The sequence below is a fragment of the Marmota flaviventris genome, chromosome 6 (assembly GCF_047511675.1).
Source record: "Marmota flaviventris isolate mMarFla1 chromosome 6, mMarFla1.hap1, whole genome shotgun sequence".
Lineage (NCBI taxonomy): Eukaryota > Metazoa > Chordata > Mammalia > Rodentia > Sciuridae > Marmota > Marmota flaviventris.
In genome coordinates this window covers 18,370,292-18,658,649 of record NC_092503.1, presented here as the reverse complement: position 1 = coordinate 18,658,649, position 288,358 = coordinate 18,370,292, and the positions used below count along the sequence as shown (strand labels likewise).

The following is a 288,358-nucleotide window of genomic DNA, read 5'->3' as shown; positions in this document are numbered from 1 at the left end:
TGTAGGGATCTATTCTGAAAATATGAAAAACAATGCAATATGAGCATTTGTGAATTTGGGTAACTACTTGAAAGAAATACTATTCAATGGAATTTTCAAGATCTAAAAGATGTGCTGGGGTTGTGGCTCAGTGGCAGAATGCTTGTCTTACATGCGCTGAGCACTGGATTCAATCCTCAGAACCTGATCAAAATAAAGGTATTGCACCTATCTACAACTAAAAAACAAAAAGTCTTTTAAAAAATCTAAAAGAATAAATCAATAATTTAAAATTTAGGACGATAAACTGTAAAATACAGCTAATAAGTTAATAGTAAATTCCATCAATCACCAGAACATTAAACTCAGTTTATACCTTAACTTTTGTCAAGAGTGACTGATGATAGAAGATGAAACCAAGAAGAAACGTAGTTTTATAACTGTACTTTTATTTGCTGACACTACAAAAAAAAACAAATCTCTGCTACATAAGGAATGAATTCATAGTGTACAAACACAAAAGGATCTGAATTTGAGAGTATACTGCACCGAAACAGAAACAAACTCAGAAAAGGCTAGGTGTAAAAACAAAGTTGATTTGTTAATTATTATATTGTTACCCTTGAATTTTCTGCCATTTTTCAAGTAGTTTTCTTTTTAAATTCAGTCTTTTCTCACAAAAGATTTTGTAAATCATATTTTTTACATTTGTCTTCACAGTAATTGCTGAGGCAGATAACTCAATAAACTTAACAAGAAAAACCCAAATAACCCAACCAATAAATGGGCAAATAAACTAAACAGACATTTATCAAGAAAAGAAATGCAAATAGCCAACAATTATATGAAAAAACTGTTCAGCATTCTTAGCAATCAGGGAAATGCAAATCAAAACTATACTGAGATGTCATCTCACTTGACTTAAAATGACATCTCACTTGACTTAAAATGACAATCATTAGGAATACAAATAACATAAATACTGGTGAGGATGTGGGGGGAAAGTACACTCATTTGCAACAATTTATATTGTTGGTGGAACTGCAAATTAGTACAACCACTCTGGAAAGCAGGCTGAAGAGTTCTCAAAAGACTAGCAATAAATCTACCATATGACCTAGCTATAACACTCCTTGATATTTATCCAAAATAACTAAAATCAGTGTGCTATAGTGATAAATGCATACCAATTCTTAAGTAGCACAAGTCACAATAACCAAGTTAGAGACCAGCCTAGGTGCCCCTCAATAGACAAATTGATTTTATATATATATACAAAATGGAGCTTTACTCAGCCATAAAGAAGAATGAAAGCATGTCATTTAGATGGATGAAATGGAGAACATAACGCTAAGTCAAATAAACAAGACTTGGAATCAAGGGTTGAAATTTTTCTCCAATATACAGAAGCAAGAGAAAAATAAGGAATTTTTAAAATAGGAGGATCTCAAGAAAATAGAGGGAAGAACAAGGGAGCACATCAAAGGGACTGAGGGAGCCGGAGAACAGATGGGAAAGGGGAGAAACTAAGGAGTGAAATTCACCAACTATGCGATGTGCATGTATGAATATATCACAATGAATTCCACCTTAATGTATAACTATAATGTGCCAGTAAAAACACAGATTAATAGAAGAGAGATAAATAGAGGGGCAGAAGGGGTTCAGGGGGAGGGAGGTGGGGAGAGAAGAAGGTAGTACTAGGGATTGAAATGGAGCAAATTATGTTGTATGCATTTATGAATATGTCAAAACAAACCCCACAGTTATGTATATCAATAGGCACTAATAAAATAATATTTAAAAACAAAACAACAGTGAAAGAACTATTTTCAGAGAAACAGAATTCTAAACTAAATGATAAAGTATATCTAAAATGGTGTGGACGAAGGGTTCCTTCAGTTGGACGATTCAGTATTAAGAAAGTTACTTTAATTTGCTAATTTTCGGGGCACAGGTAGAAAAAACAGTTAATGATGGTGCGTTAATATGGAGGACAATTTAAAAGTGCATATGGAGTCAAACCCTTCCTATAAGTCATCACAAACCCCTAGATCATACCTAAAGATTACTATTATCCTCTAAATTGTTCTCCATAGCTATAAATAGCATATGTACCCTCTATATTTTGATTGTCTATCAGGATAATCGATTCATCCCTAAGATTCTGACTATAATCACAATTTCTACACAAATGAACATATTATTATCTTAATTGTAAGGTACCTATTAGTTTTATATGCTTTAAACTTGTCTTTTTGATTAGATAATATGTTCCTGGAATTCTTAGATGTTGTGCCACCCTCTCCTCCCCTCTTCTGCTCTTCTCTCCTTTGCTTCATGCCTGGTCCTATGCCCCTTTCATTTCATTCCTGCTCTGCTGAGCAGCGATTGCCTCCTCTCTTCCCTCCACCCATTCAAATGCTTTTGCAACCATAGAACCTTCTCAATTAATTCAATAAAGGTTCTCAACAACTGTACACTGGCTCTGTCCTAGCTAAATATATTTTGAAACTTGCTCCTATCTCATTTTTCATTTTTAGAAACTGTTCCATTCTGTCTCATGTCAGTGGAGAGTTGTCTGTCTTGCTGTATTCATTCTTCATTATCTGGTCACTGAAACATAGATTCTATTTGAATCATTCCACTGAAAAAAATTCACAATTTTCAGTCCTTATCATAGTAGAAATTTCCATAGCATTTGAAGCAATCGACCACTCTTGCCTTATAAAAATCCTCTTACTTTGGCTTCCTTAATAATGCACCCTCTTAATGGTCTTCTGCTTCTCTGGACCTTAATTCTCAGCCTTCTCCTCATACCATTCTCATATCCCTTTCCTCAAATGCTATTTTCCACATAGATCAGTGATTCTTCTCTTTTCCTTGTATATATACTCCTAATGAACGATTTTACCCTTTGCTACAACTGTTTCCCAAGTAGTCTTCAACTAAGAATTTTCTCTATAGCTTCATCTTTCCACCTCCAATTGCCCTATGGAATATCTTCATTTTTATGTCTGACCAGATCCAAAATGCAACACATCTAAATTTAAACTCATAATTATTCCCATAATTTCTTCTTCTTCTCTACCAGTGCCATAGCAGTAGCAGATATAGTTGGATGTCTACCCTATCCTTGTTCTTTTCTCAGTTTTATTCAGTGCATTGTCAGAAGAAGAATCTCATTCTAAACTATCTCACCTATACAATCTATTGTGAAATGTTATTCATTCCACCTTGAAAATACATCTCATATTTGTCTGCTTTTTTCTATAGTAAATATCACTTATGAATTCAAGCCACCACCACCTCTCCCTTGGATTTCTGCAATAATCTAAGCAGATTTCTACCCTCAGTCTCATTCCCTTCTAGCAACTCCACAATGCCACCAAAGCAAGCTTTCAAAAATGTGATTTTGGTCATTTCTCATTTGCAAACATCGAGGGGCTCCCAAACCTGCTAAAATACAGTACAAAGTCTGTGCCTTCAACTAGTCCTTGCTTTCGCATATCGGCCTCATTCCTGTCACTCCCCAACCTCCACTTGCCCAGTGCAGCCTTCCAGAACATCTTCTAGTTCCCTGAATAAAACTATACTTCCAACTGCCATGTCTCCTCATGTGCTCTCCTGTCCTCTCCAATCATATCCTCTTCTCTGTTTCCATTACATTTACTTACCTAGAATTAAATCTTCTATTTGGATATCTCTTCTTCAATGAAGTCATCCCTGATCTCCCAAGAATGAACTTGAGAGCCCTCCTATGAGTTGTCTGAACACTATTTTCCCAACAGCATGTGTTCTGTTGTACTGTAATTATCTGTCTACTTGTCTATACATTTTGGGTGACCAGAGACCATATCTAATTCAGCTGCCATGTGAATCCCTCAAAAAGACCACAATTTTCTTATCATCATCATCTTCTCCTTCCTTTTCCTTGTATTCATCATCTCCTCCTCAATATCATCTAGAAAGCAGTGAGATAAGAGCCTTAAATGAACTATTCTATTTAATGTTCTAATTTAAATAATTTGCACCAAAGAAATTGAGGTTCAGAAAGATCAAGTAATTTTCCTAAGAGGTCACCTAGTAAGAAAGCAAGATTTGAACATAGGGAGTCCAACTCCAGAGCTTCCTCTCCACTCCTCCTTGACTGGAGAACAATATTACAGCACTTCATTTTTCTCCAGAAAACAATTTCTCTCTTTCCATTCCTTACCTTTCTTCTCCCAAGAGTCCACTTCTCAGATTACCCCAACTCCAATATCCCTGTAGCCACCCATTCTGTGGCCTGTGGGAACTAGCTTATTTGGAGTTTGCCAGAGAGGTACCAAACCAATTGTGGGTCCCAGCCCCAGCTGGGCCAGGCCACTCTTTATCACTCCCTGGAGAATGCTCAGAGATCCTGCTTTCTCACTACACAGGTACAAAGAGGCCTACATTAGAAAGAGAAGAGCTATTTTCTTAAAGTATTTAAGTCAGTTTTCCCCCACCCAAGTTGAGAAAACACTAGGTCCTAAGAGCCGTAACAGGTGTAAGGGTGGGCATGGTGGAACACACCTGTAATCCCAGTAACTTGGGAGACTAAGGCAGGAGGACCACAAGTTCAAAGCCAGATTCAGCAATTTAGCAATGCCCTAAGCAATTCAGCAAGATCCTATCTCAAAATTTAAAAAATAAATAAATAAATAAGGGTTCAGATTGTGGCTTAGTGCTTAAGCGCTCTTAGATTCAATCTTTACCACATGCACCTCAGATCTTTACCACATTCAATCTTTACCACATGTACCTCAGATATATATCTCCAGGATATATAAAGAACTTCAAAAACTTAACTCCAAAAAAAATAAATAACCCAATCAATAAATGGACCAAGGAACTAAATAAACACTTCACAGAAGAATAAGAAATATGAATGGTCAAAAAAATGTTCAACATCTCTAGCAATTAGAGAAATGCAAATCAAAACTACTCTAAGATTTCATCTCACTGTAGTCAAAATGGCAGTTATCAAAAACACAAGCAACAATAAATGTTTGTGAGGAGGTGGGGGGAAGTACACCCATATACTGCTGATGGGACTCTGGAAAGCAGTACGGGGATTCCTCAGAAAACTTGGAATGGAACCACCATTTGACCCAGCTATTCCTCTCTTCGGTTTATACCCAAAGTACTTAAAATCAGCATAGTACAGTGGCACAGCCACATCATTGTTTTTAACAGCTCAACTCACAATAGCCAAACTATGGAACCAATCTAGATGTCCTTCAACAGATGAATGGATAAAGAATTTAACCCAGCTATCCCTCTCCTCGGTTTATACCCAAAGGACTTAAAAACAGCATATACAGGGACACAGCCACATAAATGTTTATAGCAGCACAATTCACAATAGCTAAGCTGTGGAACCAACCTAGATGCCCTTCAATAGATGAATGGATTTTAAAAATGTGGCATATATAAACAATGAAATATTACTCAGCAATAAAAGAAAATAAAATCATGACACTTGCAGGTAAATGGGTGGAGTTAGAGAAGATAATTCTAAGTAAAGTTAGCCAATCCCAAAAAACCAAATGCCAAATGTTTTCTTTGATATAAGGAGACTGATTCACAGTAGGATAGGGAGAGGGAACATGGGAAGAATAGACGATAGGGCAGGGAGGTGGGAGGAGAAGGGAGGGGGCATGGGGTTATTAATGATCTGAAATGTGATGAACATTATTATCCAAAGTACAAGAATGAAGACACAAATTGGTGTGAATATACTATGTATACAACCAGAGTTACGAAATTGTGCTCTATATGTGTAATAAGAATTGTATTGAGTTCTGCTGCCATATATAAATAGAAAATAAGGTATGGTAATTAAAAAAAAGAAAATGTGGCATATATACACAATGAAATATTACTCATCCTTAAAGAAAAATGAAATTATGGCATTTGCCGGTAAATGGATAGAGCTGGAGAATATCATGCTGAGTGAAATAATCCAATCCCCGAAAAACAAAGGTGGAATGTTTTCTCTGATATGCAGATACTAATTCACAATAAGGGGTGAAAGTAGGGAAGAATCAAGGTACTTTGGATTTGGCAGAGGGGATGGAAGGGAAGAGAGAGGGTATAGAAATAGGAAAAATAATAGAATGAATATAGCACTGTCACCCTCGGTACATATATAGCTACACCACCAGTGTGAGTCTACATTATGTACAACCAGAAGAATGAGAAGTTATATGTATCTTCAAAATGTATGATGTGTCAAAATACATTCTACTGTCACGTATAACTAATTGAAACAAATTTTTAAAAAATAGGTGTAAATACATTCCTTAAGTTTGTTAATTTAATAAAGTTCATGAAGAGCAAGAAGGAAAAAAATATTATGGAATGTTAAAATGAGTAATGCTACTGTTGGTATATTAGAAACCCCATTTCTAGGCTACACAGATGCTTGCCCATCCCCTACTGCTTCATGTGCTCCTGCCCCATCTCCTTAGCATAAATTGGTTCTTTGAACTCTTGAGCACAGGGATTGTTTTCCATCCCTGGATGCCCATCATCAAGTATAGTTCCTAATGTAACTTAGGTGGTTTAAAGAAAAGCATGGGGAAGTTTGTCCATATAATCCAATGACAAGAAAAATATATTCCCATCAAAGTTTTTTTTTTTTCTCTCAGCAAGGTGGTTTCCAAAGAAATCTGGTGGAAATTTTTAAAAACTGAACTTGAATCTGTCTGGCCAGATGCTGTTGCTAGTATTTCAGAACTAGAATGGAAAGTTAAGTTGTTCTCAATTCTGTCTCCTCTGATTTTTTGAAGCAGAGAGATTGACATAAACTGTCAACCTATGCCCCATATTGTATCCACATTTCACCTTGCTGCCCATGTGTGGCCCTTGTTACCCAGTGGTAGCATTCCATTATCCTTCTATCAGCTCTGTCCACTCTGGGAGCTTGTATTCAGCTTCTCATTTTATACACAGGCAAGCGTCTTAACATTATTCAGTGTTTTCTAGTGACAGGGCCACACACGTTCCTTCATACAATATAACAGAAGGAAGGGGCAAGGTGAAGGACAGATCCCAGGACCTGCTTGCCATCACTCATTCTTATTTCTTTTCCAGGCATTGACCACCCTGGAGAATCAGTGTGCAGACACCTGACAGCCAACTGGAGTCATCTATTCCTGAGACTGATAAATTTTCTCCAGTCAGCACAGTGATACTCTGATGGGTAGATGCATAGCCTCAAAACTGAAACTTCCTGAGAAAAGAATATCCTGAAGATTATTTGAACTGTATTATTGAAATTCTTTTTAACATTTAGTGACTTGACCACGTTTATTCATTACAAATGTAAATAGGGCTAATTTTTAGAGGTGTGCCTGATTAAACATATTTTACACACCCTCTATATTAAGACTAGCAGTTAGAAACTGTAACTCATTTTGTGTTGAGTGTTTAGTTTTCACATAGAAGAGAAATCAAGAAAGAGGTAGTAAAATAAGATTGGTAGATTTCAGATCGTGTATCTCCCTGTTTGTTATTCATTTTTTTTTCTATAGGGGAATTTGTTGGGAGAATTAGCAAAACTTGAATGGGGTTAAAAGATTTTGATAGTTTTACTGTGATTATATTGGGCATTGTATTATTTGAAAAGTACTATAAGGTACAGCAAAGCAGTATAAAAATTATCTCAAGTTACTAACAGTGTACAGGAGAAATATCTGATGCACCTAAAAGATAATGAAAATCACAATGCACAACTTCCAAAATGTCCAGGCATGAGATAAGAAATCACAGCTATCAATATTTTCTCCATCAATGCCATTGACTTTAAAACTCTTAAAGACTTAGAAGGTTTAGACCCAAGTTACTGTGAGCCAGATGTAATTCCATTTCTTTCTGTATTCAATGGAAAGTAAAAGGAGCAGGATAAACAATTATTCTAGTATTATTCTGTATTATTTGTATTATATTTCGTATTATTATCATAGTAGTATTATTTGTATTTTAAGAGTATTATTTGTATTTTAGTAATATGATTTGTATTATATTCAGTTTTGAATTTATTTTAATACAGTGTTAAAAGATAAATGACTCACCACCTTGGGGCATTATCTCCATCTAATTCATCTCTAAAACAGCTCGTTGTATCTCTTAGTACAAATCAAGTTAATAAATTTTGAGTAGGGCCCTTTTTTAATGGGGCAGCAAGTACTGCCAACACTGACTCCCCACTAAGAAGTATTTTTTCCCATACTGTTTCAAAAAGTAATAACTATAGTCTTTGCCTGGTTCAGTAATTTGGGAATCTTAATGCTTGCCACTTTCACTGTGGCTCTTTCCATATACTGTAATAATAAATTCATGAACAGTTCTCAAATTCAATGTTCATTCTTCTACAGTCATAGAGTGTGGTAGATGATAAGAGGAATGTGGTTCCTCAAGAGGCTTATAGACTGGTGGAGGGAGATAATAAACTTGGATAAACCCCAAATGCATTCATACAAAACATATGCACAGAAACAATTAGGCATGATAAAAAGAAATCCCTTTTCTCTTCCTGTCCCCTCTTCTATAAGGAAGGAGGGGGATATGCAAACTTATCAGCCAGGTTGGAGACTTTCAATGTGATAATGCGTACAAAGATACCTCCACTCTAAGCATCCCTTACTCCATGGCTTTGGCTTTCCTAACACAAGGATGAAGAAAAAGCCTCTGCTTCCCAGTCGCTGTCTGCCCTGTCAGCCTCAGAAGTAGAGAGGCATAGGAACACCTCTTCAAGTCCTTTTTAGTTCCTAGGTGCCAGAGACAGCAGGCTTGTTCAACTCCAGCTGATATTGATCTTTTTCCTGAGGATCTACAAATTTCCGACCTGGAACTTCTCAGAGTCTTCTGCATTTAATTCTGTACCCCAGCTGACTGCAAGCTATATTCCACTGCAGAGGGGAAGCTGATCTGCATACCTGTCAAGCCACTAACAAAGCAAGGAGTTTCCAAGACCCAGCTCCTGCCTTCTTGCCCCAGTTCCAGCTGCTGCTCAGTTCAGGAGGGGTGAGTGAACTAGCTGCTAGGACTGGGGAGAAGGTCTATGGAAAAACCATGCACTTTTCAACCCCATCTGAAATCTCCAAGTAATTTTTAATTCTTGAATCTCCTTTTCCTCCTCCATTAATTTTTACCACATACAGACTTGCCAAATTTGCTGAATCTGCTGAGCCTTCTCACGCTGCTTCTTGATATTAGTCAGAAATGAACTCTGTCTACAACAAAAGAGAGAAAAAGAAAACTACAGGAAGAGGGCTAAAGTTGAGAACATTCATGTGATATCAAATAGTAATTAGTCACAAGAAGTAGTGCTTAAATATTCTACAGCCATTTCTAATGAATCAGGCTGAGAAGAAACTGATAAAGTACTTATTTTCATCTTCTTTAGAATTTTCTGGATGTCACTTCAGGTGCTCCTGGAGAGGTTTTTATAAAGATTTTTGAGCCAGGGGATTCCTATAGTCCAGAGGAATTTCTCCTCAGCAATTTAAAAACCTTATCTCAGATATTCTGTGTTACTTTAAGATATTTGAATTTGGTTTATTGAGGTGGGGCAAGAAAATTCTACTGTGTTTTGGTTGTACATCCCACAGAGCTTATCGGTTCTCCCTCTTATTTATCCTGTTCCTGTAAGAGAAATGTACAAAATTAAAGCAAACAAAGGACCAGCCTGTTTAACACTATTTGAGGAACCTCAGATGTGAAGCTCAACCCCTCAATCTATTAATAAAGTAATTTCCATTCAAATGTTGGGGAACATTGGCCCATCTTCACAATGGGGTTGTCATGAGGACTATATTAGATGATAAGTAGTTAGAAAAATATACAATATAAAGAAAGTGCATTGTATTTTAAAAATCTACTAAAATAAGAAAACAGAAAGTCTGGGGAAAAGGACATGAGACTATTTTTCACTTAGAATTATTATTTTTTTCTCAATACTATCAAAGATTTTTACATTGGGGAAGTTTCTGAATCTTAATGTTTCTTTTAAAAGAAAATTTCTTCTACCACCTGAAGTCTACCATTTGACATCACATAAATTTTCCAACTTTTGCCCTCTTCACACTCTCACCCAGTAGGTGCTCCATTATATTTTTTATTAATTTGCATAAGAGGCTACAAATTCAAGTGTAAATAAATTATTTGCTGGATGAGCTTATCAATCATTTTTCAAAACTGTTTAGACATAAGATGTGATATGACTAAAGGACCCCCTCCCTGGGTGACTAACAGACTAGCAGCATGTGAGTAGAGAGTATTTGGGGCTTTAGGTAGATATGAGATGAACTCTAATTTTTGGTTTTTGTACATAGAGCTTATTTGTCTTTCATGTCACTAACTCACAAGGATATAGTACTTTATTCATGCAGCACATCATAACCACTTAAGCCTTACATTTAGTGGAGTATTTTATTTCATATAATAATTCTTAAATCCATTATTAGAAAATCACTCTATATTATCCTTTGTTCTGTGTCATCATTATTTCTTATTTGGTGCTTATTTCTTCTGTACTACCGACTAAATTATTTTCACAAAATTAAAATTAAAAAACCTTAAGATTTTTGTTATTGTTTCTCTGTTTTTGTGTGTGTGTGTTTGTTTGTTCCATGAATGAAATATGATGTCAATAACACAGAGTAAGTGAGTTTTCTAAAAGGAAACATTTTGTTTCATATGTTATTTGTGGATTGGTCCAATAGATCCAATTCAATTTATAGCTAATCCACCAATTCACATTATAAGTCATTTGATTAGTGGTAACTGGCATGTAGAGCAATGAGAATGCAGTTTTGAAAAATTAAATGCTGAGCTATTGTACCAAGAGACCAAGAAAATACATATACATACAAGTCCTATGATTTTACTGTAAGGACTCATTCAACTTGTTTCTAATTTCAAGCACAGTGTCCAATCTAGTTGTGACTTAGTAGGTAATTTTTAACATATTCTGGTAAAATAAATAGAAGAATCCATAGAAAACAGCTGGACCTGAGTATGCACTAGGCACGTTTTATTTTTTTAAATGTTTTATTTTATTTTCTAGAAGCCTGACGTAATTCTGTGAAGTTAATTTCCAAGTAGCTCTAAGTGTCCTTAAGTTGGTGTATGGAGAAATCCATTGCTCACAGTCGTTAGAAAGCACTTGGATGAAACACACCACAGCTACTTGAAAGGGATGTGAAGTAACCTGAGTCCTGCACAATAGGCTTTTACCCTGACCACACTCAACTGCTTCTTGCAACATGGTTTATAGAGAAGAACAATTCAACACACAAAAAAAAAAAAATTAAACATGCAGCCATTTTGTGAAGTAAGTTATTTTTATATGGCATTCTGATGGTATTTATATAATAAATACTCCATAATACCCTTTTATTCTTCACCATAAGCACTGAAAAATGAACTCTTAAATCCTTCTTCTAGACAAAATGTAAAATCGAGCATGAAAATACACACTGTGAAACTAATTCATCTTGTCACATACTGTAAATTCTTTAATTTACTTCCCAACACCCCCAAAATGTTACAAATTAAGAACAATTTTCCAAGCTGAAGAGATAAGTTTAAAGGACATGGTAGAAACAAATGACAAATCTGAATTAAGATTGAAATATAGATCCAATTCTGAAAAGCATTGTTGCCTGAAGTGGGTGGGTTGTATGCTCTTAGTCCAGGAAGGAAACACAGTAAACAAAGTAATCCTGATCCAGTTACAACCAGAACCTGGAGAAAACAGAAGCCTTTGTCCAGGCAGGTTTGGACAGGAACCACCCACAGGAAGGTTATTCCAAACTTTGAAATGCTTGTTTAATGAAAAATAAAAAGAAACGCTCAAAAAACAGCTAAGATAGAAAGATCAAAGATGATATGCCTATGAGTTGGGAATGTGAGGAAGGCGAGAAAGACAAAGAGCTAGAAAAATGGGGGGAAATCTAAGTGAAACAATTGCACACCTTATCTGTTACTTTGCTTTCCTTGATTTCAGTTATTAGCAGTCAACCATGATCTGAGAATATTAAATGGAAAATTCTGAAAATTTCAAGATGTTTTAAATTGTATTCCATTATGAGCAACATGATGAAATCTCACCCTACCCTGCTCTATCTCACCTGGAATGTGAATTATCCTTTTGTTCAGTGTATCCACCCTGTATACACTATATATAACCCAATAGCCAGATCAACTGATTTGATGGTATCTCCATGCTTGTATTCAAGTGACCCTTATTTTACTTAATAATGGCCCCAAATTTCAGGAGTAAATATAATGGTAATTTTATTAGTGTACATTGCCATAAATGTTCTGTTTTATTTTCATTATGATTGCTAATCTATTATTGTGTCTAACTTATAAATTAAGCTTCATCATAGTTATGAATCAATAGGGAAAAAATAGTATTTAAGGTTAAGTACCATCCAATGTGAGCATCCACTAAGGATCTTGAAACTCATTCCTTGCAGATATGTCCATTCCAAAGAGAAATACACAAGATCAAAAATAAGAATCATGACTATTATGGCTGGTAGTTAGCCCAAAACCTGCTCGTGTTATTTTTAAATTCCAAGTGCTTACCTTCTCATAACCTTTTGTGTCTAGCCCAGGTATCTACTAATGCTGTGTTTATCTCACTCTGAGTCAACTTAAACAGGAACTCTCAGGGCCAAGCATTATCACCAGTTTTTATAAAAATAATACACTACCATAAACACTTCTGAGTTTGCTAGAAATCTACTGATTATCTTAATCATCAGAATTAATTGATAGAAAAATGAATGAAGAAATAGAAATCCACACCAACCTATGTTCTGCCATTTTACTGGCCTTCTCATATCTTCCAAACCTCCTTCCTTTCAGGAGGGAACAACAAAATACATTCTCCCCTCTCATTCAGATTTACTTAGCAATACCATTGAAACCTTTCTACCAACAATACTCAAAGCCTCTTAGGATTGGGAGAAGGAGGAAAAACTGTAGAAGTATACTTTTTATCAGTAATTGTCAATGTTTTCTTCCATACAAAATGGAATGCTGTGAATGACATGTTTTCAGTTCATTGTACATATTAAACTTCTTAGGGATCATATACAATCATTAAATACATAGTCTCAAAGAATATTTTTAAATGAAATTCTTATGTGATGACATATAATCATATGTATAATGTTAATTTTTATAAAATTAACATCTCTATTCTTTTTCAATTAATTAATTTATTTATTTTAATTAGGTATATATGACAGCAGAATGCATTTTGGTTCATTGTACTCAATTGCAGCACAACTTTTCATTTCTCTGGTTGTACAGGATGTAGCATTGCACCATACGTGCAGTCAGTCATACATGTACCTAGGGTAACGATGTCCATCTCACTCTACCGTCTTTCCTGCCTCCATGACCCCTCCCCGTTCCTTCCCCACCTTTGCTCTATCAAAGTTCCTCCATATTCTCAAATATTTTTCAGAAAGGCACTCTTAAAGTGTCTCTGAAAACTGAGATTATGAGCGATGGTTACTTTCTTTTTTATAGTCTTCTGTAAATGTATTATGAATTCACATCAGAAAGGAAAAAATAACTTATTTTAAAAGATGTCTCAGGGACTAGGGATGTAGCTTAGTGGTATAGTGCTTATCTATGCACAAGGTCTGGGTTCAATCCCCAGTACTCCAAAAAACAGAAAATTTTTTTAAAAAGTTGTCTTCAGGTTACTCTCAGCAAAATTATTTTTATAACACATGTCTGGTTAGTTTGAAACAAAACAGGTGAGAACACCAATTATCTTTCTTCAAATATGAAATACATACTTGAAACCCAAGAAATTTTATTCTTTGAGATATAAAGTATGGATTTGATTTCGCCTTGAGAAACTCAATCCTTCTCAGAATTTAAATATCCACCCTTATAAAAGTAATATATTAGGATAAAAGTCAGAGAAGGAAATAATAAAAATAGCATATGAACTGGAGGTATCATTGCAGTTTTTAAAAGTCACTCTTTCAATGCAAAATTTCATTATAAAGGATTTACCAAGTTATTTAGTTATGGGACTTGGCTATGAGCACCTAAAAATAGATGAAATTCTGAAGGCTTCCTGTTTGAAAAATTGCTCTCTAAATGCATGACACATAGATACTTTCCAGCCTCTATAAATGAATTTCACAAAGACTGATTAAGCAAGGTACCAACCATAAATTTTATTCCTATCCCTGAAGTAGAAATCCTCAATATTCTACCTAATCTCTTGCTAATAGGTGACTATCTGGGCTTTCTTGATGTATAAAATAAACATATTAAAGATATAATACTGCCATCAATTCACTTATTCACATATTCAACAAGTATACCTGTATGTCTAATATATGCATTGTTTTAGGCTCTGATAGTTAACCAGGTATATAAAAAATACCCCTGCCCTTTTAAGTGTTTCATATTCTTTTTAGCACAAGACACTAGTAGAAAACCGAGATATAGTTCAGATCCTTGAATTATACAATTAATGCTACTTTTCATCTTTGAAAAACTATTTTTATTTTGAAGGATCATTCCCAATTTCTTGATTTCTTCTTTCTTTCTTCCTTCCTTCCTTCTTTCCTTCCTTATTTTTTCTCCTTTTTGTACAAACTATACCCCTGCATTGCAGAACATGGTAGGCACAATTCATATATGGTTATTGAGCACATCAAATGTGGCTAACCCAAACAGATATGTATGAATACACACCTGATTTAAAGGATTCAATATTAAAAAAGAATATAAAATAACTCATGAAAAATTTTTACATTAATTATATGTTGAAATGATATTATTTTAGATGTAATGGATTAAATAAAATACATTATTAAAATTAACTTAATCTGTAAGTAAACAAAAATAAATAAGTGACTTTCATTTAAAAATATTTATTTCCTTGGTCTGGGGATGTGGCTCAAGCGGTAATGCGCTCGCCTGGCATGCGCACGGCACTGGGTTCGATCCTCAGCACCACATAAAAATAAAATAAATATTGTGTCCACCGAAAACTGAAAATAAATATTTAAAAAATTCTCTCTTAAAAAAATAAATAAATAAAAAATAAAAATATTTATTTCCTAAAAAATTCAAATTTGTGTATGTGTCTCACATTACACTCCAGAACATGTGCACTGTACTAAATACATTCAATTTGTTACTGGGGGGAAATTAGAGAAGCTTATTATTTCTCAAAGCATATTTGTATAAGGAATGATTACATACATTTTAATTTTAGAAGTTGATTACAAGGGTTAGCCCATGTGAACAAGCACACTTAGTTCAGAAAAAGAATTGTGTATGAGTCACTAATAGTTTTGTGTATATTATGATGATTATAAAATACAGTAGAACCTAATGACTCACCTCTTTTATCTTTAGAAGTAGAGTGAGAAAGACATTGTTCTTTTCTGCCTTGGTAACTTATTTCAAATTGTTGGAGAAAAGTACTTCATATAAAACCGATCAACAGATCCATTCTTGTGGGTTTTATATTTTGTAAAAGGATTATTTGATATTTCAATTACCAATTTAATGTGTGCTTATATATGACTTTATGTCAGAGATGAAGATGCCCTTACTATATACACAATGATGAGAAACACAATAAAAATGAAAGATTACTTCTATTTTCTCCTCAAAAGTAGAATAAATCAAATTCTTTTTCTATTAGCTATATTCGGTTAGTATTTGTAGTTTCTTATTTCAATGGCTTTAGCTCAATGAAATGTCCCCAAACTTTTGAAAGACTCATAGTAATTTTAAGAAAACATTTTATGAAAGACAATTATTTAATATTTTTCATTATATATATTGAATTTTTATAGAAAGAACAATGTAATTTTTTTTTCAAATCAAGTTTAGTTTTCAAAACAATTTGGTAGTGTTTCTATTGTATTTTTCTCAACAATTTAGTTTATAGCACTTACTATAATTGATATCATATTTTAAAATATTCCAAATAACTTTTATTATAATCATAGTAACATGTATATTGCATAAGAAAGGTGCCTCTGAAATAATTTTGGATGTGAAAAGAAAGGTAGAATAAAATACCTCTCAGTGTCATGTTATAGGAAACTGCACTCATTACAAGTCACATCTTGAATTTCTTTGAAATAAATCCTAAAAGCATGCAATATAATATGTAGTCTCACCTCCGATACATAAAGTGAGACTTATAGACATACTTCTTTGTCTAAATGAACAATTACTTTTAATATAGATCCCAATATTAAATCAGGTTTTTTCCTAACACATTCTCTCATTATCTTTTCCTCTAAGAAGTCCAAAACTTTTGTCTCTAGGATTTGACGTCTCTGTGATTTGACCATTGATTTAAAGGATTCAATATTAAAAAAGAATATAAAATAACTCATGAAAAATTTTTACATTAATTATATGTTGAAATGATATTATTTTAGATGTAATGGATTAAATAAAATACATTATTAAAATTAACTTAATCTGTAAGTAAACAAAAATAAATAAGTGACTTTCATTTAAAAATATTTATTTCCTTGGTCTGGGGATGTGGCTCAAGCGGTAATGCGCTTGAGTAGTATCAATCAAGATACTATTTTCATTTGCATAAATACTTGTACAGAAAATGACATTTTTCATGCTTTTATTTCTTTTAATACATTTTTACTATGCATCTACTCTGCACTAGACACTATGTTAGGCCGCAGAAATATAATAACGAGTGAAATAAGACACTGTTAGAGAGAGCAGGGTTTAACATAGGTTAGGGAAGTTAAGGAAGGCTTCCCTGACGCGGTTTGGAAGAAGAATGGGTTGTGCTGGTGAAGTCTTAGAGGAGGAGTGTTCTAGACAGAAGAAATATCATATGCAAAGGCCTCAGAGCAAATTAATTCCATGCCCCCATAGTATAGCAGTGGAAGAAGCTTATTAAGCCAGGAGGATAATTAAAGATGAGAATAGAGAGATTGATGGAAGTCAAATCATACATGGTCTCTTGTGTTTTTTAATGGGACAATTGACACAATCTAACTAGGATCTCATGATTAAAGGATAGTAATATTAATTTCCCAAATTTAAATGTTGTATTCTGACTATATAGAAAAATGTCCTTGTTTGGGTGGGATATAAACTAAAGATGTCTTATGGGCAACTTACTTTCAAATGAGTCAGAGAAGGAAGAAAAGTTCTTTGTATGGTACTTACAAATTTTCAGTAAGTATGAAAATTGTTTCCAATAAAGAAAAGTGAAACACAATTGGATGGTGAAAATCCCTTTCTCCTAATTCTCTAAAATTTTCAATTCAATTTAGAATTAAAACAAAAAAAATTGAGCAGAATGATTTTAACGTAAACAAGGAACTCTAATTTGTGGAATAATTTATCCTCCTTATTTGACACAGACTCATGTCATATTCCCCATATAGCCAGAAGTAAGGTGTTATAGCAGGTAGGGGTGGGGGAGATGGCTTTTGCTTTAACCCTCTAACAGCACTTTGACTAGATAGACTGCCCTGTTTTGACACATGGTTGGGGACAGGGAGATGAAAAATATGTTCTACTCGGGTTATAATCTGTACAGCACCTTTTTGTTCCTTATCAATTCAGTCCTCCCCTTGACACTAGGACAAGAGGCAATCTGGGGTCCATGTACCCAAAATGGAAGTACTTTAAACCTATATGTTGAGTTAATAGAATATTAAATAAAAAACTTTCATCCTACTTGACAATATTCTTTCTTTGCCATCTAAAGGGTAGTTAAGAATTCATTAATAAAAATTCATATTTCCTACTCCTTAAAATTCCTTTCTCAAGGGAGATGGACCTACTCACCCTCTTTCGCCATTTCAGGTTCCTGTTCCCTCACACACTTGTGAGCTCCACTACGAAAAGCTGCTGCTGGAATCAACTACAAGTGTTCAGTCAATATCTCCATGATCCCATTGCTTTCTTGTATGCTATCTTTTTGTATGATATTCCAGATCTTTTGGTAAACATATATACATTCACATCTAGTGTTTGCTAGATATTATGTAGTTGTTAAATATCTACAGAATCTTCAAGTAGATTTTTATTTCTTTCTAACTTCTTTTTACATAATATAATGGCATGTATCTATGTTCACTTTTGTTTTGTTCTATAGTCTTGGAATTCTATCCAGCTTTATGATTTTCCTTTAAAACTGATAAATTTCATTGTGTTTGAGAGACTAAATGTAAAAACGACAATGACCAGACCATATATAAAAACAGAATTTTGACTCACAAAACACAATCTAAAGCAACCAGCAGAGGAAAGAAACCAACTCATACTCTGTAGTAACCAACCCAGAATGCTGTACTGTAGTCTATAGGTCAGATTTGTAGGAACTAAAACCACTATCTCTAGCAACTATCTAGCTCTGATAGCTAACCTAATTAGCTAAATAGCTAACCTCTGTAACAACTAGCTCCAAATGACTAGAACTTGATTAATAACTGGCAGAATCATTAATTTTTGTCCAGGCTTTCAACTTAGCACCAACCAGAGCAAGCCAAGTGTGAATTCCTAGGTAACCACATGAAGGCCCAGCTTTAGTTAATCCTCTGACAATGTAGCTTCCCAATGCCACAGTCTCCAAAACAGGGTTTTTTTTTTTTTTTTTTTTTTTTTTGCTATAAAACATTTCTACTCTTCTACCTGCCTTTGAGTCTCTGTCAAAACATGATTGATGATAGTTGACTTAAACTCTGAATATATAGCCCTTTGTTGTTCTCATTTCTTTTTTTTTTTTAACTTTATCTTATTTTTACGTGGTGCTGAGGATCGAACCCAGTGCCTCACGCATGCCAGGCGAGTGCACTACTACTTGAGCCATATCCCCAGCACCCTCATTTCTTGATCTTCATTTATTTCCACATGTAGCAGGCTATCATAGTTTTCATGCTTAATACCATTTATAGTAATGAAGTCATTGGCAACTTTAGCGTATTTCTGGATAATATGTGTTATTTAATTTATAATTCATTCCATTAAATAAATAATTTAATAGGTATTACTACGTTATCATTAAAATTTCAGCTGTACTGTTTCCTTTATAGAACTAGATATGGCTAAAGTAAAAGTGGAATTTAGATTGCTCACAGAAAATATTGAGAAGGCTTCATTCATTTTTAAGACTCAACGCTAAAGTCAAACTTTTCAATAGTAATTTCTGCAGTAAATTATAAATTCTTTGAGTTTTGCATGTCAGGATGAGTCATCACCAAAGGGATTTTTATATAATAAAAAACAGTGTAAAGCCTTTTTATATAATTTGTAAAAAGCCATTTTACATAATTTGCTTAACAAAAGAGTTCCAAATCTGAAAATATAATTTATTTTATTAGTTCAAAAGCATTTGGTAAGTGGAAGAAAACAGAGTGCTACTTAAAGCAGTAGATTTCTAACAGACAACAGGTTGAAAAGTGACGTGAGTTCCCAGATAGCCTCTCAGTCCCGTTAGTAAGCTGTTTATGAAGTCTGTGACATGAAGACATTTTAAAATTCAAACCATGAGTCAGAAGTCATTTTGAAGACAGATAAAGTAACTGGTAAATTCTAATTTCAATGTTTTCTGATTTTTTTTTGCAGATAGTAGCAAATTCATTTACAAATTGCAGCAGTTTATCCCTTTCTCCTTCATCAAGAAGCTGCCTTCTCTCAGCCTTCCAAAATTCTCCAAACTTCACTTTTTAACCTTTTTCTTTCTCCCATTATGCCAGTCCTTTTCAAAGTAGAGGCTACTTATGTACCTAATTTTATTAGGGAGCCTGATAAAATTCAGATTCCTCAATTCTTTGGAATCAGTCTCAGTGGGGAAACCCCCCAAAATTTACATTTTCACAGGCTTTCCAAATGATGTCTATGCATTAATGAAGTTGGAAATTACTATTTAATTCAATTATCCATCTCATAAATATTACAAACTCTCTTAGATTCACAGATGTACTAATGTAATGTTAATATCTATATGTCTATATCTATATATAGATATATATTACTTTGGCTTTGCATTTGAAATTCAAGTAATTTCTCTAACTTCTGATAAGAAATATTTATGAGGTGGCTTACTGTCAATCCATAGCTAAGGGAAAACAGAATCAAACATTATATTTTCCAAAGAAGCTCCTCCTTTTTCTATCAGTAGCACCATCTGTCTCCTAGTTACCATCTACTTAAAAGTTCAGAATAAGTTTCATCTTTTGCTTTTATCCTCATATATTCAATTCAGTTAGTCACTGGTTATATGACTTCTTTTATTAAGCATCTGACTGTAGCCAGATCCATCTTTAAATCAATATCCATTACCTGAGCACCTATTATGTACTAGAAAATGATAGTAAAGATTAATCTGAAAAGATCTCTGCCTTGAGACTCACAGACTAACCCACACACAAAAAACTCACAAATAAATAATCCTGTGTGCTAAGCGCGGTGGTGCAAACATGTCAAAAGCACTGCGAGCACAGAGATAATGAATTAATTTTTCCTATGAACTCCCTAAAAGAAAAGCCCAAAAATGAAACATTTGAGCTGATGTTTTCTGATGAGTCAGCAGTTCACCAAGCAGACAGCAAGGAACGAGAGAAATGAACAGAGCAAGAATGCAGGGATGGAAAAGAGTTTAGGATAGAAGAGTCTGCCTGTGTGAGCTGCAGAGTGACTGTGTGGAAGCCAAAAAGGCAGATTATCCCCATGTTAGAGTGTTGTGTGACACGACAAATAGTTGAGTAGGAGTTGTTCTGTAGGCAGAGGGAACCATGAGAGTTTTGAGTTTTCTTTTTCTTTTTCACATAAATTTTTATATTTAAGAAAAACATATATATAGCAGTTTAGATTCAAGTTTTATTATGACTTAAAATAAAATTGACATATCTCTGTCCCTCCCCTCTCCATCCCAAACCCTGCTTCTCTCAAGCATCCAGGTTCCATACTTAATGCTAGTTCTTTTAGTATGTAGTTTCATATTTCAAAATAACACCAAACACTGCGGAAATTCCATTGTGAAGTCAACAAATGTCTTTATCATTGAGACTTTTCTTGGAATCCAGCTCTTCTGCAAAGAGGAATTCTTTGGTTTCCACCTGAAGGGTATAAGCCTCATGGCCCAGAGGAAGGAGATTCAGAAATCATTAGTGGTTGTATATGTTTTGCCTCAATTATCATCTAGACTAACTCCTTCACTTTTCCCTGGACTGCAGTCTCTGATGATTAACAGAAGTGACATCAGTTTTTACTGAAAGTATTGATTTAGGTTTTATAATTTGAAGATCCCAAGGTATCTAAATTTTATATAGCACCAGAACCCAGTTTCTAGAAGACAGATAAGGAACCTGAGTAAGACTGGAGTAATGGTAAAGGTTACTACTGAGGTCTCCTAATGTAGGAGTCAGTAGTCTTTAGACTGTGGGCCAAATCCTGACTACAACCTAGTTTTGTACAGCCCAAGAGCTAAAAGTGGGTTTATATTTTTTGAGTAGTTGGGGGAAAATCTAATAAAGAATAACATTTTATGATGTATGAAATTCTTATCTCACTGTTCATAGTGAAGTTTAAGGGGCTCCAATCACTCTCATTTTCTTTTTCCTTTTTTTTTTTTTTTTTTTTTTGTTTGTTTGTTTGCTTTTGTTTTTTGTGGTGCTTGGAATTGAACCCAGGGCTTCAATCATGCCAGGCAAATGCTCTATCACTGAGCTATAACCCCAGCCCCATTGCTCATTTTTAATGTATTGTCTATGATTTCTTTCATTATATAATTTGGTAGTTATGCCAAAAACTAGATGTCTTGCAAACCCTAAAATACCTACTAGTGGCTCTTTAGGGAAAACATTTGTAACTCTTGTTCTAAAGTAATTCATTGGCACAATGCAAAAGGCAACAGGTAATTTGGCCTAGTAGAGAAACTGAGAAGAAATCAATTAAATGTGCTTTTTTGTCCATTGGACTTTCTTAAATCCTTTTGAATAGTCATGTCCTGTTGATAACAGGCCTTGGAGCATTAAATCTCAGCAAATTCAAATTGCTAGCAACTCTCCATGAAATGTTCCATTTCAACTTCCTATCTTACCCTTTCTTGTACTGTTAATGTCAATAACAACTTACAACATTTATCTTTAATTTTCTGTATATGTATGTGATCTGTTTCCTCACATAAATTTTAACTTCCAAAGTAGTTAAGAAAACAAAGCAAAAGTAAATAATTGTCTATTTGTGTATATCTAAGGCCTAGAAAAAATATCCTTATACAAATGCATAATTGTTGAAGATGATAATAATGTTCCATTGCATTGTATGTGCTCTTCTTTCTCAGGGAAAAGAAAATAAATATCTACAAAATGTGTTCACATTCCTATTAGATGGACAGGATAGTTTGGAAGTTTGGTAAATACTTAATAAAACATGTGTTACTCTCATTGAACTAGCTGGGAAATAAAAAAGAGAGCAAACTTTGGGGCTCTCTTGATTAATTCCAGTTTGGGACTCCATTCCCTTCCAAACACACATACACACTCCTACCTTGACATTCCACTCAGCTACACTCAAAATCATAGGAGAAACTTTTTGATATTGAAATAAAAGTGGGGGAAGAAAGATTTCAACTGAATGTGCTAAGCCACAGAGTGAAACAAACAAAATCTAAAGATACTTCTAATCAATGAAGCTTATATCTCAATTTTCACCCAGGATTCTGGGGGAGAGAGAACTTCAATTTTCTTTAATGAAATAAGACACCATTTGGCAGGGTTAACCTTTTCCTCTTGTGTCTTCCTTGTGACTTAGTTGATATAAATTGTTCTCATTAGAGCATTAATGGCTTCGGGCTGAGAGTCTCAATTGGAACCTGTTGCAGTTATTCAAAGTACAAGTGGCCAAGATGCTGTTTACTGTAGTTGAACATTAGCAAGGAAAGGAAGTAATTTTATAAATAAGTGCTTAAAGGCTCTGCTGAATTGTATTTCTATAATCTCAAGAGATTTAAATATAACACGGGTTACACTTTCTAATCAAAATTGAAAGAATTGAAGGTATTCTAAAACCTTACTTACTGATATGATCTACATATTGCAGGAAGTTAACCTTGATATGTTTGTCTTTAAAACAATTCTCCTTAAAGCAAGTAAGGGTGAAGTTGGAAGAGAGGGAAAGAGAGTAGGCAGCATGTACCAAACAGTTTGCTAAACAGAATGTACAGAACTTCAAAGTCTCTAAGAAAGACTTTGAGGAATGATAGAAAGAGGGAAATGAAATGATAATTTTTCACAAGGAAAAATAATTAGTTCATTAAAATCTCATCATGCTTTCCCCTACAGGGCCAGCAGAGTGATGATGCTGAGATACTAATCTATGAAGATACTGCAAGCTAGGGTCACAAATAAAATTGAAAATAATATGTAAATAAATAAATATATATGCATATATTTGCTAGTTTGCTGTTGATTTTGAGACTTAAAAGTGGAGGAATTATTTCTTCATTAATTTCAGTATCCCATTCAAACCTAAAAATATAACAGAAAGCACTTAAAGCATCCTCCATAATTACTTTGAATGTCTTTCACTGTTGCAATCATGTCCCAGGTCAGATTATAAATTACAATATGAAGCTGAGAAGCTGGCATCTTGAAGGTACTCAGTAATTACCTTCAAAATGAACCTCTGAATGAACCAAAGACTATATAACTGGAGGTTTAAGTGTATGACTCCACAAATCCTTACGCTACAGATAAAACAAGGCAAAAATCTGTATGCACAGATTTACTATCCTTAATCCTAAAATCCTAAATCTTAGAAACTTTTTGAGTGCCAATGTGATGCCATGAGTTAAAATTCAGGTATACTAAAAATATTGTATAAAATTACCTTCTGGCTAGGTCTAAATGAAACATAAAGCAATTTTGTGTTTAGACTACAATCCCACCCCTAAAATATTTTATTCTGTATGTACAAATATTCCAAAATTCAGAAAAATACAAAATACTTCTGCCCAAGAATTTTAGATAAAAATACTAAACCTGTATAATGGTTAAAGGTAAATATTTCAAGACATCAACCAAAGCATATTTGATTATGGAATTCTATATGGGGTAGTTGGTGAACACATTTCTAATTATATAAAATTAGCAGCACACTAGAAAAACACATTTGTACATTCTTATCTAAGCAGACAATACTAAATTTGTTTCTGTTCTTATGATTACTCTGATGGATATTGTTCATTAAAGGATCATTTTTCATCCTTGGAAAGAGGTATTTGTGGTTTCCTAAGAAATATTTTTGTCTGCTTGTCCTATTATGTCCTACTATGATTTTGATCTTCTCTAGACTATGGCACAAAAATATTTCTTTGTGCCATTTTACCTAGAATTTAGAAAATATGCCATTCCTTATGAGAGTTAAGAAACTTGATTTAACTCTTCATGAATATGCAGCACGGATAAAATCTCTTCCAACCTAAACCTACCGTTCTGAAATTCCCTTTGTACAAGTTTCAATAATTATTTTTGTTCAATTTACCCCTGGAAAACAATATTTTTGCTCAAATGTCACAAAACCAAATATTTAAGGGACTAGGAAGTTAATATATATATAAAGAGTAATGAATGCAGATATAGCACTCAGGCCTAGATTGGCCCTCAAACCATTGATCAGAGACAAGATATTATGGACTGTGGGAAACTGGATACATAAGCCCACATAAAAATTTTTCTGAGAAATCAGAAATTTATATTTGCATATGAGGTTTTTAAATTTTGTTGTTTTTATTTTGGTAGTTAATTAAAATGTAAAACACTATAAAGGTCAAAACCACAGACCAAAGTAAATTTATCTTTGGGCTGTGTCTAGCTAGAGAAGCAGCTCACTTCCCTTTTATATTACAACTGAGCTGTTGGGAATATTTCAATTTGTCTATGTTGGCTTCTGATTTACCAGCAATCAATTATGTTAAAGAAAATCTAAGAACATTCTCAGTGCATCAATGAAAACATTGTACAGCCTCCTAGGATTTCCACTCAGCAGGAAAACTAATTTTATGGTGAGAGGTAGTGATATATACTAGTTAAGAATTATATTTAGAGATTGCATCCAGCTCTGTCACTTACCAGCTATGTAACCTTGAACAAGGGATTTAATTCCTTCCTGATTCAGTTTCCCACCTGTAAGTTGGAAATAATGACAGTTAGGTGGATATACATGTACATACATATATAATATTTAATGTCTAAGTTAGTGCTAATTAATTATGTGTTCCTATTATTCACAACTCATAGCATTGATGAAAAGTAACAAACTTTTACATGTGTTTCTCACATTAGGCAGCAACTGACACCATATGTGGCCTCAGATAACATTCTTATTCAGACAGAACATGTGGGAGAATCAGGTCCCTGTGGCAAATTCCCACTCTTTGTCCTTAACACCAGATGCCATCACTTCTTGGAAATGTCATAATTGCATATTTCAGTGAGAGAACATATACAAATGAATTTTTGAAATACTAAAAATACAAGCAGTTAATAGTATGTCAAACTCTCTTCATTTCTCCCTTTTTGGTGATAGTCCATTTTAAATTTAGGGACATCCCATTCCAGAGTTGGAAGACTGAAAAATCAAGACTTTTATTTTCCTCTTTCATGGGTTAGTGAAGCATGGAAACTTATTGACAGATGCTTGAGCTAGATATAAGTTGCTGTGCTATTTCATTAAGTCCATTTTCACATTAAATAACTCCAGTGATTTTAATGTTTTTAAAAAGTACCCAAAACTTTTATGAATGCCTAGAAAGAGAAAAAAAGAGGATCACATGACATCTATGTGTTTTACTGAAACAGTCTTCATTTATAAATACCAAATGATGACACAAAATTCCATTTTGGAAGCGCATGCATATTTGCTCATTGATAAAGTACAAAACACATTCTCTGCCCTTTATAGATTTTGTAACTTTTTTTTTTCTATTTCCTATATTTCTACCAAAAAAGAAAAAAGACACACTGTGTTATCATGCTGCCAAAATCTCCCTTTCCAAGGCAAGAGAAAACAATCATGAACTCTCAAAAACAGTTCTGGTTCATTTTATTAGGACTTCTGCTCTGCTTGCTCCCCATTCAGTGTTACTAGGAAAATCTCTTAGACTCATGTGAAATCCAGTCCACAAGCCTAGGAAAGCAGAAGAGTACAAGCAACAGAATCACATAGGATGGGAAAGCACAGGAGAAATAATTGAGTCTACACGCACACATACACACATGCAATTTAATAAAGGACCAAAGCTCAGAGAAATGATATGCAGAATCTACAGCTGGGTACACTGGGGCTCAAATCTAATATTGTCAACTAATTAAAATTTTTTTATCCTGAACTGTGTCTATAATCTGTTGGAAGTTATTAAAAATTAGAGATGCAGAACTTGCAACATAAACTGCTTTCCCTCTTGTAGTGATTTCAAAATTCTGTGTCGTTCTAATATGATGGATAGACCATCAGCATCAGAGTCACCTCTGGTCTTGTTAAAACTGCAGATTCTTGAGCTCATCCAAGACCTGCTAGAGAGGAAAGAGATTTAAAATTTGATAATAGCTATTTTAAAACATAACTCTGGGGATTGTTAGAAACAATAATTTTAAGAACTACTAACATCCAGGATCTGTTATATGCATTAACACAAGTGGAATTATTGGACTAGAGAAAAATATTCCTACTTAGTTTACTAAAAAACTGATATGATTTAAAATCTCAAATATATGTGTTCAACACACTTTAAAGGAAGAGTTTCTCTACATCCTAAATGTGCCATCATATATTTGCCCTCAGTGATTTTTTCATAGGACCATTTTCTTCTCTGGTTTGAATCCTGAGGAGTCACCTAAGAATAAGTCTAGGAAATCAAGGAAAGAATTTAGCTTATAGTAGCTATAAAGAGATGTATTTTGTAGCATTTAAAAGCAACAGCAACCTTTTAGTCTTATAGTGTTTCTTAAAGGAGACTTTGTCTAAATACTATAGCATTTCAAGTCAAAAGAATGGCACATACTACCATCTAAAAATAATATATTTGTGTCACACATTTTTACTTTCAATTATTCCTAACTCTCAAAGAAAAACCATAATTAAAATTAAACACTAATATAAGTTAAAGTTTAATTGTATATCAAATTTAGAAATGTGACAGTTTGACAGTTTTCAAAACACACTGAATCAGGAAATGGTATTTTATTTATTTATTTATTTTTTATTAGTTGCTCAAGACAATACAATGATCTTGACATATCATACATTTGATTCAAATAGGGTATGAATTCTCATTTTTCCACGTGTACAGATTGCAGGATCACATTAGTTATCAGCCATGTGTATACATACAGCAATCCTAGTGTCAGTTGTATTCTGCTGCCCTCCCTATCCTCCCCTCCCATCACTATTCTCTACCAATTCTACTGTGACACTTATCTCTCTCTCTCTCTCTCTCTCTCTCTCTCTCTCTCTCTCTCTCTTTTTTTTTTCTTCCCTTCCCCCTCACAGAGGATCCATAGATAGTCTTCCAGAACTCTAACTTGAATTTGGTTCTTCTTTGTCCTAGAACTATTATTTCCCATCAGCATCTTTAACTGGCACTCTCTGGGTGAATTGAGATTTTTTTTTAGATAAAATTTGTTTTTTAGACAACACACACACACACACACTATATTTTAATTTAAAACCATGACAACTGGTAAATCCCTAAGAATGTATGCCCCATGTTTTATTACAAAGAGCTGTGTCTCCTTGTTTTCTGAAATGCTATTATATTACCTGGTTTTTCCATTATTTTTATCCTTGTGTACTATCCCTGCTTATTTTATTTCTAATATGCAAAATTCATTATTTTTACTGCCACATTGGAGTTTTCTCAAGGACAAGTATTCTTTTTAGTCAGGCAGAAATCCTGTTGTCTATTATAGGTACTTGTGATACATCTGATAGGTGAGCACATATTCAGAACAATAGCCAAAATTAATTTAACAATGAGAGCTGAAGAGAGTTTAAAGTATCCTTCTGAACCACTGTCACCAGGTCCATTTAAGATTGTGTACATTTATAAAGTCGTGTCATTATGCCACAACGTTTCTATTACTTTTATCATGCATTTTTTTACATTAACATTCAAAGCTATATCCATATCTAATATACTCCTACATTTTATTTACCATTTCATTAGAACATAGATATGGTTTCATTTATATTTTTTCTGTAAATATCTGTTGTAAGGCCTTAAAAATAAACTAACTAGACTGGTTAAACATTTCTTATATTTGTACTATATTTGTTCTATATCTAAAATGGTATTAGAAAATGGTGGCCATCTGACTGAAATTCCACAGGGATTAATAACCAACAAAAGCCTACTTCTCAGGAGAAAAATGCAAGGAAGTTGACCCTTTTGTATCTATGGAATGTTTTGGGAATGCAAAGAGATAAGTTGCTTGTGAAATTCTACACCTGAAACCACATTTGCACACCTGGTCAACTTCACACTTCTTACCATTAATCACCTTCTCCAAAGTCCATTCCAGATCAAAGAACAGAACTAACATTTACTTCTACATCAATTTTTTCTTTGAGACCTTATTTATATCAGGAGTTGTGTTAAACCCTGTATAGTCTCATTTGCCTATATAATTATTAAATACTATTTTGCAAGTTGTGAGAATTAACAGCCTGTGCTTTTAATGACTATATTATATAACTAGAAGTGTCTTTTTTGTGTGTGACCAGCAGTGTATATTTGAACCAATGATTGACTTTAGTCAAGCTTAGCTAATACTATAGGTTATTAACAAGGTTTTCTCATATATAAACCTTTAGCATTTTCAACTGAACATTTGTTTGTTCCAAATCAAAGGTAAGCAATAAAAGGATTATGCTGCTTACTTTAGGAACAAAATAACTGAAGGAAGGAGAACTCCAGGCAACTGCCTTACCCCAAATTATATCATTAAATAATAGTGGAGAGAGGGCTGGGTTGGGGCTCAGCGGTAGCACACTTTCCTGGCACATGTGTGAAGCACTGGGTTTGTTTCTCATCACCACATATAAATAAAGAAAATAAAGGTCTATCAACAACTAAAAAAAAATATTAAAAAAAAATGTTGGCAAGGAGTCCTGAACCTTGACCTTCTGATAATTCATTCAGTGTTTTTGTAGCAAAATGCCTGTCAAATAACCCTTACATTTCTGATCATTCAGTTATTTTTATCATAGGACAGACATGAAAATAATTTTTCTAGAAATATGTAGCTATGTGTAATTCAAAACTGAGCTTAAAAAAAATGAGGTGGAGAATCAAAGCAAAGATAGAATAAGCTCCAAACCACATCTTAAGCACAAAAGAAAAATATTCTCTGGAATATTAGGTCTTGAGTCTTCAAAAAAAATTTGTAAGGCTTGTCTTCCAATAGTTAGTTCCTTAATTTATAATTAATCTAAGAATAGTCTTTGAAAGACCTCCTTTGCAACTTCTTGCTTTTGTTATTCTATGACAACTGCAGAAGAAATTGATTCATATATGACTACTAGTTATCAATCATTGCCATTCTGGACTGAAAAGAAAATCTTGGTCAAAAATGACATTAAGTTCAGCTATTTTTAATTTTTATACATGAATATGTTCAAAAGTAAGGCCAGCATCATAATTCTTATACAGTTACTTTATTAGTATCATTTGCATTTTTATCATTTCTTACTGTAAACCCATATAGTTAAAAAATAAGTCAAAGTAGTGTGGAAATTGGTTATTTTTCCTGTCCTTTAAAGATTTTTCTAAGTAACAGGAATGAATCTCTGCTCAAATTCACAAGACATATGCTCACATAGACAGGCCGAACAGTGTCTATTCCCTTCTCGCCAAGTATCAACTCTATTCCTCTCTCTGAGGATCCACTTTTTCTGCTTATTTAGTGTTCCTCTTTTTCCTTAACTTGGCCTGAGGCTCTGTGTTTGTATGCTTTATTTTTCTTTACTAGGACATGAAATTTGGCTCCAAAATTCCAAGCTTTTCAGGCTTAGAACCCATATTAACTAGTCATAGTTTTACCTCAATGCAAATGTTCAATAGACATATCAGTTTAGCTTAATTTCTGAGCATGTTCTAATCTGATATGATGAACAGTATAAAGACTCATATAAATAATGCTACTGAAGCCCATCAAGGAAAAAAGGATGAGGCAGAACACCAAAAATATGTCTATGGTTAGTAAATATGTATAGAACATTATCTTAGTTGCCACAATAAAATATATATATATATATATATATATATATATATATATAGAGAGAGAGAGAGAGAGAGAGAGAGAGAGAGATGTTAAGGAAGCATGTGCTTAAGTGCATATGCTAGACCACAGAGCATCATGGAAAAGTTCCCAAAGGAGATAAAATGTGAGGTGAAATTTGAAAAATAAATGGACAGTAAATTCATGGGAAGCTAATGAAGCAGGATGCTTAGTGCAAAGGAATCAACATATACAAAGAGCTATGGAAGAATGTGGTATCTAGAGGCAACTTTATGTATTCTAATATACCTGCTCACAGGATGCAAAAGAAATACGAGATAAATCTGGAGAGTTCAGTAAGGATCAGAATATAGATTATTAACCATGTTTATTAAGGAATTTGATTTTATCCTAGAAGCAATTGGAATCTGTTGAGAAATGTGAGGAGAGTTATGACATGAAACACCGACAGGACAACAAAATCACATATTTAACACAGCTAAAATGCTAAAACTGCTATTAACAATAGCTACCATCTATCCTTGGCATCATACCAAATGCTTGACATACAATATCTCAACTAATTCTGACAAAACTCCATAACCATGCGTGGTGGTACACACCCATAAGACTAGCAACTCAGGAGGCTGAAGCAGGAGGATTGTAGGTTTGAAGCCAGCCTCAGCAATTTAGAGAGACCCTCAGCAACATAGAAACACCATGTCTTATAATAAAAAATAAAAAGTGCTAGGGGTCTATCTCAATGATAGAGTGCCCCTGGATCATTCCTCTGTACCAAAAACAAGATAAAAAAAACACCCTCCATAAAAGAGATACTGTTAGTATCCCCATTTTTTTTCAGACAACATTATTATTTCAGTAAATACAGAACCATAATCAAGAAAGAATTTGAGGGAAACAAGATTAGAAACTGAAAAATAGTTGTTCTGTTGTTGCTTTAATCCCTGTCTGGGATAACTAGGCCTTAATCCAAAGCAGTAAATAAGAAAATGGAAAAGGAAAGCTGGATACAGGAGGAAAGAAAAAGTCAGAAACAAGAACTTGCTGTTCAGGGTAGACACAGGCTTAAAGGGAAAAAAAGAAATGAATAATAACTTCAAAATTTCTGTCTTGGGCATCTGGGAAGACAAAAGAAAAATTGAGGAGAATTATGCTGGATCGACTCAATTGTATACACAAAAGTAGAAATTTCTAAGGGGCAGAAGGAGAAGGTGCTCAAGAGAAAGAGAAAAAAAAAATGTTAACTGCTCAAATGAAATGGAAAGTGCTTCTCACTAATAAAATTCTAACATGGGTATTTAAAGTTGGTGAATTGCTCCTTCCCATGTAGGCATTCAGGGAATCATACTAATGATGGCTTTTCTATATTCAATCTGGGGATTCTCTAGGGTCCTTGCTTGTAGAAAAGTGGAACTTGAGGCTAGAAATTTGAGGAGAGAGCAAGTGAAGGATGAGTGTTCTCTTTCTGATCGTACTCCACACGTGAGATCCATCACATGTCCACAACTGAGGCGATGGGACCAGGAAACACAATCCCTGACTTGCTAAACACAAACAGCTTAAATTCTATTCTTATGGAAGAGTGACCATGTAGCATTCCCTCCCTAAGACAATATTTGGAGAGTTTAAAGTCATGAAAGTGGATTTTATCACTTAGGAAGAGCATGGAAAGTAAGAAGAGAAGGAGACCAAGGATGGAACTGGAATATTATTAGTCCTTTCATTCTAATGCCCTTGTCTTTTGTTTTAATTAATTTTAAATTGGTACATTTTAACGATGCATAATATTAGTATTCTCTGTGATCTAGTCATACCTGCACAGAACATAATTTGCCAATTTTATTCCCTAGTACTTTCCCCCTCTCTCATCCTCCTTCCCCTTGGTTCACTTTCTCTGCTCTACTGGTCTCCTTTCCATAGATTCTCTTGTCTTTTAAATCTTGAATTACATTTTTTTTAACTTTTATTTTCCTTTTTCATATTTGGCTAGCCTGTTTTTTGTACTTAATAATATAGTATTCTATGATTAGAAATATCCCCAATTCCACCCAAAGTTATCACTCCATCACCAAAAGCACAATGCAGCTTTGGCCCTCCCAACCTTCTGCAGGGCTTCCTGAGGAAATGGCCTAAAGCAGAGGGAAGACATATTATAAAACACTTGTGTAACAGATAATTTGTAGGTACAACCATTATGTTGGCTAAACAAGGGAGATGATAGTGATCTAACATTAACAAGATAGAATTTCATAGACATATCTGCAATATAATTTTAAAACATTACATTCATAAAGGGAGAAGTAGAAAACCTGCTCAACAACAGTTAATCAGTTAATATGAAAAGAACATGACTATATGAAAATAAATTGACTTTTATTTGACCCCAAGATCAATATGCAGGATCACTATGATACAGCTGTTAAGGAAGTAATGCAATGTTAGCATTTATTGGTGGGTTTGACACATATGAAAAAAACACTGATGTACAAAACATTTGACATTGAACTTTTGAGGATCTTATACTCCCACTTGACTCTTTCCTCTCTCTTACACTCATGTCCATTTACTATCAAGCCCATCTATTTTCCTTTCAAGGATATTTCATGACCCTTATAGAACTGGAGGAATGAATATGAATTCATTATATATCATATGTTATAAAATTACAGAAAGAAGTATAAACATACATACACACGCATATGCACATTTCTTAGCAAAACCCCACAAGAGCAATGAGTACATCAAACACAACCTTTGTTTCTAAATATTATTTTTTACTTAAAAGAACACGAAATTCTTGAAGAAATGATCAAGTCTAGGGCTGGGACAAGAAAACTCTAAAATGATCCTGGAACATTTTGTGAAAGAAATTGCTAAAATAATAAGAAAAAATACAGTATTCCCTTTAATAGATACTAAAACTAGTAGACAAAAATCACATTTGAAGAGCAAGAAGGTATTTACAAAGAAATTTCAAAATAATCTCCCACAAATTACTTTTTAATTACAACAAGAAAAACAGTAACTTTATAGTGATTAACCTGAAAACCATAAATTTATTTAAGTGATCAAATATAATATCACTAATATTAAAACAAATTGGCATTATTTGCTTCCTAATAGGATACCCTGAGAAGGGTACAATATCACTTCTATGGCATTACAAGAAAAAACATAAACCTGAAGCTAATTCTGAAAAAATATACAATAAATCCAAACTGATTGATATTCTACAAAGTTGTTGGCTTTATTCTCACAAAAATTAAGTTAATGAAGAAAAAAAAGGCTACAGAACTGTTTCACATGAGAGTAAACTGAAAAGCTATGACAATTCAAACTACCTTTGTGATCCTAATTATATTCTGGACCAGAAAAAAAAGACATTAGGAAATTATTGGAAAATATGTGAAATTTAAATAAAAATCACAAATTAGAATAATAATATTGTGTTGATATTATTTCCTAGTTTTGACATTAGAACTTGCATTATGTAAGAGACAATATTTGTCCATAAAAAGAAGAGAGGAAAAATATGTAAATAAATTGGACAAAATGTAAAGAATCATTGAATCTAGGATTTTGTTATATCTTTTGCAACTTTTCTGTAAGGAAAGTTAGAAACTTAAAAGAAAAAAAGATTTGACTCTGACTCAAGTAGTTAGAAAAAAGATAGTTTATTGAATTTGGTCTATACTTTCAATGTAAGATAATCCATGAATCTAGGAGCTTCTATCTGCTATGTAAAAAGAAAAAAATGGAAAAAATCATGAACTCTTTTGTTTACATTAAGTCTATGCTCTTGTTTGTTATCATTTACATTTTAACCCAAACCAGCAAGATCATATCATCCAGCTACCACCTGGATGGTCAGCTTTAGTAACAGAATTTCCAATAGTAAGGAAAGTATAAAACTATCTAAAATATTATGTTTAGGGATACTAAGAAGCCAAAAATATGCTACAGATTCACCACATCTTGGGCAGTTTCATATTCAGAAAGAATACTTCGGCCACAGTTAATATCAGAAAGAATTATCGTGGACTACTATAGCCTTAGGGTTAAATTCAACACCACTAGTTACTAGAAAAATTTTAAAAGATATCACATATTAGTATAATTATATTCCTAAAAGCAACACAACAAAGTAAATATCAGTATCCCAGTTTTACAAGCAAACTAAAGCAGAGAGAGATTGAATGACTTTTCCAAGGTCACATATCCTGTAAAAATTCGAGCTATGACTTGAACACTGTAGCCCCACCCAAAACAGTGTCTGTTTGCCTTTCCCCCTTTCCTACTATGTGAATGACATGAGACCCTCAAGACTATAAATATTTCAAGGCAGATTTTGCTCAGGCAAGGTAGGTAGAAGAAACACAACAGAGTCCATATGGCTCTTCTAGAAATCTGTCACTAAGAAACAATCTACATTGCACAATAAAATTCATGCCCAAAATATTATTCACACTGACAAAAGTATATTTAAAACAAATTCAAAGTCAAATAATCAGTCTGACATGATGGCACACACCTGTAATCTCAGTAGCTTAGGAGGCTGAGGCAGGAAGATCACAAGTTCAAAGCCAGCATCAGCAATTTAGCAAGGCCTTAAGCAAATTAGCAAGACCTTGTCTAAATGTCTCAAAAAAGGAAAAGGTCTGGGGATGTGGCTCAGTGGTTAAGCGCCCTGGGTTCTATCTCTAGTACCAAAAAAAAAAAAGGGGGCAAATGATCAGAATTCCTTCGATATATAGTAGAATATATATTTAGAAATTTTAATGATCACAATAAAATGCTTATCATGTTTCATTAAAAAGACAGAATACAAAATTCTTTAATAAGTTTGATTCAAATTTATATAACTGTATAGTATATTCAGTAGCAATATGTATGTGTGCATACATACAGGAAAAACAGTAGAAGCAAATAAATCAAAATACTAATATATTTATCACTGGGTATTACAGATTATTGCAAGTTAAATTTGTGTTTCTTATCTTTATGTTCCAGACTTTCTAATATTAGTCTCAAATAATTTTATAATTAAGAAAAGCGAATGAGCAACACTGAGAAGATTAAATGTAGTTTTCAAAATGATATGAAGGAAATAATATCCAGTCAAACCTAAGAAAAAATCCTGGAAGGCTTGGTGTCTCCTTTGCCTATAATCATCAAATAACCCACACAGTGGAAAGCACCCCAACCTGTCAAAAACTCTTACAGATAGATATCTGGGAGAATTGTCTATTTTACAAACATAATCCCACTGGTTCCCAAGGACACCACAGCTGCTCTTCTAAGTAAGAAAAAAATTTTTCAGGGGAAGTAGGATTTATCCATTGTTTCTAAAAACATTTAGGGAAAAAACAAAAAAAGTAATGTCTTTGAATTCAGAAATTAAAAAAAACATGAAAATAGGGCAGTGGAACTATTCTATATGATATTATAGGGGGAGATACATTACACATCTGTCAAAACCCACAGAATGTACCATACTAAGAGTGAAGCCTAAAATAAACTATACATTTTGGAAGAAATTGTATGTGTCAATATGGGTTCACTGATCGTAATAAATGTACCACTCTGTAAAATTCCAATTGTGGGAGAAGTCTGGTAGGGAGGTGTATGGGAACTCTGCACTTTCTGCTTAATTTTGCTATGAACCTAAACATTGCTATAAAAATAAAGTTCATTAATAAAAGATTTTTAAAGAAATAAAATAGTTTTCTTATAAATTCTCACACAATTGTCTAATGATTCCAACTCTAAGCCAAGAAATCATTGAAAGAAGTTTAATTGGATTAACTTGATTTGGATTAGATTTAATCTAGTTGGACTGAATTGGATTGAAATTTGAATATGTTCCTCTATATTTTATACCCATGTTCCCTAGAAAGAAGTAAAAAAAGAAAATAGATGTACTTGTGTGTGCATGTGTGTAGATAGATGGATGGATAGATAGATGTATTTGAATACATACATTCAGATTATACTTGGAGTGAATTTATATATGTCTGTGTGTGTGTGTGCGTGCGCGTGCAAGGACTCATCTCCCTATCTCTCTTCAGTATGCAAATACTAGTGATACCTTCCAGAGATAAAATTCTTATCCTTTAAGAGACTGTAATCTGTCAGCAAGGCAGACGTGGAAAGAGTCAGAGCCCAGGGCCACTCTCCATTGACATCCATGCTGGGTACTGCATTCAATCCAGGGACGGTTGAATTTGTGGACTAGTGAGTCATGATACAACTTGGAGTTGCTCAACAGTTTTATCAAACTTAAAAAACAAAAGGTAGTTTGGGTCAGGGGGACATGTGTGACTAAGAACCAAATCTGAGGAAATGGCAAAATTTTCACAGATCAGATGACACAGAACTTGAGAGTAACAGCATGAAAAGAAGAAAGTAATGTTCCAAGCACAAGCCAAAGAAGGACTGGGGAAGGGAAGACAGTTTCCCATATTTCTGAGATGTGACATGTAAGGTGGGTAGTGGCAGGAGATAAACTGGAGAAGCAGATGGTGAGGATAGCAGAGAATAAAAGTGTATCCTGGAGACATGGAAATCTTTGAATTAAAAAATGACATGATTAGATGTTTATTTTAGAAGAAAATAATTCTTGGGTAGCAAGAAGAGTTTCCATACTAGAAACAGCAATTTTACAATAATTTGGGTGACAATAACAAGGGCCCACACTAGGGCAAGTGGTGCAGTTGGGAGAGTAAAAGGAAGTAGAATAAGAGCATTGAGGAGGTAGAGTCTTGGAGCTTGGTGATCCATTGGGTATGGCAGGAAGAGATGACTTATGGTAGTCTTTTCTGAGGGAGAAAGTTAAGAAAAGCAGCATGTTCAAGGGCAGAGACAAACAGCTCAGTTTTAGACGTGCTGTACTGGGAGTGTCTGTGTGGTATCCATGTGGAAATGTTCAGATGACAGCTGGCTATTGGGATCATTTCCTTTTCACTGACATGGAAGAACCAGTGCCTTCAGGAACTATAACTCCCCTAGATCTGTTGTGTGTACACACATTGGGGAACTATGCAACCTGCATTGGCCTGGCAATTCTGGGACAACCTGTTCTCAGGAAATGGGGGAAAACTGATGCTGACTCTGAATACTATTTCCTCTCTTTGAAGGTATGCAGCTCCTTGGGGTCAGGCTGTTTTTCAGGAGAATATTGGCAGAATAGAGCATGCATCTTTTATTTGATCAGGAAGGTGTTTTGCTAGGGTGCTCCTACATGCAAAGAAGATGAATGAGCTGAATATGAATAAAATGAGCATTTAAAACACCTGATTAAGAAAAAAACAAACACACCATCAACTCTCTGGCTATAACAGCATCAGAAGCACATTTATTAAGAATATATTTGATAAATTTACATTCGCCCTTAAAAAAAAAAAGAATATATTTGAGCTGGCACATGATTATAATCCTAGCAATTTGGGAAGCTGAAGCAGGAGGATTGCAAGTTCGAGACCAGCCTCATCAAATTAGCAAGACCGTCAGCAACTCAAGTTGATGGGGCAGTGATCCTTGCCCCAAATTTTTAAAAATGAATAAATAAAAAGGACTGGGGATGCAACTTTGTGCTAAAATGCCTCTGGGTGAATGCTCAGTACCAAAGGGAGAGACATGGAGAAAGAGAGAGAGAGAGAGAGAGAGACTTTATTTGGATAGCCATATGGTAAGTATTCCACAAAAATCATTAAACACTATCTATTATCCAAAAACATTTAGAGAATAGAACTTCAAATATAAAATAACAAACTGACATAAACAACTGCCTTCAGGCTAAAGCAATTAAACATAAACAAATGCATATATATCTAAGTATGTAGTTTGAGAAATGGTAAACGCAAAGAGTTATAAATGGAGCAAAATAAAATGTATAGATAAACTTCTTCTCTTCCAAACTATCAAGAAAAACTTCACTGAGGACATAAAATTTCAGCTATTTGTAGAATGACAAGCTTGGATTTCTGGGAATAGAAGAACTTCCTGTTTTTTAAAAAATAAATAAATAAAAAGACAGCCTGAAAATGGCTTATAAGTAGGAGTGAGAAAATTCAATGAAAAGAGAAATAAGTTGTGCTTGGGGAGAGGAGATATGGTATCTTTGTGGTAGAGTGGGGATCATAGTTGCAGCTTTCAATGGGAAGGCATTTTGAACCTGCTTCTATGGAAACAATATCTGTATTTGATATTAGTAATTGCTTAAGTGGATTTGTAAGTTACGGATACACACAAAACTCCCCATATTGTAATTTATTAGATGGAAGTAAATTTTAGATTATATCACACTTTTACCATGTATTCTTCCAGGCTTTATTTGAGTTAGTTACTTCTATTGTTCTAAGATTCTAGTTTTCAATTATAATGACAATTATGCTTAAACATGCATATTGTAGGAATTAAAATACATTTCTATTTCAGATAAGAGAAATACACTGCATGAGCAGAAGAACTCCAGAGTAACAAGGAATTTTTTTGTATTTCTTTTGCCCTTGGTGATTAAAAAGTAAGACTGAAGGACTCCAAAACATTTCAGTACTACAGCATTTCTGCCCCCAAATGATGGGGCAGAAGAATATGTCTATAATTGCAACCAACTTTTACCATTATTGTAAGAGGCTTTCACAAAATATCTTATAAATAGAAACTTAAGAGGCTTTGGCAAAGTGTATCGTATAAATAGAAATTTATGAAGCTATAATACTTTTTGTTCGTCTAAAGATTAATCATCATCTTCATTTCAAAATAGCCAAGTAGTTGAATAAAGCCATTAATTTTATACAAGTCAAGCATAATACATAATATACATTTAGAATTAAATATAGATATATATTGACATCTGTACTTCCATGTATATTGCAACACTATTCATGATAGCGAAGAAATGGAAATAACCCAAATATTCATCAGCTGATGATTGAATTTTTTGGAGGGGATACCAGGGATTAAACACAGGCACTCAACCGCTGACCTATATCCCTAGCCCTATTTTCTATTTTATTTAGAGATGGTGTCTCACTGAGTTGCTTAGTGCCTTGCTGTTGCTGAGACTGGCTTTGAACTCGAGATCCTCCTGCCTTAGCCTCTCCAAGTAGCTGGGATTACAGGCAAGATGATTGTAGTTTAAAAAACGTGATCCATACTCATAATAGAAAACTATTCAACCATAACAAGGATGAAATTTGTCATTTGTGACAATCTGAACACAACTGGATATAATAATGTTAAGTGAATAAACCAAGCCAGATAGACAAGGATTACATAAACTCACTCATATGTGGAATGGTGACTACCAGAGGCCAGAGAGAGGATAAACAGAGGTTGATTGATGGTGCTAAGTTATAGTTAGAAAAGAGCAAGAAATTCTAGTGTGGTATTGAACAGTAGGGTGACCATAAATAATAATAATGAACTATACTGCTCAAGAACCTAGAAGAAAGCATATTGATAGCTTTCACCATAAATGTTTAATAAATGTTTGAGACAATAAATATGCTTAACCTGGTTTAAATATTACACCTTGTATATATGTATCAAAACTTCACATTATCCTGTTAATATGTATAATTTTATGTATCACATAAAATTAAACTCAATTGAAATTTTAAAAAATAGAATGAAATATATTTTCAAATTTTCCTCAATCTAACCTAAGAGGGATTCATTTCTCACACTCCATTTTAATGCAAAATGATAATAATGGCAACAGCAAAAGCCATAACAACTATATTGAGCAACTCCTGTATTCAAGGGTTTATTCTAAGTGTTTTACATGTACTCACTAATCTAAACCACAAATTCTTTATAAGGGAGATACCTTATATCATGGAAAAACATCAAAACTATCTACAGTTTTAGGCCTTGAAAATTTTCTGGTAACAACAATCTATTCTATCTCACAAAGTTCTAGACAGGAGGAGTTGAAAGACTCCAAACAAGAGGGAATGACAAAGTAGAAATGCTAATTACCTTGATTTAATCATATTCGGGTATTGAATTATCACATCGTACCTCATAAGTATCAACAATCATTAAAAATATTCTTATAATATTTAGCCAGGCATGGTTAATGTGTAACCTCAGCTATCCAGGAGACAAAGGCAGGAAAAATCACAATTTTGGTATTAGTCTCAGAAACTTAGGAAGACCCTGTTTCAAAATTAAAAAACAAACAAACAAACATAAAAAGGGTTGGGAATAGAATGGCCCTGGATTTAATCTCCAGAATATATAATCTCCAGAACTAATATATATATATAAATATATATATATATACATATATATATATATATATATATATATATATATATATATATATTTATATATATATTTATATATATATGTATATCTATAATATGCTTTGAATATTAATAGGGACAAGGACAAAACATGTAAAATGTAATTCCTGAGTTCAGATTATCCAAATGAAATTTAAGAATCTACTCTAGGGCAGTCATATGAATTGGGTTTTAAAGAAAAAACTTTCCATGAAATGACAATCTAGCAGGTGGAAAATAAGAAACTTTTACAGTTAAGTCATATTTAGCCTAAAAGAAAGATTCACAAGAAAATGGATATCTGAAAGAATGGGAAAAATTTTGTAGGAAGCTGGAACTATGTTTTAAGAGAAATCCAAAAGAAAACATTTTTCCTAAATTCCTTTGTTTTTGTCATTTTTTGTCACTCTTCTCTGAGCTTTATTTTCTCAATTCTAAAACAGGGGCAATGATATGTAGGTATTGTTACAAACATTAACTAGATAGTAAAATATGCTTTTAAAGTGTAAAATGCTATGCAAATGACATATGTTGGCTGTATTATTTTCAGTTTCCATTGCTGAACATTATTATTTTTCTCTATCTCTTTCTCATTGACATAACAAAGTATCTTGGCATCAGCTCTGCATTTTGTTTTGCAACGCTTTTAAAATTATTAGGTAGGTAGGCAGTTGGGTGACAGAGAAAGTGTTGCTGTGCAAAACTTGGATAGTATTAAATTCCTGAGCCTATGCTTCACCCATTATACTCAAGCCATCAAGTCCTATGACAATTGAAACTGGTAGCCAACTCAGCCCATCGTCCATCATGGAACCTATCCCTTGGGCATAGCCCTAAGTCAGGTATATGCCTGAACTTGGAATCAAAGAGGATCCAATGACAGATAACACAAATAACCTGCTTAAAAAAAATCTAGACTGGTGTAAGAGATAGTTTATCTCTCTATCCCAGCCTTGTAGAAGAATAAGTTAACTGGTTGTTATAGTTAACTAAAGGTTACTCTCCTTATATCATGATGGGTCTAATCCTTTCCTCAATACCATGACCCCATGAACTCAGCTATAACTGTGTCCCAAAGGTTTAGTATGGCATAACAGCAGGTGAGGAAGCAGAGGTGGTAAGTCTGTGGCTCTAAATTATAGTCATGGTGACCATAAATTGTATCCAAAAGAATGCAAGTCCAGATTTAGAGCAGAGGTAACAGCAGAGAATCATGTACTGTATCCACAGGGCCAAAACAAAAGCCTGAGCCAAGGTCAGTTTGTTGATCCATGAATAGAGAATCTGTGCCTTCTGTTCTAGGTGAGGTTCAGGGAAACTGCCAGTTTTCCAGAGAAAAAAATACATCACCTACTCCAATCCATTTGTGCAGCAGGTCAAGTGAAAACATGGTGTAACAGTAGGCATGAGAAGGCTGGAGAAAGGCTCATTGGCCTGCAACTGGACAAAAGGATGCCATAAGAGATAGCTATGATTATGGGCTATCCTCATGGAAATCTGTTGAGTTCATGGCTACACCTTAGCTGACCTGTCAGCTTTAGGGAGTTGGATCAGCTTCCCAGCACCAATTCTTTGTCCTTTGAAGGACTGAGACTCATTACCTACTCTGAAGACCTGGAAAGCAAAAGTAAGGTTAATAAGGCTAATTCATCCTTCTTCCTACCATATCTGTATTGTGAAAAGCACAGAAAGCAAACAACCTTAAGTGACTGGATTTAAAACTGGAAATTTTTAAAATTACAGATGTGTGATGGCACACACCTGTAATCCCAGTGTCTCAGGAGGCTGAGATAAGAGGATCACAAGTTTGAGTCTGGCCTCAGCAATTTAGCAAGGTTCTAATAACTTAGTGAGACCCTGTCTAAAAATAAAATAAAAAATAAAAATAAAAAAGGGGTAGGGATGTAACTAAGTGTAAAATGCCTCTGGATTTGGATTCAATCTCCAGACCAAAAAATAGAACTTGGTAATGACTGAAAAATCTCTTAGATTTCCTGATGTAATGAGATTAATTTTCTGCATCAAGTTGAAAACAAAATAAAGGGTGTGTTTCAACTCAGAAATTAATTTTAGTATCTGAAAATAAAGTTTCACTTGTACATTGAACCGTATGCCTGCTACTATAATAATAATGTCTCAAATGTGCTCTTTCGGGAATTTCTGTCCATCTCCCTAATGTGCTCCTGGATAATCATTTGGCTGCCACTAAAGCAGCAATCTGAGTTGTATGGCAGCCAAGAAAATCTCAGATCCTGTGTTTGCTAATTGGACATAACAATTCATGCTCAGGGGCAGCAAGCAAAATGGACTTTAGTCTGCCAGAATTGTTTTGGCTTCCATTTTTTTTGCTTAGCCCCACTCCTCATTCCAAGTTCTCTGACCCTGAAAGCTACTTTCCTAGCTAGTAGCACTCAGATTCTTCACCCAGGCATAGGAAACACTCATTCTACTATATTCTGGAGATCAAGGAGGAGAGGGTTTGATGTTGAACAGAGCTGTATGCATAACTAAAACTTGATCACTTTAGAATTAATAAGAGAAAATAATAGAATTAATTCACAAGTGTGAGAAATAGAAAGTCCAGTGACCCATTTTCAGAATATAGTATTAGCCTTAAATGTAAAATTGGGATATGAGTTCCAATAGTAGCCATTTTAACTATAGTCTTTCCCTTTGCCCTCTGATTTTAAAATTAGCCAATTGCATACTGAGCTCCTTCTATCGGAGCAAGGGGCATTGCTGAATTAGGGATAAAAATGGGCAGACTGCTTGACCAAGTGTGTTTGATTACCAGGCTTTGTTCAGTAGCACACCCTCTGCAGAAGTAAAGTTGCCTTGAGGAGTATCTTTTGAGCATGTGCCTGATTTTTTGCAGCACCTCAATATTTCTAATGCAAGGAATGGAAAGTCATAAACAGTAGACAATAATATTCTGATATATGATCTTTCCATTTGAAATATAAATTAGAGCTTAAAAATTAAATTATTGAAACAGATGTGTCAATGACACAACTCTAGGTTAGATTAATTAAAATTTAACAACCTTTAGCTCCTAAATTATTAAATGGAGTTATAAATGGTCACTTGTGAGTGATCTCTATAGTGGGTATTTGGACTTTTTTAAAATTTTTATTAGTTGTAGATGGCCATAACATCTTTATTTATTTTTATGTGGTGCTGAGGATCGAACCCAGTGCTTAACACATGCAAGGCAGGCACTCTACCATTGAGCTACAGCCCCAGCCCCGGGTATTTGGATTTTTAAAGGATGTTTGATGAAAAAAGGAAACAATTACATTGGACATTCAAATTATTCCTGATGATTTGTATTTTCCTCACTATATAAAGTTTGAGCAGAGAAAATGACCATAAACAGGAAGTTACTTTAGTTCTTTAGAACTTTGAACATATCAAAGTTCTTTGATTTGAAGAGCACTTATATTACCCAAAAGAAAATTAGGGTTCAGAAACTAACAAAAACTTATGTTTCTATTATTTTTCAATAGGATTTTTTTTAAAAAATGGTATTGACTTCTTGACTTCATTTCTACAACAGGTCTGTTTTTTTCCCACTTTACAAAGAGATGTTTGTAAACTGAGTGGTTCAATGACATGCTTAGAGGTTTTATCAGCTTATACTGGAAGCCAGAAGGAACTCCTGCATTCTAGCCCAGAGTCTATTAATTCATTCTATCTCAATCAACTGTTCTATGCCCCAGGGAAAGAGCAGAAAAGAAAACAAAGTCCCTTCACAAACATGTACAGTGTTTGAAGTGCCAGTTAGAGCTAAAGAGAAAAATAAGACAGGACAGAGGCACTGAGTGAGTACGGGAAGAACCTGTGTGTGACTTGGGGAAGAGGTAAAAATTATGCCAATCTTATGGGGAAAAAAATCAAAGAAGGCCACATTGATGAAGTAACATCTATGTCATCTTATTCTCTTATCAATTTGTAACAATTGGGCAGGGACATGAAGGAAAAGAAGAACTGGATCATGAAACTATCTCAGGGAAGAGAAGTAAAGGGCAGGGATTGGTGAAAACCAGCCTGCCACCTGTTCTTGTAAATGTTTACTGGAACACAATCATGCTCAGTTCACCCATTGCCTGGGGCTGCTTTTGCACCACATTGGCAGTGTTAAGGAGCAGACTGTCAGGATGTGTGTGACCCACAAAACTGAAAACATTTACTATCTGGCCCATTAAACAAAAAATCTGCTGACCCCTGGTTTATGCAAAGCCATAAGTCACAAGAGTGTTTGAAGTGTTCAAGGAGCAGCTGGAAGACAAGTGGGGCTGGGTTGAAGTAAATGAGGGAAGAGCAAGGGAGGTAAGACAGACAGGGGCAGGATCCTGTAGGGCCTTTATAAACCACCGTGAAGAACTTTGACCTTTACTTAGAGGAAGATAAGAAAGCCCTGGAGGATGTTGACTACAGGAGTGACATAATGTGACTTATATTTTAAATTGGTCCCTTTGTTTATAATAAACTAGAGAGGGTTAGTTTGATATGAACTACAATAATACAGATGAAAAGTGATTCTGCTTTGGACTAACCAATGAAAGTGGAAGATGTGAGAATTTGTCAAGTTCTCAATCTATTGTAAAGAAAAAGTTGATAGGATTTGCCAGCGGACTTAATAGAGGGGTATGTGTGTGCATGAGAGATGTGGGTGGGGGAACAGGAGCAAGTGGTCAAAGTTCACTGGTGTGAGCCTGAACATCTGGGAAGTTACAATTGCTGTGAACAGATGTAAGAAAGGCCATGAGAGGTATAAGGTATCCTTGGCAGTTGGAAGTGAAGAATTTAAACATGAAATTTTATATGCCTTCTGAATATCCGAATGGAGATGTTAAAAAGGTTTTAAAAATGAGTTGGTCACTCAGTGGAGAGATTTGAAAGAGAGAAATAAATGTGTAAGTCATCCATGTTTAGATAATATTTGAGTCATGAGAACAGAATAAAATCACCTAAAGAAAGGCTATAGACATTAAAGAGATTGACTTGAATAGTTATTGCTTAATTTCAATATATATGACAGGTTTTGAGCTATGAACCTTATATTCTAATCTTAAAACACTTAGTGGGTATTTGCATCCCTATTTTTTGGTATTTGGGTGCTTTACCATTGTGCTACATTCCCAAACATATATATTTATTTATTTATATTTTGAGACAGTTCTTACTAGTTTACTGAGGATCTCACTAAGTTGTTATGGCTGGCCTCAGACTTGCAATCCTTCTGCCTCAGCCTCCTGAGTTGCTGGGATCATAGGCATATACCCCGTGCCCAGCTGTACTCCTATTTTTCACATGAAGAAATGATAACTTAAGGGTTAAGTGACCTGTCTGATTGTACTTTGCTAGGGACAGGAGTCAAGATGCCTGTCTCCTTATCTGAGCCCTCTGTTATTATATGACATAAGAAATGGAAATTTTAAAAAGTGGATACCAGATGGGCAGATATGAATAAAGAAGGAGTAGAATTACCCAAGTAGGTTGTCCATTGATACTAATATTGTCACCAGGTGGATAGCTCTCCTCTAAGTTTCAACTACAGTGGGACATCTTTTTAAGGAAACCACTATATATTAAGCTATGAAAATACTCTCATGAAGCTTCCTTCTCAGTTTCCTGAATTTAACAAACTCTCTTATCATGAATAAGCAGAACATTTCTAGTTTCAGAACAGAATAAGAGGCAGTCACTTCCAAGGACAACATGCATCAATGATATGTACTGTATTTTAAGCAAAGTACATGTTACTATGTTTGGATGCTCTTATGGGGCACTGGACAATCCTACATTAAATCAGGAAACTAACTTTATGACTGAAACTACACATTAATCATTTGAAACAGCACAGGGACAGCGGATGTTACTCATCAATAGCTGTGACCCATAGTGACACTAAAATCCTTACCAATGTTGCCTTTACTTTTACAAATATATTAGCTCCAAGCAAAAAAAAAAAAAAAAAAGTTCTTTTTTTGGTTGACAGCTAGTCTCAAACTACTTTTTCACTGGCTTCTCAAAAGTGTAGTTATACCCAATCGCTATATAATAATGTGAAACAAAGAAAAGTCTAGTATCCTTCTTTTTTTTCCCTGAAGGCTAGGCTGAAAGGATCATTGCTTATTTTATCACTACAAAAATACAAGGAGGCTCAGAACTCCATGAATAGGAACTAACCCACATGAAAATGTGAAAACCTTCATGCACCTCAATTATGAAGCCATATCTTGAAGTTACACTCTCATTACAGTTATGAGGAAAGCAAAGAAGGGAAGTTGTACTTGGGGCTTGTTGAACAAGATCAAGTCTCGGGGGAAATATCTGGGTTGTTGTGCTAGTTTGAATGAAACCTAGAGGGAGTAGTTGGTGGCTTGGGATGAGCATTAGGCAACCCAATGATTCCAGTGTTTGTCCTCCACCCTCCTCCACCCACCCATCCTTAGGTGCCACACCCATGGAATCTCATCTTCTGGGATGAAATACCATAATGAATGCACACTAATGGTTGAATGTTGTTTAGAGACTGTAAAGTGTTCAAGAGTAATAATTCTCATGAAATAAAAAGGTGACTTTGACATTGATTTTTTGCCTTTCCTTTTAGGAATTTTGTTTCCTTATCCCTATATTGCTCTTATTGAGTTTCAGTCCAATTGTATCATGTATCATGTTGGTATACTCACAACATTCAGCAAAGCCCCTGTCACACAGTAGGCACACATAAATTGCTTATGGAACAGAATGCAGAAAAAACATCAACACTAAGATTCAGATGCTAGATCCTAGAAATTGCACAAGCACCAAATGTACTCTTCTGTATCTCCCTTGCTTTATGGAATTTAGTGATTTCATGATCCCAGATATCCCAGGGGTTATTTTGCACTCTGAAATATTGGTGGGTCAAACTGGAACTGAACTACTGAAGTGTAAGCAGATATTCCAATCAGAGATCTGTAGGTGCATTGTTGTTGGATGAACTGTGTAATGTTTGTGGAAACACTGTCAGGGAATCCATTCCAAGTTTAAAGCTAGGTGTCTGTTCCAGAGCTGAGGACTCCAGCCAATGTATCGAGACTATGCTTTTCCACCATCTGTATGAAACCTCTGAGAGGTAATTAGTGTTCTCAATGTTAGTACAATTCTCTGGGCTCTGTTGGGTCCTTGGAGAGGCTTGTTCCTGCTCTCCTGATGTTAAGGCTTTTGTTTTGATCTTTTTGGATTTAATGTGGTAGTCTTAAGGGCTGACCAGAAAGTAAAGCAAGTTGGCATCTGAAAGTTCTATCAGGTGACTGAATATGTGACAACACTCTTTTCCCCAGAGCCTAAAAGAAAAGGATCTGTCACAGCAGCTGGTCTCAACTGACACTATCTCACTGTCAGGCCACTCTGAGGGGGAAAAAGTGGTCAGTTTCTGTTGGTAAGCTCTCACTTCCTCACTGGCCTATTTTTTAGATAAAGGACACTACTTTGTATGCTGAATAGTGTTTAATTTAAAAAAAGGCGAGGGCTGGGCAACTCTCTCAGAACCACTTGACCTGTCCCAGGGAATTCTTTTGAGAAATACAAAAGTCTCCCCGATAGTTGTTCAAATTACCCTGATAATTACGATTTTATTTTATTTTTTAACTTTATGATGGTATGAAAGTGATAGGAACTCAGTAGAAGCCATTTTTGGAATTTTCAGTGTGGATCTGTTGCTCCAGAGCGGGGACCCCAGGTAGGTAGCTCTTCTCAGAGCCTGGGCCAGGACCTCCAGTACAGCTGCCAGTCAGCTGGGAGCAGCCCAGTCACCCAGACTGCGCACTGTTGCTAAAATGGGACGTTTGATGGGTTGGGGTGATAAACGCTTCTTCCATTTACACTATTTTCAATTCACGATAGTTTAATCCCACAGGACCCAATCATAAGTTGGGGAACTGCTATAGTATGAAAGATTTTTTTTTTCTGGTTGCTATTATTATTATTGCTTTTGGGGAGTGGGGTGGGCTATGGGATGAAGTGGAAGGAGGCAGTAAGGGTTGGGCTATGGAAGAAATGTGAACTTTTAAACTGTTATGCAAATTATTTCATTCACAATATATTAACTGAATAATTGCATCAAGTTCAATTTTAAAGACTCTTGTAACAGAAAATCTAACCACATGGTAAATAAAAGTTTAGAAAAATGCTCAAAATGTTTACAACTCTATTTAAACCCTATAATACTTCATTGAAATTTAAAATGCTGACAACAAAGTTACTTATTAAATATTATTCTCACTGTAGAAATACCATTTAATGTGCATAGGTCAGAAGAGTGAAGGATCACTAACATCTGGTTGATCTGTTGTTCTAGAAAGGCCAGAGCTTGACAAAGATCACAATGTAGTAGATCCTGCTTGTTTTCCCAGGCAAGGCTTGTTTATTTAGCTGATGTTTGTTGAGTCCACTAAAGTATAAAATGGTCAAGGGAAATTACCCAAGAGTCATAGATGTGAAAATTAAATTACAATACCACTCTCTGAAGTATTCAGGCCCAAACTGGGGGTATCATCTTTGCCGCTTTTCTTTCTCTGATAGCACTTCATGTTAATAAATCCTTTGGTTCTCCCATTAAAATGCAATCTAGAATATTACTGACTCCTTTACATCACTGCAACTTTTAACCATCCTAGTAAGACTACCTACCAACTCTTCCGTGGATTATTGCAAAAGCCTCTTGACTTTAGGTTATTAACAATAGAAGGTAACAAATGGCAGGTGAAAAATGGTGACAGTAACCCTACATTCTTTACTTCCAGGGGTAGGTTCAGTCTTAATTACTGTCAAGAATTTTTTATTGCAAAACCAGGAACCCACTTAAAGTAATTTACAAAAAAAAAAAAAAAAGAAAGAAAGAAAGAAAGAAAATATATCCAGATCACATATGGAACTGTTGAGTCAGGAATGGAGATGCTATTTTCCATTTCCCTGGAGTCATTCCCTGGTGGTCACTGCTATTTGTTCTCCGTGCATATGCTCCATCCTTCCATGTTCCATCTAAGATTGGGTACTCTTAGCTTGTGTACGTGAAGCAAAACCTACCCCTGACTCTACATGACTTCCTCCTAGTTGAGTTCAATTAGCAACCTTATAATTCAATTCCAAATACCCAGAAGAAGATGATCTCTGGGCTTTGTTTATTTCAGATGCCTGCCTCTCATGCTATAATTTGGAACCAGAATATAGCATCACCTGATTAAAACACAGTTGCCCAGGTGCATCAGTCCAGCAGGGTCTAAGGGAACAAAGCCTAGGATTTTTCCATTACACCACAATGCCTCTTGGCAAGAAGATATCATTTCTTCAAAGAGTTTTATAATCCAATGATGACAAGTTCCTCAACAGATGTATTTTAAACATAGGTGGAAAGGCAGATCATAAAATTCTGAGGAGATATGATCTCCCTGTTTTGCAGTTTTCCCATGGAGTATTTGTACTTTTTTTTTTTTAAGAGAGAGAGAGAGAGAGAAAGAGAGAGAGAGAGAGAGAGAGAGAGAGAGAGAGAGAGAGAGAGAATTTTTTAATATTTATTTTTTTTTTAGTTTTCGGTGGACACAACATCTTTATTTTTTATTTTTTTATGTAGTGCTGAGGATCAAACCCAGCGCCCCACACATGCCAGGTGAGCGCGCTACCGCTTGAGCCACATCCCCAGCCCCAGTATTTGTACTTTTTTAAAAAAAAGTTCACCAGGTCATTTTGATGCTTCCTTCCCCTGTTGCCTTCCAATAGCAATTCTCTCTCCTGTTTTCCTGATCAACTCCTGCTTTTCTACCATAGGCTGTGTGTTCCCTTTGGAAACCTTCTCTGGCCAGCTAAATGGCCCTCTTCAGTCTTCCTGTCTGTAACTCCACTGCTTCACTAATCACGTTGTTTTAAAATTACTTATTTATGTCCCCTTGAGATTGTGGTGAGCCTGTTGTTAAGAGTTAGTATTGCATTTTTTATTTGTTTGTTGTACTTTAGAACCTAGCACAATGAGTCAAACTGGACAATATAAGTTTAAGGAACAAGGAACTAAATTGATACACCAAAAGTTCAGAGCCACTTGGAAAGTTTTTGAAAGTCTTCACATTTGATTTATTGTTCTTTTCCCCCCGGGTGAATTAACTGCCTACTTCAATAAATATTAAATACAAAACAAAAAAAATTACAGGTTCCAAGCGGAAGGCGTGAGCCTTGGGATGTGGAAGCTTCCCCTGGAACTACATTTCCCGAAGTCCGTAAGCCCCAGTCCTGATTGGTTTGCTGACTGTTCTTGAGGCCGGTCACATCTGCCAATACTTGAGACGAGATTGTCCTCAACCGGCAGGAGGCGGCCAATCACAGGGAGAGGGCGGCTGCTTCTGATTTTGGTTTGGAACAAACCCTAGAATAGTTCTTCGGTAGCATTTTGCGGAGCGTAGGGGAGGTGAGGAGTATTTAGCCCGGAGATTATCTTCCGCATCTCCACCATCCGAATCAGAACTCGTCTTTAATATTTCCCTCCTTCTTAATTTGTTGTCCACACCCCTCCTAATCCAGCACCTCTGCGTCCCAGCCACCTTTTCCTTGTTGAACGCACTTTGGGGGAAAATCTCTCCCCATCCCCCGCAAGAATCTCTCTTCACCTGTGCAAACTTGCGCCGGATATGTGTTTCTAAGCACCCAAGGGAGACTGGGGTCAAAAAGTCCATCTCCCTCTTGTGACCCGACCCTTCTGAAGAGCGAAGACTCAGATCGGATTGCAGGGCGGACCGAGGGTTCTGAACCTGAGTGGCAGCGTGGCGTTCACTGCTATGGGCGCTCCCGCCCCCATCCCCACACCCCCGGGTCCCCACGACTGAATCGGGGTGGTGTGTCACAGCGTGGCTAGAGCCCTTCCTCTTCGGCAGCCTATTCTGTCTAGCAATGACCTACTACTGCCAGAATCATTTTATCCACTCTAACAGCTTCGGGGAAGAGCCTGGGTTTCCGAACCCAACGGGTGTCTCTCCTTTCCTAGGACATTTCTAAGTCTGTCATTGCTTTGCCCCTGACATAATCGTTGCCTAGACGCCCCTTTTTAAAGAAACTCCAATCCAAGTCAATCCAGAACAAAGTCCACAATAAGGCAACAACAATAAAGAGTGCAGCCAGCCGCCGGGGGCGGGCACCCCGGGAAAGGGGGAAAGCACAACCCCCGGCTTCAGGACCGAATTTGAAGCCAAGGCTTCCTGCTGGTTTTTGGTCCTCAACGTTATTACTATGCCGGCTGCAGAAGAAGCAGCTGCATACTCTGGCAACACGACCGGGGAGGGAGAAATTCAACCAGCGTCTGGGATTTTCGCAGAGGATAATTTAAGCCCCAGTTTCTTGCCGCTGGGGGCCGGGGCACCAGCCGCGGGTGGGGAGCAGGCTGCGGCGCGCATGCGCACACCCCACAGCCCTGCTCCGCGGAGGCCCAGCTGCCGCCACCGTCGCGGCGGGCGCTGTAACTGCGGCTGCCGCCGCTGCTCGGGCGGGCGTTGGTGCCTTGTGCCGAGGCGTCCAGTCAGGCCAGAGGGAGCGGCCGGGCGGGAAGAGCCGGCGGCGTTGGCGGCGGCGCCAGAGGAAGGCAGCCGGGCTCCTGAGGTGCGAGGGCGGGCCGGTCCGGCGGCGGTGGAGCGCGGCAGCCGCCCCGGGCGCCGTGCGTGCGATGCTGGGCGGGCTGCGGCGCTGAGCGGCGGGAGGCCGAGCGGCTTTTGCGGACCGCGGAAGAGCAGCAGGAGGACGCGCCGAGGGACCGGGGTCCGGGGCGGGCGAGGATCCGCGGGGTCGCGGGCCATGGACGTGGCGGCGGCGACGCGAGCGAGCCTGGGCGGCGGCGCGGCGCAGAGCCCGCCCGCGGCCAGGTGAGGCTGGGCTGAGCGGGCTCGGGCGCCCGACCTCCGCTGCTGCCGCCGGGCCGCGGAGCGAGGCGGCAGCAGCGGCGCCACATCAGCCGCGGCGGCCTCGGAGGAAGAGGGGTCGCTACCCGGTGTTGTTGTGACCGCCGCTCGCTCGTCGCCGCAGTATTTCCTGTTCGGATTATCTTTTGCTTCCCCCAGCTGCCTCCTCCTCCTCCTCCGCTCACCCACTCCTCCGGGTCCTGGGTCGCTGCTGCCCTTGGCTTTGGCCCGTCACCCCCGCCCGGGGACCCCTGGTGCCTCCGCTCCTGGGCTGCGGGGGAGCCCAGCAGAGACCATGAGGAAATTCAAGAAGGTGCTGGACGGCCTGACCGCCGGCTCCTCCTCGGCCTCGCAGCAGCAGCAACAGCAGCAGCACCCGCCAGGGAACCGGGAGCCTGAGATCCAGGAAACGCTCCAGTCCGAGCACTTTCAGCTCTGTAAGGTGAGCAGAGCGCGCAACCCTGCTACGCCGTCATCGGAAAACTGGGGTCGTTTTAGGGGGCGATTCGGGATTTACACAGTAGTGCAAGAGAAACGAGCGCCAATAATAATTGTAGTTCTCATAAAGAGCTCGTTTCTCCCCTAGCAAACATTTCCTTGGTAGGTTATTTTGAAGACTGATATCCTACTTTCCCTTGGTGTTTTTCTTTTCTAACAAGAAGCAATAATCATTTCAAGGCTCTTCAAACATATGATCTTCCCTTTAATTCATATCCTGACACTGCTAGCAATAATCTGGAAGCTTTTATATTATAACATTTTAATGAAATTCATCAATTTCTGGATTTCCTTTAAAAACAGTGTCTATCTAGTGAATATTGTTTATCAGAAAGTCAAACCTGTTCAACCAGGTCTTTGCTCATCACTTTTTTCTTACAACGTGTCTCAGTGGCCTACTGTATGAAATCGCATGGTTCTTTATCATTATGTTAGGTTTAAAAGTTAGTACTGAGATTTTTGCCTGCTAATGGCAAGATAATTGCTATAGCGTTTTGTAATTCAGAAAGAATGATGCAGCGAATTAATTCACCAGCTGTTCAGTGAGAAATACAAACGTGGTGTTTTGTTATTAATGTCAGCCTTCCTCATAAATATCCATGTGTTCATACGTCAGAGTTTCTTAAAAGTCTGTATATACATAACTTTTTGCCTTAATACTCTAAAATTATTATGGACTTGATAGTAAATTGCAAAAACATTTGTTGTATTCATATCCATTCTGTTACAATTGCAAAATGTTTGGTATGGCTTGATAATTGCTTTTACCCAATACCTTGACCAAAATAATGAATTATATGACAACTTTTCCTTGAAGTACTTGCATTTAGCATTCAAGTAATGTTAAATGATGAGACAATTATTCTTGAAACAAAGCATGAGTCGCATTTTAAAATCAATTAACAGAATTTTTGACTACTGAAAACGTTAGTAATTTGGTGTCAGACATAGTAGTATAGAACATTAATAGGAAATTTTTTTTCTGTAGAATGCCAGTAGTATGGAAAAGCAAAAACTGAAGTATTACTCTGCAATAGATTTTTGTTTATTTCAGGTTCTGTGTTAATAACTAACATAGAGTTCACTTTTTTTTTTTTTTTAAAGTAGCACCTATGTGTGTATGTTTTGCATCAGGTATACTTCTAAATTCTAATGCCTGTATTGACATTTCTATTTTTAAATATCCTTTGCTACCTTGGTTGCTGTGATGACACTTGCCCAACCCTAGACTGTTCGCCATGGATTTCCCTATCAACCTTCAGCCCTGGCCTTTGATCCTGTACAGAAGATCCTGGCAGTGGGAACTCAGACTGGTGCTTTAAGGCTGTATCCTTTGTCTAATTTTTTTTTTTAATGGTTGCTTTGTGTTCAGCAGTCCTTTTGTGTTGCTAATTAGTTCCAAAACTTAAAAAATTTTCCTGGGTAATTCCAAAGACATAGTGTAATTGGGCATATATTTTGAGGAATTATGTGGTGTCGGCTTTTCCCTTAGGGGAAAATATATAAATATATTTATGTGTGTATATACATATGTATATGTATACATATGTGTATATACTCATTCAGATTGTATGGTGATGAGGCAGTTCTCAGCTGTAAAACATGTATTGGAATAGAGGTCTAAAGATTTTTTGTAATAACTATTTTCTTTGCAAGGAGCTAGAAATTTCTAAGGGGAAATATATTTGTTAATGCCTAGTAGTCTACTGAGTGGAGTTTGTTAAGGATGAGATTTAAAGACAATAGTATGGTGCTCATTTTATTTGATATTAAAAAATATACATGGTAAAGTTTGAAATTTTTGTTACTATTTATATGTATATTATGTAAATTTATTGTTCTATTGGATTAGAGGTTGGATTTGAATTTGTTTCTCATATGTCCTCTAGAAAATCATTAACAGAAGACAAATGTAGCAAATTAGTTTTCTATAAAAAATTATGAAGGGTTAATATTTCTAGAAGTTTTACAGCATTTTCTTGTAAAATACATAGGAATTGTACTCTCTTGATGATGTTTTCCCTTTTATAGTCTTCATTTGTTTTAAAAGCTGTTGGGATAAGAGTACATTAACATGTTGAATAAAATAATTATTTTTCCTGGATATGATATAGTAATTTTGTGATAAGCAGTTTTTCAAATACTTCAAAAGATTTTTTCAAGATCACTTTTTTAGTCTGAACAATAGAAACTTTCTTACTTCCTCTTTTATACTGTTTAACTTTAAATATAATCTGTGTTTGCTTTTAATATGGCATTTAACCATACTCAACCTAAATATTCTTATTTTTAAACTAAAACATAACATTTTAAAAAGAAGAAGCTTTGTTTATTCATCTGTAGGATATCTGCTTCCTATATATTACTGAGGTAGTATGTTGTAATAGAAAAAAAAAATCACAAGACATTACTGTTGTCAAAAAAAAAAAAAAAAAAAGAAATGGGGCTATGGGAAGAATTTTACCTAATTACATTTCAGCTTTTTCAGAATTTGAGTTAAACAAATAGACTTATAATCTTTTAAAATATTTGAAAGAGGTACTGCATAGTGTCAGGATATGCCTCAAGTTTCATTTCTGATTTAGTATAGGATTTTCATAATGCTAATAAAAAATTTCAGATGGGTTTTTGAATTGTGCTACTAAGTGAAGTCCACAACACATAGTAAATACTAGTAGCACAATCATATATATATTTTAAATGGTAAAATCTGACCAGGCCCCATCTGAAATCCGTGAATATCTAGGACAGTATTATCTAAACTACTTTTGCCCAGATGTCTGAATAGTTGAGGCTAGAGTATTTGTTGACTTAAATTGTTTAGATATTTTTATTTCTGAATCCAATTATTAAGATTTTCTAATTTAGGATTTCTGTTTTAGTCTTGTGGAGATGGGAATAGTTAATTTTGTCAGCTTTCAATGAAACTCTGTAGTGTCAAGTCTAGGTAATTGTTCCAGAAGGACTTTTTGGAACTGAAAGCAGATTTTCCCTTTCCAACAAAAGAATTTCATTACTCAACTAAAATTAAAGCTAAATTAAATCTTTTATTTTGGGATTATTTTGTTTTTATTTTAAGTGAATTCAGTTTTTACTGTTTTCTGAGTGTGGTCTCAACAATTGCATAGCATATAATTTTTGTTGTTGTAATAGCCAATCTGGCTCTTTATAATTTAATTATAAGTTCAACAAACAAGGCTATTTTTACAAAACCAAGTATTTGTCTTAGCCAATATGTTTAACTCTAATACATCTGAATAATTAAAAAGTGGACACAAAGGTATAGTTAAAATGTTGGGCCTAGTGCTGATTGCCAGTTAAAAAGCAAGAATCGGGTGTCTAAAATTATCACTTGTATATGTCCTTTGGTGTCCATAATTTTTAAATATTATATGAGTAAAAGTGAGCCTGCAATTATAGTTTATAATTATACTCTAATTTGTTTCTTAGAACCCTTACTATATTTAGAATGAAGTCTAGAAAACTCTTCATCAAACCTGTCTCTGCTTTTCTTTTCTTTTCCTTTCTGTCTTTTCTTTACTTTTTTTTTTTTTAATGAGATTTGTATAAACATCCCAGAGTGATAAATTGGCTTGTCTACCAGCAATACCACATACTCATTCCTTCTGTTCAGTTTAAGTAACTAATGAGCTTATATAGAAAATGATTTTTTTCTTTTTTGTCTCATTTTCTACATATGTGTTTTAAGATATGTTATTTTGTTTTGTTTTGTTTTTATTTTTGAAACTAGATACCTAAATTTATACATTCTAATTTTGAAGCTCCATATAGGTTTAGCTTGCATATTTAAGTTCATTTATTGATATTGCCTTTGTATTTTTCCTATTGCAAATGATTTCTTTTGATATTTGTCTCCATTTTATTCTCATATTAGACTTTTGTAACAAGTCTAAAATGTACTTGCCCTAAAAAGTGTCTTAAGAAGAGAAATTCACTTATAAATAAAGTATTTTCCTAAACTTCACAGTAAAAAAGCATGAGATGTTTTTTGAAGTAGAACTGGAGATTAGAAGTCTAATTTGACTGATAGTATATTTTCCTAAATGTTGGAGGACTTACTAAGCTGATCTGCCTACTTTGATTTCAAAACAAAATAATAATAATAAAAAACCCAAACAAGTAGATGAAAAAGTTACCTCTAATTTTATAGCTAGGATTAGTGAAAATTTGAGTCCTCGGAGAATATCTTACCAGTGATGATGCAAAATGATTTGGTGTATTTACTGAGTTAATGTATAGCAGATGACTGATATTATAAAAATGCTTAATGCTCAACCTTCTTGGCTTCTGGAAAGATTATGAGATTACAGTGTATTTATTGATGAGATGGAGAAAAGCATAATTTTATAAATTTTGTATATAAAGTAATATGATAATGATGCTATTTAATTCTCTTAATTCTTTTTGCTATGAAGAAATACAGACAATTTTATTTTTTTGAGTAATCTAGGAATCAGAACTTGGGATAAAATAACTATTTTGCATATGGATAAGTAAAAGGAAAAATGGGTTATAATTGAAAAATGAAGGTATTTTAATGATATTGCCATTGTCTTCATCCAGTCTTTTGGTTTACTAGTATATTTTCATAACCCTAATAGAATCATGAGCTACCCTGATTTTATTTTTAGGATAAATTTCATCTAAAAACAATGAGGGCATTCTATATGTTAAAATTTTAGGGACCAAGCTGGGTGTGGTGGTGCATGCCTGTAATCCCTGGGAAGGCTGAGGCAGGAAGATCCCAAGTTCAAAGCCAGACTCAGTACAAAGCAAGGCACTAAGCAGCTCAATAAGACCCTGTCTCTAAATAAAATACAAAAAGTAGTGCTGGGAATGTATTCAGTGGCTGAGAGCTCCTGAGTTCAATCCCTGGTACCATTAAAAATAAAAAAAAAATAAAAAAGAAATTTAGAGACCAAGCAGAAAAATGGAATTTTAGATTGATTAAATTTGTGTAAAATTTGAGATTTAAAAAAATTATCAAAACTATTATCAAAGAACCTCCTTTATCTTTTTGATATGTGGAAAATACAGTGTAATAGGCAGTCTTTACTTTGAGGAGGCTTGATTCTCTTTTCAATTGCAGTGAAATGTTGCTGGATACATGTTTGCAAAGTGATTTTTTTTTTTAATCTTAGAGTTCTGTTTAACAAGCATTTATTTATTAATTGTCAAACAACATTAGTTTACAAATTGTGGCCTGAATTCTGGTTCTTTTCACTAGGAAATCTTGTGTCCTTGAATAATTTTTTTCTTACTATAAAAATGAACTTGCTATATTTGATGATTTATTAAAAAATTCTGATTTCAACTAACTATATATTGTTCTGGGGGAGTAATGCAAAAGAAATGAAGGTGTGAGCCTTACCCTCAAGAGATTTCCCGTCTTAACCAGGGGAGAATTATCTAGGGGCTTACTGACATTACACAAATGTAGATTACTAGAATTTGTTGCATTTGATTAACATTTTTGCATGTTATTAAGGATTCAGAATGGCAGGGAATAAGCAGTAGGAGAATTATTTTCGGCAGGCAAACCGTTGGAAAAGAGAATCATCATAGTAGTTTGAAGGATTAAAAAAAACTGTTTGAAATAATGATCCTAATTAGGTTGGAGGAGAAATAAGCCAGTTGTCAAGGACCTTGAATGTTAACTTAAGGTATCTGCATGCTATTCAGTTAGGAATTGTAGTTATGTAAGGTGATTTAATAGGAAGAAAGATTTTTTTTTCATAATTAATGGGGCAGTTGTGTCATAGATGAAAAGAATAGAACAAGTAAAATCTCATAGGTAACTAACTATTAATTTTATATGTAATAAAAAGGACCCAGAACAAATGTGGAAGAATGGGAATTGGAGGACTTAATGACTCCTTGGTATAAAATCTTAGGGAGTGACTAAGGATAAGATTTTGCACATAAAGCATCAAAGCTGTTATAAAACACAAATGGAAAACTTGGCAAAGAGGTGGCAGAGAAATGTTGTTTGAGATTATGTCATCTTTTGCTTTTGTTGCAATGCCATTTTGAAAAGGCAGCCTAGACTTCTTATTTTAGACAAGAATTTGATAATACTTTTATGATTGATTTCATTTTGGGCTTGTCCTTGGCAATTTCCTGAATTTCGTTATTAAATTTATGTTAAAGTTACTATTAGCTTTTTGGCTTTGGCAATTAATTCTCTGTCAGTGTTTCTCAGTAGTAGTAGCATTTTGGGCAGTTTAATTCTGTGGAGTTTGTCCAGTATGTTACAGGATATTTAGTATTCCTGGCTCCCACCTACTATATGTCCCCGTTGCCTTCCATGCAATGTTGCAACCCCAAGGCTCCCACACACTTACAGGTGGGATTGGATGAGTCACTGCACTTAAGCCTAAGTTCTTCATTTATTTAAAAGTTGTAAATAACCCCTACCTCTCTTGTGAGACTATTGTCAGGGTTAAACATAATAAATATATGTGTGTAGCTTTTAAGACCATTCAGGGCCTTTTTATGAATGTTCCATATATGATTGTTATTATTATGGAAATTTTTTTCTGTGGCTTTAACTTTCAGGTCCTTCATTCATAGGTGCCAGATGCTGTTTAAGAAGGCCTCCACTTCATTTATTTTTGTAGCTGATGCAGTCTTTGAAGAAAAGATCTTGAAAATTACTGTTTTCTCTTTGAGTTTGCCTTTTAAATGGTCATGTTATTCTCAAAGACGAGTTTGCAAAATTGCTATTTAGATGTTGTAAGATAAAATATTTAAAGTTTCTTATACAGGGTATGAAATAAATTAATGACTAGTAAGATAGTATTAGATTACTTGCAGCTTATTTTATTGTATTTTTACACAACATAATTATACTACTGAAAAAAAGGTTAAAAAGAGTTACAATCACATGGAGTTCTAGCTGTAGAGGAGAAACAAGGAACTTCAAATACTTTTACTTCTCAACTCTTCTCCCTGAAAGAAAACTGCATAAAAGGAAGAATGAGTGCTAAATTAGCATTTTGTCATAAGTCAGCTTATTTCTATTGAGTATTCTGTTTTCCATTTGTTTTTTACTATAATTCATTTGAAAATTATAATTTGATTTTGCTATCCTAAAGAAAAAAAGTAAAGAAATATTGGAAGCATTACCTTATTATTAGATTTATGTTCTAATTTTCAGACTAACTTCTTTGTGAAGGACTTGAGAATTCTTTGACCTATGTCTATATAATCTTTTGATTGAATGTTCTGAATACCTGTAAAAAAGGAGGTAGTATTGATTTCATCCCATTGTAACTCCTTACTTTCTATCTATTGACTGCTTGCTACTTGTTCAGTAGATGCACAAATGTAATCCTTTGTGTACAAAAGAGATCAGGAAGGAGCATATGAATGAATAAAAACAGTCATTTTTCCTTGAAAGGGCAGCTCATATTGAGTACTAAGATGGTAGATTGTACCATTTTCTTTGTGTGATAGTCTCATTATGACATAAGAAATTGGGGCATTTTTTACTACCATTAACAAAGTTTACTTTCCTTTCTTGAGTGTTAATGACTGATATGTAAATTTAAAGTGATTTTACTTAAAAATGATAAAGAATTTCAGATGGTCTTATTAACTTTTACATAAGATTTAGTATGGAAACTATCTTGAATTGCTGGTATTTGAGTGCTAATTTGGTAATTCTGTAGTACTTTAGAAGAGTAATAGCTGGGAATAAGTGGACTGTAGGGTTGAGTATCACTAAATAAAAGATAATCTCATGTTATTATGCCATTAATTTGGCTTCAAAGAGGCATGCTATTTACAAGAAGAAATTTAACACGTATTGGTTTTGATTTGTTTTATAATGTTTAAATGAGAATTTTCTGAATTGATTTGACATATCAGCATCATCAGAAGGTATACTTAGTATTTGGCAATTGCAGATTAACAAAATAGTTTTTTGATGTTTAGAAACATAATAAAATGATATAAAGAGAGCATTTCATTATATATTTACTTTTTGACTTGAGTACCTTTTATTAAGATGGATTTTAAACATAGTCTAGAACTACCAACTTCTTGGAAAGCAAAACAAAGTGATTTAAAAGTTTATAAAATCATAATCCTAAAAGACTAAGAAAAGGTACTTGATACATATCTCTTCCCTTAGTCATGTGCAACATAAATTATTCTAAGAAGAAATTGATACTTTCTGATGTACTTAGACTTTTTCCTGTAAAGACATTCAGATTTCTGTTATATAATTATTTTGTAAGTTGAATTATTTTGTAAATTGAATCTGTTTCTTATTTTTATTTGCAGCAATAAAAGAAATTAGTGATCTTCCATATATCTAAGTTTTCATTTTTAGTGGTTTTGAATAATTTATACATATGGCTGTCATCCACTTTCAGATTTTGCAATTCCAGTTGCTTTACTATCTCATTCTTGTATTTCATTTTAAAAACTTTTTGGACACTAACTCTTTTTACCATGTAACTTTTCTTTTTTCTTGTGGCTATGGGTGGAAGGTAACTTGATAGAAGGAGGTAGGGAACAGAACTGTTGATAAGAGTTTACTGCTTAGTACTCCATATTCCACAGTGAGCCTTGTGTTTAGTGATTCCTTAAGTCCAGAATACTCTTCCCCCTATTTAAATATTTTTTTTTGTTTAAAGGCTAATGTCTCTGTGAGATGTATATGTATGTATGTATGTATGTGTATGTGTGTGTGTGTGTATATATATATATATATATATATATAATTCATTCTGCCTCCAACCCATTTAACCATCTTTTTCTTAGTTCAGCATCTAAAAATCTAAATTTCTACATTACCATTTAATATGAGAGTAGTATCACCATATAGACATTAAGTGTGTAAAAATAGATGTCTTGAAAATTGCAGCTGTCGTATTGGGTGGTATTTTTCTTTAAAATAAACCATCAAGAACATTATTACATGTGAGAAGATGCAGTGCAGTCCTAAAATCGCAGATCAGCAAAGTTAGCCAGTATTCTCTGCTTTATCAGGAATCTAGAAGTTAGTATTCACTGTATGCATTATATAATCAAGAAAGAGAAACATACAAATCCTAATGGATCAACTTAATATGTGCTGTAATAAGGATTATATAGAAGATGTGTGTGTGTGTGTGTGTGTGTGTGTGTGTGTGCGCGTGCACGCATGGGCACACAAAAGTAATGAATATCTAAACGTTTAGTTTAGGAATTAGTAAACATTTTCTGTAAATTTTAAATTATTGTATGCCTTATGATCTCTGACACCTACTCTGTTCTGCTGAGATAGCACAAAAGCAACCACAGATAATATGTAAAGGAATGAGTAGGTGTGTTTCAATTAAACTTTATTTACTAAATTGGGCGATGGGCTAGATTTGGCCTATAGCCAAAGTGTGCTAAGCCTTTGCTTAAATAATAAAGGCTGCCTTTTTAAAGTGTATGCAAAGAGGACTGTTCTAGAAAGAATTACTATTGACATATTTATATATAAGTTTTATAAATTGCACTTGTTATGCCAATTAAAATTTAATGTTTTACCCAGAAAAAGCATTTTTAAAAATTATCAATAATTCTTAATGATGTGTCATAACTGTATATCCTAAATTATTTTCATAAATGTGTTTTATCCTCTGATTCTGTTGAATTATAACTAGTATAATAATAAAGGTACTTAATTAGGCGTTCTTTGTGAGTAGTTCAGTAATCAGTTCTGTTATTGAAGTCTTTATCTTGAGACCTTTACTTCATAATTTTAATTAAAATACTGCATTTGTAGCTTTTTCTTAGTGTTTTAATTAGTATCATATACATCTGTACAGATACATTTAGATTGATACCTTTAAAGAGAAAAGTGAGTAAAAGCAATTTACTTAAGTATTGTGATTTCTTAGAGGTGTAAAAACATTGAATGCATATCACTTTCATTTGTATAAGAGAACAACCTGAAAAATGAGTAATGTATTTAAAAAAAATCATAAGACTCCTGGAAGCACATTCAGGTGTTTGGTTACCTTCTTTAGATAATGGTACATACTTCTTTTGGAAAGGATATATATGGTACTTTAATTGGAAAATGAAAATACACCTTCTTTTGGAAAAGTTTTTATAATTGTCCTCTGTTTGCATCGTTCTCCAGTAGCAGTAAATATATACTTTATTCAGTAAATAAAATTATTTGCTTTATTTTCTTTAATCAGTATTAATCCTTGTGTATATACATGATGAATGTACATATATATTTGTCACATATATGACAAATAAAATGGTACCTGCTGAGCATATTTTTTTTATATTTACTACTGCTATGATTTTAGCATGAATGCTAGATTACTTTAAAATAGGGGTGAATGTAAAGATTTTTTAATAAAAATACCAGCAATTTTGATTTTATATACTAATCATTTGAAAAATAAGGTTTGCTCAGTGAACGGCGTTATTTGCAAAATGTATGGCTAGTCTTAGAAATTATATGGTTATTATTTTAAATACTAAGTTGTTAGTAATTGGAGATAATTTTATAATAGTTTTTGGTCTTGTTTCTCTTTTAGATAAGTGCAATCTAGCACTCTTGAAACTTTTCCCAGTGCGGTTGTCTGTTGAAGAGTGATTAATCCTACCCTTTCTTGAAAGTACATAATCTTTTCTTGTAATAGCAGTACCTCTGCTTTTTCATAGCAGTACTCTGCCAAAGGTGACAATAAATCTGGTAGCATCAGCTATTGCAGTACTTTCTGCTAAATTGCTTTCTTCTTGTGTATTTTTTTTTTCATTTTTGTCTTTTGAAAAGGAGGAAAAGTGTTGAAACACATTTTTCCATCTATTCATGTTTGTGCTATATTTTTCATGAGTTATGTATTTTTTTAAAATTCACTTTGCCATATTGGAGAAAAGAATTTAGCCATTAGATTCCTGAGAATGGATACTAGGATAAATTATTTCTTTTTCTTATATATGAGAATGTATATTCCTTCCTGTTCATTTAACCCAGATCCCTATTATTTATGATGCATTTTATAGTAGACTGAGTTCATGTAAAAATTTAAAAGTATACATGATAATAAATATAATTCATTTTGACCTCTTCAGAGGCAATTCTAATTCCAAAACAGTGAATAATAAGAGTGAGTATATCCAACCACTCCAATTTGTTAATATATTGTTTTTAAAAGTTCTTACCAAAATTAATAATGGGAGAGATAACTGGAGGCCTATTTCAACCCATTTAATACTATAATAACAGTATAGATACTGTAGTTACTTTGTTTTGGTATTTGTTTGATTCACATTAAGAATCAAAGAAGAAAGATAACTAAACTAATTTTTTCAAATACCATTGGACAGTTACTGTAAAATGTTATAATTGCGTTTTGAGTTAAGGAGGTTTTAAATGTTGACTTTTCCTCTTTCATGATTATTTTTTAGCATTTGTTAATTTTTTGCTTAAGAAACAGTGCATTTTATAGCTTCCCTCGTAAGACAGAGCAGAATGTTAGAATTATGACTCAGCAGTAAAAATTAAGTATCCACCCTTATTATCGTGAGGGCATGGCTATTTTTCACTAATTTTTATTCCTAATATATTAATTCGTAGACTAGATATAGTGGCACATATAATTCCAGCAGCTTGAGAGGCTGAGACAGGAGGATCACAAGTTCAAAGCCAGCCTCAGTCACTTAGCAAGGCACTAAACAACATAGTGAGACCTTAAAAAGGAATAGGGATATGGCTCAGTTGTTAAATGTCCCTGAGTTCAATCCCTGGTACCAAAAAAATTAAAAAAGGAGTTGTAAATTGGCCATTTTTAAGAGCAGTTTTAAGCTTATAGTTCCCATGTATTCCCCATTCACATTCATTTCCTCTGGCATCATTAACATCTGCTACCGAAATAGCACATTTGTGATGGTGGAGGAACCTACATTGATATATTGTTTTTATCCAAAGTCCATAGTTTACATCAGGATTAACTATTGATGTTATACATCTAAAGGGTTTTGAAAGATGTATGATATTTATTTATTAATGTTATATTCTCAAGAATAGTTTCAGTGCTCTAAAAATTCTCTGTGTACTACCCATTCATCTTATCGTTTCCACTAACTTTGGCAACCAGTGACCCTTTTACCGTCTTCATAGTTTAGCCATTTCTAGAATGTCATATAGTTGGAATCATACAGTATGTCCTTTTCAATTTGGCTTCTTTCACTTAGTAATATGTCTTTAAGTTTCTTCCATTTTCTATTCATAGCTTGATAGCTCATTGCTTTTTAACATTGAATAATATTACATTGCTTTGATGTGCCACTTTTAATTTATCCATTTATTATTGGAAGGACATCTTGTTAGCTTCCACGTTTTGCAGTTATGAATAAAACTTCTGCTGTAAACATCCATGTCTGTGGAGGTTTTTATGTGAGTGTAATTTTTTTTTTTACTTTCTTTGGATAAATACCAAGAACATGGTTAATGGTAAGAGTATGTATGAGTTTTATAAGAAAACTCCTGAACTGTTTTCTAAAGTGACTGTCTGTGGTTTTATATGTTTATTTGCTACTTCTATATCTTCTCTTTTTCTTTCCTCTTTCTTTCTATGCTGAGGATTGAAACTAGGACCTCATGCATACTAGGCAAGTGTTCTACCACTGAGCTACACCCGCAGCCCTTTATTTTGAGACAGATTCTTACTCATTTGCCTTCAAATTTATGTTCCTCTTGTCTCAGCCTCCTGAGGTTGCAGGCCTCAAGCAGCTGGGGTTATAGACATCTGCCTGGCTACCTGTACATATCTTCTTAGGTGAGGTATCTGTGAAGGTCTTTGACCTATTTTTTTAAATTAAGTTGTTTTCTTATTGTTGAGTTCTAAAAATCTTTTGTATACTTTGTACAACGATTCTGTATTAGATATGTATTTTCATTTTCAATAATACTTTTGGAGAGTGGAAGTTTTTAATTTTAATGAAGTTCATCTTATCACTTCTTTATTTTATGTATTGAGTCTTTGGTATCACATCTGAGAATTCATCACCAAACCCAAGGTCATCCAGATTTTCTGCTTTGTTATCTTCTAGGAGATTTTAGGTTTGCCTTTTACATCTAGGTCCATGATCCATTTTGAGTTAATTTTTGTGAGTGGTGAAAGATTTGTGTTTAGATTTATTTAGCATGTGTGTGTGTGTGTGTGTGTGTGTGTGTGTAGTTAGTTGTTCCAGCACAGTTAGTTTAAAAGAACATCTTTTCACCATTGTATTGCTTTACTACTTTCTCAAAGATTATTAGACTCTATTTATGTGGGCCTGTTTTCATACCCTTTGTTCCAATTCATTTATCTATCTGCTCTTTCACCAATTCTACACTGCCATGATTACTGTAGTGTTGTGCTAAGTCTTAAAGTTGAATAGTGTCAGTCCACTTTTGATCTTCTCATTTTTGGGTCTTTGGGCTCCCCATATAAGCTTTAGAATAAAGTTTCTCATCATTGAATGTTATTGGTTGATTTTTTGTAAATGTTCTTTTAAAGTTGAGTTTTTCATCTTCCCCTGTATTCCTAGATTTCTAGAAGTTTGTTTGTTTGTTTGTTTGTTTTTTTTAAATGAGGGTTGGACTTTGTCAAATGGTTTTTCTTCATCTATTGATATAAGCATGTGAGTTTTGGTTTTGCAGTGCTGGGGATGGTACTAGGGCCCTCACACATGCTAAGCAAAAGCTCTACCACTGAGTTTCATTCCCAGCCCTTAAAAAAATTAATATATATATATATATATTTTATTTCTGAGATATGGTCTTGCTAAGTTGCTCGGGTAGTCCTTTAACTTGAAATCTCCCTGTCTTAGTCTCCTGACGTGCATACCACTATACCTGGCTTGTGTTGAAACACAGTAGTTGACTTTTAAGTGTTAAACCAGTATAGCATACCTGGTATGGATCCCATTTGGTCGTGCTATGTGATTTCTTTTCATATATTGTGAGATACAGTTTGCTAAAATTTTGTTGATAATTTTTGCATTTGTGTTTATGAATGATATTGGTTTATAGTCTTTTTGTAATGTCTCTGTCTGGTTTTGGTATTAGATAGTCCGGCTGGCCTCATAAAATAAGTTCTGAAAGAAATTATAGACTTAAAATTCACCATTGAGCCCATCCCAAAGGCAATGTCATATTGTATGGGATAAAACTAAGAGCATTTACTGTAAAATCATAAAAAGAAAAGGATATCCACTGTTACTACTTCTATACTGCTTCAGAGGTATTGTGAGTACCAATTCTTCTCCCATTCCTTCTTTCATTGCTATCATTTATTTTACTTCTACATAAACATACATAGTGCATATATATATATATAAGCATATATTTAATTGTATTGCTATTATTATTTTGAACAAATTTCTTATCTGTTATATTGGTTAATAGTAAGAAATACCAGTTTTTATTTTGCCTCTACTCTTTCTCTGATTCTCTTCCTTTCTTTATTTGGATATGAACTTATGACCTATATGATTTTCTTTCTCTCTAAAGAACTTTAAAAAATATTTCTTGTAAGACAGTTCAGCAGATAACAAATTTCATTAATTTTTATTTGAGCAAGTCTTTATTACTACTTTACTTTTGAAGATTATTTTGTAGAGTACAGAGTGCCAGTTTGAAGAGTTTCTTTTTCCCCCCTCTCTACACTTTAAATATTCACTTCTCTGTCTTCTTGCTGACATGGTTTCTGAGAAGAAGTGAAAAGTCATTTTTATCTTTGCTCAATTATAGGTGAGATATTTTCCCCCTTGGGTTCTTTGAAGATTTCTTCTTTAGTTTTGAGTTTCTGTAGTTTGAAAATGAAATGTCTAGGTCTGCTCTCCCCTCTCCCCCACATTAATTCTGTTTGGTGTTTTCTGAGGTTCTTGGATCTGTAATTTAGTGTCTGATGTTGAGAAAACTCTTATTTTTGCATCAAATATTTCTTCTTTTTTCTTTCTAGTAGTCCTATTGTATTTAAGTTATATTGTTTGTAGTTGTCTCACAGTTCTTGGATATTCTGTTAGGTTTTTTCTCTTTGTCTTTCAGTTTGGGTAAGTTCTGTTGATGTATCTTCAAGCTCAAGGATTGTTTCCTCAGCTGTATCCAGTCTACTGCTAAGAACAACAAAGACTACATGTAGTGTGTTTGATTGCTAGCATTTTCTATAATTTCCTTTTCTTTATTTCTTAGTATAGTAGTTATGCTTCTTTTTTTTAATAGTTTTTTTTTAGTTGTAGTTGGTCACAATACCTTTATTTTATTTATTTATTTTTATGTGGTGCTGAGGATGGAACCCGTGAGCACCTCACACATGTTAGGTGAGTGCTATACCACTGACTAAGCCACAACTTCAGCCCCTTATGTTTTTTTTTTTTTTGTACTTATTTTTTTTTAGCAGTTTTCCTTGAATTTGCAATATAAATTTATAACTTTTATTGGTGCATATGACTATATATAATAGTGACATTCTTTGTGACATATTTGTATATGCACATGACTTGATCAGTTGCATTCTCTAGTATCTCCTCTTTTCTTCTCATCCATCCTCACCTGATTCTCTTTCTCATCTCTGCTGGTCTTCTCTTTTCATGAAGTCCCTTTTAAAATATTTTTGTCTCTAGCCTCCACAAATGAGAGAGAACATAAGACCCTTGACTCTCTGATTCTAGTTTTTTTCACTCCTCATGATGCTTTCTAGTTCCATCCATTTTCCTGCAGACGATATAATTTTGTTCTTTATGATTGATTAAAACTCCATTGTGTATATATACCACATTTTCTTTATCCATTCTACTGATGAAGAATATCTTCTTGTTCCATAACTTGGTTCTTATGAATGTGCTGCTATAAACATGGGTATGTATGTTTCACTATACTGTGCTGACTTTAATTCTTTTAGAAAAATACTGGGGAATATTATAGTTGGGTCACATGGCAGTAACATTCCTCATCCTTTGAGGGACCGTAATTTACGATCCCACCAGTATAAAGTGTTCCTTTTCCCCCACATTCTCTCAAACATTTATTATTTCTTATATTCTTGATGATTGCCATTCTAACTAGAATGGGATGAAATTTCAGTGCAGTTATGATTTGCATTTCCCTGTTTGCTAAAGATATTGAAAATTTTCTAATGTATTGGATATTTGAATTTCTTCTTTTGAGAAATGTTTGTTCATTTGCCCATTTATAGATTGGGTTATTAGGTTGTTTTTTTTTTAGTTCTTAGTATATTCTGAATCTTAATCCTGTGTAGGGAGAGTGGCTGATAAAGAAATTTTCCCATTCTGTAGGCTCTCTCTTCACACTCTTATTCCCTTTGCTATACAGAAGGTTTTTAACTTGATGTTATCCCATTTATTAATTCTTGAAATTATTTCCTGAGCTTTAGGACCCCTATTGAGGAAGCTGTTTCTTATGCCTATATGTTGAACTGTTTTCTTTGTGTTTCTTTATACTAGTAGCAGTTTTTTTTGTCTAGTTCCTAGGTCTTTAGTCCACTTCAAGTTGACTTTTGTAGAATGTGAGAGATAGGGATCTACTTGCATTTTTCTATATATAGATATCCAGTTTCCCAACACCATTCATTAAAAAGGCCATATTTACCCAACACATGTTTTTGGTGTCTTTGTCAAAGATTAGATGATTGTATATGTGTGGGTTTGTTTCTAACTTCTGTTCTATTCCATTGATATACATGTCTGTTCTTATGCCCATACCATACTGTTTTAGTATAATTTGAAATTGGGTATTGTGATACCTCAAGCATTCCTCTTTATTTAATTATTTGTTTATTCTAATGTGTTATGTATGACAGCAGAATGCATTTCAAGTCATAGTACACATATAGAACACAATTTTTCATGTCTCTAGTTGTACACAAAGTAGAGTCACACCATTTGTGTCTTCATACATGTACTTTGGGTAATGATGTCCATCTCATTCCACCACCTTTCCTACCCCCATGCCTCCTCCCTTCCCCTCCTTCCCATTGCCCTATCTAAAGTTCCTCCATTCCTCCCATGCTCCCCCCGTCATTCCCAATATGAGTCAGCATCCTCATATCAGAGAACATTCGGCATTTGGTTTTTTGGGATTGGCTTACTTCACTTAGCATAATATTCTTCAACTTAATCCATTTACCTGCAAATACCATGATTTGTTCTCTTTTAGTGCTGAGTAATATTTCATTGTGTGTATATACCACATTTTCCCTATCCATTCATCTACTGAAGGGCATCTGGGTTGGTTCCACAATTTAGCTATTGTGAATTGTGCTGCTATAAATATTGATATGGCTGAGTCCTGTAGTATGCTTTTTTAAAGTTCTTTGGGTATAAACTGAGGAGTGGGATAGCTGGGTCAAATGGTGGTTCCATTCTAAGTTTTCCAAGTAATCTCCATATAAGCATTACTCTTATTCAGAATTGATTTTACTATTCTGGTCTTTTATTACATATGGATTTTAGGATGATCTTTTTTTAGTTCTGTGAAGAATAACATTGGTATTTTGATGGGGATTGAATTGAATTGAGTCTGACTTTGGTAATAGGGCAGTTTTAACAACATTAATTCTATATGTTCATGAACATGGGAGTCTTTCTTTTTCTTTTATCACTTTTTCTTAATTTTCATTGTAGACATCTTTTAGTTAGATATATTCCTAGGTATTTTATTTTATTTGAGACTATTGTGCTTTGAATTATTTTACTGATTTCTTTTTCAGCAGATTTGTTATCAGTATACAGAAAAGCTATTGATTTTGTATACTGCTACTTTAATAAGTTTATCAGCTAGAGTAGTCTTCTGATGGAATCTTTTGGGTCTTCTAACTTTAGGGTTATGTCATCTGCAAACAGTGATAATTTGACTTCTTTTCCTGTTTGTATACATTTTATGTCCTACTCTTATTTGATTGCTCTGTTCAGAATTTGAAGTACTGTTTTAAATGTAGGTGGTAAGAGTGGATATCCTTATCTTGTGATTTTACAGAAAATGCTTTCAGTTTTTATTCACATTCAATATGGTGTTGGCTTTGAGTTTGTCATATATAGACTTTATGGTGGTAAGTTTCTTCTATCCCTAGTTCCTCTAGTATTTTTAACAGAAATGAGTGCTGAATTTTACCAGAGACTTTTCCTGCATCTATTGAGATGATCATGCCATTTTTATTCTTAATTCTGTGTATGTGATGAAATGTATTTATTAACTTATGAATGTTGAAACATTCTTGCCTCCCTTGAATAAAACCAACTTGATTGTTATATACAATTTTCTTAATGTGTTCTGAATATAGTTTGCTAATCTTTTATTAATGATTTTTGCATCTGTGGTCATCAAGTCCATTGGTCTTGTAGTTTTCTTTTCTTGATGCATCCTTATCTGGTTTTGGTATCAGAGTGAACTTGGCTTCATAGAATGCATTGGAAGTGTCTCCCTTTCCCCTTCTATTTCATGAAATAATTTGAGGAGAATTGTTAGTATTTCTTTAAAGTTCTGGTAGAATTTATCTGAGAATCCATCTGGTCCTGTGCTTTTCTTTATTGAGAGACTTTTTATTACTCCTCTGATCTCATTGCTTCTTCTTGTTCTGTTTAGATTTTGTGTATCCTCTTGATTCAATTTTGACAGGTCTTATGTGTCTATAAATTTGTCTGTATCTTCTAGATTTTCCAATTTATTGGAATAAAATTTTCAGAACAACTCCTAGTTGATTCTTTGGATATTAGTCATGTCTGTTGTGATTTCTCCCTTTTTACCTATAATTATTATTAACTTGGATCTTTTCTCTGTTTCTTTTGGTTAGTCTTATGAGTTTTATTTATCTCTGTCTCTCTTTAAAAGGACCAACTCTTTGTCACTTCAATCCTTTGTAGTTTTTAATTCTCTACTAATTACCTTCATTTCATATCTTAATTATTTTCTTCCTCCTACTGGCTTTAAGTTTGTTTGTTCTTGTTTTTCTAGGAACTTGAGATGCACCATTAGGTTCATTTGAGATCTTTCTTTTGTTGTTGTTATTGGGGGATGTTTTATAATTTTTAATGTGAGAACTCAATAGCTACAAATTTTCCTGTTAGAATTGTCTTCAGAGTATCCAAGAGATTCTCATTTGATAGTGATAATTATAAAATTTCTCCCCTCATGTCTTCTGTAGTCTAGTCATTGTTCAAGAGTGTGTTGGTCTAACTCCATGTGCCAGTATAATTTCTGTAGTTATTTTGCTGGGATTTCTAATTTCATTCCATTATGAACTGATAAGATAAAATTATATTGATTTTTTTTTTAATTTGGTATGTGTGTATGAGTGTGTGTATATATTTGCTACAACTTGCATTGTGACCTACAGTATGCTCTGTTTTGGAGAAAATTTCATGAGCATCTGAGATGAAAATACATTCAGCTATGGTTGGATGAAGTATTCTGTCCATGTCTGTTGGATCCAATTGACTTATGGCATTTTTTAGATTGGAACTAAGTATCTGTTGTTTTTGAATCTATATGACCTGTGTATTGGTGATAGAGAAGTATTGAAATCACCTAGTATTATTGTGTTGAAATCCTTCTGAACCTTTATGTTGAGTAGTGTTTGTTTTGTGGAATTAGGTGCACTTTTGTTTGAGGCATGTGTATTTAATATTCTTACATCTCCTTGTTTTATTCCCTTTACTAATATGGAGTTACTTTCTCAGTCTTATTAGTTTTTTTGGCTATGCACTTTTCCTGTTTATTATTGGGCTCAGTTTGCACGGAATATCATTTTTAATTCTTTCACTTTCAGTCAGTAAATGTTTTTGCTTTTGAGGTTTGTCTTTTGCAAGCAATGTATACTTGGGCCATAGTTTTTAATCCAATGAGGTAGTCTGTTTTTTGACTGAAGAGTTGAGAACATTTACTTTCAGTGTTATTATAGAGCTTTATTTTTCCCTACAATTTTAATTCATTTGTAATGTTTATTTCTTTTTTTTATTGGTTGTTCAAAACATTACAAAGCTCTTGATATATCATATTTCATACATTAGATTCAAGTTGGTTATGAACTCCCAATTTTACCCCAAATACAGATTGCAGAATCACATCGGTTACACATCCACATTTTTACATAATGCCCTATTAGTAACTGTTGTATTCTGCTGCCTTTCCTATCCTCTACTATCCCCCCTCCCCTCCCCTCCCATCTTCTCTCTCTACCCCATCTACTGTAATTCATTTGTCTCCTTGTTTATTTTCCCATTCCCCTCACAACCTCTTATATGTAATTTTGTATAACAATGAGGGTCTCCCTTCATTACCATGCAATTTCCCTTTTCTCTCCCTTTCCCTCCCACCTCATGTCTCTGTTTAATGTTAATCTTTTCTTCCTGCTCTTCCTCCCTGCTCTGTTCTTAGTTGCTCTCATTATATCAAAGAAGACATTTGGTATTTGTTTTTTAGGGATTGGCTAGCTTCACTAAGCATAATCTGCTCTAGTGCCATCCATTTCCCTGCAAATTCCATGATTTTGTCATTTTTTAGTGCTGCGTAATACTCCATGGTGTATAAATGCCACATTTTTTTATCCATTCATCTATTGAAGGGCATCTAGGTTGGTTCCACAGTCTAGCAATTGTGAATTGTGCTGCTATGAACATCGATGTGGCAGTATCCCTGTAGTACGCTCTTTTAAGGTCTTCAGGGAATAGTCCGAGAAGGGCAATAGCTGGGTCAAATGGTGGTTTCATTCCCAGCTTTCCCAGGAATCTCCATACTGCTTTCCAAATTGGCCGCACCAGTTTGCAGTCCCACCAGCAATGTACAAGAGTACCCTTTTCCCCACATCCTCGCCAGCACTTGTTGCTGTTTGACTTCATAATGGCTGCCAATCTTACTGGAGTGAGATGGTATCTTAGGGTGGTTTTGATTTGCATTTCTCTGACTGCTAGAGATGGTGAGCATTTTTTCATGTACTTTTTGATTGATTGTATGTCCTCCTCTGAGAAGTGTCTGTTCAGGTCCTTGGCCCATTTGTTTATTGGGTTATTTGTTCTCTTATTGTCTAATTTTTTGAGTTCTTTGTATACTCTGGATATTAGGGATCTATCTGAAGTGTGAGGAGTAAAAATTTATTCCCATGATATAGGCTCCCTATTTACCTCTCTTGTTGTTTCTCTTGCTGAGAAAAAACTTTTCAGTTTAAGTAAGTCCCATTTGTTGATTCTTGTTATTACCTCTTGTGCTATGGGTGTCCTATTAAGGAATTTGGAGCCCGACCCCACAATATGTAGATCGGAGCCAACTTTTTCTTCTATCAGACGCAGAGTCTCTGATCTGATATCTAGCTCCTTGACCCACTTTGAGTTAACTTTTGTGCATGGCGAGAGGAGGGGATTCGGTTTCATTTTGTTGCATATGGATTTCCAGTTTTCCCAACACCATTTGTTGAAGATGCTATCCTTTCTCCATTGCATGCTTTTAGCTCCTTTATCAAATATAAGATAGTTGTAGCTTTGTGAATTAGTCTCTGTGTCCTCTATTCTGTACCATTGGTTCACCCGCCTGTTTTGGTACCAGTACCATGCTGTTTTTGTTACTATTGCTCTGTAATATAGTTTGAAATCTGGTATCGCTATACCGCCTGATTCACACTTCCTGCTTAGAATTGCTTTTGCTATTCTGGGTCTTTTTTTTTTTTTTTCATATGAATTTCATGATTGCTTTCTCTATTTCTACAAGAAATGCCGTTGGGATTTTGATTGGCATTGCATTAAACCTATAGAGAACTTTTGGTAATATCGTCATTTTGATGATGTTAGTTCTGCCTATCCATGAACAGGGTATATTTTTCCATCTTCTAAGATCTTCTACTTCTCTTTTTAGGGTTCTGTAGTTTTCATTGTATAAATCTTTCACCTCTTTTGTTAGGTTGATTCCCAAATATTTTATTTTTTTTGAGGATATTGTGAATGGAGTGTTTTTCCTCATTTCCGTTTCAGAAGTTTTGTCGCTGATATACAGAAATGCCTTTGATTTATGCGTGTTGATTTTATATCCTGCCACTTTGCTGAATTCATTTATTAGTTCTAGTAGTTTCTTTGTAGACCCTTTTGTGTCTGTTAGATATAGTATCATATCGTCTGCAAATAGTGATAATTTAAGTTCTTCTTTTCCTATTTTTATGCCTTTAATTTCTTTCGTCTGTCTAATTGCTCTGGCCAGTGTTTCAAGAACTATATTGAATAGAAGTGGTGATAGAGGGCATCCCTGTCTTGTTCCAGATTTTAGAGGGAATGCCTTCAATTTTTCTCCATTCAGAATGATGCTAGCCTGAGGCTTAGCATAGATAGCTTTTACAATGTCGAGGTAAGTTCCTGTTATCCCTAGTATTTCTAATGTTTTGAACATAAAGGGATGCTGTACTTTGTCGAATGCTTTTTCTGCGTCTATCGAGATGATCATATGGTTCTTATCTTTAAGTCTATTGATGTGGTAAATAACATTTATTGATTTCTGTATATTGAACCAGCCTTGCATCCCAGGGATGAATCCTACTTGATCGTGGTGCACAATTTTTTTGATGTGCCTTTGTATCCCATTTGCCAGAATTTTATTGAGGATTTTTGCATCTAGGTTCATTAGCGATATTGGTCTGTAGTTTTCTTTCTTTGAGGTGTCTTTGTCTGGTTTTGGAATCAGGGTGATGTTGGCCTCATAGAATGAATTTGGCAGAGCTCCCTCTTTTTCTGTTTCCTGAAATAACTTGAAAAGTATTGGTATTAATTCTTCTTTAAAGGTTTTGTAAAACTCTGCTGTATACCCATCCGGTCCTGGGCTTTTCTTGGTTGGTAGTCTTTTGATTGCTTCTTCTATTTCATCCATTGATATTGGTCTGTTTAAGTTGTGAGTATCCTCCTGACTCAGTCTGGGCAAATCATATGACTTAAGGAATTTATCGATGTCTTCACTATCTTCTATTTTATTGGAATATAGGTTTTCAAAATAATTTCTAATTGTCTTCTGTATTTCTGTAGCATCTGTTGTGATATTGCCTTTTTCATCCCATATGTTAGTAATTTGAGTTCTCTCTCTTCTTCTCTTCGTTAGCATGGCTAAGGGCCTGTCGATCTTATTTATTTTTTCGAAGAACCAACTTTTAGTTTTGTTAATTTTTTCAATAGTTTCTTTTGTTTCAATTTCGTTGATTTCCGCTCTGATTTTAATTATTTCTTGCCTTCTGCTACATTTGCTGTTGTTTTGCTCTTCCTTTTCTAGGGCTTTGAGATGAAGTGTGAGCTCATTTATTTGTTGGTTTTTCCTTTTTTTGAGGAATGACCTCCAGGCGATGAATTTCCTTCTTAAAACTGCTTTCATTGGGTCCCATAGATTCCGGTATGTTGTGTCTGTATTTTCATTTATCTCTAAGAATTTTTTGATTTCCTCCTTTATGTCTTCTGTAACCCATTGATCATTCAGTAACATATTGTTCATTTTCCATGTGATGTAGGATTTTTCTTTCCTTCTTTTAGCATTGATTTCCAGTTCCATTCCATTATGATCAGATAAAATGCATGGTATTATCTCCACCCCTTTATATTTACTAAGGGTTGCCCTATGGCATAATATATGGTCTATTTTTGAGAAGGATCCATGTGCTGCTGAGAAAAAAGTATATCCACTTGATGATGGTTGATATATTCTATATATGTCAGTTAAGTCTAGGTTATTGATTGTGATATTGAGTTCTATAGTTTCTTTATTCAACTTTTGTTTGGAGGATCTGTCCAATGGTGAGAGAGGTGTGTTGAAGTCACCCATAATTATTGTGTTGTGGTCTATTTGATTCTTGAACTTGAGGAGAATTTGTTTTATGAACGTCGCAGCACCATTATTTGGTGCATAAATATTGATAATTGTTATGTCTTGTTGGTGAATGGTTCCTTTTAACAGTATATAATGTCCTTCCTTATCCCTTTTGATTAACTTAGTCTTGAAGTCGATTTTATTCGATATGAGGATGGCCACCTCTGCTTGCTTACGAGGACCTTGTGCGTGGTATGTTTTTTCCCAACCTTTCACCTTCAGCCTGTGTATGTCTTTTCCAATCAGATGTGTCTCCTGGAGGCAGCATATTGTTGGATTTGTTTTTTTAATCCATGTTACCAGCCTATGTCGCTTTATTGGAGAGTTTAAGCCATTAACGTTTAGAGTTACTATTGATATATGGTTTGTACTTCCAGCCATGTTTGATTATTTATCTTCTTTTTTTTTTTTTTAATTTAGTTTGTTTCTCCATGATTAGCTTTCCCCCCGCCCTCTGTCTTTACAGAGGCACTTCCCACTGATGGTTTTGGTTATTGTTTTTCATTTCTTCCTCCTGTAGTGTTTTGCTCAAGATGCTTTGCAATGCTGGTTTTCTGGCTGCAAATTCTTTTAGCTTTTGTTTATCATGAAAGATTTTTATTTTGTTGTTGTACCTGAAGCTTAATTTTGCTGGATACAGAATTCTTGGTTGGCATCCATTGTCTTTCAGTATTTTCAATATGTTGTTCCAAGATCTTCTCGCTTTCAGCGTCTGTGATGAAAAATCCGTTGTTAACATTATTGGTTTACCCCTGAATGTAATCTGCCTCCTTTCTCTTGTAGCTTTTAATATTTTCTCTGTGTTCTGTATATTGGATATCTTCATAACAGTGTGTCTTGGCGTTGGTCTACTGTGATTTTGTATGCTCGGTGTCCTGTATGCATCTACAATTTGTATATCTGTTTCCTTTATTATTTCTGGAAAGTTTTCTGTAATTATTTCATTCAGCAGGTTATTCATTCCCTTGGTTTGAATCTCTGTACCTTCCTCTATCCCGATGACTCGTAAGTTTGGTTTTTTTATGTTATCGCATATCTCTTGGATGTTTTTCTTGTGATTTTTTACCAGCCTTTCTGAGTTGGCTAGACTCTTTTCAAGATGATATATTTTGTCTTCATTATCTGACGTTCTGGCTTCTAATTGCTCCACTCTGTTAGTGATACTCTCAATTGAGTTTTTAATTTGGTTTATCGTTTCCTTCATTTCTAGAATTATTGTTTGATTTTTTTTTATAATCTCTATCTCCTGATAAAGATGCTTAACTTCTTCTTTTATCTGTTTATGTAATTCATTTTCAATATGTTCTTTCACTGTTTGGATTTGCTGTTTCATATCCTCTTTAAGGTTCCATTCCATCTGTCTAAGGTATTCCTTGAGATCTGATGACTCTAGGTCCTCCTGAATATTTAGGCTGTCCTTCATTGTTTGTACTCCTTTTCTTCCTTGCTTTTTTATGCTGCTCATGTTACTTCTTGTTCTGCTTGACTGCTGAGTTACTGTTTACTCTTATAAATTTATTTGATGCTTGGGAGGAAAGATATTAGAAGGGAAGAGAAGAAGTCACTAAAGAGAATGAGAGTAGGCAGGTAGAATTCAAGGAAGGGGGAATAAGAAAATTGAAAAGAAATGAAAAGACAAAAGAAAAAAAATAGAAAAGAAAGAAAGAAAGAAAAAAAATTTTTTAAAAAAATAATGATAATAAAAAAGAAGATTAAAATTTAAAAAAATAATAATAATAAAGTAAAAAATTAAAAACATTAAAAAAGTTAAAGAACAACAACAATGAAAGAAAAAGAAAAAAAATAAAATAAATGCAGTCATAGAGTTCGATTAACTTCTCTTCCAGTAGGTGGAGCTGTGCCCACTGGGCCAAGCTTCTCCTCTCAATAGGTGGGAACCAATCACTGTGCAGCAGCTCTTCCTCCCAGACTGGGTGGGTCTCCAATCCTGAGTGCCCAGGGCCTTCTCTTGTGTTTCCTCAAGCCAGGCCCCCCTCACCTGTTACGCTCACCACAATACTGGCTACACGCCAGGTCTGCTGCTCCTGGGAGCCCTGTTTTCATGAACGCCTGGGCACACTCTCCCTGTTTGCCTCCCTCAGACCCTAAGTTTGTAGAGCTTGGGGCTGAGAACCCCCAGCGAATTTGCTTGCCCTCCGGTAGCCACGCCCCTGGTAGCTGGTGCAAGAGACCTCAGTTGTCAGCACTGGTGGGAGCGGTAGCCGGGAGTTCTGTGCCGCGATTCCCTCGGTCTGGCTATTGCGCTCACAGGAGAGCTAGGAGGGGCCCTTATGGGAGAGCTGGGAGGGGCCCTTAAGGTTTCCCTGCTGTGTGGAGAGAAATGGCTAGGGGATTACACACCTGTCGCGCAGGTTTCAATGAAGTTATCTCCTCCGCCCATGACGTCAATTCTCTGCCATGGTGGTATCCCATGCAAATGGTGGCCTTTCGTTCCCTTTGCCGGGTGACCAGTGCAACAGGTGGGTCCTGACTGTCTCTCCCAATCCCCGTTTCAATCCTGTGGCCACTGCCTATGAAGGCTCGGTTGGCTTTTACCTCTGTAAGTTCAGAAGGGCCGACCAGTTATTTCAGCGGGATCGTTAGTGCTGAGTCATGAGAAGCAGGCGAATCGGAGCTTGAATGCAGCCGATCCGGGCTCGGTGTGTGTTCTGAGGGGCCCAGACTGTTCGCCCCAGATCCACGTCAGCTCAGCATTGCCTAGTGATCCTGAGCAAACAGCATTTAGACAGTTTACGACTCCCTATGCCCGCGCAGCTGAAGAGGTCAGAGACTTGATCTCTCCGCGCCCGTCACCATGTTGGATCCTCACCCATTTGTAATGTTTAATCCAATCCTAATTCTCATTTTCTTAGCTACTTGTCTAATGAAATTCATTCATTCAGAAGCTTGAAAGTTTGTTTTTAAATTTTTGTGTGTGTAGTATTCCTTTGTGTATTTTTTGTAATGCTGGCTTAGTAGTCATGGATTCTTCTAGTTTATGCTTTTCTTAGAAGATTGTTATTTCTCCTTTGATTGTGAAGAATAGCTTTGCTAGCTGTAGCAATCTTGGTTGGCAATTATTTTCTTTCAGGGTTTGGAATACATTGTGCCAAGCCCTCCTGACTTTTAGAGTCTTCACTCAGAAATCATAAGTTATTCTGATTGTCATGCCTGTAAATGTGACCTGAAGCTTTCTCCTGAAGCTTTTCAAATTCCATTCATGTTCTGTATATTAGGCATTTTAATTATAATGTGTCATGGAAAAATTCTTGTTTGATCTTTCATATTTGGGGTTCTGAATGCCTCCTATATCTAGATGTCTGTGTCATTCACAAGGGTTTGAAAATGTTTTTGAAATTATTTCACTGAAATGATTATCCATGTCCTTAGCTTGTGTCTTGGATCTCTCTTCAGTGCCAATGATTCTTGTGCTTGATCGCTTAATATTGTCCCAGATTTCTTGTATATTCTTATCATGGTAATTTACTTCCTTTTCTTATTGTTAACTGAGTTTTCAAATTCATATACCTTGTCTTCAGTGCCTAAAATTCTGTCTTCCATGTGATCAAATCTTTTGGTGAGATTTTCAACTGAATTTTTCTTTATTTATTGAGTCTTTATTTTCAGGATTTCTGTTTGGTTCTTTTTTAGAATCTCTCTCTTTATTGAAATACTCTATCATATTCTTCATTTTCTCCCTTCGTTCATTCCTTAGATCTTCTTTTAGTTCATTAGTGATTTTTACCCATCAACTTTCTGAATTCTTTATCAGGTATTTCTGTTACATTCATGTCTACGGGGTCAGCTGTTGGAACTTTGGGGATATCTTATTCCCTTTTTTCTCATGATGAACTTCTCTGATTTTGTCACAATGGCTGATATGATTGATTATCTCTTCTACTATTATACAAGGGACTTTTCAGTGAGCTGCTTTCTTTTTACCAAGTGTTCCAGGCTGAACATATATCAAAGTGCCAGTACTCTCATTCAACATAATCCTGCTGCTGTGTCCAGTTTAGAGCACCATTTTGAAAAAAGAGTCATAATCACCAGTAACTCGGACCATTTCAGAACAAAGCCATAAGCTAATAAAACCTTAGTGAAAATGTTCTCCACAGTTCACTAATCCAAGTAGAAGAGGAGAATAGTGTTCTAGAATAGATTGAGAAATTAAGTATTAAGACATTATTCATCTGGCATTTTAAGCAGGAATTTTAAAATGACTTTTAAAATCTTTGATCAACTGTTCTCTTACTTCTTAGATTCTGGACTGTGGAAAAGTAAATATTTGCTGCTTAGTTCCACTCCACCATCTAGAGACATGTCTCTTAGTTAATAATGAAATTCCACTTCTCTTTTTGATTCTTTCTTAGAATTTTTGTCTGTGCTTATATTGCTCATCTATTCTTTCTGTCTCTTGACTGTGTTTTTCTATAAAGAAGTCTTCACAAGTGTTTCTCAGTCCCTCCTCTTTATCCCACTTTAAATGGATTAGATAGAATGACATTTGAGGGGGCTGGAGTTGCATTCCTTCCTTCCACCTCAAAGACTTGGGCCAACTGGAATTGGGTATTTTTCTTCCTGCAGGTTTGTTAGGCTTAGGTAAAACCCCAGAGGGAGACTTGATAAAATTATGTCTTCTAATGCAGACCTATTCTATGCTATTCTATTCACTTTTCTCTTCTCCTATGCTAAAAGCAGGAGAGGATTTTTCTCCCAATATTCACTGTGATAACTTGCTTTATCTCCTAGAGGTAAAACTCATAAAATTGTCTGGACTGGGAGAGCTGAGGCTGTAGCTCAGTGGTAAAGTGCTTGCCTTGCATGTGTGAGGCACTGGGTTCAATCCTCAGCACCACATAAAAATAAATAAAGATACTATGTGTTCATCTACAACTGAATAAATATTTTTAAAAAAACAGTGTATGGACTGGGTCCTTCTGGAGTTGTGATTTTTCAGCCATGTCTGCTCTGAGCCTCTAGCAATTTATCAATTACAGTGCTACTTTCCTTACCCTGGCACTGCTTTCCACAAAAATTTCTGCTTCTGGGTTTCTGCTTCCCGTAAATTGCGATTCTCTGTTAACCTGTTGGTTCTTCCAACTGTGATGAAGTGGTTTGTTTTGTGACCTCATTTTGCATGTAGCCCTAAGAAGAGTTGTTGATTGTACAGTTTGTTCAGCTTTTTACTTCTTCTTAGGACAGTAATGGCTTCTAAGCTCCTTACCTGCTAGAAGTCTATGTTAATTTTTATTGGTGAAAAAATACATAATATGCAAATAATGTTTTTTTCTTTTTCTTCTTCTCTTTTGTGGTACTAGAGATTGAACCCAGTGGCACTCCACAGTGAGAAACATCCTTGGCCATTAAAAAAATTTTTTTTCTTTTTTAAATTTTGAGACAGTCTTATTAATTGCCTAGGTTGGCCTCAAACTGGTGATTCTCCTGCCTTGTCCTCTCTGGTAGCTAGAATAACAGGCCTGTGCCACCACTCTTGATATTATGGTTTAGAACTAAAAATGTCCCCCAAAGAGCTCATGCGTTAGGCAATGTAGCAGTGTTCAGAGGTGAAAAGTTTTGAGTTAGTAGAACTGTAACCTCATCAGTGGATTAATCCATTTGATGGATTAGTAATTTGAATGGACTACTCAGTGGTAACTGTAGGTAGGTGCAGCATGACAGGAGAAAGTAGGCCACTGGATGTGTGGCCTTCAACTATATCTGTCCGTAGGTACTTCCTCTGTTTGTTTCCTGACTGACATGAACTAAGCAGCTTTCTTCCATCATGCCCTTCCACCATTATATTTTACCTCATCTCAGTCCCATAGCAATGGAGTTGGCTGACTGTGGAATAAAACTCTGATGGAAACCATGAGCCCCAAATAAGCTTTTCTGACTTTTAAGTTGCCGTGGTTAGGTTTTATGGTTACAGGATGAAAAGTTGACTGACATACCCACCTCAAGAAGAGGTTTTAAAACTAATGTTTTTCAAGTAGATGAAAGTATACAATAGGGGTATGATATCTAAATGTTATTTCACAAAGGCTTTGTGTGGCAAGTATTTCAATATAGAAAATGAAATGATCTTCACTTTATTAATCTTTGGCAAACACTAAACCATTGTTTTGAGCATGTTTCTGTTTTGGCAGTTAGTGGGAATCTATTAGAAATTTGAGAATTAAGAGTTTTAAGGAGATGTTAAGGAAATTCATGATTATTTTCTTTGAAGAAAGAAAATCAGAAATTTTATGCATCTCACAGGTGTGTGTGTGTATGTATATGTGTATTAAAGAATGGAGTGCCTCATACATTATAATCATTTGTGGAGCTGAAAGGAAAAACAATACAAAACTGCCAAACATGTAGTTGGATTTCTTCTGTAGAGATTCTGATTCATTGGGTCTGCATAGGGTATGACATCTGCAATTTTTTGTTTTTAAATCTCTATAAATACTTGTAATATAGAACCAGAGCTGAGTAATGCTGGTTTAAGTGTTTTAGTTTGGGTAGTATTATTCCTAGTGAGGCAATTGGTAGATATACATACATTCATTATTGTGTGTATAGAAAGGATGTTATTTGAAAGCAGTTACATCATCTTGAAACCTGTGGTGAGTGAGGAAATATGCTGATGATTTGCTTTGATTCTGTACTGCCTTTGGAGATAGAATTGTGAAACTGTGGTGTGTGGAATATTTGTAAAGAAACAGAGATCCAGGATTGTGTTTTGGTGTTTTCCCTTCCTAGCAATTTATCACTGGCCTGAGAACCAGGAGCAAATGACCATGTAGTCTTATTATGAGGTTGAAAAGTCTAGTCTTTATTTTTTTTTATTTTTTATTAATTTTCAAAAATTGATATATGGCAGCAGAATGCTTTACAATTCATATAGCACATATAGAGCACAGTTTTTCATATCTCTGGTTGTATACAAAGTATATTCACACCAATTTGTGTCTTCATACATTTACTTGGATAATGATGACCATCACATTCCCCCATCATTTCTAACCTCCTGCCCCCTCTCTTCCCCTCACACCCCTCTGGCCTATCTAGAGTTCTTCTATTCCTCCATGCTCACCCTCCCTACCCCACTATGAATCAGCTCCCTTATGGGGGGATTGGCTAACTTCACTTAGCATTATCTTCCCAACTCCATCCATTTACCTGCAGATGCCATGATTTTATTCTCTTTTATTGCTGAGTAATATTCCATTGTGTATTTATGACACATTTTTTTTTATCTATTCATCTATTGAAGGGCATCTAGGTTGGTTCCACAGTTTAGCTATTGTGAGTTGAGCTGCTATAAACATTGATGTGCCTGTGTCCCTGTAGTATACTGTTTTTAAGTCCTTTGGGTATAGGATGAGGAGAGGGACAGCTGGGTCAAATGGTGGTTTCATTCCCAATTTTCCAAGAAATCTCCATACTGCTTTCCATATTGGCTGCACCACTGTGCATTCCACCAGCAGTGTATGAGTGTACCTTTTCCTCCAAATCCTCGCCAATGCTTATTGTTGTTTGTATTCATAATAGCTGCCATTCTGACTGGAGTGAGATGAAATGTTAGTGTGGTTTTGATTTGCATTTCTCTAATTGCTAGTGATGTTGAACATTTTTTCATGTATTTCTTGATTGGTTGTACATCATCTTCTGAGAAGTGTCTCTTTATTGATCGGGTTATTTGGTTTTTTTGGTGTTTAGCTTTTTGGTTCTTTATATACCCTAGAGATTAGTGCTCTATCTGATGTGGGAGGGGTAAAAATTTGCTCCCAAGATGTAGGCTCTCTATTCACCTCACAGATTATTTCTTTGCTGAGAAGAAGCTTTTTAGTTTGAATCTATCTCATTTATTGATTCTTGATTTTAATTCATGTACCACAGGAGTCTTATTAAAGAACTTGGGGTCTAATCCCACATGATGGAGATTAGGGCCTACTTTTTCTTCTCTTAGACACAGTGTCTCTGGTTTTATTCCTAGGTTCTTGATCCATTTTGAGTTGAGTTTTGTACATGGTGAGAGAGAGGGGTTTAATTCCATTTTGTTGCATATGGATTTCCAGTTTTCCCAACACCATTTGTTGAAGAGGCTATCTTTTCTCCAGTGCATGTTCTTGGCCCCTTTGTCTAATATAAGATAATTGTAATTCTGTGGGTTAGTCTCTGTGTCTTCTATACTGTTACATTGGTCTACCAGTCTGTTTTGGTACCAATACCATGCTGTTTTTGTTACTGTTGCTCTGTAGTATAGTTTAAGTTCTGGTATAGTGATGACACCTGCTTTACTCTTCCTGCTAAGGATTGCTTTAGCTATTCTGTTATTTTTCCAGATGAATTTCATGACTGCTTTTTCTATTTCTAGAGCAATTAGATACATGAAAGAAATCAATTAGCACTATTTGCTGATGATATGATTCTATACCTAGAAGACCCAAAAAATTCCACCAGCAAACTTCTAGAACTAGTAAATGAATTCAGCAAAGTATCAGGATATAAAATCAACACCCATAAATCAAAGGCATTTTTATATATCAGTGACAAATCCTCAGAAAGGGAATGGAGGAAAACTAGCCCATTTACAATACCTCAAAAAAAAAAAAAAAGAAAGAAAGAAAAAGAAAAGAAAAACCTTGGGAATCAACTTAACAAAAGAGGTGAAAATCTATACAATGAAAACTACAGATCCCTAAAGAAAGAAACAAAGACGACCTTAGAAGATGGAAAGATCTACCTTGCTCTTGGATAGGCAGAATTAATATTGTCAAAATGACAATACTACCGAAAGCACTGTACAGATTTAATGCAATTCCGATCAAAATCCCAATGGCATTCCTCATAGAAATAGAAAAGTCTAGTCTTAAATTTGTAGGTGATCATAATATTGATTAGATGAAGAAGGCAGATGTTACCAGTTGAGAAAACTATACCACATACAGATTGTTTTGTTTTTACATATCACTTTATGTCTTTTCATTTTTTTCTAGCTACCTGCTGTTTATTGTTTTATTTTTTTAACTGGTTATATTATTTTAATAAGATAATATATGATATATTACCCTTTTGTCAATTTTATTTATTTCTCATAACTGTGGAATTATAGATGAAATCAAACTTTCAGATGCTAAGTGATTTATGTCCACACAAAATAAATGAGAACATTAGTCCTGTTCTAAAGGACATCATCCTCTTTTCACTTAACAAATGATTTTATAGTATTCTTTGATTATATTACAGTGATATTTCTATTTTTACTTTCTAATTTAAAAATAATCCCGTGGCTAAATTTCTTTAAGACTTATGCCATTAAAAGTAATCTCTCTCTCTCTCTCTCTCTCTCTCTCTCTCCCCCTGTCTATATATATGTGTACACACACACACACACATATTTTTTTTTTCACTGACCTTTTATTTGCAGAGTAGTAAGGGTGTTCAGAGTAGCAACACCTTGAAGGCTTACTAGAATATTTAAACAGGCATAAAGCATCCTATTTGCTAAAAGTGTAAGAATGTACTAAAAGGAACAGTAACACAGGTAACTGTTGTTTCTGATGGATTAAAATTGTGCTCTTGGGTTTGTCCTCTGTTGTAACAGGAGGGAACAATTTGCCCTTAAAAATCCTTGGTTTCGAAACAGAATATCTTTTCTAAGTTACCCTCACAGAATAATACTGTAGAATAATTTATTACTCACTTGAGAGTTCATGGAAAGTATAGTCATCCTTATGCTTCAGACTTTACAGGGTAAAAATGTGTATTTTCAGAAACTGCATAGAAGTTCTCTGGTTGATTTTTATTTTAATATACTAGAATCTTCTCTTCCTATGTTGAAAAAAATTGAATATGTCACTTCAGTAGAGATTAGGATAATGCCATTGCTTTCATTTCCTCTTTTTTAGTTGACAGGAACTGATGAAAAGATATTCTTGAATATCTTTAAATCTTTATAAATCTTAATAATTTACTAAGTATATACTATACCACTCTTGATATTATTACATTCTGCAGAAAAGTAGAGGTTGTCAAAATATGTATGTCATCCATTTTCATAACACATAGTGGTAGTGACAGCAGTGAAAATTTGCCCAGGAGCTGTACTTTCAGAACCTATTACTGCCTGGTCCCTTTGCCTGCTTCCTTTTAGTACTCTTTGATTCTACCTTGCTGACAGTATAGTATAAATCCCAGAAGCTAGGATGAGCAATAAGAGGAACTAGTACTATGACTGTAATAGCAATCCAACAAATGATTGGAAGGTAAAATGAATGGGCTAGAAAAATAGACTAGATAGAAGCATGTGTTTAGAAAAGATCATTCATTCATAAATATTTATTGAGTCTTTTCTAGGCTTTTGGGGTATAAAGAGAGCTCATTACTATGTTCCTATTACTTGAGATTGTCCTAGAAGCTCACTAGCCTATAGGCTGGATCTTAGTGGATAAGCTATTCAGTCTTTCACCATTAAGTATGATGTTATCTTAGCTGTGACTTTTTCATAGATGTCCTTTGTTACATTGAAGAAGTTTTCTTCTATTCCTGGTTCTATTGAGTGGTTTATCATGAAAAATGATTGATTTTTGTCTATAAATTTTTATGCCCATTGAAATGACAATGTGATTTTTGTCCTTTATTCTACTAACATAGTATATTTCATTAATTCTGCAAGCTTTTTTCTCTCCCCCACCATCTCTCTCTCTAACATATTGTATTATCTTTAGTAAGATGGTGTTTGATATACTAAACTTTTTTTTTATGCAGGGAATTGAATCCAGGACTTCATAAATACTAAGTATGTATTCCACCACTGAACTAAACCCAAGACTCCATTTGTTTGTTTGCTGCTTTATTGCTCTCACATGGCTCTAGTCTCTAAATATTTAGACATGAAGCATATGCAAGAAGGTAGTTTGGGGCTGGTGCTGTGGCTCATCGGTAGAGCACTCGTCTCCCATGCTTGAGGCCCTAGGTTTGATCCTCAGCACCACATAAATAAAATAAAGGTATTGTGTCCACCTACAAGTAAAAAAAAAAAAAAAAAAAAAAAAAAAGATGGTAGTTTCAAAATTAGAACTAAAATTGAAATATAGAATTTCATTTTACTTACCCTAATGGGACACATTGATTTGTTATTAAAATTAATATTTAATATTAGACCCTGAGCTAATATGAAAAATGAGTGTATTGTATTTTTTGATTGGAATATTGTGTACCATTCATATGAGCTTCACAGTATAATAATGAAATACATAAGCCGTTTACCTTAGAAAAAGTTTATTTAGCTCATGATTCTAAATTTTCCAGTCCAAGTTCAGATGGCCACATTTCCATGGGCCTCTCTGCTGGATGGCAATAGCAGGGAGTATGTGACTGATCAGACCTCTCATAAGCCAGAAAGCAAAAGAAAGACTGAGAGACAAAGGTCCCACTGTCCCTTTAACGGCATGACCCCAGCTACCTAAGGATAACCATTTACTTGGTTTACTTGTTACTAAAAGTTACATTTGGTCCAACTTTATAGTATTAGAACAATCTGAGTTTTTTAGCTACTCATATGTAAAATATGGATAATAAATCTCTTCTATGTTCATTCTCCCAGTTTTAAGACGACTTACAGTAAGGTAGGAAGTGACAAATTTACATGTGAAATTCAGCTCTTAACATATATTTTTGTATGATAAAGCTTGGTGATTTACACAGTAGGTTCTGAAATTAGATTATCTGGGGTCAGTTATCTTAACTAACATACAAATTACCTTGGGCAGTTTACTTATTGTACCTGACTCTTCTTAATTATTAAAAACAACTTGTCACAGAAGTACCGTTGTGAAGTAATACATCCATAGTTATTGACACCTAGCGAATGTTTCATAAATCTCAATGATGATAATGGATGATGGATATAAGAATATCCTAGTTGCTCCTTTATCACTCCCTTCCTAACCAGTCACCCAGCCAACATCATAACAGCAACAACAATAGTCAATTTAGGCAATTGGATACATGTTTATTTTTAAATTGATGTATAGTTCTATAAGTAAACAAGCTTTTTGTTTCTGCTCATCAATGTTGTATACTTCTTCCTGATAGTTCCTACTTAATTTCTAGTTTCATTGTGCGTTTTACTTCTATAATTATTTCCCCCTATTGTTTATGTGTCTCAATTAACTAACCTTAACATTCAAAGTCTCTGCTCCCAGTATATTTTAACTTTGGCTTCTGCATCTCCTCTTCATAAGTGTGACTGTTATCAATGGTGCTTTTTTGGACAAGGACCATGAATGTAACTGTGCAAGAAGTATCTGCCATATGACATGGGTCAGATAAATTAACTGGTTCTTCCCAGAAACAAAGATGACTAACAAGATTAGGTAGATATCATAGCTCTGGATAGGCAAGCAGTAGAAAAATTGAGGACACAAAGTTATCTTACGATGATGGTACCATTTTGAAAAAATTATATTGGAATTCAGAGTTATAAGGTGAGACAGTGTACTAAGATAAGATTTATTGTTAGCTTTGCCTTATAGTTGATTCATACATGTATAAAAAGTATATATCAGAATAATATTTCTCCATTTAACAAATATATTTATACCATTACTCAATATGTACTCGTCTTTTGATTCATCTTCATTTTAATGTAAAAAATTTTGCTTTTTCATTTAATTGTAAAGAATATAGCCATGATATATGGGAATAATATACCAAGCAGATCTTTTTTATAGTTTTTGGCCATTTTCCAATAAGAATTTTAACTCTCAGAGATGTTAGTATTAGGAAGATCCACATGTATCAGAAGCAGTAATCACCATAGGTGTGAAAGGATGTGAATGTTTGTTTCTGTGGCATGCTGTTTGGTGATCTGATATTCAAAATTGACATTTTCTTATAATGGCACCTTCACTGTAAAATAACATTTAGTTTTAGGTTATATAAAGAACTTGTTATTTAATATTTGTTATTTCAATAAATAACAAATTAGTTTGCTATTAGATTAATGAGTCTCATCTTTACTTCACAGATTACAACGTTGAAAGTTACAATAATTCTCATTATATTACAGCAGATAATGGCAGAACTGGCATATGAACTGACTTGAAATTAGAGATCTTCCATTCTCACTGTGTCTCAGATGTTACTGCGGCACCTAAAATAAATAAATAAGCAAATTAACTAAATAACTGACCTACCCACCCAGGCATCTTCTCTGGCAATACGTTTGCAGTGGTTCTAGAATTCTAACATGATAACAAGATTGAGAACTCTGTACTCTATAGTTTGTGTTTTTCCATGCTAAAATTTCCCATCATAACTGTAGATGATTGAGAAGGAATAACATTTTTTATGAATGCTGAACTTGAATTTCACAGCCAATATCTTTTAAGATATGTTTAAACAATTAAGCTAGAAATAATTTTTTTCCACTTATACAGGATGATTTTTTTCTATATTTTTATGGATGCACTATAGTTCTACATAATGGTGGGATTTATTGTTACATATTCATACATGCATTCAACATAACCATATAATACGGCCAATATCATCCCTGAGTATTTTCCCTTTCCTTACACTTCTCCTGCTCCATGATTCCTTTCCTCTACTCTACTGATCTCCCTTCAGTTTTTGTTAGATCCCTGCTCCACTTTTTTTTTTTCCTTTTCCTCTCTAGCTTTCACATATGCAAGAAACATATGGCACTTGAACACCTTACTTTGGCTTATTTCCCTTTCTGTAAAGCTCTCAATTTCCGTCCATTTTCCTGCAAGTGACACTTTCATTTTTCTTTATGACTAAAAAGAACATTGTGTATATATTCCACATTTTCTTTTATCTATTCATCCACTAATGGACACCAAGTCTGGATCCAAATAAACTGGAAATCTTAAATCTGGGTAGTTAGAGCTGTTTTATTCAAGAGAAACAACTCTGAATCCATACTCAAAGGAAAGGTCATGGGCTAACATCAGAAGATTAGTAAAGTGATATATATTTTGTGATAATATTAAGATGAATATATTTTTTATGATTCTCCATAGTAGCTCACAATTTTTACATTAGTTTTCCTGGTCTGCTCAGAAAAAATTTAACTAGATTCATGTAAAAAGAATTTTAAAATATAGTCATTGATGCAAAAATAATTTAGCTGAAAAGATTAGAATTAGTCTCACTGTAATGATCTGTCTTGTCACTTGAGAAAAGAAATGTGTGAACAGGCATGTAGACATTTCTCTTGACTTTTGATGTGATTTGCATAGTGCCAATACTAGCAATTTGAAATCTGGTTTCTGTAGTTGCATTTGTACTGGTGTGTCAAACACTATTACAATTATCAATACTGCTAATAACAGTAATTCTAGGTTTTGAGTATAAGCTAAGCATACTCAAATCAGTCTGTAAAGTTATGAAATAGAAGTTAATTGTATAAAATAGAAAAAAACCCTACTGAAAATAAATATTACCTAGGAAAATGTCTAGAAATCAAATGGGAGAAGCACAAATTGAACCTATGCTACAATTTAATTTTTTATTAAGCCCTAGCTTAATAAAATGTCTGTATTCCTGGATTTGAGTTTATAGAGAGAGTTATAATTTTATTAAATCCCACCAAAGTTTTTTATTTTGGTTACTATTAGTATTTATTAAGTAGTGAAAATTGGATTAGTGTATTAACATGTTAAAATGATCAAGATTATGAAGGTGAAATGTATTTAACTGAACACAGGGGATTCTATTGAGTGTACAGCCTTTTTTGTTCCATTTTAGTGATTAGCATACCTATTATGAATGTAGGGCTAGGGGTACATCTCAGTGGTAGAGTTTGTCCTTAACATGACAGTGACCCTAGGTTTGAGCTCCAGCACTGGGGGGAAAAAAGTGAACACCTTGGAACCATGTTGCATATTCACATTCCTTTTCTTTTACTTTGTAGTTGTGTGACTTGGGTCAAGTTATGTAATTTCTCTGTACTTCAGTTTACTTATCATAGGGAATATTAATATATTCTTCCATGGGTTATGAGGATTAAAATATTTAATATTATGAAACATGTTTATAATAATGGGTGGCACATAAAAAAATGTTATATAAATGTTTTCTGTTATATGAAAATTTTAAAAGGAAAAAAAAAGATTTTGGGCCAGAGTAAAATATTTTAACTATTTATTGTTTTTCCATATTGCTGAATTTAATACTTCATTTTTTTCCTAGAAGGATCTATTTTCTTATTTCTTTCAGAACTGTAATCTCTGAGACTTCTGATTATCGACAGAAACTAATTAATGTGTAGTAAACCTAACTCTAAATCTCCACCTCAGTAAGTGCCCTATATTATTAAATATCAGGTTATCAAAATACTTATTAGTTTGTTATAACTTATCAATTTCTCTAAAGAAAAAAGGCCACATATATCAAAAACTCCTTAATGGAATTTATGATAGCTTTGGTCGTCCGGGAGTAGAATGTTATTGCCAACATGACAGTGGAGCTGCTGTAATTCAGCTCCAGTTCCTGATTAATGAGGTCAGTGAATTATCTTAATCATTCCTTTTTATATTTGAAATTGAGCTACATCTGGTCTTTCAGTTTTTTTGTATGCATTCACATTTAAATATTTGAACAAAAATTAATTTATTGTGGGTTGGAGGTAACTGTAATTTAGTTTTAGTCATCATTGTGGAGAGTTGCATGATATATTTCTCAAAATAGAGTTGCAAACAGAATGGAATAAGGTTAAAATTTTTTTTGGTACTAGATGCTGCATTTAATTTTATTTCAGGGATATTTAAAGTTGTATAACAAAGTCTATATTAAAAATTAATAAAATAAGAATCCTGTTATAAGTAACAGAATTCCTTTAATGGATTACTTTGACCTTTTGTTTCTTTCTTTTCTTTTTTTTTTTTTTTTTTTTTTGTGGTGTTGGGGATTGAACCCAGAGCCTCGCACATGCTAGGCAGTGTTCTCCTGATCTGCATCCCCAGCCCTAATGAATTGCTTAGAAATACTACCAGGAAGAAGCCAATTTTCATTTTAAAGTGGATATTGCTTCAAGTTGTGCTGCTTATTTGTTGAAGTAATTGATAATCCCCTTCTTTTTGAATTTACTATATAGAAAGAGATAGAGTAAACAACATTTTATTAGCTCAGGAAACGCTGTGCTTGCAGATTTTAGAACAACATGAGCAGCTCTGAGAATAGATCTTCACTGTAAGTGGCAACAGGCAAGGAAAGATGGTCGTAGAAGGAAAGAAGAGAAATTTCTCCGGAAAGGGCTCTGATGAACTCCTTAGATTTGAGGATAGTTTGTGAACATTGTTTTTCCCCCAAATCCTTAAGATACATTGAATAAATTTGTAATGTATAGGAAAATACATATCTAAACACCTCTGGATTTTGATGAATATTCATGTCAGAATTTAAGAAAGGTTTTCATGGAAGTAAAATTCTAAAGATGACAAAAAATTAAGTAAAACTATCATACTAATAATTTGTAATTGTGTAATTTTTTTAGGGTCTGAGTGTTATAGATAAGACAATGCTTTCTAGTAAAAGGAGAGTGTGTACTTTATGTATGTCAGATAGCTTTCCAATTGTCATATTATAGCAGTAGGACCTACATAAAAGAGTTACCCCTCAGAATTTAGAAGGTGGAAAGGCCTGGGAGATATGGTTTGAAGTATATCTTATTTTGACAGCTATTTTAATCATTCCGAATTGGATGAAAAACTCTTATTTTAAATGGGGAGACTTTAAGATTTCTCATAATAACATAAAGGATTGGGATTGCAAATCTTTTGAAATTAATATAAAAGGATCTAACTCTTCCTTGACTTACATAGCCCAATCTTAGAAACAGGTCAGGGGCAATGTGGGGTTTAAAGACATACACACTTACAAGGAGAAACCTGGGACTGGTTGGTACACCAAACTCTGATAGAAGAACAAAGACCCAGAGCTAGTATAGCAGATTTTTTTTTATAGGTTTTATCATCAAAAGGTTATTTGTGGGAATGTTTCTGCAAAGCAGACAGACTTGAATGTCGCGGCTCTTGTGGTTATCTTGTTATGCTCAGAATTTTCTTTCACTGATGACAGGTGTCTGAGCTCAAAGTTAAGACTGATGTAGTTCTGTGCCTTTGCACAGAGCTTCCTCAGGCAGGGCATCACTATAGCAACTAGGCAATCTTATCCTGCAACTTTGTGCAAAAATTCCCAGCACAAGCACAGCCATAGCCACAGCCACAAGGCAGTCAGAGACCATGATATAAGTCACCACTTTCTGCATCTCCCCCTTTTTTATTTTTTAAACGTAAACTATGCATGTCTACTCTGAAGTACTGGAACTAGAACTTGTCCGACAAGCTTATAGCTGACCACGAGAAAACAACACAGAATAAAGAGCAAGGAAACAAGTCCTAAGAGATACCATGCAGTATGTTTTAGCATGTTTTAATAATTGAAACCATTCAAATCATCTAACAGCTTTTTGTGTAAAACTGGTGGAGGATAACACAGGAATCTTACTTTTTTGCATGACTTGGATGTAACGGTGTAGTTGTAAAAGATATAAATTCACATTGTTATGATTCCAAATTCACAATAGATGCATCTTTATCTTTTCCCAATCCCATTAGGAGATATAGTATGGAACAGGTGTTAGTTACACAAATAAACTAATAAACGACACGGCATCATAATTGTTGTATGACCTTAAGACTTTGTATCTGACCAGGACTACTACAATAGCCTCTAAGGCATTCACCTTAGCTTCAAGTTTATTATCAATTGTCTTTTGATCCTGGAGGTCTCTTGAAATATTTTGTGCCAAAGCATTGGTGATGGGGAGTGCTATCTACCCCATTTCCCTTTTTTTTTTTAATTAAATATAATCTACTACTTGTCCTTTGTCTTGGTCTTATTCTTCCCTCTGAGTAAGGGAACCCTTACTGCTGTAAGGGGAAATGGGCAATGACATGTCTGGCTCTTTCAGGCTGAGAGGGGGCGACATGGGGCAAGCAGTTTGGGTTTCCCTTTTAGGAATGTTTTGGGTCAGTCGAAGGGTCTGTGGTAAAAGTCTGGTTTGGAAAGAACAGGTTGTAAAGTCATCTGGGAGGTGAGTGCTTCTATCAGAGAAACAAGAAGACATGAGTATTGGAATGAGATTAATACAAAATAAATGAATATGACCATGAAAATAAGGACTAGCAGGTTTTTTTTACAAGAGTAAAAACATTTTTAGTTTGTATAATAGCTATGAACCAAGAAACATAATTTTTGCAATTCCAGACCTTTAATTAGCTATATATTATATTTCCTCCTTATTTTAAAATCACAGTAATCCTTATAAAAATGCCTATTTCTTTAATTTACTTCAAATGAACTTGAGTGGTTATCCTAACATGGAATAAGGTGAGAGGCAGAGTTTTTTAACTCAAGTGAGGTGGCCTCTTGATAAATCTTAGGTAAGGTGTTTTATTTCTGAAACTGATCCTTATTTCTTCCTGAAATATTATTTTACAACATTTTCATATATCATTTCCTGGGCCTATATGAATCAGTTAACATAATTTCACATTAAACTGAAACATGAATCAAACAGGCTAAGAGAGCTTTTAACCCCATTTGTGGAAAAGTGGCAAAATTTCTTCATATCCCATATTGTCAACCTTTAAATAAACCAGTCTCTCCTTATTGTCTTCCAAAAATGTATTAAAGTGCCCATCCCAAAGTAAAGAGTAACACAAAATTTTACAACTTATGACAGATTATTTTTATCTAATTACAGAACATCAAATGACATAAATAAAAATTTAAGTTTGCAAAAGACCAGTGTTACAGACAACTTTAGATGTAGAACAACAGCATGGTAAAGTGTTCTCCTAAACCTTCTATTTAAAGACTTGTATTCTTGGGGGACATGAATACATCTAATATAAAAGAAACCAGTAGTAGCTTCACAATTACACCAGTCTACTTATATTAACCAAGTTTAACTTTTAAGAAAAATTTAGAATCCATAGTGTAGTATAATAACCTAAAGTGATAGTTGTTTGTAACTAGAGTTATACAAACCTTAATCCCTTTAACATTTGTTACCCTAAATAATAAAACCCAACAAACAAGAAATTATCTTTTTTTCCCATAAATTTTTTATTTATATATGACAGCAGAATGCATTACAATTCTTATTACACATGTAGAGCACAATTTTTCATATTTGGTTGTATACAAAGTATATTCACAACAATTCGTGTCCTTATACATGTACTTTGGATAATAATGATAATGACATTCCACCATCATTTATAACCCCACGCCCCCTCCCTCCCTTTCCAGCAACTCTACCCTATCTAGAGTTTATCTATTCCTCCCATGTTCCCTTCTCCCTATCCCATTATGAATCAGCCTCTTTATATCAGAGAAAACATTTGACATTTTATATTATATTTTGCTGTTAGTCCAGAAAATATTTATTGTAGTCACCAACTAATTTATATTCCAATCTCTAATTTTAAATAGCTAAGTCTTAATCATGTATCCTACTATATACTACTACTACACTTTTGTTTCATAAGATATTAAGTTAAACTTGAAGGTATTGAGGTTCAATCATTAAATGACATCCACACACATGTATGTATACTCCAACATCTGCTGTTTAGAATTTGGTGAGGTAAATGTTTCTTAGAAGCAAATGTTTTGAAGTTTAAGAATGAGATATTTTTTAGAAAATGTTTGGTTGCATTAATGTTTATAAGATGTATTTATGTATAAAATATGCCTTTTTTTTTTTTTTTAAGGGAGCTCTTGTGAGTGTCTTGGCTGATGACACCTTACACTTATGGAATTTACGTCAGAAAAGGCCTGCCATACTACATTCACTTAAATTTTGTCGGGAAAGGTGAGTATACTCTCATTAAGTATATAGGACATTTGCTATTCTGTTTTGATGCATTTTCTTTGAATTTTACTTTTTGATCTTTTTTGTGATGAACTTTATGAATAATCTAAAAACTAATTAATAAACTTAAAAGGATATACAATGAAAGAAAGATTGCTTCCTTTCCAGATCTGTCTTCCTTCCTAGAAACAAGCATATAAATTTCTTTTGTGTCCCTCTAAAAATACTTACTCTGTATAAAAGCAAAAACCTGTCTGTGACTCTTTTTTTTTTCATGACAGAGAAGCCATTACAGTATTCCTTTAGCTTGTTTTGTTTATAACATTATCCAATAGATCCACTTATACTACCACATTTAAATCTTTTGTAGTCTGATTTTTAGTTGTCTGTTGACCTTTATTTTATTTTTGATTTATTTATATGTGGTGCTGAGAGTCAAACTCAGTGCCTCACACATGCCGTGCAAGCGCTCTACCCCTGAAACACAACCCCAACCCAATTTTGTAATCATTTTTTTATAACTATGTACTATTCTGTTGTATAGATAATTTATTTATTCAGTTTTCATCAGTGGACATCAGATGATCATTTCCAGTTGAGTTTGCTTTATTTTGATATTATGTTAAACATATTTCTTTATTCATATGTACAAATATATCAGCTAAATTTTTAGAAGAATACGAGTTTGGTCAAAGAAATTTGTTCTAATATAACTTATGAACTTTGGGCATTGATTAAAAGACTTTTTTCATGAGCAAGCACACATGAAGACAACTTTGAGGCAGTGAAGCCAAAGTTCGGGTATTTGTGGTCAGATTTCGTTTCTGTTCTTACTAACAGTCAATGAAAGTGGTTGCGTGTTTAAGCTCTTTATTGCTAGCATTCAAATGCAATCTGGGCCTACATGACAGCACACACTGGTTAATTCAATCAAATACCTATTCAATTTAAAAGGGAAAATAGTTAGATGGAAATACAGTAAAATGTGGAATTTCTAAAACATGTTTGGAGGACTTTCGATTAATCAATTTTATAGGTCAGATTTTATAGGTGTTCCCTGCCTCTTTATGCTTTTGGAAATTTAGGAAGTCAGGGAAATATGACCTATAAAATTATAAGTGATAAACCAAATGTATATCATCCTAATGTCTGATACAAATTGAATCCATTTACTATTTTACAACTGCCAAAGATAACTTTTCCAACCAACTATCTTTCATCTTTCCAACTATATATTTTGAAATTTATAATATATGTATTAATGGCTACAATAATTGTCAATATGTTTCTAGTACTTTTCTGAAAAACTACACAAAAATAATAAAATGCTGTCCAGTGACAATAAGAACAAGACAATTTGACTTGTAAGTTTGTTAAAAGATGATGTAATCTAGCTTCTAATTTTTATAGATGAATATTGGATGAAATTGGATGATAGCATATATTCCATGGAGATTTTTAAAATTTAATATTTATATAATGTTCTCTACAGAATGTTTAAAATGAACTCTAAACAACATTAAATGATTAGATTTATTATGAGGGAAACTCAGAAAAATAAAATAAAAATAAAAGACTTTTTTCAACCCAGGTTTTTAAAGCATTGTTCCACATGTGTTCTTATAGAACTTTTAAAGTTTGCATTTTTTATACTTCATTGTAAATTCATATGGAACTTACTTTGGCATGAAATAGAGCAAGGATATAGTTCTTCCCCTTTAGCTTATGAGACATAGTTTTTTAATGTGGTGGGTTTTTTATGTTTATGAATGTGATACTTATGTAGTTGTAGTTGGCATTAAAGGTATATTCTTTTTATCTTTTCCTTCCTGTTTTAAATTTTTTTCTTTGGTTAAGGATCAGACTATGTTCCTGGTTTGGTAAAATATAAGTTAGTCCATGAGGTCAATCTATGAATATGGGCTTCTGCCCCCATTGGCCCTGTAAATTAGGCAAGCTAAAGAGACTTCTGAGAATTGACCCAGTTCAGATTTTTCCAGTTAACACCAGAACATGTCTACATTATGTGGGGGTGGTGGTGGCAGGAGGTCAGGTCAGTAGCAGTTTGCTGTTGGTTTACATCTTGTTTTGTAAGATAAATCATCTGAGTTATTTGAATCATGTCTCTACTTGTAGGAGAAAGTCAAAAGGGAAAGGGAAGTATTAGAAGGAGAGAATGGTGTGGTATGGGAAGAAGAGCAAGCAAAAAATCAAGGTTCCGTTGTTTTCTACTTGCTGGGAGTCAGGCCAACTGCTGACAAATTATGGGCAGAATCCGTTAATCTGTTTACCAGTGGTATCTCAGGGCAAGTTCTATACCAGCCTCAAATGGAGTGGAGCATGTGGGGATGGGGTGGGGCATCTTGGTCCTAGTATACATCCTCTTGTCAATGTCATACTAACTGCTGGAAATGGAACCAGCTTCTAGCAGAGTAGTCACCTGGTATGGTTTTGCACCCTACCTCTAAGACATACAGGTGCTATCTCAAGATACTTTTCATTGTCACAGGCTGGGAACAGGAAACTGATGCTGTTAGCATCTAGTGGGTAAAGACCAGGGATTCTGCTATACTTGCTGCACTGCCACGGATAGTGGCCACAACAAATAATTATTTGGTTCTAAATACAATTAGTATAAAAGTGATGTATTTGGTTAGTGTTGTGCTATAGAAGTTCTCTTAAGCTGTTGTTCATTGGAGAGATTCTACCAGGAGCTAGAATTGCAGCAAAAGAATATCTCTGATTCCTTGTTTATCAGAGACATGTCCATATTTCTCACTGGGCACAGGAATGGCACAGTATCTTGTCCAAGTTCATAAATATACTCACTGCAGGTTATCATGCTAAATATCAGGGGAAGGATCAAACCTCAAGGAGACCCACACTCAGCAGTTGATGATGGTCAGAAATTGAGTGCTTCTTACTAGTATACTACTTGTAAAGATGATCTGCAAGAAATTCCAATAAACAAGGATGGGGAATAGTAAGCCATTCTGTAGGGTGTCTGTAGGCATAGCTTAGCAAACAAAAGCTGCCTTTTCATGAAGTGCAGGAAAGTGGCTCTTGTTCTCAGTGGATGAAGCCCTATGGTGTCCACCACTTCCCTTTGGGGTTAAGTTGCTATTAGCCAGGGCAAAACTCTGTTGTGGTTTATAATGGTCCTAAAAGTTAGAAATGAAATGAGCTAATGAATTTCCCAATTTTGAGCCCTGTAATTTGGTCACTTAATTTGAACAGGAAGCTGGTTCCTGTTCAAAGTTCAGCTCCCCTTTGGTCTTCATGAAGGCAGTAGTAAACAAGAGACTGTAGGAGGAATAACTGATTCTTAAATAACTCCTCTGGGTGAAATTGTTTATAAGGCTACAAATTTGTATAGTAGTGGATGAACTTAAATGCCAAGGAATGGGCCCTGGTACTTCATTGACAAACATTGTTAAATTTTCTCAAGACGATGATTTCTTCACATGGCTGAAAGAATAAAGTTAGTGTTCAGAGGAGTCTAGTTTTTCTCAATACTTGGCTGCAAGTGGGAAGGGGAAGGGTAGAAAAAGCTTTCCCTCAGCTCTTCAAACTTGTCTATAGTAGCAGTACTTATTTTGCCCCTTAGCCTGAGCTCTGTGGCATGCAGGGCTTTGAGTAATGCCCTGGTATCTATACTCTGATGGAAGCCTTGTGTCAGAGCAAGTGGAGAACAAGGGGAGAATCCTGTCACCCCTGCCCATCCTTCCTTTCTTCATTTGTGGGAATCCATTTTACTTTTTTATACCAGTGCTTTATATTCAGTATTTAAATTCTTTTTCAGTTAGGATGTATTCTGTGCTGTGCTATGTCAATATCTCACAATCTCAGTGGTTTAATACAATGATTTATTTTGCTTACTCTTTATGTCCTTTCTGGCTTGCTGGAACACTGTTCTCATTGTTGTCTTTGCTCTGGAATCCTAGCTGAGGACAGCCAGTTTTTAACATGTTAAGAGTTACCATAGTAAAGGGGAAAAAAGAATGTGCTAAAGCACTAGTTTCTTCTTGGAGATGTTCATCTTTTCCTTTCTCATTTCAAGAAGCATATCACATGGCTATCCCTGATTTCAGCAATATCCACAGGAAAAGAGAAGACTAGATTATTGTTGAATGGTTATAATGACTATCACACTGCTTATTTTTGTTGTTGACATAGAAGCACAATAAAAATAACTTAGTTAATTTCCCCTCATTCCAGAATGGATTTGGGCTAACTAAGTTAAATTACTGTGTTTCATTCTTATGCCATTTTGCATAGTTACTTTTAATGGTAGATAAGGTAGAAAAAATCTTATTATAAAAGGTTATTTCATAAGATTCTGAATAATTGTTAACTTAAAATTGAGTGTTTTACTCATTGTCTTATTTTCATATGTAGTCAGATTTTATTTTGGTAGAAATATCTATAAATATAATAGAAATTATATGTAATTATTTAAATTTGGATTTTTTTGTCACAGGGATATTTTTGTTCCAGTTTTGATTTTTTTTAATTGTGGTAAAGTACACATCAAATTTACCATTCTAAGTTTTAAGCATATATTTCAGTAGTGTGAAGTATATTTACATTACTATGCAATCCCATAATATGGATATATTTTGATAGATTTTATTTTTATGATGTTTAAGGAAAAATATAGGAATTGAAGTCTCAACTCTTGGTTAAACTATATTAACTTGAGTAAGTTAACTTTACTACTTTAAGTGATGGTTTCCAATTTGCAGAAAAATTTCCTCTAAGACTCAGAATCTTTACCATTTTATTTCTCTTACCACATTAGGATAGTTTTATTTACGTCTTCCTATTTCTTCTGTAGATAATGGAATGACTATTATGTACAGCTTGGTGCTGGCTGCTGAGCATATATTTGACACTATAAACAAGACAAATTTGGGTCTTGCCTTTAAAATCTTGGTCAAAACTAAGATAATTTGAGCTTCTTAACATGCCCAGTAAAATGACATTTGTTCAATTTGTTCATACTAAATAAATGATCAATTTCAACTTTCTTAGAATGATTTGATTTGAGTAATAACACAGACTTATGAATGCCCTCCTCGGTTAACAGCCAACTAATTGTCCTTGATTAGCAGTCAGCTAATTCTACCACAGACTGGGAGGATTAAATAATAAATTTATTTCCCCACCATTCTAGAGGTACTAGATTTGTTTCTTCTGAGGCCTCTTGCCTTAGCTTATAGGCAGTCTTTCCCTGTCTCCTTATGTGGTCGTGTGTGTGTGTGTGTGTGTGTGTGTGTGTGTGTGTGTGTATATATATCTTAGTCTTTTCTTTTTAGGAGAACACCAGTCATATTGGATTAGGGCTCACTTATATGACTTTATTTTACTTTAATTATCTCTTTATGGGTACTATCTCTAAATACGTAACATTCTCAATTACTGGGGATGGGACTTTAGTATTTGAATTTGTGTATATGCACAATTTAGTTCTAAAAGAAAAATAGGCTAAAACCAACCAGAATAAAAGATAGAAACATTTTTTTTTAAATCTGCCAACAGAAGAAAACATAAACATTTTGAAAGTTGATGAAAGGCACAAAAGTTTAAATTTCCTCAATTTTCATGTAATTTTTTGTGTTGATTGCCAGGCTCAGTTCCTATTAAGGATCCACTAGTCATATAATTTTTACTAAATGAACTTAATTTGCCAATATCTGTAGCATCTAAATCCTCATTGTCTGAAAAGGATGTCTTAGTGGAGAACTTTGGAGATCTGGCCTTTTTTGCCCCATCCCCTGCTATGGATCAAATTCTGCTCCCAAAAAGATATGTTGAAGTCTTAACCCCTGGTACTTGTGAACTCTACTTTGTTTGGAATTTAAGATCTTTTCAGATGTAATCACATTAATAAAAGGTTATTAGGGTGGGCACTAATCTGACTGTTCCCTTTTAACAAGAGATGAAGACACATACCATAAGCTGTGTACACAGAGAGAACATCCTATAACCTCAGAGGTAAAAGACTGGAGTAATGAATTTATAAACCAAGTGAGGACAGGGATAGTTGGCAATTTCAGAAGCTAGTAAACAGGCATGTAACAGATTCTCCACTAGAGCCTTCAGGTAGATCGTGGCTCTGCTGACACCCTGTCTTTGGACATCTAGCTTCTAGAACTGTGGGAGAATGAATTTCTGTTTTTTTTTTTTTTTTTACCCCATTTCCGGTAATTAGTTTTAGGCAACTCTAGAAAACTAATATATCCTTTTCTCCCTGCTTGATCTTGGTCTACCTCATTATTATGCCTTGTTGGGTTTATATGTATATATAATTTTGGTTGAAACTGGGAATTTGATAAGTAAAGTTACTTCTGGTAGTTGCAGAATCAGAATATGTTCCATTTGGCTTGTATTTTTTTTCCCCCTTTAAAGGACATTTAATTAGGAAGAAGACATGGATTGATATTACAACTCTCTGCCGGTCTTTTTTCATCACTATAAGTTAGTATGACCAATATTCTTAACCTTGTTAAATTTTTGCACAAGTTTTAAAATATCAATATAAAGCATTTTAAGATTGAGGACTAGGTTATACATGTAGACTTTCCTATTTAGTACTTGTTATTGTTTTATACTTACATCTCTTTATTATATAGTTCTTTATTGTTGATACTATCCTTTCACATAAAATTTATTCTCTGTGGTCATAAAAACTTTCCTATTAATATTTTATAGAATGATTTTTCCCTGTAAGTTTATTAAACACCCAAACAGCTAAGTTTTATACATTTCTAAAGGCTTTTTGTTAATAATACTCTGATTTACAGTTTATATATGACTCTTTCATTTGATGACAGATAATATATTTTAAGTTTAGAGAATAAATAAACATGCATATATTCTAAAGAAAGGAAAATGCAATATTACATTAAGTATATTAATAATCAGGATTTTCTTATAATTGAAATATCAGTGAAGCATTCATGTTCAAAGTCTTTTTTGTTTGTTTTGGTACCAGAGATTGAACCCAGGGGTGCTTAGCAACTGAGCCACATCCCCAGTCTTTTTAAAATTTTTCATTTTGATACAGGGTTTCACAGCTTAGGGCATGCCAAAGTTGCTGAGTATTTGAACTTGTGTTCCTCCTGCCTTTGCCTCCTGACCTGCTGGAATTACAAGTGTGTACCACCACACCAGGCTCAGAGTTCTTTTAAGAAAATATAGCCATTTGACAAATGGAATAATCCATTCAGATACCAAACAACAGTGGGATAATTAGTTTTATAAGTTACTTTAGGAACTGGCTGAACTGCTTTGCATCAGATTTTTCTTAGTAGCATAAATAAATCAATGTAGAAAGAAAACTCATTGATCATTATTTTATTATAATATTGTATAAATACTGTATTTTGTATATTTATAAAGCTTGTAATTTACTCAGTATATTCATGAACAGGGCAAAACTAAGATAGCTATAAAAGAGAAGTTGGCCAAATACCAATCCTAAAAAACAAAACAAAACAAAACCTATAAAGGTCTTAAGAAGATTTTGATTTAATTCACTGCACACAGAAAAGCAAGCAGAAAACTAATCACAGTATTGGAACAAATTAAAGACCTAGAATTACAATTTCTGTGGTAATTATATCATATTGTCAAAATAATTTTCTTTGAAAGCAGTTTAATGGAAAGTTTACAAGCATTAGAAGTGAGAGTGATTTTGATGGATCAAAATTAAAGACTAGAACATAGGCATGGAGTGATACCGAGGGCTGTTAGGAAGACAGAGGGTTTACTATATTTGGTCTGATTCTAATCCAGAAAGAGAATTAGTTATTGATATGGAAATGTTGAATCATTTAAAGAATTGTGCATATAAAGAACCATTTATTCAGACAAAATGTAAAAAGGAGGAAAAAAAAACCCCTTTTGTTTAATATTCAGAGGAAAGACAGTTACAATTTGATGACCCTGAAACTGTAAAAGGAAAGCTATACCTCCCTAGAATAATTATCTATGATAACTAAGAAATTCAGACAAAGAGAAGGGCCAGGGACTGATCTAGTTGCACAAGCTCCTTAAAATGTATTAACAGTATAAAAAAATTATATGGAAAAGGAGATATATAACCAAAGGTGAATATAATAACAATTTAATTCTATTCATGAATAGAATAAACTGAGTCCTATTAAAAAATAAATAAAAGAATGAATAAGTGAAAATACTTTCTTATGTTTGGGACAAAAAAGTGAAGTAGATTAATAATAGGTAGTGTTACAGCACATGCAATTCTTCTACCTGTACTAATGCATTATTAGCCCAGTCAAATTGTAACTTAGATTGCTGAAAGGACTGACTCCTGTACCATTATTGTCTGGCTTAGAAGAAATATAAATGGAAGTAGAGTTTCAAATTTGAAAATTTAAAAAAAACATTATGTATTGGAAGCTAAATTAAGTTTAGTTCACCAAATGTTAGATACCTCCTGTATACTAGGGATTATGCTAAGTTTGGGATAAGAAAAATGATAAATGGCTTGAATAGTTTACATTAAATCAGAGTCCCAGACATACACAATATGAATGAATGCTATTTTAGAGGTTTATTGTAAAACATACAATTAAAAAAATAATCAATGTTCTTTTTTCAGTTTCCTTTTTTACCCAAAATTCAGTCTTCAGGAAGATACCAACTAAAACCACAACTACACATCAGAAGTGACTAAAATATTGGCTAGATTGTGTAATGCCAATGAATTTCTCATAACCTGCCGGTGAGAAATTTAAGTATTAAAATCACTCTGGAAAATTTTTTGGCAGTATTCACATATTCCATGACCCAATAATTCTACTCTTACACATATACCCAGGCAGAATTCTAAGATGAGTCCCAAGGTATCTGTCTCTGGCATACACATACCTATTCCTCATAATTTAAACACTCATTCACAACAGACACTAGTATGGCAATTTGTAAATCAATGGATGTGTAACTGATGTGATTCTGCAATCTGTGTATGGGGTGAAGGTGGGAGTTCATAACCCACTTGAATCAAAGTGTGGAATATGATATGTCAAGAAATTTGTAATGTTTTGAACAACCCACAATAAAAAATAAAAATAAAAAATAAAAAAAATAAACACTCATTCAGCTGGGTGAAAAAGCATTTTGCTGATAAGTTCCAAAATTAGTAAGCCTGATTTAATCATGTAATCCTTCAAAACGTCCTGGATTCTTCCCAGTAAAAGTTTCAGAGGGTAAGAAGGATTCATTGGGTGCTAGATATTTTCTTGCTGGCCTTGAAGATAGAGAGGATCACATAGTAAGGAATACAAAATAACCTCTAGGAGGTGAGAATGTACTCCCTGGCAGCAAGAAGATGAAGTTTCAGTCCTATAAGTAAGAAGCTGGATTTTACTAGCAACCAGAATGAATTTAGGAGTAGATTCATTCTTTCTCAGCACTTCCACAGAGGGATACAGGAATACAACTTGGCTGTACTTGGATTTCAGCCTTGTAAGTCCCTGAGCAGAGAACCCTAGGCATGCAGTGTCTGGACATCTGACTAACAACAACTGTGGAATAATATACGGGTGTTGTTTTAAACCACTAATTTTGTGGTAATTTATTATAGAGCAGTAAAAAAGTAATACAAATTTGGTATCTAAAAATCACTGCAACACATGCAGTCATGCGTTGCTTAATGATAAGAATATGTCATGTCAAATGTTTTGTTAATTTCATTCTAATATGAACATCATAAAGTGTATTTAAATGAAGATGGCACTAGGCAATAATCTTATGGAACTACTGTTATGTCTTTGTTCACTGACAACTTTGCCACCTTTGATAAAACTCTGAAAATAGACCACTTACCTAATACTTCCTGTCCCCCATTATTGTTTCAGATGTTAGACTAACTATCCAGTTAAACCTGTGTTTTAAAAGTTTAAGAATAACCATTAAAAGAACAGAAAATATAAAACATTAGAACCAACAGAGGAGGGGAAAAAAGAATGAAGAAAATGAATCAGTAATGGTCATCAAAACATAAATGATGAGAATAAAAAGATGGAAGAAATAAGGTCAATGATATCAGTAGTCAAGATCATTGTTAATATGCCAAATTTGTCTACTAAAATTTTGAGATTTTCAGATTGGACTTAAAAACAACTCAGCAGAATGTAACCTTAAATTGTACTATATAAACTTAAAAGCATAATTACACAAAGGGAAATGGAAAGAAATAGAGGGTAAAATGCAGATCATGAAAAAAATATATGTAAGGTTGGTATGGAGAAAATATTAGTTTCACTGAAGGATGAAAGAAATTCTAAACAAATGTAGAACTTCATAGGAAGGAATAAAAAAGCTTTAAATATCACTTCTACCCAAATCAATCTATAAATTCAGTAGAATTCCGATCATATATATGTTCTTCATAGTTTATCTTATCTAATTCATATTATTACTATTCGTGGTCTAACAGTGATTATTATCATTGTATATTATTGCGTATTATCATCATTGTTTATTTTCACCAGAGGTATTGGAATTAAAGCTTATAGGTTAAAGGTTACACAATGAGTGATGTAGCCAGATTTGAGACATGCTAACTTCAAAACTCCTCTTTTTTTCAAACATTCCATGCTATCTGTTTAGTATATGACCTTGTGTAAGTTGATTTAACATTATTAAGTATTAATCACAATGAGTAGATACGTCTAATGGTTGTATATCATTTTTGCTTCTCTTGAATCGCTACATCATAATTAACTCGTTAATGCAGTCAGTAAAACTTGGCAGGCATTTTTCTTATTTCCTTTTACATATATTTTCTCTTGCAGGGTTACATTTTGCCATCTGCCTTTCCAGAGTAAGTGGCTCTATGTGGGTACTGAACGAGGTAATATACATATTGTCAATGTGGAGTCCTTCACACTCTCAGGCTACGTCATTATGTGGAATAAAGCCATTGAACTGTGAGTTTGAGCAAATGTTCAATATATAAAGTATCAGTATCCTATTCGATAATATCATTTTAAAATAGCCAATCAGTAAATCCATATGAAACTAAGTATGTGTCAGATGTCTTGATATCTAATTAGGATTTGTTAGTCTTTTGTAAATATTATCCTTTTGGCATGGCAGTTTATAAATTTAAATGCTTTATATGTTTAAATAGATTAATATACACCATTACATGTACATATATTCAAATATGTATAAACTGCAAAACAAGTTTATTGAGATTATCTTAGTTATTAATAAGTTAAAGAACACGATTTTTTAAAATTCTTTAATCTTTTTAATTTTTCTTTTAAATGTTTGTCATGATTCACAGATAGGCTCACAGAATTTAGATGATCTTGATCTACAGTACTTCTTTGATATGATTTAATAATCAATAAGTATAATGCAGATATTTGCTGAAGTGAATGTATTACAGTTAATTATGAGATTAATTATACTTAATTTTGATTCAGTGATGATTTTTTTTAATTTACCAATATTAACAAAAACTTGTCCCTAAGGATCTTTCATGCTAACTTTTCACTCTTACAGATTTTTTTTGTGTCTTATCTTTCTACACATTTTTTTTTGTGTTGTTTGGATAGGCAAATAAATGTTTAAAGATATTAACAAGATGTTTTTTCAGTGTTTCCTTTTATTTTTAAACAAATACTCTTGTTTTGCATCCTACAATATTTGTCTTTTTGATACAAGGATAATTTTGTGACATGTCTCTAAATGTGTCTGGGTAGCTATAATAGTGTATTAAGACTGGCTTTCCCTCCTATGGCAGGAATGTCATTAGCATATATCAGTTTCTTGGTAAGGTGGGTTTTTGAGTCTGTTTTTTGACTTGATCATGACATCTAGTGGGTAGGCCTTGTTTGGGCGTCTACAATTTCATAGACTTTCATAAAGTGGAGTGGTTTCTTAGCCTATAGAATTTATGAACAAGGGGTATACTTTTTCCTAATGTATCAGCATTTCAGGCATATTCTTATGTAGATGACTTCTTTTTCTCTGATAGAAGTATAGGTGACATTACTTTGTCAATTTTTAAAAATGTAATAGGATTTTTCCTGTTCTGGTAAGAATTTTGGAACTTGGCAAGATGCCCAAATTGGAGAGTACTAGTAAAATAAAATATTAATGTTTTAAATGCTGTACTGTTTAAAAATATTAACTTTAAGGTTTCTATAAGGAAAATAGGTTTACTTTGCTGAAATCTTTGACTAAATTGAAAATTCTTTTCTACATAAAAAGTGTATTTAATTGTAAATTTAGTTGACATGTATCAACTTGAATGTAACTTGTAGTGTATTTGCCCTGGTTCCTAATGTGATTCTTATTAAGAACTATATAGCTGTTATTGAATACTTTCTGAAATGCCTTCTTCCTTTATAAGTAATTATTTATTTATTTATTCTTGTAATGAATATGTATCCGTTTTGAAATTTTTTAATTGAGAAACATATCTATCTTAACTTTTCTTTTTTTTTCTTAGATCATCTAAATCTCACCCAGGGCCTGTTGTCCATATAAGTGATAATCCAATGGATGAGGGAAAGGTAGAATCTTATCTTAAAATTTTTATTTTATTTAAATGCATGATTTTTGTGTTTTTAAACATGCAAACTATTCTAGGACCACATGCTGAAAAGTTGAGATTGCTAATAAAGATTGTATATTGTATGCACTTAACGGTTTGTTTTTCAAGTAATACAAGTAAAAGAATCAGAGTTATTTGTAATTTGAAAAAGCAAAGATACACTAAAGCATAAGTAAAATTTAATTATTAATTGCAAATAATAATCGTAATTTAAATACTTTCAATGATTTCAGTAATTTAATAAATTTAAATTATTAATTTGTATTTGGCTTAATCAAAATATTTTCCCTGATTTTCTGATAAATTGGACAAAAAGTTTGGTCTGGGGTTCCTTTTAACATTTTAGTTATGTAGTTTTTATAGTGCTTTTCATTTATTGCCTTATGTTAGAGTTATCTCTATATCTCATTTCCCTTAAATTTTCTTTATAATTCCAGTTACTAAGGGAGAGGCTTTTTGAAATGTTCTTTAAGTTTTGTATAATTTGAGATTTTTTGAAATGTTATTTAATTTTTAAGTGTGGTAAAGGATGAAGCTGAAAAGGTAAGAAATAGATATGCCATTACAGTACGTTGTGTTATAGAATTTGAACTTTACCTTAAAAATAATAATAAGGCCATTAAAAAGCTTTAAGTGGAAGCATACATAACCCTGTTGATTTGCATTTTTTAACTGTACTCTAGCTCCAATATGGAATGGGTTAAAATAGAGTCGAGGAGAACAGAAAGGATATCTGTATATCTTGAACCACGATGAAGATACTGGGGATGGAAGGACATAATTTAGAAAGATAAGAGAATGTAATCTTAAATTTACTTGTTTTTTTATTACATGTTGAGGGAGGAACTAGAGTTAAAGATGATCCTTGTGTTTCTGGCTGGAACATCTGAATAAATGTGGTGATAAGGAATAGTGAAAGAGACCTGACAACAGTGAATGCCAGAGAAACTGAGAAGAGAAGGATGTAATTAATTCATGTTGAATATGTTTACTTAGAGGTTCTAATAAAGATAAGCAATGATATCATCATTGGAAAGATGTACCTAAGTCTCATGAAGAGTTTCTAGGCTGTTTATGATTTAGAACTAATCAATATATTGATTTAGTGAGATTGCCTGAGAAAGTGCAGAATTTGAAAAGTTTATTATTTCTAAAGCACATACAAATGTTCATTTTTATTAGTAATTTATTAGAATTTATTAGTGAAGATGTGTGCATAGGATGTACTTTTTTCTTTTTCAAAATGTATGTTGAGTCCCTTATCAAAGGCATATAAATATGCAATTCAGTGTTCTTATTTGCCATCTATATGATTAGTAACTGGCAATGACAGCATTTAGTTATATTATAATTTATACTTGAAAGATATGAATGATAATAGTTACGTTTTATATAATAGAATATAATAAACATTTTATATAATAGAAAATCATCCCTAGATAAAGTGGCTTTTTCTTTTATTATAGCTTTTGATTGGCTTTGAATCTGGAACAGTAGTCTTATGGGACCTCAAATCAAAGAAAGCTGACTATAGATACACATATGATGAGGTAACAACATTACTTTTGCTAATAAAAGCTGTTTTCATTTCTCTAATTCAAAACACCTTCTCTAAGAACTTGTTGCTTTTAGTTTCGATAACCCATGTAATTGCACTAAAATGTAGGTTGTTCTCCCATTATTAATTTATTCAAATAATTAAAAAGATACAAAATTGTCCACTCCTCATATTTGGTGACCTAATTCCCTTACAGGTAGGTACCATGCTATCAATTTCTCATGTATTCTTCCTGAGAGTTTATGTATATTTAAAAGTAAATTCATAAATATGTTCTAATTTTTCTTTTGTATCGATAAGTGTTATATAGTTTGCTTGCTTTATAGTCCAAATAAGGCAAATAATAGATGCTCAAAAACTGAAGGATAAAAAACAGTATAAAGATTGTGATTGAATTATAAGCCTTTTAAATTAAGTCTTTTTTAATCTATAGGCCTTTTTACTCACTCCTCACCTTCTTTCCTTATGTGGCTCCTCCTTTTGGTCACTTATTTTTTGACAATTTAGTCTCCCAGATATTCTATTTTTCTGTTTGCATCCTCATTGTCTTTAACATCTTTTTAAAAAATATCTTTATTTTGTTTATTTGTTTTTATGTGGTGCTTAGCATTGAACCCAGTGCCTGTCTCACGTGTGACAGGCAACCGCTCTGCCACTGAGCCCCAACCCCAGCCCCAACATCCTTTTTTTTTTAAGACATTTTTTTCTTCCCCTCCAATTACCTATAAATTGGATGGCTTATGAGGCTTGATCAAATTCAGGTTCATTTTTCATTTTTAGCAAGACTGTTTCATAGATGATGCTGATACTCTTCCATCAGTTGGATCCCCATCTGTTAGTGATATTGGCAGTCTGTGGTGCTAAAGACCTAGATCTTCTAATGCATAAGTGGTTGCAAATGCATTTCTTCTCTATAGTAAAAGAGAAACTTCCTCTTATGCTGGTTGGTTCTATAATAATACTGTTTATATAGCAGAAGTAGAATAAATGCTGAATTCATAATCTTTATTTTGGTACATGTTAAGCATTCCTAATCTGAAAGTCCAAAATCTGAATTATTCCAAAATGCTTTTTGAGCACCATTCAAAATATTGAGTATTTGGGGGGTTGGGATTAAGGATATTTAGTAGGTGAAATCTATGCAAATATTCCATAATCAAAAAAACTTTGAAATCTGAAACACTTCTGTTTCAGTCATTTCAAATAATCAACCTGTATTTGCCCCAAAGAGATTATTTTCTAGGAATCTCAGTGATAAAGCAGTTTAATTTTATTTCATTTTCACTGTGTGCTTAATGATTGAGCCATATAATGTATGTTAGTCCATTAAAGTTATTATTTATATTGCTTTTCAAATTGTGCCAGTGAACCTGTGTCTTGGTGATAACCATATATTCCCCTGGGTCTTGGTAATAATCCTATATTCTTGGATAGCTTCCTTGCTATCTAATTTTAAAAAGATTTTTACTGATCTTTTTTATCCTCAACCAAACTTAAAATAAGATTTTTTTTCTTTTCTTTCTTTCTTTTTTTTTCTTTTCTTTTTTTTGGTACTGGGGATTGAACTCAGGGCACTCAACCACTAAATCATATCCCCAGTCCTATTTTTTTTTTTTTTTTTTAATTGAGAGACAGGTTCTCATTGAGTTGCTTAGTGCTTTGCCATTGCTAAGGCTGGCTTTGAACTTGTGATGCTCCTGTCTCAGCCTCCCAAGTTGCTGGGATTACAGGCATGCACCATTATGCCTAGCAAAGTAAGATATTTTGCCATGGAATTATGGCAGAGTTTTTTGTTTTTTGATTGTGTGTGTGTGTGTGTGTGTTTTGGTGTCAAACAGTAGCTGGCATCATGATTTGGATACTGGGATATTTATGGTTTTCCATTCCGTGAATAAAGCTATTGATAGGAAATGTGTAAGTGGTTTTATCTCTTTAAGATAAAATGTGAGTTACGCTTTCATACTGAAACATTGTTAGTCAAGGACAGACTGAATTGGGTAATTACAGCAATACTTTGAATACTTTGTAAATGCTTGCATATTAAGCATAATATATCTGACCAAAAGTAATTTCCTTTTTAGTCATAACATCATACTGTTCATATTTCTCATGAATCAAGATCTTCAAATTAAAAAAATTTTTTTGAATAAAGTTTTTATTATTTCTCTAAAAGTTTCTTGTAGAATTGAAAGCATATTTTTTAAAACTTATTTATTTTTTATTAGTTCTAATCAATTATACATGATAGCAGAAAGCTTTGTGATTTATTGTACACAAATGGAGCAGAATTTTCCACTCCTCTGGTTGCACATGAAGTAGAGTCACACCATTTGTGCAATCATATATGTACCTAGGGTAATGATGTCCATCACATTCCATCATAATTCCTACCCCATGCCCTCCCCTTCCCTTGGCCCCATCCAAAGTTCTCCACCCATCTCATGCTTCCTAATGCCATTATGGATTAGCATCCATTTATCAGAGAAAACATATGGTCCCTAGTTTTGGGGATTGGCTTATTTCGCTTAGCATGATATTCTCCAGCTCCATCCACTTACCTGAAAATGCCATAATTTTATTCTCTGAAAACATATTTTTAAAACTGACTTTTTTGGTTTTGGTTTTTATAAATTTAAATAGTAATCTTGTCTTAATCTATTATTGAGCCACGGGAATTAGATTTACCTTTTTATCTTAAGCAAAGAAACTGGACACTGTACGTGCAACCATAGTTTTCAGTAGTGTCACAGCAGGTAGTATATAGGACAGGATTCTGTAGACAAAGGAAATTAGCAAGGTACCAGACAGCAAAGAGATGTCTAGAGAGTTTTAGAAGGTGGCAGAAGGCTTGCCATACCTAATCTTCATTTTATTATTGATTAGTGCATAAGTGTAAGGTTTTGAAAAAATCCATTGGAAAGGAATATGTGGGTAAAATAAAAGTTTTCTTATGTTTTAAAATCTCTATAAGAAGTCATTATTATTCAAATTAAATATAATTACAATGCAGTATAGCTGGGCATAGTGGTATATGCCTGTTATGCCAGTGATGCAGGAGACTGACACAAGAGGATTACAGGTTCCAGAAAAACCTCAGCAATTTAGACCCTTTCTCAAAGTAAAAATAAAAAGGGTTGGGAATGAAGCTCACTGGTAGAACACTCTTGTATTCAGTCCTCAGTAACACACACACACACACACACACACATGCTAATGCATGATAAGAGTTTATGACATATGTAGAATTAAAACATGGACAATAGTGTGAACGTCAAAAGACAATACTGTTGTAAGATTATTATACTGTATTTGACATGGTATAATATTGTATAATGGTTGACCAAGGCAAGTTAAACATATCCATTTTTAATCCTAAAGGAAATAACAAAAGCAGCAATACTAGCAACTCAAAAGCTAAGCTGAAGAAAAATGAAATTTTAAAAATATTCAAAGTAAGGCAAAAGAAGAGGGAAAATATTTAAAAAAAAATAGATGAGAAAAACAGTGAACAAATTGTAAGATGGTTGATTAAAGCCCAGCTATATCAGTTTTCATATTAATGGTTTAAATACCCCAATTAAAAGATAGATATTGTCTAGATTGCATAAGAAAAAGCAAGACTACATACGAACTATATACTCTATAAAAAATCCATTTTTAAAGACACAGGTGTTAGAAAGAAAGGAAGAAAAATTAATGTTAGCACAAATTTTTAAAAAAAAAAAGGATGGAAGGGCTAATTATTAACAGACTAAGATAGAAACCTTCACTAAAATGGGCCATATTTAATGCCATAAAATCAAATATTAAATTATAGCAAATATTATTTTCTTGATAAGATTAAATTAGAAATTAATTATTAAAAGATATGGGAAAAATCTATAAGTACATGAAAGTGAAACAACATACTTCGAAATAACCTACAAGTCAAAGGAGAAAACTCAAGGGAAATTAGAAAGTATTTTGAACTGAAAAAAAAAAAAATTGTTGAAGTCTGTGGGATGCCACTGTAGAATTCAATGCATATATTAGAAAACCAGAAAGTTTTCTAATTAGTGACCTCAGTTTCTACCACAAGGAAAAAAAAAAAAAAAAAACCTAGAAGAAAAAGAGAAAATTTAATTCAAAGTAAGCCCTCAAAATTGAAATAATAAATAGGAAAAAAATCAATGAAATAAAAAACAATAGAGAAAATTGAGTAAAAAGCTAAATATTTGTGAGAATCAATGAAATTGATAAACATGTAGTGAGAATAATGAGGAAAATAAAAAATACAGATTGCCCATACTAGACATAAGAAAGAAAATATCACTAATTTTTACAGAAATATAGAGGGACTCAAAAAAAATTCAGTCATGGGCTGGGGACATAGCTCAGTTGGTAGAGTGCTTGCCTCGCATGCACAAGGCCCTGAATTCAAAAAAAGTAATAAAATCAATATCATTCATAAAATTAATCTTATATAACATTGAACAGAACATAAATATTGGGGAAGAGTTTAGAAAGTATTTTGTTAAAATTTAAAAATTGGAGAAGTGATTTTTTAAAAAATTTACAAACTAATAATAATAATAATAAGAAGAAGAAGAAGAAGAAGACAAAAATGGAGGGGTAGTCTGCTCTAGTTATATAAAAATAGTTTCCAGATAGAGGCTCAGTAGTATAAAAGTTTCTGGCCAGAAGATGAGTTTCTTCAGATTAAAACTTGTCTCAGCAATTACTGTGAGAATTAGAGAATGTGTCTTGAAGTTCATTCTGAAATTTATTTATTACTTTTATTTTCAAATCTACATTTTGCTACTTTGTATTTTATTTAAATTATAATCTCTCAATGTAACTACTTTTTGCAATGGGATATTCATTGTAATAACTTATTTATATTTAGTGGTGATTTATTCTGAAAAACTATAGGAATACATTTTGTTTTCCTAAACTTGTCCATAGTATATATGTCATTGTCAAATATTCCTTAAGAAGTAAAATAATTGAGTAACAAAAACAGCATGGTATTGGCACCAAAACACACTGGTAGACCACTGGTACAGAATAGAAGACACAGAGTCTAACCCACAAAACTACAATTATCTTATATTAGACAAAGGTGCCAAGAACATGCACTGGAGAAAAGATAGCCTCTTCAACAAATGGTGCTGGGAAAACTGGAAATCCATATGCAACAAAGTGGAATTAAACCCCTATCTCACACCATGCACAAAACTCAACTCAAAATGGATCAAGGATTTAGGAATACAACCAGACACCCTGCATCTAACAAAAGAAAAAGTAGACCTTAATCACCATTATGTGGAATTAGACCCCAACTTCCTTAATAAGACTCCTGTGGTGCAAGAATTAAAATCAAGAATCAATAAATGGAATGGACTCAGACTAAAAAACTTCTTCTCAGCAAAAGAAACAATCTGTGAGGTGAATAGAGAGCCTACATCTTGGGAGCAAATCTTTACCCTTCACACATCAGATAGAGCACTAATCTCTGGGATATATAAAGAACTCAAAAAGTTAAATACCACAAAAACAAATAACCCAATCAACAAATGGGCCAAAGACCCAAAGAGACACTTCTCAGAAGATGATGTACAATCAGTCAACAAATATATGAAAAAATGTTCATCATCACTAGCAGTTAAAGAAATGCAAAACAAAACCACTCTAAGATTTCATCTCACTCCAGTCAGAATGGCAGCTCTTATGAATACAAACAACAATAAGTGTTGGCGAGGATATGGGGGAAAAAGGTACGCTCATACACTGCTGGTGGAATGCACAGTGGTGCAGCCAATATGGAAAGCAGTATGGAGATTCCTTGGAAAATTGGGAATGAAACCACCATTTGACCCAGCTGACCCTCTCCTCAGCCTATACCCAAAAGGACTTAAAAACAGGGACACAGGCACATCAATGTTTATAGCAGCTCAACTCACAATTGCTAAACTGTGGAACCAACCTAGATGCCCTTCAATAGATGAATGGATAAAAAAAATGTGTCATATATACACAATGGAATATTACTCAGCAATAAAAGAGAATAAAATCATGGCATTTGCAGGTAAATAGATGGAGTTAGAGAAGATAATGCTAAGTGAAGTTAGCCATTCCCAAAAAATCAAATGCCAAATGTTCTCTTTGATATAAGGAGGCTAATTCATAGTGGGATATGGAGCGGCGGGAGATGGGAAGAATAGAAGAACTCTAGATAGGGCAGAGGGGTTGGAGGGGAAGGGAGGGGGCATGGGGTTATTAATGATGGTGGAATGTGTTGATCATTATTATCCAAAGTACAGATATGAAGACACGAATTGGTGTAAATATGCTATGTATACAACCAGAGATATGAAAAATTGTACTATATATGTGTAATGAGAATTGTAATGCATTCTGCTGTCATATATAAATAAAAAAAAGGTAAAATAATTGAAAGGAATTAAAACATTGTCAATATGAAATAAAATCTCTGTGTTTCAAGAATGCTAAATTTTGGGAAAGTAAAGTTAACATTGATTTCAGCTTGGAAAATATAAAAAGAATTTAAAATAAAAAATCATTATAAAACTATTTATGATAGGTTTGATATTTAAATAATTTTGAAAAATGAAATTCTTTTTCCTTCTTCTTTAGGCTATTCACTCTGTTGCTTGGCATCATGAAGGAAAACAATTTATTTGTAGTCATTCAGATGGCACCTTGACCATCTGGAATGTGAGGTCCCCTGCTAAGCCTGTACAGACAATCACACCACATGGTAAGAATACCTTGATTTTAAATACTTCTTGAATTATAACATAAACTCTTTGTTTTTTGAGTTTGCTTTTGTGTTTGTTCAGTTTTTAATGAATATTGTATTTATTTAATATGATATTTCATCTTTTGAATATCATTTCTTTAGTAATCCAAAAAGCAAATGGTCTTTTGAGTGAGGTAGGACTCTAAGCTTTTGTCATCTTAAAGCTATCACTTGCAAGTTGTCAGTGTTATATGAAACAATGTGCTTGAAACAGGCGTACCTCTATAGGATGAATTTTATACATTAAATTTGGGATTTGAGTGTTCTCAATTTATCCCAGATTTAACGATTGACTGGGAAGACTCTCAGGACTCAGCATATAGTCATATTGCAATTGTGATTTATTACTGCAAAAGAACATAGAGCAAAATTGGCAAAGGGAAAAGGCACTTGTATAAAATATGGAGAAAAGTAAGTTCAATCTTCCAAGAGCCCTCTCCCCATGGAGTTATGTTGGACATACTTCATCATTCTAGCAGTGAGTTGTTGTTACCACATGTGAGAAATATTATCTATCAAATAAGCTCACCTGAGCCTGTGTGTTTTTATTGTTCGTCATATAGGCTTTAGCATGTACCAAAATTCCAGATTCCCAGAAGGAAAGTAGAGGTTCAGCATAAACTACTTTCTTTGTTCAACAGTGAGGCACAGTGATCCAACCTTATCAGTCAGATAATAATGGGAGCTGCCTCAAAAGGCAAAGTCCCAGACATCAACCAAAAGGTAAATTTGCAAGTAGATTTTTCTAGGGATAGCAGTCTCTGGCCTGCTATATTAACTTTTTTTTTCTGTATATATAGTATTTTAAAAACTGCTATGAAAATTGTATTAGGTTATTTATTAAAGCTGAATTAAGAAGGCCTCTTTTAATTTTGAATCTATATTTTTTGGATCAATCTGAATTCTCCATCCCTAATCCAAGAGAATTCTTCCTGAGAAATTTAGAGAAATCACATTTAAAGAAACTATTATAAACTGATAATAATAAAAGAGAATCTTTATAGCTATTGCTAATATTTCATTTCTTGCTTTAAATATAAATAATCACTTTCTAAATATTCTGAGTTATTGCTATATTGATATTAAAGAAACAATAAAATTAAAAAACAAGTTTTATCTGTCTGTGGCAGTATGGGTTTTTAGGCTTCTGTTCCTGTGAGAATAGCAATTCTTGACATCAAGATGTACTTTACCATTGCTCTGTAATAAGAGTCCTCTGCTGGAAAAACACTTACTTTAATAAATTTGCAGCAGGGCTATTTACAAGTGAATCTAGAATATATCCATTATGATAGTAGATTCTAGTTTTTCTTAGTGTATTTTTCTTCTTTCTTTCATTAATGCCTAGGTTCCTAATCTTGTTGATACTCTTGAAAATTCCCATAAGTCTTAGAATCCTCTAACCCCACTGGGAAATCTAGAAAATTTAGAAAACCCAAAAAGTAGAGATAAGGGCAATTAGCTCAAACACCTTTCCTTTCAAATTCAGAAGAAAATACAACTAGTATCAAAGATAGTAGAAATATATAATGATGCTATTGCATCTTGAAGTTTATCTGTTTTTTCTTTCAAGGAATAGTACTAGGACTGGAGGTGTAGTTCAGCAGTAGAGCACTTAACCTAGCATTTGCAAACCCAAGGTTCAATCCCCAGCATTGCAATATTGCAATAAAAAGAAAGCGCTAAGTGCATTTTCTTTTTGAAACCATAGTTGCTATAGTGCCCAGTCACCCCTAATTATTCTATGGTGTGTGTGTGTGTGTATGTGCGCGTGCATGCCCACACACACACACACACACACACACACATACACATATATGTGTGTGTGTGTGTGTGTGTATATATATATATATATATTTTTTTTTTCCTAATAAAACTTTCTCCTCTCAACAAGTTTTGTCTTTTATCAGAAAATACTGCGTGTTAATTAGATTTGGTTGCAATGTTTCTTCAGTCTTTAAAATCTGGAACAGTTATTGAGCCCTTTTTATTGTTTTTTAACTTTCATATCAGGTAAATTATAAAAATTATTAAGCACTTATTTTGTACATAAATGTGCTTCAGTATTGCCTGATGTTTTCTCATGATTAGATTCAGGTTGCACTTTTTTAGCAGCATATCCTAGAGAGATTATAATGTATTATTATTTTTAATTTTTTATGATTTTTTTATTATTTCTTACATGACAATAGTGGAGTACATTACATTCATAATTTTTTTGCATTACAATTCTTAATACACCTTTATACCACAGTTTATCAAATCTCTGTTTGTACATATGTTATGTTGACACCAAATTTACATCTTCATACATGAATTTTGTATAATGATGACCGTCTCCTTCCACTGTCCTTATTATTTTTACATCTTCTCAAGTAAAACCTTTTGTGTGTGTGCTCTTGGGAATGGAACACAGGGCCTACCTCATTCTAGCTAAGCACTTTACCACTGAGTTCCACCTCTAGCCCCCAAACTTATTTTTTCTTTCTCTCATATTGGCAGTATCTTTTGATTCCTTGATTAGGAATATGTGTGCTGTGTCTCTACTATAAACTTATTCTTTTTCCCTTTGAAATTAAGTATTTTTAATTTATATTATCAATAAGTATGTTCATATGAATTAGTTTCTTTGAGATTATGTGCATACTGCTACTCATCAGACTTTTCCCTCTAATTTTGGTATCTATTGATGTTTCCTACCTCAATTATTACTCTAATATTGCCAAGTAATAACTTTTTTTTAATCTAATCTTGTTTTTGTTTTTTATACTACGAACAGGTCTTTAAGAGCAAACTTTATAAATCATATAAATCAGTCTCTACAATGTTTGTAGTGTGTTAGAAAAGGATCATTAGCTAAAATTATTTTTAAACCAGTAAGATAAAGAATATTTGACTTACTATCTTTTCTCAGAATTAGAATCCAAACAAAATGTAAATATGGCTTTTGTTGTCCAATATAGTAGTCTAAATGTAGGTGGTCAGAATTTTATTTTATTTATTTATTTACTTATATAAAATAGTGTTTGATTTCTATGCATATTTCTGTTATGCTTTGTTTTTTTACAATGTTTCTGAAGTGACTATGCTCTATTCTGTTGGAAGAATGGCCTTTTAGTTGCATAGCCAAAGACTTTTAATATTTTCTGATTCCTTAAGGTGTTATATTATTTTGTCAAGTAATATTATTATTTTTTTAAAGTATTCGGTAAATATTTTGACAATGACCTTTTGAAATAGCCATAAGTTAGAAAGATAATGTCACAACTAAGGTGATTTTTAAAAAAAATTTATAAAAGCCAAACTACAATAAGGTATGAATTTGTCATACTGTTAAAATTGTTAACAAAATGTATCCACTCCCAGTTAATAGAATTTTTTGAGTTTAAAAGCTAAGGAAATTTTTATTTTATTATATTTTAAAATAATTTCTAAGTGTTAACAGCAAGACTGAGTATAATTCTAGTTTTTATTTTCTATGGAACAGACTTGATAAACTGGAGACCCTGAAGCAGGAATACCCAAATAGTAGTGTCTGGATTTTAGGTGTAACAGAGGCCTTTATGTGCTACACATAATTTGTACAAACTTTTATATGTACAAATTGGATTCAAAAATAGTTCTCCCTTTTCCTAGGGGAATGCAGTAAATGTACCATGGTGAATAAATATAACTTTTATAATCCCAAAAAGATAAAATAGTGTTATTTTATTTTATACAAATAATTCATCCTTTTAAAATATGAATTCTAAGAGTTCTAATCTTTTTTATTACTTACTTATTAACTTATTGTTGGTGGTATATAACTTACTAAAGCAGTTTTGTGTTCACAACTGAGTTCCATGGCAAAGTCGTGTCCATTTTGATATAGTAAAGTACAGAGATATGATTTATATATCTTGTTGTGGTATGTGTATCTATTCTTTACATATGATATTTGTGATACATAATTTTCAGAATTACAACTATCTGTTGATGAATTGAAATTTAGTTCTTTTGGGGCTGGGGTTGTGGCTCAGTGGTAGAGCACTCACCTAGCATGTGAGAGGCACTGGGTTCAATCCTCAGTTCCACATAAAAATAAATAAATAAAATAAAGGTTAAAAAAAAAAAAATATATATATATATATATATATATATATATATATATATATATATATATGTATATATTTTAACTTTAGTTAAAATGTAGTTCTTTTTTTCTCATTGTTGTCTTCTATTATGGTCTCTTGATCTTAATTTTAGCCAAACAGCTATGGCAAATTACTTTGAATCTACTAGACTTTTAAAATTTTGTACATTTTTGGTGTTTTAAATTTAAACCTACCTAATAGTTATTCAAGTATCTTAGTCTTGGAAAGCATTTATAGTATTACCTTGATAGTCAGGAACCAATTGAACTCCTACTAGTATTTTACTTTAATGTTTATTGTTACAGGGTTTCATACTTAAAATAGGTCAAGATAGCCTTGAAGAATGTGTTCACAAGATTTATTGTTACATTAGCCTAAAGGGATTTTAACTCCAAAAGACACACATGTGGTTATAGCCTTTTAGTTCCATAGTTTTTGGTTCTGTGAAGTTGGTTAATGTTTCTGAACCTCATTATTCTTATATATAAATAGAGATAATAATGAAAGTTAATATGGCCTCTTCACGTGGTTGTGAGAATTATATATGTTCATTCAATAAATATTTATTGGTTCCACTGTATAAGTACTATTTTAGGTATGAATCATATAAGCAATATGTAAGTAAAAGTACCTGGAAATTATTAGGTGCTATAAATGTGTGATTCTAGTAAATACAAATCTGGAAGGATAGATTAGTTTTCAAAAATATAGTTCACAAATACTATTTATTTTTTTCTTATTGATGAGTTATTTGGTCTAAGAAGTATGTAATTGTCAAAGAAGTTTTAGAAATGCTAAATTAAATTTTTCTTCACTATAAAACACAATAGGTGATTTTTTGACTCCTTAAACAAAATGTGATAGCTCTCTTTAATCCAGTTTCCATGATATCAAAAAACATTTCCTTGGCAACTAGAAAACCTGAAACCTATTCTAACCTTGTTACATATGAAATACATTGTGGAGATAATTTCTATTCTCTGGGATTTAGTTTCATTATATGTTAAATGGCAGGATTGAACAAGATGAATTTTTTTTAACATTTTTTTCTTAGTTGCTGATGGACCTTTGTTTTATTTATTTATGTATATGTGGTGCTGAATCCAGCCTCGCACATGCTAGGCAAGTGCTCTATCACTGAGCCACAACCCCAACCCCTGAATAAGATGAATTTTAAGGTTTAAAATTTTATGAATATGTAAAAAGTAAGCAGAAGTTAATTTATGTAGATTCTGCAAAATCATTTCATCTTGATGAACTGTGGATTCTGTATTTCTGTAGGGGAAGTGAAAGGAAAGTGACCACAACACTCTGAGCGACCAAGAGATCTTTTTGCAGCAGTGCAACAGAGGAGAAAAGAGAGAAAGAGAGAGGGGGGTGGGGGAGGAGAGCATGTGCTCAAGGGAGACCAAGAGATCAAGAGAGAGAGACAGAGCAAGAGAACAAGAGAGCAAGAGAGAGAGAGAGGCCCAGCAGGAGGGAGTTTTTATAGCCCAAATCTAATGGGGCCTCTGTGTCTGCAAGCAGCCTTGTTGGCACAAAGGGGGGTTGAGTGTTCAGCCTTGAGTGGGGGTTGAATGTTCAGCTTTGACTCAAACAGGTGATAAAGGACCAAACAGAGGGAGGTTTGAGTGCGTGGGCCATCCTGCAGCTAACATTTGTTCAGCCTGCCCTGCAGATAACATAGTTCAGCCTGTTCTGCACCTAACAGGTAGACTCTGCTTTTTTCTTTTGGTCTGTTTTTCTCCTGTGACAGATAGGCTTTCGTTATTCATTATTTACGAGGAATAACTTGATGGCTCATATTCTTAACCTTGAAGTTGTGACCTTGTTATGTGTTTTGTTGGGCCAGTGCCCCACATGACAGCCCTGGGGATGATATGTAGCAGAATGAGATTTTCTGATTGTCAACTTTGCCAGAATCAGATGATACGCTAAGGAAATGGAGATCCTAAGCAGTCAAAATCAATAGATGTCTAAAATAGAAAATGACATTTTAAATTTAGTTTCTAGAGCTTATTCATCAGTACAATCAATCTACTTATCAACAAGTAAACCAAGATTGGGGAACTTTTATTCTATTAAGAGTCACTAAAGAAAAAATAGAATCAAAGTTTAAGAAAAATTCAAGTTAGGATGAAATATACACAGAATTCTGTTCATCTACTTTTAAGGTTCATCTGAAGCATAAAATAAATCCATACTTTAGTTCTTTATAGAATTTAAAATTTTCTCCAGAAAGGACTTACCACATTCCTTAGCATCCTTAAGTTAGCCTTTTATTTAAAGGCAAAGGATATAATATAGCAAGAGAAAAGAATGCAGATAAGCATTCTGAAACATCCCCTATAAGCAGGCTCCCCATGGCACTTACTGACACACAACAGTTATGCTGAGTATCCAGGTACATCCACCAAAATCTGGCTTCTGGATAGTTCCAGGAGAAACTCAGTAAGGCCTTTTAATTGATACATCCAATTTGCCTGTCAGTGCCCTGAGGGTTAACAAGGAAGTTTTAGAACTTGAACACTTCATCAAAAACCCCACCATCCTTAAATCTTAGCTAAGAATCAGAAACCAGATATTCAGATATATCCAGTCCCCAGCTTTAAATCAACTCTGTCTCCATATATATTAAGAGAAATTCACCCTTCTGTCCCTGTTTTCAGACTAATATTATTAACATCAACAGTGTGATTTTCTAGTTTGTCATTGTATTTTTTAGAAAATCATTGTTCAATAGAAATGTAATGTGAACCGCATAGATTAATTTTAATTTATTAGTAATCATATTAAAAACACTAAAATGAAAGTTAAAATTGATATTATTTATTTTAACTTTTATTTAACCCCCGTATGCAAAAGTATTATTTTGTCATGAAATCCAGCATACAAAATTAAGATATTTCACAGTGTTTTTTGTATTAGGCCTTTGAAATATAGAATACATTCTACAGTCACAGCACATTTTGACTTGGACTAGCCATATTTCAAGTGCCCAACAACAGAATGTGACTGTTGGCTACCATTTTGGACAGCTGCTCTACACTGAAAAAGAAGAACTACAATATAACAACTGTGTCAGTTAGAAAATATCCTGTGTTCTAATTGGCAATATGAAAAACTTAGTAATTGTTTTTGTCATTGATCTTCATTCTTTTTTTAAAATCAATCTTTATTCATTTAAGAAACATTTTACTGAGTATCTCCTATGCATTAGAGATTAAATGCTGGGAGTAGATTGCCCTTAAAGAGTTCATAGTCAAGTGAATGAAAATGATCTATAAACTTATAACTATAACTATTGTGATAAGTGCTGATGAGGTTGTATACAATAAGATGTGAAAACAAAGAAATAGTGGTGTTGTTTTGGGTGAAGGGTATAGAAATAGTTCACAAATTCAGGACATAGGAGTGGGGTCTTAAGGAAAGGGGTTGGGGTGTTATTCGATAGAAAACAATAGGACAATGTTGTTTTAGTGAAAAAATACATAGTCACAAAGATGTAATCATAAGCAGTGTTTTTGGAAAACTGTTAGGGTTTAAAATTTGTTTGAGTTAAAAGCAGGAAATGAAAAAAACTGTATAGAGGCAAGATTATACATCAAAGTATGCTAAAATGTTTGAACTTCATGATGGAAGCCTAGTAAATGAGTTTACAGTGAGGAATACACAATTAGCATCTTGGAAAATATCACTTTAATGGTAGTGCATCAGGTGACCTGAAGGCAGAAGAGGTTGCACAATAACTAAATGCTTACATTAATAAACAGTTAATACTGAAGATTTCAGTTGTGACAGAGGAAATGGGAAGAAATGGAAATTCATGACTGAAATTCTGGAATTAGTAGAGCTCAGACCAGTTCATGTGGCAGAATATCCATTGTAGTTGGTAAGTGGGCATAGGAAAAGGACATTTATAAAACGAAAAGAAATTGTATGTGGATGGCATAAAGGTTTATGTGATTTATTAAGTTAGATTTTATAATTAGTCAGATCTTTTCAGGGACCTGTTAAGGCAGTTCTCAGGTAGAAGAAACACCTTGTTGCTCCGCTGGTGTACAGCACTTAAGCAAAATGACACCTGGTGAATGAAATTTGGTGATTTTCTAAATATTCTTCTATTTATCTATGACTTATAAAATCATATCTAATGCCTTATTACTTGGTTTACAAAATAGTTAGTGTGAGAATACAGATGAATAATTTAATCTTTCTGGACCAGGAGCAGTAATCAGTAACATGTTTTTTAAAACATCTTAGTTGGAAAAGTATCAGAATATGCCAATCTAAAATACTCACTGGTTTCCAAGCAATATTAGCAAAGAATGATAACTAGAAAAACAGCCAAATTTTTTTAAATTTATGGAGATGATGAAATTACTAGAATTTTTAACTGGAGGAAAAAAGGTTAACTTTAAAGGAACAACAATAAAACTAGCTTTCAAATGTATTACAAGTCTAAATGCTAGAACACAAAGGATCAACATGAAGACTGAGCAAGAAAAAATAATTTTATACCTAGCCAGGTTTTATGCAAGATATGCAAATACCGTCTTGCAAGAGTTCAATAAATATACCCTTTAATGACCTTCTTAAAAATTGTTCTAGCTACTAAAACACTGAATATTGAAATAAGTTAGTGACTTATTTCTGAATAAAAACAAAATTTTATATAATATAATAATTTTGAAAACAAATGTAAAATTGGGTCTGTGATACCAAATAATAATAAGTGGTAATAAATAATGACAATTATTATTAATTTATTATTATTATTTAGGTACTAGGAATTTAACCTAGGGATACTTTAACACTGAGCTACATCCTTAGCTCTTTTTAATTTTTATTTAGAGATAGCATCTTTGCTTAGGGTCTTACTATAAGTTGCTGGGGTGACCTTGAACTTTTGATCTTCTGTCTCCACTTCCTGAGTCTTTGGAATTATAGACATGTGCCACTCACAGTGCCTGGGCTTATGAGTCCAAATTATACCAGTCTGACACTTCCATTAGAGCTTTGTAATTTTTTTTAAAACTTTTATTTATACCTTTCTTTTTTCTTATTTTTTTCTCCTACCTCAATATTCAAGTTTTCCTTCTACATTCCTTTCCAGTCCTTACATCTTATCTACCACTAATCACTTCTTGGTTCTGAAAATTGAGCTTCCTCTTGGACATTCAGGGTCCACTGAACCATCATTTCCTCAGAAGGAAGGAAAGTGATGATCCTAGGATCTTAAATTAAGACAAGATTATATGTTTTACCAACAGATTATAGACATATTTATAAAAGCCATATAGTACAGCTAACATTTCCTAACAATGGGAAAACAATGAAGTCTCAATAAGTAGTGCTTGCAGGTACATAGTTATGTCAGAACTCATTATGTACTTAAATTTATGCATTTCCTTGTAGGTCTATTAAAACTCAAAACTATTTTAGTTTTTAAGTCTCTTCACTTGTTGTAGGTTTATTCATATTGTCTATTTCTTTTTAAGTCAATTTTAATAATTTTGTCTTTCTACGCATTTATTCATCTCCTCTAAGGCATCTCATTTGTTGACATGCAGTTGTTCATAGATTTCTTTACAGTTCTTTATCTGATCCTATGATTTGAGTTTTCTGCCTCTTTTTTTGGTCAGTGTAGCTAAAGGTTTTTTATTTCTTTTATTTTATTTCAAAGTAGTTCCTGATTTATCTTTTTCTTCTTCCTGTTTTTTTGTTTGTTTGTTTGTTTGTTTTTCTTTTTGTGGTATTGTATTGGCCCAGGGTACTTTACCACTGAACTACTTTCCAGATCATTTTTTTTTTTTTAGTTGTAGTACTTTTATTGTATTTATTTTTATGTGGTGCTGAGAATCGAACCCAGTGCCTTGCACATGCTAGGTGAGCGCTCTACTGCTGAGCCACAACCCTAGCCCCTTCCCAACCCTTTTTATTTTTTGACAGGCCCTAACTTGCAGAGGCTGTCCTTAAATTTAGAGTCCTCCTGACTCAGCCTCTCAAGTTTCCAGGATTACTAACATATGTTATAGCACCTAGTATGATTTTTCTTTTGATGTTTGTCTTTAGCCCATTGTTTATTTAGCAATATGTTGTTTACTTTTCACATATTTTTTAGAATCTCTATTATTTTTCCTGCTAATGATTTCTAATTTCATTCTGTTTTGGTTGAAGAACTTATTTTGTGTATGTTTATCTTTTAAATTTGATTGAGATTTATTTTATGGCCTAATATACAGTTCGTCCTGAAAATGTTTTGCATGTACTTGGGAAAATTATATTCTGTTTCTGTTAGGTGAAATGTTCTCTAAATGTTTGTTGGCTCTAAGTTGTTTTAAGTTGTTCAAATTTTGTTTCTTTGTTCATCTCCTGTTTGGTTGTCTATACACTATTGTAAGTAAGATGGTTGAGGTTTCCAACTATTATTATTATGTCTATTTTCCCTCTTCTTTTTTAGGCATTTAATTTTCATATATTTTGATGCCATTATTTTTGGTGCATATTTGTTCATAATTGTTATATCTTTCTGGTATCTTGGCCCTTGGCAAAATATTCTCTTAGATTGTTGATGGAAGTATAAACAGGCACATTTCTGGAATACAGTTTTACCCAGATATCCTTTTTCTAGGAATTTATCCCAAGGAAATAATCATTAATTTATTTGCTCATTGAATGTTTATTGAGTACCCACTATATGTCAAAGGGTTTGTGCCACTAGAGACACAACAGGGAAAATATACACTAAAAATTTTTGCTTACCCAGAATTTACATTCTGGTTTGTTAGACAAACTACAACAACAAAAATAAATAAAAATAAAGGAGTGAAATATAAAGTATTTTAGAATAAGTGTTATAGAGGAAAAAATAAAAGTATGAAAGCAAATAAGAAGTGTTTGGGTAGGAGTATGTGTCAGAGATTCCCAAGGCAACTCCCATGTTTGGTGATTTGCCAAAAGTATAATAGTGTTGAGAGTAATTATTACTAAAAAAAGGGATAAAATATATTTTTGTTTTATTTCTTTATTTTTTTGAGTTTTCTGTGGTTTCTACAATGAATATCTAGAAATAGATAACTAAAATCTCAAACATTTTGCAAATATCAAAAATCAAAATCAAAATTATTTTACAAAATTAGTTATTGACATTTTATAGAGCTTTGTGTGTTTTAGTAGCTTTTATACATTATAATGAATGGATTTTACTTAGGAGGATGAATATAAATGAATTTGTTAAAATAGGATTTAATTTTATAGCCTGTTACACCTGGATAAAAATGTGATATAGATTCATTTTTTTAAAAATTTTGTATTCATTTAGCAAACTGAAGTTCTCTTTTGCTTATCTATAATGAAGAACATTGAGAAGACTATCATTTTTTCATAGTAGAGTTTTATTACATAAATGTTATTTTACTTATTTTCAGCAGTGAATTTCAAACTGAATTTTGCCTGGTCATTTAAAAGTATCGTATTTTATATTAAATATATCTTTCAAAATCATTTTGAAATGTTTCATGGTGAATTTCATTACATTTCACTTTCATTTCATAAGTTGTCAATGCAAGAATTTAGAGTAATGTAGAATTTTAGAATTAAATGTAGGAAAATATATTTTAGGAAAACAGTTAAAGGACGGGAAGAAACCAGAACCATGCAAACCTATCCTCAAGGTGGAGTTCAAAACGACGAGATCTGGGTAAGATTTTACTTCATTACTAATATTCATTGTATCACTTAAATACCATAAAAGTCTATTTTGTCATTATTTTCAAAAGCTTTTTTGGAAGGGTCTAGCCCAGTCTTAGATTTTTATACCTTCTTTATTTAATAAAAGAATTAAAATTAATGACTGTAGGATAATATTCTTTGTGTTCTATATTTAGTAGTCTTACCATGTATCTTAGAAAATTTGAATTACTTTTCTTGTCCAATGTCATATATTCTCTTACATTATTCTTTGGAATAGTATTGTTTATTTGCCAGTAAAAATTGTGAAATAAGCAATGTGTAAAAAATACTCAAAATTTAATCTGTCTGTATTGTGTTAATTATGAAAGTTATATAGTCTTCAGAAATTAAATCTAATAAGAATATTTGACAATTATGAAAATAAAGAGTTTAATATTAAAGGAAGTTTATCAGTTATATTTGTTGACACTATATGAGTTTGATATGAGAAGTAGGTGATTTTTACAATTTAAATACACAGAAATCTGTATCAAATATTATATTTAAAAATATAAAGGAAAAAAATCTTCTAAAATCTATAGAATTCTATATCTTTAACTCCCAGAGGAATACTTTCATTTATGTTCTAGTGTGGTTTTATTTACTATATCTGTATAAGAGAGTAAATTTATTTATTATACTATAGGGGTTCTCAAGTTATGGTCCCTGGACCAAGAGCATTAGCTGAGAAATTGTTAGAAATGCATATTTTCAGATTTCACACCTCTCCCCAACCTACTGAACAGAAACTGGAGCATGGAGGCAGGGGCAGCAATCCCTTTTAACTAGAGTTCTACTGCAGGACAACCTAGTGCCATTAACGTTTAGAACTGCTGGTGTATCTGGTGTATTTTTGGTTTATCCGTTTATAAAAACTGGTATTAGAATTGTCACATTCCTTTTTTTAATCTTTCCCCTTACTCTAATTCAACTTTGTTCTCTTCTCTTTTGAGAAAAGGACCTAGGCTAAACACACACACACATACACAGGGAAGATTGGGATTATGTTTTCGTTCATCCTCTCTAGCTATCCCCTGAGATCCAACATATATTCTATGTTCAGACAATAGATTGAATGAACTCTAAGAGACTTAGCACCTATTTAATTGCCTTTGGCATCTCTATTATGTGACATTTGGTATAGAATTATTTGTCTTCTTTGGCTTCAGTTTCCTCATTTATATCATACATGTATAATAGGTTTGTTGGTCAAAAGATGGTTGTGATGAATTAAATGAGATACCTATGTATGTAAAACATTTCATATATTGCCTGATATACAATAAACTCTTTAAATAGTTGAGAAACCACTTTTTATTAGGATACTTTCTGCCACCAGTTTATTTTTATTTGTCACGTGTATCTTACGACAAACAAAATATGAAAAGCATGGTAATAAAAAATAAATAAAAAGAAGAGGAAGGAGGAGGCAAACCATAAAAAATCTATATTTGTGATGCATCAGAAAAACTAACAGTGTTTATTGTCTTCTGAATTCTTATTCATTCATTTTAACAAATATTGATTGACAGCAAAGATTTTTCCCTCTCTGCTCTACCTGTTCCAATCTCATTTCTGTATATTTACAAATTCTAGGTTTCTTCGGATGGCAGCAATCCTTTTCCTTTTATGGGATTAGAAGTGAAATTTTTTGAAAATGTTTTGTAGGCATTTGTACATATTAGATTAATGGGTTCACCCTCTTGTAATATCTTCTCCACTTTCTCAAGTTCTTTTTTTCACCTGGGATAAGAAATACAGTAAATTAAATTGTTTCTTCTTTTCTTTTACTACATCACCTTTTTCCTTGAAATAGTTTTCCAGATTCTAATGTTGAAATTGCAACTACTCTTTCTCAGCTAAAGCAGGATTACCCTTCATTAAGCCAGCTAGGCATCACTCTCACCTTTTTCTCCTATTCCTAGCAAGTGTCTTAGGCAAATGCTAACAAAATGTGTTCTATCAGTTTCTGTTGGCAAGTTACCAAATTTTATAAACTAGCCATCCTTAACACCTCACTTCCACATTTTCTTCTGTTTGCCTAGAAATCATTCTAGTAGGACGGGTTCTGTCTCCTCCTTTATAGCTCAGCATAAATGTTATTACCTTAAGGATATTTTGACCTCACTGCTAGACTAGGTCCTTTAGTATTGCATGCCTATCAAAGCATGCAATATTTTCTTTTCTAGAGCTTATACATATCATTAATAATGAAGTTATTTTTTGAGTATATGTCTGCCTCATTATAAATTGAGTTTGATAAAACTATAAGACTTACCCATCATCTCACCTCTAGTTGTCTAGGTTCTAACATAACATTGCCAAATTGGAAGAATTAGAATGTTAATTTAGGTAGGTTTATATAAAGTGTAGTGGTGATGAGTTAGTTGTAAATGATAAATGCATTGAACTCTAGACAGTGGTGAACTGTGACAAAAATAGAATCAAGATGTTATATAGCTTTTATTTTCTAATGAAGTCATTCAATAAAATATGCATTAGATCTAGAGAGACTAGATTTTCCCTTACATAGGGAATAGTGACAATATAATTAACAATGAGTTTAAAAGAAGTTTTATTTATGATATGGAACTAATTCTTTATGTGGCCAGGTCTTAACAAAAAATCAAATGTTAAGTCAATTCTGTTGAAGTCATTTCTTTGAGAAAGCAATGTGGCCTAAGTGTAGAATGCCTTGGTGAATAACCATCCATCAGCAGAGCTATGGAAAGTATGCTTTCTGAAGCCAGATCACCTGAGTCTGAGTACTGCCTCACTGTTCACATAGTGTGCAGTATGGTACAAACCAACTTAAGCTTTCTGTGGCTGTTTCTGGAAAGTGGTAATAATAATACTAACCAACTCCTAGAATTGTCATGAAGTTTAGATAAAGGTATAAAACCGTCATAACATGCTCTTTACACATTAGTTGTCTCATGTATCAGATGTTTCAAAACAGCATTTGATTACCTCTGACAAACATCTGAAATGCAGTTATTCTTTTATTTTGCTGACAAAAACAGAGGTACAAGTGCCAAGGTTGACTAGACTTCATAATAACTACAGAAATATATTATTCCCTAGATTGAGAACCATCTTAACTGAAAAACACTGATTTACTGCAGTGATTTACCAAAACAAAACAAAACAAAAAAAACAGACATCAGATAATGGTGATCCATTAGTGTGTTGTGAGAATAATTTCATTGGTTATGACCATGAGTTTTTAATTGAGACAGTAAAATAAGAAGTAACAGTGTACTGCACATCAAGGGTAATTGTTCATGAAATTTTTGTGCAATTTTTATATCTGTATACTGGATTGTGAAATAAACTTCACTTCTTATTATAGGTCATAATGAAAATATTTGAAAGCCATGATTTACTAGAAATAATTGAGGTTTTGATATTTATTTTTATTTGTTCTTTTTAGCTATACATGACAGTAGAATCTATTTTGATATATTCTTTTTCTTTTTTTTTTTTTTCAGTTATAGACAGACACAATGCCTTTATTTTATTTGTTTGTTTTTATTTGGTGCCAAGGATCGAATCCAGTGCCTCACACTGCAAGGCAAATACTCCACCAACTGAGCTACAACCACAGCCCCTATTTTGATATATTTATATAAGCATGGAATGTATCTTATTCTAATTAAGATACCAGTCTTTGGATTTACAGGATGTTGAGATACACTGTGGTGTATTCATATGTGTAAGGAAGGACCTTATATATTACAGATAACACCTCAATAGGAAAGTTATGTCACATTCATTCCACTCTCTTTCCTATTCCTATCCTCCCCTTCCTTCCCTCTACTCCCCTTTGTCCAATCCATTGAATTTCCATTCTTCCTTTCATCCCTTGTTGTGGGCTACTAGCCACATATCGGAGAGAACTTTTGATCTTTGGTGTTTGGAACTGGCTTATTTCACTTAGCATGAGAGTCTCCGGATCCATTCAGTTATTGGTGAATGTCATAAAGTCATATTTTATGGCTGAGTAATATTCCATTGTGTATATATACCACAATTTCTTTGTCCATTCATCTGTTGATGCGCATCTAGGTTAGTTTCATAGCTTAGCTATTATGGATTGTGCTGCTACAAAGATTGATATAGTTGCATCACTGCAGTTTTCTGATTTTAACTCCTTTGGATGTATATTGCAGAGTAGGATAACTGGTGGTTCCATTTCTCATGTTTTGAGGAATCTCCTTACTGCTTTCCAGACTGCCCTAATTTGCAGTCCCACGAACAGTGTATGAGTGCACCCTTTTCCCCACCTCCTCACCAACATTTCATTGCTTGTATTCCTGATAATTGCCATTCTGACTGGAGTGAGATGAAATCTCACTGTAGTTTTAATTTGCATTTCTCTAATTGATAAAAGATATTGAACATTTTTTCATATATTTGTTGACCTTTCATAGTTCTTCTTTTGAGGAGTGTTGTTTAATTACGTTGCCCATTTATTTATTGGGTTATTGGACTGTCAGACTTGATTCAAATCCAGTTCTGTCACTTATTAACTGTATTATCTTTAGCAAGTTGCTTTACTTCAGTGAACCTTTTTCTTTATGTGCACAGGAGTAAAAGAAATAATGTGTTTGGAACATGATAGGTATTTGATGAATTCTAATTCCTTCCCTTTCTTACCTCTTCGCTTTGTTTTCACTAGTGGACTACATAAGATATTGTAGACAGGGCCACATTTTGAACAAGAAGCAAGTTGGTGGGTTCATATTGTCAAATGGATATTCAGATGAACTCCTCAGAGTTTTGTGCTACAGAGCATTAGAAGAGTTAGTTTCTCTTCAGATAGGACCTCCATTCAATCACTACCTTTAGGGAAAGCATCTTTGTCATAGAACCTTAAAGCTAATGTTATCACAGTTAAATATAACAATTTAGTCACTTGGAAAATCACACTGAAGAAATTAACTTGCTCCCTTTTGTTATGGTACATGCTATGGCAAATATGCACTAAGGTCAACCTTTTATATTGTAGAGCCCAAAAAGGACGATTTTTAGGTTTTAAAGGCTATATAACCTTTGTTGGCAACTACTCAACTGCTCAACTCCACCTTTCTAGAAAGACTCAGAGCAGCAATAGACTTAAAAAAATGAATAAAATGTAGTTGTGTTCCAATAAAACTATATTTATTGACACTGAAGTTTGAATTTTATGTATTTCATGTGACGTGAAATATTCTTTTGTGTGCTTTATCCTCCAACTATTTGAAAATGTAGAAACCATTCTTGGTTTGCAAGCCATATGTAAATTGGTGGCCACTTGTAGTTTTGCTGACCTCCGACATATGTGCACATTGTTGCTACACATACATGCTTATGATATATTTGAATTTATGCACAAGAAACAGTACTTTGTTTTTTGTTTGTTTGTTTGCTTGTTTTCAGTTCCTTTTTTTTCCCATATGGTACTTGTGTTTGCTTTCAAGTGGTTTGGAAAGTGAGATGGTTTCTTAAATTTTAGTTTTAATGGAAACCTAAATGTATAGGTGAGTTACCTATATAGAATGTGAAAAAACAGAGTATAATAAAAATCCAGTGTACATCGTTGTTATTCTGATTCTGAAAATTTCTAAAAGTCTATTTTAGTATGATTCTGAAACAGTATCACTGAGTTTCTCTTACTGTTTGCAAGGCCTGATGCCAAGTTAGAGAATTTTGACACTCTGGAACCAAAAAGCAAAGTCCCTTGTACACAAATGTGCTTATTTCCCCAGAACACAGGCTTTCTTTTTTATATTTTTTTCCTTTTCAACTGGAGTTTGTTCTTTAATTACTATACCTTTTAACACTTAAGCTGCATTTAACTGTGGGTCAGTTACTGTTCTAAGTGCTTTACACATGCTGATTCCTTGAATTCTAGCAATAGCCCTGTGAAGCAGGTAATACCAGTATCCTTCTCTTAAAGATGAGAAAACTGAAGCAGAGAGCGTAAGTAATTTGCCAAACATTATACAGCAAACAAATGGCACCACTTGACTTATGAGACTGTATTCTTACTCATACTGTACTTCTTTTTTAAAATCCATTAAGTCCCAAGTTTTGACTTCTGTGAATATAATAAATATTCAAATATTATTTCAAAAATTATTGTAAGTGGTGCATTTGTTGCTCAAGTTAAGTTTTTGTAGATGTTAAACATCTGGGACAATGCTCTGTGTTCACATTAACCATTATTCTACAAAATCATACTCCTCCCCACAGACACACTTAAATTGCCTGCTAAAACTGCAGATGGTGGAATTGTTCACTTCATTTACAGAAGTATTGACTATTAAGAACAGTGTACTGGGGCTACAGATTTGGTAATACAGATTTGTTTATATTTTCTTTCTTTTATTATCCATGGAGTCTCTGCTCTGTGTTACCAATGCTTTGCATGAACATTTGTTCTATAGGTACTCTCTGTCCTCCATCCCAATTCTTGCTGAGCCATAGCAACAAGGAGATAAACTCATTTTGATGGCATGCTCATTTCCAGAAACAAAAGTAGATCCTTCTTGCAATTTTATGCCCTTAATGGAGACAAAAATCACCTCCTATATCTTGAACTGAAGCCTCTTACGTAAAAGGTTTAGCTTTCTTTCTTTGTAGAAAATGGAACCAAAAAGCAAAAGTCCCTTGTACACAAAGGTGCTTATACACAAAGGTACTGTATGCCAGGCATTCTGCTGTATGTTGAGTGCATTATCTTTCATAAACCGTATAACAGCACTGTTAAATGGTACTTTCATCATCTCCATTTAGGGATATGTATACTGAGTTTAGAGAGGTGAAGTAACTTGAACTAAAAAGTGCTAAGGCTGGAGTTTGAGTCCAGATTGACTCAGAGGTAGCATGGGTTAGGGATTGAATCATCCTAATGACTGACAAGTCATTCAGTTTGTCAAATCCTGGATTGTCTTTTAAATTTGTTAGTCTATCAGATCATCATCCTAAATTTAATTAGAGTCATACTAAATACAGCTAATCACATAATGTGAACTGAAAATGAGAGATCTTTCTTTGCCTCTAACATGTCAGGTAACGTCATGTAACTAGTTCAGTTACTCAGGGTTTGAGAGTTTCTTGTCACTTCAGGCCATACATTTAAGTTTATGATATGATAACCTTTGCAGTCATTGCATTTAGTCTTATGCTTATTTGGGTCCATCCAAACTAGGATGGACTGATTAGGTAGAGCTCTCACTATCCAATCATTTTATGTCAGAACATTCCTGCTTTAGCACAGTAACTTTTGGGGGACACCTTATATCCAAACCAAAATAACCTCTTTGAATCTTTAAACTTTTCATATTTGAAATGCCTCCTTAGTTAACCTTCCCACCTGTTTCTTCTCACTTTTACTGTGTCAACTAAAAGGTTTTGATCTTAAGTTGGTTGATTTTTATCATTTTCTTCAGGGATTGACATACTATAATCCATTCCAGATTTCCCTATAACATCTTCATTCTTTCAAAACAAGGACATTTTATTCCAGCATTACTTCCCAAACATCATACCTAACTAGGAGAAGTTTCATGTACTTTCTTGCTTTTCTGGAGGGAGTGGGGGGATACTGGGGATTGAACTTAAAGGCATTCAACCACTGAGCCACATCCCCAGTTCTATTTTGTATTTAATTTAGAGACAGGGTCTCACTGAGTTGCTTAGCATCTTGCCATTACTGAGGATAGCTTTGAACTGTGATCCTCCTTTCTCAGCCTCCTGAGTCACTGGGTTACAGGATGTACCACCGCGCTCAGCTGCTTTCTTACTTTTAAGATACCACTCGACTTACATTTCCTTGGCACAATTGTGAAGTCCTCTCTCTGCACCATATAATAAAGTAGAAAATAGCTTTGCATGTAGTAAATGGTCAAATGAAGAGAACAGGCCACCTCATAGAGTGATATTCAGAACTTCTGCTACTTTTTCTTAATCATTTTTGTTTTTAGGGGAACTCTTATAATTTTTTGGTGTAATCCTACATCACTAGAAAACTGTATCTAATAGATTGTTAGATATAATACCTTGTGTAGAAGTTATATAAGTGTATGCCCAAGATCAGATTTTTAAAAATTTTTTATTCTAATTTGTTATATATGACAGCAGAATGCATTACAATTCATATTATACATATAGAGCACAATTTTTCATATCCCTGGTTGTATACAAAGTATATTCACTCCATTCATGTCTTCATACGTGTACTTAGGGTAATGATGTCCATCTCATTCCACTATCTTTTTTACCCCTTGCCCCCTCCCTCCCCTTTGCCCTATCTAGAGTTCATCTAATCTTCCCATGCTCCTCCTCCCAACCCCAGTATGAATCAGTCTCCTTATATCAGAGAAAACATTCAGCATTTGGTTTTTTGGGATTGGCTAACTTCACTTAGCATTATATTCTCCATCTCTATCCATTTACCTGCAAATGCCATCATTTTATTCTCTTTTATTGATGAGTAATATTCCATTGTGTATATATACCACATTTTCTTTACCCATTCATCTAGTGAAGGGCATCTAGATTCGTTCTACAGTTTAGCTATTATTAATTGTGCTGCAATAAACATTGATGTGGCTGTGTTCCTGTACTTTGCTGTTTTTAAGTCCTTTGTTTATAGACCAAGGAGTGTGATAGCAGGATCAAATGGTAGTTCCATTCCCAATTTTCCAAGGAATCTCCATACTGCTTTCTATATTGGCTGTATCATTTTGCAGTGCCACCAGCAATGTGTGAGCGTGCCTTTTTCCCCACATCCTAGCTAACACCTTTGTTGTTTGTCTTCATAATACCTGCCATTCTGACTGGAGATGAAATCTTAGAGTAGTTTTGATTTGCATTTCTCTGATTGCCAGAGATGTTGAACATTTTTTTAATATATTTGTTGACTGACAGTATGTCACCTTCTGAGAAGTATCTGTTCAGTTCCTTGGTCCCTTGTTGATTGGGTTATTTGTTTTATTGGTGTTTAGCTTTTTGAGTTCTTTATATCCTGGAGATTAGTGCTGTATCTGATGTGCATGTGGTAAAATTTTGCTCCCAAGCTTTAGGCTCTCTATTCACCTCACTGATTATTTCTTTTGCTGAGAAGAAGCTTTTTAGTTTGAATCCATCCCATTTATTAATTTTTGATTTTAATTCTTGCACTATAGGAGTCTTACTAAGGAAGTGGGGGCCTAATGTGATATGATGGGGATTTGGGCCTACATTTTCTTCTATTAGACCCAGGGTCTCTAGTTTAATTCCTAGGTCCTTGATCCACTTTAAGTTTTGTGCATGGTGAGAGACAGGGGTTTAATCTCAAATATTAGATTTTTTTACTTCTAACAATTTCACGTGCTAAGATCCCGCCTGTATTTTTTAAGGTGTTTCCTATATTGCCTTTTTAAGGATAAAGGAATTTTATCTTTACTATTGTTATGGTTTAAATGTGAGGTGTCCCACAAAAGCTCATGTGTAAGACAATGCAAGAAGGTTCAGAGAAGAAATGATATGGTTATGAGAGCCTCCACCCCATCAGTGAATTAATCACCTGAGAGGATTAATTGAATGTAACTGAAGGCAGGCAGGGTGTGGCTGGAGGAGGTGGGATATTGCAGGTGTGGCTTTGGGGTGTGTATTTGTATTTGGGGAGTGAAGTCTCTGCTTCCTGATCATCTTGTGAGCCACTTCTCTCCACCACACTATTCCACCATGTTGTTCAGCCTCACTTCAGCTCCAAAGAATGGAGCTGGCTGTCCATGGCCTGAGACCTCTGAAACTGTGAGCATGCAAATAAACTTTTCCTCCCCTAAAATTGCTCTTGTTGAGTCTTTCAGTCACAATAGTGGAAAAGCTGACTAAAACAACTATTAAATTAAAACTGCTCTTATGTATTTAAATAAATCTAACCATATACAAGTCTATTTGGATATCTTAAATACTACAACTACATTGTGTACTCCAAAATGACTGCTCTTCCTGGAAAGTCAGCATGGTGTGAAAATACAGGTTCAAGTTCAATTTGTATCTGCATGCAAAGCAGCAGTGCTTCATAGGAACTTTACAAATTTACTTTTTGCAGGCAAACACTCAGCTCAGCATTTATGTTTTCGTATATTACCCACACATTTGTTTATGCCTCTGTGTCTAGAAACCACTAATTAATTTAACATAATAGAATAGTGGTTAATAGTCACTTGGTAATAATTCTTTTATTTCTGAAATCCTAAAATAGAATTAACCCCTTCTACAGTTGTCCAATTTGTAAATTTATCAAAAGAGACAGCTTTACTTAAGCATAATTTTTATTTTCAAAATTGTCATTTTTTTCTTAAGTTCTTCAAATGTCTTTTGCTTATTTTACCTCTGTTTATTCATCCTACTTTTCCTAGTACTGAATTTCACTCTGAGCTTTCCTATAATCTTTTCTTTTAGAGCTGTGCCTTCATGATCTGTATTGATTCTCTGGCATATTGTTAACTCTATTGTTCAAAGAACAGTTTTCCCTTCATTATTCATCTTATTCACATATTTTCCATCTTTCTCCAAAAAAGTGTTCCCTTTTGGTCTGTACATAGACTGAATAACTTAGTAAATACTCACTAATTGTCCTTTACTTTTACCTGACTATGGTATATGTTAATATAAGTTTATATGATTTAGATTGTGTCTTCCTAGAGGCAGAGATCAAATCCATATAAAACAGTGTCTACACTAAATGATTTTGGAAACTGTATTCTTATAAATGAGCTCCGAAATTATATTTGTAACACTGTGAAGACCATATATATAGTCCATTTAATCAGAAAATAATTTTATATGACAAAGACTACATTAGAGCTTTTACTTTTATGTTTCCTAAACAGTACCTAATTGTTAAAACAATTAAACTATTGATACAAAAAGAACCCAAAGTAATGGACTGATATTAATTAATGTTGTATTCCTATGAATTAGAAGATATGAATGACTCACTGAATTAGTATCTCCAAAGGATACATTGTATTATATGATGTGAATATTAATTCAAGTTGCTAATAATGCAACCAGTGTTATTAAAAGTTTTTAAAAGTATTGGGAGGCTGACACACTCAATAACTTTTCCACAATTCTTATTTTTATTTGAAAGCCTAGATTTTATCACTAGAAACAAATGTCAGTTTGGGGGTTTATTTTTTAATGACAGACTCAACTTATTCATTTTTGAGAAAATGTCAGTTACCCACGCCTAAATAATGACTGTCTAACAAATCATTTTTTTTCAAGGAAAAATAATAGTAGTTAGTTCATTGGATTCAGCCAAATCATTGCACAAGTGCCATTCTCTAAATATGTTTAACTGCATATACAAAAGTGTAGTCACACTAATCAGTGGCATTTTAAAGTGTTTATTAAGGGGAGCCTCTTTAATCTGTGGCAGTGCAGAATACAATGCCTAGTTTAGTTAGGTACCTCTGCTTTGATTCTTGTTGACATGCCAGTATTTTTTATCTACCTTCTATTACTTTTGGCCATAATTACAGGTCAAGAAATGTCTTACTCTTGTAATGAAAATGTTTTGACCTCACAGACTTCTGGGAAATATCCTGGCAATCTGTAGAGATCTCATGGACCTTTTAAGCATTGCTGTAGCATACTGCAGAGCAATAAGAGGCTATGCAAAATTAAATATATTGAGATTCCAATATTTTTATTCCTAAAAGGATATGAATTAGGGCCCATTGCTATTAACAATTTAATTTAGCACAATAGAAATTATATTGACAAAACATTTAATATAAGATTATATTAAAATTTTAACATTTTATTCAAATGCTATATATGTTAATCCATTCTATCAAAGTTATTTTAATATTACTTTAAAATTAGTCTTTAAATGAATAGGAACTTGCCTAAACATATCAGGTTCCTTTATTTTTTTTCCCCAAAACCAAAATTCTTTTATCTGTGTTAGTGAAAAAATATTAGGATTGATAACTAGGAAACATGCTTTGAAAATATAGCTACAGTATTCTACATGAACTTCCTAAAATTGATAGAGGTGCAGAGCTGAACTAGAAAGATACTGAAATATCATCATCAAACAAGTACAATATTAGGTACTTTTTTGAAAATGTATTTTGTACTGAGCACTCTAATAAATATAGCATTTAATCTTCACAGTCTTTGAAGTGCTTATCAGTTAAGAGAAAGCTGATGGACTGACCATTAAAACAAGTTGTTCAGCTAGGCCTGGTGGTGCACACCTGTAATCCCAGCTGCTCGGGAGACTGAGGCAGGAAGATTGCAAGTTCAAAGCCAGCCTCAGAATCTTAGTGAGGCCCTAAGTAAGTCATTGAGACTCTGTCTCTAAATAAAATTTTAAAAAAAGGGTTTGGGGATGTGGCTCAGTGGTTGAGCGCCCCGATTCACTCCCCAGTATTGGGGGGGGGGGACAAGACACAAAGTAATAGAGTTGGGATTTGAACACAGTTGTATTCTCCATGCCACACTCCATTTTCATAATGGTTTCTTCTGCTAACCTGTTATTGCCCCCTTTCAGCTCAAAACAGACCTTGAAGAATACTTGTCATAACTAAGCAGTACTCTATTTTTGTCAAAGAATTGTCCTTGGGATCAGCCTACCGACCCAGGTGTTCCCAGCTAAAAAGGTATATTAAAAAGATATATAGTTTCAGAGTGAACTCCACAGAGCATGAAGGGACTATGGGGCCTTGCAGTAAGATCCTCAGTAACATTTTCATCACCCATACCACTTCATAGGGATGGTTAAGTCAGGTCATATTAGATTATTAGAAAGCTTAGTTTTTGTGTCCTAGACTAGTGGTGTTCGAAGTGTGGCCTGTGAACAGCTCCTGTCTTCTAACTGGTCTGAGATAAAATACATATAGAAATCAATATTGAAAGTGTAGAAACTTGCATGTTGTGTAAAATTATTGCAACATTTACGTGCACATTCAGTTTGTGTGTGTGTGTGTGTGTTTGTATTTATTTGTTTTACAAAGGCATTGATTTGTGATGAACTGAAAATTTTAAGTAGTTCTTGACTATAGAGTTTGCGAAGTCATGTTCAAAAGTATAACATTACATGATTAGGAGAGTATTTTTAATTCATCTCCTGATGTTTTAAATTTTATTTTATTCTTCTTGGCTCTTAGAATCAGTGTTTTTTTAAGTCTGTTTTTTTTTTTATTATTGCATTTTGATTTGATAACTCAAAAAGCCTAGTAAAAAGAATGTATTAATATTTTTTAGTATGCTTCACAAGTTTGGTTTTTATTTAGACCATGTGTGTTAGTCAGTTTTCCATCACTGTAACATAATACCTGAGTTATTGGCTCATGTTTTTGGAGGTTTCAGTCTGGTCAATTGGCATGTTTGGCCTGTGGTAAAATAGCACATCATGGTGGAAGTGTATGGCAGAGGAAACTGCTCACCCAATGGCAGCCTGGAAGCAGAGAGAGAGAGAGAGAGAGAGAGAGAGAGATACCAAGTTCAAATATTCCCTTTAAAGGCAAGCCCCCTGTGGCCTCACTTCTTCCCAGTAGGCCCCACCTCTTAAAAACTCTACCACCTCCCTATAATGCCACAGCCTGGGAACCAAGCCTTTCAACACTCTTTGGAGTCACTTATCTAAACCATAGCATCATGTCTGTACATGAGTCTACTACATATGATTAGCTTAATCTAAATTTTTAGTTTTTGTGAAAAAATAGACAATTTAATACTGAATACAAGGGCATGGATCTCCATTAGAACATTCAAATTAAATGTTGATAATTTTCATTAGAAATTTGAAGTAATGAGACTCTTAAAAATTTGATATAGAACTTTAAAAAATGAAGTGGTTACTCATTTAATAAATATGTGTGTCTTTGGGTATTGTGATAAGCGCTGGGATTAGAGTGGTAAAGTTTAGGTATCAGTTACCAGTTAGCTTACAAGAGCTAAGGTTCATAAAATTGCACTCATTCAACATATAAATATTTCTCTGAAAGAGAATTGTATCTTTCCGTCTGAAAGAAATTGTTGAAGATTTGGAAGAGTAGTAATGTAAACAATGAGTGATGTAGACAGTGGCATATGATATTAACAACTTAGAGCTTAATCTATAACTTTTAATATACATAGAGATAGTGAATAATACATGTAGGGATAGTGATTATACAGAGTATAAAAACTACCTTGGACAGTATTTCTCAAATCTAGCACTATGTTGGAATCACCTGAGATTCTGGGCCCCAGGTTGAAGTATTTCTAGTTCACTAAGTCTAATGGTGCTATGACCAGCTCAGCTATAGGATTAGTGGTATTTCAGATGTGTGTGTGACAAACATTCTACTATTTTGGCCACCTAGCCAGAGCTACAAAGGTAAAATCTACAAAAGGAAAGTAGATAAAACAATGGCAATTCATTGGGTAAATACAGAGAAGAGTTTGGTGGAAGGTGCTTAGAAACATGGAGGAGTGGACTCCCTCCTCAGTGTGGGTTGATTAGGTTAGGCTTTTGTGAGGAAATATTGATTAAACTGATTTTTAAGGAGGAATAGGGATTAATCGAATATAAAACAAGGAAAATGCTAATTGAACATTTTATCCAAATGCTATATAAAGGCCAGAACTAAGGTCATTGTGGAGATGGGAAGGAGGAGATCAACTCTGGAGATCCTAATTGATAGAGTAAATGGAATGTATTTATAAGATCTGGAGTCCATCATTCATTACCCATGTGTGCCTTGCTCACTGCTGCAGTCACACTAGTCTTTTAGTACCTCAGATACACCCTGCTTATTCCTGACTTGGGGTCTTTGCAGCAGCCGCTCTTTTTGCTTTGTACCTTCTTCTACCTCCCAACCCAAGCTCTTTGGCTGCCTTCTGTTCATTTGTCACTAGCTCACCAGTCATCACTTAAAGGGCCTCTTCTGATCTCATGGTTTTACTCTAATTTCTCTGGCTCTACCCTTGCATTCAGCCTACCACTGTCCTTGTTTTATTTTCTTTGAAATACTTATCACAGTATGCTGATGTCTGCCTGGACTAGACATGAGAGCACTTGTTTATTCCTAGGAACACAGGCACTCAAGAAATATTGAGTGAATGCATAAACACTATTATGGAATTGGATTAGGTGTATTACTTATGAATGATTTTTTGGATAGAGATGGTTTCTTTAGGCAAGGAACACTCATAGAGAAACCCAGCTTCAACCAAAATGATTCTCAAGGCCAGACTAAGGTTAACCAGAAGCTAAAAGCATTTATATTCCATGAAATGCCTAGCCTCTTTAAAAAACAGCTGGAATTACAAAACTTTCAAAGTGACATCTTTCCAACCTAGATGTCTTCCAAAATAAGAGTCTTAGTTAACATCCAATATTATGAAAAAGGATTCTACATCTAAAGTAATAGAATAAAAATTACATTACATCTATACCTTCTTATAACCTCAAAAGGCTTACCTTTTAAATACATCCTACTGTCATGTATATCTAAAAACAACAAATTTTTTTTTAAAAAGGCTTTCCTTTTTATTTTAAAAAAGAACATCAAATATTCTCCAAGTTTACTCTTCAAGTTTGGGTCATTATAATGAAAAAAAAATGATGTATGGGTTTTGTATGTTGGGTAGCTATTTCTTCAATCAGACATACAATTTTAAAGAAACAGCACTTAGCAAAAGTTTAAAAATAGTAAAAACAGGGTATTTATTGCTGGGTTTGGCAAATTTATTCAAAAGAAAATTACCTTGGTAACACGTCAGTTGACATCCTTAGTCTATATCTTTTATTCATCTACATTTAGAAAAAAATATATAGGCAGCTTGCAGAACCATAGGGAAAAAAAATAATTCACCTTCTGAGGATAAACCTAACTAATTGCCATAGCACTATTTAAGAATGTATAAAGTGGTCACTTAACCCAGTTTGATCTCCATGAGTGCTTTTTGGACATTTTATATAATTCAGTTGATATCCCTATGTTCATAGTTCTGGTAATAATAATACTGGTTTACTTTTCATTGGTGAAATAAAATTTTTAAAATGGATAATTGTGTTTTTATATTTCACATAAAATACCTGACCCAGGCATCCCAATCTGTAAAAGTTTAACAAACATTAGTTCCCTGTTGAACTCCTCACCTTTTTCATGGTATTTTTATGTTGTTGTATATTGCTATTTGAAGGTATAGAAAAACTATATTCTTTTTGTTCATTATATGTGAAAAAAAGTGGAATGAAATTAAATATAGATTCCTAATCATAGTCTTTATAATCGCAGTATGCTGAGAGGTTGAAACACTAAATATATAGATTTGGTTTTATTGAGAATGAAATGTAATGTTACTTCAATTTAGCTGACAAAATAAGAATACCAAAATTAATTTAGGGTTGAAAAATCTAAATGATAATACACTAAAGAATGATTAGTGCAACACACATTTCTGTTCATTCGTTTGAGAAAATAATCTAATTAGTACCTAGTATGTAGCAGGCACTGTTTTGGATACAGTAATGAACAAAACACATAAAAACCCCTGCCTCGTGGAGGACACATTTTGATGAGAAAAACACTAAGCTAAATAGATAAATTAGTTCTTAGTGATAAATATTGTGGAAGAAATAAAGCCAGATGTATGAATTGTCAAGATCATTGTACGGTCAGTGTAGCTAATAAAAAAAGAAAAAAGCTAGGATGGAATGTAGGATGACAGTGTAGAATGACAGTGTTGCTTAAAAAACTGTGATATCACAAAAATTATGTTTTATATTTTTAAAAAGATTAAATTGCTAACTATAATAATCATTTCAGTTCTTCATCTTAAAATTTATATTTGCTTATAAAATACACATCTGTATAACTGTGAATTGATTTTACTGAAGTTTATTCTTATTTTAGATAAAAATAAACATGATTTAAAATTTTTTATTTTTTTCACCTACACACCATGAAGGAAAATTTTCACAGTGGATGACTGAAGCACTGTTCAGTTTAAGAATCACCTGAAGTTACTTATCTCTGTCTCCATTTTATACGTGTGGACACTAGATGCAAAGAACTTAACAAGCTGTCCAAGTTCACATAGAAAGTAGCTAGAGATGAGATTTAAATTAAGATGGTTTCTAGTTTCAGCACCTTAACATTATTATACACTGTTTTTTTTTTTTTTTTTCCGGTTTTAATATCTTTTTTTTCATATGGTGGTGAGGATTGAACCCAGTGCCTCACATGTGCGAGACAAGCACTCTACCCTGAGCTACAGTCTTGGCCCACCATTATTATACACTGTTTTTTTTTTTTTTTTTTTAATGTAAGGACTTTAAAAATTCAGTGAATGGGAAAGAAAAGGATAATATGAAAAATAGGCTAGGAGGAAGATTAACTTACTGGCCTTAGTGTAAGCATGAGCAATTTAAGAAGTCATAAACAGGAGATTTAAGAAAATCATCCATAGGCTGGATGCCATGGTGCACACCTATAATCCCAAAGATTTAGGAGGCTGAGGCAGGAGGATTGCAAATTCAAAGCCAACCTTAGCAGTTTAACAAGGACCTAAGCAACTTAGAGAGACCTCATCTCAAAAATAAAAAGACCCGGAAATGTGGCTCAGTGGTTAAGTGTCCCTGGTTCAATCCCTGGTAACACCCCCCAACCCCCAAAAAAAGTCATTTAGTTTTAGTAATTACTAGCAGAGAGACAGAAAAGGAAAATTATAGATTTGTAAGGCTAATTAGACATAGCAAACTGGCAACTGATAGGATGAGTAATGGAAGCTAAGATTTGAAAGTATATCTGCCAAGGTTCCAGAAGAAAATTAAGACCTACAGGAAATTGAGTGACTCTTCTCAGTTCTCAGGGGTGTTTTGTAACTAGTGATTTGATACATCTTTGAAAAGTAGATTTGTTGTCAAGGCAGTAAGATTCTCTTGTTAAGTAGACTTTGTTAGGGCTAGAAATAAAAGTATTATACTCAAAAGATTTGCCTGAAACCCAGAGGAAATTTTATGACAGTTTTGTATAGGGGATTTAAAAAAATATATATATATATATATATATATATATATATATATATATATATTTTAGTCACCCAGGGGAGGTTAGAAGAGTCAAATGTGGTCAGTGTTCAATTTTTATTGTAGTTTAATTTTCAGAAATTTACCTGGGCCTTAAACCTAGTCTAATTAAAACCACCACATGACTATTCAGTTTTATGACAAATAAAAGTTGTAGAATTTGAGATTTTTATATTTCACTAAATAAAATTTATGATGCAGCAATAAAATAGTCCCCACCATGCTATTTGTAATTCTAACTATTATTTTATTTCCAGGGAGCCTTTTATTATTTTATCAGGAGGTTTGTCATATGATACTGTAGGAAGAAGACCTTGCTTAACAGTAATGCATGGGAAAAGTACTGCTGTGCTGGAGATGGACTATCCAATTGTTGACTTCCTGACACTCTGTGAAACACCATACCCAAATGGTAAACTTTGCATCATTAAAACTCATTACCCATGAATATTAATACTGAAAACAAAGACTTCTGTGTTGTTAAGTAGTTTCCTTATCCTATTTTGCTTAATTTTTTTCTGAGAAACAGATGCTGCCTTCATTACCTTGCAAATTTTATTTCAGCAGTTTGTTTTAACAAACCTTATCAGCTCAGTATTATACATTAGTAAGGGCCTTTGAAAGTTACACTATCCATATTAAGAAACATTTTAAAATTCTGTAGAATATTAGTGTGTTGGATTAGTCAGAGTTCTGCAGAGAAGTAGAACCAATAGGAGATAAATAGAATTGTTCTTGTGGGTATTCATATTTAAATTTTGGTTTTATTGTCCATCCCTGGAAGTTTCTGTGAGCTTCTTGTTTTATTCATTTTAAAAGGGTGAAAGAATTTTCAAGTGTCTTTGGTGGTGTTGGGATTGAGCCCAGTGCCTGGCACATGCTAGACAAGGGAATTACCATTGGTCTATACTCTCAGCTCACAAAAGTGAAAGAATTTTGAATGGATTATTAAATAGATTTATCTCATCTAAAATATAAAATATAAGCTTTAAATTACATGCAATATCATATAATCAGAATATTAAAAAGTAAGAAACAATATAAAACACAAAAAATAAGTAAATGCTTATTATCTAATTTGCTGTCCTCTTGTATATTTAAAACTTTTGTTCATGCATTGTTTTCCTATTCCAGATTTTCAAGAACCGTATGCTGTTGTTGTTCTTCTAGAAAAGGATTTAGTACTTATAGACCTTGCACAAAACGGGTAAGACAATTGTGTGAGCATTTCCATCAGTATGTGGTCAACAAAAGGTTGCTTTTATCGTAGGATTAGCTATTTTATTTCTTCAAAAACTCTACATTTCTCTCTATAACGTTGATCTGTATAAAAGTCCAGACTCACCTTTCTAATTGCCCTGCCAAATTTCTCTATTATATTTAATCTCATAGAATTTTCATTTCTTAATTCAAAGTTTATTGGATTTCTTACATTTCATATGTTTCACTTCTTCAACCTGAAGTAACACAAAATTAACTTGCCCAAAATTGATTCCATCACAATTTATATATAGATAAATAATCTCTTTTAGTCTCCCTATCTCTGTTTCTCTCTGTTGCAATTGTGGGACATACCATTGTCAGATCCTTTCCAGCCTGTTCTCTTACTATCCTCAACACAGTTGCTTTATTTCTTGGGAAAACTGAGCTCTGTGTTAGATATATATCATACTTCACATCTTCTCTTATGTAACTCCCTGTAATGGACTGCTCCTCCTGTTCCACTGAACTTTCAAAATCAGCCGCCTTTTCTTTTTAAATATATTTCTGTCCTCTCCTTACTAGATATATCATATCTGATCTTTAAGTCCCCCATCACAGTTTCTTTTTGACTTATTCTGGCATTTGCTGTGTTCTATTTTTTCATCTTAGATGGTCATAAACAGGAGATTTAAGAAAATCATCTGTTTGATTTGTTTATTTTGGAAGCACATTGTATTATTTACTACTGCCTCTAAAGAAAGTATCATTAAGCATGGTTTTTATTGAGTTTACTCATTGAATGTTTCAGTGTTTCTCTATCGAGGGTGAATTTGCTCCCCAGGAAATATTTAGCAATGTCTGTGGAGGCACTATTATTAGAAGGTGAGGTGCTACTGGTATATGGTGGGTAGAAGACAGGGATGCTGCAGAACATCCACAATACACAGGATAGTTTCCCACAATAAAGAATTACCTAGTTTAAAATGTGAATAGTATCGAGATTGGGAAGCCCTGAAATAGATGAACAGTATTATTTATCTGATTTTGTAGGAAGTTCTAATTTTACTTAAGCTTATTTCCTGCTACTTATAATAAATAGTAAGGTAACAATCATAAAGTACTTTTTTCTTTTTTGAAATAATAAGACCATTTGAAAACATTTTTTTTTCCACATGACATTCCTAGAATAACTTCTTTTAATGTTGTTATAAAACATGGACCTGTGGCTCAGCTGAATAGCCAAGGCAATTTTTTCATATGTGTCACTCAGAATAGGAGGCATGAGTTTATGAAAAAGATAGGAAAAGGAGAAAGTGGAGTGAGTGGGTCCTCTCAGAGAGGAGGATGGCATGCCCTCCTGTCCTCTGGATTTATTGGGGGTTCCAAGGAAATTTCCAGAAAGTCATACCCAGGTTCACCTCTTGACTTTTGACTGGTAGCAAGATGTCATTTCTGCAGGATAACTGGAGCTCACTTTGGCCCATGCTGATCAGTTCTAATCGGATATTATGGTTAAGGGGAATTGAATTATCCTTTTCTCCCAGAGTTCTGGCATTTGGACTGTGAATCACAAAAGTCTCCCACTTCAGGGCAACTTGTGTTCTTTTGATCAGTATTTTGGGGCCTGAGTTCCTCCTGCAGAAAACAGGTTTTTTACTGAGGAATGTAACATATCCTATTGAATTAAGCCAGACAGGGCTGCAGGCAAATTATTTTTATTAAAAAAAAAAAAGGAAGTGTGTCAGGGTAAACACGGTGAACCCAATTTATTGAATTATTCCCTTAACCTTATGGTCCCCACTGCTTACAACTGCTGTTTCATATCAATATGATTTTCTTTTATTTTCCCTTCTTAGGTAACTTTTTAAAATAATTGAGACTTTGTACAGGTGATCTCTAATGGAATATAGTAAAGTCAAAGAAAATATTATGCAAGTAACCTGTGATGAGACATCTTATTTAGCAAAAGTACCAACTAAATGTATAGAAGAGTCTTGAGCTAAAGAAAGACCTGTGTTGTAAAGAGATGAAAGTTGCTTGACTGCACATTTTTGTTTGTGTTTTGTCTTCTTGTTGGGGGAGGGTTCATTTTGTAGTCTATAAAGGAATTTTCTGAAAATTCCTGTTTTAAAAACTTATTGTCAAGGATAGGCTGACTAGTAGCCTAGTATTTACAAATCATTTTTTACATTTTAGATATTTTATCCAACTTCTGTTTTTTCCATATGTTTTTAAGTAACTCAATCTAAGGAATGTCTGTGTATGTTTTTACTTTCATGATTTTTAAAAGCATTTTTTTTGCTTCTTTGGTAAAATAATTTCATATATAGAAAGCATTTAAGATGGAATTATGTTTTAGTTTGTCACTGAAACAAGATAACATTCTGGATTTAATTTTGGACTAAGGATCACACTGATGGAGAGATTAAGAATTGAAAATTTATATTGGCTTTGCTGATGTAAGGATGAGATATCTGTTATGAAAGCCATATTGCTTAATGATTAAAGGTGCAATTTAAATTCTGCTTCAAATACTAATTGGCATGCCTTTGACACATTACTGTGTCTCAGGTTTTGTTCTTCAGAAAAATGTCTATATCCTAAGTTTGTACAAGAAGGAAATGAGACATATGTATACATAGCACCTAATATAGTATATTACAAATGGTAATTACAAATAGCTGCAACTGTAACCTTTCTTTATGGTTATTTTTTAGCATCTTCTAACTATACAAAACCTCAACTTTTACATATTTGAATGAATAAAAATCAACTGAATCTCTACTAAAGTGTATATTTTTAAAAATTCTCATTGTTGTGTTAATCATACATTAAAATTTATTAAATTAATATATTTTTTCTTTTTCCTGTTGTTAAAGATATCCTATATTTGAAAATCCCTACCCTTTGAGTATACATGAGTCTCCTGTTACATGTTGTGAATATTTTGCTGATTGTCCTGTGGACCTTATTCCTGCACTTTATTCTGTTGGAGCTAGACAGAAACGTCAAGGTTACAGCAAAAAGGTATTTAACATGAGTTTCATTATTTAATGTTCATTTTATATTTTTAAATTAATCACCTTGCAGTATTTGGTAACATTGGTATCCTTTCTGTAGAAGATCATTTTTGGAAGCAAAATATGTTTAGTGTTTTCATATATGCATTGTATAAGAAGATATATATAACATAATACATAGTATATATGTATGCAAACACACATATATGAAGATATGCAGTCTACTTGCAAGTTACTTTACACAGTGATCTTTGTTTGTAGGAATGGCCCATCAATGGAGGTAATTGGGGCTTGGGTGCTCAGAGTTACCCAGAAATAATTATTACAGGGTAAGTAAAAATCTGTTTTCACCAGGTAAATCAATAATATCTAAATATAATTAAGACTACATGAATTTTAATTTATTGGGCAGGTAGAGCTTTACTTTATGTTATAACATAATAAAAAAATAAATTCTTAATCCAGAATCTACAAATTTACCCTGATTTTTTACCTTTTACTCACTTTGGTGCCTATATTATTAAAATAAAAACTTATAAATAAGAAGAAAAATATAACTTTTTGTTTTTCTTCATCACATTCTTGACTCATTTGCTTTTCATAGGCATGCTGATGGGTCAGTTAAGTTCTGGGATGCTTCTGCAAGTAAGTATTTTGAATGTTTATTATTGGCTATGTTATACCATCATTGCTTTTGTTCATACTATTTTATAATAATTGCATAATCAACATTTAATTTGAAATTTGTAGGCTATAACTTAAACTTACTGACTTATCAAGTATATGAATTTAGAATTTTTAAGAGTAAACATTTTAGTCATATTAGTAAATCAAGAATAATTCTTGATAGTTTTTTTTTTCTTCAAAATATCTTCAAACCTTCTCTTACTAAATCAGAAATAGAAAAAATAGTAATATATTCCAAATAAGCAGATAATTTTAAAGCAGGTTTGATGGCTGATCCTAAATTTATAGTATAAAAAAATCTGTGTTGTCTTTGTGAAATATATCTAATGGTGGAAAAGTAGAAAAAAAGAAAAAAATTCCTTTAATGATTAATGTTTGCAAAATATACATGGCAAACATTCATGGGAATCCAGTTAATGCAGAGTTTCTTATATTTCATTATGTATGAGTGCCTGATAATACTGGTACCTTCTCTATAGAAAATATATAGCTATATAAAAAATCATTTTAGGAATCAGTATATGTTCTGTGTTATTTTCTTTGTGTTTATACATTTCTCCCAAAATATCTTTGTCACTCATTTTTCTCAGGTTAACTAAATCCCTATGATGGCAGATTAATTGATTGATTGATATATTTAGTTGTAAGTGGACACAATACCTTTAATTTGTTTATTTTTAGTTGTAAGTGGACACAATACCTTTAATTTATTTATTTTTATTTGGTGCTAAGGATCAAACCCATTGCCTCCATGTGCTAAGCAGGTGCTCTACCACTAAGCCACAACCCCAGCTGGATTTATTTTTTTTAATGAATACCATGAGTATGCCTTTTTTCATTCAGTGAGCAAATATGTACAGTGTCTAAATGTATGATAGACTACTATAATGTAGAGTGAAAAATGAAAAGTATGAGGTGGCAAGTACAAGCTATTTTCCTTACATAATATGATTAATTAAATGTTATATTTGATTATTTTGTGTTACAATGACTGTGTATTACCTTTTTTCTAGTAACTCTACAAGTATTATATAAACTAAAAACATCTAAAGTATTTGAAAAGTCAAGAAATAAAGATGACAGACCAAATACAGACATTGTAGATGAAGATCCATATGCCATTCAGATCATCTCCTGGTGCCCAGAAAGTAGAATGCTGTGCATAGCTGGAGTTTCAGCTCATGTCATTATTTATAGATTCAGCAAACAGGAAGTGATTACAGAAGTTATTCCGGTAATAGTTTATTAATTATTTTCAGTGTCAGATGTCCAGTATTTTTAAAGTTGTGAATGATTTAGAAGATTCTGTGCAGGCTTGTAAAGAACCTGTGAAAACACCTCAGTGTTTGCATTGTCATCTCTGTGAAAAATACCATTTTCTTTGTGTATCTTTTAACTGAATACATAAATCCTTAAGTGCATTGTATGTTTCATTTAAGGAAAGCTATTATTAATATGATGTACTCTAATTTGATATTAACAGAGTTGTCATAAATTCTAAAATCATAACATATGTGTTTTTGTGTGTGCTCCCCACATATACACATTTAAAAAAAACTGAATCATAAATCTTTTCCTTTATCTTTGGACATCCTGCTAAACTTCTGCCTTTAAAAATATTCTTTCCATTCAATTTTAGGTGTGGTTGTACAAATTGTAATAAAATGAATATCAGTTATTAAGAGTAGGTAAACTGCCTTTCTTTTACAACAGATGCTTGAAGTTCGGTTGTTATATGAAATAAATGATGTGGAATCTCCAGAAAGTGAGCAGCCACCACCTTTGTCAACGCCTGTAGGAGGTTCCAATCCTCAGCCCATTCCTCCACAGTCTCATCCGTCTACCAGCAGCAGTTCATCTGATGGACTTCGTGATAATGTACCTTGTTTAAAGTAAGTTATAAAAACAATTGTAGAATTGTTTTGCATGTTCTTTTAATTTAGATAAATTGTAAGCATTAGAACTGCAGTAACATTGTCCTGTGGTAGAGTAAAATGGCAAGAGAATGACTTTTCCTGTGTTTTGCTTCTCCTCCTCCTCCACCTCCTCCTCCCCCTCCTCCCCCTCCTCCTCCTCCTCCTCTTCCTCTTCCTTTTTCTTCTTCTCCCCCCCTCCTCCTCCTTCTCCTCCTCCACCTTTTCCTTCTTCTCCTCCTCCTCTTCCTTCTTCTCCTCCTCCTCCTTCTCCTCCTCCTCCTCTTCCTCCTCCTCCTCCTCCTCCTCCACCTCCTCCTCCCCCTCCTCCCCCTCCTCCTCTTCCTTTTTCTTCTTCTCCCCCTCCTCCTCCTCCTTCTCCTCCTCCACCTTTTCCTTCTTCTCCTCCTCCTCTTCCTTCTTCTCCTCCTCCTCCTCCTCCTTCTCCTCCTCCTCCTCTTCCTCCTCCTCCTCCTCCTCCTCCTCCTCCTCCTCCTCCTCCTTCTCCTCCTCCTCCTGCTAATTTTCTCTTCCTTCTTTCTGGTACATAGGCTCAGACTCCTTTTAGCTACAGTTTCGTGTAAGTTTAGCTAGTGTGAGACTTGGAATACACAATTCTACATTTTTCCCTTTTGTTATGTAATCACTACTGATTTAAACTTAAATTTGTATAAGTTCCATTAATGCCCCTTCTTTTAATATTGATGTTTTTCTCCAATTCTTTGCTAAATGTAATTTTTATAAGCATATAAAGTTCTACTTGCATTTTGAACATTTTGTGACATATTTCTGTATTTCCTTAGCAGTTTTACTAACTACAGAGCTAATGATTTAACATAACAGTTCCATATAAGTGTGCATTATCTACAAAATTAGAATACTAAAATTTGTACTTTATATTTTCTTATGTCTCTGTTTAAGTCTGCTGTCCATCACAATGACAAAATGTGAGATAATCAACTTAAAACAAGGAAAGATTTATTTTGACTCTTGATTTCAGTCTATAGTTGCTTGGTCCTATAACTTTGGACCTCTGGTGAGGCAGAACATCATGGCAGGAACATAAGATAGAAAAATGTTGTTCGCCTAATGGTGGCCAGGAAGCAAAAAAAGAGAGAGAGAGAGGAAAGAGTCTATGGTCCAGATATGCCCTTCAGAGGCACACCTCAACCTTGTTCAGCTAGACCCACACTTCCTAAAGTTTCCCACGTTCTGATAGCACCATAAGCTGAGGAATAAGACTTCAGCATATTTAGGGGGACATTTAAGATCCAAACCACCATAACCTCCAAATGTCTGTAAGCTTGTAGCTACAGGTCCAGGAGCCTGAACACACCAAATCATTTTCCATTCTGCAGAATGAGCACCATCAATGCATTGTTTCTCCATGATGAGATAGGTCAGAGGAAATAGGACTGACAAGACAAGCAGTACTATTAGATCAGTGTTACAAGATCCCTTACCTTGGCATCCTAATAAAAGTTAAAAAACAGTGGGTGAATCTTTATCTTATGTTCTTGTATTTTTCCAGTTTTTTTTAACTGACTTAAACAACAAGGAGAACAGTTAAAGTAGCAACCAAGAGCAATTGTTACAGTCCCTAGCCCACAAACCAAATCTGCAGTATCCAAATCAATGTAAAGATAATAATCAACTTAGTTCTGGAATTAATGGGTTTCTGTTACTGTTCATGGACCTAAAACTGTGGTATGACCATCTTTATTTTTTGAGAGGACATTTCATAGCTGTGATGAAAAGTGTTGCACAAACTATTAACTTTCTGTAATGATTTAGTAGAGTATCACTTAATGCAGGAATGCCTTTAAGCTGGTTATTTCAAGGAAGCCTTGATAGTCACAAAGTATCATTTGCCAATCCATTAATATTTGGGAGGAGAAAAGAGTCTTTTTTTGTTATTTACATTAACTGTTAACTTTTATATATGGATATACTTTGCCTGTCCTGGGAATGAATATACACACAATTATATAAAAACATTTTTCTTACTCCTAAAAAATTAATGTGACTATAATTTGAATTGGATTCTCCTTTTGAATATGATTATGGACTCTTAGTGCTTTTTTATGGACAGTTTGTTTTAACTTACTGAATTTGGTTAACTCCCTGTGACTTCATCACAGCTGGCTGGAGAGAGCTTCTTTCAAGTTTGTGTCTGAGTCTTCACACCACCTCAGCACTTGTGTGACCATCTGTGATTTCTGTCAAAAATATAGATAATCTAGGCATTTCTCAACATCTTTCTGCGCTCACACATGTGATCATCTTTAGGAAGCCCTGGATCCTTTTTGTAGAGAATAGAATAAAAGAATAAAATATGATTTCTAGAAATGTGTGCAACATTATGTATGACAAGCAGTGTATTATAATGTCCACTCAGTGACAAGAACTAGAAAGAATTTTTTTTAAAAAAAGTAAAGCCTTTATAGTTTTCATTGGATGTTTGCATTACTCTGTAATGTAACCAGTGACTTTTTAACTTTGTCCCCAAGTCACTTTTCTAAAATTGATTAACCTGAAATTATTTCTTTATTTTACTTATTTACAAAAATAAGTTCAAAATGAACGTTGAAATTACTAACTGATAAAACTACTACACATACAGTAAAATATAGTATTATGTTTTTCTCTTAGACCTTCAAGCACATTTCTCAAATAATATGTAGTCTAATTACTTAGGTTTTAGTCCTTGTGATAATTTTTTCTTCTATTGTAGTTATTATACATTGTATGTAGTTCAATTATTTAAGTTTGTTTGTATTTTTGAGACTATTAATGTTTTAATTAAGAGTTCTTTTTGGAAGCAGCATTTGATATTAGATAAGAGTATCTTGAGATGAATGGAATGTCAAGCAACCAGTTTAAACTTTAAAAATAGATATAAGACAGTCAAAGTATAATTATTCATAATTCCTTACAGGAGTCTTACGATAATATTATTCTTTCCTAATCTATATTATTTAGCACATTAAAAAATAAAATATTTTCAGGTGGTGACTAAAAATATCACCTTAATTATTAATGAAGGTAAATGATTACAGTTAGCACAAGACCCTGGTAAGCTTCCTGACTTCACCTGACCTACATACTGAAGCAGCCTTGTCTTGCCAGTCACTGCAGCCTTACACACACTGCCTTTGTAGAATCAACAGGAAAAAATGCAGCCCCTGGGCAGACTTGCTCCCAAGTGGACAAGGTGCAAGGGTGAAAAAGTGGGCCTCATTAATTTTTTTTCTTATTTTACAGATTCATAATGCATTCCACCTTGCCAAGGGTAGAGTTAAAGACTGGGTAGAGAGGAATCTAGGAGTCCCACTGACACTCAAGAAAAAAATGCTAGCAGATGTAGAGAAGCATTGCTACTGATTTGACTCCATGTGTGTTTGTATCTAAGCTTTCTACATCTGATTTTTTTTGATAGTTAAATGAGTAAAAATTCTTATTGATTTAATATATAATGTTATTTATTTATATATCAAGCCATCAATTTTAATTATAATACTTAATATTCTAATAACCTGAATTTTTAAAACAGCAATTTAAATACATCAAAATGAAGCACATCATAAAGTAATGACTGTGCTTATACAGTTAGGTTATTTAAGTCCCTTATTTTGAATTTTCACTAGAACTTCAGAGTAACAATGTATGGGAACATCATAATCATTTGGACTGCATAACTCTATGTATTTTTTAAAAATTATTTCCCAGTCTGGATAATAATTCAGGTATTCATTAACTTTATATCGTTTTAATCTGAAGTCCTAGAGGCATTCTGGATTCTCCTTTTGAATATGATTATGGACTCTTAGTGCTTTTTTATGGGCAGTTTGGTTTAACTTACTGAATTTGGTTAACTTCCTGTGACTTCGTCACAGCTGGCTGAAGGGAGCTTCTTTCAAGTTTGTGTCTGAGTCTTCACAACACCACCTCAGCACTTGTTTGTTATATTTCCAGAAGTTAGAAATATAACAAAAATTGTTGTTAAAATATTGCCAGGTACAGTGGCACATATCTGTAATCCCACCAGCTCCGGAGGCTAAGGCAAAAGGATCTCGAGTTCAAAGCCAACCTCAGCAACAGCAATGTACTAAGAAACTTAGTGAGACCCTATCTCTAAATAAAATACAAAATTGGGCTAGGGATGTGACTCAGTGGTTGAGTGCCCCTAAGTTCAATCCCAGTACCCTCTCACAAATATATATATATATATATATATATATATATATATATATATATATATATATATATATATATATAATACTGAGATCTTATATAAAATGCCTTTACATAATTGGTATTTTTTAGGAAACATTTTTATTAGTATATTCTTAATCATACTGAATAATGGTTTTTGTTACATTGTTTTCATAAATGCAAATAACATTCTTTGATCATATTTACCTCTCATTGCCGTCTCCTCCCTCTGATCACCTTTCTGGTTATACTAGCTTCCCTGATACATTGATGTTATCTATTTTTTCCTTTAGATTCCAAATATGAGGGGAAGAATAAAAAAAAAAATTGCCTCTAGTCTGGCTTATTTCAGTTAGCATTGTAATCTCCAGTTCCATCCATTTTCCTGCAAATGACATAGTTTTGTTCTTCAACATTTTAAAAGTCATTATTTGTTACTTTTGCCAATAACATTTAGTTTGTATTTAGGTATTTTATGTTTTCATTTAGGTATTTTATGTGTCATTTTACAAAGAGCATTTTGAAACTGTGAGATCTCAACACCATTTTAACATTTAAAATATATTTGTACAAATAATAGAGGATTTTTTAATAAAGGTTCAACAGCTTGTCTTTTACAAGTAAACAAATATACTAATAATGTTAAAATTATAACTTGCCTGTGCACCATCGTAGACATCAAATATAACAATCAATTTTCTATTTTAAAAATATATTATGACATTTCTAATAAGGGGGAGGATTTTGCATCAGTTTTGAATTCTTTTTTTTAAAGAACTTTTTGTTTCTCTTAACTAAAATGAAAATTCTGTGAGTTATGTGTCCTGATCACTTAAAAGTCTTAAATGTGCCTTTACATGCATTTCAAAAATTAATCCTAGAAGGCCTGTTTCTGCTCATGAGAACCTAATCTGAGGTGTGCAGTTTATCTGCTGGAATGGAAGCACTTTTCAAGTTTATCTTCTATTCCTAGTTCATTTAAGGAAAAACCAGCCCACTCCAACTCTGTGTCTGTGGCTATATCAAAGCTGTCTCTGAGTAGAGAGGAAATGCCTCAGTTATTACTTCTCACTTGAGAGCAACAGCTGTAGCTAATCAGTGGGTATTTCTCTGAAAAGAATTAGAAATTCCATATAAACCAGAGTATAGTTCTTACTGCATTGCTAGCAAACCTTGCACAACAAAAAAGTGACTGTAGCTCAGTTCATCTTAGAGTACCATCAACAATTCACATTTTCCCTGAAGTCTGGACAGCCTATCTTAGCTAATAAACGTCATCAGAAGATGAGGTTTCAAAGTATGTTTTTCAATTCCACCTGAAGTTTGCTGATACAGGTATGACAGGTGTTGTGTCAAAATATTTAGTCCTCAAAAAGTCTCATGTTCTTAACAACCTTTTCTTCACATGCTTATCACAAAAGTTTAACCAACATAAGTTTAACGTGAACTTATTATTGGTGAGATTTGGGAATACATTTAGTGGCCTGCTGAATGTTTCACTTGTAAGGTTCCTACCTTCGCCTCAAACTTAAAAACTCCATAGTACCCTAAAACTACCTCTTCATCTTGATATCTGTATTTATTTATTTTTGATCATAGAATCATTGACTTCTTTTCCTCTTTTGCCCTACCTCTAATCAGTCTTCAGTTCATTCATGTGTTCAGTAAATATTAAATACTTCTTTTGTACCAGAGTATTAAAAATAGCTGCAAGTTTTCTATCTTCCTGAAACTTAAAAACCTTGTTCTTATTTAAAAGTATATTTCAGCTATCTTTTTTAGAATTGTTTCACATCAGAAAAATCAGTTTCCTAATTAGTATCTCTGTTCCACTCCACCGTGCATATGTCTAACAGTTTAATCTTCCTGAAATATTTTATAAGCTAACATTGGCTTTTAACTCTTTAGTAATGAAAATACTTTATGTAATTTGACCTTCCACAAAATGCTTTTATAAGCACTCAGTTTCTTTAGACCATGATTATGTAGTACTCTTCGCACTTTCTAGATGAGAAGCAGCTGATAAGTTTAAGAGCCAGGACTCAAAACTTTTCAACAACATCAAACCTTTACCACTTACGACCCTCTGAAGTCTAACCCTTATCTCTCTTACAGTACTGTTTTCTAAATTACTGCACACATCTACCAGTGTGACCAAATTTACACTTATTAATCTTTAAATATGAGTTTTGTCGTTCTTTATCTTGTAGGCATATGCTTTGCAAGAGTAATATTAGCACTAATCAGCAAAGTCTGTGCAATCAGAAAGTACTATCACCTCACAGTCAAAGAATTTGGGGTTTTTTTTGTAGTAAAAATATTCACACAAATAAATAGATGGCATTTGCTTTTAACTTGTTCTTATATGTTTTTGCCAGTTTTCATTTAGGGAAAACATTTAAGTTTTAGGTCGGCCTTTTGAATTTATAGTTTTTCCCTATTAACTTCTGCATTGCCGCTTCTCCTCATCCATGTCCCCACCCTTCCTTGAAACTCTTCTCTCCCTCCCTCTCTTTCCTGCCTCCCCCTCCTTTTCTCTCTTTCGCCTTGATCCCTGCCATCCTCCCTAACTTTATGTGTGGAGTTTACATATAATTTCTAATTTTTGTTATTTATGTACATGTTTAGTCTCTCCAACTGGATTAAATGCTTCTATAGGACAGGACTCTCATTTTTACATTTAAAAATTAGTATAGTTTCATATGTAGTTGTTTTTGTATGACTATTTATATATGGCTTTAGAATTATGTAGGGTAGTAAGTTAATTGAAAATGTGCTTAAAAGATAATATGTTTTCCCTTTTTTTCCAGAGTTAAAAACTCACCACTTAAACAGTCACCAGGTTATCAGACAGAACTAGTTATTCAGTTGGTATGGGTAGGTGGAGAACCACCACAACAAATAACCAGCCTGGCAGTCAATTCTTCCTATGGACTGTAAGTATAAGATATGCTTTTCTCAGTCTTTCCATAGTACTCCATACACCATTTTATTTTTAAAAATAGAAAGGGCTATCTTTGTTTTATTGTCACTTAAAATGTTGTTATATAACTTTAATTTCAAACTAAGCTCAATGTTTATTTGGAGCATAATTTTGTTCTGGATAATTTACCCTGGGTATATATACACTGCTTCCTATATAAAGTAAATATCTCATGGACCAATGAATTATTTGAGATATAGCTTTAAGGTCAATAAATCATCTCCTTTAAGTTTCATAAATTCAAAAGGCATTGGAATAGCTTAATAAATTGTTCATCTATACTACACATGTGTTTGTTTTATTTACCAATTCATGCTTTCAAGTATTAATTAGTGTGAATTATTATATGTAATTTTTATTTCAATATGCTAGGTTTATAAAGCATATGTTATTTTTCATTTGTTTCAAAACACTGTAGTATAAGAAACTTGTAACTAACTATTCAGTCCCAGAACTGTTTATCACATGCAGGTTACTGTTTTTTTCCTATGTGTATCCCTAGGGTCTTATTCATCTTTTTTGATCTTAGTAGCCACCACCATCTTTTCTATTTCTTATAATTGTACATTCAACTAAATTAGCTATAGTCTGAGTTAGTATTCTGTGGTATCTTGTATTTGTTGCCATAAATGTAAGAGCACAAACCTCCTTCTTTTAAATCTTTATTGCCCACAACCAAAGAGTGAACAAACAAGGAATAAAAAAAGAATAGCAAGTTTCAAAGGAAGTTGCAAATTGATTGATTACACATCTCCCTGCACTAATAGTTATGTTTTGTTTGGCACTTTCTGTGTATTTTTAAATTTTGAATTAGTTGCCAAGCCTGTATAATTTGTAAATCCATATTTAAAACTTCAACTGAGAAGTCTAATTATCTGGCCACTGTGTACACTCACACACAACATTAGTCAATTGACTCAAGTTGGAGTTTTTTTTCTTTAGGTGCATCATGTAGTCTTCAGTCACCATGGATTTACCCATCCTCTTATGCTACTTATGTAACTCTTCTATACATGGCAGCTTTCAACTTCTGACTTAAGATATCTTAAAAAAAATAATGATCCTTTATACATAGTTGATTGGTTTGTAGTTATTGACATAATTGAGAAAGCATTTTGAACACCCTGAGAGGGAGTCTTCTAAGACTTAATGCTATTTGTTTTTTATTCTTGACTACAGAGAATTACCAAAACTTTTTACCCACTGTGAAGTCCCCTGCTTTCCTAGGAGAAGGAGATGTCTCCTCTAAGGGCTTCAGAATACTCTCAAGGCAAAAAAAAAAAAATAGGTGTTAACATTGCCTCATATGGGAAGTTTGTATCTCTGAATAAATTTCAACTCTTGTGCCAAATATTTTTCATAAATGATGTTGATAATTGATCTAATGATATTGGATGATGAATGTCTACAGAAGATATGAACAATTTCAAGAGAAGGCACATGTAACCTGTATTTCTATACCCACAGCTTTCTTTTGTTTCAAAGAAGAATTTTCTGAAAGACCCATTTTTCTTCCTTCTTCAACCTTATAGACCACAGTACATTTTATTGTAAGTAATTTTTTGTGCTAAAATGTTTACTCTTTTTCTATTTCCAGGGTGGTTTTTGGCAACTGTAATGGCATTGCTATGATTGACTACCTCCAGAAAGCAGTACTGCTCAATCTGGGCACCATAGAATTATATGGCTCTAATGATCCTTATCGGAGAGAACCTCGATCTCCTCGTAAATCTCGACAACCTTCAGGAGGTAAAAGAAAAAAGTCCTAGCTTTAGGATTTGTGTAAATGTTGGCTTACTTTTGTAAATAGAACCACTTCTCTGAGGTACGTAGTTTATCTGATTTAGATTATCTGTATAAAAAGACATCAGTGCTACTTTTGTTTTGTATTGTCATTAGGTTTTGCTTTTGCTTTTAATGTGCTAGGATTTTATTTTTTTATTTATTTTATTTAATGTTGCAAAAGAATTACCGACTTCTTCCACTAGATTATAATAACAGAAATATTTGTCTCATTATTGTAGGAAAAAAATTAATTTTGAAATTTTGTCCCTTTTGTTGTGTGGTCTCTGTTTGAGTAGTAATTTATTGTTTTACTTATTTAATTGAAAGGAATCCTTTTCATGTGAAAAAAAAAATAGATGGATTCAAAAGTGATTTGAATTCTAAAAAACAGAAAATTCTCAAATAATCTTGATTTAGTACAAGTCCAGATTTGTTTAGAATTCTTTATAGCATTTTTTTGTGCTTTGTAGATTTTTGACACTAATGTCTCATAGAACATATGTATAGTTAACTATTCAGTATTTCTTGCTTTTTTTAACTTCATAACACACAGTAAATGGCATTCAATATATGGTACACAGGATATACTATTGAGACTTTCAGCAATAATTGGCCTGTGGGCTTCAGATTATTCTAGGCCTGTCTACAAGACCAGGGATTGAGAAGAATTCTTTTTGAGGCATGTTAACTCATTTGCAGAATACCTCTATGCATTGGAGTACAATTTGAGAAATTCTGGTCTTTACTTCCTAACTCAATTCTGAATTCAAATTCTCCCTGAGCTAGTGGTATAACTCCAGGTAGAACACTTGCCTAGGCTTAATCTCCATCAACATAAAAATTTAAAAATAAAATAATAAATAAAGCTCTCCCTGATTTTTTTTAGTTGTTCTCATTACATGATTCAGCTAAAATTGCCAATTTTACTGTGTATAAAAAAGGGGCAGAGGTGAGGGATATAGACTTTCTATCATTTTAGCTTGATGGTTGAATTTCTCTTTTTAAGTTTTGTGTTTTGTTTTGTTTTTTTTTATTCCACGTTTCTGAGTGCAATCATTTTGTCATGTAAAATCTTCAGCAGAGATTGCTGTTTAAACCATGCCATTCTAGTATCTCTGTCTCCTTTTTTTTCCCCCTTCCCTTTTTTCTTGCTTCATTAAGGTATGCTGATTGTGACTTCTTGCATGTGCGGTGTTTCTAGCTTATATTCTGAGTCTGTGAAAAAGCTGCGTTCTTCTTTTTTAAGTAAGTTATTTGTCTTGGCATGTCTGTTCTTTGTAAAATCGTTTTTGTTTGTTTTAAATTCATTTATTTTTAAGAGTCTCTTAAAACATTTTTTATCAAAAGCACTGTATTTATTACTTAGTTCACTTCAATAAAATATGAAAACAGCTATTTAAATGCTATGTTTAAATCCAATGGACAAAACAGAGAAAATAATATTAAATGTTACAAGGTTAGAACATTGCCATCACAGAAGTTTTTCTGGAAGATAAAAACTTTAATTTATAAATTATAATTCTTTAATTTATAAATTATAATTCTTTATAAATCTCAGATAAAAATTTTACTAGTCCTAAAATTAATTTCTTTTGTTCTTTAGACCCTATAGTAGTTTAGATAAAATTACTGATAATTAACCCTAAATTGATTTAAGAATAACACTTTCACCCTGCAATTAAATATTGTTAAATTTTACAACATTCTGCTTTATTCTCTAGTAAACTCCATAATATTACTTATTATTTGCTTTATTTCAAATTCAATTTGGTGTTAGGAATAGGAAAACTATTTGAGTTTTTCCTTATTAATTTTAAGACATTTACCCATTTTTATTGTACCCCATTTTATCAATAATTAGGGTTTTTTTAATAAAGACTTAAAGAATTATTTCAAAATAAGATTTAAATAACATTATAAGATATTTGTACCCCTAATTCCAAAAGGTTTTTATTTATTTTTCAAATAAAGTTAACTATAGAGTAATTTGTACTAATATTCTTTGCACTGATATTAAAAAAATAACATTCTTATTAAATGTAGCTTAATATTTCTTGAGGTTTAGCCAAAGTGGCATCAAATTGTTTTTCAATCTATTTTTTTTAATTTTGTGATAGTCATTTATTTATTTTTGGCACTGGGATTGAACCCAGGGACACTTTACCACTGAACCCATCCCCAACCCTTATAATTTTTTAAATTTTATTTTAAAACAGAATCTCTTATTATTTGCAGAGGCTGGCCTTTAACTTGCAATCTTCTGGCTCACTCTTCCAGGTAGTTAGGATTACAAGCACCACAGCTACCCTTCAATCTATTTTTAATAGAACTGGTTGAAGACACTTTTTGTTGCTAATATGTACTGCTGTATTTTCATTAGGAATCTAGTGTCAGTGAATTTATTTTATAAGACAAAACATTACTACTTAAGTTTGAATGTGTTATAGCTATAATACAATACAGTTGAACTACTGACTAAAATATCAACTGTGTTTTCATGGTAGAAATTATAAAACAGACATAGGAACAATTTATATATTTCAGTTACTTATATGTCTGCTAAAATTCTGATTCTACTAAAACTGGAAAATAGGTTTATATTTGTCTTCTTTAATTGCTCACTTTACCATTCAGAAACTGAAGGACACTAGGGAAATTTTCCTTCTGAATATGTTTCTTTAGTCCAAATCAAATCTATTTAATAAGGTGGAAGTGATAGACACTTGGGGAGAAGTGTTTGGTCTTACTCTCTGAAGTCAATTATCTTAGAAACAAAAATCTGTATCTGTATTTTGCAAATAACTTTTTCAAAATCTGTAGGTAGAAGTCTCTAAAACTAAAGGGTTTTTGTTGTTTTGTTTTTGTTAGTTGCAATTATTTTCAAGTCTTCAGTATTTTTAATAAGATAGAATAGGAGAAATAGCTATAGTGCCCAGTACTACTGCTTAAAAATTCTCTCTCTCTCTCTCTCTCTCTCTCTCTCTCTCTCTCTCTGTGTGTGTGTGTGTGTGTGTGTATGTGTGTGTTTGTATGAGAGAGAGAGAGAATGAAAAAATACACAGTGGTCCCACTTATCTGCCAATGACACATTCCAAAATCCCTGAAGGATACCTCAAACCATGGGTTGTTCATCTGTGATGAAGTTCAATTTAGAAATTAGGCATGGAAAGAGATTATCAATAACTAATACTTAAAGAAATGACTCTAACAATATACTGGATTGTTATGTGTATATGCTGTCGTTCAAAATACCTTATTGTATTTTCTCATCCTTTTTCTTGTGATAATATATACTTAAACACTTTGTGGCTTTTCTTTGGCAAATTGGAATCACTATTCTTGCAAATTATTTGGCCACAAGTATAGTGACACTGAGGTAGCAAATATGATAGCAGAGAGAGCTGTGAAGTGACTGACTAGCAGATAGCATATATATTATTCTGGCATAATGATTCACAAAAATCTGGGCAGGACAGTGTAATATTTCATTATGCTCATCATAACAGCACCTCTTTTAAAATTTATGAGGTATTTTTAGAATTTTTCATGTAATTTTTCAGATTTCAATTGACCACAAGTAACTGATACCCTAGAAAGTGGGTAAAGAGGGACTTCTGTTATGTGTATGTATACATGAAATAAGGGACACATCCAATAATGTATAAAATATTGGACAGATTAGTAAGTTTTGTCTCAAATTATAAGACTGATTTCCAAATAATGGGAAATATAACAAAACATTGTTCAAATAAAAACATGGTGATGGAAAGATTAGAACTATGATTTAGGGATGACTTTAAATGGTGATTAAAAAAAATGAACTGGCCATAATTTTCCTGTGTTCATATATGAATACCTCACCAGTGAATCCACATCATGTACAACCCAAGAATGGGATCCTAATTAGAATAAATTATACTCCATGTATATATAATATGTCAAAAAATATATTCTACTGTCATGTATATCTAAAAAGAACAAATAAAATGATAAATAAAAACTGAAGTAAACTTAAAAAAAAAAGGTTGAACTAAATAACTTTGTTTCACAGCTCCCTGCTAAAATAAATTATACTTTTTTGAAAATATGAACACTAACAGAAATTAAAGCCTAATCTACTTTATGTAAGTAAGACAGACTAAGCAATAATAAAAGGATATCAAGGAAAATCATGAATTTGAAAGATACCCTCAACTGTGTATATTTTTATAAATCAGTTAATTTGATTTACAAATATATCAGAATGCTAGCTAGCATAAGCTGCTATGTAACTGACACCTTGTATACATATAAAAAGTAGAGGTGATCAATAAAAATCAGCAGACATTCACTAAAAGTAAGTTGTAGCAAAATCACTTTTTTTTAATCTGGTAAATTACATTAATGACTATGGCAGCTTGTCGACATAATAGTTCCTGAAGTTAAGTATTTGATAAGAAATTCTGTGATACGTTTATGAATCAAACAGGTGGTAAATACCTTGTACACAATTCCAAGACTGATTATACCATGAGTCAGCAAAATACTATCTGCAGGACAAATCTGACACACTGCCTGAGATTTTAAATATAGTTTTATTGGAACAGAGCTATGCTAATTTATGTGTTATCTGTGGCTATTTGGGCTACAGCATTAGAGCTGAGTAGTTTCAATAGAGATTTTAGATTGAAAAGCCTAAACTATTTACTGTCTGCATATTTATAGAAAATGCTTGCCATCGCCCTCAGGTTAAATAATGGTTATCTACTGGGTCAGTTTGTGGTCTAACATTAACTTTGTTGTGTGTGTGTGTGTGTATGTGTGTGTGTGTCTCAGATAATAAATACATTATGTTGAATAATACTTGATAATTGAATTTTATAAATAGTAAGTCAAGGTTCCTATCTGAACATTTGAAAGAGATGTGCTTACTACTATTTAAAGGGTAACTCTTGAATTTGATGGCAGAATGGATTCAAAAAGTTATTTATAGGTAGAAACAGTAAACTTAAACCAAAGAAATGAAATTTATCAGTAAATAAATATTAAGAACATTGTGTAATATATTAAAATTGACTGTATATGTACAGAACAGAGAAAACTAGCTGAAGGATAAATAGTTGAAGATTTTTTTTTAGTTTAGTTAGGCAAAGCTGAATGTAAATCTGAGTCCTCGTTTTAAGTGTAAGATACTAGAAAAGATACTTCTGAGGCTCTGTGTCCTCAGTTGTAAAATAGAGATGAATCACTGTCTTATAAATTTAATATAATGAAGTGGCATAGATCATGTATCTAATCTTGTGACTGTAACATTGTTCACGCTCAAGTGGTTGTTTTACATCTACTGAATACAACTTAATGTGTGCCAATGTGACAAAACTACTGAATACACTAAAGTGAGACTGTAGAATATTTAAAATTAATACTTCGAGTCTTAGTATCTAAGTTTTCATCCCTATGTTAGATACCTTAAACACTCAGTGCTTCAGCTTTTTCTTATGTAAAATGAGGGTAACACTCTCTTCCTTATTGATTTCTGGAAGGGTTAAATGAGTTAAGAACTTAGAAAAGAATCTGCCATGTAGTAAGTGATCAGCCAGTGCTGGATATGAACAGCTAGCTAAGGGGGCTGCTGTACATTTTGAAAACTACTAGTAGGAATGTTTGTTAAAAGCATCCTGTCAGTAACAGAGTAGTTGATTTAAATTATATACTGTGAAATTCTTTTATGTGTATTCACTCAATTATTTAATGACATTTGAGTACCTACCATGTACCATGCACCATTATAGAAAATAAAACAAACAAAATCCTCTGTCCTCGAGGAACTCACATCCTAGTGAAAAATGCAGCAATAAGAAGATAAGTAGTATGTAGTAGGTTACATAATAATGCCAAGGGGAAAATAAATAAAGGAATGGAGATTTGAAATAGATGAGGGTATTAAATTTAAGATGAGTTACTGGGTAACTTTGGAATGAAGATTTAAAATGTACAACAAATAGAAATTGCTCTGAAGTTGTATATATGTGGAATTCAAAGGACAATGTGGACTTGGTATGTAGAAGTAGAGAGAGTAAGAGTGATGGGAAAGTAGGTGAAGGGGGACAGAAAATAACATCAGAGAAATAAGAGGATATCATACACCATGGGATTGTATACATAAACTGGCCATATACAGTTGGACTTTGACTTTTATTCTTAGTGAGATAGAAGGCATTGAATGGGGTTTTTAACTGATTTAATGGTCATTGTAATACATTTTATATTTAAATTAAGTCTGAGTTTTATCTGGTTACCTCAGATTAAAAATTCCTTTATTTATTACAATGACCATTAAATACAGCTTCCTAAATGTTTCTTCTTGGATGATTTTAAGAATGATAACCATATCATATGGTACATTTTGTAGTATTTCATATGATTTATATAGTACATATAGTATATTATTGACAAAAATTCTCTGTGTGTATTATTTTTGAATATTAATTCCTACGTACATTGTAATCACTACAGAGTATATTATCACTACTGTTTAGATACCTGCTATCTTAAGTGTTCTTTCAAAAAAAAGATTAGATAAGCAAACTATTTTATCAAATATTAAGTGAAATCTATTACATGTTGTGGGAGGCCGGCTAGCATGTGACCCTATTTATCTCCTCTTCTGATTGGTGTGGCATCCTCCGTCACTCTGTGATCTGGTTGCCTATTTAACCCAGACAGTAGCCCAATCTTTAGGTTCCAGCAACTGTGTCTTCGTGCATGGGCGTGCCTTCCCCATGAGTTGAGCTATGCTCACCTGATCCTTTGTAATATTACCCCTTGCCCTGTTTAGGATAGAATTTTCCATGGAAACACCCTTTGTGTGTCCCCTTCTCTTCCTCTGCACTTGGGTGTGGCCTTCCTAGATGTCAGTCACCCTGCTGACAGCAGACATCATGAAGCTAGACTCAGCCCCTTGAAACCTGATCCCTTGCCTCATTTGAATGGTTTCTCCTCAATAAAAAGGGTCAGCTCATGCGGGCTGTCTCTTTCTGCGGACCCTTAAGGTCAGAGGAGCCATCACAGGAACTCCAAAGAAAAAGGTATTTCCGTCTCTCGTGTGGTTATTTCGTGCACCCCAGTTCCCCTGGAGTGACCCCTGAGTGTTTTAGTCGTGAGGATCCTGGCAACATGTATCATTTTAAAACTGTAAGAACTAGAGTTTCCCCCCCCAAAAAAAAAATAAAACTATTAGTTTGAAAAGACTGTTTTTAAAAAAGAAAAAAAAATGTACTACCGATTCATTGATTCTCATTCCAGAACTTGAGTACCTAATGAAAACAAAAAATATATAATTCAGACTGGAAAACACTTGTTATAAACCCAATTCAGAACTTGGTATTCTATGAAAATGTTGCCCTAAACATTTTTTTAAGAGACCATAGAGATTATAACATCACGTCTTTTACCAAAGTAATGTGAAATATACGAGTTATACGTATCCATGGGTTGATGTGACACCCAACTTCTGTGGCCTAATGAAGCCCCTTTTCTCTTGCCCAGCTCCTCCAAACTCCTGATATGTTTTCATATATAAGTAATTTTTAAACGATTTGCTGGAATTTTTTTTCATTTCAGTCATGAGACAAGTTCGTACTTCTTTTTTATCTTGTATTTTACCATACCTTTTAGTTCTTATCTTTTTTATTATTATTTTTATTTATATATGACAGTGGAATGCATTACAGTTCTTATTATACATATAGAGCACAATTTTTCATATCTCTGGTTATATACAAAGTATGTTCACACCAATTCGTGTCTTCATACATGTTCTTTGGATAATAATGTCCATCACATTCCACCATCATTTCTAACCCCCTGCCCCCTCTCTTCCCGTCTAACCCCTCTGCCCTATGTAGAGTTTGTCTATTCTTCCCATGCTCCTTCTCCCTACCCCACTATGAATCAGCCTCCTTACATCAAAGAAAACATTTGGCATTTGGTTTTTTGGGTTTGGCTAACTTCACTTAGCATTATCTTCTCTAACTCCATCCATTTACCTGCAAATGCCATGATTTTATTCTCTTTTATTGCCGAGTAATATTCCATTGTGTATTTAGTCCACATTTTTGTTATCCATTCATCTATTGAAGGGTATCTAGGTTGGTTCCACAGTTTAGCTATTGTGAATTGTGCTGCTATAATCATCGATGTGGCTGTGTCCCTATAGTATGCTGTTTTTAATCCTTTGGGTATAGACCAAGGAAGATAGCTGGGTCAAATGGTGGTTCCATATCCAATTTCCAAGAAATCTCCATACTGCTTTCCATATTGGTTGTACCAATTTGCAGTCCCACCAGCAGTGTATGAGTGTACCTTTTTCCACACATCCTCACCAGCACTATTGTTGTCTTCATAATAGCTGCCGTTCTGACTGGAGTAAAATGAAATCTTAAAGTAGTTTTGATTTGCATTTGTCTAATTGCTAGTGATGATGAACATTTTTTCATTTACAATAGCCTCAACAAAAAATACTTGGGAATCCACTTAATGAAAGAGGTGAAGATCTATATAACAAAAATTACAGAACCCTAAAATAAAGAAATCTAAGAGACCTTAGAAGATGGAAAGATCTACCTTGCTCTTGGATAGGCAGATTAATATAATCAAAATGACCATACTTCCAAAAGTACTATACAGATTTAATGCAATTCCGATCAAAATCCCAATCACATTTCTCATAGAAGTAGAAAAAGCAATCATGAAATTCATCTGGAAAACTAAGAGACCTAGAATAGCTAAAGCAAACCTTATCAGGAAGAGTGAAGCAGACAGCATGAGTATACTCGACCTTAAACTATACTACAGAGCAATAGTAACAAAAATGGTATGGTATTGGTACCAAAATAGACTGGTAGACTAAGGGTACAGAATAGTTCTTGTCTATAGCATAAAATACCTTGCTAAACTTTCTACTAAGAATTTAAGCCATTCTATAAAATAGATGACTGGTAAAGTTTATATATATCTGAAAAGAAAGTATTTTGTTAAAGGTTTTTAAAAGCTGATGTTACAGTTTTTAAGAGATTTTCTCTTCAAGATAAGTAATGTGCAATATTTTTAATATAGCAAATTTAGAGATATATTTTCTTATTTATCATTCAGAAATATTTAAATAAAGTGTTTAAGACATACCTAGTGGAAACCATATTTAGGTTTGAGGGTCCTTACGATGTAAAAATTATCAAACTTATTTGATATGTATATATTCTCCCTTGAGGAATTAAAAAAGAATTATATTATATGCTCCCACATCTCAGATTTTAAAGAAAGCCTTGCATTATGTCTACTGTCCTTTAAGAATATCAGATTATCTCAATTGGAAACTCTGTTTACAAAAAAAAAACTATATTTTTATTTGTTTAATTGAAGGCTATTATATTATTTTGAGATAAGTTATATCAAAATGTTTCTATCTGAAACTTTATAAGCATAGTATCACTACTGATAATCTGTTAATCTTACTACCAAGTTCTTTTCAATAGATAGTGAAATCTATCCTATAAATACATGACAAACCTACTTATATAAATTTGTGGTGTGATTTCTTTTTTTAGCAGGTCTATGTGATATTAATGAAGGGATTGTAGTCCCAGAGGATCGCTGCAAATCTCCAACTTCTGGTAATTTGTCTTTTTATTGTATTAATAATTATGATTTTATATAAAGTAAGACAATATATCAGTGTATTGTTTTATAGATAAATATTTAAAAATATACCTAAAAGATACTAGTCATGTATTCTAAAAATCATAACTATTCTTTGCATTCTGATTAAGTAAAAAGAAATACAAATACTACCATATAATATCCATAGTTTTTACCTTCTATTATACTTTTAGAGAAAGATAAGATATATATATTTGGTGCCTCTAGGCACTTTTGGCATTATTTTGAAGAACAGAGAATAATCAATGAAAAATTAATAATGTATTATGCTTCTCTGGATTCCTTGAATAATATCCATTTAAATGTAATGAAAAGTGTTGTTGTTTTTGTTGTTGTTGTTGGGTGTGCGTGTTTTGCTTTTTGTTTTTCTTGTTTTTGCAGTGCTGAGGATCAAACCCAAGGTCTTGTACATGCTAGACAAGCACTCTGTCAATTGAGCTACATGCCCATTCCTAAATATTATCAAAGACTTTTGATACTTAAAATTAGTGATGACTGTGAATGATTAGAATAATTGTAAACTAGATTTGATTTTGTTTTTGACCAACGTAACTTCTGAACTATTTACAGTTTTATTAAAGCAGTTCACATTTCTTATCTACAAATGGGTCTTTATGTGACCTTTGTGTATATTAATATTTCTAAGGAACATTATTTTTAGTATATTTTGAGGTCCCTTAAGATTAAAGATATCTTGAATTTGTTATTTTATTTTAGTGTATTGAAACTGCTAATCTTTGATACAGTTGACTTCTTAATTTTAACTGCTCAGTGATTTAATTATTCTGGGTGGAAATTTTCATTGGTGTTCTACTGGAAAGATTGATCTTAATATAAGTAACTGTTTTCAGACAAGTTTTTATCCTTCTGTAACTGGTTCTATTACATTGGATATAATTGTAAGAATGGGAAATATTGAGAAGGATATCTTACTTTACTCCCCCACATTTCAGTTTAGCTCTTTATTAGATCTAAGACTGTAAAAACTTTATTTCATTTTTATAATTGCATTTTCCTGATTTTGCACAAGTTGATCATTTATTTTTTAAAATTAAAATGTGTTCATACATTTTTATTCCTTAAACTGTGTATTTATATTTACTCATTAAACTGATAAAACATATACATCCATAGGAATCACATTGGTACCCAATATTAAGTCTTAACCTTAGTAGAATAAAGTTAAGATGAATACTATGAAGTGGGTAATTGTTTCTATCTCATAGAGTTTTTTTTTTAATTTGGAAATTAGAAGTATAATATTTTCATCACTACTCTTCTTCATTCAACTACATGCAGCATAGTTCTAATTTTCTCACCTTCTCCAAAGCCTGTGTAAATACCATTGTCACAATATTAAAGATATAAATCAAAAGTGGATAATTTGGATATGTAACATATAAATAATGTGTTACATTTAAATATATTAAACAATCATCAAAATTGTGTGGTCAAAATTCAGCTCAAATAAATTAATATTCCTTTTTGTCCTAAGCCACACTTTCAAACAGTAGGTACATCTGGCAGTCTAGAATAACCAAACAAGGAATAATTATAGATTAATGTGTAAGGAAATTTAAGTATATAAATGTAAAAAGTGCATAAAAGTAAAAAGTCTCTAACTTCTCTTTTCCTCTAACCAGAGAAATTCAAACGTGGTTTGGTCCATGTGAAAAGACTATAATTTTAACATGTAGAAATTCATATGACCTTAAATATTTAAATATTGTGTAGTTTGAAATGCAACCTTAAAAAATCATTGATAAGTAATGAATGCTTACCCTTAGATATAGAAGCCTTAATTTATTTATTTTAATCTTTGGTTGTGTTCTAAAATATATAAGAATGGATTATATTCATTCCTACATATAAGGAAAGATTGGTTTTCAAAAAGTTAATCTTTCATCGGCAGTAATTGAGCCTGAAACATGTTTCAGATATCAGTTATAGAATTCTATACAATAGAATAGAAACCAGAATGAGATTCGGCCAAGCCATTTTTTTGACACTATATTTTCCCTTCTTACAGACTATCTCTACTGGCCCATGAGGTCAATCAAAAGAGCTACTAGAATGTCATGGTATTAGAAACATGAAAATTAAGCTGGGCATGGTCAGCAAATTGGGAGGCAAAGGCAAGAGGATCCCAAGTTCAGGGCTAGCCTCAGCAACTTAATGAGATTCTGTCTCTAGAAAAAAAATAAATTAAAAGGGCTGGGATGTGGCTCAGTGGTAAAAATTCCCTAGGTTCAATCCCTCATACTGAAAAGGGAAAAAAAAAAAAATACTGAGCTGAAAATTAGAAATTAAATTACCAGCCTCAAATACTTTTCACAGTGAGATAAGATATAAATGAATAAAATAGTTAAATGATGTTTTATAAATTGTTAAAACCAATATTAATTTTAAGGTATTTATAGAAAAGGAAGAAATGTATAAAAGGTTTGTAAGTTAAAATAAGTCTTTCATAAATACTTAGAGAAGGACGAGTATGATGGAAATGTAGAGTAGCCATAGTGCATTTTATCAAAAACAATGGGTTTACTTAAAATTAAACCATATAAATGAAGAAAGACATTTTTAAGGCTTTTAAATCCCATAATCAGGGTTTGTGATTTTAAGTGTTTAGTTAATTAGTATGAAAACTCTCTTCATAACATCATGAGAAAGTATAAGTAAAAAATATAGTTTACTTTTTCATTTTTAAAAAATAAACAGTGGTCTCTCTGAAATAGAAAGTTAATTCTGCTTAAGAAACATATACACCCTGAGCAAATAAAGGTAATGGACTTAATTTGTTCTTTATTTCAAAGAATTCAGATTGTTTCACTTAGCACGTTAGTATTGATAGATTTTTTTTCTTTGAAATGTATTAACCTGTGTGTACATGTTAACGTGTGCAGGGGAATGTGTGTGTGTGTGTGTGTGTGTGTGTGTGTATACATAAATCACATTATCTTTTTTTTTTTTAATGTTAGGTTATTTTCAACTGAAGGGCCACATGTACCATGATATGAAATGGTGCCTTCAGAAGTTTTTGTGTGCCATAGAAAAAACAAGCTGTAGATATTGTTGTGTGTTTGTATTTAATTATAATAAATTTGTTCAAGTAGGATATAGTGAATACCATTTTGGAACTTTAATAAGCTATCATAGGGTTATGACATTCAGTAGTAGGCATTTTTAGTTAAGGAAAAAATTAAATCTGCTTGTCTTATTTATATTTCAAGCCTATGTTGCCTGTTTATGTTTTTAAAAATCAAACATTTTAATTATCATATATAGTTGTTATCCTGCTATTACATGTGAATTATTTGTATCAAATAAAACTAGTATTAATAGTACATTATTTGTAAATTCATGTTGCTATTTGGTATAAGAGATAAGAGATGACAATATTATTTTAAAATATAAGTAATATACCATGACACTTATACGCTTTAAATATGAATGATATGTATGTGAAAAACAGCTATTCCTATTTCTGTTCCTAACAATGACACTGTGCTCAATGTTACTTGTGGTATTTTTTTATAAGGAATATACGAGGATTTAGAAATGCTATTTACCAAAAATAATGTTTACAACTCTTATAGAAGTCATTGGGTCCTGCCAGTATTAGCAGGTTTACATGGGCAGAGAATGTCAAGGATATTTGCCACCTGGCCAAAGGAGGGAAGTATGTTTTGGAAAAGAGGAATGGCAGATGTCAAATTTTGGCCTAATTCATTACGATTCACAACTTTTACTGGGAATGATTTTAAGCCACAGAAGGATACCTATATATTTACCTCTAATTGTTTTCCATTCATTCAGCAAATATTTACTTAGAGATACCTAATTGAAAAACACTCCATTGATGACAAAGGGGTTGCAAAAGTGAGTCAGATATGGGCCTTGTTTTTAAAACTTCACTTCAGTGAAGGTCTTATGTTTGTAAATTTAAAATATAAGATGTTAAATGATTAATATCATATAAAAATATGTAGATAAAGAATTATGGGAATTCAGAAAAGGGAAAGTGATTTAAAACTGGGGAAATTGTGAAAATTTTAATTGGTGAGGTATCATTTGAGATATGCCTATTAAAAAATACGTCTGTAAAAGTGATACTTTCTTTATATATTCTTTAAAATCAAGATTTTTGCCAAATTGTTGTTACTGAATGAAAAATGATTATAGAGTTAATATTTACATATACACGGCCTACCATGAAACATTTTGCACTACTGATTGCTGTAGTGTATTATCAGACTAGTTAACTGTATAAATGTCCTCTTTCTGTGATAACGGACATAAAAGCTTGTTTTAGAGATGGCTAGGTTTTTTCATTTGTGCTTTTCTCTTGTGCAACTCAGTGTTTGTGACTATGTGCCTGTTCCTTCCATTGTCTTTATTTGTGTAGGTTCTTCATCACCACACAATTCAGATGAAGAACAAAAAATGAATAATTTTATAGAAAAGGGTATAGTATCTTTATTTTAAGTCTTTTCTTTTACTTATGTTTAATTCATTTAGTTTAATTTGAGTAGATTTTGACATTTTATATCAAAATATTATTTTCAGTGAAGACCAAAAGCAGAAAGTTTTCCAAGATGGTAGCCAGTGATATAGGTAGGAAATAGAAATTTCTATTTTGTTTCTAATCCTTGCTATATGCAATGCTAACCCAGCAGCTGAAAATTATCCAATACATTGCATTTTGTATATATTAATTGTTATTCCTATTCAAAATAATAATCTCTTGGGCTGTGTGTCTTCTAAACTCATTTGGGCAATAATTATTTTAAAAAAATCAGTTAAATTGGGGCTACAGTTCTTTCTCTCACAGTGTGAATTATTCTGATAATTTTTATTTTTGCTTTATTTTAAAATAAAGCAGGGTTCAATTTATGCCATAAGTAGCATGATTTTATACTCTCGAGTTAAGTTTTGAAGTAGTTTTTCCTCATGGTTTCATTGGTATTTTGTTCTGCCTTTATAACATCTCCCTCACATTTTCAAGTCCCTAAATTTCAAGGAAATTGTTTCTAAAGATTGACTCTTTTAGCCTATAATCTTAAATGAGAATTTTCTAGTGCCCCTCTACCCTTCCCCCACTATAAGTAAAAGTATTTGTATTACCCCTTTTGATTGTTTTTGTAGATATGCTTTGAAATAAATTACTCAGTCTAAAGTTCTCAAAATTTTCAACTGAGGGGAAAAAATATACCATGAAATTTAGGAGGACATAGTAAAATTAGAGGTTTTTGGTCACAAAAATTTTAATGTTTTCTGGAGAGTTTTAAAGTCCGCAAAAACAGTTGTAGAAATAGGTCATAAATTTGATATTTGATTTTAAATAAAGGTATTATACAATTATTATATATTTTCCCCCACCAAGATCTCTACTAATATTCTTTGGATTTAGTTAAATTAGAGGAATTTCTAGGCAGCTGTAATAGCTTTGCTTTTCCTCAACTGATAATGTTTACTACATGTTTAAATTTTAAAAATTCTTAGAGATAACACCCATGTTATCTGCATGTTATAAATTGAACCCTGTTTAGTCATAGTAACGGTGGCTGACTATTAGCCCTCTGGTCATTTTCTAAATAAGGTGGTTTATTCTTGGGCAAAGGGGAATAAATTATTTACCTCTTCGTACTTTTCATGAATCTGTTGGTAATAGATAATTCACTTTAATTATGTGCTAGCACTGTTGCATAATACCTTTTAACAGATTTCCTTTTTAGGAAATTCTATCTTAAGAGTGCATTAGAGGATGTTTTATTATTACATAATGTAAAAATTTAAAAAGGTTTTTCTAGAGACATTTTACTAAATAATTTTTAAAATTAAATTACCTACGGATTTTATCTTACATGAATGGAACTTTGGTGCATAATTGAATTTGTTCAGTTTCTCTGTCTGGTTTTTAGTTCTGGAGGTTATATTTACTTTTTTTTAAGTATGTAAACCAGATTCCCATTTTTTCCTGTGTTTTAACTTGGAATATTTGAGTTTTGCCTATTTGAAAGACTTCAGTAAGAAATTTGTTACAGCTGAGAACATTAAGGGAAGAATAGTTTTTTGATAGCATTCTTGGTTTCTTTTCACATTATTTGTGAGTTTTCTTTTTATCATGCAAGTTTCTGTAACTATACGTTTTGGGAAACATGTTACCTTATTTCAAAATTAGGTTAGTGAACAGGTATGCTAACAATGCTATATCCCTAATTTTATATAATTTTATTTGTTTTCAGTTGGAATCTTTAAGGTTTTTTTTAATCTCATAAGTTGGTATTTAATAGGAAAGCTGATACCTCAAATTTTTCTTTTTTTGAATCAATGCTGTTTCTACTTTTTTGTAATAAGAATTAGCATAAAATATGCTGTTGAAACATGATTGGGGAAACATTGGAAGAAAATTCGTAGCTATTCTGAGGCCCTGTCTCAAGACTGGAATTTTCTTTGTGATACTATGTTGTCAAAAGTACTATGAATGCTTGAACATTCTGAACTCCCTGTTTCTCCATCACCCAGTCCCATATTTGCTAAAAAGTACCCTGAACCTCATAAAAGTATCCCCTCTCTCTACCTCAATATGCAAACACTTAACTTATAGTTTTACTATTTAGTAATTATACAGTGACTTCATAAAGGAGAGCATAAGAATTAGACCTAAAAATGCCAAATTGAACATTGGTAAAAAGAGCCACCTTGTATGGCTTTGTCCCTTATTTTCAGCTGTTCTTTGAAAGTAACTGTCACTGGTACCAGAGAGAGAGATTTTGTGTGTGGCATTGGTGGTGCAGAATGCCATTACACTTCCATAGTTTAACTCAAGTTGGATATTCAGCTCCTTCTCTTTTCCCACTGCCAGTGGATAGATGAGGAAAATAGTTTTTTGTTTTTGTTTTATGTACCTAGTCATTGTAATTTTTTCTGGCATTGTACCAGCCCTTTTAAAATAATATTTATCATTTAATCACTCAGTAATTTCAGCGAGCAATTTATTGTTACTTTCTTATTTTACAAACAAAGGAACTAAATATACGTTATGTGTCTATTTGACAGCTGGGAAATGACAAAGCAGAATTTACACCTAAGCAGTCTAACTCCCTAGACTGTCCTCTTCAACCGTCCCTTATAGTACCTGTTAATATAATTTAAGGCTCCAAGAATTCAAAAATAAATCTATTATGTGTTTCATAATTAGATAACCTGGTATGGCCCTGCTCTGTCTACATGGTAAGCTGGAGAAAAGATGGTTCATAGTAAGTTCTTTGCTAGCATCAGATCTTGGATCCACTTCGGTATCCATTACCCATTCATAATATACAATGCTTAGAAGTTTGCCTTCCTCAGAAGACCAAACTTAAGACAGATAACTAGAGAAAACTGTGAAATACCCTAACCCATCTACCCAAGGCCTGGCAATCATAGATTGTTTTCTGATTGATGCTAAATTAGGTGAATGAGTCTGACAATGACTTCCTTTTGCTAGCTTGAGGAGAGCAGCCTATAAAGGGATAATAAATTTAGTCCTTTGAGTTTTATAGCAAAAGCATAGATGATAATATAATTATATCATCAACAAGAAAAGTTACATAGATAGTAATTTATTTTGCCTATTTATACCTTACAATTAATTTTTGTTAGTAAAATCTAAATTACCACTATGGTTAGCGATTTCCATAAATCACTGAAAAAGTAAAACTGCTTATGAATTTTTACCTGTTCTTTTGTATCTTATAAAAAGTGAAAGTGAAATTCTGCAAAGCTTTTTATTTTGTTAATATCAAAATAGTTCTAAATTGTTTACTTTTATTAAAAAAATTAATCAAATTTTTCTTGATGTTGTTATGAATAAAATATGGTCTAGATTTTAGCATCATTTGGTACATTTGAAATACATGATTAATTTTCTGAATATTACTAACTCTATTTTATTATAATCTGTTTCATGTTGAAAGCAGATTTCTAGTTGAATTCCATAGTCTTGTAATCTGGCCCATGTTCCTTTTATTACTAATTTTCATGTAGAAGGAATGATTACTGAATCACCTGATTACATGATGCTATGAGGGGGAAAATAATACTAGAAAGTAATAAATAAGGATTCTAAATTATAATGACTTAAGTTTTAAGCCAAAACAAATAGATATAATAGCTCCATTTAATGGGCGCCTCCAAAGTTCTAGACTCTGTACTAGATAATTTTTCATACTTGTTAATACAGGGATGATTATACCCACAAGGCCCCTTTATCTCTCCAATTCTGAGAGCATAATTATTTAGGTAATGATTAATTTCATAGCAAAAACTAAAGTAATATTTTAAGTCAGTTTAAATGAAGGTATTGTTCATTAGTCTGAATGTTAGTTCTCTTTACATGAGCCTCTATGATTCTTTTTTTAAATTAAAGTGTTCTAATTCAGCTAACACCTTTTTTTTATTAGTTTACTCTCAATCACTAACTTATTAAATCACAGTTTTAAAGCATTTCTAATCCCTTTAATTTTCAAGAAAGCAAACTGAGTCTGAGAGAAATGAAGTGGCATATCCAAAATAATTTTGATATGTAATTTTGATATTACTTCTGGTAATGACCTACCTGCTCAGAACTCCATTGTGAGTACTTTAACTCTTGTTCTATGAGAGCATGTCCCTTCAGTCATATTTCATACTGCATACTCAAGCCTCTGGTTTTTGTTTCTTATATAGTCACTTTTCTGGCACTCTCTTCCTAATTTTTTTTTATATTTATAAGTTGAAAAATAAACTCAGAGAGACCCATTTAGAATGTATTGGTACATTAATTACTATTTTAGATTATCCAATTAATTCATCATAAAACTCAGAATAGTGCTGATATTTTAACATTATATTTCCCAGTATTATCCCAAAATGTGGCTGCCAAATTTATAGAAATTCACCTTTATATTCAGTCCACAAAATAGCTATTAAAAGAATAGAAGCTCATCGTGAAAGAGAAAATGAATAAAGTGTGCAGTGATACTGTTTTTACAGGTAACTTTAATATTTCTGAATTTGAAAGAAAATTATTACCCTTAATTGGTCAAGAAATACATTTTGTAGGCAGGTCTTTAATAAAAGTATCATACAAATCAAAGTTCCTCTAATGACTCCTTTTTCTTTTTCAGGATGACTAAAATCTGAAGAGTATTGGCATATTTGTATTCAGATTTTAATTATTTCTGAACATATTTTCTGTTAAATTTCTTAATAAATTATGCTCAATTCTTTTTGTTTCATATTATGATATTTACTATGTATGCACTTATCTGTAGATCTATCTTACATGATAAGAATGTACAGTTATCTTTCTACAACTTATTTACTGTTTGCTTTCTAACAAAATTAATGAATTAATATTAGTGATAAAATAAATTTTTATCTGCTATCATTTAGCCAAACTATAAATGTGGCAGTTTATTTTCTGTCATTATTTTGTTACTGTTTTAGGACTACCATTGCAAAATCCCACAGACTGGGTGACTTAAACACCAGAAATTTATTTTCTCACAGTTTGGGGAGCTAGAAGTCCAAGATCAAGGTATCATCAGGCTTGGTTTCTCCTGAGACATTTCTCCTTAACTTATAGTCAGCAGCCTTCTCATTGTATTCTCACGTGGTGCCTGTGCCCCTGGTGTCTGTTATATACCCGGATTTCCTTTCTTAAGGACATTCATCACATTGGATTAGGGCTCAATTTAGCAATTTTATTTTAACTTGATGACATCTTTACAGACCCAGCCTCTAAATACAGTCACATTCTGAGGGATCAGGAGAGCTTCTACATAAGAATTTGAGGGGGATACAATTCAGCCCTTATACTTGGAATGTTAGTACTTAATATATTAAAGAGTTACATAATATTTTTTATTCTGTAGAACATTCTCTGTGAGGTGTTACAAAGAGATTAAATATGGTATACAGTAGATATTAAATTATAGGAAAGAAATTGACAAAGCTCCAGGAGTACAAGAATGAAAAGTAATGTTAATAGCTTATTTTTTACCAAACAGCTATTGTTACCTCTTTAAATTTTTTTCTCCTTTTCATAAAGTGTATATGTCTTCTTTCAGTATTTCTGAAAATCATCTTTTTGATTAGCAAACTTCTATTTAATTTGTACTTATTTTTCTTTATTTCATGTATGAAGAAAGGTAGCTTCTTTCCATAGACATAAAGGTGTCAGTGACCATTTTTCTTAATTTATTTATTCATTTATTCCTTGCAGTGTTTATGGAACATACATAAAGTGCTAGGCATGTACATAGGTGCAACGTTTTGCAATGAATTCTATTTCTGAACTCATTGGATTTATCTTCTATTATGGGAAATAGACACTGATATTATTAGTTCTATTATCTATTAAAATAATGTGAGGCAAGTGGTAAGATGACTTCTACCTCTTGATGTCCTTTTCCCACACAACTCCCTTGCCATCCTACAAGCTTATTTTTAGGCCTTTTGATATCCTGATTGTTTAATTGGATACATGTGCACCACAGCATTATCCCTTTGAAAAGAATATCATTGGATCTCTGCTTTGGTGAAAAGAGTGATGTTATTTTATTCTAATAAGTAAATATCTCATATCAAAAGTCAGTTTGCTTTTTTGATAGCTTCATCATTCTGTCAAAATAATCTCTCTCTTTTTACCTTTTGTAGTTGTTAAGCTATGTACCATTTTAAAAAGTAGAAGTTTTTCTTTATTTTGAGAAATCTTTAGAAAAATAAAATGTGGACACAATGAATAGAAAAACAAGGAAAATTATGAAATATCTGTTAAATTTCAAAGAAACAATGAGAATCACCACAACTAAGAAAGCTTACAAAGATTTCCCTAATTGCAAAGGACAAGAAGCATCAACTATAATGATACTGTCATTTATAGTATAATCAGTCAAGCAGTCCCCTTGCCTGGGGATTTGCTTCTTTTGGATATTATATATCATACATCTTTCTTTTTTTTATGGGTTGGATATGGTTTCAGTATGTCCCCAAATGGTTCATGTGTTGGAAATTTGGTCCCCAGTGTGGCAGTGTTCAACAGTTTGGAACCTTTAAATGGTAAAAGTAATGCAAAGTAAAAAAGAAATTTCAAAGCATTGTTAGGGATCTCCCTCCAAAGAGACCAAAATGGTTTGTTGGGACCATAGGTAGTTCCCTCAAAATTGGGTTGTTAACAAAAATGTGAGAAGGACCTGTGAATCTCTTGAATCACCATGTGATCATTCTCTCACATCTGCTACAAAGACCCTCACTAGAGGCCAAATCAATGAATCTGCCTCATCTTGGATTTTCAGCTTTCAAAAATGTGAGCTAACTAAACCACTTTACTTTATAAAGTACCCAGGCTCTGTTATTGTATTATTACAACAAAAAAGCTGATGGATGCGGTATTGAAACTTGCATTACAGTCATGATATTGTTTGTGATCAAATATAACTTTATAATTTCTGATGTGAAAATGCAACTCTTTACTCAACCAAACAACTTGATCTTCTCATTCAGGTTTATAAGAAAAGTCAGAGAGTCAAAGTAACAACTGCTTAAACATATCTCTTGACATCAATTTTCTTCTGGTTGAAGAACTTCTTTGCTGTGATTCCCATTGTTTCTATGGATAAAAACTTAGAAAAAGGACTAGTTTATATTTTCCTGTGAAAAAGAATTTCAAAGCAAGGAAGATACTGAGGTTCAGGGGTGAGAGTTGAAGAATATACCGTGGAAGGAAAGAAAAACAGATAACTTGTCTTCTAAGAATTCATTTAAATCTTAAGCATTTAATTTGAAAGTTGCAGTGGAACATGAGCAGTTTCAAAGCATGTACAGAAGTTTCTTGACAAATGAAGTGAAATCAGCTGTCAGGGTAACTGGATTGGCATATGTTCCTGAGCATCATAAAACTGAATGAAGTCTGCAACTTCCTCATCATGACATTATACCCAAGTGTGGGAATGAGCCATGAAGGCTGACCAGAAGAGGATCTATCTTTTATGGATTTGCTATCAGGAAGGTTGACCAAACAGCCTTGAAAATAAGTATATTCCCCAGAAGTCACAAAAATTGAAAGATACAAACTTTTAGCCTGAAGTTCAATTTAGTCCTTAAGTTTAGAACAGCTTTCTACAGAAAACAGCCAAAAACTGATCAAAATATATGAATCTGTCATTTTCAAATATTGAAAAACAGGCATTCTAGAACATTATCCTTAAGAAAAAAAGAGAAGTAAGCACCACAGTCTTCCCAGCTGTCTGGCACAGAACATCTGCTATTGCAGAACAGGGTGCATAGAGACAAGGTAGAGTTGAAATTTGACCAGCTAAGGAGGCAGATTGGCTATTCTAGGCTACTGTTGTGACTAGAATTTGTAGGGCAGATAAAACAAGAACAGTTCAGATGAGAATTTTTAGAAATCTGTGTACCAGATTCTGGGAAATGTAAATGTGTGTTTGGAAAGTACTGATTTAAGCCAGTGATCTTAAGTCTTCATCATAAGAAGAAAATTAAACTCCAAGTTAGTAAAAGAAATGAAGCTGTTTCTTCAAATATTTATTAGTGGTCATCTGTATCTATACAGAGGCAGATATCAGAAGATTGCTCAGCTGATTCAGATGATTCTTTCTTCTTGTTGGGATGTTGGGTGTTATTTTGTGTGTTCCTCTGCATTGCTAGAATCTTTATAATGAGAATTATTTTTATAAAATCTTCTTTTAAAATCTAGTTTTAATGTTAATAATGCTATGTCTAGCTTACAGCTACTGCCTGGGGTTTTTCACACTAAGTACTTGTGAGATGAAGGAAAAATAAGAACATTCAGTTTAAGTTTAAAAATCACATATGGGTAGGTGATAATACTACAGCAGATCCATTCACAATAAGACTGTGTTAGATACTGCACAGTTCTGCCTGTCAATTAGCAAGCATTTAGTTAAATGCCTTATCACTCAAGGAAAACCTTTACAAACACATTTATAGCAGAAGTTTTAACTCCAGGAATTTAAATTCCCTCCCATTCTGTCTCCCCTTCCTTCATGTCTTCCTTCCTCCTATTTCCTTATCTCCCTCATCCCTCAAGGCATCCATGCAAAATAGGGAAGTTATATTCAGAGGTAGGGAATAATCATTCTGGCTTCATATTTTTCACCTACATTCCTTCATATGTATGTGTATGTGTGTTGTAGAACAAGCTGAACTGATTTATGGTGGGAAAAAGTGTTTATTTTGAAGGGCAAGAGCAGGGATTAAGAGGGAAGCACCATGTATGACTTTGGAGATGATGGTCATGCCCTAAGAATTTGAATTATACAGGTATATACATTGTCAAAACAGTGAACATACTTTAAGATACATAATTTATATAAATTTTACCTCAAAACAAAAATGTTGTCAACAAAAAAAATGTTTAGAAAAATACTGTCAACAAGAATCTTTTTAATGCAAAAGAACAGAGTGCATTTTTTCACCATTAGCATAGACTATCTGAACATAGTGTGAAAGTAGTGTGTATACTGTGAAGTGTTTTTTGCTTGTTTGTTTATTTGTTTGTTTTTTGACCATTAATTCTATCAGAGTCTAGCTAGCTCACAGTCTCAGATAAGTGTTTCAGGCTAAGATTAAAAGATTAATGCACTGTACCTTGTGCTTGCCTCAGTGAGTAGTACTTACTATACTCCTTTGAAGTTGTCTCTTCTAATTGACTCAGCCCCTGGTGAGGAAGAAGCATATCCCTACCCTCTGTCACATTGTTTTCCTGGAACAATAAATATTGAATAAGTGAATTGATAATGGGACTGTCTTAGTCCACATCTTGATATAACAAAGATTGTTCTCAACTCATCAAAACAATTCAATTTTTAAATTATTACTTGATAGCTTGAATTAACACAGACTAACAAAGATGAATTCTCTAATGTATTTTTACCATTTCAAGTTCTATATTCAGGGAAATTGCTTAAATTTATATCCAAATAGTAATGTGGCTTAAATTTCTGTCATTTGAGCACTGCTTGAGTTAGTGGCTGGGTTGTGGATCTGTAATTGCAAAGTACTTCAGGAGGAAATAATGAATATGCTACATGATTAAAAGTTGTTTGTGACATTCATAATAAAATATATTCTAAAATTCTCTTAGTGTGGTTTTAACTTCTCAGTATCTAAGTGAAATGTTGAAATGAGAGCACCTATTATTTAAAGATGATTATTTGTATTCAGTATGTTTATACAATAAAGAAATTAAGTATACTGCTAGGCACAATTTTAATCTGTTGGGAGGCATCCATGTAAAGTTTCTAGTAGAAATCCTAACAAAGGTCAAAAGTATATACTTATAAAATTCAATTTTTTTGAATTTTTTTTTTTTTTTTGGTCAGGAATCTGTCTGGTTAATGAAAACATCAACAGAAACATTTCTAATGGTAAAATATTCACTTAACATATTCTAATATATTTAAAGAGGGATAAACATGTTACTCATAAATTACCCAGGTTAAATCACTTGGCTATGTTTAGCCATATATCAAATTTAGTTTTTGAAATTTGAAAGGTTGAACTCAGAGTGATACATTTCATTCTGTACTTTTTGTCCTAAAGGTTTTATTTTGGTTTGGTTTTTTTCCCCCGTTGTTTTGTTATCTTTACTTTGAGCATTACCATAGAATTAAAATGAAGGGATGCTAGTTTATTTGCAAGCACAGTAATAGCTTATTTTTATAGTGTTTTGCAGTTTATGAAAAATCCATACTCATTTTATTAATAATATATAATAACTAACATTTATTAAATCATTCTGTGTGCCAGATATTATGTTCAGTTGCTTACATCATGTCATATAATTCTCACACTATCCTCATTTTATAGAAGAAGAAATTCGAGGTTTAGAGAAACAAAGTAATTGGTCTAGTGCTACAGACCTAGTTATTGGTTGAATTGGATTTTAACTCAGCCAGCTGATTCCAAACCCAGTTCTAACTACCACACTTCCACATTTTTATAAGATAGATATTAAAACTTGTACAAGAAATGTTTTTCTTGGCTCACTGTATGTACATTACTGGACTTCTGGAATTTGTCTTGGTTCCTAGCCTGAAGTTGCTTATAGTCTAGGAACTTGGCCTCTCAAACCATAGAAATGCCTCTCAACCCAAAGTCCAGAAGTTCAGAATCAGAATGTGCATATCAGGAAGATTCCTAAGTGATGGATATGGACATTCAACTCTGAAAGGCTCAGAACAGTTTACACAGGTGGCATCATATCATTTGATTCTAAAATCTTTGTGCCAGATTGATTTTCTACTTCAGCTGCCCTACACATTGTATAGATAATAACACTCTATGTATATTGGACCTGTTATATTTGATAGAAACCTCTGAATTCTTTCAGTGTTCAATATTACCTTTTTGAGAACTGTTGTAGGGTGTTTCTCTTTAAAATTATATTGTATATCAAATACAATTTGAAATAACATCAAATATTTTAAATTATACTGTATGTCAAGATGTGAGATTAATTAACCATAGATTTTATTTGGCTATTATAACTTTATATTACATCTTTTCTTAGCTGAAATGTACTAAGTTGTTGAAAATGGCATGACTGATGAATAAGTTTGACCCATTGTTGTTTGTTAAAGGATACTAACTAGATTATGAAATTTAGAAGTAAAAAGGTGATGTCACACCCCACCCCATTCCTTTCCAGTCTGCCTAATGCCGCTTTCCTAACATTGGATTTGTCATTTTTTTAGATGTGGAAGTTATGTACTATGACTGGATTTCTCTTTGTTTACATGGCGCCCTTATGGACTAGCAGGGTCTGTGCTTTAAATATCTCCTAACAGTCCAAAGTTTAACCCAATATGTGCATTCATGTATTAACAAACACATGCTTTTTCAAAATTTCACATAGGGAGCACTATTTTGTTACGCATGCACTACCACTAACATGATAGATATAATGTTGGACAACTCCTAACTTTTAAACTCCTTCCCAGATTAAGATAATAACTGATTTTGAGGATGGAAAGTGAATTCCAGTAAGTTTATGCATTAACTTTTAGTTTTTATATTACTACATAAAAATACCTGTAGTTTACATTTAATAACATTACTTGGGTTTTTTTTTTTTTTTTTTTTTGGTTTTCGCTGAAATGTGAATGGAAGTATTTATTTATATCAAGTAATATTGAATCGTATTTTAAGATATAATCAAACTTTGATTTGATTGTCCTATATTCCAGAAATTAACTTAAAAAAAATGAGCTCAATAGCTGTGAAGATGAGGAACTGAAAAGATTTTCTGCTACTAAAGATTTGTCTTATGCTTCTATTGTCCTTATCTGCAACATCTTCCTTCTGAGAAATGACTTTTCTACTCTTAGAAAAGTCTGACCTATTCCCATAAACCTAAGTAATAACTGAATGTTAAAATTTAAAAGGATTCCTTGAAGTAAGACTTTCAAGGACACAAATGTATTATGTCAAGTAAGTACAAACTTTTAAAAGTTGAAAGTAAAATTTACTTTCCACTCCTAATATTATTAATCTTATTTTAATTATTGTAGCATCTAGACTTAATAACAAAAGTATTCACTTCTGTCTTGAAAATCAGTTGGCATTAATTAAAGAACAAATATTTTTCAGATTTTTTAAAGTGCATTTTATTTTTCAGCAAAGATGTCAAGGAAGTTAAGCTTACCTACTGACCTGAAACCTGATTTAGGTAAGTAAAATAAATATCTGAAGAAATTGAACTCTCTATTATAGAAAAGGGAAGAGAAGATTTAAAACTATGATTGAGATTTTTCAATGGAAATAAAGTTTATAATGGCTATTTGAGAATTAAGCATCTTTTGGAACAGTCTTCAGAAAACTCTGCAAATTATAACACAATTATAGTACAAATTCAAGCTAATCTGGATAGTGTATTTCCTCATTCCCTCATACTTTGTATTAAAGAGAAAAAAACTAAAACAATAGTGTGCAATTTCAGGTTAATTTTTATTAAACATAATTATATTCTGTTTGCCTTTATTGCATATGGCATTGTTTTGATTTGGGAATATGAATTTTTGTTGCATACAGCTCTCTGTTGGGAGGAGACAGTGATATATACAAGTAGAATGTTCTCAGTGTCTGGGAGGTAGCATGAAAGCAAAGATTTTGTGACATCACTTCTATTAGCTAGAACTGGATAGAGGTATTAATGATAAATTTAATCTGATTTTAGATATGCCAGAAAGATCATATTTGTGTACTTTTCTGGCATCTGAAGACTGAACTTAGCTGCTCAAAAATAACTGTAACCTTTGAGTTAAGATGATATTGGTGATAAAACTGTGCATAGTTGTCTAATAGAACATTTTAGACTTGAACAGGGGCACAGATCCTGATTCAACCATTTACTAGCTTTGTCATCATGGGCAAGCCATTTAACTTCTGTGTGCTTTACTTGTTTGTTAAATTGTGATGATAATATTTTTCAAGTATTATGACAGTAACTGACATGTTAAGCTGTACTTAATTTTAACGTTTTTCATTTCTGTTCTGCTTACTTAAATTATTAAAATTCATGCTATTCTATTTGTTTAGCTTCCCAATTGCTGAAATTGAAATCACAGACTCACAATACCTAACTTAATAGGAGAAAGTGGAAGTTGTAATTCATGAACTACTAAAAATTATGATGTGTTTTTGAACAGTTTTAGGTAGAAAATTAAATAACCAACTGATACCTACCAGGTGTAAATCTTATTCCTAGTCATTACATCCTCTCATATTGACTTAGCCTTAGTTTCTTTGGTAATTAATTGTGTAGATAACTCATGTAATAAAAGTATAATTATAGTTTATGATGTTATGTAGTCAAATTAATCCTTTAAATTCAAACACTATTCCTTTGGCCTATGAGTTAACGTTTAAAGTTTAGGTTTTGTAAATTGCCTGTGTGATTTTAGTAAATATCAGTAAGAGTTTTTTCACAGATTAGTTTACATTGAAATTAATATTATCAGATTTTCTTGTATCATTATTTTCCATTGTTATCACTAGGTCACAGCTAAAACTATGTATCTAGTTACCTTTTATGTGTATGCTTTATTTAAGTACAAATATATTTATCATTAGAAAATAAACAAAATTTATATCATTATACTAAATCATAAGTAAATAAATATTTGGAATCAATATATGGCAAACTCATTTGATAATGAGCTATTTATTTATGGAGAGTTGTTTCATTAGATAGTTTATCAATTGTATGTTTGTATTTCAAAATACTTAAGGCTGGGTATTTTATAAAGAGGTTTATTTAGCTCAAGTTTCAGAGATTCAAGAGCATGGTACCAGTATCTTCTTGGCTCTGGTGTGGGCCTTCTGGTTATATCACAACATGTTAGATGGCATCATGGTAGAAGTGTGTGTGTGGAAAGAGAGATCATATGGTAAAGCAGGAAGCCAGACAGATTTGATGCAATACTTGTTCTTTTTGTTGTTGTTTTCTTTTTAGCTATACATGAATGCATTTTGACATATTATACATACATGGATTATAACTTCCCATTCTTGTGGTTGTGCATGATGTGGAGTTACACTGGTTGTGTATTCATATAAAAGCATTGGAAAGTTATGTCTGATTCATTCTACTATCTTTCCTATTTCAATCCTCCCTCCCTTCCCTCATTCCCCTTTGTCTAATCCAATGAACTTCTATTCTTTCCTCTCTCTGCCCCCTTATTGTGTGTAATGGGCCACAAATCAGAGAGAACATTGTACCTTTGTTTTGGGGGGGACTGGCTTATTTGACTTAGGATGATAGTCTCCAGTTTCATCCATTTACTGGCAAAATCCATAATTTCATTCTTCTTTATGGCTGAGTAATATTTCATTGTGTGTGTGTGTGTGTGTGTGTGTGTGTGTGTGTACACATCACATTTTATTTAACAGTTCATCTTTTGAAGGGCACCTAGGTTGGTTCCAAAGCTTAACTATTATGAATTGAGCTACTATAAACATTGATGTAGCTGTCACTATCATATGCTGATTTTAAGTCCTTTGGGTATATACCCAGAGTGGGATAACTGGGTCAAATGATGGTTCCATTTCAAGTTTTCTGAGAAATCTCCATACAGCTTTCCAGAGTTGTTGCACCAATTTATAATCCCACCACCAATGTATGAGTGTGCCTTTTTTCCCCACATCCTCACCAACATTTGTTGTTATTTATATTCTTGATAATCGCCATTCTGAGTGGAGTGAGATTGAATCTCATTGTAGGCTTTAGAGTGGCCACAGAGAAAGGAACTGAAATTGAGGGAAGATTTATTTGTATAATTTTCAAATATTCCTGTCATTACAGATAAAACTAAGTAAAAGGAATATGCCTGATATTAAGTATATTTCAGATATCAGTTATGCATTTTGAAGAAAAATGCCTTAGATGAATGTTGATTACAGTTTATATGGCTTTCAAGAAAAATGGAAGCTAAATTTTTATTTATTAAAAGCACTCATATGGTGAGACTGAAAAAACATAATAGGCTCACCTCAGGGTACTTCTAAATATATTTTTCTAATATCTAGAAAATTGAAAAGACCTTCACTTTTCTGGTTCTACCAAATCATGAATTGTTAACAAAGGAAGAAACAGCATCTTGAGAACAGAAGGGGGTAAGAACTAAGCTTATAAAAGCAACCGGCGTGCCAGACATCACATTCAGAAATTCACTGGGATTCACCCAGCTCAGTTCTGAAAACTGTGGATTTACTTATTTATATTTTACATTTACACAAAAGGGAAATTTTACAAACATAAAAAGTAAATTATTTTCCTTTTGGTTTAAAGGAAATAATAGTAAATATGCCATAGTTTTGGTTTTTTGAAGGTTTAACTATTTGACCAAATTTATAACAGGAAAGTGTGATATTTTATAATAAGCAATCGCAACAATATTTTAAATCATTTCAGATGTAAAAGATAATTCCTTCAGCAGATCACGGAGTTCAAGTGTCACAAGCATAGACAAAGAATCCCGAGAAGCAATCTCTGCTCTTCATTTCTGTGAAACTTTTACTCGAAAGGCGGACTCGTCCCCTTCCCCAAGTCTGTGGGTTGGAACAACACTAGGAACAGTGCTTGTCATTGCACTGAACCTTCCCCCAGGAGCAGAGCAAAGACTTCTTCAGCCCGTGATTGTTTCTCCAAGTGGTATGTATGTTTTTAAGCTGCACTTAGAATTATATTATAAGTATGACTTGCTATGATTTAATTAGAGCTTTTTCCCTACCTTATTGAATTGGTCTAAGAATTCTAAAATGTAAAGTAAATGAGGAGAGTGATAGTTTTATGTTTTTAATGAAGGAATACATGGAACAAGATTTCAAATACCAATGGAACAAGATTTCAAATACCATTATATAGCTGTTCTACATTTTTAAAAATTCTACAGCCATGTATTAAGTACATAATAAAATGAAAAAAAATTGTCATTACAGTAAGATATTCCTAAAGCCTTAAAATTTTATTCTACAGGCAAAAGATACTATGTATTTGGAGAAGAAAACTGAACTTGGCTGTTTTTAATCTCTAAACATGAAATCTGAACTATGGCTTATTTTAAGTGCTTCTGCTTAGGAGAACAGGAGTACCATTAATAGGAGTGTCATGAGAAGAATGTAGTGGTTTGTTTAATGATGTCATTTGATTTTACATAGTGAGACACAATGGGAAGAAAGTCCAGTAAACATAGAAGTGTATTTCCAAGAGAAGCGAGGACAGGAGTTGAGACAGGTGTGGGACTGGCCACAGGGAAAGTAGCTACAAATTAGAAAAATATTCTTCAAAGAATTAGGAAAAAGTGACTTAATAACAGACTTTTTTTAAAAAAAAATTGATCTTTGTATATTAAAAATTAGTTTTGGGTTTTATCAAATATGTCTATAGTTTATTATATCTAGAAATAACTGAGAAATCTGGTTTCTCTACTCATTTAATGATCACCCTAATAGAGACTACCATGACTTGCTAGTTTATGTATCTCATTTCTATAGCAGATTTTATAGTTCTTGGAATTTAGAATTAAAATGTAATTATTATTTTAATCTTCATCTAAACTGTATTTACACTGAATAAGTAATTTGATTTATTTATTCAATAAATATTTGAATATATAATGTACACATACTTGTAGATTGAAGAAAACAGTTTAGATAATATTGGCATTTCTACTAATCACTAGTAAATGACAAATATTTATGTAAGAACAAAAAAGTCTTGAAAGATGGAAATCAAAATGTTGACAGGAATTAACTGGTTCATCGAACTTAGGATAATTTTTACTTTTCTCTTTTTACTAATTTGTAGTTAATAAATTTTCTACAACAAACATATATCTGTTTCTGTTTCCAGTAAGCAAAAATGAAGGAGAGGGATTCAACATAGATCATTTACTATTAACTACACAAAAGTATTCAAAATATTCCCCGAATTGCAATAAAATCAAATTATTTATAAAGTTTCTTTGATACAAAATAATATGCATTTGCAAAAATAAAACTAAAAGTTTCTTTTTTTATATTTTTTATGTTTTTATTAGTGTGTTATAATTATACATAATAGTGGGGTTGGTTGTCACATATTTCTGTATGAACATAACATAATTTGCTCCCATTCATTCTCCATTACTTCCCTTTTGCTTTATTTTTAGTGATGCCGTTTTCAAAATATATTAGTGATGCTTATATCATCTGTATTAGAACTGTGAAAGAGCTATTTTTTAAGCAGATGGGTTTCCGTGATTATGAATCTAAAATTATCTACTTTGCCCCTTTTTTTTTCTTTTCTTTAAGAGGAAAGTCCATTACTCTGCTGTGAAATGTGCTAAACTCTCACCAACTATAGGACCATTCAAATGTTATTTAGGGCCATTTCTGGAAGATCTACGTACTAGAACCATGTGTGTGCTAAAAACAGCTCCCAAATTAACATGGATAATTCCCCTAACCTCATTAAGGCTTTAAAGCTGGAAGAACTCTTGGGGTGAACAAGAGTAAAATAAGAGGTCTTGTGGGGGTAGGGAGTTAGCTTTAGAATATGCTTTTAGGTAATAGTGATTAAAGCTATAAGAGTATAACTGCTGTTTCTCATATTTTTCTACCAACCTATTTAAAATAACCAGCTAAATTATCTACTTATCAAACCTAGACTGGAAGCTGTATTTACTAGATATAGCAAATAAAAATATAGAATGCCCAAATTTTAATTCCAAAAACAAATACCTTTTTAATATAAGTACATCCTGTATTTAGAAAGATACCTAGTATTAGGAACATACTTTATTAAAGTTTTTATTTATCTGAAATTCAAGTTTAACTTCCTGCTGGCAGCCCTACTGTAGAGCAAACATATATTTGTAAAAAAAAAGAAAGAAAAAATATATTTTCTCCTAAGAAAAAATTTGAGAGAACCTCTCATTTTCTTTTATTCTTAGTCTCTTTCTCTTAAAATTGGTAGAAAATAATATATGGGAAAAAATTTTGCAGACTAGAAAATATTATGTTAATATAAAGTAATGATATATGAAAATCATTTTTTAAAAGTTAGAAAAATTAAATCAGTTCTACATCCTCCATCTATTGGACTTTTATGTTCATTTAATGTACTTAGAAATGAGCATAAAGCACATGTGTACATTTTTCAGGAGGATGCCACTAATTAAAGCAAATCAGTCAGTGTAACCCCAAAATCAAGACTATAAACTGACAAAAATAAAACTTTGAATGTATCTGATACTTACTGGTGAATAACTTAAAAAGGTATTATGATTTATATATAATGTTTAGAAATATATGGAATAATCATTTTCATTATTATTAGAAATGAAAGGGAAACCACATGTATACTTTTAAATTTTCTAGTAGCCACTTTTAAAAAAACTAAAAAAACAGGTAAAATTAATTTTAGTAACATTTATAAAGCCCAGTGTATCAAAAATACCATCATTTCAGCATATAATCTATATTTTTAAATTATTGAAATATTTTCTATTTTTTTTCTTTTGGTACTAAAGTCGTTGTGTCTAGCATCTGTTTTATTCTCATTGCACAGCACAATTATCTACCACAGTTTCGATAGTTCCAGTGTTCTGAAGCCATATGTGGCTAGTAGCTGCCATACTGACAACGTAGCTCTAGAAGCCATATGCTATCAATATGTTCTCATATGCATTGGTAGTGCACTTACCTGAGTATAAAAAGGAGACCATAGTTCCAGATACTCAGCATACCATTGTTTATTAATCTATAGGTTAGATATATGTTTACAAAGTCTATCATGTTTAATTGTAAATTATCAGCAGCATTTATCTATCTGGGATATGTAGTATTGATATCTTTTTCCAAACTCACAAGTTCAAGCATAAATATAATGCTTGAAATTTGTATCCTATCAGTGACCCAGTGCATAATTTTAATGTAACATTCATTCAGCATACTCTTGAATGTCTACTTGGTGTCAGAGTTAGAATAAGCATATTTAATAAAATATTTCAATTATTTACTAAACTTATTAATTTTAGGTACTATATTGAGACTTAAAGGTGCAGTCCTGAGAATGGCATTTCTGGATACCACAGGCTGCTTATTGCCACCTGCATATGAACCCTGGAAAGAACATAATGTTCCTGAAGAAAAGGATGAAAAAGAAAAATTGAAAAAACGGCGACCTGTCTCAGTATCTCCCTCCTCTTCTCAGGAAATTAGTGAAAACCAATATGCAGTGATATGTTCTGAAAAGCAAGCAAAAGTAATCTCACTGCCAACCCAGAACTGTGCTTATAAGCAAAACATTACAGAAACCTCCTTTGTGCTTCGTGGAGATATTGTAGCATTGAATAACAGCATCTGCCTTGCATGTTTCTGTGCTAATGGCCATATTATGACTTTCAGGTAAGAAAGAGTTTTTAAAGACACATACAGTATTTCTTTCCCCAAATCATGTTTCAGAATTATATTTAGTTTAAAAGAAATGCTTTTTTATTTATAGTCTCATACACTGTCACTATTTTCTTTCGGTTAATAGTGAACAAGTATAGGAGGAAAACAGATCATTCTTTATTCCCACTAAGGGTTATAAACTAAATCGTAAGATTTTACAAGTCCCTGCCATTTTTAACTTCTGTATTGCTCTTTTCACAACTTAAAACCTGCCGTATTTATTGCTAATAAGTTTTTAATTTTTTCAAGTTTGCCAAGTTTAAGGCCTCTGTTGGATGTGTATTACTTGCCTCTCACCAATATGCGGATAGCCAGAACATTCTGCTTCACCAACAATGGACAAGCATTATATCTTGTTTCACCTACAGAAATTCAGAGACTTACATATAGTCAAGAGACCTGTGAAAATCTTCAGGTAAATAACAAAAATTTTACTGTGATTTCTTCAGAGGTAAATTATTCTGTAAAGGCCCTTATGCTGTCTGTTCCTTTCTCTCATGGGAGTGTACAAATGAGCCTACTTGAGAAAGTTCAAAACCTTTTTATTAGACTTTCAGAGCACTACTTTGAAACACCTATGATAAAAGCATCTTTATACAGATAATTCATCTTATTGATCCATATTTATCTTTTCAGGGATAGAAAAGAAATATGAAAAACTATATATATTTTATACCCATTGCCCACATGCACATATATCCTTTTTAAACAAGTAGTTCAGTGTGAAAATAATTATATATTTTAGGGCAAATTGTGTGATTCCTTTTTATATATTCTGTATACAGAAGGATATTTATACCTAAAAGAAAAGTATCCGTTTTTCTCTGAGTGATTTCACTGATCTCTTTATGAGAGGCTGTGAACAAATGCATTAAATAAGAAACTGTTTTGGGGTTTTTTTTTTAAGTATCAGTGTACCTTGTTAGCTTGCATATGTATTAGAAATAATTATTATAGTTCCATGTTCTAAAACAAAAGTCTTGAAATATTGAGTTAAAATATTTCTTGATATTTGAAATTTAGGGGAAACTACTATCTAATAGGACTTTATATAAATGCCTTTGTAATTAGCTGAATTTTACTCAAAAGGAAATTTGAGTTTGCTACTTACTATTTTTAGAATATGACTGAATTCAAGTTCACCCTTGAATATTAAATAAGTTATATGATTTAAAATATTTATTTAATGTCTTTGAGCTTCATCTTTAAAATTAGGATAAAAATAATATGTATCCAAGACAGTAGGTATGGATTATAGGAGATAATACACATAAAATACTTATCATACAGCCTGGTATAGAGTGTGCTTAATAAATGTTATATGATGTTTTTTTTTTTTTTTCAGTATGTTTTGCTTATTGAGAACTTTATACTGAATGATATTATTGTAAACCTTGAGAGTAAAAGAAAATTATAGCTTACATTTTAGATTTAAATTCCCATTTACATTGGGTAAAAGTTGTTTTTCAAAGATTCCTAAGCTTTGAAGTAAAATTTTGCTTTTAATGAGAAGGGTAAACACTCAAGATTTTCCTTTTAGTGTTTTCTTTCACCAGTAAAACATTATTATATTAAGAAGTAATACAAACAATTGAGTACATTCTCAATTCATTTCAATCTGAGTTGTGGTATGAACTATACAAAATTCTAAACTTATTACTTTTCTGAGATAATTTATTTTCTCTTTTAGTCAGTTTTTTGTTTGTTTGTTTGTTTGTTTTTAATGAAAGTTAGTAGCAGCCATAGTAAACTTATGTGTTTAAGGAAATTATTTTAGGACTCTCTTCAAGGAATTTACAATAGAATTTTTGGATAATATTAACATTTTATTTACTTCTGAATTTTCAATAAGACTTGTTAAATGAAAACTTCTATGAATTTTATGAACACTATTTATTGGTTTCCTGAATGTCCTTTTATATTGTACATTCGTTTTACTTTACCCAAAAAGCATAAAAATAAATGCAGATGTTTGCCAATATTAATGGAGTTTCCTGCCTAGAGAGAGTAAACAGCCTTACTGAAACAATCTTGCCTGACACAATTCATGAAATGATAGTTTTCAACATCCTAGACATCTGGCAAGGAAGAAAAACAGTTCCTGAAAGACAGGAAACAAAGGTAGTATCCCTTTGTGTTAGTGCCTTCATGGAGTTTCTGGGACATGGCATGGAGAAAAGGTATTGAGGCAAAGCCTGACAGACTTCCCAATTTAAGGAGGCAGAACTAAGAGTTTGGGAATACCAAATAAGTTAGAGTGGAAAGAGCTGCAGACAGAGAGAACCCTGGAGATCTTCAGGGAGTGCTTTGGAGTCCTCCAGGAGTATTCAGTAGAGTACTGTTCAGTCACTGTACATGTGACTGAATTCTCTGACCTGGAAAAAACCACCTGAAAGGAATAAAGGATTAGCAGAAACCATGCCTTATCCCAGGTCCAGGAACAGGGCTTATTACCAATAGCCAGACTGGAAAAACTTACATGGGTATGTTATTTTCCTGAGTGCTTATTAACAAATTGCCACAAACTTAGTAGCCAAAAACAGTGGACATTTATTTACTCACAAGTCTGGCCAGAAGTACGGTCAATTTCTCTGAGCCAAAGTCAAGGTGCTGGCAGGGCCTTACTACCTCCAGAGCCTCTAGAGGAAAATCCATCCCTGGCTTCTTATAGCTTCTATTAGCTACGGCTGTTCCTTGATTTATGGCCACATCTTTCCAATCTCTGCTTCTATTCACTCTGCCTTCTTTTTTCTGTGTGTGTCACAGTTTTCTCTGTGTTTCCCTCTTAAAATGATACTTGTAATTGGATTTGCAACCCATCCAGATAATCAAGGATAAATTCCCCAGGACAAGTACTTTATCATATCTGTACAGACCCTTTTTCTGTACAAGGTAACACTTCTGGTTTCTAGGGATTAGAACCTGATATCTTTGAGTAGCCATTATTCATCCAGTGTTCCAGATCTGCCTAATAAATCATAAAAAGCAAGACCCAAAAGACTCAAAATTACTCCTAATATACCAGAGGGAAGCTGAAGAAAACTTAAGAGGAAAGCAAAAATATCCAGTACCCAACAAGGTAAAAAATCTCAAGATCTCTGATCCAGTTAGATTACCAAGTCTGCAAGGAGATAGAAAAACATGACTCACATGAGGATATTCACCGATATACATCATAGACATAGATGTTAGAATCAGCACAGAAGAATGTTAAAACATGTATTTATAACTGTCTAGATATTTTTAAAACTTAGAAACATGGACGATACAAAAGACCAATGTCAAACTTCTGGAAATGAGAAACCAGTATTTGAGAGGAAAAATATGGCAAATGGCATTAACAGCAGATTAAACATGGCAGAAAAAATATTGGTGAACTTCAAAGCACAATAATAAAAAAAATAACTTGAGTATTTAAACATGGGGCAAATTTATAGCACTAAAAGGCCTACTTAATAAAAGGAGATCTCAAAGCAGTGACCTCAGTTTCCACTTTACGAAACTGAAAAATCAAGAACTTAAGTACATAGATTAAAATAATATCCAATTGGAAATCAGTGAAACAGAAAATAGGAACAAAATTATCACTGAAATCATGATCTTTGAGAAGAACAACAAAACAAAATTGATCTCAAGTGGGACTGATTACAAAGAAAATTTACTTATCAATAGTGGGAATAAGAAAAGTTTTATTACTATGTAGTCTATGAATATTACCTGAGTAATGGAATATGATGAACAATTTTATGTCAATACATTCAAAAACTTTGAGAAATGGACAAATTCCTTAAGACACAAATTATCAAAGTTCACTCAAGAAAAAATAATCTAATTAATACTGTATTTGTCAACTAAAGAAATAGAGATTAGTAACCTTGGACCAGGAAAATTCTAGGCCTACCTAAATAGCTTCACTGTTGAGCTCTTTCAACATTTCAGGAAGAAATAATGCCATTTCTACATAACTTCCAAAAATTAGTTTAACACCAAATCTAGACAAGGTCATAACAAGAACACTACACTTAAATCAATATTTCTCACAGATATCAATGTGAAATTCTAAAAATGTTAGCAAATTCAACAATATTTCAAAAAGAAAATACATTACGAGCCAGTGAGGGTTTTTCCAGGAAAACAGCTGATTTAACATTCACAAATTCACCAATGTAATTCATCATATCAAAAAGTTAAAAAGAAAGAAAGAAAGAAAGCATTTGAAATAACCCAGCATTCAATCCTGACAAAAATCTCAGCATCCATGGAATAAAAAGAGATTTTGAGAACATCTAAGAAACACCCACATCCAACATAATACTTAGTGATGAACTAAAATTACAAGGGGATGTTCACTCTCAGCACTGATATTCAATATTATATTTAAGGTTCTAATCTGAACATTTGGGCAAGTAACAGAAGGCAGGGTGTGAGGGTTGGAATATCCCCATTGGAAAGAAAAAGTGTAACTGTCTTTACTGATAGATGATGTGATCATCTAATTAAAAAATCTATTAAGATCTACCCAGAAAGCTGCTAGAATTGATAACTGAGTTTTACAGGAGTGCACAATGTGAGATCAGTTATATAAAAATGGTTTTATTTCTGTGTACTAGTAGTGAATATTTGAACATTGTTGCTTAAAAGGCAATATTACTTTCAGTAACTACAAAAATGTGAAATGCTTAGAGATAAATTCAACACATAATGTGAAAGACCTCCAGCTAAACTACAAATATTAATGAAAGAAAAATTTTAAAAACCTAATGGAAATATGCACCTCATTCATGGATTCTGACTCATGAACTCAATAAGAGGTTGATTCTTCTAGAATTGATCTATATTTTCAAGACAATCCAATCAGAATCCTAGTTGGATTTTTTTGTAAGAAATTTAAAAGTTTAACCTGAAATTCATATGTAAATGCAAGAGAAAAATAGGCAAGATAACTCAAAAAAGAAAAAATTGAATAGCTAATAACAGCCTTATTTTAAGAATTATTATAAAGCTGCAGTAATCCAAAGAACATGATATGGGCATCAAGATAGACATATTAGGTCAAAGGATCAGAATGGACTATCCAGATATAAGCCTGTGTATGTGTGTGTATACTATATGGTCAACTAATTTTTGAAAAAGGCAGTGTAGTGGAAAAAGATTGCCTCTTCAATAAATGATTCTGAAACTATTGAATACTGAAATGCAAAAACAAAAATGAGCTTTCATTCATATCTCATACTATACACAAAAAATTTGCTCAAATGGGCTGTGGACCTACATGTATACCCCCAAATTATAAAATTTCTACAAGAAACACAAGAGAAAATATTTGTTACCTTGGTTTAGGCAAAGATTTCTTAGCTACAACACCAAAAGCACTGTCTATAAATGAACAATTGGATAAATTCAACAAACTTTAAAATGCCTACTCTTCAGAAGACCCTTAGTTGAAATTAAAAGACAAGCCACAGACTACAATTTGGTTAAGCACGTATCTAGTAAAATCTTATATCTAGAATAGATAAGGTACTAAATCTAATCTCAACTGACAGCAAAGAAACAACCCAATTAAAAATATGGTCAAATTATTCAAAAAAACGTTTCACCACAAAAAAGATGCTCAGCATCATTCATCATTAGGGAACTGCAAATTATAATTCCATAGAAACACCATTAAATACTTGTTAAAAATGGTAAAATTTAAAAGAGTACCATGTCAAGTTTTAGGCAAAGATACAGAGGATATAGAATTCTCATACAGTAGTGGTAGAAATATAATACAGAACAACGACTTTGAAAAGTTGAAGAATTTCTTAAAATGTTAAATTTTTGTAAACCAGACACCCAGTCATTCTAATCCTAGTTGTTCAGGGTTTGTTTGTTTGTATGTTTTCTAAACTGTTGATATAATCAACATTTATGAATCTCAGAATAATTATGCTGAGTGAAAGAAGCAAAGTAAAAGGGTACATATTGTGTGTAAAACTCAAGAAAATGCAAATATATTGTGAAGAAAGCAGGTCAGCAGTTACTTGAGGATAGAAAATAGAGATGTGAGAAGAGTTTTCAAAAAGGACCATAAATAAATTTGGATGTGGCAGATATATTCATAATCTTGATTATAGTAGTGATTTCATGGGCATATACATAAGGTGGCTTTCCAAATTGTGCACTTTAAATATGTACAATTTTGTACTTCAATTTTGCTTCAAAAAACTCTTTAAAAAATAATAAATTGGGGCTGGGGATGTGGCTCAAGTGGTAGCGCGCTCGCCTGGCATGCGTGCGGCCCGGGTTCGATCCTCAGCACCACATACAAACAAAGATGTTGTGTCCACCGAAAAATAAATAAATACATATTTAAAAAAAATAAAAAATTTAAAAAATAAAAAATAATAAATTGAGGAATTTTTATTATCATTGAAAGGCAATTAGCCAAAATACATGTTTATAGACTGAAATGCTTTAGTTTCTTTATGTAGCATTATTTTAATCATACTCTAAAGCAAAAACACAAAGCAGCTTACAATCTTATTTTTCCAAAGAGACTATTTTGATTCCTTAAATAAAACTTACCATAATCATAGAGATAAAGGGCTGGGGTTGTGGCTCAGTGGTAGAGTGCTTTCGTTGCACACGTGAGGCCCTGGGTTTGATCCTCAGCACCGTATTTAAAAAACAAACAAACAAACAAAAACATAGAAGTAAAACATAATTTAATTAAACAAGTAGTAAGTAACTTAGTAAGTACCTCAAGATAATGTTTATAAGTAAAACCTCAAGTACTCACTATAAAAAACTGATTCCAGTTGAACTATTAACTTTTCTTAAACGTATGATACTTTTGGAATGAAGTATATAGCTGCACTTATCTCTGGCATTCTTATTTTTTAGATTCAATAGTCTTACAACATAGGTTTTTCTTAAAATTATTAAAATTGATGTTATTTAGTGTATTAGAAAAAAGTGTACAATGATACTCAAAGCCCAAACTTTGATTCATTTATGAAATTAATCCTAAATTTTACTACCCAAGCTTGTTAGCTCACATATAAGAGAGGTAAGTTCCAAGAGTGAAAAATCAGATAAGTGTATTTGTTTCTGTGTATTTACATTTTAGATTAGTTTAAAAGTCCTAGATGTAGTTTACTATGCATAGACTTGGAAGATAGCCAAAGAAAATACAAGTTTATTTTAGATTTTACCAACATTTACTACTCATTAATAATTCTAAATAATAAAATTAATCACAGTTAAAAATCTTTATTTAAGTACATGGAAAGCGCATATTATTTAGTGTTTTCCCCAAATTCATACACTGTGGATAATGTAGCCTCATACATTTAATTTCAAACTTCATTTAAAGATATCTGATTTTGATGTTAACCTATTGAAAAATGACATGTATATTTTCTAAAAATTTATTTCTTACAAAAAAGAAATTCTTTCTGTAAAAAAGGATATTTTTATATTTTTGTATTTATGTCATTAATATCTGTTTTGGGCATTTATGTGTTTATTATCTTTAATCCTATTAATATTTCTGAGTGACAGGTATCATTTCCCTTTTGAAAATCAAAGAAACCTTTGTCTAAGAGACTGATTTGCCTAAGTTTCCTCTGCTAATAAAAGGCAAAGAATCCAACTCACATCTGTTTTCAAAGTTTATGTTCATTCTACATGGAATACAGTGACTCTCTACAATTGTAATTTTTTCCCTTGTATTTCCTACTCTACATTTATATAATTGCAAGCTCATTAAATACAAAATAAGTTAGGAAATATAAGTCATAATTTTAAAGTAAGGTTAAATAAATGTAAGCACATCTTTTACTATCACTATTTATAAATATCATATTACTCTTGGTTTAACATGTTAGACTCTCAAATAATAGTTGTATTGCCATTATTGTTGCTATAGTTATATCAGCACAATAGAATTAAATAATTTTTAAGACCAATAAAATCTGTAAAAGGATCTATCAAAAGTATAAATTAAATTAGGATCTGTAAAATACAATTTAAGAAGGTTGGAAATATGCCTAAAATTAATTTTATGTTGATAGAGTCTAACATAATTCCATGTGATAATAGGTTCAATATATCTGTGGTAGTTTTAACAAGTTTGAATTATTAAATTTATGATGTTTTTATTCCAATTCTGCTGTACTTTAAAAATCCAAAGGAAACAATTATTTTTTCCTTTTCGGATTTGGATTTTTTTTAGATATACATGACAGTAGAATATATTGACATATTATACAAACATGGAATGTATCTTATTCTAATTAGGATCCCATTCTTATGGTTGTACATGATGTGGTCATGTATTCATATATGAACATAGGAAAATTATGTCCAGTTGATTCTCCTGTCTTTCCTATTCGCATCGCCCCTCCATTCCCTTCATTCCCCTTAGGATAATCCAATAAATTTCTATTCTACCCACCCCTACTTTATTGTGTGTTAGCATCCGCATATCAGAGAAAACATTTTGACTTTGGTTTTGGAGAGTTGGCTTTTTTGAATTAGCATAATTGTATCCAGTTTCATCCATTTATTGGAAAATACCATTATTTCATTCTACTTTATGGCTGAGTAATACTACATTGTGTACATATCCCACATTTTTTTTATCTGTTCATCTGTTGAAGGGCACCTAGGATGGTTGCCCTTCCATAGCTTAGATGATGTGAGTTGAGCTGCGTCTAATTAGTATGCTAATTTTAAGTCCCTTGGGTATATACTGAGGAGTGGAATAATTGGATCAATTATTGGGTCAAACAGTGGTTTCATTCCAAGTTTTCTGAGGGATCTCCATATTGCTTCCCAGGGTGGTTGCACCAATTTGCAGTCCCACCAGCAATGTATGAGGGTACCTTTTTCCCCACATCCTCATCGACATTTATTGTTACTTGTATTTTTTATAATTTCCATCCTGACTAGAGTAAGATTGAATCTCAGTGTGGTTTTAATTTGCATTTCTCTAATTGCTACACATAGTGAGCATTTTTTCATATATTTTTTGACTGTATTTCTTCTTCTGTGAAATGTCTGTTCAGTTCCAAAGGAAACAAAATTAAAATGGAAGGCCTTAAGTCCACTTAACTATTATAAATGAAACTTGTGCCATGTAGTATTAATAACTATCTCTTCCTATTTGCCATCTTGAGAGACAACATTAACATGAATATGTCTGAAAGTAAAACTTTTGTACATCCTATTTTAGCCTAGCCCTAAGGAAGTAACCATGAAAATTCATACTTTTACTCCAACTATAATGTAATACTAGAGTACAGCAAAACTCCTACCTGGAGCCATTGTGTGTGTACTTGGCCTTTATATAGTAACTGCTTCTCTTTAATAGAGAAAAATATAATCCCAAAACTCAATATATTTTTAATTTACTTTTATAGCTGCCTTATAAATAATGTTGTACCATCCATTTCTAATAGAAGCTCTTCTTCCTTCTTCATGTATTCTCAGCAAAATCAGTAGCATGTCAGCAATCTTTCCTTTCTCTAAACTGGCTTTTACCATTAATGTTCCCTGAAGAATATTGACAGTAATTTCAGGAAAATCTGACAATGTAAAAGGAACCCTTCTCATGTCCCTAACAGAATTGTATACAATTCCAGTTGTATATTAGCATAATTATTTTCCTATATTTGTTCATGAAAAAGGAAACTGATATATAAAAGTTACTGATTTTCTAACTCAGCTCAAGGTTGTAATTCTAATTCTATATTTTGTTATTATTACACTGAAATTCTTGACCTGCTAGTAGAAAGTATAATTCTTTCTAATGTAAGAAAGCCAAATTATAAATTCTCGATCTCGATAAGAATTACATGAAAATTTTGTCTTGAAGATTAAAATCTCCATTCAGTATAAGCAGAAATATCATCTTTGCCTGAAGGGCAAATAAGGTAATCCAGTAAAAGGAGCAAATAGCAGTTAGTCTTAGTAAATTGAATCTTAGAAACTTACTGTTGAATAATTCAGTATGTACTTTGATTGTTCGAAATATTCTGCTTAATTGTTTGTGAATCTCAAAAGTTAATGTTCTAAAGTTACATTGGAGAGTTTACAGTGATGCTTTTAATACAGTTTAGTTTCCCTGAAGCTTTAACAATTACATTTGTTTTGATTTTAAAGGAGATGTTGGGTGAACTCTTCACTCCTGTAGAAACACCTGAAGCACCAAACAGGGGATTCTTTAAAGGCTTGTTTGGAGGTGGTGCACAGTCCCTTGATAGAGAAGAACTATGTAAGTTGATTTATTTAATTTGGATGATATATCTTCATAGTACAGAAACATTCAAGTCATGTATTTTTTTACATGTGTAAAATTATGTTCACTCTTTCCCTCTTTGTCAGCATAATATATTCATATTTTTAAAGAGTAAATAAAATTATTTATTTATTTTATGTCCCAAATCAAGAAAATATGTTTCTCAGGGAACCAAAATCAGAATAGTTTCAAGTGGCTAAAAAGAAGTATTCACAAATTGCATGAATAATTTAAAGAGTATTTATTTACACTAAATGTGATCATCATTATTTTATTTCTGTGATTGCCTTTAGTTAATAACTGTGTCAGTCAGATTTTCATGTCTGTGTAAAATACCTGAGAAAAGCAACTTAAAAGGAGGAAAGATTTCTTTTATAAAAGCTCACAGTTTCAGAGGTTTCAGTCTATAGTCGGTTATTTGGAGCCTGTGGTAAGGTTAAGAACATCATGGTAGAGAGTGTGTGATATTGCAGAGCTCCTCACTGCATACAGCAGCTAACCAGAGAGAGAGGAGGGGCCAGGATCCCAATTTCCCGTTCAAAGGCACATCCCCAGTAATCCAACTTCCCTTCACTGTGATCTACCTCCTGAAGGTTCCACCAGCTCCTAACTGTGGCATGAGCTGGAACCAAACTTTTAACACAGGAGCCCTTGGGGGACACTTAAGATCCAGACTATAACAGCCAACCTCTGACTTCCAAAGACTTATATCTACCTCACAATGCAAAATGCTTTCAGTTCCCAAATTATCAACTATTCTGCATTACTCAAAACTCTAAGTCCAAAGTCTCCTCTGAGACTCAAGGGAAATTCTTAGCTATGAACCCCTGTATAAATCAAAAAGAAAGTTACATATTTCCAAGATGCAACGACACAAGGGAAACAGTCCCATTTCAAAAGAAAAGAATAGAAAAATAGTAAGAATGGGACCAAAGCAAGACCAAAATCCAGCATGCAAAGCATACTTCCATGTCTGGCATGCCATGGTGGCATGATGTGAGCTCTTAAAATGCTTGGGCAGCCCTGCTCCTATAGCCTTGCTGGCTGTAGCCACAAAGCCTTTCTCTTTTGCTGGCTCTACTTGCCTGTAGCTTCCCTCATTGGGTATTCCACCATTCCTAGCTTCTGTCACTTCCTTGGATCTCCATTGCAGCTTCAGCTTCTCTCTCACAGATTCACTCATTGCCCTGTCAAGGTATGCTTTCAGAAACTTATAACTGCCACACACACTGCCTGATTGCCCAGGGTTTAGTTTGGTTTAGTTTTTTGTTTGTTTGTGTGTGTTTGTTTTTGTGGGTTTGTTTTTTCTTTGTATGTTTGGTTTTTTGTTTTTTCTTTTTTTAATCTCAGTAGAAACCTCCGTGACTCCATAACTCTTGGATTCTACATGTCTGCAAAACAAGCATCAGTGGACAGTGCCAGGGTACGCCAGCAACTGGAGCAGAATCCAGGCCTATATGGACCAAGTCTACATTGGTCTCTGAGTCCCTAGACAGCTGAACACAGGCAAAAAAATTCACTAAGTGGTCTTGTGCTAGCAAATCTTATGCCCTCAGAGCTGTTTTCTCAAACAAAAGCCTTTGAACCTACAGTGAGTAGGGTCTTGCTTGTTCCTGAATTGCCTTCAAGGCATCTTTCCTTTTGTCTCAATGCACAGTACTTGGCTTCCTTTTAAAGTTTCTAATCTTTAATACCCTCACCCTCCTTGACCTTAAATTTAAACATATATTCTGGCCAAACTGCAAATTTTTTAATGCTTTTTGTTGTGCCCTGTGCTCCCAATTGTAATGTAAATTTGTCTAAAAGCAGCCAACATTATCTATGGCACTGACTGAATGCTGTGCTGCCTTGAAATTTTCTCTACCAGATTAAATAGTCTGTCGCCTTTAAACTCAGCCTCACTAGACTCAAGGCATGGACAAAATGTAGGGGAAAAAAATTGCCAAAATATAACACAAGTGGCCTCTAATCCAATTCCCAAGAGTGTCCTCATTTCTATCACATACCTCATCAGTACGGCCTTTACTCTCTGCATTTCTGTCAGCATTCTGTTCTACCTAGGCCCCACCAATATCATCCATTAAGCTCCACTTCCAGCATTATAGACTTTCTCTAGCCCACTTCTTCAAACTTTTCCAAATTCTAGCAGGAAGTATAGTACCCATGAGAAAGCATGAGAATCCAGAGTGCTGAACCTATCCGGGAATACTCTGCTTATTTGAAATAGGAAGCTGAGATACGTAACTGTGTTAGGGCTTGCAGGATAGTCTCCCAGGCTGGCAAGGACAGGAACCCTGAAATAACTCTTCCTCTTTGCAAGGATCCCAAAGGGCTACAATTTAAGAGTAAGGGTGAATTGGGAACAAACTAGCCTTTGTCTACACAAACTTCAGCACAGCTTCAAATTATTTGAGTGACTTGGAAAACTTTAAGTGTTCATTAAGATTTTCCCAGACTGCTGGATTCCTCAGAACCTAGAAAATGGGTGAGGAAGGTGGGATGAGTTTCTTTGAAAGAGGTAACATATTCTAAATCTTTAAATATAGGTTTTTAAGTATATAGTCATAAAGTCATAGATAACCAGGAACATTGAAAAGTAAAACAGAAAAAGCAGAATTAGGATTGTAGCACTTAAAATACTGAAATTTGCAGACACAAACTATGCAGTAATTATTCATGCATGTTGAATATCCCTTAACCGAAATGCTTGGTAGCAGAAGTGTTTCAATCCTTAGAATTTTGGAGTCTTTGAATTTTTGCACAGACTTTTACCAGTTTCAATCTGAAAATATGGAATGCTACAAAATCTGAAATTTTTTGAGCATCATGTTAGCTCTCAAAAAGTTTTGGATTCTGGACAGTTGGATTAGGGTTGGTCAACTTATATCATGTTCATGATGATAAATAAAAATTTCATAGATAGGGAAAAAAAACTAAAATGAAGTACTGGAACTAAAGATGAAAAAAACAAAATGGTGATCACTGAATAGGCATAAGTTGCAAATTAGACAACTTATGAAGAGAGAATTCATAACTTAAAGAAGAAACCATCCAAAATGTGTCACAAAAAAACAAAAACATGTAGAGTATAGAGGAGAGCCCCCAAAATAGAACTTGCAGTGAGTAAATCTAATACATGTTTAAACCTCAAGAAGGAAATATAAAAAGAATCAATATGTAAAGACATGTCTAAATTTTTTTTTAATTGAGAAATGATGCTGATGCACAAATTTAAGAGGTCTAATGAATTTCAGTTGTTTTTTATAAACTCATCAACTAGATAGACTTATATAATACATTAAACATAAGAAGAAAAATCTTTAAACTGGATAGAGAAAAATGATGTGTCTTTTAACATGTTATAGACTGATACATGACTTAACAGATAATAAGGTGCTCTTTTATATGTTGATAGAAGATAATATTTAATCTATGATTCTATACACAAAGAAAATAGCCTTCAAGAATGAGACATTTTTAGGCAAATGAACAAGAAGTAAGACTTGCCACCACATGCAAGGGAATTCTAAAAGGTGTGCTTGAGATAAAAAGAAAATTATTCTCATTGGAATGTCATAGGTGTAGAAAATAATGATTTGGGGAAAATTGATGTATAAGAATATAAGTATAATTACTAGTTATAATTTCTAGAGTAACTTCTAAAATCTAGACTAATGGCCTATAACTTCCAGGTGAATAGTAGGAAAAACCACAGTTTTTCCAAAAGAAAGCAAGAAAGGAAAGAACACAAAACAAGTGGGATAAGTACAAAGCACATAAAGGATGACAGATTTAACTTAAATGAAAATAATGGTAGCAAATATAGGTAAAATAAATGTTTCATTTAAAAGACAAGGAAAAATTTTTAAATGAAAGAAATATTCATTGCATGTAAAAAACACCTTTAAAACCTAAGGATACAAAGGTTGAAACTTTAAAAGATGGAAAAGCATCAGTACAAATGAAGAGCCAGCTTGGTATAAGTCTATTAATGTCACAAAAACTAGACATTAAAACACTATTTGAATACAACTAATATTTTCTCTTTAAAGTCAAGAAAAACAAATATTGAGATGACTATTAGAAAAGACAATTTCCCAATCAATCAGTATACCCATTGACTGATTTAACAGGCAGACAAAAACCATTTTGCATTTGGTATTTATACAAAGTAGCACTTACGAGTAAAATTCGTAGCCCTAAGTATATACTAAGTATTAGAAAAAGAAAACATTAAAGTGATTAAACTGAGCATCCATCTCAAAAAGTTAGAAAAATAGAAAGGTAAAGTAAAAAAGATTAAGGTTATCAATGAAATGGTAAATAAATACACAGCAAAAATATATATGTACCAAAACAGTCTTAGTTTGGGATGCTATAACAAAATATTATAGACCAGATGGCTTATAAACAATAGAAATTTATTTCTCATAGTCCTGAAGGTTAGAAATCTAAGAGCAGGTTTTCAGTAGAGTCAAGTTCTTGGTGAGAGTCTGTTATGGTTTAGATATTAGGTATCCCTAAAAGGCCATTTGTGAGATGTTGCAAAAAAGTTTAAAGGTGAAATAACTGGGTTAAGAAAGGTTTGACCTAATCAGTTGTTTAATTCTCTAATGGGGATCGGCTGGGTGGTAACTGTAGGCAAATAGGATATGGCTGGAAGAGGTAGGTAGGTAGGTCATGGGGGTTGCATGCCTTTGGAGTATACATTTTGTTCCTGGTGATGGGAGCTCGCTCTCTCTGCTTCCTGGGTGCAACATCCTGACCTACTTTTCTCTGCCATACTCTTCTACCAGGTTGTTCTGCCTCACCTTAGTCCCCAAGAAATGGAGTTGGCTTTCTAAGGACTGAGACCTCTGACAACATGAGCACCAAATAAACTTCATCCTCTAAAATTGTTCTTGTCACTTCTTTTGATCACAGCAATGAAAAGGCTGACTAAAATAGAGTCCTCTTGGTGGTTTTCAGATAGCCATCTTCTTTCAGTATCGTCACATGGGAGAAAAGAGGCAAGTTAGCTCTCTGGCCCTTATAAGGCCCTAATCCCATTCATGAGACCTCCACTCTCATAACCTAATTACCTCTGAAAAGCCCCATGCCCAACATCACATTGGCGATTAAATATCAACATAGGCACTTTGGAGGCACACACCATTTAGTGTATAACAAAAGCTAAAAATGTTGATTCTTCTGGTGAAACCAAGCAAGAATAAAGAAAGGAAAAGTGATCACTGTAGGGATGGAGAAAACAGCTATCACTGAAGTTATTATTACCATTTTCAAATGAAATTGACCAAATTATACTATGTGCATATATGAATATATCACAGTGAACTCCACTTTTATGTATAACTATAATGCACCAATTAAAAGAAATAATAAATAGAGGGAAGAACAGTATAGTAGAGTAGAGGAAGGAAGATCAGGGGAAGAGAAGGGAAAATAAACGAAAAGTACTGGGGATTGAATCGGAGCAAATTATATTATATGCATTTATGAATATTTCAAAATGAACTCCACTATAATATATAACTACAATGCATTAAAAATATTTTAAGTAAAAATTTAAAATGAGGAAATGAAACATAATTTTATTTAAAAATTTTTTAAATATTTGGTGAAGTAAATAAATTCCTAAAAAAAAAAAAAACAAGATGGACAAAAAAACAATAAAAAAATAGCAATATACTTATTTGATATTGAAACTGTTATTTCAGACTTCCACAAGTAAACTCTGGGTACAAACTGGGCTCCATTAGTAAATTTTATCAAATATTTAGGGGAAAAAACCTGCTTCCACACTGTCTTTTTCAAACAGATCAAAAAAGAATGTACACTTATCAACTCATTTTAACACGACCCTTCTAGTAAAAACCTAAACACTCTGAGAAAGGAACAAATAAAGGCAACTGTCACCTTTGGATATATATATAAAATTCAAAAGTTCATATTAATATAACAAATCCAATATTAACCAATGAGGATAATACATCAAGCACAAGAATTCAAAGTTGATTTGTCCTTTTAAAAAGAAAAGATCAATCAGTAATTTACCACATTAAGGACAATTAGGCAAGAAAATGAAGTGTGGAAGGCATGCATATTGGAAAAAGTAAAACACTTTATTTGCAAATAGAGTCTTGCATGAAGTAGATCCTAAGAAATCCACCAAAAAAATTACAGCTATCAAAAAAGTCCAGCAAGATTAAAAGATATAAGATCTGTATAAAACAACTGCATTTCTATATGCTAGCAACAAATAATCAAAGAAATTAAGAAAATAATTCTGTTTGCAATATAAACCCCTTGAAAATAATTTAACAAAAGGAGTAAAAGACATGTACACTGAAAACTTCGAAATATAAAGAAAGTTAGACATAAATAAATGAACTAGCATCTCATGTTCATGGATTGGAAGACTTAAGACTATTAAGATATCAGTACTGCCCAAATTGATCTATACACTTAACAATACCCATTCAAATCCCACTGAGTTTTTGCATAAAGCAAGATATTCCTAAGACTCATTAAAATGCAAGGAATACAGGGACTGGGGTTGTGGCTCAGTGGTAGAGCAAACGCCTCTCATGTGTGAGACCCTTGGTTCGATCCTCAGCACCACATAAAAATAAATAAACAAAATATATTGTGCCCATGTATAACTAAAAAAAATTTTTTTAAAAATGCAAGGAATACAGATAGCCATACAAAAACTAATATCCCCCAAAAAAGAAGACTAAGGTGAGGTAGAGCAACATGGTAGAACAGTATGGCAGAGAAAAGTAGGTCATATTGTAACTTGATGTTTTAACCTCAAAGGTTAAAACATCAAGTTACAATATGACCCAACAGTTCTACTTCTGGGCACATACCAAGAGGATTTACACATTCTGATTTCAAAATTTACCACAAAGATTTAGTCATCAATATAGAGGGATACTGGCATAAAGATAGATATATATGGGCTGGGGATGTGGCTCAAGCGGTAGCGTACTCGCCTGGCATGCACGGGGCGCTGGGTTCGATCCTCAGCACCACATAAAAATAAAATAAAGATGTTGTGTCCACCGAAAACTAAAAAAAATAAATATTAAAAGATAGATATATAGATTGTGGACTAGAATTGAGAGTCCAGAAGTAAACCTGTAATATTTATAGTCAATTGGTTTTCTGTAAGGATGTCAAGAAAATTCAAATGATATTGGAACAAATGGATATCCACATACAAAAATAAATAAATAAATGAAGTTGGACCCAATTTCACAGCATATAAAAAATAAACTCAAAAAGGGTAAAAGACCTCAGTCTAAGCTAAAATACAAAACCCTCAGAAGGAAACATAGGTAAAAATTTTTGTGATCTTTGATTAGGCAGTGGTTTCTCAGATATGATACCTAAATCACAAGCAGCCAAAGAATAAAGTAGATAAATTAGAATTTGTCAAAATTTTAAACAGTGCTTCAAAACAATATATCAAGAAAACAGTGAAAAGATAGTCCAAAGAAAGTTAAATATTTGCAAGTAGTATATCTGCTATCTGATAAGATCTAGTATCCAGAATATATAAAGAACACTTACAACTCAATAATAAAAAGACAAATAGCCCAATTTCAAAATGGGGAAAATATGGAATAGATATTTCTCCCAAGAAAATGTACAGCTGATCAATTAGCAGAGGAAAAGATGCCCAGTATCATTTGTTATTTGAGAAATCCAAATCAAACCACAATGAAATATCACTTCATACTTACAAGGTTGGCTCTCAAAGACATACGTACAGATGTTAGCAAGGATATGGAGAACATGAAATGCTTGTACATTGCAGACAGGTATGAGAAATGGTCCATGTTCTTCAGAAAATTGTCTTACAGTTCCCTCAAAGGTTAAAACATCAAGTTACAATATGACCCAACATTTCTACTTCTGGGCACATACCCAAGAGAATTATAAACATTCACACAAAAGTTTCTGTAAATGTTCATGACAGCATTATTCATAATAACCAAAAAGTGGAAACAGCCCAAATGTCTATTAATTAATGGATGGATATTCAAAATGTATACATACAATAATATGTTCTTCATACATAAAGGGAAAAAAGTACTGTTATATGCTACAACATAGATGAACCTTAACGTTATTCTCAGTGAAATAAACTAGCCATGAAAGGTTACATACTGTATGAATCCATCACATGAAATGTTCAGCATAGGCAAATGTATAGAGACAAGACTATATTAGTAATTGACAAGGACTGGAAGAAGAGTGCAAAGTGACTACTAACAGGTGTGGGGGCTTCTTTGGGAGTGATGAAAGGCTCTGAAATTAGATAGAAGTGATGGTTGTACAGCCTTGTGAATAAACTAAAAACCACTGAATTGTTAACCTTTAAAGGTAAACTGAAAGAAGAGGAAATGAATCTGGAATAACTCTTGTAAGAATTTAAGACTTTAATAGGTATTAGATATTCAGGGTCTGGATTCTGAAGGGAAGAGAAACAATGATCCTTTGAAGGAAAAAATTGATCTGTTTTGTAAAGACAGAGTAAATGGAGATAACAAATGTATGATATCTACAAATTTTGGAGACTAAAATAGAATACTGATTAAATTCATTTTTCTTCTGAGACTAAACATAGTCTTTAGGAATTATGGGGTAAAACTAAATCAAATTTGTATATTTAAATCTATACATTTGAATGTAAAATCTTTAAGTTAATAATCTCTAATTTTCTGAACTCTTAAGAATAATATTTGATTGTATAAATTGGTGTCAGTATGCTTACTACTCGTTTCAACAGATAATTACCACCCTTTTTTTGCACAAGTCATGCTGTATGAACTAATATATCAATATGGGTATTTATTAATGTGCCTAGTATTTTGCATGTTTGGAAGAAGTATCTAGAACTGATTTAATACATTATAATAAAAGAAAAACATTAATGATAGTTATATATATAAATATTCCAGTTATATTGTCATTCAAATGAAAATTTGTAGTAGGATTTTATATTAATAGAAATCTTCAGCTTTTGAATTAACTCTTTCATTTATCAAATCCTTTTAGTTGGAGAGTCATCCTCAGGAAAAGCTTCACGGAGTCTTGCACAGCATATCCCTGGCCCTGGTGGCATTGAAGGTGTGAAAGGGGCAGCCTCTGGAGTTGTTGGTGAATTGGCACGAGCCAGGTTGGCACTGGATGAAAGAGGGCAGAAGCTTGGTGACTTAGAAGAAAGAACAGCAGCTATGTTATCAAGTGCAGATTCATTTTCTAAACATGCTCATGAGGTATGTCTGTCCAACATATATTTCAACAAAAAACCCTAGACAAAGCAAGTATGAACATTATTATATTTATATAGCTGTGTATTTCTGTATACATGAATTTGCTTATATCCTTTGTACAAGCACAAATCCCTGATTTTTGCCACCAGAGGGAACCTTTACAAGAATATGTCTCAGTAACCTTTGATTTCTTACTGAAGTTTATAAATTTGGAAGATCTGCTCACCTTCAGGATCTATAAACAATGCCAACATCTTTGCAACTATTTCTTAGCAAATGCATAACAATGCTAATTTTCCTTAATACCTCAGAGTATACTCTCACCTTGTCCTAGAGAAGGAAATAATTCGCCTCATTGATTCTGCCTGGTAAATCTAAATAATTAAAATGGATAACATTTTGATGCAAATAAACAATACTAAGTTTATCTTGAAACCAATTAATATGGAAGGGTAACCAGATTCATTTTGCATTGAACTCATTTTGAAGTACTTTTAAGTCATGGTAGAGCTCAGAAACAGATGCTAAAAAGTAGGGGATCTCAAAATGACCTCTGATAAACATGTTTTTGTGGACTAACATAGTGCTTCTTAAAAACTGAACTTAAAATAAGACTTTATGTAAAATACACATTTTTTTTCACTTTTGCACTTCTGCCGTTCCATGCTTTGACATGGGGTACTTCCCCATATTTAATTCTTAGATTGTCCCTTGATATTTTGAGTTTGTTGTCTGAAGGAACCATATCAAAATTATTTTTTTTACTTGTGCACCTAAATCTTTAATAATAACTCTCCCTTAAATGTTTCAACCAAACGTCATCTCCTCTTTGCTCAAGAGAGCTGAAATCTAGAATGCATGAAAGAGGTAACATGACCTGGGAAATACTTGTTCAGGACCTCAAACAGATTGAGAGGTCCTTTGTGGGAGTACTTGTACATGTGCCCACATGCACCACAGATGTAGGTTAGTAGCCTTCAATCCAGGACTAGATTTTTGTTGTCAGAGCTCTACCATCTAACTGAATGATCCCTAAGGCACATAGCATTTTTGATGATTTCATAATATATCCACACTCTAAATAGTTAGCAAAAAGCTCAAATTCATAGCTTTTTTCTTCTGCTAGATGTTCTTCAGTCATATTAAGAGTCTAAGGAAGATACTACATTGAGGTGGTTACAGTCATGGCTTCTTGAATCAGACAGCCTGAACTCAAATCCCAGGTTCACCATTATGTTGACATGAGTAGCCCCTAGAAGCCTCAGGTTCTTCATTTATTAAGTGAGAAGAAAAGTAATTTGTAGTTTTATTAGCTTAGTCACCAAATTAGGGTCACCTCTCTTAAGAAATTTGAGGACCTTCCCAGCTAGTTCTTAATGGTTGTAGTCACTTTTTTTCTCTAAATAGAACAGTTCTTAACACTTTCAATGAAATGATTTGAAGTAAGCAATATAGTAACACTAGAGAATGTTTCAGAATAACACAATGTTTTTGAAAAATATAGAAACCAGTTATAAATACCATTGTTCTGGCATTTTAAAAATGTTTCTCTCCCCCCCACTTTCTTCCTCTTTAGATGATGTTGAAATACAAAGATAAAAAGTGGTACCAGTTCTGACACCCAGAATCCAATTAAGTCCAACTTCAGCCAGAAGGAAAAAAATTTCCTTTTTTATTTCACTGATTTAAGAAAGTTAACATTCAACGGATGTTCATCGCTGAATACTTTCTAGCACAATCATGCACTGTTTTACCTCAGTCAATTGGCATTAACTGAGGGGCGTTCACACACACACTCAAAATGGAATATATGGTGTGTGCAGGCTGTGAGTTGACAATTTGGATACTAACCAAGTCACGTGTGACAGATGAAGAAACAAAAGGGGAAGCTGAGGAGACATGGCAGGGACTATTCCTTGGATCATTCCTGTATTAAACTTTTATATGCCAAAAGATTTCATGCTGTTGTGTCTGCCATCAGTGTTTGACCTGTTTTGGGGAGAGGCAGTAAGTCCAAAGTTCTGAAGCTGAAGTAGTTTGTGTCATCAGACTGGATTATAAACAGTTGTATTGGACTTTCCCTCCCTTAAATTGACTGGTCATCAGTATCATTAGTGAAAAAGAAACAAAACTATTTCCCTTTCTTTAGACTAAGCTGAATGGTGGGCTTTAAATAATAAAATCATACACATAGTTGACTTGTGTATGGGCTACTCTTGGATTCTTGTTATTATATACTTGTGTTTAGTTCATATTTTGTCAAAAGCAAAACAAGGTGATACATCACTTTTCATTGAAAAGAAAAGTGTAGAGCATGACTGAATTGCTCATCATTCTGGGAGTTTCCATGTAGTGGCTATGCAGTGTGGAAAGTGAAAAAAACCTCCATTGTGGGGAGGAGAATACTTCAATGTCCTTTGTCCTCGTTCTCATTAATTCAGCTAAAGGTGGATCTGACCAAAGTAGTTACTGGTTAAATTTGTAGAAAAGTTGAAATTGGCTAAGTTTTTAATTTTGCTTGAATTTTTATAAAATGTTTAACCAAATGTACCTTTGCATTATTTAATTAAAATTGCTTTAAAAAAAAAAGTTTCATTATTTCAGTAAAATGCTCAGCTCCCCTTTTAAAATGCCCTTTATTTGCTAACAGTTCCAATACACTCAGGTGATGAGCCAATTAAATCTTAATGCACATGCTATCGCATGGAAAACTATAAGCATCTGTTGTCAATAAGTATCTATATAAGAGTCTAGTCTGATGACCTACAAAATATTTGCTGTATAAATATAATAAAAAAATCTGTACATATCCTTTCAAGGTTTTAAAAAGCCAAAGAAAAGGAAAATACTTACACTTTGGTAACAAAATTATTTCTGTAATGGAATACAATGCAAATTAAGATAGCTGTGGACAATGAATGACTGGTTCATAGAATAGCATTACAGACAGGAAAGTAATCACTCCATAGATCTGGAAGCAAGCAATCTAATAATACAGGCTAATCTGAGATCATAATTGATTATTGTTAGAGCAGCAAAGGAAGATCAAAATAGAAGCATTAAAATTAATGTTAATGAAATTTTAATATTGTCTTCTATAAAAATTGTTTTAAGTAATTTTATTTTTCATTAAGATATTATCTGAGCACAAATTGACTGCAAACATGATTGTTTTTCTATTCCATATGATCATTAAAGCTATATGTAGAACATCTTTTTCATGCACTCTGTTATGCATATATTCTTCCTTACTCTTTTCACTAAGAAAACTTTTGTTTACATTTTATAATGTGCACTGCAGGATGTAAAAGTTTACATCAAAGTTTACTTTAAATATTATTGGGTAGGACCTAAATATATGTGATATGTGATACAGATGATAAATCAAGTCAAAAGAAATATTTTTAAAATACAGTCATTTTCAAAAGTTTTTGGATTTGTAGAAAGTACTGATGAATAACGTACTTCTGTTTAGTTCGTATCAGCTGTGTTTGAACATTGAGCAGTTTACAAATTACTTATTTCTATATTATCTAATAGTAGATTCATTGTTCCATGATATGTCACAGGAAATATTAGATTATTTTTATAGGTATAGTTTGGTGGTGAATGCCATCAGTAAAATCAGCAGTAATAGATTTAAGAAAGTTAAGAAGTATTAAGTAAATTAATATATTGATTGATTGTCCATCCATTTGGAAGGTCATGTTAGCTTTATTTATTTTATTTGCTGTGCTATTTTTTGTTATTTTAATATCAACTTTATTTTTACTGTCATTTTTCTTGTATATAAAATGAACCAAACTTGTAATTATTTCCAAATTAGAAAAGTAGATAGACTAACCTGAGATGGATTTTATAAGAAAATCTTAAATCAGTGTTTTGAGTTTTTTATTTTATTTTTAAAATTAATCTACAAATCATGTGCAACAAACTAGAGACTCACTTAGCATTAAAAAGCTTAAACTACTTTTTTAGCATAGGAAATAAACTTCTGAGTTAACACTTGATTCAGTCTGTAGATAAGAGTCTGTATTAATAACTAACCCAGGGAATTTATTGTAATTTGAGAGATATTTTTTTAATGCAAAAAGTAGTAGTCACCAGCAAGCCAGGATTTCAGGAAAACTAACCAAAATAGAAAAAAGAAAGAAAAAGAAAAGAATAAAATAAAAGAAAGGAGGTCAAAATAGAAAATATCAGAAAGATTAAAGATTTTTGTGTGCTTTATCCATGTCAGTGTTTTTTGTTGCATTTTGTTGCACTAAAATCATTGAAGTATTCATCAGTTAGCCTTTGTCAGTAGAAAGTGGTTTCCCCTTTATGTGTGCCACATACCCAGTTTGTTTCACTTTGCAAAACTAAAATCCATATACATTGCTTAGAAAGTTATTTAAAATCTTATACTCTTAACAAATTGGAATTTTGCATTAACACCTTTGGTTTGCATTTCAATCATATGAAGTGTTTCCAAAAACGTATTATAAATTCCAATAAGCTAATTACTAACTTCTTAATTTTTTAATTTTTTATGGATGTGAAACAATGCTGCTGTTTGTTATTGTGTGTAAATATGTTGCAATTTAATTCAGCATAATACTTTAAAGAAAGAAACATTTATTTTACTTACAACTTCTTGTAGGTTCTTCTGAAGTTATTTCATGTAGAGATATGTGTCTTAAACAAGTCTGAAAGTGTTATATACTTTTAGGTTACAGGTGATACTGCAGAAACAGCTGAGGAAAGGAATATGTGGAAGACACCACAGAGTTCAGAGTTTTAACTTGAGTTCTATTTTCTAGAGTTTTACCTTGAGTTTTATATTCCATATATGTTTTGCTTGAGGCATTTATCATGTGACAATGGAAGAGCTATATCCAAAGGTAAATTTTTTGTGGCAAAGATTTATTTTACATTTTAACTTTGGAGATTTTGTTTATTTGTTTCTGCAAAATAAAGAGCACTGAACTTTAAACTTGAATTTTTCTGCACTTTTTTAGGTAAGGAAAACTTTTATTATCATTTAATCCATTTCTCAGTTTAAATCAAGTGATACATTGTATTAAAAAATACCAAAATCATGAATATGCTGCTAGCTTTACCTTAAACAAACTGATCAGTTTTAAAACCTTATTTAATAGGGTTTTATATAGATAAAAAGAAGTAAAATTATTTCCTATTTGTTTCAGTGTTCTTGGTCTTAAATGATTCCAACACTTTCAGATTTGTTTTACAATCATACAGTAACATGTTATATTTATACATACTGCTAGAGAATATACTTTTGGTTTTAAAATGAAATTTTTATAAATGTACTCTTTAATTTTAAAAACGGTGAACTTGTTAAGTTTTAAGTCAAAGTACTTAAAAAGTATGTATATTATCCATACAAAAAGTTATGTTTTACGCTTATAATAAGAAATATTGATATCTCATATCGAGATACAATTAATTTTAAAAATCATACATCATTTAAAGTCTTCACATGTCAGGAAAGATATTATTGGTATAGTTAAAAATACAAAACAAAAAATCTATTGAGCATTTTCAAATGTTATTTTTATTTTGGGGGAAAATGCCCACAACAGTAATTTCAAGGTCTTTCTCAATAGCTACAGCTTGCTGTTGGATGCCTACTTTACCTATTGTTTTAAAATATAACTATAGATATATATAGATATATATATATATTTAAAATAGTTTTCCAGGTATTTTCTTCTACCTTTTTTAAAAATAAATTTCCAAAAAATGAAAACAGAGTTTATGTATTTTTGTCAATGAAGGTTTTTATTTTGTAGTTTATAGAATTTATTCCTTATCAGTTTGATACTTGATCAATATTCCTAGGCTTTTTAACTGCTATATCTTAAATGTTCTTTTTTTCTTTTCTTTTTCCTCTTAGGGTGTTCTCTTTGATTGAAGTTTATGCCCACAAAAAGTAGTTGTTTTTTGTTTTGTTTTTTTCATTTAAAAATGAATGTGAAGATATGTTTACAGTTTTTGTTAATTGCTCTTCTCATCATTCTGATCAATTTCTTGTAAAGTGCTATAGGAATTATTTTTCCTGTGAATATTAATGATTTAATGATCTTACTGCTGCCTCAGAAATTCCAAAGGTTCTGTGGACAGAAAATGGTTGTTACAACCAAAACCAAAAGAAAACTAACTAACCTTTCTCAGCTGAATTAAATGATTTTCATAACTTCCCAATTATTAGGGTTCTGACATTGCTTCCTTTAGTCACTAATACAGTCTTAAATTTTATTAGTCATAATTCATTTATAAATTGAATACACGACTACTTGTAAGTGCTCTTTTTTATTTTTTCTCTTTACATGAAGGAAAAAAAAAAAAAAACATGAATGTCAGTTTTGCCAGTACTTTGCAATGAGGCTTATAGTTTAATTTGAAATTTTATAGTGTGTGTAAATACATCAGTATTACTTTATTGTAGGTCGTTTGAGGCATTTAAAAAGGGAGGTACATTAATGGCAATGGAATTATATTTATTTTAATTTGTTTTTTAAAATACTTTTGCTATTTTGTGTTGTTCAACTGAAAACAATGTAAGGAGTTGAAACGGACTCAATATATCAGTGGAAAGCAATGCAAAGAAGATAAATCATGTTTTAATTTCTTTCATTTATTTTTTTGTAAATAAACAGTACTGTGATACTTTAGGTGTGATCTCTGCTCAACATGGTAGTTAGAAGCAGAAAACCTTTTGCTTTCTAAGTTATACTATGGGTTCATTGTAAATGCATTGCCAAAAGACAATATAAGAGAGAGCAAGATTTAGTTTCTAACATTGTCCACGTCAAGGGCAAGCATGCTTGGTATAGAGCTGTAGCTTGTGTATCTTAAGCTGTACATGCAGGTGTTTTTCAGTTGCTACACTTTTTTTTTCTTTTTTAATCTTGCTCAGTCCCAGTAACTATCTCAAAGGTAATTGCTGGAATATGCATTTGAAACAAGTTTTTTAAAAAATCTGTGTACTGTATCATTAAAAAAAAAAAAAAACTGCAAACACTAAAAAATGTGTTAAAACTTTGTAGTTATTTTGCATTTCTGTACTTTATCAGCAAAAAAAAACTGTCATTACATCAAAACTTTAAAATTAGGTATTGAAATATTTTTGTAAATAAATACCATTAAGCTGGTATTTTAAAAAATGTATTATAAATTGTTTCTGGAAAATGTTCATATATATGTATGTCTCTTTATGCTGAAGGGCTCTGATAGGGCAAAATAAAATATTCTAACCTCTCATGAAACTAAACAAGCCCTTTTTCTGGGAAATTTGTTTTAATATTTTTCTGCATTGTGGAATTAACCCATCAGTTTAAATTAATAAAATAGTAACACAGATTTCCACCTCTCTGAAGGGAAAATCAAGTTAAACAGGTAATTTAAGCAGGCCAGCTATATTTTTCGTAACTGTCTAAATCTTTTGGTTTAAGTCACCTCCCTCTGAGGTGGGTGGAAAGGACAAGGATGGAATAGGAGTCAAAGGACACAGGAACTAGATCTAGATGTGTGCTTCTTGGCCTTCAGTGTGTACATGTTTCACCTGGGGATCTTGTTAAAATGCAAATTTGGATTAAGTCTTTGGAATTTCCCTTGAGTAGCAAGGCTATAACTTCCATAATTGGCATTTTGCTAGGTGATATATTGGTATCAGTGTTCAACTTCTTGTACCAAAAACGAATACCAGGAATGAATCTAGAATAACGTAACTGAAAGAAAATCAAGCTATTTATTTGTTGTCGTTTCCATTGCATTTTAGAATAAAGTATATCCTAGTTTTCTTATTTGACTTTGAATGTGTGTGTATATATATATAATTTATATATTTTATCATTGTAATAATAATTATGATACATACATGCACACATATATTCCTACTGTGGTGCTTATCTGTACCACATGGTGGCAGTAATGTCTCACCATAGGAGCCATTAACAAGAAAAACCTATAATTTTACAAGGTAATAACCACCACAGGCTTTACAAAGGTTAATTTTCATAATGGATACGTTTTATGTAGAAAATTATTAAACAATCAGATATGAAATGATATCTTCTATTTTTATACAGTAATGTAAATCAATTGATAGCATGATCTGGTTTATTATCAAAAGAAATATTTGTATTTTTCCAGAAATATATAGGCATAAAGTGATAAAATTTTGAAAACTAAAGATTGTTTTACTGTCTGGTTATGCCTTTTTTAAAGTTATCATTACTTTGAGTGTGTCCTGTGTAAATAGTACAGAGTCCTCCAGTGCTTTAGAAATATACTTGTCATTCTCTTCATAGACTTTTATAGGAAAATCCTGATTTTCCTCCATTACTTAAAGATAATGTTTGCACTTTCCTACTTTTTTCAGTTTTTATACAAAAGTATTTTGTCAAAGTTACCCTAATGAAAGTTTGCAAAATGTTTATTGTTTAGACTAAAACATCCTTTAAAGAAAAAAGCCAATCACTTTTTTTTCAAATTTTGTTCCTCTTTTTAACATCAATACCCAACTATGTGTTCTAATCACTGAAAATGTATGGAAACTTTCTAATCATTGGTTTTAGTCACTTATATTTGGTACTATTTTAAAAAAAAATCCCATAGCTTTTTTTATAAATAACTACTTTCAAAAACAACATAGAAGATGCACATTTAATAAACACAAAGTTTTATACAAGATGGAATGAATATGCATTACTAGCAAAGGAAAGAAGTCTAAGAACTTAATCTAAATATCAAGCTGCAGTTATTATTAACGAATGTTCTTGTTCTCCCAAACAGGAGACCACCCACTGCCTTGAGCATCTCTCTGACAGCTCTTCTCTTAATCTCTTCCCCATGTCCCTCTTAGTTCTCTCCATTCAGTTCTGTCCCTGTCCCCATGCCTTACTGCAAGTCTCTTTACTCTTCTGTTTTATTTTAACCAAGCATTTTCTGCTCACTGAGGGAGGGGGAAAAGTGAATTCTTATGTTTTCTCCCCTAAATATTGGGTGGATTTGTAAACAATTTTTATAAACACAATAATCCCTACTCCTGGTAACCCTTGATGTTCAAAATCTCAGCAAAAACAATTTAGCACACTGAAGAACTGTGGCAGCAGTGATTTTAAAACATAGGAGCTCCGGAAAGGTGTGATGAGAAAGTGTAACCCTCCATGATCCTTTAACAATGATGTGACTACAGATGCCATTAGACTAAGCCATGGTTCTCAAGCTCCAGCCTCAAAATCTCCTGTAAACAATTCTTATTAAATGTGCATTGCTGGACTATGCCCTCAGCGTGTCTGGTACAGTGAGCCTGGAGGGTGCTGAAGGGTTTTATTGAGTTCCAAGGTAGTTCTGACTCTGCTAATCCAAGGACTATTGTGATTTAGAGCCCCACCCAAGGAACAATTCCCTCTCTCACATAGATCTTTTGGATGTTTCCTTTACTGTTCTGGAGCATCATAGGTAAAATGTTTGCCAGTAAATCTAATTTTTAAAAATCAGTGTCTGAACTAATATGCCAGATATATGAAATGAATGCAATTGATAATGTTTAAAGTATTTCAACATGTAAATGCTGAGATTACACACTAGAAGAACAAAAACAAGTCTCCACAAATTTCCAGAGCATTCCTTTTAGGGCAACCCCTTCTGATCTATCTTCCCTTTCAGCACTCATCCCTGCACCCCATGCCCTCTGACATTTGAACCATTGGGCCAGAAGGTAACACCTGCAGTAGGACCCAACCTTTTTTGGACCTGTTCCCATTCAAAGGGATTCTTACAAACATGCTCATAAATGCTGTGCCCTCATATATACCTGAAAGTGTAGAAGTTTAGACTATATAAATGTTAGTTTGGATTTTGAGTGCATTTTGCATTAATTCCTCTTAAAAATTCATATTCTCTTTTTAACTCATGTCTTCTAATTAGCTAGTGGATGCAGGAGCCCAGACTTATCTTTGTAAATCTATGTCTAAATCAATACATGACGATATACCAGTCTATTCCTCCTAACAAAAACTCCTCTTATTGAATAACTTGTCAGGCGCAGTGGCACACACCTGTAATCCCAGCTGCTTGGGAGGCTGAGACAGGAGGATTGCAAATTCAAAACCAGCCTCAGCAACAGTGAGGGGCTAAGCAACTCAGTGAGACCCTGTCTCTAAATAAAGTACAAAATAGGGTTAGGGATGTGGCTCAGTGGTTGAGTATCCCTCAGTTCAATCTCCAGTACAAAAAAAAAAGAAAGAAAGAATGAATAGAACAACCAATTCATTCAATGAAAATTACATAGATTCTCATAGATAATAAAAAAAATTTATTATACAATCTTGCTAACAGTGTACTAGAAACTTCCATATTTTCCTGAATGTTGGTTAATAGGCAAAATCAATTCACCTAGAGTTTCATTTAAGTGCATTAAAAATGGGCATTGTATAGAGCTCATTTCAGATGCCAGCCTTATGTGCTCAGGCTGTGTGACAAGACCAGTATGCTGCCCCTAAATTTACCTGAAATGCTAATGACTTTTTCTAAGTCATCAAACTCTATTTTACTGAGTCTTTACCCCCCTCACATGGTACTTGTATGGATATAAATAATCTCTGAAAATCATTAGAAAAGCAATTAGCATACAAACACAAGGCCTTATGATCTTAAAAATATTAGTCCCTTGGAAAGTCTGTGAATCAGAAATATATTTGAATATAGAAATAGTCACAATCAGCAAATCAGTATTATTGATAATTATTGACAATCCTATTATCAGAATTAAAATCATTGCTATATATTGTCTTAATTAGTGAAGATAATGAATTAAAATGTGTCTGAATTTAATAAGCACCTTTGATTCCAACTGAATTTCATCTCTGTTGTTTTTTACTCCAGGGAACCAATTCAGCTTGCATTTACTGCTGACTATCATTAGGATGTAAGATCTTATTAAAATCACTATATGATTGCCTTTCAAAATAGAACTGTAACCAAATCCTAGTGGCTGGAAATTCAAGTTGCTGGGGTTTTGTTTGTTTGTTTGTGTTTTTTTGTTAAATAAATACATTCAAATTCATAAATGTTAATTTTTATCTCTGGTATAAATAGTAAATACTCTTCGTTGTTTGGGCATAGCATAGTTAACATTTTTCACAGATCATATAAATTTTCTATAAAAATAAAAATTATCTAAACTTAGAAATTAGGATTTCCTCTTCTTCCATGGAGTCTCTAAAAGACTTTGTTTTTATTTAGCAGGAAAAAGAGAACTTGGCGTCAGGTCAAGACCCAAAGCTCTTAGTGCTACTTTCCAACAGTGTGACCTGAAGTTACTAAATCTTTCTAAGTAGTACTTGTTTCCCTCAAATGTCACATGGGAATAAAAACAGTGCCAACTTTTTAAGTTTGTTGAAGGACTCCATGTAAGAGTACGAGTAACAGAATAGCCAAGGAGCCTCTGCCCTCCTGTCAAAGACAGAGGGTTGTATTCAAGTCTGGGTTCTAAAGTGAAACCTGTGATTCCCTGTTCCACCATATATATGGCCATGAGCAAGTTACTAAACTTTATGCCTGTGTTTCCTAATTGGTAAAACATTTAGTAGTGATTATTGTTTATGTCAAATGCTCAGTATCTGATGCATGGAGCATTTTCATAAAGTAAGATGCTACTGATAGACACACCCTTATGATACCGCTAACAAGGAAAAACAATGGTAATTATAAGATACACCTAAATCTTCAAAATGTTAAACTATGAAAATGGGCATGTAAAAATGAATAGAGCAGTAAGCACTCAATAAATGATTTAGTGCTATTTGGAATACTAGAAAATAATACTCTGTCCCTCTATTTGTAATCATATGCAGTTCTAGATTCTGCAAAACAGAAAGACTCAAATTTTCTCTTTAAAGTAGTTTCCTAGGCACAGGTCTGGTTTTTTGTTTTGTTTTTTCCTTGTGATGCTACTGAAGCTAGGACTCAAAGGCTTCATCCCGGGTAAGGTAGGAGGTTTCATAAAACAATACCAGTGAAAAACAATTTTCAAAGAATTGTATTCTTTATTCAGTTCTCTCAGAAGATGTTAAAAGGAATCCAACTAACAACTCGGGAAACAGTTCTCACAACCCCTCTCCTATTGTTAATCATCAAATACTGGAGTATTAGCTGGAGACTTTCAAATGCCAAAACCCTTAGAGAGCTCTCTCCCACTCCTTCCTTAGCCTGGGGCTCCCAGATGGGCTTTAAGAAAGATGCAGGCTCTCTCCTGCATTAGATAAGGTGCTGCCTTTGTCACTTTGGGCTTGTAGGCACTTGGCAAAGCTTTCTGGGACCCTCTGCTGAGTTGTGCTATCACAATGTGGGGACCTGTCTGCATTCCAGAGGGGAGTGGAGCTTCAGACCCTCAAGCTTCTCATCATCATTTCTCTGCCCTCCTTGGAACTAATTCTTGAAGGTTCGCAGTCTGAGAACCCTGTCCTCTTTTTCCAACCCAGTCTGCACCCAGTCTGGTTGGACAGGAGAAAATCATCCACATGCCTCCTATGTAGGCTATGTTTAAACCCAAGCTGCCATTCACTAGGAAACCCTTTGTATCTCAAAGCTATTGTCTGTAGCGTGAATTTAAAACTCCATTTTGAGGACTGGGCTTGTAGCTCAGTGGTAGAATAGTTGCCTAACATAGCTAGTGCCCTAGATCCAATCCCCAGCATCATTAAATAAATAAATAAGATTCCATTTGGAAATCCAATTGCCAGATTATCTTTATTCAAGAAGTGTTTGTTGGACATCAAGATGTGTCTCTCTGTTTTAAATATAGGAAATAGAAAAGTGAACAAGACCAAGACCCTTCCCTGGAACTCATATGCAGGGACAGGGATGTTTTTCTGTACATTTCTTCAGTAATAGAATACTAACTTGAGGATAAAGATGGTGAAGTGCCCAAGCTACGTGAGCAAGGGGAAACAAAGATATTTTTGTGTTGGGTGAAGAATTGCACCATGTAAAACATAAAATATTGTCCCATCAGAAGTATTGATTAAACGCCCAGTCTTCTTTCTTCCTCAACACCCATCTCTCATCATTTCCCCCTCATGAATGGGTCTCTGTCTCTTTTTTTTTCCTTTGCTGCTCAGAGCCTGCCTCTTCTCCTGTATCTTCTGGTATGATTCTAGCTGATACTCCCATCTGCTTGACTTTTTCAGTCCACCCCCATTGCAAGGCATTCTCCCATCCCAGCTCCAATTAAGCTGTTTGTTTCCCATGTACAATTTCAAGGTCCAATAGTGAAGTTCAGTGCTTTACTTTGCACCAAAGTTGCTTAACTGTCACCTTCTGTATCTATTATATTGATGTTATATGCCATTCGATGTTGATCTCTTACAATTAGATCCTCCCCTAACAACATATGCTGTCAATCTTCTGTGTTTTTGTTCATACCTGGAATATATTATTCTTAGCCTAGAAAAATCTCATTAATTCTTTATGGTCAAGGTACAAGGTCATTTATTCTTAAGAGCCAACCATGCCCCAAAGGAATAATGAATTGCTCTCTCCCCTTTGCTATACCAACCATTTCTTCATACTGCTTCTATAGTCCTTATCACAATAAGGCCTAACTTGTGATTCATGCATTCATCTCCTCGATGGACTCAATCTCCTTGAGAAAAGCAACTGCCTTACCTGTCTTTTTAGTACCAGCCCCAGCATCATACCTGTCAGGCAGGAGGTGTTCTTTATACTTGTTAATAAATTTACAAAATTCAAGAGCTTTCCTATGTTTTTTCCATATTTACACACATGAATAAGCTTTCATAACACCTACATGCACATATATCTTTATTCATATTTTACTATCTTTCAACCTGACATGTGTTTTGAAATTTCTCCATAAACATAAAATTATCTTTTATTTTAGACTGGCTAATAGTCCATTTGAAGACTCTCGTAGTTCTGACAGTCTTTTTTAAAAAACTTTTTTTAAAATCTTTTTTTAGTTGTTGATAGACCTTTATTTTATTTATTTACATGTGGTGTTGAGACTTGAACCCAGTGCCTCACACATGCTAGGCAAGTGCGCTACCCCTGAGCCACAGCCCCAGTCCAGTTCTGACAGTCTTGTTCAGAGTCTTGTTCTGTTTTATGATCAGAGTCTTGTTTTGTTTTATGATTGTTAGTTAATTTCTCAGACAGGAACATTTACATCCAGCTTTCTAGATGAGAAACTTAAAGATAGATAATCTGAAGGAGAATCATCTTAGTCTTTTGTCTTCCCCCACCCATTAGACTGTGGACCAGTATCCGATGAAAAGGCCTGAGATCCTCATTTGAAACTATATTATAAGGAAAAATAGAAAATATAATAATGTAACTAATAAGAATCAGATTTTAGGTACTGGGTTAAAAATATAAATAGGTCTGGTCATACACAGTGGCACATGCCTGTAATCCCAGCAGCTTGGGAGGCTGAGACAGGAGGATCGTGAGTTTGAAGCCAGCCTCAGCAATTTAGCGTGGCATTAAGCAACTCAGTGAGACCCTGTCTCTAAATAAAATAGAAAATAGGGCTGAGGATGTGGCTCAGTGGTTGAGTGCCCCTGAGTTCAACTCCCGGTACCATGTGTGTGTGTGTGTGTGTGTATCTTGTCTTTAACAATCTGTAACTTCCCAAGCAACGTAACTCGGGTGTGTTTGCTGGGTTGATGGAGGGAATAACATAAGGTAAATTTGGCTGACTAGAAGAATTTTTCATAATCCTAGGTGCCTAGAAATTTAGTTTGTCACAGGTTCCTAAGAAAATTATGCTTTATCTGCACATGAAAGAGTGAGCCTTTTATTTGTGATTACACTTGATACTAAGCTAATTTTTTTAACAGTGCCATTACAAAGGATGCAAGAGGGAAAAAATCACTGTGCACCACATAAGCATAGAATTCAAAGCCACAGAGTTGGAAAACACCCATATCAAGAGAACACATAAAGCAATGTGCTCAACTCGGAGGTAGATATTGGCAGAACTGAGGTTAGAGTTGCTTAGTGTAAATCCAAATTCCACAAAGAGCTACACCAACATGCACCCATGGAGGCAGCATGCCTTGCTTTATCAGCACCGAGTACTTGCTGAGAGCCATAGCCAAGTAGGAATGACGCATGGCAATTTCCTTGTCAGCCTACCCAATGTTGCTTAGAGGGAGGACTCTCCATTGTGGAAATGGGCTTGCCTTGGACCCAGGTCATTTGCAGTGACATTGCATGAATGTTTGAGAAAGGTGACCCTGCTCAAGGACCAGGGTGGATCCGGGTTTAGGGCGGTTCCAGGTTTAGGGTGGATCCTGCTGGGAATAGGGCTTATCCTGCTGCCTCAGGTGCCACTCCTTGAGTTCCCGTTGAGTTCTCCCGGGGTTCTGAAGTATTTGGGATGCAGAGCCTGGTAGAGGAAAAATTTTCCCAGAACGTGCGTATAGAGTGCCAGTGACAGTTCGGGAATAAAGAGTTGCTGTTTGAATCTACAAGGCGATGTGGTGGCTCGGTTATTTTGTGCCCAGCCAGACTGCGGCAGGTGCTGAACACTGTCACGTGTCCTTCAAAGTTGCCTGGGCCCTACCCACAAGTGCCTCTTCCTGCCCCAGTCCCCCTTTCTTCCAACCTCCCAAAATTCCTTTCCCTTTCAAAACTGGACAGGCTGCTCTCTTTTCACCAGAAACCCCCTTTCTTCCTCATCTCTTAGATCCCTGAGAAGCCTCTCCGAATTTCAGTGTCTGAACATCCCATCGTAAAGTGACCTCACCCTCTTCCCACCCAAATCAAGTCATCTTGGATTGCAGAAACTTTTATTCAAGTTCTTCAAACATGTATCACAATCAAAATCAAAAGCATCATCTTTATTCATTGGCTAGTTTATCTGTCCATTGTAGGAGAACCTGCATCCCCTGACAGCAGGAGTCTTAAATATGTTGTTCCCCTGCTCTGTTCCTAAACCCAGTGGGAGCCAGAATCACAGGCAATTAATCATTAGTTATTGAATGAACCCAGGTCTCCTGAGACTTGGGCCAGTTTAGTTGGAATAGAGGAAACAGCATTAGCCATACAGTGAGACGGAGGTTGGCGTTTTAGCAAGTCACAAATAATATGACCCTTAATGCCCTCATTTCTGGAACAGGGCAGATGATGCCTCTTATGGAGCTGTTGAGAAGAAAGTACTTTATAACTAGAAGCCTCTCCCTCCACAAATAAGTGACCCTAAGAAAACTAGTATCTGTGTCTCATTTTCTCATCTATAAAATTATAGGGTTGAATTAATAGCCCTAATTGATCTTATAAAATTTTTAGTTCTATCATATTTGTTGGAGAAAGCTGAAAGACTCTCCCTTTTATGTGTCACCATAAGCAGTATGTACTTTCCTTATTAGACACTCTTATTGGTACTTCTGGTAAATTCCTATTTTGAATTAGAAATTATGCGTTCATTAATGTGGTAACAATGCCTTCAATGAATAGGAAAGAGACTAAAATGTATCTTAAACTATATTCAAAATATTTACAACTGGTAGGGGAGGGTCATCATCCTGTCACAACAGACCCAATCAGATAAAAAAACACTCATCACAAAGAGCTGCTCCAAGATGCACCCAAGTAAGCAGCCCACCCTGCTTCATCCATGCAGGGCACCAGGCACTGTCACAAATCCTTCACTGTTGCAGTGACAGAGGACCTCCATTGTCCCTTTCCCCCAGTGAGCAGGAATCCAGAACTCCAGGAATTCTAGGGTTCATCTTCCCACCCGTGCCTTGGGATGCCCTGACGTCGCTTGTTTGTCCACGGATCAGCCCCTTCTTTGCTGGCTACTTCCCACACCACCTGTTCTCCAGGGCCTTAGGCATTCAAATTCTGGCCCTAGAGACAGCATTTGCCATGTGTAGCTCCAGCCAGCCACGCTGGATGGCTGTGCATGCAGGAGACCACCTCCAGAGTCGAGTTTTGCTGTCAGGGGGAGAGGAAAGTTCTGCTCCTGATGCCCCCTCAGGCCTGGGCAGGTTTCTGCCAAGCAGCCTCTATGTGTCCAGGAATGACACGAGTCACTCCTCCCCACGTCTGGCTTACCTGCACTTCTTAAATCCCCAGGGCTACAAGTGCCATTGTCTATAGTGATCCCTGTGGGTGGTGCCTGCTCTCCGGCTTCCCTGAGTCCTGATGAGAACATGCAGGTGGGTAGGTCCAGGGAGATTCTAGGATCAAACTCGCATTTGTCAGAAATCTTATGTCCTCTTCAGTTGAAGGGAGGTTCAATGCTGCCTTTTGAGTGCGGCGATTGCACCTCGCTTCTCTTGCCATTACGTGAATGGGGTGCAGGGAGGGCAGCTGGGCAATGCCACCTCTTGGCCTCTTTCTAGAGGGCTGGTGCAGCTCATCCCACTGTGGAAACTGCTTGTTTTCAAAGTCGAGGTCAAAGGCAAACTTTCACCCTTTTTCCCTCTCTCCACTCTCATGCTGTCTCTAGCCCCTCATTTCCTCGTCCCCTCACTTTCTAGTCCTTAGGTTAATTCCCAGAATGATGGAAATGGGAATTCCTTTTCCTTCAGGGAAAAACTCCCAAATAACAGGGGTGGACTCTTGCCCCAGTGGTCACAGGAATCCAGAATAGCCTCCCTCTTTTTTAATTTCTTGAGGGCTAAGCTGTAAGATGTTTTACCCAATGGCATAATTATAGAAGCAAGAGTAAATCTCTGTGGAACGGAGTACACAGAAGCCTTAGAAAACAAAAGGAAAAAATAAGGAAATGTTAATCGAGAGTGATCATGAAAAGTGGATATGTTTATTCATTCTTTACAGAGTGCTGAACTGCCCTGAAAATGCCTTTCCAAACTACGCCCACGCTCAGAAACACTGTCTCCTAAATCGTGAGGGTTTGAACAAGAGTCAGTTCGGATTATGGTCAAGAAGGGTGATGAGCCTAGGAAACAGCCACGGTAAACAGGGCGCAGTGATGTGTAGGAAAACCAAGACAGGGGACACAGAGGCGAGGAGCAGGCTCGCGGCCAAAAGAAAAGATGACGCTAGGTCTGTGGGGCGCTGTGGTCCTACAGGACAGGGACAAGCTGGCACTAAGGTGCAGGCATTTGTACACGAGAATATTCTGGACTCCTGTCACTCTTGCTTGTGCTGCTTCTCTCCCACTATGGCTTTGTTTTATTTTCTCTCCCCATTGAAGATATTCTGGGTGGGAGCTGAGTTTTGTTTCATTTTAGCCATTTTTTTGTTGTTCTTACTTAAATGCTTATAAATGTTCAAGCCACCAGGTGAAGATGCCTAAAGAAAAGAGGACACACAGATCAGAAGATACGGTGCACGGCATGTCAACCTTGATGTAAAGGATGGCAGCGCTCAGTGCTTCCCCAAAGAGCCATGTTGAAACGCAGTCCTGACTCTGGACTTTTTACATATCACGGCAATATCATTATTTGTACTCATGAGCCTGAGCGTAAAATATATACGAGGCAATATACCTTCAACAGAAGCAAAGAAAGATCTCTGTGGGCTCTCTCTTTACATTCTTGTTTCCTTTGCTCTGAAGCTTTTCAGTTTGATGTCAAACTTTTGGCTGGTTCCTAATCTTATCTGACTACCTGTGGTGACTCTAAGAATTCTGTCTGCTCTCTGCCTTTGCAGAGCCTGTGGCTACCTTAACCTTAACCTTGTAGAGTCATATATATGTACACACACACACACACACATAATCATGTAAAGTATGATGTATAGTTTGAGTGTTATAGATGTCAGAAATTAAGACTAGAATAAAAGAACCTGTGATTACACAGCTTATAACTACCAGGCAACCCACAGGTATTCAGCAAACTACCACTGATGAAATTGGTGTCACCTGTGAGTTTACTGTTATTCAATATTTCTGACATTGTGGAAAGACACAAACATGCCTACTCTATGTGAATGGCATGTTTCTCTCTTGATGGCTGCTTTTTTATTTTGTTGATAATTTCCTGAGAATAGAAGTTTTTCTTTTTAAAAAAAGAGAGAGAGAGAGAAAGAGAGAGAGACAGAGAGAGAGAATTTTTTAATATTTATTTTTCAGTTTTCGGTGGACACAACATCTTTATTTTATTTTTGTGTGGTGCTGAGGATCGAACCCAGCGCCCCATGCATGCCAGGCGAGCGCGTTACCGCTTGAGCCACATCCCCAGCCCAAGAATAGAAGATTTTAGCTGAATATAGGCTGACTTGTCTATTTTTGCTCTTGGTGCCTATACTTTCTGTATCGTATCAAAAAAAAAAAAAATCATTGGCAAAAATGTCAAGAAAGTTTTTCCAAATGTTTTCTTCTAAAAGTTTTATAGTTTCAGATCTTATGTTTAAGTTTCTAATCAACTTTGATTTGATTTTTGTATATGCATCAAGATAAGGTTCAGTTTCATTCTTTGGCATTTGGATATTCATTGTTTCCCCAGTACCATTTATTGAACAGATTGTCTTCTCATCCTGTGTGTGTGTGTGTGTGTGTGTGTGTTCTTTGCAAACTATTCACTAAAACTTGCCTCCAGCTATTTTGGAAATTCTAGGTGTCTGTAAAATCCACTCTTTCTCTCCCCAATTATCCTTTGAAGTATGCAATCAAATCTCAAAAACAAGTCATGTAGCTTCCTTTAGAGTACCCACCAATTTTTGTTTTTCCTCCTGTCAATTTGATGACCTGTGAAACTGTCCCAAAAAAATGCACTGCAGGCCTCCTCCTGAGGCCAAAGCTTGGCGGTGACCTGTGCAGTCTCCCCAGTGCTGGCCCGCCTGGGGCCTGGGTAGAGGCGGGGCTGCTTCTCTAGCCCCCTCCAAGCTGATAGGAGCCAAAAGCAGCCTGTGCTCAAAGCCTCAGGGAATATTTGGGACAGTGGCTCCTTTCCTTTCTATTTCCAACACTGAAATGCAGGTTCCAGCACTGTCCTTGGGGGCTTTGATGAAGTAATTCTCTGAGTTAGACATCTCACTGGGCTTTTCCCCCTTCTCTTATCAGCCCCCAGTTCCCTTGTTCCAATGAAACCTTTTTCCTGTTATTCACTTACCCCAGAATTCCATATTCAAACCTTTGCCATGAGGCTTGTGCTTCATTAAGAAACTATAACTCCATAAGTGCAAAAGTGCTAGGCTCTCAGTGGGCTCTGAAACCCAGAATGGAAGTGGGGTATCCTGCCTGCCTCCCACGGCTTCCAGGAGATGGGCAGTGCCATGCTGTTTAGACAGGTGTATTATCTTCTCCTTAAGTGGTTTTTGCATTAAAAGCAGATAATTGTAAGAGCTATCATCCCAACAAGCATTCCTCAGGGGAGTCCACCAGGGACACTCTGGATTACCCAAATACTGGGGCTAGATCATAGTCCTCATTCCAGAAGTCATTTTCCCAAGGACTGATGGAGAACTGTCTCCCCTCAGAAGACTCCTGTCACAACATCTCCTTGTACAGGCAATGCTTGGAGTTCAGAGCCTGGGGGCTGTGGGGCTTTGCAGGTCTGCTCTGCTTCATGCATTACACCTGTAGGCTGGCAGTTCAGGCTCAATGAAGTCCACACTCCTCTCTTGGATTCCAAAATTACTCTCATGGGGTTCTGATGGGGCAAAAATCCAAGAGCTAGTAGTGATCAGGATAATCTCTTATTTGTTTTAAGATAAATTAGATGACATGTTCTAATCCTGATACTCAAATCCATTATCCACAAGTTTGCTTACATTTACGGAACATCATGGATTCAGCTCACTATTAACAATTGCCTTGGAACCCACGTGGTATCCCTTTGTCATTCCCTCATCTGACTTTGGAGCCCCGCATCTCCCACCCCCAGTCCCTGTAGCACTAGGGATTAAAATCAGAGGCATTCTACCACTGAGCTACACCCCCAGCCCATTTTTTTGTTTGTTTGTTTTGAGACAGGATCTTGCTAGGTTGCTGATGTTGGCCTTCAATTTTCCATCCTCCTGCCTCAGCCTCCAGCATCCTTGAGTTTGCAGGTGTGCCCAACAAGCCCTGTATCTTCCAACACATTTTGAAATTTTGCTCTCAGCTGTGGTAATTCTCCCGTCCTGCAGGGGTCACTCTGACTTTGCACCCTAGTCTGTGTCCTGATCTGACCTCTCTTTCTCGCATGGGTCACTCACTCCAACTTTATTACCTGCTTCAATTTCACTTTCCCAAATGAATTGCCACGATTTGAAATATATGTGTATGTTTAGCTTCCTCTGCACAATTACCTCTTCAATGCCTCTGCCTTCATGCTTCCCTGGGCCTATTACTCATCCTCCTACCTCCGTCCTGGCAGCAGCTCTGAGAGTTCTAACTTTCTCGTTTCCAGCCCACTGGGATCAACATTCTTTTTTTTCCTAAGATTATTCCTTCTGTACGGCTTTCTCTTTATTTTGATCTTCAGACTTCCATGCTCACAAGACAGAAGGCAACAATTTCACCTTTGTTATGTGCCAGGTACTGCCCAACATTCTCATTTCACATGCTTATTATTTTACAGGACAGAAATCATTGAGTGGATAGGGAGGCAGCAGGATTAGGGAGAAAGGTTTAATGACGTGGCCTGTGTTGCATGGCTGCTAAGGGACAGGATTTAGATTTAAAAAAATAGATCTAGATGCTTCCCAAACTCTAGTGGTTTTTCCATTGCACAACACTGCCTCCCAAACATCACTTATGTGAACAAAAGTGAAATTGGTGTGGCAGTATCCAGACTCTGGTGCATCTGAGTGTTATTTAAATCCTTTTGGAGACTTGCTACGGCCTTCTGGGCTTCAGGGAGGTGATCCTTTAGCAAACAATCTCTTGCCATCCAGAACTCTAGAAACGAAAAGAACCTGAGACCATTCAGACTCACTGTGTGCCAGGAATTCAGAAGCCCAGGTGGCTGGCAGGAGACTGGCTATCCTGAGAAGGGCAGGAGCCTTTTGAGAGCCTGGGAGGTCTCTGCTCAGCAGGAGAGCTTTTCACCCAATGTCCTACATCTTGAGCTAAAGTCCCTGGAGTAGAGATGAGCCAATAGTCCACCTTCTGAAAACGCTCTCAGGACTAACACATCCCTCCACTCATCCCCTTCAACTCTGTTACCACACGACATCCAAGCTGGTTTTCCATTATCATGGTGATTCGATCCCCTCATTCCTCCATAGACACCTCACCCTAGGCACACAACCTTCTCAATCTCTCCTTCTGTGTCTCAGAAAACTCACAATCATGAGCACATTTCCCTATTCCTTGAATGGCTCACTTCCTTCACTTGGTCACTCTGTGTCCTGAGGACACTTCTTGCTGTGACCATCTTCTACTTTCCCCCGTAGTGCCTATAGCAGGGATCAGAAAAGGAGCAGGCATCTGCTCAACCCTCCTTACTTCCTTGAAGAACCAAAGTCACAATCGGAAGAGAGCTCCCTCAGCTCCCCACCATCAGGTGGAGCTCCACATCCAGCTGCCCTCTGCCATGCCTTCTCTGGCAGCAGGAGACTGAGTCCCCTCCCCTTGTGCCTCCTCAAAGGCTTTGTCCCCAACCTCCCCCTCTCCAATCTGCATCAGTTCATCCCTCTCTTCTGGATCCGTATCCTCAGCACACAGAGGAATTCACAGTCTTGTGCATTTAAAACAAACACCTCCTTGACCCCAGCCCATGCCTCTCCAGAAACACAACCATGTCAGAGCAAGATGACTGGAGCCCTGGGGACTCAGGAGCTCTACAGCATTGCTCCCTTAACTCGTCCAAAGCTCACTTCCACTCTCCTAACACTGCTCTAGTTTGGGAGCATCATCACTGATGACTTCTTTGTGGTCACATCCAGCAGAGGCCCACTGCTCTCAGTGACCTTCAAGGTACTTTCTCCTCTTGGCTCTGAAACATTGCCCTCTTCTGGGTTTCTTTTTTTGTGTGTGTGTGTGTGTGTGTGTCCTTTTATTAGCTCATTTTCCAGTCTATTTACACTCCCGGTCTTGGGAATCTCTTTAGGTCCCATAATTTTGAGGACCATGAGCCCAAAGTTTACCTCTTCAGCTAAGAGCTCTCCCTGAATGACAGGATCCCAGTTGGAAGAGTCCATTTGATTATATATATATATATATATATATATATATATATATATATATATATATATATAAACCTAACAAAACTTTAAAAATAAAGTCAGGTGTTTATTGTGGAGGTGACCTCATCCTCGATACAAAACTATCACAAAAGACTATACCAGAAACACACATTGCAGAAGACCACTGCATCCTTACACAAAAGTACACCTGTGAGGAGGTCTCCTGGTGGCTGCCACCAGTGTTGGACAAGTGCGGCCCTTGTTATTAATCCTTGTGTCCAAGAATACATGTTTCAAAATTACTTACATAACCCTTTGATTTTTACCTTTGAAAACCTCTGTCTTCCTTTGTCTCTTTACATGACAACATCACAAAGTCAACATATTCCAAACAGTTTTGACGCTTTGGAAACGAGGAGTGGTGGTTGCATAACATCTTGGTTGGACCTACTATAAAGGTCATTAAGTTGTCTCTTTTAAAACAGTTCATTTCATGTTATGTGCATATGACTTTGATAAGAAAAAAAAAAACAATTTTAAACCCAGAACTCCCTTTTCTGCCCCAAACTTGCCCTCCCCTCACTCTGTATTCCTCATCTTAATAATACATGGCACAAACATCTTCCCTCACTTCCCAGATTTTCCTTTATTTCCAAACTTCAAGCCATTGTGGTCACCCTACCTCTGAAGCTCCTCTTCCACTACCGCTGATCTCTGTTCGAGCGCTGCCATCTGCCCCTGGGGCTCTGATGGGTCTCCCTGCCTCCACTCTTGCCTTTTTCGCTACTTTAAAAATAAATCACAATGAGGTTCTCCTTCCATTTCCATGCAATTGCCCTTCTCTCTCCCTTTCCCTTCCACCTCTTGTCCCTGTTTAATGTTAATCTTCTTCTCATGCTCTTCCTCCCTACTCTGTTCTTAGTTGCTCTCTTTATATCAAAGAAGACACTTGGCATTTGTTTTTTAGGGATTGGCTAGCTTCACTTAGCATAATCTGCTCTAATGCCATCTATTTCCCTGCAAATTCTATGATTTTGTCATTTTTTAATGCAGAGTAATACTCCATTGTGTATAAATGCCACATTTTTTTAATCCATTCATCTATTGAAGGGCATCTAGGTTGGTTTCACAGTCTAGCTATTGTGAATTGTGCTGCTATGAACATCAATGTAGCAGTGTCCCTGTAGTATGCTCTTTTTAGGTCTTTAGGGAATAGACCGAGAAGGGGAATAGCTGGGTCAAATGGTGGTTCCATTCCCAGCTTTCCAAGAAATCTCCATACTGCTTTCCAAAGAAAGGCAGCAGAATACAACAGACACTAGTATGGCAATATGTAAAACAGTGGATGTGTAACCGATGTGATTCTGCAATCTGTATATGGGGTAAAAATGGGAGTTCATAACCCACTTGAATCAAATGTGTGAAATATGATATGTCAAGAACTATGTAATGTTTTGAACAACCAACAATAAAAATTTAAAAAAAAATTAAAAAATTTAAAAAAATAAAAATAAAATAGGAAAAAAAATGTAAATCAAACCATGTCACTTCCTGATTAAAGCCCGAATATGTTCCCACAGTACTTGAAATAAAAACCCATCCTGGCGATGGCCCACAGGACTCTCCAGAGCCTGGCCCCTGTCCACTGCTTCTCTGCCACTTTGTCTTCCTTCATTTATGCTTGACTCACGCCACTCATCTTTCTTCCCTAGAAGAAACTTCCTGTCTGCTTTTTTTGTTTGTTTGTTTGTTTTTTGTTTGTTTGTTTGTTTACTAATTTGAGTTTGCAGGTGTGCCCAACAAGCCCTGTACCTTACCTTCAAGCCAGAACTCTCTTTTTCTGGCTTGAAGGTAAGGGAGAGAGAAAGAGACTTACTGGTCTTGTTTAGTCCCATTGCACCAGTAACTAAAAAACACCAGACACACAGTAGGTACTAAATGTGTAAATAAATGAATTAGGTCCACAGTTCTTTCTGGCTTTGTTTTTTCATAACAGCTTCAAAGTATTGTAGCCCTGCCTGAAAATTATACTATTTCAGAATAAAGCAATCCATTTCCAGATGGGTTTTAGTTAAACCTAAAGTAATACACAGATAAAAATAAACATATTAGAGGAAATGTTAAATACATGTGCAGCAAAACCCCATCATTCTCTGCTTAACTGTGCTCAAACAGCAGAATCACTAGTAAAAGTAGTTGTTGCCTTTCACCACTACATTTTGGGGAAGTTTGTTAAGTAGCAATGTGCAACCACTATAGCAGTAAATTGCTACAACCATTAGGTAAACTAACCTGGTAACACTATTTAAAGAAAAATCATAGCATCCTTCAAACCTGATATACCACTCCTTGGAATCTATCCCAGGAAAATAAAAGTAACCATACATAGGATATATGGTTAGGAATGTTCATTGCAACCTTTCTACCGAAGGGAGAAAAAAACCTAGGGAAAAAAGAAAAGTCCATTACCAGATAATATTAAAAATAGTATAATACATGTTAAAAAAAAAGATTAGAGTGATACCAGTTGTCTTGGGGGAATCTCAACAAAGTAAAAGAGCAAGTAAAAATGGAGGAAAGTATGTAAGACATCTTTTTTTTTTCCAATAAAGACTGAAGGAAAGGGCCCCCCCATGTACATCTGCATGCCATATTTTATCAAATCTCAGATTGTAATACATATGGCAATATCAAAGATGTTAACATTTTTTTAAAAAAAATTACATCTCAAACTTGATGTAAAGCAACATGTATACATAGACTATAGACTGAAAAACAGTAGAAAGAGATACAGCAGTTCATGCACATAGCTCAGAGGTATTATGCTTGAAGTAAAAAGATGAGGGGGAAAAAGGCTGAATTTAAACATGCACACACAATAACAGTCCAATTCTACAAAATATGTGCATTTACAAAGACTTTAACTGAAGATGAGATCTTTTTCTCAGATTAACTTGTGGGAATGCGTATGAAAAACTGTCAAATTAAAAAAAATCAAATTATAGGTGGTAATCACAATATGATTCTACTTGGGCAAAACCAAACAAAACACCTAGATGTGATCATACCTCTGTGAGCATGGAGAAGTTTATGGAAAATTATACTCCAGATTGGGCATGATTACCATATTGTCCTACTTGTATCAGCATTATTACTTTATGATTAAAAAATTAAAATTAAAATGGACAAAAATTAAATGGCAACAAAATACATCAAGCTGCCACATAGCTGAAATGCACTGGGTACTTTCATTTATATTTTGAGTATCCTTGTCAATAGCCATCATTATCATCTCAAGTCCATATTAAAGGAGTAAGTTATCTGCTGATTCCTTGGTGATCAATAAACATTTAACCAGGCAGTCCTCGTGGTGGTTTATATGTCATTAGTCTACTGTCAACATTCTTGTCATTTTAATTACTCAGTTCACCTACCATTTATCATGCAAAATGAAAGAGTATGTTCAGATTTAAACATTGGAAAAAAATTAGTGTCATGTTACATTAAGAAGAAATTAGCTAAATCTGTCCCCAAATGAAATTTAATTTTTCCCCTCTACATTGGGAGGTCACTAAAGACTACTTGAACTAGAGCCAATAGAACTGGTTGGTTCTCAGTTGTGTGGCCTTCCAACCGTGTGTGCCCACGAACGCATCATTTCTCTCTCTGAGGCTCAGTTGGTTCACTTATTAAAGGAGGAGGACACCACAGCCGTCCCTATTTCAGGAATCTGGATGAGGACTGAGAAAATGTGTGTAGGAACATGAAGGTTATAACTGGAACATGAGAACACTCCCTAGATTCCAGAAGTCTTATCAAGGACATAATGGAGAGAAAAGTAGTGAGAATCAGAGAAAAAGGTTTCCTTTGTCAGCCACAGTCTTAGTTAGGGTGACTGTGGCAATTCCAGGTCTAGAAAATAAGAGGGCTGGTCTTTTCTAGCATTTTATTTCCAATGTAGAAAAGAACCCAATTCTCAAAACTATAAATTTAGAAAATTCTTACAAATTTACAAATTTGTATTTCTTTGGGGGAAGAAAATCCTTAAGTTATTTAACCATCCTCATAAAACTAAATATTATTTTAGTTGAATGTACTTCATACACACGAAGGGACCCCAAACTATCATTTTGTACTAAATGATAATGAAAAATATTTCACAAGATCCGGATAACAAATGAAGACAGATGTGTCTATAATCCTCTTTCCATAAAAGTACACAATCTTCATTTATCTTCAGTGGTGACATCTATTCCTCTAAAAATATTTCCTTTATTAGATGCATTTTAGTGTCTGACTGTGCCTCTTCACGATTCTTACATCTATTATGAACTGTCGAGCCCTCAAATCTCTCAGCTGAGACACGTTATGCTGACTTCCTGCATTCCTGCTACTGATTGATGGGCTTCTTTCTAATGGAGCTGCCAAAAGAGCAAAATGCACAAATTGTACTTTGCCCCTATTATGACTGGGGTCCAATAGAACTCTTGTCAAATACTGTAATTCACATCTGCCTCTGCCCACTGGAATGCGTGGTTTATTTTATACTAGTGTGTTTTAAAATAAATATAAACACAATATAATTGCCTTCAAGTTAACGTTTGAGTTTTATGTTTTATTGTGTTTCTAACTAGTTCAACATCTTTCCTGTCAGTTTTTTATATATCACTCATCTGCACTAAAAAGTATGCCATTGTCAAAACAGATACCTCTGTTGGTTAGTTTTATGAATGAATTTGAGAAAATCATGGGATATCCAGATACTTGGTCAAATATCACTCAAGGTGTGTCTGAAAGGGGACTGGATGAGATGAACATTTTCATTAGCAGTCTGAGTAAAGCAGATTGTCCTTCCTAATGTTGGTGAGCTTCATCTAAATAATTAAATAGAATAGAACAGGAAGCGCAGAATAGAGGGAACTTCTCCTGCCTGACCACTTGAGCTAGACCACCAGTTTCCTCTTGCCCTTGGACAAGAACTTACACCATTGACTTTCCTGGATCTTAGGTCTTTGGACTTGGACTGAACCATATGTCACCATCTCTGCATTCATTAATCTTCAGCTTGTTGATCGAAGATCTTGAGATTATGAGATTTCTCAGTCTCCACAATCATGTAGTCAATTCTATGATAAATTCATATATATATATATATATATATATATATATATATATATATATATATATATACACACACACACACACATATATATATGTAATTGTTTGTCTAGAGAACTGTAGAACAACTTCTTCTAACTCTCAAGGTCTTCCTTAAATTGATTCCACTCCAGTATCCAGTCTTATATCAAAATTATTATATTAACATTAACAAAATTGTTATATTAACAGTTAACATTATAGCATGCAAAGTCTTATACTAAGAGCTTTACATCCATCATCTCAATTAATGTAACAATATCATGAGGAAGTCTTATTTTTCCTTTTATAGATAAGGAGACTTAGATTGTGAGTAATTCTGAAAGTTGAGGCTGTGTATCTGACTCTTCAATCTACATTTTTAGTCTGAGTCTCTGTATCTTCACAACAAATGAGATAGTGTTGCTCTGTAGTGTGATTTAACATTTTCAGGTGATTCTAGTAGGTCTAACCACAGGTAATATTTGTGAATAAGGGTCTTAGGTTAGGTTAAACTAGTGGATCTCAAACTTTAGCCTAAATCAGAATCACCTTGAGGGCCTGTTAAAACACAGGCAGCTGTGCTCCCTCCTCAAAGTTTCTAATTCAGTAGCTTTGGGGTAGGGTCTAATAATCTGCATTGCTAACAAGCTCCTGTGTATTTTTCTGTTGCTGGTCCAGGGACCACATTTTGAGAATCAATGGGTTAGGCTATATTCCTTGTTTTCGATATTCTTCTTTTTATCTTCCTCTAATTCAAATTTCTACTTATTCTTCAAGGCTACCTTCCTCTTAACACCTGCTTTCTTGGGTTCTTCACCTCCTTCCTCTTCTGTCTCCTGGAGCACCCAGTTACTGTGTATCAGCCAGGTCAACAGATCCTGCAGCTCAGGTGAACATCCGGGTAAGCACAAAACATTTGGTCTGTTTTCACCCTTTCCTGTGATTGCAGGACTTCCCATTCCCCTTTTCAAAATCTCAGCTGTTAAGTTTAAGAGCTGACCGGGATGCCTGGGTGTGTATATGTTCTCATATGCATACGGTCCAACCCCTCTGTCCTCTCTTCCCCATCTGTTCTGGTTCCCTTGATGAGGCTTATCGCAGGGCTGCCCAGGCAAGACTCTGGAAGCATCTCTGAAGATGTCAGGAGCTGCAGGCCTGTCAGAACCCCCAGGGCTGCCTGCTCCAGGCTGGCCCCATCTTCTAGTGGCACCTCAAACTCAGTACTTCTCAGAAGTTTGATCAAGACATCCCTCAGCTGTCATTCCCAGAAGCTGATTTCCATACTTTAAATGATGCCCCTCTTCCTGGGACCTGAATGTGAGTTCCAGGCATACTGCACTCCTACAAAGGATGCTGTGTTTCCTGAAATTGGACCCTGTTTTTACGGTGTGACTGATTCTTCCCTTACTATGAGTTCTTAAGAAGCACTCTGGTCCTTCTTGCTGACAACCCCTGAAAGGGACACGCCACTAATTCTCCAAACACGAATAAATGTGTCTGAATCTGAACTCCCTGAAGTCAATAATTATTCTTTTAGTGTGTTTCTGCCGCTTACATTTGGTCCACAGCACCTAGGATAGCATTAAAATGCTGGCAAATACCTCATAACACATTGTCATCTGTTTCAGTTAACTTTTGCCTAGCTATGTCCAAAATACCCAACAAGAACAACTTAGAAGAGGAAAAGTTTATTCGGGGCTCATGGTTTCAGAGGTCTCAGTCCATTGACAGCAGACGCCATTGCTCTGTGCCCGAGGTGAGGCTGCAGCACATCGTGGGGGAAGGGCTAAGGGGAGGAAAGCTGCTCAGCTCCTGCAGGAGCCAGGGAGCAGAGAGAGGATAGGCAAGGGGCCACAGGAAAGAAGCATCCTTCCAGGGCACGCCCCCCGGGATCCACCTCCCTGGGCTGCCACCCACTCAGCCCAGTCAAACTCTCAGTGAAAACATTTCACCTCGGAACATTCCTGCATTAACAGGAGCAGCAGCGTGGGGACACCTCACATCCCAAACGGTAACACCCTCTGATGCCTTCCATAGCGCTGGATCCCCAACTGCACCTTCCAGCCTTTCCCTGCTCAGCTCCCAGGACACACTTTGCACTTCCAATCCTCCCCCTTTTGCAAGGCCGTCTCAGATGCCTTGAGCATTGTGAACTCAACTCTGCTACCTCCCCCCATGATCCCTCCCCTTCCATAGATTTCTGTGGTCCCTGGTCATGAGCTTGGGGGGGTTCTTCCACCACCTGGAACCCTCTTCCATCCGCTTCTCCTCGCCCTCACGCCCACCCAGCACGGAGCCTGCATTGCGCCTGCGCAGGTGTTTCTTGGCGCCTCTGCTCCTGCGCCCAACAGAGGCTCCGAGGGCTCTCCAGGGCTCTCCAGCTTCCTGGACTAAACTTGGGGCTCGGAAACTTCTGGGTGCACTCAGGGTCTTCAGAGAGCATGTTCACTGTCACTTCTCCATGGCCTCGGGAAGCTGAGGAGCGTTTCCCTGCGAGGTCACCCGCCCCAGAGGCGGACCTTCTCTCTGGACGGGATGCTGGTCAACTCTGAGGTCTGTGCCCCTGGCCACCGGGTTCAAAAGCAGTTTTGTATCTTTTATTTTGTTTCGTAATTTAAGAAATTTTAAATAGTTTTGCACTAATCTTAATTCAATCTGGAATCTTTCCATGTATGCATAGGACATATGCATAATAGGTAAATATACATTCAACAGCCAAGAGCTTATGTCTTGGTATTCATATTGGCAGCAGATAGAAGACAGCAATCCTTTTTTAAAAACCAAATTGTGAATTTCTTCCCTTTACATGATCTTTTTGACACAAGGCTAATTATTTTGTTTCTGGGCTAAGGATTGTAGTCAGTAGATTCAAGTTATGGACTTTTCTGTTGTCTTTCCTATTTTATAATTTATTTTATTTGAAGAGCCTTGGATGTCTCTTCAAATTTTAGGCCTCTATTTTTTTCTATAACTATTTTTATTTATTTATTTATTTATTTATTTTAATTTTTTATTGTTGGCTGTTCAAAACATTACATAGTTCTTGATATATCATATTTCACACTTTGATTCAAGTGGGTTATGAGCTCCCATTTTTACCCCATATACAGATTGCAGAATCACATCAGTTACACATCCATTGATTTACATATTGCCATACTAGTGTCTGTTGTGTTCTGCTGCCTTTCCTATCCTCTACTATCCCCCCTCCCCTCCCCTCCCCTCCCCTCTTCTCTTCTCTCTCTGCCCCCTCTACTGACATTCATTTGTCCCCCTTGTATTATTTTTCCCTTTCCCCTCACTTCCTCTTGTATGTACTTTTGTATAACTCTGAGGGTCTCCTTCCATTTCCATGCAATTTCCCTTCTCTCTCCCTTTCCCTCCCACCTCTCATCCCTGTTTAATGTTAATCTTCTTCTCATGCTCTTCGACCCTACTCTGTTCTTAGTTACTCTCCTTATATCAAAGAAGACATTTGGCATTTGTTTTTTAGGGATTGGCTAGCTTCACTTAGCATAATCTGCTCTAATGCCATCCATTTCCCTGTAAATTCTATGATTTTGTCATTTTTTAATGCAGAGTAATACTCCATTGTGTATAAATGCAACATTTTTTTTATCCATTCATCTATTGAAGGGCATCTAGGTTGGTTCCACAGTCTTGCTATTGTGAATGTGCTGCTATGAACATCGATGTAGCAGTGTCCCTGTAGCATGCTCTTTTTAGGTCTTTAGGGAATAGACCGAGAAGGGGAATAGCTGGGTCAAATGGTGGCTCCATTCCCAGCTTTCCAAGAAATCTCCATACTGCTTTCCAAATTGGCTGCACCAATTTGCAGTCCCACCAGCAATGTACAAGTGTACCCTTTTCCCCACATCCTCGCCAGCACTTGTTGTTGTTTGACTTCATAATGGCTGCCAATCTAACTGGAGTGAGATGGTATCTTAGGGTGGTTTTGATTTGCATTTCTCTGACTGCTAGAGATGGTGAGCATTTTTTCATGTACTTGTTGATTGATTGTATGTCCTCCTCTGAGAAGTGTCTGTTCAGGTCCTTGGCCCATTTGTTGATTGGGTTGGTTGTTCTCTTATTGTCTAATTTTTTGAGTTCTTTGTATACTCTGGATATTAGGGCTCTATCTGAAGTGTGAGGAGTAAAGATTTGTTCCCAGGATGTAGGCTCTCTATTTACCTCTCTTATTGTTTCTTTTGCTGAGAAAAAACTTTTTAGTTTGAGTAAGTCCCATTTGTTGATTCTAGTTATTAACTTTTGTGCTATGGGTGTCCTATTGAGGAATTTGGAGCCCGACCCCACAGTATGTAGATCGCAGCCAACTTTTTCTTCTATCAGACGGCGTGTCTCTGATTTGATATCAAGCTCCTTGATCCATTTTGAATTAACTTTTGTGCATGGCGAGAGAAAGGGATTCAGTTTCATTTTGTTGCATATGGATTTCCAGTTTTCCCAGCACCATTTGTTGAAGATGCTATCCTTCCTCCATTGCATGCTTTTAGCCCCTTTATCAAATATAAGGTAGTTGTAGTTTTGTGGATTGGTTTCTGTGTCCTCTATTCTGTACCATTGGTCCACCCGCCTGTTTTGGTACCAGTACCATGCTGTTTTTGTTACTATTGCTCTGTAGTATAGTTTGAAGTCTGGTATCACTATACCGCCTGATTCACACTTCCTGCTTAGCATTGTTTTTGCTATTCTGGGTCTTTTATTTTTCCATATGAATTTCATGATTGCTTTCTCTATTTCTACAAGAAATGCCGTTGGGATTTTGATTGGCATTGCATTAAACCTATAGAGAATTTTTGGTAATATCGCCATTTTGATGATGTTAGTTCTGCCTATCCATGAACAGGGTGTATTTTTCCATCTTCTAAGATCTTCTTCTATTTCTCTCTTTAGGGTTCTGTAGTTTTCATTGTATAAGTCTTTCACCTCTTTTGTTAGGTTGATTCCCAAGTATTTTATTTTTTTTGAAGATATTGTGAATGGAGTGGTTGTCCTCATTTCCATTTCAGAGGATTTGTCGCTGATATACAGGAATGCCTTTGATTTATGCGTGTTGATTTTATATCCTGCCACTTTGCTGAATTCATTTATTAGCTCTAATAGTTTCTTTGTAGACCCTTTTGGGTCTGCTAGGTATAGAATCATGTCATCTGCAAATAGTGATAATTTAAGTTCTTCTTTTCCTATTTTGATGCCTTTAATTTCTTTCATCTGTCTAATTGCTCTGGCCAGTGTTTCGAGAACTATGTTGAACAGAAGTGGTGAGAGAGGGCATCCCTGTCTTGCTCCAGATTTTAGAGGGAATGCCTTCAATTTTTCTCCATTCAGAATGATGCTAGCCTGAGGCTTAGCATAGATTGCTTTTACAATATTGAGGTATGTTCCTGTTATCCCTAGTTTTTCTAGAGTTTTGAACATAAAGGGATGCTGTACTTTGTCGAATGCTTTTTCCGCATCTATCGAGATGATCATATGGTTCTTATTTTTAACTCTATTGATGTGGTGAATAACATTTATTGATTTCCGTATATTGAACCAGCCTTGCATCCCAGGGATGAATCCTACTTGATCATGGTGCACAATTTTTTTGATATGTTTTTGTATCCGATTCGCCAGAATCTATAACTATTTTTAATTCACAGTTTTATTATTTGCAACATGACCCCAAATATCAGAAACACTTTCATCATGCTCAGCTTTCTGCGCCTGCGTTCTAAAACTTACTAAAGAAGACTTAAAAGCACAAACATCCCAGAGATTCTTTGTTTCTCTTTTACCCTCATTCCACTTGACTGTATCAGCGATGGGATGAAGATTGACAGCAGATCTCACTCATAAAACAGGCTGGAAATTCAGAAACCTAATTCTGGCTTTGACGTTTGCATATTTATAACTCCAGGGAAATTATTTAAACTTTTTCTCTGGTCCATGACACACTTGTCAAATCGTGTAGGATTTATGGAAAATGTCATTTTTGATCTATGATAGATGCTGAAAACTAAAGATGGGCTTTTCCCTTTAGGAGGATAAAATAATTAGCAAATTTGTTTCTTAGCTCAGTCCTTTCTAACCCATTAAGATGAAGAGAATCACTTTTGGGGCATTTAAAAAAAATCAAATATATGAGTCACACCCCAAACTGCTGCATCTGATTTTTAAGACGTTCTCTTGATGCACTGCTAGACTTTGGAACTGAGGCCAGACTTGAAAATTGCCTCTGCTCTGAATCCTTACCATTCCTCTCTAGGAGAAATGAGCCAAACTTTCATTATCCTGCCTAATTGTCACTCATGAGAAAGATGACCACATTTGCATTATCACAGATATGCCACATTCTGAGCCCTTGCAGCTCACAGTAAGATCTAGGCTGTCAGTGTGGCCTTGTGTATTCTCATGGAACCAGATATGAGGGTCTTCCTTAAACCCATGTGCAAGGATTCTCGGTTTAAAACAGAATTGTAAATAAATGGAGGAAGAAGGGTAGAGTCAGTCTTCACCATTGAATAGGTGTCTGTCGTGTATTTCATTACCCCCAAATTTTGGATGCAGTAAATTTTAGCAAAATCATTACATCACCCAAAGGGAGGATCTTTAAAAAGAAGGATGTTGGATATAGAAGGTGTCTTTGGGTATTAGGAAATAATGAGGGCCCTCAGTGATGTCACCACCACTTACAAAACTACTTGGATAACTTTCTGCCCAGAAAAGAGGAAAAAAAATACTCCCCAAGGGATATTTGCCCCCAGAAATAAATGTTCTGAAAACTTTTCTCCAGGAGGTGTGCCTATCCCCATCCCATCCTGTGTCTTCGTATACTCTCTCTCTCTTTTTTTTTCCCTTCTACTTCAAAATAATACTCTGTGAGTTGGGGGTTTAAAGGGCACCAGGATTTTGGACTCTTCAATTGAAATAAAATCATGGGTTAGAAAAACTTTTTGTAATAGGCCAGCTTACTGGGTCAACTCCTTCAGTCCTTTCAATCTCTCTTCCCAAATCAAGGGTTTATTTTGTAGAAATTGTGTTCTAGTAACTAGGTCAGTTAAGACTTGAGACTTGGTTTAAGGGTAAACCAGTTTCTTAGAGTATGGGAACCTTTATTGCAATGTTGACTTTCTTTGATTCTGTCCCTCAGATTATTTCCTAAATATCTGTAGAATTCACCCTTTCATCTTCTTTCCCCAAAGTTCTTGTTTTGCTTCAGATGCCCACCTGGTTAACTCCAATTGCTTGCTAATTTCTCATTTTTATTTCTGGCCACCTTGTAGATCACAGCTAAAGTGATCCAGTATCTTCTATACAAATCTAGCTAGGTTGGTCCTTCCTTAAAATCAATTAAAAGTCTCCATGATATGGTTTGAATATGGTGTCCCACCAACTCATATTGGAGTTTTATCCTCAAAGTCACATGTTAATGGTATCAAGAGGGTAAAATCTTAATTTAACTTGTGTTTAGAGGTGGGCCTTTGGGAAATAATCAGTTTGTATAAGGTAATTAGAGAAGAACCCCCTTGATTTTTTTGTAAAGTGTCAAATAATATATTTATTAATCTTTTAATTTCTTTTTAAAAAATTTGCTCTTTTAAATATACATGCGGTCAAGTATATTTTGACATATTATACATGCATAGAGTATAACTTATTCTAATTAGGATCCCATTCTTGTAGATGACGTGGAGTTGCACTTGTGGTGTATTCATATATGAACATAGGAAAGTTATTCCAATTGATCCTACTGTCCTTACTATTCCCATACTCCCTTCTTTCCCTTTATTCCCCTTTGTCTAATCCAATGAATTTCTCTTCTCTGCCCTGTCCCCTCATTGTGTGTTGATATCCTCATATCAGAGAGAATATTTGGCCTTTGGTTTTTGGGACTGGCTTATTTCACTTAGCATGATAGTCTCCAATTCCATCCATTTATCAGCAAATACCACAATTTCATTCTTTTTTATGGCTGAGTAATACTCCATTGTGTATAGATACCAAATTTTCTTTTCCATTCACCTATTGAAGGGCACATAGGTTGTCTCCATAGATTAGATAATGTGAATTGAACTGCTCTGAACATTTGATGTGGCTGTGTCACTGTAGTCTGCTGATTTTAAGTCCTTTGGGTGTATACCCAGGAGTGGGATAACTAGGTCAGATGGTGGTTCCATTCCAAGTTTTCTGAGGAATCTCCATACAGTTTTCCAGACAATGTGCAGTCTCACCAACAATGTATGAGTGTATCTTTTCCCTACATCCTTACCAACATTTAGTGTTACTTGTTATTTTATTTTTGCATGAGGGATTGAACTCAGGGGTACTTTACCACTAAGCTACATCCCCAGCTCTATTTTATATTTTATTTAGAAACAGGGTCTCCCAGTGTTGCTTAGGACCTCTCTAAGTTGCAGAGGCTGGCTTTTAACTTGCAATTCTCCTGCCTCAGACTCCCAAGCCACCAGGATTACAAGCCATGCCCAGTTTAGTGGTATTTCTCTAGTTGCTAGAGATGTTGAGCATTTTTTCATATCCTTGTTGACCATTCATATTTCTTCTTCTGTGAACTACCTGTTCAGTTCTTTTGCCTATTTATTGATTGGGATACTCAGTTTTTATTGATTGGGATTTTTTTTTTGTGTGTGTGTGTGTGTGTGTGTGTGTGTGTTAAGTTTTTTGAGTTCTTTATATATTCTGGAGATTAATGCTCTATCTGAGGTGCAGGTGGCAAAGAGTTTCTCCATTCTGTGGGCTGTGTCTTCACATTATTGTTTCCTTTGCTGTGAAGCTCTTTAGTTTGATGCCATCCCATTTATTGAGTATTGATTATACTTCTTATGATTTAGGAGTCTTATTGAGGAAGTCAGTTCCTAAGCTGATAGGATGGAGAGTTGGGCTTACGTTTACTTCAGGTAAGTGCAGGGTTTCTGGTCTAATGCCTAAGTCTATGATCCACTTTGAGTTAAGTTTTGTGCGGGGTGTGAGATAGGGAGAACCCCCATAATTGAACCCTGGGGACTTCAGTAGCAAATATACATGCTCTGTCTCTTGCCACATGACATTTCCTGCCATCCCAGGACTCTCTCAGCAAGAAGACCATTACCAGATGAAGTCCTTTCACCTTGAGCCATCAGAACCATCAGCCAAAATAAACTTATTTTCTTTATACAGTAGTCCATCTCAGGTGTTTCATTATAGTAATAAAGGAGACCGAGCACATTGATACTCCCCTGTAATCCCAGCAGCTTAGGTGGTTGAGGCAGGAGGATTGTGAGTTCAAAGCCAGCCTTAGCAATTTAACAAGGCTCTAAGCAACTTAGCAAGACCCTCCCTCTAAATAAAAAATAAGAAAGGGTTGGGGATGTGGCTCAGTGGTTGAGGGCTGCTGGGTTCAATCCCCCATAACATACACACACACACACACACACACACACACACACACACACACACACAGGAACCTCCATTGTGCAACCTCCACAGTAAAGATCCCTGACATTTTATATTCATATACATTTAGGGAAAATCACGTAGCCTTGCCAATATTGGTAGTGTATTTTCACAGTGACAGTGAGCAGAATGAGGTCCTCAGTTATCCAAAGAGGGCTTTGAAAAACTTCACCCCATCTCAGGAATGATGAGCATAGGATCCCTTTCATTCCATTTACTGCTCCTTGTTTTACCTCTGCCTGGAGCTGCACCCTCTTGTACCACAGGATATGTGCACACTCAGCATCTGTGTGCTGCAGTTCTTGAAGGGCGTCTCATCCCCGGGTCAGTGGAGTGGATGGATTCACCGTGGGTGCTGGGCGTGGGCTGAGCTCAGTCTCCGCTCCTCCTTTCTGGTTTTCATGAGACTGATTTAACCCCCAGTTCCATTATCTGTCAGGCCTCTCAGGTTCTAGCTGCTTTAGTGAGGCTTGGAAGAAACAGTGACTGACTTGGGTTTGAGGCCGGGAACCTTTCCCACAGAGATGTTTTGAGGTCAACAGAATAATTCAGGATGGGATTGGAAGATACATCTTGGATCCTGAAAGGGTTCCATGTGAGGGAGCTGAAGAGGACCTGGAAGAAGAGCAAGTAGACCTTCCTTGGGTTTCTTCCTTTCACTCCAACTTTACACCAATGGAAAAGTTGATAGGAGAAAATGCTAAAATAAAAATGGTATATTTGTTTGACTCCCATTTTTATTTTAGCCTTTTCTCTTATTTAAATAAAATAAAATTGCTTAAAATAATAAGACATAATCTCAACCATACCATTAAGCTGATTTAAGTAGCTTAAAGTTACCAATAACTGCTCTGGGGACTAGAGATCACCAAATTGGGGGGATATTTTTAGGGGAAGTTTGTTTAGCCTGGAAAGAGGATGCTTCTTGTTCCTTCTGGTTTCTTTCTTATTGCCCCTGGGGTTTTTTTTTAATTTTTTTTTTAAATTTTGAGTTGTAGTTGGACACAATACCTTTATTTTATTTTTATGTGGTGCTGAGGATTGAACCCAGGGCCTCACACATGCTAGGCGAGCGCTCTGCCGCTGAGCCGGAACCAGCCCTGTCCCTGTTTTAAAGGCCTCTGTGTTTGAATAGTTCAGGAAGCTTGACCCAGCTCAGTCCATGCTGAGCTAAAGCAAACTACTCCACTGGAATCAACTTGGCCTCTCCTGTTTTCCAATTCACTCAGACAAAACATCTGGAGAGGTCAGAGTGTTTTGGAAGAGAATGGAAAGTGATCAGCAGCAGGCACCATAAATCCGTTTTAAATTATTCTGGGAGCATAGTTGTCTCCAAACTTTACCCTAAATCTGCAAGCTATGGGGCACGTTGAAAGTTAAAGTCAATCATTTATATTTTTTGCACCTATAGACTGGGAACCTTTTCTTCTATGTTTAAGCAAAAACAAAAGCAAGTGAACAAAGAAAGTAATCTATGCGATGTCCTAAATTTAATTATAAGAGCTGAGGATGGAGAGGAGGAAGGAGAAGAGAGAAGGGGAATGATTAGATAACAGCTTTGGGCCAAACCAACAAAAGACATGTCCTACATTTTGGATACATGTGGAGACCTTGGTTTAGAACTTCAGCAGGCTGACCACCAGGCACAACGGTCAGGCTTACAAACCCCGACCAATCCAGAAGCAATAAGAGTTTCTCCTTCTGGAGATCAATCCCCAAACCTTCCCCATTCCTTAGTGTTTGCCCCTCTTATCTACAGCAGATGTAGGTTGAATATGAAAAATCGTTGCTTTCCTTCCCCAAACTGTCATTGTAAGAATGCTACTAGATCCAGCAGACACATTTCCAACTGCCATCTAACCCTGCAGAAGTTGCAGAACTTCTCGCAGGGTCTACCTGGTCCTTTTCTATCATCTGTACTGGCTCAGTAGACCCTTTCGTGTCAGAGAACCCTCAGCCTCAAGAGCTTCAGTGTAACAGTAGACCTCTTCCTGGCCCAGTATACCTAGCAGGAGGGGCGGGAGGTTAGGTCTTCCTCATCCCTCACAACCTTGCCACCGCAATCCTGTGAAGCCCTGGAGATCAAAAACAGTGGTCTCATCCTGTCTGTTTACTATGCTTGTAAGTGCATGAGAAGCTCAAGACTACAAGGTGACCCTTTGCTGAGTTTAATCCCCGGTAACCGTCCCCTGCCACCCGCCAAAGAAAAAGAATCCCATCACAAGCAGGACATTACGTATACACCTGCATATTACCTTAGTTCATGCGGCTATAACAAATACCGTAGCCTGGGTGGCTTCTAAACCACAGAATGTATTGCTCACACAGTTCTGGAGTTTGGAAAGTCCAAAATCAAGGCACCAGCAGATTCAATGTCAAGTGAAGGCCTGTTTCCTCCTACATGGTAGAAGGGCAAAGGATCTCTCTTGGTCATGTTTCAGAAGACCACTAGTCCTACTCATTTGAGCATGACCTAATCACCTCCTAATACTATATATATCACTTTGGGGTGAATGTTCAACATATGAATTTAGGGGGGACATTCAGACCACAGCATATACATACCATAACACATACACACACATGCACCGTACAAACATAAAATCAAACACCACACATATGTACCGCATACACACCACAATATTCACCCGTACCACACAAACATAGACCATTCCATACACACCACATCATACACCAAATCACCTGTTTTTTTCACTACTGTGACTGAATTTTAAAGGAGGAAAAGTTTTGAGGGCTCACTGTTTCAGAGACCTCAATCCATAGATAGCAAGCTCCATTCCTCAGGGCTCAAAGTGAGGCAGGACATCATGTTGGAAGAGAGTGGCAGAGGAAAACAGCTCACATGATGTTCAAGCAGAAGAGAGAGAGAGACTCCACTGGCCAAATACAAATGTATACCAAAGCCATGCTCCAATTCCAACCTCCTCCAGCCACACCCTACCACTTCAGGTACCACTCAGTTAATCCCTATCGGGTGATTAAATCACAGATTGAGTTAAGACTCTTAGAACCCAATCACTTCTCCTCTGAATGTTCTTGCATCGTCTCACATGTGAGCTTTTGGAGGACGCTCCACATCCAAACCATAACAGCACCACCATACATATACATACACCCTGCCAAGGCACCACACATACATACATCACGTATGCCAGCTCACGTGGCCTGCATATATACTACACACACACATACACTTGAAACAAAATAATTCATAAATCTCTACTTAATTCTATCACCTATCATGCCCTGTAATATTGCTTGTTTAATTCTCTTATTTTAAAAAATACTAATCATAATATCACAAAACTCTAATAGGTAGTAATATACAGCTTGAAAACCATTTTCTAAATATGACCTCATCTATCATAACTCTGGTCCCTAAAACTGTTTTGTGGAACCCACTAGGACCCCAAACCACCATCAGCAACAACATACCCTTGTCAATGGCTTCTCAGAGTGATGTGACCCCTTTACTTTTATCTAACTGAATCCAGCTCTATCCTGAAACCTTGTGCTTCTGCCAGTGCCCTCAAGGGGTGACTGTTTTCTTTCCCACTGCCCTCGTTCCACTGACATCGGAGGGTGTTCTTGCTTCTCTTTGCTGTTTCCAGAACATTCTCGCTCTATCTTCCTTAAAAGCCCCAGCTTTGAACTTCATATGTTATAAACTATATTCACCCCTCCCCAGCATCCTTCTTTATCACCATCCTTCCCTTGAAGAGACTTCCTCTGGTACCTTTCCATTATAAGTATTAGTGAGGTCAGTAATATCTGTTAAATGACTAAATGAATTCACCTGTTCTTATTTTAACTTGGATGACCTCAGCCCGGGAGGGTACAACTCAAATGCCTCTACTTTTTAACCTGAAGATTTCCTTCTCTGAGACAGGCTGTCTGAGGCCAAGGCAGTGTTTCCCAAACGAAGTTCATGTAAGAACCACCAGGGAGCTTTTTCAATTAATAGAATATACTCTGCATGTCCTTAGAACTCACCTAGGCCCAGCAGATGCTGGGAACTGCTTCAGCAAGTCAAATACCAGATGGCACTTGGTGGTCTGACCCTCTGAGCCTTTTAATTGCATTTCATTCTTCATGAGGATCAGGTCAGGAACTGTGCCTTTCAAGTTTGCAAGGGCCAGGCCTCCAGCTGATCAACCTCTGAAAAGGCAAACTGAGTTTTTCATGAACCAAGATAGATTTTTCTCTTGCTTTTTCATTCTGGACATCTTAGTATTGTTGTTATGAAGGTCAGTAACAATAAAAGCCACTGCCTATCAGGTACTTGGTGGGCTAGACACTGTGCCTGGCATTTTTCTATATTATTTAATTTAAACCTTCCAAAAATTATACATGGTAGGATATTATTATGCTTTCCTTAGAAATGACCAAGGCCTGTCACTCAATTAACAGCCTGATTACAGATGTGCTCAGCTTGAACAGAACATCAGGACACACCAGGGGCCGAGGGAAGGTGCTTAAGGCAAAGGACATGCACTGTAGTCTGCTGCCAGGTGGGACTTGGTCCATGCTCATGGAAGGCAGTGGGACCTTTCTTGACAGATTTCACATGCCCAAGTTCTCATCCCTGAAGATTTCTTTGAATAGTTTTGCTCTGACATCACCCTGTCATGTGCAGAAACCTCCCAGGACAGGATTGGTTTCTGCTGCTGGGAAGAAACATTCTAAAGTCCAACTTCAGACATTAATCTCGAAATTTCTCAAAGTGTCATTTCAGACGACTTGGGTAACTGTACCCATGAGACCTGTAGATGGGAAACTGTAAACATGTCTGTAATGAGTATTCTCAACACATTAGAAAATCACAACACCTGCCCTCAGCTGTGTTCTGTGTTCACCTCCTGCCGGATACACAGAGAGGAGGCCCACAGTGGACATTTTATGAGGCTTATTCTTCACTACCTAGATGTGTCCAGATGTCTTTCCCTTCATCTTCTCCCAAACACAGTTAACTAAAATTCAGACCAATACTTAGACTTTTGTTAAAGAATATGTTTAAAATTTCATGTCTACAGGCTTTTACTAGCTTAGTAGTTTATTGACATCTGAAGGGGCTTTATTACATGACTCCTTGAGCTAAGTAATCTCTCTGGACTGCGTGTTTATGTCCCCCAATCCTCCCGCAAATTTAGAGGTTGAAACTACAGTCCCCAGCGTGATGATATTAGGAGACACAGCTTTTGGGAGGAATTAGGTTTAGATGAGGTCATGAAAATGGAGCTCTTAAGAGAAACCTTAGAAGAAAAGGAAGAGAGGTCAGAGCTCTTTCTGTCACTGTCATATGAGGATGCAAGGAGCAGATGGTCAGCTGCAAACCAGGAAGCTGGCCCTCACCAGACACCAGATCTGCAGGCTCCTTTTTCTTGGACTTCTAAGAACTGAGAGAACTATGTGTATGTTGTTTAAGATGCCCAAGCCTACTCTACTTTGTTATGGCAACCCAAACGAACAGAATCGCAGGCCTCAAAGGGAGTTTCTTGGCTTTTTTCTCTAACTAGATTCCTCACTGGTTATGATGATGATATTAAAGTTCAGAGAGGTGAGCAAGGCTGCCTATGGCCCTAAGTAGCAGAGGAAAATGGATCTCATGTACTCTCTGCTGTGGACCAGCATGGAGCAGCCAGACTGTTGAGGTCTTCAAGATGGTTTCACATTTCCCCGATGAGTAAACTTATATTTCTGCTTCTCAACTAAATAGGTACAGTTATTCAAGCCATCTGAAATGACGGTGGACCCTCATTGGGAAATCATGAGACTAGTTTCTAAAGTTGGGCTTTAAATGTTTCTTCCCAGCAGTGTAGACTTGTCCCATCCTGGGAGGTTTCTGCATGGTGACAGGACAATGTCAGAGCAAAGCAATCCAAAGGGAAACCGTATTATATATTCATAACAAGCTTCTAGCAACACCAAAAGGTTTGTTATCATCCTGTCAGTCTCAACCAGCTTGTCAGCAGAACTTTGAAAACAATTGTAGCAGATATTTTGATTAATTATGCATATACCACATCTGGAGTCTATCGCCATCTTGCCCTCGAAGCTTTGGTGAGTGCTTTTATAAATGCTGCAGTATACAGAGGCAGTTGGTCTAGAATTGTCCATTGTGTGAATAACTGACATAACCTGTGACCAGGTGATTTCAACTACCCTGATAGTGTTTGTGCTCTGTCTGAATGAACAGAAACAGCACCTTTGTTCAAGGAGAACTTCTTTCTTATGGAATCTGCAAAAAAACAAAAAAACTTGGGTAGAACACTCCACAGCCTGGGAAGGTTTTTAAATGTGTCTAACATTTAAAAGGAAAGTTTCTGGGAGCACCCCAAAAGAGTGGGGTGATATCCAGTGGAGAAGCTGGATGGTTTGATAGGAGAGTCCTGCTAGGGAGAGTCCTCCACTTGTGTAGTGGGAAATGGTGGCACCTGGGAATGTTGCCTCTCATGAATGTCTGTGCAGGACATGCAGGCTCTGTTTGAACTTTCAGCCCGTAGGAAGTGACTGCATTGTCCCTCTCACTACTGCATGTTAGAGTAGCATCTCTCTATATGTTCCTATAGCCAGTTCTAACACTGTGGAGTCAAATTCTCAAACCCTGGTTCTGGCAATTTCTTGATTCATCATCTTTTCTATACCCCCCAAATATTGATAACCCCTACCTATAATTTATTCTGTACTCAAGAAATGATACAAAGACCAGGAACTTCTTACCTTAAAGTAAAACAAAAACAAGAACAAAAAAAAGGGAAATCCTCAGCATAACTCAAAGGCAAGGAAACATACCAACTTCCAGTCACATACAAAAAGAAAAACAAGTGCCAAATTCTCAGCAGAACTTTCTCCAGAGCTCTGTGACAAGTCTTTGTGGAAAGCAATGAGAGGGTGATCTGGAAAAACTTTATAGCAGAGTGAAAAGAGGTTGGTGTGGAAATCATCCCCAGAAAGAGAGAGTCTACTCTAAGGAAGAAAATACTAAAAAAGAAAAGGGAATCACAAGTATAGGAAGCAAGAAGAACAGAATAACCTCTATGTAGTAGGATTAAAACCGAGGCTATCAGGATGATCTCAAGTTTTTTAATGTAGAAGTAAATGATAAATATGGAGAAATGCATATAGATGTGCATGCATATGTATATGTATGTGCACTCATGTATTTCATACATTCCTTTGAGAGATCCTAAAAGGGTCAATACACCGAGAGCAAAAAAAACATATCTACTGGTTGAAAATATCTTTGTCCACTAGTAAGAACCAATATTTGAAGCAAAATGAATGCATCCAGGGTGGTCGTTGGGAAAGAATAAAAGATTCTAGTATATGTTGTGGCATCAAAAAAATAAGAAAGGGCTCAGATAATGATGAAAACATGTAAAAAAATATAGGAGACAAGTTGAAGGTCAAATTTGGGACAATTTGGGCATCAAAATAAATAAGGATAGTAACAATTTTATGTCATTGAATAAGAAATCATGAGTTCATACTAATATAAATAAATGAAGAAATATGTGGGGGAAGCAGAAAGCTCTTGTTACCAACTAGTAAATGTAGAAGAAATGATGGAATTAGAAGTTCCCAGTTGACACCCTTCATAGTAAAAATGGAAATGGATTTAAGAAGCATCAGTGGATGTTAAAACTAGTAGGCCAAAATGTAATGAGAGACAACATTTACACAGTATTAAAGTATTTCCCTACAAATTACCTATTAATTAAGAATGAAATAATAATGACTTTACAGTGGAGAAAGCTGGCCGGCAGACACCATCTTTGCCAAGTTATCCAACCATTACTACTGAGATCTTCCTGACAAAAATACAAAATCAAGAGAAACAGCAGATAAACCCAAACTGGGAGAGAGATTCTACCAGATAACTGCCTTTACTCTTTGAAAACATTAAGGGAACAAAAGACCAAAAAATTTAAAGAGATGAGCAGTTATCAGAATTTATGAAAGAGATATGACAGTGAAACATAATATATGATCTCAATTTAGATCTTACAATGGGAAATTTTAAAATTTCTCTTTACTTTTCTTCTATTTCTGCTATAAAGGGCATTAGAATAATTGACAACATGTGAAGATGTTCCCTTGTTTAGTTATCAATACCCATTCTGTGATTTTGATAATTATACTGTTACTGTAGAATACAATATCCTCATTTTTTGGAAATATACACTGGTGATTTTGGAAGAAAAAGAACAAATATGGCAGAGTGCTTAAAACTTGGGAATATTGGCAAAGGGTATATTTGTTCGTAGTATTCTTGCAACTTCTTTCTAAATTTAAAGCGATTTCAAATTAAAACTATAAAATTAATTAAGTCTTAAAATGATCTCACTTGTAAAGTGCATAAAAACACTGACAAGTTGTCAATGCTATGGCAAAGAAGTAAATAAAATGATTTCTTGTGAATTGAATAAGAAGCTAGAAATATATAAGAAGTCATGCATAGAAAGGAATTGCCCTTTGGTTATTTTTTTTTAAAGTTTTGGCTGAGATTTTTTTTATGATAGAAAATGTAAAATTCATTTCACTAGGATATCAAGGAAGTAGTCAATTTTGTCATTGACTATTTTGCCCATATTTCCTAGGATATTTTCAGAGCAAGAATGTGTTCATTGCCCCAGGGAATTCCAATAAAGCAGAAATGATCTCCATGCAAGCTCTCAGATGGAGGGAATAGAAGCAAGCAGACCACAACCGCTCCTGCCTCCTTCAGAAATGGAGAAGTGAGGTGCTCCCCTTCCTTGTTCCCACCCGAATTATCTGTAGAGGCTTGATAGGAAAGCAGAAAAGCTTACCCTTCAGATTTCACAGTGACAATCAGAGAAATCCTAGTCTTGCTGGGAGCCACCTGGGCTCAGTGGGGCATGAAACTCATTCACATTCTTTTTTAAAAATTCTTTTTTTTATTAATTAATTTAATTTAATTGGGTATGTATGACAGCAGAATGCATTTTGATTCATTGTACACTTGCAGCACAACTTTTCATTCTCTGGTTGTACATGATGTAGGGTTACACCGTATGTGCAATCATACATGTACTTACAGTAATGATGTTCATCTCATTCCATCATCTTTCCTGCCCCCATGCCCACTCTCCACCTCTCCCTCCCCTTTGCCCAATCAAAGTTCCTCCATTTTTCCTATGCCCCTCCCTCCATTATGGATCAGCATCCACGTATTAGAGAAAACAATTGGCCTTCGGTTTTTGGAATTGGCTTACTTCGCTTAGCATGATATTCTCTAACTCCATCCACTTACCTGCAAATGCCATAATTTTATTCTCTTTTAATGCTGAGTAATATTTCATTGTGTATATATACCACAGTTTTTTTAATCCATTCATCTATTGAAGGGATAGGTTGTTTCCATGGTTTAGCTATTATGAATTGAGCTGCTATAAACATTGATGTGACTGCATTACTATAGTACCCTGATTTTAAGTCCTTTTGGTATAGACAGAGAAGTGGGATAGCTGGATCAAATGGTGGTTCCATTCCCAGTTTTCTAAGGAATCTCCATACTGCTTTCCAGATTGGTTGCTCCACCAGCACTGTATGAATGTGCCTTTTCCCCTACATCCTCTCCAACTTATATTGTTGTCTATATTCTTGATAACTGCCATTCTGACTGAAGTGAGGTGAAATCTTAGAGAGTTTTGATTTGCATTTATCTAATTATTAGAGATGTTGAATATTTTTTCATAAATTTGTTGATCGAATGTATATCTTCTGAAAAATATCTGTTCAGGTCCTTAGCCCACTTATTGATTAGATTATTATTATTATTTTTTTGGTGTGAAGTTTTTTTAGTTCTTTATACATCCTGGAGATTAGTGCTCTATCTGATATGCATGTGGCAAATATTTGTTCCCAAAATGTAGGCTCTCTCTTCACCTCATTGATTGTTTCTTTTGCTGAAATGAAGCTTTTTAGTTTGAGTCCATCCTATTTATTAATTCTTGATTTTATTTCTTACACTTTAGAAATCTTGTTAAGGAAGTAAGGGTGTAATCTGATGTGATGAAGATTTGGGCCTAGTCTTTCCTCTGTTAGACACAGGGTCTCTGGTCGAATTGCTGGTCCTTGTCCACTTTGAGTTGAATTTTGTGCATGGTAAAAGATAGAGGTTTATTTTCATTTTGCTGCATTTGGATTTCCAGTTCTCCCAGCACCATTTGTTGAGGTTATCTTTTCTCCAGTGAATGTTTTTGGCACCTTTGTCTAGTATGAGGTAACTGTATTTATATGGCTTTGTCTCTGTCTTCTATTCTGTACCATTGGTCTACATGTCTATTTTGGTGCCAAAACCATGCCGTTTTTATTACTATAGCTTTGTTTTATAGTTTAAGGTCTGGTGTTGTGATGCCTCCTGTTTCACTCTTCTTGGTAAGGATTGCTTTGGCTTCTTTGGATCTCTTATTTTTTCAAATGAATTTCATGATTGCTTTTTCTATTTCTATAAGGAATGACAATGGGATTTTAATTGGAATCGAATTGAGTCTGTATAGCACTTTGGGTAGTATGGCCATTTTGACAATATTAATTTTGCCTCTCCAAGAGTATGGGAGATATTTCCATCTTCTAAGGTCTTATTCAATTTCTTTCTTTAGTGTTCTGTAGTTTTTATTGTAGCGGTCTTTCATCTCTTTTGTTAAGTTGATTCCCAAGTTTTTTTTTGTTTGTTTGTTTGTTTTTTGAGGTTATTGCAAAACGAGTAGTTTTCCTAATTTCTCTTTCAGAGGATTCATCACTGATGTATAGAAATGCATTTGATTTATGGGAATTGATTTTATATCCTACTACTTTGCTGAATTCATTAATTAATTCTAGAGGTTTTTCTGGTGGAGTTTTTTGAATCCTCTAAGTATATAATCATGTCATCAGCAAATAATGATAGTTTGAGCTCTTCTTTTCCTATTCATATCCCTTTAATTTCTTTCATCTCTCTAATTGCTCTGGCTAGTGTTTCAAGGATTGTATTGAATAGAAGTGGAGAAAGAGAGCATCCCTGGCTTATTTCAGTTTTTAGAGGGAATGCTTCCAATTTTTCTCCATTTAGAATGATGTTGGCCTTGGATTTAGCATAGATAGCTTTTACAATGTTGAGGTATGTTTCTGCTACTCCTAGTTTTTCTAGTGTTTTGAACATGAAAGGATGTTGTATTTTGTTAAATGCTTTCTCTGTATCAATTGATAAAATCATATGACTCTTATCTTTGAGTATATCAAAATCTCTGAGATACAATGAAGGCAGTGCTAAGAGGAAAGTTCATTGCATTAAGCTCATTCATTAAAAGAAGAAAAAGTCAACAAATAAATGACCTGATATTACATCTCAAAGCTCTAAAAAAAGAAGAACAAACCAACACCAAAAGTAGTAGAAGACAGGAAGTAATTAAAATCAGGGCAGAAAAAAAATGAAATTGAAACAAAAGAAACAATTCAAAAAATTGAGAAAATAAAATCTGGTTATTTGAAAAAAAATAAATAAAATTGACAAGCCCTTAGACACCTAATGAAAAGAAGGAGGGAGGAAACTCAAATTACTAAAATTTGAGATGAACAAGGAAATATCTTCTATATTGAAATATAGAAGAAAATTAGAAACTATTTGACAATTTATACTCTAATAAAATAGAAAAACTTGAAGATACCAATAAATTTCTAAAGGCATATGATCAACCCAAATCGAGTCAAGAAGTTATACACAATTTAAACAGATCAATTTCAAGCAAGGAAATAGAAGATGCCCATCAAAAGCTTACCAACCAAGAAAAGCCCAGGACCAGACAGGATTCACAGCTGAGTTCTATAAGACCTACACCAATATTCCTCAAATTATTCCATGAGAGAAAAAAGGAAGAAATCCTTCCCAGTGCATTCTATGAAGCTAGTATCATCCTGATATCAAAACCAGGCAGAGACACATCGAAGAAAGAAAATTTCAAACCAATATCCCTGATAAACATTGATGCAAAAATTCTCAGTAAAATTCTGGCAAATTGCATACAAAAATATATTTTAAAAAATAGTGCACCATGATCAAGTGGGGTTCATTCTAGGGATGCAAGGTTGGTTCAACATATGGATATCAATAAATATAATTCATCAGATCAGTAGACTTAAAGATAAGAATCATATGATTATATCAACCACATTCTTAAAACTCTGAAGTGAATGACAGAAGAGTCTCTTATAACCTCTTTAGAAATGTGGAACTCCTTTTCCAACTCTTCTTCTTTCCCTAGCCACCTTACACACTCCCTGCAGTACCCTAATTTGAAGAAGACTAATTTAAGGGGACAGATACAATAAGTGAGTTCTTACAAACAAAGCTCAGGCTATTCAGGGGGTGATGGTATGGAAACTGAGATTCCAAAAAGGCAGGGAAGTTTATCAGGGAGAGCAAATATCATTATAGAAGAGAAAGAAAATGTTTGAATATTGCTCTTCAGGTTAAGCGGGAGCACATTGATAGGAAATGGTATGGCAACCACAGACAGGTCTCAGAAATACACAAATAAGAGGGAAGGAAGCACAGCATAATAATTATGAGAAAAAATATTTTCCACACATATGTATAATATTCCATTTAAATATATGGATATTAATATTATATGTAGTGTTTTAGTTAGCTTTTCATTATTGTGACCAAAACACCTGACAAGAACAACTTAGAGAAGGTAAAATTTATTTGGATCTCATGGATTCAGATGTCTCAGTCCATGGATGGCCAACTTCATAGTTTCGGGCCCAAGGTGAGGCGGTGCATCATGGGGGAAGGACCCCAGGGGAGGCAAGCTGCTCAGCACATGGAGGAGTCAGGAGGCAGAGAGAGAGAGAGGACCAAACTTCCCATGGTATGCCCCCAGTGACCCACCCGCTTCAGCCATGCCCCACCTTCCTGCAGTTATCACCCCATCAGTCCATTCAATCTGGGATGGACCGATTTGGTTACAGCTTTCATAAACTAATCATTTTACCTCTGAATATTCTTGAATTAACAGGAACTTCAGGGAGAACACCTCATATCCAAACCATAACATATATGTGTATATTTTCTGCATAGATGGGAACACCATGGAAGATTTTTACTAAGAGCTAAAAATTTAGTTCTGGGGTGAGAAAAAAATTTATAAAAGTAAAGCTCAAAAATAAGATGATAACAGAATTGGAAAGAAAATAAAATTTGCAGATCATAGGAAACAAATTGAGACCACTTTTAGAGAATGGATATAATTAAAACAGAGAAGAAAAGATAGACATGACAGAAAGTTGAATTCCTGGCAAGAGAGAAAACATGAAATAATTATAATTAAAATGGAAAAAGGGATGAAGAAAATCAGTGATTAATGAGAGCTCTGGAAAGGGGGAGTCAACAGGAAGACAGAAGTTGTATTTGCATCAGGAAAACAACAAAGAGAATAGGGAAGGGATTAAAAACATGGACAAATTTCCCTGGAATTAAAATACACACACACACACACACACACACACACACACACACACACACACCTGAATGTATGAACTGAAAAAATACTGTACATCCTATTTTGAGAAAAAAAATAGCTATTGATATATAATTGAATGATTAAAAATCAAGGATGCAGTAAACATTCTTTAGATAGACAGAAAGAAAATCTTTCCACAGCAATGGAACAGTTGGGCTACCCTCAACCTTATTCAGTGCAACATTAATAAGGAAATATGAAGTTCTAAGAAAATACAAAATGGTGACCCAAACATTGTACACAGTCACATTAAAGCAAAAAGACAATAAACATTTCCAAACAGTAAAGAGGTCTGAAAATATAATATCTATGGGCTCTTTGTAAAAACAAAATAAAAAAATAAGCAAAAACATAGCAAGCAAAACCACCAAAAATCATTACCTAATAATAAAAACTAGCTAACCAAGAAACAAAGAAATAATAATAATAATAAAAGCCTCTGAGAAGGGTGAGAACTACAAAGTAAAACAAATGAGATAAACCTTAAAGTCATGTAAAAAATGGTATCAAAAACAATTTGAAATTACCATCATCTTGTAGACAGCAAATTTTGTATGTTCTATCGATGGGAGACAATTCTCTGTGGGTCTTTCATGTTTCTTTCAATCAGCAGCATTGACTATCTTTGTTCTGAACTATTCTTTCAAAGCTGATAGTAAACAGCCTTGGAAGACAGACACTGTATCTTCCTATGTAACAAATAGCAGCCCTGCTTACTGCCCACTATAAAACATAAGGGATATGTAAGTTTGAGGTTCGCCTCCTTTAGTGCAACTCACTGCAAGTACAGGGACCTACTGGGGCCCGTCCAAATTGAGTTAAGGAATTTGAGGGCAAATGTAATGGATGAAAATGTGCTGGTGCATGGTGCTTGCTGTGCCCTGAGCAATATGTCCTTTGTTTCTGATTCATGAGTCTCATTTCTTATCTCAGTAATGGATCGCTAATGTGTTAGCTTACATGTAGGATGAAATCTCAGATGAGCCACAGTTCTTGACACATGTCTAAATAAAAATAACATAGAATATAACAAAAATGGAAAGGAGGAGAAAAGAGGTAGATGGAAGAATGAATACTAATCTCATTTTTTGGCAGGATGACAATGAATAATATCTGAAATATAAAAATGTAATTTAGACAATAACTATATTTTATTGATATTTTAGTAATTCTTTTGTACTTATTTCTTTAGAAAAGAATACTTCTTATAAAGAAGGTTACCAATGAACTGAAGTTCAGGAATACTTTACATTTCTTTTTCCTCTATTACATCCAAGCAAAATTTAATCTAGTATGTTCTAATTATGTATAGCATGAATTACATAATCTCATGTTTTCATAAAATTACTTTTTATTCCATTTACTTATCATTTCATTTGCACACATTTAGAGAGAAATGTCTAGAATAATGTTCATCAAATGTTGACCTTGATTATTTCTGAGTGTTGGAACTTGGGTTGTTACTTTTTTCTTGTTAACTTAATAGACACATATAGTTTCTACAAGTAGTGAAATGTCATTATTCTTTAAACATGTAGAAAAATACTAAATATACGTGCATCTTCCTTGACAAAATTTCATCCAGAAAGCCTAGCTTTGATCTTTTTTTCTAATTTTTTTTTAGATGTCAATGGACCTTTCTTTTATTTATATGCAGTGCTGAGAATCGAACCCAGTGCTTCACACATGCTGGGCAAGTGCTCTACCACTGAGCCACAACCCCAGCCCTTAGCTTTGATCTTTACAGGTATTCTGTGCTAACAGAAACTTCAAAGTACATAATAAAGAGTTCAGATATCTTAAAACAAAAAGCAAGAGTTGATAAGTTTCTCTAAAAGAAAAGATTTCTTTATAGCATTGGGCTCAGAAACTAGTTTCTTCCACTCTGTCATGGGAGAACACACAGTGCCTTATTTTATAATGGCATCATTCAGAGCATTTATGTGAGAAGAGAGGAGTCCTTGAGAGTCAGTGTGTCACAGGACTCTGATAGTTTTGGTGACAGCACAGTGGACATAATGGAGCTAATAACATCACTCTGTGGAGGCCAGCAGGCCAGTGGAAACCCCTTCAGAATGAGCTCCTCATTCATAACCTCTGGTAGCTGTGGAAAGAGAGTACCAGAAAAACTGAGCCCAAGAGAGGGTGATACATGAGAAATTGCTCATTGTTAAAAGTAAGAAACACCAGTTATTTTAAAACTTCAGATCCATGGGACTTGCAATTACCCCTTTGGCAAAATAAAATACCTGTAGTTAAAAGCAGAATATAACTAAATATTGACCAAATCAATGACTAGGAGTAACATGACTAGATAATGAATAAATGCAGAAGGAATGTGTAAACCCTTGTTGTGCATATACAGTGTTTTAAGAAATATGTACATACCTGCAAATAGCAATGCATATTGCAACCAACATGTACAAGTTCTTCAAATTGTCAGTAAATTATCAAAATTTGTATGGCCAAAAAGGAAGTAAGCACATAGTTTATTAAGTACAAATTCCACACCATTTCCCCTACTGCTAAGAAAAAAGCAGCACAAATTAAGTGTCAAGGGGAGACACCTACTGGATTTGTCACATGAGGCTCAAGATGACAGTGTACAAACCAGCTTCTCTAAACCTGGAGTGAACAGCAGAGCAGGGGGCCCCTCTGTTGATGTCTGTCTTACTGGCCTCTAAGAGCACATGACATTCCAGCAGGAGGTTTTCCCAAAGAGCTACAAAAACCATGTCTCCCTCCTCCGGACTGGGAAAGCTCTTTCCAAGCATCCATGGAGAGGCTGCATAGTGGAGTCCTCAGAGGAAGGGCAGCTGTGGCAGGTTTGTAGGGGGCAAGGGCCAGAAATAGAGTCACAGTTTTAGGAGGAGTCTCTTCAATGCATCAATAGAGTCATACAAATATACATCTCACTTTGTTTTAAGATGTGGGTTCAAAGGTAAGAAAATATGGAAAGAATATCAATGACTAAGGGATTGAACTGTGAAATCTGCGGATCCGTGGAAAGTCAGATGCACAGTGAGGAAGCATGCACATACATCTCTCCCTCCCCCAAGTGATTTTCCAAGGGAGTAGCCTCATATAATACTTGCCAAGATCACACGGTGTCCAGGTCAAAGATCTCTAAACTGAGGTACCTGCTCTCCCTAGGGAAGTATATGGACAGAACAGAGGGGCAGGAATAAAATAGTACATTAACTGTTTGCATTTGTTTTTATTTTTGTTTTTATGGTATTTATAAATTCATAAACAAAACTATGCTTTTGGATGGGGTCAGTTGCTCCCAAAGTCTTTATTAATTAAGGTGGGTGATGAAATGATTACCACTATTTACTCTGAAGACATTCAGTTTAGTAAGATGTATTTGCAGTTTCAAAAACTTGACCATATTCTTCTTATTCTGCTGGGGCTCCACCCTTGGGGGGGGGGGTTCCTGTGTTGTATGTACCCTTCCTGTTCACCACCCCCATGGGTCCTGTGTACAGTGGGTAAGGCCCTGAGGAACAGAAGCTAGAAAGTGCCAGCACAGCCTCAGGGCTCAGGACCCTACAGAAATTATTATCCAGGAGGGACTGTTGATCTAAATTAGAGTGACACTGACGGCCCTCTAATTAGTGGAAATGAAAACTGTTAATTAAAACGGTAGCTTATTGTTCCCTGGTGTGATTGCGATTTGCCACGTGGTTTTAATCAAAATCAAACCATTTGATAGAATTCTTCATCTTCAAAATAAACATTAAAAAGAGGGAGAAATAAAAGGGATCTCACAAAAATAGAAAAAAAGACCTGTAAGGGATCAAGGGGAGGGAAAAAGGAAGGACAAAGCAAGGTCCAAGGGAATGAAATTGATCAAATTATGTTCTGTGCATGTAGTAATATGCCATAGCGAGACCCACTATTCTGTGTCATTATTATGCACCGATAAAATTTTTAAAGAGGAAAAAAACCTCATTTACTAAGAATTGTTTTTTTGCTGACAAATTACTTTATTCAAAGCTCATGCTCAGTGTGTTAAGTTTTAAAAATTTATTGAAATGTCTTTTGCCGCCAGTCATTACAGTCTGAAATATGTACCTTTCCCTCCTAAATTTTGAAGTCCTAATTGTCAGTATCCCAGAATGTGATTGTAATTGAAGATGGGGTCTTTTCAGCGGTGATTAAAGTTAAATAAAGTAATTGAATGGGCCCCAGTTCAATATGAATGGTGTCCTTATAAGAAGAGGAGATTAAGATGTAGACAAGCAGAGAGAGAAGACCCTGCGCAGACACAGGGAAGGATGACCTGGATAAACCAAGGAGAGAGGCCTCAGCACAGACAGCTGTGTGGACACCTCATCTTGCTTCCAGAACCACGAGGAAAGAAGAAAAACACGTTTAAGCCCTTGGCTGTAGGAAGTGTGGCGTCCTGTTACACGGTGTTTTGCCCTTTCCCCGTCTAAACACTGTAATGGGAGATGGGTTGTGTGTGTAAAGTACTCAGAAGAGAACTTGGCACACAATAAGCAATTGTGTACTTCTAGGATATAAAATTCAAATATAATCAGGTTCCATTGCAAGTAGACAGCTGACAACAAGAGTTAAATACCTCCTTGAAACAGTCATAAAGACCCAGGTACCAGGTGTGCAAGCCTCACAGTTGGTTCAAGAAACTTCATCAGTAGTATTGATCACATCAAGCAGAATAAACTTTCCATTTTATTTTCAACTTAACCCATTAGTAAAGTGACTATAATTTATTGCTCAATTAAGATGTTTCTAAGATCAAAAGGGGTTCAACCACTGGTTGTACCAGGACACTGAGTAGCTTGTGAACGCCGGTCCCAAGCACACTCTCCCAAACGCCACCTCTGCCATTCATAACTCCACTGATCTTTTTTCACTTTGTTTCAGGAAACTTACATCCTCTTATGCCAGTATTGAAATTAGACTCTGTACCACTAGAATATTTGTATCTTCTTTTTTTAAATATTTATTTATTTACTTGTTTTTAGACTCTGTACCACTAGAATGTTTGTATCTTCTTTTTAAAAATATTTATTTATTTACTTGTTTTTATGTGGTGCTGAGGATTGAACCCAGGGTCTCATAGGTATGAGGCAAGTGCTGTATGACTGAGCCACAGCTACAGCCCCATTTGTATCTTCTTGTAGTTAATACCATGATGAATTGTCAAGACTTTATTAATAAATCATAGACCAAATGCTTTCCCTCAATGATAAAAATGCTGACCATACAACACATTCAATAACATCTATAAAAAGCTTCATATATAATGAAGACACTCTGAGGTCAAATAGAAGTCTCTTTCTCCAGAATAAGATTTGGAAATCTCTATTCTGAGATTCAGGCTTTCTGAGAAAGATGATTGGGATGTGAAATCATCTATCAAACTCATTAAATTATACACAAGCTTCTTTGGCTCAAGAGGTGTCTCAATGCATGGCTTTGTTTGATTGCTTTTCAGAAACTTTGGCATTTATTTAGTAATATAATATGTGTGATTTCTTTTTTGCACGGCTTTTGACATTGCTTCTAAGAAAAAATTCAGTTCTTTTTCCCAACCAGAAATAAAAACCCATTTCTCTAGAGTTCTCACTTTACTTACTCTGTTCTTTGATGTCTAAAAATCTCAGATTTATGTGGAGGTAAAACCCCAAATGGTGTCCAGAACTTAGGATTTCAAGTTTTAGTACTCTTTTTGCCCTAGCTATAAGGATATATATTCTCATTATTTTAACTAGGGTAAATTGTGAATATTTCATTGAAGTAATGATTCTCTAATTTTGATAAGCCTTATATTTTACAATGGATTTTTGCACGTGTCATCTCAATTAATTTTTATAACAGATCCGGTGTCTGACTTGCTATGATGCTGTCTTGGAGCTCAGAATAAAGCTCAGACAGGTCGTACAACTTCAGGCTAGAAATGTCAGAGCTAGATTTGTACCCAACAGACTTGGGTCCATTCCAGTTCACAACATCACCATTGCTTCCTAACACTTATCTCAAGATAAATTACAACATGTGGATTTAGAAGGAGCCGATCAGCTTAGACTCTCATAATGGGAATCTTTTCTAATCTCTGAATTGGGCTCAAAGTACAACCCGTTATCTTCTCCTATTTCTTTCCGTCTCTTCTCTTCTTTGAATCATATCATTTTCTCTGGCATTTTCATGACTGTTGATGTTTTATGTCTCATCTCCATGGTAATAAAAGGGAGTTGCCTGTGAACCTCATTAAATAGAGCAGTAGGTTTAGTTTAGGAAACATCAGCCCAGATGCACACTTTCAAGTTTTTGGAAGCCCCCATAGAAAATTAAGCCAGCTCAGAAAATCTATTAAGAAAGAAATCTCTTCTGTCCAACCCCTTCCTCTGAAACTTCTAAGTTTTTTTAGAAATTTGGATTCAGAATCAGTAAAGATTCATCTTGATTGTTTTTTTTGTTAAAGCAAAGGATGCAGCACATTGAAAACAACATATCTTCTGAAACCTACATAATACAGTCAGGTTTTGCTATTATTAACCTTGACATTTTAATATATTTCAAACAGATAACCTGCCTCAAAATTACCCAGAGTATCTGCTTAAAATACAATCTCTGGAATCAATTTGCAAAATCAAAATATCTGGGAGAGGAGTTGTGAAACTTGCTATTTAAAGGAGAACCCAGGTGATTCTCAGGTGAAAGTCTGAGGATGGCAGTCCTAAGAAAGCAAACTCCCTCAGTTCACAGTGCTGCAACCACAGAGCTCTCACGGAGCTTGGAAATCGTTGGCAGTGAGCCTCAGAACTGCTGAGAAAGGGGACTGGGATGTTGAACCACCCATTCCTCTCATTACAACTGTAGGGACCTCAGTGAGATTATGGTACACATGCAATAGGTGGATGAGGAAAGTAAAGCCAGGGTAAATAACCAAGGAAAAGTTCTTTTTACTATTGTCCACAGCACCAGACAAAATGATGACTCAGTTTTTTCAGCTGTTTATCAATATCTACAGGCATTCTCCCAAAGAGATCTCATACATAATTCGGGGTATCTTTACAAGTGTTGAATTTAGATGCAAGTGATTAGTTGACATAATGTTATATTTTATAGACACTCAGTCAAATATTTGTTAACATTTATTAATTTGATAGAGCATCTTTCTTCAAAATAGGAAATCTCTACAGTAGAATCCAGTAATTAAGAGCCCTGGCATCAAATACTACCTTGGAGGTAGAGTTTAGTACAATATAACTGGTTGTCAAGCTGTGTCTTATCTCAAATTCCCATTTTTCAGTTCTCAAATTTTTCAGTTTCAAAAATGGTGTAATCACTTCACCCAAAAGTCATCAGGAAAATGTACTGACAAGAGATAGCTGGTAAACTGGAAATGTGATGAAAAATGTAGTAATCGATAATTCCCAATATTCCTGTCATCAGTGTGGCATGTAATCATCTCTGGAGGGAAAATATCTTAACTAATTTGGGAAATCAGCCTGGTGATTGCATCTGAGAGTGAAGCAGTTTTTATTTTTGGTTATTTATCTTTTTATTTCTTTTCCTTTTTTTACTATAGAGAGTATCTGGCTGTTTGATTGGATGTTTGTATTTATAGTCTAGGACAGTGCCTTCCAACCTTTGCTGGGATTACTGCTTTGTATAATGACTGTATTTTTAATTTTGTGAAAACCTGTTGCTCTGGACTAAATGTCTGTGTGATGGTTAATTTTATGTGTCAATTTGGCTGTGATTCTCTAAAGTACACTGGCTAATACAGTTTTGTATTCCCCGCAGATTCGTATGCTGAGACCCAGTTGCCAGTGTGATGGTATTAAGAGCTCTGAACTTTGGAAGGTAAGTGGGGTGAACCCCTCATAAATGAGATTAGTGCCCTTATAACAGAGACATGAGAGAGATTGCTTCCTCTGTTTTCCATTGTGTCAGGATAAAAAGAGAAGACAGTCATCTGCAAAGCAGTAGGCAGGCCCTTACCAAACAGCAGGTCTGCTGGCACCATGATCTTGGGGTTTGCAGACTCTGAAACTGTGAAAAATAAATGTTCATGGGTTGCGCCACACAGTCTGCAATATATTTTTATTCTAGCAGTCTTAACTAACACCTGTCGAGCTTTACCCAAAATGGCTATAAATTTTTATGTTACTCTCTCAACAATGTGTGAGAGTTCCAATTGCTCCATATCCTTGTCAGCACTTGGTATCATCAATTATTTTTAACTTTAGCCATCCTAGTGGGCGTATGATACCTCAATTTATTTTAATTTGCACATTCCTAATTATTCATGAGGTTGAAGACCATTTCACGTGTTTATTTGCTGTCTGTATCTCTTATTTAGTGAAGCCAAATCTTTTGCCTGTGTTTTTCCAGTGTTTTGTGGTATTTGTATACAGATTCTATAAATGCCTTGCTAGAACTGTGTCTAGATTTTACTCATTTTTTTTTAGTTTAAAAAAAATTATTGCAAAATGGCACCTTTTAAAACATTTTCAATGAGGTCCTACCATATGATTGTTTTTGGTATGTCTTTTTTTTTTTCTTTTCTTTCTTTCTTTTTTTTTTTTTAAAGAGAATTATGTGTTCTGCAAATGGAGACAGTTTTATTTCTTCCTTCCCAATCAGCATACTCTCTATTTATGTCTATCTCTCTTTGCTATCATCTATTTTATCATCTCTCTTATCTTATTGAACTGACATAAAACTTCCAATATTGTGGTCCACAGGAATGGTGAGCATGGACATCCTGGTCTTGTTTTAGATCTTAGTTATCATATTTTTCAGTTTTGAAATCTCAACATGGATTTTCTTTATATCTTTTATTTCTTTGCTGAGGCTTTCTGTTTTTCCATTTTCTTTCTAGAAAGTTCACAGTGCTGGTTGGAGAGAGTAGCATATACTCACTGCTTCTTTCCTGGAACCCAAATCCTTCTTGCCTTTCCACATACATTGAATTTTTTAAAATAGCTCTATTGAGTTGCAATTTGCATACCACAAAATTCACCTATTGAAAGTGTGTAACTCAATGGTTTATGGAAAAGTTTTAGTGTATGTAAAATTTGTTCAAATACCACCATGATCCCCTCAAAGAACTCTCATCCTCATTAGCAGTTACTTCTCATGTCACTCAACTTCTATATCCCCCCACTTAGCCTCACTGAGTTACTTACTCTTTCTATAGATTTGCCTATTCTGGACATATAATTTAAATGAAATCATACAATATGGTCTTTTGTAATAGCTTCTTTCAATTATCATAGTATTTTCAAGGGCCTTCCATGTTTGAGGTATATTTGTCCTTTTTCCTTTCATTGCTGAATAATATTCCACTGCCTGGATATACCACATTCTATTTACTAGTTAACATTTGATGGAAATTTGGATTGTTTCAGTGTTTGGCTATCACGAATAATGCTGATGTGAACATTTCTGAGTAAGCTTTTATGTGAACATATATTTTCATATTTATACCTATAAGTGGAGTTACTGGGTCACATGGTTAACTCTTAATATTTCTAGAAACTGCTAACAAGGGTTCATCATTTTCAATCTCACTAGTGCTGGAGAAGTGTTCCAATTTTCCACATTCTTGCCAACATTTGTTATCATCAGTCGTTTTTATCACCACCATTCTACTGGGTGTGAAGTTATTGTATATTATCCTCATTTTTATCCTTATAACAATGCCACATTGTCATTGTAGCTTTGTACTAACATTTGAAATCAGGAAATGCCAGTCCTCCAACTCTCTTCACCCTTTACTTTTCTCTTCTTTTTTTCCTTCCTTTTTCTTTTTTTGCCTATCCTGATTTCCTAGCATCTACATATGAAATTTATAATTGCTTGCTAATTTCTGCAAAGAACCCAGCTGTGGCTTTGATAAGGAGTGTGTGAATCTGTGGGTGGACATGGGCAATATTGTCATCTTAACAACATTAAGTCTTCAATCCATGAACCCCTGATGGATTTCCACTTAACTAGCTCTTCTTTAATTTCCTTAGGCAATGTTTTACAGTTTCAGAATATAAAGTTTGCATTTTTTATTAAATTTATTCAAGGTATTGTAAATATGTTGCTTCCTAATTTTTGTATTTTATATTCCATTCTGTGAATTTTAATTTTTTTATTCCCTGAAGTCCTGTTTGTATGCTTATTCATACTAGCCTAGTAATTCATGTTTAATATATTATTTAATATAAAAATCAGATCATACTAGGTTCAGTGGTGCATGCCTATAATTCCAGAACATAGGGAGGCTGAGGCAGGAGTATTGCAAATTCAAAGCCAGCCTCAGCAACTTAGCAAGGCCCTAAACAACTAAGCAAGACCCTGTCTCAAAATTAAAAAATAAATTAAAAAGAGCTGGTGAGATGGCTCAGTGATTAATTACCCTTGGATTCAATCTCTGGTACCAAAAACAAACAAAAAATCAAAAATAAAGCATCAAATAATAAACCTCAATGTGAAACAAAAATGTATGAAAGCCCTAGGAGATAACAGGAGAAAGTATAGATAACCTTGGATTTGGCAATAACTCTTGCACAAAATGCCAAAGGCACAATCAAGAAGGAAAGAATTGACAAGGTAGATTTCATTAAAATTAAAGTTTTCTGCTCCATGAGAGACCATGTCAAGAGAATGAAAAGACAAGGCATAAAGTAGGAGAAAATATCTATAAGACATATCCCATAGAAGATCATTATTCATAATATCCAAGCACCATTTAATACTCAAGAATAGGGAAACAACTCCATCAAAAATGAGCCAAAGACTAACTGACACAAAAGGAGATATATAGATGGCAAATAAGCATATGGAAAGATGGGCCACCTTGATGTCATCAGGGAAATGTAAATACAACAACAGTAAGATACCACTGCAAATGTACCACAGTGGCCACGAGAACACTGAAACCCCTAACAGGAGGGGAACAGGAAACAGCAGGGACTCCCGTTCATTTCCTGTGGAAATGCAAAATGTTGCAGCCACCTTGGAAGACCTTTTGGTTGTTTCCTACAAAGCAACATAGACTCTCACTGTATGACCCAGAAATTCTGCTCCTTGGTGTTTGCAAAGATTTGGAAACTTATGTCCACACAAAATCCTACACGGGTTTATAACAGTTTTATTGCCAGTTGCCAAAACTTGAAAGCAATGAAGATGCCCTGCAGTAAATAAATAGATAAATTAACTGTAGTATATCCAGACAACGGAATATTCGGCACTAAAAAGAAATGTGCTATTAAGTTAGGAAAAGTCACGGAGAAGACTTAACACATTACCAAATGAAAAAAATCCAATATGAAAAGTGAACTATTCCAGCATGAACTATTCCAACCAGACAATATTCTGTGAAAGGCAAAACTATGGAAACAATAAAAAAATCAGTGGTTGCCAGAAGCTGGAGGAGGGAGGAATGAATAGGAGTGCAGAGGAGTTTTAGGGCAGTGAAAACACTCTAGGATAATGTATTGGTGGATATTTGCCTAATAACTTTCTTCCAACCCATGGAATATGCAACACCAAGCACGAAGCCAAATGTCCACTGTGGATGTTGGTGACAATGGTGTGTCAGTGTAGAACATAAGTTGTAACGATGGTGGGGTGTCGATGATGGGGGAGGTTATGCATATGTGGGTGCAGGGACATACGGGATATCTCTGTACTTTCTGCTCAACTTTGTTGGGAATCTAAAACTTCCCTACAAATAAAGTCAATCATTAAAACAACAAGACAAAAAAAAATATCATAAAACAACAATAAGAAAAAAAGATCCTATTCAGAGCAATCAGATGTAGAACTTACACTGTAGGCTTCAAATATGGTTTATATTTCTTGGAACTTTAATTGCAGGACTGATATGAGGCTTAGTTTGATGGTACGCAGAAGATTTGAGTTTGCTTCTGCGAGGTTCTTGAGGACACTGCCTACCCACTTGGAGCTAAGTTTGCAGATGGGATTTTATCACACAGGAAGTACACATTCTTGTTCCAAAACCCCTGATTGCTAGTTTCTTGTTGGGGATCTTTCAGGGAAACTTGTTTCCCCCTTGCTACTCACAAATCCTAGATCAGATAAGGTTATTGACTCTCTCCCTTCATATGGTTGTATTTTTCTATTTTATTCTATTTCTGAGCTTGTCTTATTTTCTAAGTTCCAGCTTTATGTGGGGTCAATTATCCAAATCTCCAACCTGGTTTTGTTTTGTTTTGGTTTTGGGTTTTGTTCCAAGGGTTGAACTCAGAGGCACTTAACAATTGAGTCACATCCCCAGTATGTATGTATGTATGTATTTATCTCTCTATCTATTCATTAGTTCTGGTCAGTTTTATATGACAGTAAAAATCTCTTCAATTCATTGTACACAAATGGAGCAGAATTTTTCACTTCTTTGGTTGTATATGAAGTAGAGTCATATCATTTGTGCAATCATACATATACCTAGGGTAATGATGTCTGTCTCATTCCACTATCTTTCCTACCCCTTTGCTCCCTTCTCCCGTCCCTTTGCCCTATCCAAAGTTCCTCCACTCATTCCATGCCGCCCCCCCCATTATGGATTATCATCTACTTATTGGAGAAAACATTCGGCCCCTGGTTTTTTGAGATTGGCTTATTTTGCTTAACATAATATTCTCCAACTCCATCCATTTACCTGCAAATGTTATAGTTTTATTCTCTTTTCATGCTGAGTAATATTCCATTGTGTATATGTACCACAGTTTCTTTATCCATTCATCTATTGAAGGGCACCTAGGTTGGTTTCACAGTTTAGCAATTGTAAATTGTGCTGCTGTAAGCATTGAAGTGGCTGCATCACTGTAGTATGCTGTTTTTAAGTCTTTAGCATATCCCCAGTCTTTTTAAATTTTTAAATTTTGAGACAGGGTCTTGTTAAGTTGCTTAGGGCTTTGCTAACTTGCTGAGGCTGGTGGTGAACTTGGCGACCCTCCTGCATCAGCCTCCTCCCAAGTTTCTGAAATTACAGGTGTGTGCTATTAAACCCAGCTCAAGCTCCAGATTTTGTGTGTAGCTCTTTAAATTTTAGCATCCAGGACCCCAAGGATTGATAAAAACTACAGACACTACCACCCAGCACTCCTGTGCCATTCTAATTTGTTCTTATTTTGAACTTCTCATTATTTGTACTCTTCTATTAGCTCTTCAGTAATTAGAAAGCACTTTAAAATATCTTTAGCTGTAAATTTCCTTTCTTCTGAACATTAATTCTTCAATGTTACCTGTGATGGAACCCAATTAATATTTCTTTAATTTCAATCCAATTGAAGTTGGAAGGTATGAAATTTGATTCTGGTTCTAACAGCATGAACTTTGGTAAGACTCTGATTCTCTTTGCCTTAATAGCTTCATCTGTGAAAAATGAGGGGATTAGACTAAAATGATCCCCACAGACGTTTCCAGCTATGTATGCACATGACTCTTAGATGCACTGATTCCTAATTGTGCAGAACTTTGATTGCTATTCATCACATTCGGGGAGTTATTTTACATTGGCAAGGATGAGATGGTTCTCAAGTATAGGTTTCCTCTGATCTGAGTGGCTTATTCATTTTCTCTTAGTGGGATCTCTTCTTCTTATTGGGGCCCATACATTTGATTGATGAATATTGTAATTCTGCTTTAAAATACTCCATATATATATAATATGTCAAAATACACTCTACTGTCATGTACATCTTAAAAGAATAAATTTAAAAAAAATATTAAAAAATAAAACTAAATCTACCAAAGTAAAAGTTTGGGTTTCTTTTCTTCATGCAGATATCCTTGAAAATATTTCACAATGCCTACAAACTCTCCTTTCTCTTTTAGATTTCTTTAAGAGGTGCTGGCCGTAGAAATTTGAAAATTTCTGATAACGTTCTGAGATATATTTTTTGCAGATTCTACACTTTCAAAGCCCTTCAAACAACAAACCATAAATTGGGAGCAGGCATTGAAAAGGAAAAATCATCTTGAAGCAAACACTGTTTATTGCTGAGAACCCATGAATCACAAAGAACAATGTAACCCAAGTGTGTTTTCCTTCTGCTATTTGCAGTTGCAAGAGCAAATTGTGGCCTTGAAGTAATGAAATGCATTGAGATGGTACAAAAATGCATTATTCAGTTGCTTGCTACCTAATGTGATTTAAATTGTTTTTCATTCCATTATCCTCGGCTCCTGGGCACTTAAGTTGAGGCAGATTTATGAGTATTTCATAATTAACAAGTGTTCCTCTCTGACAAAGAAAGTAGCCCAATTTCAGGGGAGGACAGGGGTCTTTTATTCTCTGTCCAAGCCAAATTTCTCCTTCAACACCTTTACTTCTTACCCGTCTGTGACTCCATTAACTTTAAAAGCAAATTAGAATCTAGCCCCTTTAACTGTTCTCACTTCACTCAAATCAAAAGGCACTTAATTAGTTTGCTTCTAGGATATATTACTGCAATAACAGGATCTAATATAAACAATATAAAATGATGGTCTAAGACTGTGCGGGTTCAAAAAAACCTTGAACGAATCATGGTCAATGCCTAAAGGACATCTCGGACAAAGTCTCTGACTTTATCCAACATTTGCAAGACTTTCATCTGTATATAAAGCTTTAAAAGACCCATTTTTCCATGTTTGGGAATAATAAAGCTTTTGACAAAAATAAAAGTTTGACAGTTCGTTGTTCCAAGGCGGTTTCAGCAGAGTCTGTTTATTCTTAGCAAATATGAGGGACTCTTGATGGAAAGTGACTTGCCTACCTTCCTTACCTTGACTCCAGCAAGGCTGGCACCTCAGGCCCTGTGGACTCTTGTTGGTGGTGGCAGGGTCACATACCAGGTCTTTGAGCTGCTCAAGAGGTAGCAAGACCTTCAAAATGGGAGGGCAGACATAGGAGGCTTCCTCTACCTGTCTTAATGTTCATGTGCTCTATTTTTACACTGTGTGGTCACTTTGGGGACATGCATGGGCATTTCTTAAACCCCATACAGATTTAGAAAACATGATTCAAGTACTGCTGTGTGACTCCCAAGATTACTTAGTGAAACAAAAAAAAAAAAGAAAAGAATGTACAGTCGTCCTTTGGTATCTGTGGGGACTGCTTCCAGGATGGACCCTCAGATACCAAAATCCTTATATAAAATTGCATGATATATCTATATAACCTACAAATATCCTTCCGGATGGTTTAAAAACCTTCTCTAAATTACTTACAACACCTAATACAATGCACATGTTATGTAAATAGTTGTTATATTGTATCAGGGAATAATCACAAGACAAAAGTCTGTACATGTTTATTACAGACAATTTTTTTTTCCAGTACTAGGGATTGAATCCAGGGGTTCTGTACCACCGAATGACATACTAGAGGAGTTTGTATATGGTGATAATCACCCAGATGAGCTGGAACAACTGAGAGGAGTGAGAAGGAAAGACACAGACACAGTCATCAAAAGTGCAGGGAAAAGGACTCCATCACTCTGGAAAGGCTGGTTGGGTTCAGAGCATTCGTGCTCCTTGCTGATATTGAAAGAAGGTGGGAAAGTTGGCAGATTTGGGTAGATGAGAAAGTTCTCTGCTCATTGAATTCACTTCCACAAGGAATGAAGGGGAGCAACGGGCACCTACCTGTTTCTAAGCCTTAGTACTTTAGGCTTTTAAGAACAAAGGCAGCTTCTATTTAAAATGGGTGCAGGTAAATTCTATGATTTTGTCATTTTTTAATGCAGAGTAATACTCCATTGTGTATAAATGCCACATTTTTTTTATCCATTCATCCATTGAAGGGCATCTAGGTTGGTTCCACAGTCTAGCTATTGTGAATTGTGCTGCTATGAACATCGATGTAGCAGTGTCCCTGTAGCATGCTCTTTTTAGGTCTTTAGGGAATAGACCGAGAAGGGGAATAGCTGGGTCAAATGGTGGCTCCATTCCCAGCTTTCCAAGGAATCTCCATACTGCTTTCCAAATTGGCTGCACCAATTTGCAGTCCCACCAGCAATGTACAAGTGTACCCTTTTCCCCACATCCTCGCCAGCACTTGTTGTTGTTTGACTTCATAATGGCTGCCAATCTAACTGGAGTGAGATGGTATCTTAGGGTGGTTTTGATTTGCATTTCTCTGACTGCTAGAGATGGTGAGCATTTTTTCATGTACTTGTTGATTGATTGTATGTCCTCCTCTGAGAAGTGTCTGTTCAGGTCCTTGGCCCATTTGTTGATTGGGTTGTTTGTTCTCTTATTGTCTAATTTTTTGAGTTCTTTGTATACTCTGGATATTAGGGCTCTATCTGAAGTGTGAGGAGTAAAGATTTGTTCCCAGGATGTAGGCTCTCTATTTACCTCTCTTATTGTATCTTTTGCTGAGAAAAAACTTTTTAGTTTGAGTAAGTCCCATTTGTTGATTCTAGTTATTAACTTTTGTGCTATGGGTGTCCTATTGAGGAATTTGGAGCCCGACCCCACCGACTGTAGATCGTAGCCAACTTTTTCTTCTATCAGACGGCGCGTCTCTGATTTGATATCAAGCTCCTTGATCCATTTTGAATTAACTTTTGTGCATGGCGAGAGAAAGGGATTCAGTTTCATTTTGTTGCATATGGATTTCCAGTTTTCCCAGCACCATTTGTTGAAGATGCTATCCTTCCTCCATTGCATGCTTTTAGACCCTTTATCAAATATAAGATAGTTGTAGTTTTGTGGATTGGTTTCTGTGTCCTCTATTCTGTACCATTGGTCCACCCGCCTGTTTTGGTACCAGTACCATGCTGTTTTTGTTACTAAGTGAAGCTAGCCAATCCCTAAAAAACAAATGCCAAATGTCTTCTTTGATATAAGGAGAGTAACTAAGAACAGAGTAGGGTCGAAGAGCATGAGAAGAAGATTAACATTAAACAGGGATGAGAGGTGGGAGGGAAAGGGAGAGAGAAGGGAAAAAGCATGGAAACGGAAGGAGACCCTCAGAGTTATACAAAAGTACATACAAGAGGAAGTGAGGGGAAGGGGAAAAATAATACAAGGGGGACAAACGAATGTCAGTAGAGGGGGCAGAGAGAGAAGAGGGGAGGGGAGGGGAGGGGAGGGGTGATAGTAGAGGATAGGAAAGGCAGCAGAATACAACAGACACTAGTATGGCAATATGTAAATCAATGGATGTGTAACTGATGTGATTCTGCAATCTGTATATGGGGTAAAAATGGGAGCTCATAACCCACTTGAATCAAATTGTGAAATATGATATATCAAGAACTATGTAATGTTTTGAATAGCCAACAATAAAAAATTAAAAATAAAATAAAATAAAATAAAATAAAATGGGTGCAGGGAGGCAGTACAAATGTAGAGGATGAAAATCATTAAATAATATAGTTATAATGATTGAAAGAAACCCCTTTCTATATTCATAAGGTTTCAGAAAATGGAAATGATTAATTTGAGTCTAAAATAGTCAGATAAATAGTGTTTTGCATTTAATATTTTAGGCAAGTCAATTTTGCTGACAATGAAGAGAGACTTTCAAGAAGGTTAGGTAAACCCATTCCAGAAACTGGGGTGGGGCACAATTTTAAAAAATACAAAAATGTTACCGAAAGTGACAAAGAAAAAAGAGAAATGGACTTACTCTATTTCTGAATTAGAAGTCTGATTTAGGCTATCATATTAAAAAATGGCGTCTTTTAAAAGGAACTTGTCAAAATGATTATAAAATGCTTTGGGAAGAATGTATAGTTTTGGTTGAAATTTTTTTCTTGAGCAAAGAAGACAGATTCTAAACATTTTGAAAGATTATAAAGATTAAGTTAGTATACTATTAGCATAAGACTGGATAAACTAATGTGCAAAACAGGAAAGGAGAATAAAGAAACAGACTTCAAATTTTAAAATATTTGCACCACAAACTAGTGAAGGAAGAAGGATCATTCACTGTTTGAACTAAGAACCTGATTAGTTTTTGTTTTTAAAAATTTACATTCTCATCAGCATACTGTAAATAAATTTAGGAAGAATTAACGACTTATACAAAAATCAAACCATGTAAAAGGTACAATATATTTTTCATATAATTTTAATTATCTTTGAGAAATACCATCTTAATCTTTTTTTTAATTAAATTTTTATTTGTTTTAATTAGTTATACATGACAGTATAATACATTTATGCACTTTGATATATTATACATAGATGGATATAGTTTCTCATTTTTCTGAGTATATGTGTTATAGAATCACATTCATCATGCAGTCACATATATATATATATATAATTACTATATATATATATAATTACTATATATATATATAATTACTATATATATAATTATATATAATTACTATATATATAATTACTATTTATATATATATATAAAGTAATAATGTCTATTTCATTCTACTATCCTTCCTATCCTCATATCCTTTTCCCTTCCCTCCTTTCCCTTCCCTCTACCTACTCTTAGGTAACTCTATCCTTATTTGGTGCCCCCCTCCCCATTGTGAATTAGCATTCACATATTAGAGAAAACATTTGGCCTTTGGTTTTTGGGGATTGACTTATTTTGTTTAGCATGATAGTTTCCAACTCCATCCATTTACTAGCAAATGTCATAATTTCATTCTTCTTTTAAGCTAAGTAATATTCCATTGAATATGTGTACCACATTTTCTTTATCCATTTATCTATTGAAGGACACCTAGGTTGGTTCCACAGTTTAGCTATTGTGAATTGAGCTGCTATAAACATTGATGTGGGGGCATTACTGTATTATGCTGATTTTAACTCCTTTGGGTATAAACCAAGGAGTGGGATAACTAGGTCAAATGGTGGTTCCATTTCAAGTTTTCTGAGGAATCTCCAAACTGCTTTTTATAGTAGTTGTACCAATTTGCAGCACACCAGCAATGTATGAGTGTACCTTTTCCCCCACATCCTCACCAACATTTATTGTTGCTTGTATTCTTGATGACTGCCATTCTTATTGGAGTGAGATGAAATCTTAGTGTAGTTTTGATTTGCATTTCTCTGATTGCTAGAGATGTTGAACACTTTTTCATGTATTTAGTTGATCAGTTGTATTTCTTCTTCTGTGAAGTGTCTGTTCAGCTCCTTAACCCATTTATTGATTGGGTTATTTTTGTTTTTGGTGTTAAACTTTTTTGAGTTCTTTATATATCCTAGAGATTAATGTTTTATAGGAGGTGGATGTGGTAAAGATTTTCTCCCAATCTGTAGGCTCTCTCCTCATGTTATTGATTGTATCCTTTGCTGAGAAGAAGCTTTTTAATTTTAATCCATCCCATTTATTGATTCCTGATTTTACTTCTTGCACTTTAGGGGTCTTGTTAGGGAAGTCAGATCCTAGGCTGACATGATGAAGATTTGGGCCTACTTTTTCTTCTATTAGGTGCAGGGTCTCTGTTTTAGTGTCTAAATCTTTTATCCACTTTGAGTTGATTTTTGTGCAAGGTGAGAGATGGAGGTTTAATTTCATTTTGCTACATATGGAGTTCCAGTTTGCTAGCACCAATTGTTGAATAGGCTATCTTGTCTCCAGTGAATGTTTTTGGCACCCTTGTCTAGTATGAGATTACCGAATTTATGTAGGTTTGTCTCTGAGTCCTCTATTCTGTACCATTGGTCTACAAGTCTATTTTGGTGCCAATACCATGCCATTTTTGTTACCCTATCACTGTAGTATAGTTTAAGGTCTGGTATTGTGATGCCTCCTGCTTCACTCTTCTTGCTAAGGATTGCTTTGGCTATTCTGGGTCTCTTATTTTTCCAAATAAATTTCATGATTGCTTTTTCTATTTCTATGAAGAATGTCATTGGGATTTCAATAGGAATTGCATTAAATCTGTATAATGCTTTTGGTAGTATGGCCATCTTGACAATATTAATTCTTCCCATCCAGGAGCAGGAAAGTTTTTTCCATCTTCTGAGATTTCCTTCGATTTCTTTTTTTAATGTTTTGTAGTTTTCATTGTAGAGGTCTTTCATTGTTAGATTGAGTCTCAAGTTTTTTTTTTTTTGTTTTTTTTTTGAGGTACCAACCACCACCACTACTACCTCTATCTAACTTCTTAAAGCTTGAAAGACAACAAAACATTTGACTATATAAAATGCTAAATTTTCCATTAAAAATATAAACAGAATTGAAAGACAAACTAAAAAACCCTATCAGAAATAAATAAACTCATTAAAATAAATAAGAAAAGTACTAAGTTCCATTAGGTAAATGGACCAAGTATAAGCAGATATCTTACCAAGAAAAAATATAAACTATTACTGAATGTTTGAAAACTGTAAATTTTCTGGAAATAAGTAAAATGGAAATGTAAACATTATTACTATTAATAAAAATATTACTATGATAATTTTGGTTGTTAAAATAGAAAAAAAGTTCTTT

At 34.3% G+C, this 288,358-nt stretch overlaps 1 protein-coding gene across 4 annotated transcripts; it reads left to right on the top strand.

The window, feature by feature from the left end:
- Nucleotides 1-52,552: 52,552 nt before the first annotated feature.
- On the top strand, nt 52,553-224,565 carry Stxbp5 (syntaxin binding protein 5). Of its 4 annotated transcripts, XM_071612926.1 has the most exons (28): nt 52,553-52,963; nt 54,248-54,345; nt 92,308-92,389; nt 96,670-96,770; nt 107,597-107,731; nt 109,267-109,330; nt 110,838-110,921; nt 117,566-117,689; nt 129,488-129,566; nt 147,929-148,083; nt 148,806-148,878; nt 151,754-151,901; nt 152,156-152,223; nt 152,499-152,539; nt 153,595-153,815; nt 154,295-154,473; nt 161,520-161,645; nt 163,290-163,441; nt 173,062-173,127; nt 177,579-177,638; nt 177,740-177,787; nt 189,861-189,911; nt 193,155-193,394; nt 196,762-197,131; nt 197,429-197,594; nt 207,332-207,443; nt 216,537-216,757; nt 218,331-224,565. In XM_071612926.1, exons 1-28 carry the CDS (start codon nt 52,817-52,819, stop codon nt 218,370-218,372), a joined length of 3,453 nt encoding a protein of 1,150 aa, XP_071469027.1. In that variant the 5' UTR covers nt 52,553-52,816; the 3' UTR covers nt 218,373-224,565. The 4 variants fall into 4 exon arrangements, with proteins under 4 accessions (XP_071469027.1, XP_071469028.1, XP_027795302.1 ...); XM_071612927.1 differs by lacking the exon at nt 177,579-177,638 and having other exon boundaries at nt 52,554-52,963; XM_027939501.2 differs by lacking the exons at nt 177,579-177,638; nt 177,740-177,787 and having other exon boundaries at nt 52,554-52,963.
- The last annotated feature ends 63,793 nt before the right edge of the window (nt 224,566-288,358 follow it).

What these genes read in the sequence shown, in the direction of transcription:
- Stxbp5 (XM_071612926.1), top strand. Translation starts at nt 52,817, where the DNA reads ATGAGGAAATTCAAGAAGGTGCTGGACGGCCTGACCGCCGGCTCCTCC. An exon ending in ATAGACCTTGCACAAAACGG is followed by an intron (nt 148,879 to 151,753) that starts GTAAGACAATTG and finishes CTGTTGTTAAAG; the next exon opens with ATATCCTATATTTGAAAATC. An exon ending in GTCAATTCTTCCTATGGACT is followed by an intron (nt 161,646 to 163,289) that starts GTAAGTATAAGA and finishes TTCTATTTCCAG; the next exon opens with GGTGGTTTTTGGCAACTGTA.